Here is a 248,673-nt window from a genome sequence, read left to right as displayed (position 1 = left end):
AGCATAATACTGTATATAATATATAATACTATGTTATATATATTTTTTCTTCAAATGTATTTTCTAGGCATTCACCAAATTGTCAAGTGACTATCTCTGTATTATAGAATTGGAAGGGGGAGTTTCTTCAGAGTTATGAAACACCAAGGAAAGGAACCTAGTTCATTTAGCAGAATACTGTAAACAGGATATTTACATAGATTTTGATATATTTATTCAGTGAAGAAAATGGTTTCACATATCAGATTTTTTTGATGCATTTGAATCTTTATTCTACAACACAAGCAACATAAATACAATATCTTTTAAAATATTTTCTCTTTAGAATTTTCATTTTCACCTCAGATAAAATGTACACAAAATACACTTGCAAGCTTGCTTACAGGAACCTGTTAAACAACACAGATTATATCAAATCAAATAGTTATATCAACATATAAAGGATGGTGGTTTTCATTTTTTTTTTTTAAATAAATGTGACCAAACTGACTAAAAAAGAAGGCAAAACAAAAACTGTACTTCCTTGACAAGTCCTTTGGAGTAAACAAAATGCTTCAAGGCTCCTGGTGAATAGGGTTGAAGGGATGAGTTTTGCATTCTATGGATAAAATGGTATACGGGCTCAAATCATTATGGCTATACCAAGCTTCATTTATTTATAATTTTCAGTGAAAACAAGTCTAGTCTTTGGCATAATACAAGAAAGGATAAAAGGACCCTTACCACCTGTTGGCTTTACTTAGAGTGGGAGATGGTAGCAGGGGAACCGATTATAGTGTAATTTATCTAAGTCTATTCCTCTTAGAACAGCAGGAAAATCATCTTGAATCAGTCTTTTGGCATGGTTAGGGCAATAAACTTCTTATTCTTGCCCCCATCCCCTCCCATCCACTAAAAACAAATTAAGAAACAAAACCAAACAAAACCAGCCTTTCCCTCTAGGCACCTGCTCCTGCCCCATTCATGCCATACCTGGAAATTCTACCACATGGTTTCAATTGAAGTGAAACCAAACATATCAAAAAGCATTCATCTTTGTCCAGTTTTACCTATTGTGTGGGAAACCAAGTTTTATTAGAGAGAACCACTTCCAACAAAAATTGGATGAAAGAAGAGAGAGGGAGGAACACCAAGTTGCCTGTACCTAGTCACGAGGCAGCCGTGGTGGCCACTGGTGGCTGGTAGAGCCAGGGCCGTGAGCTTCCCAACTTTAAGAGAAAACATATTTTACATGTGAGTTTAAAAGACTGGCTTTTGGATTCCTCCCTCCCCTTTTTGGCACCAGCTGGTAAAACAAAAATAAATTATTATTAGAGATTAATTTTTAAAATTTAATTCAACATCCGTTATTATTAAAAAAACTAAATGCACACATAATTTCCAAAAATGATTAGGGGAAATGAAACTGCAATAGAAAAGCTTCAATTATTCCTGTCTACAGAGGCAAGGACTTGAATCCTTGACATCATTAACACTGATGTGCTTTCTCATCTCACTAATTCTAGTAAATATAGTCATTAACTTTCTACTTATATAACAGTTTAAATAATGTCAGGATACTTAAACAGAAGCCTTTAGAGAAACTTACTGAATCAATAAAAATTTTGTGTCATTAGTATAGTTTACACAAGGGAGATGATTTTGAGGTATTCAATTCTTTTTCTCTTGAATTATTACCTCTATGGTCCTTATTTTGTTTAATGGAAAAAGGATTTCCAAAACTAATTAACTGAATACAGAGTTAAGAGATAAACTAAGGCCCTATCTATATTTAACATGATTTCACTGTATTCCCAAAGCATACTGATGCGCTTTTACGTTTTTCTTCTCATTTGGAAGATGAGATAATGAATATGGTCTTGATTGTGTAGATACATGCACAACACAACATATGTAATGAAAAGTCCTTAAAACAGGCACATGTGCTGCTCAAAAGGGAGTTGGTTCCACTTGCAAATTCCTGTGAAGCCATTTGGTAGACTCTTTACAGATATGTAGGAAATTAAAATATTAATTTATACCAGATAGTTAAGTGAAAGATGAAGGCACATCAAGTAGTATAATATCATCTTGATGTGCTGATATTCTGGTGACTAATGAGGGATATAAAACTACTGGCAAGCGAGCAACTACTCAAAAATTTCTGGAAGCCAGGAGCCAAGGTTGTGATGGAATCAACATGGAAACATCTCATCAAAACTATGGACAGAAGAAATTAAAACACTACATACTTTAAAATCACCTTCAGTACAAGTCAAAAAGTCAACATGATACAAAAGGTCATCCATAGAGTTAATGTTTCTAAATACAAAGACAAGAAGCTTACATTGATCTCACTGTTCCATAGAACTTATACATTCATTGTCTTCTACCTTGTAAAAATCAATTGTTGGCATAATAAACCTGGACACTGGGAAGACTGAACAGCAATGCTGTAGAGAATCCAATTCCAAGTTGTCTGCCCAAGGTGAAGTTCAGTTTTTCTCTAGTGCTTGATAAGTCAGGCTGATCTTAAAGGGAGTAGTTAGAAATTTTTTCCAGGTATTGGTCCTCAAAGTGTGGTCCCCAGACCAGCAGCACTGGCCTCATCTGGGAACTTGTTAGAAATGCATATTTCTAGGCCTATTGAATCAGATACTCTGGGCTCCGGACCAGCAATCTGTGCCTTAACAAGACCTCCAGGTGACTCTGATATGTGCTTAAGTTTGACAACTACTGTCCTAACGTCAAAAGATACTAGACGACCACTACTTGAACTTTCAGGATAGGAATTAACAGTACAAACAATTTTTGGTAGTTGAAAAGGCTGGAACGACTGTAATTGGATGGAATTCAGCAGAAGTTGGCTGCAGCTGTGTCACTAAGATGGCCAGCTAGCTAGTCTCTCCTCCCTAGACCCCCCTTGTGTTATCACACAAAGATTAGAGGGGAAAGGTTTTGGATGGTGCTAGCGGTGTGGTAGTGGGTTTTTCTTCAACTGATAAGTACTGCCCCTCTTTACAAGGAAATTAGGCATTGTTCTCAAGTAAGTTTCTCCTACATTATCCTAGGGGATGATTTTTTTTTTTAGTCTATATTCCCTGAAGTAATAATTGTATTTTGGAAATCTAAATGGTGTTCTAATCCAAAACCTTAATTAAGTTATTAGTTACTTCCATATCAAATACAAATATTACAATACAGCCAGAGGAAAGGGATCTCACGAAAGACAGAGACAAAGTTTTCTAGATTGCTGCACTCGTGAAGGAGAGCACATTTTTTTTGGATGAGGCATAATTATAAATTCTTTACCCAATTTCATAAATCTTGCCATAAACAAGCTCATAAATTCAATAAAAAGTGCTTAAAAATAGTCTTTTGCTTTTTTAAGGCCACACTAAATCTTCCTAAATGGTACCCAAGCAGATGTAAGTTCTGTCATTCACTTACTGCATTGTGTTGGATTTTTCCTTCTGCCTGTTTCCTTGTCTACAAGGCAAGTAGAAATATTTAGGTGTCATGGCACATGGTTACTCTGGATATTGACCTGATGCCCTCAGTACCTGAATCTTTAAGCAATCTTGTCTGACCAGTTGCTTCTTCAGAGAATGTGCATTTTGAAAAATGGTCATTTATTTTGCATATTCCCAAAGTTTGATGATGACCTACAATTTAGTCCTATATACTTCCAGGGGAAGCAAGTAGAGAGGCACTGTTGGCTACAGGGCACTTTATTCTGAGTGATTAAATCGTAATTGGTAAAGGTCAACAAATTGTTGCTGTCATTCCAGACAGAGACTGTCATGTTTTTCCGCATAATAGCTGGCCATGGACAATATTATTCCATCATTTCCACCTAATTTGGTGAGTTTCCTAAATTACCACTGAGGATCTGCTTTAAGATTAAAGTTTAGATTTTGTTTTCTTTATTTTCAAACATAAAAATATTATGTTATATATGACCTTACTATGCCTAAACACTATCTTTTTAACCCTATTGAAAAATCCCCATAACATTATAGATAGGGACATCAATGTAATATCTTCAACTCATTTTAACTGTTTAATTCCTTGAAACACTGAAGTGTTTACACTGTGCACTTAGACATGGTGTTGTAGAGAGAGCCTGGCCTTTGAATTCAGGAACATCTCTTTTGCAACCAACTTTGCCATTTATGGGTTATCTTGGGCAAATTTCTGAACCTCTCTGGGTCTGCATCCTTATCTGAAAAAATGAGGACAATACCTGTTTCACAATGTTATTGTGGGAATTAAATATGGTAAGTAGGTAAAGGTCCACATTCTCAGAGGCACTCAATGATGTCACCTCCCCCCACTCCTGTTTGTAACCTCTTGCTATTGTTATCAGCTCCAAACAGAGGTCTTCATTTTTTTTTTTTGCTGTACGCGGGCCTCTCACTGCTGTGGCCTCTCCCGTTGTGGAGCACAGGCTCTGGACGCGCAGGCTCAGCGGCCATGGCTCACGGGCCCAGCCGCTCCGCGGCATGTGGGATCTTCCCGGACCGGGGCACGAACCCGTGTCCCCTGCATCGGCAGGTGGATTCTCAATCACTGCATCACCAGGGAAGCCCCAGAGGTCTTCATTTTGCTTAGTTTGATAGGACTGACACAAATGGATTTTTCTTTCTGAGAAAGAAAACTTTCCTACATAAGCAATACTATGATGTATTTGGGGAAGTCAAAAATATCTATTATATAGTTGCATTACCTTGTTATAGTTAAGGCTATTTGACTCTCTCTGTATAAGCCTTCTCCTTGGAACAACAAGAACAGCAACAACAAAGCCTAGTGATCGCTGTACCAAGAAGTTTCAATTTAAAGGTACTTTGGAATTATGATAACATTTTGTCATGTCTGATTTAGTCTGAGCTGTTTTATATGTTAGCATCTGCCTTGGTCAGTCATTAAATAACCTAAAAGTGGTAAAAGTTGCCCTAGTTTTGTATTGATGGAGAAGGCAGGAAAGTAATCATAAGGGGAGAGATGACAAGAGGGTGTAAAGAGACAGCCTAAGCATCTGTCAAAGCTGATCAGGAGATGCAAGAGGTAGGAGAGATCCTATGAACAATTTATTAGTCCTCCATCAAATCTAAGTCCTCCTATGGCAAGGAGAAATCTGTTGCAGAGTGTGGTGTACTTGGCTGGGCTATTCAGTCAGGAATTCTTTTGCACTTTGAGTTTTCTAGCTTGCTTCCTCACTTTGGAAAAGATGAACACTACCAAAATATTAGAAAAAGAATAAATCTCAGCCAGAGGGTAACACACTTTTGGCAGTAAATACAGGCAACTAAAAGCAATAAAAATCTTATTCTGCTTAGATCTGAAAATATACGGTAATAGCTATTGTAACTACAAAGGTTTGTCTTGACCTTGGTCTTTCAGAGACCATGGGAGGGAATGAAAGAAGAGATGGGGCAAGGCAGAAATGGAGACACCAGGAAGACTGAGGGACTGATGGGGCAGTGTGGGGAGGGACCACTCATCTACTAAGGGTTTTTACATACGTCCCTTTCTTCTTCACCCCTGGGAAGATTTGACTGACTTCGCTATGACCCGAAGTGTACTATTCCTCGGAGATTATTTGCATCAAGCCATGTCCTTTTTGAAAACTGCAAATACCTCTGAGAAGTATTACTGTGACTTAGCTAATTTTCCAGCTGAAATCTGACATGGATGTTATGCACAGAGTGTGTTGGGAATGGAGGTGGGTTGAAGACTGCTGTGGGCCGGAGGGGTGGTCTACAGAAAAAATGACAGGAAGGGACGAAAACCCTCTGACAAAATTGTAGGTAAAGAATGATGTACATCCTCTCATCTTTTATTCTTGGGACCCGTAATTAGGCTGGTACTAGTGCAGTGTTTGAATACAGAATGGGGTAAACTTGTTTTCATAAGTTAGCCATGAATCCCACAATAGAGAATCTGTCAAGACAATGAATTCTGACTTCTAAACGGTTAACAACTTCCAGGACATGACCTTCATGAATTGAGACTGGCTTCCTTTGAATTTTTATACTTTATAAAAAGTTGCTAGATATAAACATTTTGTAATTACTCTGAGTTGATAATACTCTGCTTTGCTGAAGCTCCCCCCACCCCCGTAAACTGCGGAATGCTCACAGGCTCACAAGGAAATGAACCTTAGATGAGCTACAAAAAGAAACAAAACAACAATGGTGTACTGCTTTTGTTTAAAAAAAAAAAAGTATCTACCCAACTTTCAATTCTACTTACAAAATATAAAAAATCTAAAGTATAGAACACGACTTATTGCTATCCCAACGATTCATTGCTTGTTAACATCAAATTGTTGATCTGTTTCTAAACTTGCAATATTGTCTAATGAGCAAACACTAAAGGCAAAGAGTGTTTTGTGGAACTGGAAAAACATCTTCTGAATTCTGTGGTGATCTCCGGATGGCATAGCGAATGATAAGGTTCTTTCTTTTAGATTGCCTAAATAAATCAGGGAACCCTGTCTTCCTCTTAACCTCGTAGATAGTTATATATTCCCAAGGAAGACAAAGTTTACAAATACCAGCACTGAATAAAGCTGTCAGTTTTAAATCCTTACTTCCACCCTTAAGAGTTGATGTTTGAGGGATATTTTCAATTACGAATAATTTTTAGGAGCTGGGAAAATTAAAACATATCTCTTAGCAACTAACTCTTTAGAATGTGTGTGAGTGGCCTTGACTGAGGAGTTTCAATCACTATTATAATTTAAGAAATATTAAATATACTGTAAATAATAAGATAAAGATTCCAAATTAATTTTCTAGTAATAATTAGGAAAATAAATATCTAGTTAAAATATGCCTGAATGAAAAGACCTCAAACAGAGGGCAAATCTACTTGCCAGAGAGGAGAAATATTTTAAACTGAAAAACTTCATTTCCTAAACTTCATTCTGTGTCTTTTCTCCTGTAGTTTTATTTTTTTCTGAGACTAGAGTGTGTATGAACGACACCATAATTTCATATGAGGGTTGTCTAATATTTTCAGATTTAAAATGATTTCATCATCACCTCCTTTCCCACCCCTTCCAGCTGTCTCCCTAACCCCACACTTCCTGCTCCCTTCCCTGAGAAGTCTGTTCATTGGACGGTGAATTCTTGAGTTCCTTTCTTCCAAGGGTGTTGATATAAAATGAGTTGTTTTGTTTTCTTAAAGACAAAATGTTATACCTTATGTTCAGATAATTGTGGAGCATAGAAATGTGTGTGCAACAAGGAACTAAGGCACCATTTTTTCTTTCCCTTTTCATTTTTGCATTGGGAACAAAAGCAAAGACTTTTGGGACAGTCAGGTGGCCGGTCTTAAGTCATTTGGCACTATCTGTATCAGCCAATACCACTGAGTACTATGTGTCAAAGGCTGCCATGCCACAGACTTAAAATCCTGCCATGAAAGAATTTCCTTCGTTTAGAAGTAGGGAAGTGAAGGCACAATAGTACCTTACATGAGGAAGTTGGCAAATACCAATCAGAGAATCTTGACAACTTAGGAACAATTTTGAAATGTTCTGGAATATTTTACAGAGGAAGTAAGTCATCCCTTTCTTGATTATGACACCCAAGAATACATTTTTCCAACTGTTTTCTTCCCTGCCGAACTCATAATCATAATATAAATCTTCCTCCAATTAATCATGTCTGGTAATCATGTCTGTGTGTATATCAGCTTGACTTACCAGCAGATATTTCTTTAGCTATTGCATTTCTTAAAATGATGGATCGCCTGGGTTCAATCCCTGGTCGGGGAACTAGATCCTGCAGGCATGCTGCAACTAAGACCTGGTGCAGCCCAAATAAATAAATAAAATGATGGATCAATGTAATGTTTTCAAAGGAGTGGCCCTTGAAAGTGACTCATTTGGGGATAATATTGCAGGCAAAAGCATTGGGAAATAAGATTTAGAAATGTGTCAAGGAATGTAGAGTCTTCTGAAATTATGTGCAAATTTAGAGTTTCACTTGTGTCATCCAGATACAACCTTAGTATCCAGAATGGCCCCAATGCTGATTAGCTAGGGAGCAACTGGGTGTTCTCTGAGTCACTGGGGCTGGTGGTGGGGAAAATGCTATCAGCTGGATTGGCAGACATACTCTAAACCCTCCTAGTGTATTTCCTTGGGAATGGAATGTGAGTCTTCTACACAATGATGTCATAGACACGGCCCACTCTGCCGAGCCATTCTCTCACAGCCTGGCGAACTCTGATGTCAGTCACGTGACAGGTCAGCTGGCTGATGCATGGGAACACTGCTGGCTGGAGCGCTGTGAAGGTCTGGTCTGGAAGGATCTGAATCTGATTGAGAACTGTCAGCACCATGTTGGTCCATGCCTAAGAGAAAGGAATTAAGAGAATTAGCAGTTTTCTCCAGTGGTTTCATTTGTACTCTTAAGTGTGGCTAATATGCAAATGAGTTTTCTCAGGCTTTAGGCTTCAATAAATGTAGGCTTTACTAATTTAATGCACTTATAATAAAACATCAATTTAAGTTCATATATATATATATATATATATATATATATAAAAGGACTAGCAGAGACTCATTTCACATTAGGAATACATTATTTCTAGCTTTTACAAAATACAAAAATCTTACTCCTCAGATTTTTAAAAACTCTCTTGCCTTCTCACGATGAGATTTTCATAGGCCATATGACATTTTTAATCAGCAGTCTCTCTAATGTCTAGAGAACTTGGAATAGGTCTACCTCAATTTAGGGTAACTTTTGAAATCATAAGCAAATATCCAAGACATGAAAAAGCAATTAAGATTTGTTATTTGTCAAGAAGGTCATCTGTTAAAGAATAACCTTACATCTCAGTTTGACTGGATACTTTTACAAATACAGTCTAAGATGATTTTTGTGGATTCTGAACTATGAAGTTTAGTTCTATGTTCAAGACACATCAGAGGAAAAAAGTATCTTGCAAGATTCATACTAATTCCAAATTTATGTTCATTCTAAGAATACATTCCTGTATAGGTCCATAGAATCCTAGGGCCCAAGAGCTCCTATCTTACTATGCCTGCAACAGGAATCTACAACTTAAAATAAACATCCAGATTACTTTTAAAGGGCTCTCCATGAGTTTAGATCCTTCTATCTTTCTTTTCCCATCTCATCTTTTCTTAAATTGAATGAAACAGTGCCCCTTTTCTTTACTTCTCAAGCTCATTTTTGGGAGGTACCATAGAATTGCAAATATTAATTATATAAAGGAAAAGGAACACCCTGAAAATAAGAATTTTTATGTGCTCAGGATGGGCTAGAAAAACAATTCATTTGGAATAACCACATAATATGCACTTTGCCTTTTCCCTTTACATAATTCTTCATAACTACAGAATTGCTTCAGGGCTATCTTCAAATGATTAACTGGCATTGAGTCCTGGGTTTAAGCCCATCTATTTTCTAAGCTTTGGTGTCATCTTATTTTCACAGGTGGGTTCCCAATTCTCAGTAGTATCTGTTATAACCCATAAAAACAATTCCTGAAATTATATGAGAATACAATTTCAGTTTCACAAGGATATACTGATAGATCCTATGTCTTAGGGGCAGGCAGTCCCCTGACTTTGGAGGCTCATAACGTGTCTGAGTGCTCCCTGAGGGGCACAGGTGCGTCACTGGTACTGGCTTCCCTCCTGCATGGCCGGCTGTGGACCCTTGCATCCTCCGGCGGGGGGCGGGTACCCACCTGGATCTGGGCTTCGGCGTCCCTTGCGGAGATACTCCGGGAGCTGCCGGTGGAGCCCGAGCGGGGCCTCTTCTCCTGGCGCAGCAGCTCGGGGCCAGCGCTGAAGGAGTGCCGCATCTGCCCCTGGTCCATCAGGTGCTGGGGCCGCTGGAGCAGTGGGGAGCCTTGGCTCCTGGGCCCCAGTGGCTCTCCCTTCTTCTCCACCTTGACCTCTTTGGGGAAGGAGGGCAGGTTATGCTGTTGTTTCCTCTTCTTGTACTCGGTCATCAGCTTTGAGATGGTCTTGTCAGCTGCCATGGTGTAGATTTTGTTGCCGGCGTTCTCCCACCACTCCTTCTTGCGGCTGGGGTCCTTCTTCTCCACCTTGGGGCTCGGGGGCAGCAGCAGCATTTCCCCGCTGGTCCCCCTCAGGCTCGGCGGCTCGCCCGCGTGATCGCGGGTCTGACTGCGGTCATCCTCGGAAGGCGTGTCTTTCCCCGAGAAGCCCCCAGTGGACGGGGTGGATGACCCCGACTGGAAGGAGGGAAGGATGAAGAAAGGGTCGCTCTTGAAGATCGGTGCCTCCTCCATACTGTTTTCCAGGTCCAAGTGCATCTGGATGTAGTTATTACACAGCTCCATGCACAGCTTGTGAAGTCTCTTGATCAGCCACACCCAGTCCGCGTTGCTGATGGGCTGGACACTGAGGGAGGGCATCCGAGCCCTCCACTGCCTCTTCTCCTTGCCTCTAGGGGGGCTCACCTGGGCGGTCTCCTCAAAAATGTCTTCATCTTCTGATGAACACTGCTGGGAGGAATCTGTGCTCCTCTCATCGTCCTCAAAAAGGACCTTCTTCACTTGCTCAGCAGTGATGGTTTCTTGGTTGCTGAGAACAGCACAGACCAGTGCATGGAAATAAATGTTAAAACTCATGGCAGACTGGCGGTAGAGGTTGGCAGCTCCCCCGATGCCAGACACTTTCTTCAGCAGGCACTTCAACCCAGGGCTGGTGTCAAACTCTCTGGCCGTCCTGTAGGAGTCCAACAGCAGGTCAAAGATGACGGCCAAGTTCTGCATGGAGATGTATCTGAGGAAGCCGGCTAGCTTGGTTTCTGGCACTTGGATCTTCTCCTCCCCAGGAGAGGGGCCTTTGACAAACTCTTCTAACAAGATATCATACAAGTTCTGGAGTAACACTTGATGGGATAGTAAACTCACCACAATTTCCCTGAAGGAAACACTTCAAATGAAAAGAAAGGCATTGATTAGTAGCCAGTTGCCTTATATGAGTTACCTTAAAGCAATTCAGACCTTACACAAACAGAATGACTAGGCAAAATTACAAACTAAACGACTTGTATTTTAATGTCTTTCTTCAAAAAGGACAAATTTCTTGGGGCATTACAAGATGACAATTTTAATCGATTAATGGAATTCCTGACACTTTTAAAATCTGGGAGCTATAGAATTAATATTATGATATTGAGTTAACGATTCTCAACAAGACTTAGGAAACAAATAGAACAATTTTGTAAAAAATTTTTTAATGTAGACACAATTATGGTATATGACCTGTTTTCTTTCGTAGTTATGAGTAATAAAACAAATCAAGAAAGTAACAATTTCTGTTGAGTTATAGTAATTTTAATTGGCTTTTTCCCTACCCTTTGCCATTTTTACTTAATCCCAAAGCTTTTACTATTTTTTTTAAGTGATGGCTGAGGAATTTTTAATAAATGGAAAAATTAAAATATAATAATTAACATTATGCTTGGACATTTGAGTTCATTTTGTTTCCCCAGTTTCATTTTTTCCTGCATATCTAGGAGTGAAGTCTTTATTTCACTAAGATAGGCTTAAGAGCTTAAAATCTCTCTTCTGCTAGTTATCTAGGGAATCCAAGAAATAGCTAATTGCAAGATTCCACGTTATTCTTTAACTGGTTGCATCATTTTATCTTGTGCAAGGATAGCCTCTGAAAGTACAAAGTCAGGATGTGACAGCACGTTGTATAACATACCCAGACAAAGGCAATATTCCATATAGGCTTGGGGGAAGAGAGAGGAAGAAGGAAGTATTTACTGGTCTGCACATTCCAGATATAGGAATTCTGACTACAACTGTCAAGTGTGTCAACTCTGCTAAGACACCTAGCTATGAGAATACCTGGAGAGATTTGTTTTTAAATTTAGAGTATAGTTGATTAACAATGTTGTGTTAGTTTCAGGTGTACAGAGAGTGATTCAGTTATACATATACATGTATCTATTCTTTTTCAAATTCTTTTCCCATTTAGGTTATTACAGAGTATTGAGCAGAGTTCCTTCCCTGTGTTACACAGTAGGTCCTTGTTGGTTATCTATTTTAAATATAGCAGTGTGTACCAGTCAATCCCAAATTCCCCATCTATCCCTCCCCTCCATACTTCCCCTCTGGTAACCATAAGTTCATTCACTAAATCTGTGAGTCTGTCTCTGCTTTGTAAATAAGTTTGTATCATTTTTTCTGGATTCTGCATATAAGCGATATCATATGATATTTGTCTTTCTTTGTCTGACTTACTTCACTTAGTATGATAATCTCCAGGTCCATCCATGTTGCTGCAAATGGCATTATTTCATTCTTTTTAATGGCTGAGTAATATTCCATTGTATATATGTGCCACATCTTCTTTATCCATTCATCTGTCAATGCGCAGATGAATGTTTCCATGTCTTGGCTATTGTAAACAGCATTGCAATGAACAATGGGGTGCATGTATCCTTTTGAACCATTTTTCCCTGGATATATGCCCAGGAGTGGGATTGCTGGAACATATTGCTGGATCATAGCTCTGTTTTCAGTTTCTTAAGGAATATCCATACTGTTCTCCATAGTGGCTGTACCAATTTACATTCCCACCAACAGTGTAGGAGGGTTCCCTTTTCTCCACACCCTCTCCAGCATTTATTGTTTGTAGACTTTTTGATAATGGCTATTCTGACGGGTGTGAGGTGATATCTCATTGTAGTCTTGATTTGCATTTCTCTAATTAGAGATATTGAGCATCTTTTCATGTGCTTCCTGGCCATCTGTATGTCTTCTTTGGAGAAATGTCTATTTAGGTGTTCTGCCCATTTTATGATTGGGTTGTTTGTTTTTTTCAATATTGAGCCACATGAGCTGTTTGTAAATTTTGGAGATTAATCCCTTGTTGGTCACATTGTTTGCAAGTATTTTCTCCCATTCTGTGGGTTGTCCTTTTGTTTATGGTTTCCTTTGCTGTGCAAAATCTTTTGAGCTTAATTAGGTCCCATTTGTTTATTTTTCATTTCATTTCCATTATTGTAGGAGACAGAATGAAAAAGATATTGCTGCAATTTATGTCAAAGAGTGTTCTGCTTATATCTTCCTTTAAGAGTTTTATAATATCTGGTTAGGTCTTTATTCCATTTTGAGTTTATTGTTGTGTATGGTGTTAAAGAACGTTCTAATTTCATTTTTTTACATGTAGCTGTCCAGTTTCCCTGGCACCATTTTTTGAAGAGATTGTCTTTTCTCAATTATATAGTCTTGCCTCCTTTGTTGTAGATTAATTGACTATAGTTGTGTGGGTTTGTTTCTGGGCTTTCTATCCTGTTCCATTGATCTATATTTCTGTTTTTGTGCCAGTACCATACTGCTTTGATGACTGTAGCTTTGTAGTATAGTCTGAAGTCTGGGAGCCTGATTCCTCCAGCTCTGTTTATCTTTCTCAAGATTGCTTTGGGGGGGCTTCCCTGGTGGCGCCGTGGTTAAGAATCTGCCTGCCGATGCAGGGGACGCGGGTTCGTGCCCCGGTCTGGGAAGACCCCACATGCTGTGGAGCGGCTGGGCCCGTGAGCCATGGCCACTGGGCCTGCGCGTCCGGAGCCTGTGCTCTGCAACGGGAGAAGCCACAACAGTGAGAGGCCCGCGTACCGCAAAAAAAAAAAAAAAAAAAAAAAGATTGCTTTGGCTATTTGGGGTCTGTTATGTGTCTATGCAAATTTTAAATGTTTTTGTTCTAGTCCTATGAAAAATGCCATTGGTAATCAGATAGGGATTGCACTGAATCTGTAGATTGCCTTGGGTAGTATAGTCATTTTGACACTATTGATTCTTCCAATCCAAGAACATGGTATATCTTTCCAACTGTTTGTGTCATCTTCAATTTCTTTCATCAGTGTCATAATTTTCAGAGTACACGTCCTTTGCCTTCTTAGGTAGGCTTATTCCTAGGTATTTTATTCTTTTTGATGTGATGGTAAGTGGGATTGTTTCTTTAATTTCGCTTTCTGACCGTTCATTGTTAGTGTACAGAAATGCAACAGATTTCTCTGTATTTATTTTGTATCCTGCAACTTTACCAATTTCATTGATGAGCTCTAGTAGTTTTCTGGTATCATCTTTAGGATTTTCTATGTATAGTATCATGTTATCTGCAATCAGTGGCAGTTTTACTTCTTTTTTCCAATTTGGATTCCCTTTATTTCTTTTTCTTCTCTGATTGCTGTGGCTAGGACTTCCAAAATTATGTTGAATAAAAGTGATGAGAGTGGACATCTTCGTCCTGATCTTACAGGAAATGCTTTCAGTTTTTCACTGTTGGGTATGATTTTAGCAGTAGGTTCGTCATATATGGCCTTTATTATGTTGAGGTATGTTCCCTCTATGCCCACTTTCTGGAGATTTTTAAAATCATAAATGGGTATTGAATTTTGTCAAAATCTTTTTCTGCATCTATTGAGATGATCATATAGTTTTTATTCTTCACTTTGTTGATGCGGTGTATCACACTGATTGATTTGTGGATATTGAAAAACCCTTGTATCCCTGGGATAAATCCCACTTGATCATGGTGTATGATCCTTTTAATGTGTTGTTGGATTTGGTGTGCTAGTATTTTGTGGAGGATTTTTGCATCTACGTTCATCAGTGATATTGGCCTTTATTTCTTTTTTGTTGTTGTTGTATCTTTGTCTGGTTTTTGTATCAGGGTGATGGTGGCCTCATAGAATGAGTTTGGGAGTGTTCCTTCCTCTGCAATTTTTTGGAAGAGTTTGAGAATGATGGGTGTTAGCTCTTCTCTAAATGTTTGGTAGAATTCACCTGTGAAGTCATCTGGCCCTGGTATTTTGTTGGGAGTTTTTTTTTTGTTTGTTTGTTTGTTTTGCGGTATGCGGGCCTCTCACTGTTGTGACCTCTCCCGTTGCGGAGCACAGGCTCTGGACGCCCTGGCTCAGCGGCCATGGCTCACGGGCCCAGCCGCTCCGCGGCATGTGGGATCTTCCCGGACCAGGGCACGAACCCGTGTCCCCTGCATCGGCAGGCAGACTCTCAACCACTGCGCCACCAGGGAAGCCCCGGGAGTTTTTTAATCACAGTTTTAATTTCAGTACTTGTGATTGGTCTTTTCATGTTTTCTATTTCTTCCTGGTTCAGTCTTGGGAGATTGTACCTTTATAAGGATTTGTCCATTTCTTCCAGGTTGTCCATTTTATTGGCATATAGTTGCTTATAATAGTCTCTTATGGTCCTTTGTATTTCTGTGGTATCCGTTGTAACTTCTCCTTTTTCATTTCTAATTTTATTGACTTGAGCTCTCTTCCCTCTTGATGAGTCTGGCTAAAGGTTTATCAAATTTTTTTATTCTCAACGAACCAGCTTTTAGTTTCATTGATCTTTTTATTGTTTTCTTTGTCTGTATCTCATTTATTCCTGCTCTGATGTTTATGGTGTCTTTCCTTCTACTGACTTTGGGGTTTTTTTGTTCTTGTTTCTCTAGTTGCTTTAGGTGTAAGGTTAGGTTGTGTATTTGAGATTTTTCTTGTTTCCTGACGTAAGATTGTATTGCTGTAAACTTCCCTGTAAGAACTTGTGTTGCTGCATCCCATAGGTTTTAGATTATCATGCTTTCATTTTCATTCGTCTCTAGGTCTTTTTTGATTTCCTCTTTGATTTCTTCAGTGATCCATTCGTTGTTTGGTAGCATATTGTTTAGCCTCTATGTGTTTGTGTTTTTTACAGTTTTTTTCTTGTGGTTGATTTCTAATCTCATAGCATTGTGGCTGGAAAAGATGTTTGATATGATTTCAATTTTCTTAAATTTACCAAGGCTCGCTTTATGGCCCAGCATGTGATCAATCCTGGAGAATATTCCATGTGCACTTGAAAAGAATGTGTATTCTGCTGCTTTTGGATGGAATGCTCTATAAATATCAGTTAAATCCTTGTGGTTTAATGTGTCATTTAAAACCTGTGTTCCCTTATTTATTTTCTGTCTGGATGATCTGTCCATTGATGTAAGTGGGATGTTAAAGTCCCCCACTATTTTTATGTTACTGTTGATTTCTCTTTTATGGCTGTTAGGAGCACCTCAATATATAAGGCAGATACTATGTTGGGTGCATATATACTTGCCATTGTTATATCTTCTTGGATTGATCCCTTGATCATTATGTAGTGTCCTTCTTTGTTTCTTGTAACAATCTTTAAAGTCTATTTTGTCTTACATAAACATTGCTACTCCAGCTTTCTTTTGATTTCCATTTGCACGGAATACATTTTGCCATTCACTCACTTTCAGTCTCTGTGTGTTCCTAGATCTGAAGTGGGTCTCCTGTAGACAGCATATATACATGTGTTGTTTTTGTATCCATTCAGCCAGTCTGTGTCTTTTGGTTGGAGCATTTAATCCATTTACATTTAAAGTAATTATCAGTATGTATATTCTTATTGCCATTTTAATTGTTTTGAATTTGTTTTTGTAGGTGCTTTTTCTTCCCTTCCTCTTTTGTTCTCTTCTCTTGTGATTTGATGACTAAATTTAGTGTTGTGTTTGGATTACTTTTTCTTTTTTGTGTGTGTATGTATTGTAGATTTTCGGTTTGCAGTTACCATGAGGTTTTTGATATAGAAGTCTATATAAAAGCAAGATTGTTTTAAGTTGCTGTTCTTTTAATTTCAAATGCATTTCCAATATCCTGCATTTGTGATCTCCTCACAATTGCTGGATTTCATATATTTGTGTGCAGATTATTTCCTATTTTTACTGTACGTTTGCCTTTACCAGTGAACTTTTCCATTCATAATTTTCTTGTTTCCAGTTGTGGCTTTTTCTTTTCTGCTTAGAGAAGTTCCTTTAGCATTTGTTGCAAAGCTGGTCTGGTGGTGCTGAATTCTCTTAGCTTTTGCTTGTCTGTAAAGCTTTTGATTTCTCTGCCAAATCTGAATGACAGCCTTGCTGGGTAGAATATTCTTGGTTGTAGGTTTTTCCCTTCCATCACTTTAAATATATAATCCCACTCCCTTCTGGCCTGCAGAGTTTCTGCTGAGAAATCAGCTGATAACCTTATGGGAATTCCCTTGTAGGTTGTTTCTTTTCCCTTGTTGCTTTTAATATTTTTTCTTTATCTTTAATTTTTGTCAGTTTGATTACTATGTGTCTCAGTGTATTCCTCCTTGGGTTTATCCTGCCTGGGACTCTGCATTTTCTGGACTTGGGTGATTGTATCTTTTCCCATGTTAGGGAAGTTTTTAGCTTATCTCTTCAAATATTTTCTTAGGTCCTTTCTCTTCTCCTTCTGGGGCCCCTATAATGTGAATGTTGGTGCATGTAATGTTGACCCAGAGGTCTCTTAGGCTGTCCTCCTTTCTTTTCATTCTTTTTTCTTTATTCTGTTCCACAGTAGTGATTTCCATCATTCTGTATTCCAGCTCACTTATCTGTTCTTCTGCCTCAGTTATTCTACTATTGATTCCTTCTAGTGTATTTTTCATTTCAGTTATTATATTGATTGTTTGTTTGTTCTTTAGTTCTTCTAGGTCTTTGTTTCTTGTATCTACTCGATCTGTGCCTCTATTCTTTTTTTCAAGATCTTGGACATCTTTACTATCATTACTCTGAATTCTTTTTTAGGCAGATTGACTAGCCTCCACTTCACTTAGTTGTTCTTCTGGGGTTTTATGTTGTTCTTTCATCTGGGACATATTCCTTTGCCATATCATTTTGTCTGACTTTCTGTGATTGCAGTTTCCATTCCACAGGCTGCAGGGTTGTAGTCCTTCTCGCTTCTGCTCTCTGCCCCCTGGTGCAGACCTGTGCAGGCTTCCTGGTGGGAGGGACTGGTACCTGTCCACTGGTGGGTGGAGCTGGATCTTTTCCCTCTGGTGGGCAGGGCCATGTCAGGGGGTGTGTTTATCGGGCAGCTATTTATTCAGGAAGACTTTAAGCAGCCTGCCTGCTGATGGGTGGGGCTGTGTTCCTTCCCTGTTGGTTGTTTGGCCTGAGGCATCCCAGCACTGGAGCCTACAGGCTGTTGGGTGGGGCCAGGTCTTGGTGAGAAAATGGCAGCCTCCAAGAGTGCTCACACCAATGAATATTCACCAGAACTGCTGCCAGCAGGTCCTTGTCCCTGCAGTGAACCAGAGCCACCCCCCCACCCCCAACTCTGTAGGAGACCCTCCGATACTAGCAGGTAAGTCTGACCAGTCTCTTATGAGGTCTCTGCTTTTTTCCCTGGGTACTGTGCATGAGACCCTGTGTGCGCCCTCCAAGAGTGGAGTTTCTGTCTCCTCCAGTCCTGTGGAATTCCTGTGATCAAACCCCGCTGGCCTTCAAAGCCAGATTCTCTGGGGGCTCCTCCTCCAGACCCCCAGGCTGGGGAGCCTGATGTGGGCCTCAGACCTTTCACTCCTATGCGAGAACTTCTGTGGTATAATTGTTTTTTCAGTTTGTGGGTTGCCCACCTGGTGTGTATGGGATTTGATTTTATCATGATTGTGCCCCTGTTACTGTTTCATTGTGGCTTCTTCTTTGTCTTTGGATGTAGGGTATCTTTTTTGGTAGGTTCCAGCATTTATTTCACAGTGGTTGTTCAGCAGTTAGTTGTGATTTTGGTTTTCCCATAAGAAGGGGTGAGCTCATGTCCTTCTACTCCACCATCTTCAAACCCAAAGCTTTTAGAATCTTATTGAAGTTGGTTTATAGGCACCAAATCAGTTTTCCAGGATTAAAAATGTTAATGCTTTAGGTACATATGTATAAAAGCTTTAGTGCTTCCAGTGTGTGAGATAAAGAAGGTCTAAACACTGAAATGTTTTTTAACTTTAGAAGTATTATGGGGCTAATATTTTCAAAGAAAGAAATTAAAGAAATTGATAATTTATTTTGCAGCCTTCTATAACAAACCTAGGAGAGAAAACAGCATTCACTCAGCACAGGCTAATTCCTTTCTGCATCCTTTTCTGCCAGCACAGACGTGGGACTTGTTTGTGGGCCTTGGTTGTGCATTTGGGGGAGGTGGGAGAGGGTGAATGCTCCCTAGACATCTGGCCAGATCTCCTGGTTGAGAAGCAGGTGCAACCCACCAGTGATGACAACTTCCTAATCAGGGCACAGCCCTGATAAGGCAACATTAGAAGTGAATGCTCACATTTTGGTGATTCAGCCCCTTTTGTTTGGCTGGATTCCTGTACTAAGAAAACATTCTCAATTCCAATTTCAACATTTTAATCCACCAATGTGGTTTTGGGTTTATGGTTTCCCATTCTTTTCACTGCTCTTAGAATTTCATGAAAATAGCTTATGCCATGATGTTGCAAACTAATTCCCATAACTGGATAATGACAAAATTACAACTCATTCATACTACTGATTTCCAAAGTCCAACTGTTACATTAATACTTAAAAAAAATTTTATTGGAGTATAGTTGATTTACAATGTCATGTTAGTTTCAGGTGTACAGCAAAGTGCATCAGTTACTATATCTCATACATATTACATATATACCTATATCTCCTTTTAAGATTCTGTTCCCATATAGGTCATTACAGAGTATTGAGTTCCCTGCGCTATACAGTAGGTTCTTATTAGTTATCTATTTTATATATAGTCGTGTGTGTATGTCAATCCCAATCTCTCTCTCCCCTCTCCCTTTCCCCCCTGGTAACCATTAGTTTGTTTTCTACATCTGTGACTCTATTTCTGTTTTGTAAATAAGTTCATTTGTACCATTTTTTAAGACCATGAATTTAAAAATTACTTTTGTAACTAGCAGGAAAAATATTTTAACTCGCAAAAAAGAACAAAAATCCTCCCATACATTTTTTAAAGGTTGATTTTGACCTTCATGTAGTGGTATCTCAAGACATCATACTTTCAGCAAAAATGGAATATGTACAAAGGGCTCACAAACAGTAACCCCTTCTAACATAGCACTTAAGCAACTTTTTTGTGGTAAAATATATATAACCTGATGTTACCATTTTAACCATTTTTAAAAGTTCAATTCAGTAGCATTAAGTACATGCACAATGTTGTGTAACCATCACCACTATCTATTTCTAGAACTTTTTCATCATCACAAACAGAAACTCTGAACCCATTAAATGGTAACTCCCCAACCCCTCCCAATTCCCCCACCATAGAAGTTACTTGAGGTATTAGGAGACCTGAATATGCACTCTTTTGAAGAAGCAGGCTGTGAAAGCCACCAATTTGGTCTAGTGCTTCATGTCCACAACTACAGGACACTAACTAAGAAGGGAAATCCTGTCACTTATCACTGGGCTGGCCTCCCCACTATACCTTAAACCTTCAAGGGACAGGGCAGTGCCTTTCTCATCTTCTTGTCCCAGGGCAAATGTATGCTGAGAGAAGCATTCAAAACAAACCAAAATAACAAAAACCAGATTAGTTCTGAGTGCAGGTGCCTGGAAGAAATGGTCTCCTTGAGCAGTGGCTCTGACACTTCAACCCCATCCTGCTGGCAGCCTGGACTCCTGAACCTTCAGAAGTCATCTGTTGATGGACACTTAGGTTGCTTCCATGTCTGGGCTACTGTAAATAGAGCTGCAGTGAACATTGTGGTACATGACTCTTTTTGAATTATGGTTTTCTCTGGGTAAATGCCCAGTAGTGGGATTGCTGGGTCATATGGTAGTTCTATTTTTAGTTTTTTAAGGAACCTCCATACTGTTCTCCATAGTGGCTGTATCAATTTACATTCCCACCAACAGTGCAAGAGGGTTCCCTTTTCTCCACACCCTCTCCAGCATTTATTGTTTGTAGATTTTTTGATGATGGCCATTCTGACCAGTATGAGATGGTACTCATTGTAGTTCTGATTTGCATTTCTCTATGATTAATGATGTTGAGCATTCTTTCATGTGTTTGTTGGCAATCTGTATATCTTCTTTGGAGAAATGTCTATTTAGGTCTTCTGCCCATTTTTGGATTGGGTTGTTTTTTTGATATTGAGCTGCATGAGCTGCTTGTAAATTTTGGAGATTAATCCTTTGTCAGTTGCTTCATTTGCAAATATTTTCTCCCATTCTGAGGGTTGTCTTTTGGTCTTGTTTATGGTATCCTTTGCTGTGCAAAAGCTATTAAGTTTCATTAGGATATGGGGCGGGAGAAGGGTAAGCTGGGACGAAGTGAGAGAGTGGCATGGACATATATACACTACCAAATGTAAAATAGATAGCTAGTGGGAAGCAGCCGAATAGCACAGGGAGATTAGGTTGGTGCTTTGTGACCACCTAGAGGGGTGGGATAGGGAGGGAGGGAGATGCAAGAGGGAAGAGATATGGGAACTTACGTATATGTATAACTGATTCACTTTGTTACAAAGCAGAAACTAACACACCATTGTAAAGCAATTATACTCCATAAAGATGTTAAAACAAACAAACAAACCAACCCAGATTTCTCTTTACTTAAATGTTGCAATCTGGTTTTAGTTCCAGTCTTTTTTTCCCCATGGGTGATTTTAATGTGGGACCTCTGAGGACACACCTGACCAGCAGATGCACAAACTTTTCTTACATCTAACTCATCTTCTCCTACCTTTTGTGCTAAGAATTGCCCCTGTGAATGAGTGAAATGCAACAACGCAAAATACTTGAAGAATTTTAGAGGATGTTTTAAGGCATAGTGGTTTCTACTAAAGAATTTGTGCTTTTCCTGTTTTACTGAATTTCACTGAGGGGGTAATTGTCTATTAAAAGTACTAAGTAAATTGAGGAACCATGGTGATAAATTTTTAAATCTTAACCTCTTAAAACCATTAAACCAGTAACATAGGAATGTTAGGTATCCTATTTTTCCTGTGTTTTATTTACAATGTGAATTCAGCTTATTATTCCTCTCCCCCTTTTTCTCCTTTTACTTCAAAAATTGTTTTAGTGGAATAATTGGCCGAAGGAACTAGAAATATATTTTAAAAAAAGGAAAACAGGTAAGAAAAGAACTGAAATTTGAAAGTAGATCAACGCTTAAAGCTGTGGAAAGGAGTGCACAATCACTGGTATGCAGAATAGATAAAAAATGCCCAACACTTTTGCGTGATCGGCAGTGGAGGGAAGCAGGGCACAGAATTGGGAGGAGTACGTGGGATATTGGTAAAGTTCTACTTCTGAAGTGCAGTGGCAGGTTCAGAGTCATTTCACTTTTTATTCATGCTTGATAACCTTTGAACCTTCCACATAGTCTTCTGTATGTACCACACACACTTGACTAAAAAAAATTAGTACCTGGAAATTTCACCCAAATAGGTATATTAATCAAACTGCTATGCTACCTGGTAACTTTTGGAAAAATCACACTCTCCCCCTAACATGGAAATGGTAAAGGACACAGGCACTGTGCTCAGCTAGACCTGGCTTTGATTCCAGCTCCCCTGCTTCACCGTCTCCCTGAATGTTTCCTCGTGCACAAGTGGATTACCTACTCCCTGTACTTCATCTATTGCACTCAAATACTTATCATCATTATTATTAGTGTGTCAGAAGTTTTAAAATGGGAACTTTTAGTCACTGGCTTCATCCTAAACTCTAGGAACAATGTTTTTTTGGCAGGATGATAGTATTTAAAAAGGGCAAGTTCCTGTGGCATGCACTGAGCTTTCTGTATCCTAACAGCTGTAGTGCTCATGAGAAGTTAATGATGTATTTCTCACTGAAACAAGAATCAGGCCTCATATTATTTTTTTAAAAAGGATTATGATATGTATGATGCTATAGATACAGTGAGTTGTGTCCCCCTCTGCCAAATTCATACATGGAAGTCCTAATCCATAGTATCACAGAATGTATACTTGGAAAAAGGGTCTTTAAAGAAATAATGGGGTTAATGGGGGCATTAGGATGGGCCTTAATCCAATATGACTGGTGTCCTCCTAAGAGGAGGAAATTTGCACAAAGACATATACAGAGGAAAGACCATGTAAAGACACAGGGAACGGACATTCATCTAGAAGCCAAGGAGGGAGGCCTCAGAAGAAACCAACATGGCTGACACCCTGATCTTGGACTTCTAGGCTCCGGAACTGTGAGAAATTAAATTCCTGTTGTTTAAGCCACCCAGTCTGTGTACTTTGTTATGGCAGCCCTAGCAAATGAACACATGTGAAATTTGGTTAAAATGCTAACAGGATTTTGCTTTCAGAAATGAACTTTCCTATTTATAAGTGCTTGGCTGCTTACCTTTTCTTGGTGTGTCCATTTGGCTTCTCATCAGGAGGCAGTTCAATAATGAGCTGACAGGACTGAGCATGATCAAAGTTGTTTGGAGTCTTTGGGGAGCTCTGGGTGTCCAACATAAACACCTGCACACGTATACAAAGGTACAGGTCAGAGCGCCACCATCCTCGACCTGCCTCCGCCAGGGATCAGCTGGATGGCCTTCGGCAAGTGGCTCACTCTTTCTACTCATTTTTTCACCTTTAAAATGAGGTTGGTAATGATTTCCTACTGGTATGTTTGTTGAGAGAATTAAATGAATTAATATGTGTGTATTGACATATGCAAAGCATTAGGACAGAAGAGTAAATACTCAATAAAAGTTAGCTGCTGGCACGAACAGTAATAACACTACTGCTTCTGCCATGTGACAAGTCATTACACTCCAAATAGCAAGGACTGACATTTAATGTTAGTTAAGAGCAAATAAAAAGGGGCTATGTTTGTAAGAGGTCTTCTCTGCTTTAGACGCTGTTTGGTACATATTCTAAACCATGCACGAACAGGAAACTAATTGGGACTTCTCCTGTCAGGGCTGCTGCTGTGGCCATGCTGCTCTATTAACAGACAATGGGAGAAGTGACTTAGAAAACAGTAGCCACTTCTTGGATTCTGATGTAAATGATTTCATTTGACATTATTTAATATACCTTCACTACTTCCCTTTGGAAACCTGAGTAGTCTTAAGGAATTTTTTCTTTCCAAATCTTGTTAAATTATCAGATCATTGAATACTGGGTTATCTGAAGAGTAAATATGGGAGAAGGTTTGGGACTGAAGAAGAAAGTAATATGAAGAAATGAAAGACGAACTGTTTTCCGTTGTTCTTCTCCATTAACTATTTCAGAACAGGATTCCATTTTCATATTCTTGCTGTGGGTGGAAAGACTGCTGGATGCATATGGGAAAATTCCTCATCTAGTCAGCTGTGAAGACTTTCTACTTAGAGAGGCCACCCCTTCAGAGGAGGACCACCTTCTCTGTTATGGTTCCTGGCCAGAACCTGTGTCCGGGATGTTAGGAATGTGCTCAGCAGATGTGAGTAGTTGAAGGTGGGAGGTTCTTGTCCCACTCTCTGAGTAGAGCTGGGGAAAGCACTTCAGAAGCCAGACCTGGCAGGAAACTTCTCAACTAATATGGTGAACGTGACTGAGTTCTTTTTGTTGATGGGGCATCCTGGGTTATCAGTGTGCTAAGGGGAAATTCTATTAAGGACTTCTGTAATTTAGTGATTCATTGACTCAAGAAATATTTACTAAGTGCCTTCTCTCTGCCCTGCTCTAGGACTACCAATATACAGAATATGTTCTCTGCTTCTGACTCATCAGCTTACAACCAACTTTTGTGACTTCTGCCATGTGTCAGAAGAAAAAGTCATTGGTACATGGTGATTACTGCACAGATAAGTACATCTTAATTTTACTGATTAGTTAACATTCAACTCAAATTTATTAAACAACTTGTAAATGTTAAGCTCTTTGCTGGGTATGGGAGATATAGGAAAAAAATAAGTTTACCAGTTTTAGACACTCATAGCCTAGCATTAACAATAGTATTTCAGTAACTATTTATAACATAAGTAGTACAAGTCAAGTTATGTATGGAGTGCAGTGGCTGGGTGGAAAAGGACCCTATTTGATCAGTGTACTGGTGGATGTAACAAGCTAGAAATGGTGAGAGGACCATAATGCTGTTGACTAGGTTCAAGTGATTTCTGGAAAAGAACAGCACTGGCCAGAGCTGGGACACATATGTCCCTAAAGGATGAAAGGCAGTGTGGTGATGCACGGCCTTCAGAAACGACCCCTAGCAATATCTCAAGCTTCCAGAGCCCCTGGGATCAAAAACCCCACCCTTACCTGCTGAGCCATGGCTCGGATGCGCCAGTACTCGGCCTCAGCACTGGGGGAGGAGGATGGGGCCGCCACCCTCACCTGGCAGCCTTCCCCGCTGAAGCTCTCGGTGCCACTGTGGAAGCAGCCCAGCAGATCCTGGGGAGAAACACAGCAGTCGTTCGCTGGGTGCAGCTGAGTTCATGGCTCCAGGCCCTGTCTTTGATCTGCCACCGTCACTGTGTCTGGGACAAAATACTGATCTAGCTACCTTGTTCCCACCAAGTGAGACCGCCTGCTACAAGGAGGGAGGCAGAATCCAGGCGACCCAACTTGAGGATCACCAGGGAGCTGAGGAAGGCTGGAGGTGCCCTGGTCTCTCCTCTGAGTGACTTACCTTCACCGGCTTGAGCGTGGCCGAGAAGGCGTCCTGCAGGGCACAGCAAGCCAGCCTCCACATCTCCTCTGTGAACACGGGGCCTGCTGTCACGAGGACATACCTGCCAGGAGAAAAAAGGAAAGAAGTCTTGAATTCATATATTTTCTTGTCACAAAAGGTAGGTAGGTCCTTCCAGACACGTGCCTAGATTTAGTCTATAGTTCCAACTCTTGCTGTCTTTTGTCACGCTTGCCTTTGGCATGCCATTGTCCTAATACTACTTCCTAACCCATTTAATGTAAAGAAAATATCAGTGGATCCCCACTACAAATAGGCCGATGTTTAAACTTAGGCTTGCATGTATATATTCTAATTTTCCCATTCCAGCCCAATTTGCCACTACTTCTCTACACATAACAAGATAAAACCCTCTTGCCACTTGTAACTCTTATCTCCATATGTGTGTTCATGCTGTTCTTCTGCTTACGAAGTCGCCACCTAGCGGAAGCTAACCCACCTTGGGAGATCTGACCAAGTATCATTACTACAGAAGGTCTTGCTGACTGCTGTACTCTCCAGGCATCTCGTCCTTTCATGGCATTTATAGTCCCTCCTTCCTATTATCACTTCTCCCATGACTCTCTTTGTTCTGCCCTTTAGAACAGGTTGTATGCTCCCTGCGGGTAGGGACCTTGGTCACATCACTTTCTGGGCAGCGGAGCACCCTGTATCATGACTTACACCATAAATACTTGCGATGAAATGAAGAGTTAGTAGCACAGTCATTTTTATAAGTAGACTGCTACCATCAAAGAATTAAATTCCCCTGGATTTCATAATAAAAACTCCAGTTTTGTGGAGAGCCAGGGAACCTTTATGTCACCTAATGCAGGAGCAGCCCACGCGGGAGATGGTTTCTGTGGGCTTGGCCACACACGCCACCAGCAACTCAAAGAGGTCCTTCAGCATGGTGTTGAGCATGCTCTCGTACCTGATGTCTGCAGGAAAATCAAAGCAAGATTGCACTCAGTGGTATTGCAAAGGAAGGGGCTGGATGGCATCTATACTACAGCAAAAGAGGAAAGGCTAAATGATACAAAAAATATACAAGTATCTGGGAAATAGAACAATGAGAAAAATGGCCATAACAATAACAACAAAAACAAAACACTCATTACAGCAAAAATTATCTTGGTTTTACCTAATTTTACCTTGTTTCATCCATATCTAGATATATCAAGATGAAATGCATGTGGCTCACTTTAATGTGTTGATGTACACTTTTCAAAGTATATAATTCCTCTGCTCAGCAAAATAGAACATATACTATTATATAACCTGAATACTAGCTAGTAAAAAATTTTAATTCTTAAAGGGAAAGATAAAACAAACATTCCTTACAGCTTATCGTTGAATTAGATTGAATTAAATGCTCTTAGTAAACAAAAAATCTTCTCATACCAACTACCACTTCTTGAACCTTTTCAGTTTGGCTTCAGTCTGCATGCTGTCCCCAGACTAAAGGAATTATGACCTCCCAAAATCACATTCTGTTTGCCCAGTTCAAGGAATACGCCAGTGTTCTTTTCCACAAAGTCCTTGCGATGCCACAGAACCAATTCTCAGTGGAATTCTCAAGGGTCCTGAGCTGTGCAAAGCCAGGACCTGGACAGAAACTCTACCACTAGGGATGCAGTTAGTGCCTGCATGTGGAAATACCCATTTTTCTTCTTTCTCGATCGGTGTGTTTTTCGCAGGGCAAATTGTCCTTACTAAGCTTAGTGGAGACCCCCATTTCTTATCTTTGCTTTTTGACTCTTCCTTGGGGTCAAGTTCTCATGAGTTTCTCTAACCTCGCCAACAAGGGAGCCTCTGACCTCACCTCTTCCCTTAAACTTCTGTATGTCTTTCCCTTTTCTTTATAACCTTTAGGGCTAGCAGCAAGATTCCTCCTGCTCCCAAATTTCCAGATCTTTCCATGGCAAGAATCTATTTCACAAATGCTGCTCCACTGGTACCACAGCTGACATAACAGCTCCCTCTCTGTCTGCTGACTTCAGCATACTATCCACCCCACACTTCCAAATCTGTTTCAAAGTGCCACAGACATTAAGACCCCCCCTTCCCCCCAATCTGTTAAGTAAAGTTACCTCTTCCCCATAATTTGAGCCTTTTCTAAAACCCTGCCTCTTCCATTTAGCCTCCCCAGATGCAGCAGGACAATAGGATACACTCTCTCCCTTACCCCCCAGCCTAGAGGGTTATTTCTTCTTTTTTAATTTATTATATACTTGAATTTGCCTCCCCTCTCCTAATGCACAGATATCCTAGACCTCATTAGGTGTTTTATTTTTAGTCACACACGTATTTTAAGCATTCTGTTTGATAATTTTGTAGAGGACACAGGGGTACCAATTTTCTTCTTGACAACCTACTATCAGAAGACTGGCACTAACCATGTAATTCTATTTTAATAATTCCCAGGACAAAAATCATGCACTGGTGTTTACTAAGCACTTCTAGACAATGCTGCTGTCTACTAAACAACTACTCAGCATGAGCTGCTTTGGCACCATAGATACCTGAGTGGATGAAGCTCTGAATGTGCTCCACCACCAGCTCACAGGACAGACCAATGGCATGCTTGAAGTTAGCAGAGGCCACGTCCCAGTAAGAATGGTCTTTATGGCTACGGCGAAGCCAAAGGGACATCACAGGAAGGAGAAGGTGAACAACTGCATAGATGCCAAACCCTGGTCCTGAAAAAGAAAGGTCAGCATCAGAATTGTGATCTTAGCACCTCTCCTGCAACAAAATGGCAGTACCAAGTGATGGCAGAGAGCTTCCCACCTCTTTCCTCTTTCACAGGAGCTCCCCATTCTGAGAAGGAGCAAGGAAAGAGAATTTACCACTGATTGGGAAATATATGGTCTTTGGTGACAGTTTTCTTTTTTGTTTCTGCATGATTTTAATTACGTAATACATAAATATACTCATTAAAATTCAAACAATACTGATAAAGCTAAAGTATCACTTGATCAATTCCTTAGTCCCCATAAACATACAAATACATATACACATATAAGAAAAAGTTCACCCTTTGAACTGTATGTATATTTATATGAAACAGTGAAATATAGGGTTTTTAAAATTACTTTTATATAAATGGAATAAGGTAAACCTTGGTCTGCATGTTGATTTTTTGCCCATAACAGTTACAAGTTAGAGATCATTCTGTGTCAGCAAATTAGATATTCCTCATTTTTATTACCACATACTGTTCCAAACTATTCAAACTGTATATGCATTAGTTTACTTATCCATTCCCTTACTGATGGAAATTTAAGATGTTTCTATATTTTGCTTTATGAACAACACTGTAATAAAAATATTTGTGGAAATGTGGATGGATTTTTAAAATTCTGACTACAAAAGCAAGGTATCCTTTTCATAATAAACACAGAAAACACATGAGAATATAAAGAAGAAGAAACTAATATTTTGATGTATTTCCTTCCAGTACTTTTTGAATATATTATCTTTGGGTGTATGTGTATATTTATAAATGCTTCTTATAAAGTTGAGATTGTATTCCACGCTATATATATTTTAACATAATGCCCTATAAACAATTATTGATGTCATTAAATATTATTCACAGATATTCATTTTAATGCCTGTAGATATTTACATGCTTTTACCATAACTTATTTAACCCATTTAGGGTGGTCATAATTATTTTGGTATTCAAGATGCTTCATCAAACATCATTATATATAGAATGTTATCTTCATTACTGTTAATTTCCTTTGATAGATTTCTAGAAGTAGAATTATTGGGCTAAAACGCTCTTCATACACACTGAGTAGTAGAAAATGATACTGACCAATAAAACAGATTTAGAAATAGTGGCATATTAATTAATTCTATAAGATACCTGCTTATTCTTGGATAGAAAGTCTTTAAATTTTTAATGTGTAGGAGTAGCTATAATGGTGTTCCTGAAAAAAATTCTGATATAAACTTTGCTATGGATCTTAAAACAGTATCAGTTATCAAGTCTTCATCAGTTTATACTGAATACAAAACTCCTCTTATTACTCGAGAATTAAACTAGTGGTTTCATTTGTGGTTCTGATTCTGTTAGTGAAAACTAAAATTTCTATAAAAAATTTCTCCAATCTTGGGAAAATTTGGATGAGTAAGTGTGCATGCTAACCTTGACTAACTCAGAACAAGAAAAAAATTCCCAAGGGCCATTTCCTGTACTATCAGGAACTCACTAGATGTCTTTTCCCAAATATAATCACCTATGACCCTTATACAATTAAGATGTTGCTGTCTTCATATATTTGAGTGGTTGGTTCATGTCAGTGGTAGACCTGTTAAGCCCTCATGACAGCCCTGGGGCCAGGAGTATATGAGACCCAGCCACAGAGGAAGGCTGTAACCATAGAACAGAGCAAAGCCAACTGGCTCAAAGGGACATTGCTACCACAGCACTGGCCTGAATATAGTGGGGTTCTACACATTCACCTACCTGGCCACCACCCATTATTTATAAATGGACTGGTGGGAAACCCATAAACAATACAAGGACATGTCTTAAATGTTCAACAAATATATATATCGAGCATCTATTATGCTCTCTGGGGTTACATCAGTGAAACAGACACTCATACAAATACCTTCCTGAAAAAAGTTATATGTATAACAAATTCCCTCGAAAGACAGACATAGAAATATTTACCAGGTGTTTTGGTAACATCTCTCAACAGCTCAAAGAGCAAATCCAAGGTCGGGGGTTGGTGCTGACGTGGACAGTTAGACACAGCTGCTGTGAGCTGCTCCAGCAGGATGATCCAGACTTCTATCAGACCTGGAAACCAAAAGCAGACCTCTGTGAAATTCGGTCAAATATAATACAGAATCTTCATCACAAGACCAAACTAAACACTACATATAAAAGGCTTCTGAAAACTACCAGGCACTATATGGGTATAAGGCATCACCCTGTAAGGTAGCCCTCAGTGCCTATAAGCATGGATAAATTATGATTTACATGTTCTGACAAAGTCAAAGAAAAAAAAATACTGTTCAAGTGTCTTCCTTATTCCCCTTCAGGAAGAAGGTGATGTGGTATGTAAATTCTACTACATGAAATAATTGTTAGATTCATTGGAAGTTGATGATAGCAAAGTAATAATATCCTTTTAGTTCCATCACTTTAATCCTTTTTAAAAAAATTATTATAAATATATGTAACAAAAATTGCCATTTTAACCATTTTTACATGTGTAATTCAGTAGTATTAATTGCACATACGATGTTGTGCAACCATCATTACAATTAATTTCCAAGACTTTTTCATTACCTCAAAGAGAAACTATAACCAGTAAGCAACAACTCTGCATTCTCCACATCACTCCAGCACCTGCTAAACTGTGCCTGGCTTATTTCACTTAGCATAATGTTTTCAAGGTACATCCATGTTGTAGCATTTATCATAACTTCATTCCTTTTTATGGATGAATTATAATCCATTGTATGTATATACCACAGTTTGTTTACTGAGGTACAAAAGTATTTAGAGTGGAATATACAAAATAGCTCACTCTATATCTTATTTTAATACTTCTAATTTTCCAGCAAAAGAAACTGTATGAGAAGATGCAGTGTTGAAATATTCCCATTAAAAAAAACCTACTTCCCCAATTTTGAATATCCCCATTAATAGGAGCCAAAACCAAAGTCATGGACAATAAATATAAGAAAACCAGGTGACAAGAAATTCTCATGAACCTCAAAATATAAGTGGGGGTGGACAAGCTAATTAATAGGATAGGCAGGGGAAAGAAAAACATGTTATACACTACTGTAAGGGGAGCAACCAATAAAATCCAAGTGGAAAACTCTACATGACAAAGAACCTCACTTCTTCAACAAATAAATTACAAAGACGTAAAAGAGAGTTAGAGAGGAAAATCTATAGATTGACAAGGACTTAAGAGATGGAGCAGCCAAACATGTACTGTAGATCTTACATGAATCTTGAAAATTAACTGATATGTATAAGAAAATTGGCAAATTGGCTCTAAGTTAAAAATAGCTGAAGCCACCTCGGACGTGAATCCGGGCCTGTCAAGCCCAGGTGGAGTCCCTGGCACGCTGGGCAGTGCAAATGGCCTGGCTCTGACTCTGAGAACACCAGGCTTCCCTGTGCACCTGAGGCCACTGCCCTGCCCCTCGGGCGCCTCTGGGTCCCCATTGCCATGCACCAGCCAGGCGGTTCCAGGGATTTGAATGTCCGTGTCTTTGGGTGACCATTACTTCGCCTGCCACATGCTTGCGGGATCTTGGTACCCAGGCCGGAGGTCAGGCCTGAGCTCCTGTGGTGGGACCTCCGAGTCCAAACCTCTGGACTAACAGAGAACCTCAGACCCCAGGGAATATCAATTGGAGTAAGGCCTCACAGAGGTCCTCATCTCAGCACCAAGACCCAGCTCTATCCAACTGCCTGCAAACTCCAGTGCTGGATGTCTCAGGCCAAACAACCAATAAGACAGGAATACAGAAGCACCCATCAAAAAACAAAATTGAACGACAAAAAAATATGTTACAGACGAAGAAGTAAGGTAAAAACCTACAACACCAAATAAATGAAGATGAAACAGGCAACCTACCTGAAAAAGAATTCAGAGTAATGATAGAGTAAAGATGACCCAAAATCTCAGAAACAGAAGGAGAAAATACAAGAAACATTTAACAAGGATCTAGAAGAACTAAAGAGCAAACAAACAGTGGTGAACAACACAATTACTGAAATTAAAAATACTCTAGAAGGAATCAATAACAGAATAACTGAGGCAGAAGAACAGATAAGTGAGCTGGAAGATAAAATGGTGGAAATAAGTGCCAGGGAGCAGAATAAAGAAAACAGAATGAAAAGAATTGAGGACAGTCTCAGAGACCTCTGGGACAATATTAAATGCACCAACATTCAAATTATAGGGGTTCCAGAAGAAGAGGAGAAAAAGAAAGGGTCTGAGAAAATATTTGAAGAGATTATAGTTGAAAACTTCCCTAACATGGGAAAGGAAATAGTCAATCAAGTCCAGGAAGCACAGAGAGTCGCATACAGGATAAACCCAAAGAGAAACATGCTGAGACACATATTAATCAAACTATCAAGAATTAAATACAAAGAAAAATATTAAAAGCAGCAAGGGAAAAGCAACAAATAACATACAAGGGAATCTCCATAAGGTTAACAGCTGATCTTTCAGCAGAAACTCTGCAAGCCAGAGGGAGCGACAGGACATATTTAAAGTGATGAAAGGGAAAAACCTACAACAAAGATTACTCTACCCAGCAAGGATCTCATTCAGATTCAATGGAGAAATTAAAACCTTTACAGACAAACAAAAGCTAAGAGAATTCAGCACCACCAAACCACCTTTCAAACAAATGATAGAGGAACTTCTCTAGGCAGGAAACACAAGAGAAGGAAAAGACCTACAATAAAAAACCCAAAACAATTAAGGAAATGGCAATAGGAACATACATATCAATAATTACCTTAAATGTAAATGGATTAAATGCTCCAACCAAAAGACATAGACTGGCTGAATGGATACAAAAACAAGACCCATACATATGCTGTCTCCAAGAGACCCACTTCAGACCTAGGGACACATACACACTGAAAGTGAAGGGATGGAAAAAGAGATTCCATGCAAATGGAAATCAAAAGAAAGCTGGAGGGACTACCCTAGTGGTGCAGTGGTTAAGAATCCGCTTGCCAATGCAGGGGACACGGGTTCAATCCCTGGTCTGGGAAGATCCCACATGCCATGGAGCAACTAAGCCCATGCACCACAACTACTGAGGCTGAGTTCTAGAGCCCGAGAGCCACAACTACGGAGCCCACGTGCCACAACTACTGAAGCCCGTGTGCCTAGAGCCTGTGCTCTGCAACAAGAGAAGCCACCACAATGAGAAGCCCGAGCACTGCAATGAAGAGTAGCCCCTGCTTGCCGCAACTAGAGAAAGCCAGCGCACAGCAACAAAGACCCAACTGAGCCAAAAACAAATAAATAAAAAGTAAATAAATTAAAAAAAAAAAGCTGGAGTAGCAATTCTTGTATCAGACAAAATAGACTTTAAAATAAAGACTATTACAAGAGACAAGGAAGGACACTACATAATGATCAAGGGATCAATCCAAGAAGAAGATATAAGAATTGTAAATATTTATGCACCCAAAATAGGAGCACCTCAATACATAAGTCAAATGCTAACAGCCATAAAAGGGGAAATCAAAAGTAACACAATCACAGTAGGGGACATTAACACCCCACTTTCACCAATGGACAGATCATCCAAAATGAAAATAAATAAGGAAACACAAGCTTTAAATGACACATTAAACAAAATAGACTTAATTGATATTTATAGGACATTCCATCCAAAAACAACAGAATACACTTTCTTCTCAAGTGCTCATGGAACATTCTCCAGGATAGACCATATCTTGGGTTACAGATCAAGCCTTGGTAAATTTAAGAAAACTGAAATCGTATCAAGTATCTTTTCCAACCACAACGTTATGAGACTAGATATCAAATACACGAAACAGTCTGTAAAAAATACAAACACATGGAGGCTAAACAATACCACTACTAAATAACCAGAGATCACTGAAGAACTCAAAGAGGTAATCAAAAAATACCTAGAAACAAATGACACTGAAAACACGATGACCCAAAACCTATGGGATGCAGCAAAAGCAGTTCTAAGATGGAAGTTTATAGCAATACAATCCTACCTCAAGAAACAAGAAAAATCTCAAACAACCTAACTTTACACCTAAAGCAATTAGAGAAAGAACAAAAAAAATCCCCAAAGTTAACAGAAGGAAAAAAATCATAAAGATCAGATCAGAAATAAATGAAAAAGAAATGAAGGAAACAATAGCAAAGATCAATAAAACTAAAAGCTGGTTCTTTGAGAAGATAAACAAAATTGATAAACCATTAGCCAGACTCATCAAGAAAAAAAGGGAGAAGACTCAGATCAAAAGAATTAGAAATGAAAAAGGAGAGGTAACAACTGACACTGCAGAAATACAAAGAAAGGATCATGAGAAATTACTACAAGAAACTATATGCCAATAAAATGGAAAACCGGGAAGAAATGGACAAATTCTTAGAAAAGCACAACCTTCCAAGACTGAACCAGGAAGAAATAGAAAATATAAACCAATCACAAGCACTGAAATTGAAAGTGTGATTAAAAATCTTCCAACAGGGCTTCCCTGGTGGCACAGTGGTTGAGAGTCCACCTGCCGATGCAGGGGACACGGGTTCGTGTCCCAGACTGGGAAGATCCCGCATGCCATGGAGTGGCTGGGCCCATGAGCCATGGCTGCTGAGCCTGCATGTCCAGAGCCTGTGTTCCACAACGGGAGAGGCCACAACAGTGAGAGGTCCGTATACCACACACACACACACCCAAAAAAAAACCTTCCAACTAACAAAAATCCAGGACCAGATGGCTTCACAGATGAATTCTATCAAACATTTAGAGAAGAGCTAACAGCTATCCTTCTCAAACTCTTCCAAAACATAGCAGAGGGAGGAACACTTCCAAACTCATTCTATGAGGGCACCATCACCCTGATACCAAAACCAGACAAAGATGTCACAAAAAAAGAAAACTACACACTGATATCTCTGGTGAACACTGATGCAAAAATCCTCAGCAAAATACTAGCAAACAGAATCCAACAGCACATTAAAAGGATCATACACCATGATCAAGTGGGATTTATCCCAGGGATGCAAGGATTCTTCCATATACATAAATCAATCAATGTGATAAACCATATTAACAAACTGAAGAATAAAAACTATATGATCATCTCAATAGATGCAGAAAAAGCTTCTGACAAAATTCAACACCCACTTATGATTAAAAACTCTCCAGAAAGTAGACATAGAGGGAACCTATGTCAACATATTAAAGGCCATATATGACAAACCCACAGCCAACATCATTCTCAATGGTGAAAAACTGAAACCATTTCCTCCAAGATCAGTAACAAGACAAAGTTGCCCACTCTTACCACTATTCAACATAGTTTTGGAAGTTTTAGCCACAGCAATCAGAGAAGAAAAGGAAATAAAAGGAATCCAAATCGGAAAAGAAGAAGTAAAACTGTCACTGTTTGCAGATGACATGACACTTTACATAGAGAATCCTAAAGATGCTACCAGAAAACTACTAGAGCTAATCAATGAATCTGGTAGAGTAGCAGGAACCAAAATTAATGCACAGAAATCTCTTGCATTCCTATATACTAATGATGAAAAATCTGAAAGAGAAATTAAGGAAACACTCCCATTTACCACTGCAACAAAAAGAATAAAATGCCTAGGTATAAACTTACCTAATGAGACAAAAGACCTGTATGCAGAAAACTATGACACTGATGAAAGAAATTAAAGATGATACCAACAGATGGAGAGATACACCATGTTCTTGGATTGGAAGAATCAACATTGTGAAAATGACTATACTACTCAAAGCAATCTACAGATTCAATGCAATCCCTATCAAACTACCACTGGCATTTTTCACAGAACTAGAACAAAAAATTTCACAATTTGTATGGAAACACAAAAGACCCCGAATATCCAAAGCAATCTTGAGAAAGAAAAATGGAGCTGGAGGAATAAGGCTCCCTGACTTCAGACTACACTACAAAGCTACAGTAATCAAGACAGTATGGTACTGGCACAAAAACAGAAATATGGATCAATGGAACAGGATAGATAGCCCGAAGATAAACCCATGCACATATGGTCACCTTACCTTTGATAAGGGAGGCAAGAGTATACAATGGAGAAAAGACAGCCTCTTTAATAAGTGGTGTTGGGAAAAATGGACAGCTACATGTAAAAGAATGAAATTAGAACACTTCCTAACATCACACACAAAAATACACTCAAAATGGATTAAAGACCTAAATGTAAGGCCAGACACTATCAAACTCTTAGAGGAAAACAGGCAGAACACTCTATGACATAAATCACAGCAGGATCCTTTCTGACCTACCTCCTAGAGAAATGGAAATAAAACCAAAAATAAACAAATGGGACCTAATGAAACTTAAAAGCTTTTGCACAGCAAAGGAAACTATAAACAAGAGGAAAAGACAACCCTCAGAATGGGAGAAAATATTTACAAACGAAGCAACTGACAAAGGATTAATCTCCAAAATCTACAAGCAGCTCATGAAGCTCAATATTAAAAAAACAAACAACCCAATCCAAAAACGGCCAGTAGACCTAAATAGACATTTCTCCAAAGAAGATATACAGACTGCCAGCAAACACATGAAAGGATGCTCAATATCACTAATCATTAGAGAAATGCAAATCAGAACTACAGTGAGATACCATCTCACACCGGTCAGAATGGCCATCATCAAAAAATCTAGAAACAATAAATGCTGGAGAGGGTGTGGAGAAAAGGGAACCCTCTTGCACTGCTGGTGGGAATGTAAATTGATACAGCCACTATGGAAAGCAGTATGGAGGCTCCTTAAAAAACTAAAAATAGAACTCATATGACGCAGCATCCCACTAATGGCACATACCCTGAAAACCATAATTCAAAAAGAGTCATGTACCACAATGTTCATTGCAGCACTATTTACAATAGCCAGGATATGAAAGCAACCTAAGTGTCCATCGACAGATGAATGGATAAAGAAGATGTGGCACATATATACAATGGAATATTACTCAGCCATAAAAAGAAATGAAATTGAGTTATTTGTAGTGAGGTGGATGAACCTAGAGACTGTCATACAGAGTGAAGTAAGTCAGAAAGAGAAAAAACAAATACCATATGCTAACACATATATATGGAATCTAAAAAAAAAATGCTTCTGAAGAACCTAGGGGCAGGACAGGAATAAAGACGCAGATGTAGAGAATGGACATGAGGACATGGCGAGGGGGAAGGGTAAGCTGGGACCAAGTGAGAGAGTATCAGTGACATATATACACTAGCAAATGTAAAACAGATAGTTAGTGGCAAGCAGCTGCACAGCAGAGGGAGATCAGCTCAGTGCTTTGCAACCACCTAGAGGGGTGGGATAGAGAGGGTGGGAGGGAGACGCAAGAGGGAGAGGATATGGTGATATACATATGCATATAGCTGATTCACTTTGTTATACAGCGGAAACTAACACAACACTCTAAAGCAATTATACTCCAATAAAGATGTTTAAAAAAATGTTGAAGCTGGATGATGGGTACATGAAGGTTCATTATACCGTTCTGTCTAGTTTTATATGTGGTTGAAATTTCCATAGGGAAATGGAAAAGCAATTATTTGCCTTCAGAAACCAGAGGAATAATATCAAAGTATATCAATGATGAGAAGTAATTTTTAACACTAACTTAAAGCTTTTACTTTTATTCTTTTCTCTGATCTAGCTATGTTTTATATATAATTATAACTTTAAAGCCCTCAATGAATTTATACTGTGGGAAACCTTAGATGGGCTGCCTAGAAAAAAAATGGATTAACGATTTGCACAGATGGGCAGGGAATGCTCACTGTTACATACACAAACTGTTTACAACTGTTTTAAAGACTGTATTATAGATAAGCAACATTAGCTTCTGCTTTTAACTGTCTGGATTGGAGGTTTAAGATGCTACGTAAAAATTCCTATCTAATCATTAAAAATGAAACCTCTATTAGGCAACATCTAGCCAATTTCCAATATTTAATTGTTCTCTACAGTAGATATTTATTCTTTCCTATATTTTTTCCTGAAAACTAATCTGAATTTGTAAGGTTTTACTGTTTATAATCCCTATGGAAAACTGGAAAATTTCTAGATACCCCCATAAGTGAATTTGTGTCTGAAAAATAAAACAGACGAATAATGAAAAACAAACAAAAAAGCAAATTAAAAAACCTTCCCCAGAAAGTCCTTTTGCAAGGGTTTGAAACACCTATGCTCAGATATTAGACTTCTTTAAGGATATCATTTCCATTTTTAGGTCTAGAAACAGGACAGGGTCATCTGAATTAGAAGACAGCAAATGTGAACATGAGTGAACCAATCTGAAAATTATCCAAAGTTACTAGATTGAAGTCGAATTCACAGGAAATTACACAGGAACTAATTTGAAACATATTTTTAAAATTTATTCTTTTAATGAGCCTTCAGCTTCACCAGTCACAAACAGACTGTCTCTTCAGTAATGACTTAATTTCCCCAGTCTCTAACCAGATAGTCCTACAGGAAGTAATTATACAATGATTGTGTTTCCTACAAGGTATTAAAGACAATTACCAGCCAATTTAACTATCAATGCACCAAATGCAACCACAGTCCAATGTGCTAAATTGAAAAGAATTCGGAGTTACAAACTATATTTAGTGGAATCTGCAAATCTACACTGGTTTTAGATGGAGGTATCCATCTAAAAAGGATTGGTTTGGAGATATTGATGTAAAATGTTTTCGGAGAGTCCTTGGAAACTTTAGGTAGGCTTGTTCTGTTAGAATTATAAATAATAACAACATAAATGGATGATCATTCATGATCTGTAAACTACTGAATTCATGGCTTAGGCTTTTGGGAATACAAACATAGCAAATAACCTGGTTAGGCCCAATCAATTAACTTACCAGTGTCATCATCAAAGTCAGACAAGACGGACTCAATTCCATCCTCACTGCTTGCCGACTGCTCCTGAAGTCTTCGGGGCAAGCTAGCGAGTCGCCCACTAAGGAATATTGGCTTCAAGGGCATTTTGTAGATTTTGGCCAACAACTAAATTAAAAATACCAAATTGCAATTATAAATTGGAAAAAGCTGCACTCTATTAAAGGACAACAAAACTATATACCGGAAGAGAAGGTGGAGAGAAAACCAGAAAAGCTCCCACTGTAGCAAAGTTTTAAATTTGCTTGTGATTTGGATTCATAAGGCAGCTCACAAGAGGCATTTATCCCATGAAGCAGCTGAAACAGCATTCAGTGGCAACAAAAAGGTAGAAGAAAAGATTCTGTGGATACCTTTTCAGCATCTTAATTGCATACGAGTTTTATAGACTTTTATACACCTGTGAAGGGAACCATAAACATGTCGAGAATTTTTGCCTGAGAGAAAGTGTTCTATGGGGATCATTGGGAAGAGAGTCTGTAGGCAAATGAGATACCAGCCTCTGATTTCCCTTCCCCTGACTCAACATCAAGGAAATGGGTGGGGGGAGGGCACATGGGGGATGGAGGAATCCGAGGGCAGCGTGCGTGCGACGAAGGCATGAGAAGCAGAGCTAATAGGCTGATCGGGCTCTTTACTCCGCTCTCACTGCTACAGCCCAGACTGCCGGGTTCTGTTACTGGCACAGACTCCCAAGGAGCCTTGTACCTTCACGCATTAGAATTGTGCCTGCTGTGCCCCTACTGTCTCAGAAATTAGGGAAATAGCTGGGAGCGAGACAGACAGAAATCCTGCCCTGTGCGTCTTACAGACATACTCCTTTCACAAATAATAAATAAAATTTCTGACAGAAACGTTACAGGAAAAATGAGACAGGCAGTCCTAGAAAGAGCGACCTAGGTGTGTGGGGAATGCTGGCAGGGAGTTGGTAGATACCTAAGCCCCGGTCTCTCTGAGGAGATGATGTTTCAGATGAGATCTGGACCATAAGGCATGTCATACAGAGATCTGAGGAGAGAAAATTCCAGGCAGAGGGAACAGCAACAGCCCTGAGCAGTAACCAGTAGGGTGTGTTTGAGGGACAGAAAGGGAGTGTGGCGAGCACGGTAGTGATGGGCAAGGAGCTGAGGGGGGAAAGGGAGCGGGGTCAGGTCACGTGGGCCTGGTGGAAGCAGCTGGAGGAGGACATCAGGGCTGTGCATCCTTTCTAAAGCCCTGGGGCTTAATGCTATCACCAAGGGAGAGTGAGGAACAGACAGACAAGAGGATGCCAGCGACACAACCTCAGAAGACAGGAGAAGAGCTACAGAGAGGGGGTGTCACCGAAGCCTAGGGAGAAAGGGCTTTGAGAAGGGAGCATCATCTTGTTCCAAGGGCGTGTGACACGGTAACGACAGAGACTCACTGGACTTAGCATAAGGAAGGTCACTGTTCACACTGATAAATGATGTTTCATTGGATTTTTTTTTACTAGATCTTGACTGCATACGACCCTCTTACTTTTTTTAATGTCTCTTTTCACTGTGTGCAGCCCACTGTCCATACTTTCGTACCATCAGGAGGATTTCCCGTGACCTCTTAGCCTGACACAGATATAGAGATTATGGTAGTTCATGTATCGGAGTATGAATGAGAAGTTTCAGAGATCTCAAAACCCAATTGTGTTTTAGTACATTTTCATGACTTTCTTTCTCTCCTTTGTAGAAGCGGGGGGACAAAACTTTACACTCCAGATCTAAGCCCCAATTTCCTCAGAGACAGCAGAAAGTACTTCTCTTGGGCGTCCACAAAATACCTCCATGCATGTTTTGTAAGCATCTTCTGAGGTGGGTTTCGGGGCCTGCATACCTGAGAACAGCGCCTGAGGTAATCCAGGGCAGGGAGGCACAGGTCTGGGGACGTGGCTCCGGGTCCTGGGACACAGTCTCCAATTTCTTTACAGTCCACCTCCCCTGGGGGAAGCAGGGGAGACAGAGACAAATACTGTTTATCCCCTTATAACAGAAAACCTACTAAGTCATACAGCATGCATTCCCCAAATGCCTACTAACATAGAAAAGGAAAAAAAAAATTACTCCAAATTGTACAACCCTTTCAGTCAAATTTCCCCCTACATGTGTACATGTTAAACACATTTGGAATCACGCTGTACATCTTACCTTGTTGAAATTATTCTGTGCTGTAACTTCCCTTTTCACTAAACAATGACCACTTTTTCCATATCCTGCGACAGTACTTTCAGTGGCTGGATGGTGTTTTTTTTGTACCTGGACACACTGCAATTTTTCTAATTCAGTTCCCTGGGCCCTGCTGTTGATGGTGTGACTCTGAAGCTTTGATGACAGGATGAGCCTGGAGACCAGCCATGTGCTGGGCAGAGAGGAAGCACTAGGCCCCTCTCTGTTTGGAAAAGGACCTCCTTTGTTGCCAGTGCTTAGCACTAAACAGTGATGATAAAGCAAGACCCTGGGAAGATCCGAAACATCTGGGGTTTGGGGATGGAGACTACTAAATTGAACTGAAATGACTTCTATTTTGTGTGTATATATCTAGAAATTTAACACATCTGTAGAGGGCATCTAGATAGTCTATAGGTACACAGTAGTTGGAAATTATCATTTTTCTTCTCATGTAAGAATCTACTTCTATACTTTTAATAAAATTATTCCGCAGTACTGTGATGGTTTCTAACTGCCTACAATCGTAGCAACTGGCACCGTTCCCTGTGGGTAAACAGACATGATTACTAGGTATTAGTTAAAATTTAGGAGACAAAGAGGCATGTTTCTCCTTAAGAAAGAAAAGATAACCATTTGTATATTTTAGATCAGGGACTGGTAAATTTTTTTTATACAGGGCCAGACAGTAAATATTTTAGGCTTTGCAGGTCACACTCTCTTTGTTGCAACTTCTCAACTCCGTCACTATAGCACAAAAACAACCACAGACAAATGACCAGGGCTGTGTTCCAATAAGATATTTCTAAAAACTCTGAGTGGGTGGGATTGGCCTATGGGCCATAGTTTGCCAACCCCTAGTTTAGATTCATCTAACACACAATGTTAGATTAACATTAGTTTAGCATAAAGACACAGAGCAGTTCAAATTCATGTTGACATAACCAAGTGGGAATAAAAAATAAATCCATTTCCTATCCTGTTAATCACAGTGTTCCAAGTTTTTTTACGGAGGCTGCTGTGTCACACATCAAAGTATGTGCACGGGGCGGCCCCTGGAGGCGGGCAGGACACAGCCAGCGTGGCTGTACTGGGGCCTCGGATGTGCCCACTGACCCCAAGCCACAGACAAGTAACTCCACCTTATAATTCACAGAAAAAAATGGAATCTTTCTGTTTTAAATATCCTCAGGTGCGCGCTGATAATTCTGCATCTCCATTTTCAGGCCCCAGCTCCCTCGCTGAGATAAGATCTCAAATTTCTAACATTTCTACCATGAAAATTTCTAACATCTCCACTTGAATATTTCATAGAAACTCAACATGTTCCAGTGTCCAAAGATAGAATTCATTATTGTTCCTCTCCGCCACTCCTTTTGGATATCCTAATTCTGGGAAACATCAGTCCTGGCAAGGAACCTGGGGGGTCAACCTCAGCTCCACCCTCTCTTAGGCCCCACATCAGAGCAGTCCAAGCCCTCCGGATCCCATCTCTACAATATCCTGAACTCCATCCTCTCTGCTCTCTCCCAAACTCCTGCACACTGGTCTCTGCCTGTAGCCTCTTGTCCTTACCCACGGGGACACGTGCCTGCCGGTTTAGTTTCTAATGTCACATGTGATACACCACTCTGTGGCTTCAAAACCTTCCCTGCACATTCTCGATTTCCCGGTGTGGCCTGCAGGGCCCTTTAGAGCCTGGCCCCTTCCTCTCTTTCCAACTCATCACCCAGGATCCCTCCTTCATGGTACCTCCAATGTACCCTATTTTAAGAAGAGTAAACTTACAGCAGCTCACACCGCAAAGTTCAAATGTCACTTTCCCTTAGAAGTCTGCATGGCCCTACTACCAAGCACCCCATCTCAGCTGCTTGTTCATTTCAGCTTAAATGGCTTTTTCTTTTCTTTTTTCTAGCCTCTATGAAAATATTCATCTTCCTGAACTGTGACTATTGATTTGTGTGTCTGTTTCCCAGAAGAGGCTGTGAGCCTCTCACAGGCAGGAAGCATGTTATATTCATCTGTGTATCCCCATAGTATGTACAGGTCACCATGCCCCCATAGCAGGCCCTCGACTGTTCAGCAAACAATAGAATACCAATAATAATGGTTCTTAAATAAAATACAGGGTTGTGGAATAATGGAAAATACACATGTTGGTCTCTGCCTCTGGCTCCTGGCACAGAGCTCCTAAAACCCTAATTTCCTAAATGATAAGACTGCTAGGCATTTTTTGTTCTAATATGTGATCTTCAATTCTAGTTCCTAATGCAGAGCTCCTAAATCCCTTGGAATTTCCTGGGTGATAGAGTCTTTTGTTCTAGTGAGGCAAAGCTTGGTAAGCTCCTGGATGGCGGCTGGTCACCAGAAAGGCCATAGGAAGAAGAGGGGGGTTGGAAATTGAGTTAATGGTTGATCATGGCCACACGATGAAGCCTGCATAAGAAATCCCCAGAGTATGGCGTTCAGAGAGCTTCTGGGTTGGTGAACACATCTACATGCTGGGAGGCGGGTGTACCCCAACTCCATGAGGGCAGAAGCTCCTGAGCTTGGGACCCTCCTGGACCTCAACTTATATAATCTCTTGATCTGGCTGTTTATCTGTATCCTTTATCGTATCTATTATTATATAATAAGCTGATAAATGTAAGCATTTCCCTGACTTCTGTGAGCTGTTCTAACGAATCACTGAATCCAAAGGATGGGGGGTCATGGGAACCTCTGATTTGTAGCCAAGTTAAACAGAAGTTGTGGGTAACTTGGGGACCTTCTACTTGTAACTGTCATTTGAAATGGCGGGGGGCAGTCTCATAGGACTGAGCCCTTCACCTGTGAGGTCTGCTGGTCTAACACTGGTTGGGGTCAGAATTGAATTGACAATAGGATACCCAGCTGGCATCACAGAGAACTGCTTGGTGTGGGAACAAAACCCACACAGCAGGTGTCAGAACTCTTGTGAGTGAGGTAGGAGTTGAGAGAGTAAAGGAGAAATACAGGAGGAAAGTTTTTTCTAAACAAGGACTGGATTTTTTTTTACTTTCTAAGGCAGAGATTCATTATTTTAAGGTATTCTTATGATTAAGACACTAAACTGTTTGGCTTCTATTTAGTGTACAGCAGAGTTTAAAAAGAATAAAATCTTACTCTTTCAAAAGAAACCTTCCTCTGAAGCCCAGTATGTAAAGTGGATAAGTGAGGGGCTTTCATGGTTGTCCCTCAGCTCAGCCCTCTAGTTCCCAGGATATACAGAAGCATAGAATGGCTGTATGTAAGAATAGAACATAACAAGGATGGTCTGTGGATCAGACCTGTGGCCTCCAGCCTCTGTCTTGAAACTTGCATTGTACTCCTGCTCCAAAATAAGGGGAACATGAATGAAGTCACCTAGCTTCTCTGTGTCCTATTTTCTTTTACAAAGAAGTTGTCAGTTATTTTGCAAGAATACAAAAGAATATTATGAACCTTATCTTTTCTTTTTTTAAAAGGTTCTCAAGGCTCTAGGTCTCAGAGCACACCAGGGTGAAAATCTCAAAACTTGAAGACTTAAGTTCCTTCTAGACTTTGGGTTTAACTAACTGCCACTCCCTTCCATTTCACCCCAGATAAACACGTGTTATACAAACATCTGATCCAGCAGGTTATGCTGTGTAGCAAGACTCTACTGCATTAAAGTATTTCTAAATTAAGCATAAAATCAGCTAGGTAGTTCCTAAAACACACGAAGTCTCAAAGAAGGGTGACTTCCATACCTTCAAAATACGTTTTGTAATCAGTAAGGTCTGGGGGAAGGCATTCTTAATTTTTGCTTAAGAGCTGGGAACTCAAACTCTAATTAGGCTAATAGACTAATTAACAGACTTCTAATTCTGTGACACTGAGGACAGTAGTTTCCTGCATGAGGGTAATTATTGAACATAATATTGAATATTTTAGGATTCAAAAAGAAGTTGGAGTAAAATAATATATGAAGACATGTTTCACTATAAAATTATTCCATGAACACATGAAAAGTATCAACTCTGGACAGAATCCAAGCTGCGTTTACGGTAAGTTTTGTGCTTCTGAGCGCACAGCATAGCGCCATCTGCTTCTATACCAGGATGCTTGCTTGCTTGCTGCAGCCAGTTCACACAGAGCCAGCCAGGAGAGGGTCCCCAGCTGTCAGGAGGCAGGAAAGGAGGGAGGGCTCCACTTACCCAGCCCTTTGACAAACTTCATAAGGCACATGATGTAACTAGTGGCCGCATTAGCAAAGACCTGGATGTTGTCGGTATTGAGAAAAGCTTCAAATACATCAAACACCGGAGCCTGGCCTTTTCCTGAGGGAGAAAGATTACAGAGTTTTAAGAAAGTGAAGTCTCTACCCTTCAGGTTGCCCATACTCCCAGCACCTTCCACAGAGCCTTCAAAAAGGTCTGTTGGAGAAAAGCCTGGGCCTTTTGACTGGATAACTGGCTTGGCTCCCATGTTGTCCTTCTCAGCTTTGCCTGCAGAGGGAACTGTAGGAAGGCTACGAAGAGAGCTCGGTAGAGGGACGAGGGCGAAGCCGGCTGAACACACGGCTGAGGCAATGTGTAGGTCTACACAGGGCAATTAAATATGCGGTCTTCTGGAATTCTCCTCCACACGTAATTATAGGGAAGGGAAGGTTTAGATAAATCCCTGATGGCATATACTAATTTACTCATACCTGAGCCGAAAAGAGTTAACATAGAAGGCTTAAGGCTGCTATCCTTAGAAAGGCCTGCTTGCACAGTGGGCCCTTGGCTGGAGTCTGGGAAGCGGGCTCTCTGAATATGCCCAAGCATCAGTTAACTGGATGGTTCACTGTGACTGGATGGTTGGTGCAAACAACGTGGTTTAATCTGAACCCCTGCTTTTCTCAGGGAGTATGGATTTTGGAATATGCTAGGCAGAGGGTACCTAAGTGACCAGCCCTTAGCTGGGTCTCTAGTGGGCTTCCCTGGGCAGAAAGACCTACACACTGCCCTATGGTCATACATGTTGCTGCATTTTCCCTGCTGGAGGAAGAGTGTGCTCTGTCGGACCCCCTCATGGGGCGGTGAGAGTTCAGGGAAGCCTGTGCAGGGATTCTGTGTTTTCCCCTTATGATCTGGCTTGTCCTTACTATGTTGCCATAATAAATCTTGGCTGTTAGCCATGTAATAAATCTGAACTATGTGATAAATCTTGGCATAACTACATGCTGAGTCCCATGAGTCCTTCTGATGGGTCTCTAAGTGCAGGGGTAGTCTTGGGGACCCCTGACACAACACCTCCGGTCACTGGGCCTGCTGTATGGCTGCCCATCTATTTCCAGCCAGACCTGATCTCCCTAATTCGAATTCCCAGTTATTTGGATACTTTTTTGCTTCTTTCTAGCGAGGGGATAACATTTTTCTTTTGGCTTTACGAAAGAACTCAATACAGATACGTATAAGTGAAATAACAGAAGTCTCTCAGCCTTTTGTCCAATCTGTCACTGAGAGCTGGGCCTGATAACGCTCAGGGTCCTTGGTCTGCTGGCAGAATTCAGAACTTGTGTTCCTGATACACCAGCTTATTTCCTGCTGCTAAAACAGCTGAATGCCAGTCTTCCCTATTATCCAACTTCTTTTTTTTTTTTTAATTTATTTATTTTTGGCTGTGTTGGGTCTCCGTTGCTGTGAGGGGGTTTTCTCCAGTTGTGGCGAGCAGGGGCTACTCTTCGCTGAGGTGTGCGGGCTTCTCATTGCAGTGGCTTCTCTTGTTGTGGAGCACGGGCTCTAGGTGCGCGGGCTTCAGTAGTTGTGGCGCACGGGCTCAGTTGCTCCACGGCATGTGGGATCTTCCCGGACCAGGGCTCGAACCCGTGTCCCCTGCCTTGGCAGGCGGATTCTTAACCACTGCGCCACCAGGGAAGCCCTATCTGACTTCTTTTGATGGCATGAAGCTTGCCATAAAGAACTAATGTTCCATAGCCAGAATCATCCACACATTCTTCCTACTATCACTACTCCTATTCAACACAGTACCAGAAGTCCTAGCTGGAGCAATTAGGCAAGAGTAGAGATAAAATACATCCAAATTGGAAAGGAGGAAGTGACACTGCCTCTTTTTGACGATGACGTGATCGTGTATACAGAAAGTCTTAAAGATTCCACCAAAAAGATTACACTCAAAAACCTTAGAGCTATAATAATTATGGTTTAGAACTAATAAACAAGTTTCAGGATACGAAATCAACACACAGTCTTACCCATGGAGTAGTCACCGACCAGGTATTCCTTCACCTCAGACTTGTCCCCACTGTGCACTGTTTCCAGGGCACTGAACAAGGGCCTCCAGCCCGACTGGATCTGGGTGGAACACACTTCAACCAGCTCACCGATGGATGTGACGACCTGCAGAGGCAAAGGAGGTGGCATTTAACGCCTTTTCCTTCTAAGAAGCAGGCGAATTTCTAGCAAGAATGATGTGCTTCTCTGCTCCCTATTTCTGGGTTAATTTTAGTGAAGGATAAAAATCAGAACCTAGAAAAACTCACTAAAAAGTCTTCTAAATAAGCCGTATCACATTAATTTGCATTTTACTAATGACTAATGTTGCTAAAACTTTTCACAAGCCATTTGTAAATATTTTGGTGTTTTTGAAGTTAGATTTTTGTCTTCTCATTATTGTCTTTTTTTAATTGAGTTATTAAGCGTTCTTTGTGCATTCTAAATGTAAGCCCTTCCTGAGATACATGATTTGCAAATTTTTTTTCCACAGCTTTGGGCTTCTCTTTTATTTTAATATGGTGTCTTTTGAAGAGCAAAAGTTTAAAATTTTGATGAAGTCCAAATCATCAATTTTTTTCTTTTTATGGATTCTGTTGGTGTCATTTCTAAAGAATCTTTGCATAACCCAAGGCCTCAAAGATGGTCTCCTATGCTTTCTTGTAGAAACATTTATAGTTTTTGCTCTTATTTAAGCCTATGGCCCATTTTGAGTTATATTTTGTGCATGGTAAGAGGAATGGTTTAAGTTCATTTTTATTGTATATGTTCAAGCACCATTTGCTAAAAGTAATATCCTGTCTCTCTACTGAACTGCAATGACATCTTTGTCAAAAATTGACCATACGGGCTTCCCTGGTGGCGCAGTGGTTGAGAGTCCGCCTGCCGATGCAGGGGACATGGGTTTGTGCCCCAGTCTGGGAAGATCCCACATGCCACGGAGCAGCTAGGCCCGTGAGCCATGGCCACTGAGCCTGTGTGTACTGGAGCCTGTGCTCCGCATCGGGAGAGGCCACAACAGTGAGAGGCCCACATACTGCAAAAAAAAAAAAAAATTGACCATACATGTGAGAATTTATTTCTATACTTTCTATTCAGTTCCACTGATCTATAGGTCTACCCTTACACCAATACCACACTGGGTTGATGACTGAAGTTTTAAAATCGGGTAGTGTAAATTCTCCAAATTTGTTGTTCTTTTTCAAATGTGTTTTCTCTATTCTAGATCCTTTGAACTTGCATATAAATTTGAGAATCATCTTCCCAATTTCTTCAAAAAAGTCTGCTGATATTTTGATAGGAATTGCACTGGATCTATATATCAACTTGTGGAAATCTGCCATTTAAAAAATACTGTCTTTCAAGCCATGAACGTAGCATATCTCATAATTTATTGGAATATTCTTTTTTTCTCAGCAAGGTTTTGTAGCTTTCAGTGTACAGGTATTTCAAGTCTTTTACTAAATTTATTCCTAAATATTTTGTTTTCAATGCCCTTGTGAATGGAATTGTTCTCTTAATTTCAATTTTTGATAGCTTACATCTTGAATATAGGAATTCAATTGATTTTAATATGTTGTTTTTGTATCTGGCAACCTTGCTAAACTCACTATTTTTTTTTTAATTTATTTTTTTGGCTGCGCCACATGGCATGTGGGATCCTAGTTCCCCAGCCAGGGATTGAACCTGCACCCTCTGCATTGGAAGCGCGGAGTCTTAACCACTGGACTGCCAGGGAAGTTCCGAAACTCACTATTAATTCTAGTAACTTTTAAAATAAATTCCTTAGGATTTTCTACATATAAGACCATGTTGTCTATGAAGGAAGACAGTTTTGCTTTTCAAAATTGGTTGCCTTTAATTTTTTGGTACAGTGAGTAAAAGTCATAATGTTGAATAGAACTGGTAAAGATGGAAATCTTTGCCTTGCTCTTAATTATTGGGAAAAAGCATTCAGTCCTTGACCACTGTGTAGTGTTTGATGTAAGATTCTCAAATACTCCCTTTATCCAATTAGGGAACTCCCTTCTATTCCTCATTTCTTGAAAGTTTTTTACTTAAAGTGAGTGACAGATTTTGTAAAATGTTTTCTCTGTGTCTGTTAAGATGACCATAGGGTTTCAATCCTTTATTCTACTAATAAGATACATGACATTAATTGAATTTTGAGCTGTTAAACCAGTCTTACACTGATTCTTTCTTCTGCCATCTCAAATCTTGTTGGTAAGCCCATCTAGTGGATTTTTCATTTGTTATTGTCCTTTTCAACTCTAGAATTTGCATTCTTTCAGTTTCCATTTCTCTACTTAGATTCCCTATTTTTGAGTCATTGTCATCATATTTTCCTTTAATTCTTTGAACCTATTTATGATAGCTGCTTAAAGTCTCTGTCCCCTAATCCAACATCCCAAGCCAGAGCCAGGACCCCATGAACAGAACCCTCTTCCCACCATGTGCACCAGATTTCTTTGGCTAAATACTGTGTAATTTCTACCATGACGTTATCATTGGTAGAGGTCACCAGCTCTTCTAGATCCTGTGTCTGCTTGTCTTCCCACCTCCAAATCTGCATTTTGGATATATATAATCCTGGTTTTAGCTTAATCCAACATCTGGTTCCACTCTAAGTCAGTTTCTATTTATTGTTTTTCCCCCAAGTATACATCACTGTTTCTTATTTCTTTGCATATCTTTTTTTTTTTTTTTTTTTTTTTTTTTGCTGAACATTGGACATTTTAGATAATATATTGTAGCAATGCTGGATTTATTTTTGAGCTTTTATTTATTTATTTATTTGACTAAGTTGCTTGGACTTACACTGTAGAATCTGTCTCTACTCTTCCCATGGCATGAGGCACCAATAATGTCTCTACTAAATTTCTTTATTTTTATTTTTCAGCCTGACTTCCTAGTGCTGTCCCCGTGTCTGCATAGGTTAGCTGTCACTTGATGAAGTAGGCAGAGATTCTGCTCAAATAGCTTGAGCCTTTAAGGCTTCCACCCTCTGCCAACCAATCTGTGTGTGCAGGCTGGGGAGAATAGACAAAGTTCAGCCAGTTCCTAAGTCTCTCTGGTCCTTTACTTTCTGATGGGATCTGTACGGTCTGTCCTATATATGCCCACATTTCAGTCAGCTAGAGATTCATGACGGACTTACCTAGTCCTTCTATGAAATCTCTGGCTTCCAGAGTCCCACGTTACATTTCTTACTGGTTCACCACTGCAGCCTTAGGCTAGCAAAGTTGTAGTATTATTCTATTGCTCATTTCCTAATGAATTCACCACTTTTAGTTGACAGACCAATGGTCTTTTTTCCTATTCTTCAAACCAAGTCTGTCTCTTAGCACAGAAAAGCTGATTTTCCCAGTCAGCCCCACACTGGTCAAATTACTATTCTTGCCAACAGCTTGTGAGTAAGTGATAACTTCCATCTTCAGCAAGAAGGTCACAGACTCCCACTGTTCTTAACCAAAGTTCTGGCAAGAACTATTTTTCACCATAAATGCTACTCAATTTGTTGTCTGCCCTTGGTCAATTGCAAGAGTCGTGAGGTGGCTGCTTTTGACAAGTTTTTTCTTTTCGTATACTTGATTTCTGTGGAGAGGATTCACTAACTTTTTCATGCCACTATAGCCAAAATTCCTCCTGTCCTAAATCTTTCTGAACATTGTTCAGAACTTAATAAGCATAGTTTTCTTTTTTTTTAAATAAGCATAGTTATTTTAAAGTCAGTTGCTGATAACTCCAATATCTGGATTCCTGGTGGGGAGTTAGGGACAGTGTATCTATTTTTATTATTTTATTTCTGTATTCATGACATTCTATTTCCTAATGAGCCAATTATTTTAGATTGAATGCAGACATTCAGCTTCACCCGATGGCCAATTCCCTCATGGCCAATCCAGTCTCAGAGCTCTGCTTACTTCTTTGGGCTTCCCACTGTTACTTAGTTTGGGGCATCTTAGTATTCCTTACTTTTTTGCCAGTGTGTACATGACATTTAAAATAAAATTTTTAACCCCTGTTTAACATTTTTAGTAGATTTCAGAGACAGAGAATCTGTCTGTGTTCCTAGCCCACCATCATGCTAGATAAATATGAAGTCTCTAGTTAGTTTCTTTACCATCTGTCTCTCCGTAGAGAATATGATAATGGTTAAAGGTATAGGCTAGGTATGAGAGTACAGACTATTACAGCTAGATTGCCTGGTTCAAATCCCAGTTCCACCAATCACTAATCACGAATCCTTAGCTAAATTGCTTAACCTCTTCTTGTCACAGATTCCATATCTTATTGGAAAGATTAAAGGTGCAGCACTCACAGAACAGTCCTGCCAGTACACTCAACAAGAGCCAGCAGACTATGGCAATGATGGCAGCACTGCTACCGTGACACACTGACCTGGTCTTGGACATCCTCATCACACAACTCCAGCTGCATGATACGCTCAAAAGGTCGGAAGAGTGCTTCATTAAAGTGAAAATGAGGTGGCTCATTCCAGTCAGTGAGAACCTCTGTCAGTATATCATGGATGAAGGAAACTGCCTTCTGAGACACACGTCTTTCCTTATGGCAGGCAGCCTGCAAAATTCAGAGAGTCAAACACCCTCAGGACTTCAAGCAACTAAGAATCTGGTTTCTGAAGGTCTTCCTAACACACCTTATTGTAGGGAGGTGGAAGCAGCAATTCTGCTAAAGTAAAAGATTTCAAGGGATAAGTATCAATGAACAGCACACTAAATTGCATTTTAAATAATTTAACCAACTGATCAGACACATCTCCAATTTCACTTTGAAGTTTCTGGAAAAATAAGAGTTTCTAATGATTTCTTCTTTTTTCCTGTAACGTGACTGTTTTCTTGGGTGGTATAGAACATGCTTACTAAAGACACCGGCACTTAGTCTGGAAACCACCCATGGTCTCATTGTTAGCCATGCCCCAAACATATGAAGATCAGATGTGACATTTGTCCCTCAGGGATATGGGATGATTGCACCAATACAGCTTTAATTGGCTCACATCTTTGTATCCGTGTCCTTTAGCGGTCCTCTCCCGCACTGACCCTGGGCTTGGATGTGTGACTTGCTTTGAATAATGGAACAATAGCAAATATTATGTAAGTAGAGAATTGAAAAGCAATTCTGATTTGGGATTTGCCCTCTTGCTTTCCTTTGGAATCCTAAGAATGCCATGTGACTGAGCCAGGGCTAGTCTGCTGGAGGAGAGACCACATAGAGAGGACCATCATCTGCCCAGGCTTACCAGTCATGAACCAGCTGGCCCCAGTCTTTGCAGAGGCTGACCACAAGTGAACACGTAAGGCCAGCTGAGATTAGCCAAGCCTGGCCCAGACTAGAAGAGTTGCACAGCTCAGCTCGAATTTCTGACCCAGAGAATCATGAGCTAAATAAACAGTTATTGTTTTAAGTCACTAGGTTTTGGGGGTGGTTTATTATAGTATAATACATAATTGATATACTGTTTCTCCATAACTATTTTTACCCCCTTTCCTTACTAGAATGTTCTCAGGTTAGTAAATTTATTTCCCCAAAATACTTTATTTTATGACATAGCTCTACCAAGTAAGTGCTAAAGGACTATTTGGAATAGTTATCACTGTGAAACAGGGCAACAATTTCCCCATCAACTTAGAAGTAGCCAGTCATCATGTATTGAGATGCTTAGATGGAGTTACCACATAATTTATCATATGGACTGCTTTCTTTTGGAGAGTCAAAGGGGCCCTAGTTAATTTTGTTGGGAAAACCAGGATTTATGGTTCCCCTGCTTAGAAGGCACTGCCCAGAATATGTTTAGCTATTAGAAAAGACAGCCTGGCAGGAACAAAAGACATTGTTATATTCATGTATAAAAATGAAACTCCAGACTTAGGTTGATAGCAGACCATGAAGTATAAGAAAACGGCAGTGTGAGGTGTCTAGGTGAGTCACATAGTTTTAAAGAAAGAGGGTCAGAGTGATACCAGGGCAGTGCTGCCCTTTGTGGCAATTCTTTAGGTGCCATAAGGTATAATCAGAGAACAATGATGCTTACAACCAGGTGATGGGAACCTTACTGCTGTGGCCACAGTGCCCTTTGTCCCATGCTGACTGGAGAGCCCTGTGCTGGCTCTGCTGCAGGAGGCCCCTGGGCTTCCCACTTTCCAGGTGCTCACCTCCACCAGGTGTGGTGCCACAAGACTCCAGCAGCGCATCACGTGGAACAGGGGCCTCGATTTGCTCCTCACGATCCTCAGCATGGCGTCCCCAAGGCGGAACAGGTGGAGGGCACTCTTTCGGTCTTGGGTGGATTTCACTTCTCCTACAGGAAGGTAAGACCATGAAAGTCATCAATCCAAAACTCAGAAATAGTTTGACCTGTTCAAGCATGGAGAGAGGACGAAAATCGAAGAGCCATAATCAGATCAGTGGGATTATTCGGTATGAATTTGCCAAGACAGGACAGGAGCCTGGATTCAAGAAAGAACAGGTGATTCACTTAACAAAGCCAGGGCCCACCTCTCCTGTTCACTGTAGCATCCCTGACATTTACACTTGTCAGGCAAACAGTGCTTGTTGACAAGGAGGAACGATGTCGTGGTTAAGCAGAAGGGCCAGGGAATCGGCTGCCTAGGCCCAAATCCTGGCTCCATCACGTAGTAGCTGGGTTACGATGGACCAGAAGTTTACCTCTCTAATCCACAGTTTCTCATTGTAAAAGTGGGGATAATAGTACCTACTTCTTAAAGTTCCTTCAAGGATGAAATGTGATAATGCTCATAAAGCACTTAGCACAGGGCCTGGCACAGACTACTTGCCCCACACACTTATATTGTTACTGTTGTTATCGTCCCCACCCTTTACAGTCACCATCCACTTGGTCAATGCTTAATGGTACCTCTGAAGCCCTTGCCAAGCAGGTCAGGCCCCTTTGCACCCAATAACATGCGATCTAACCTCTCTCTTGCTTCCGTCCAATCCTTGCCTACTCGGATCTCTTGCTACTTCTCTGCCACTGTCACCTTAGTCTCCTCCACTCTCTTTTTGCCCATGTGTTCCTGCTTCTCCCATACACCTACAAAATACTGATCACGATCAGCCTCTTCCAACCAGAAATGTGCCTTTCTAAGTAGTCTTGCTGTATCAAATAAACTTCAAAATGACAGTAACAAAAATCATTGACATTTACTGACTGTTTACTCTGCATCAGACATGGTGTTGGCCCTTCCTGTCTTTAATCACTTTTATTTTTATTGAGTATAGTTGATATACAATGTGTTAATTTCTGCTGTACAGCAAAGTGATTGAGTTATACACATATATACATTCTTCTTTATATTCTTTTCCATTATGGATTATCATAGGATGTTGAATATAGTTCCCTGTGCTATACAGTAGGACCTTGTTGTTTATCCATTCTATATATAATAGTTTGCATCTGCTAATCCCAAACTCCCACTCCATCCCTCTCCCACCACTTGGCAACCACAAGTCTGTTCTCTATGTCTGTAATCACTTTAATTTTAAAAGCAATCCTTAAGAAGTAAATGTAACTACTGCCATGTACAGATTAGAAAACTGAAGATCAGAAAGGTGAACCAACTTGCCTAAAATGACGCAGCTGGTAAGTAGTGAAGGCAGCATTTTAACTTGGATCTGATTGATTCCAAAGCCAATGCTTCTTCCCCCTAGGTCTGCTGCCTATTCCTGACCCTCACTGCTCATTGTTTTTTGTAAGCTCAGAGTCTGCTGATTTCTCCATGCAGAAGACTTTGAAAGTGGTCCCTGGGCTCAGAGATGCTCTGGCAGTTGGCTGGATCTGGGAGGTTGGCTTTATATAGCTAAGGTTTTAAAGTCTATTAGAAACTCACGGGAAAGGACTATGGTTCTCAAATTAGGATCTGCAGTAAGAATCAAAATTCCTGATGATGGAAGGAACTCAGAGGTTGTGCACTTCAACCTGCCATCAGTGAGATCCTGGCACACGGCTCTGTGACTCTGCCATGGGACAAGGTACGCACTGTCATAGCACAACAACCCTGGCTGCTGATGGACAGCTGCGTTTGTGAGCAACCTGCCACCCACTTGGGTCGCTTGGGTGATTCAGTACAACTCTACCTCCTCTTCCACGTGTTGGCCTCCAAGAGGGTCTTCATCTGGCCTCATCCGTGAAGACAGCAATACTGACCCACTGTTAAAGGGATATGCCATGAGACCAGTTGTTCTGACAGTGGCCTGAGGCTTCTGTCAAGCCTCCCATTTTTCTCTCCCAGGCCCTTCTGAAATTAGAAGCTGCTTCTGCAAGTAGGCCGGACTAAGGTGGGTATGTGCTTTGTGATATGGAGAGGAGTTTCTACCCTCATGTGAAGCTATCTGCATCCTGAGTAGCCACACCGTTTCTACATCACAAGCACAAGATTTAGCGAACATAGTCCAGCTCCAGCGGCAATACCTGCAACAGTGGTGGCAGCAACATTTCCATTCACAAAGAATGATACCCCGCGCAAACCTCCAACCCCCATCTGCCACGATCATGCCTCAACATCAGATGACAAATTTTCACTTGAGCCAAGGTGACTGTGTACGAAGGGAATGGGGGTTCAAGTCTTTAGGCAGGCTGTTGGCATCAGAGATCTGGGCTGTTTCCTGCTAACCTCGTGGCACAGTTTATGCCAGGAAAGAATTACCTGGCATTGCCAGTGAGTAATCAACCGTTTCTGTAACGGAATGGAAAAGCTGGGACTGCGATGCTTTCTTCAGCTGGTAAAGAAAACCTCCCAGAGCCATGAGGTTCAACTTATCTGTAGCATCTTCAAAGAGCCTGGATGAAACAAAAAGACTTGTTACTTGGAAACAATTCAGCAAAGTCTTTATGGCAGAATGATTATGGTAATTTTCTTAGACGTGATTAATGAAAATGTGTAAACACTGTAAAGAAATGTACAGTATTATATCTGTATTATGTATTATAAATGTATATAAATGTATTATGTAATACATTTATATAATGTATTATATAAATGTACTATACATAATACATTATTTATATAATAAATAAATGTATTATAAATAATGTATTATATAATAATGTATTATATCTCTGATTACTGAGTACAAGTCTACTCTAAGATTCTAATCTGAAGGGCACAGACCATATTTAAAAAAATAATCTTTGTAGCCCCATGGCCTACCTCAGCTGAGATGGGCATTCATAAAACATTTGGCAAGACGTTGAAAGATGGCAAAGCATCACTCCCAGAAACTGAAAAACTGGGAATGGAATTCTTACAATTAGCTTCAATTTCATAAGCTCTGTTAAAGAAAAAACTCAGCAAGTTAATCAAGGCTTTTGTTGGGTTACAATTGTCGAGTTTAATGCTGGGCTTGGCTCTGAGGAGGATTCAGAAGCAGAGTAAACTTGATCTGTAAGCCCCCCAGGGGCAGGAACTGACATTCTTACCCCTCTGACTCATACACCCAGAGCCCTGGATGTGGTGAAGCTCAAGTATGTACTGGAATAATGAATATTCCCTAACATAAAGGACTTTGCAGGTTCTTTTTGTTTTCCACTCTGTTGGGCACAGACATTTCTAGAAGGAGTTAGGGGGAAGGAGGTAAGCACAGGTAGCAGGGCTTAGAGGAGTATCAGAGGCTCACTGGAACTTGGAACGTTGGGATCAAACACCAGTTTATGTGGCACATGAAGAATGAGGCGAGCCAGCCTCCCTCTGCTCTGGGGTCATCCTGATGCCTGCCCTCCAAATCCGTGGTGACACCAGAAGAGCAAGCAGCCCTAGCGGGTGCCATGTTCTGGGTAAGGGAGAGTGTCTCCAATAAGAACTGAATAACAAAGCCCTTGTGAATGGATAATACAAGGCACACAAGTTTTAAGATGGGAATCAGTGGATTAATCATTCACAAGTTATCTAAACAAATATATTTTTCTTGTGTTTTGTAATTTCAACACCATTTGGTTTCTGGATCCCATTAATCATTTCTTCTTCCTCTTTCCTAGTAGGAAAAGAGTGGTGAATATTATATCCCATCTGACACCTGTATACCACTTTCCAGCTTCCCAAACACTTTCACAGCCACCTTGTTGGATAGACAGGAAAAAGGGATTATTGTACCAAATTAGTAGATGAAGAAACTGAATCTCAGTGCAACTATTTACAGACCCAACCCTGCAGTTGGTTGGTGTCAAAGCCAGGAATGAACTCGAGTCTTCTGAACCCAGCCAGTGATGCTCCTCCCACATCTCTACGCCCTTGCTGTCCATCCTCCCATGTGAACTTCACTGCGCCTGTGCTGGGTCGTCTGGGGCACAGCCGCCAAGTGTGGAAGAGTGAAGTGGGATGGTCTCCAGGTGAAGGTGACCAAAGCACTTTCCACATCAAGAAGGGCCACCTCAATTCAGAAAAGCAGATAACAGGAAAGAGGGGGCTCATTCTCGTCTAGTTTCATGTGCAGCCACAGGAACAAGTAGCCAAATGATCACAATATATTATCATCTGTACATAGCTCACAAATATTAGTACATTATTGTAATTTTGCACAGGCAGAAAGAAAAACCTTTTTGAAGACAAACTGGGACAAATGTTGACTTTAGCCTTATTATACGAGGGGAACAAATGGTATATATTAGTCTTGCAATAAATTCTTAAATGTTTTAAGATTGCATTTTCTCTAATAAATATGCATTTTTTTTTTTTAAAGGAGGAGGATCACCTAACAGTTGGAATTACTGTTGATTCCTCCCTCTACATCTTAATGTGACTGCTGGGCATCAATTTAGATCACACTCCTGGGTGCAGGATTTTAAAATATCATAAAAATAGCAAATATTTACTATTTGCCAAGCTCTGTCCTAACTACTTCCAGTGAACTAATTAATTTAACCTTATGTCTAGCCTGTGAGAGTTATGATACTTTATGGCCCTATTCTACGGTGAGAAAGCAAGGCCTGTGGAAGTTGCCTGTGGTCACGGAGTAAGTGCAGAGCCTTCGCCCCGGGTTGCCTGACCCCACCCCCGAGCCTCCAGCCTTAGCTTCTAGACAAAAGAGTTCATTGTGAGTGTGCAGCGTGATGGCTGACAGAGACGTACTTGAAAAAAATGACAAGAGGCTTCAATGACTGGCTAACAAATCAAGTTGTCCTGGGGATGATTTTGAGAGCAGAAGAGGAGCATGTGGTGTGGCTAGCGGACAATGGGTGCTCTTTGGGGGACAGCCCCCCGGGGTGTGGCGGGAACAGCGCGCACCTGTCGGCCTGGGTGGAGAGCGTGAGCACGACCTTGGCGGCACTGCTGCCCGTCATGAGGCTGCCCCCACGGAAGTCGGAGGCTCGGCCTCGGCTGCCTTCCCGGACGAGGTCCTGGATGGAGAGGGGCTGGATGACGGGGGCCGCACTCAGGGAGGTCCCCTGCTCCAGGCTCTGCTCTTGGGGTGAGCCCTCGCTCTCCGGGTCCCCGAGGAGTCCGCCTCTGGGGGCCTTCTGAGGCTGGCTGATGGTCAGCGGGGGCCGAGAGGTGCCGTCGCTGAAGTGGGTATGCTCCAACGTGCCCACATACTCGCACACCCTGGAGAGAGTCACACACAGCAGCCGTTGAAAGTTGCAGCTCAGCCGGGCCCGCTCTGGCGACCCCACAGTGAGATACAAAGGAGCTGAGCCAGCCCTACACTCCTCCTGGATTGTTCCCCTTCCTCTGGCGAGAGCCACTTCTCTCCCCCTCTCTCCACCCCCACTTCCCCTCTTCCCACTATACATACTTTTGTTTGAGTTGGACCAGACAGCCTGGAGGTGGGCTAAGGATTCCTTGGTGAAAGTTTGGAAACAGAGCTCTGTTTATCGAGGTACGTCCTGTCCAGCGTACTGGCTTAGGCTGTTGGAGTGAGTTTTCCCAAAGGGTCATCTTCCCTCTCTCTCGTGCTCTAGTCAGGACTCGGGAAACATCTCCTCACTTTGAGATCCCAGAATGAGTGTGCATATGGCGGACTGGCCCTCTGGCCACAGTGGGCCCTCACTCAGGGGTTCCATCCAGCCATGTCCCACTGGGGTCCTGATAGCTCCACGTAACCACTACTGGGGCAGTGGGTGGGGTAGTCACCTAATCACGGTAAACTCAGAGAAGAGTCACAACATATGATACAGCTGCCAGCTTCCAAACTGTTCCCAGTAGGACCTGGGACTAGAGACCCCTCATCCCAGGATAAGTCCAGTTACTAGGAAAGACTATCCTGGATAATCCACTCTGATGTTCCATAATCAGGCCATTTTTTGATTCCATAGAAATTGCTTGGGTGCAATTTAAGTCTTTCTCTCTTTTTGCCTGTGAAAGCAACGGAGAGTAGTGGGTCACCAGCCTCCACATTAAAACCCATTGTGCTCCAGGCCGATTCATGCTGGCCCTTTCACATGTTCCTCTCAAGATGAGTTTTTCAACCCTAGAATGATCTTTGAAAGTCGACCAACGCTCACTCAAGGCTGTACTTGCTTTGAGGATGATAAACAGAACCTAGATCTGGCCAGTGCTCTGGACAAGACCTGGATCCCCGAGCCCTGCTGTGGGCCACCATCCTTCTCCTGACCGCCCTCCACTGCTCGGCCAGAACTGAGCTTGTAGAGGCTGGGGTGTGTGCTGGGGAGATGGGCAAGAAAGCCGCAGCCTCCCTGTGCCTGCTGTGGGTGGACACTGGCCCTCCCTTTGTCCAAGGTCCACCTGACCGCCAGTGCCAGGGAAGGCAGGCTTTTCTTCTTGGTCGTGGGAGGACTGTGGAGCTCTCGCTTTGTTTTTATTTTACAGGTGCTGTGAACTGTGTAACTGATTGGGAGGTTCTTTTTACTTTGATACTACAAAGCTAAGAGGCAAACTTTTGGCTGTCTTTGACACAATGTACTGTTCTATTTTTTCCTTTGTCTAGCTAAATTAAAAGTAGGCAAGCTGTACTTATTATATGTCCATGTAAGCTAACAAAATTCCTTCTGTCAATAAAAAGGACATTAATAAACATACAGCCATGTTATGTTGCTGACACATGACCAGCTTTCAGATCTGCCTAGTATTCACCTAACTTATGTGGTCTTTTACCAGCCTCTAGTTAAGAATCAGTTTTTCTTCCCTGGGATGACATATCTGCCTCTCACAGACAATGTCAATGATAGTTCACGGTTTCCTAAATTCAGTTCTGTCACTCGGTTCTCTGAGACATCCATTCAGTTGGGCCCGTATTCCCTCTTCTCTTTCTAACCTCTCACTTGGGGCTTTTCCAAACTCTGTGAATTACTGTGAACTGTTTACGTGCTGGCAGGTGCGGGGTTCTACCTTTTCCCCACGGCAGGCCCCCTCCCGGCCCTCCCCGCCCCACCGGCAGGCGGTGCCAGGCCTGCGGGAGTGGGGATCCGGTCACACACCTGAACACGTGTGGCCAGCAGTCCGGGTTGTGGCTGCCCATCTCCAGGCCGACACTGAGGATGGCATCCATGCACAGGACGTGGGCTGTGTGCAGCCATACCCCCTGCAGCTTCCCGATCTGCTCCAGTTTCTGCTCCACTTTTAGTTTCACTGCGTCAGAAAGACATTCATTAGAATAACAGTCCAAGTAAGGGAGACAGAAGGGGAGGGAGAAAGGAGGGAAAGGAAAGAATGTGCTTTTGTGCAAAGGGCAAAAGGAAACGGGAGATGTCACTGGATGTCACTGGCAGCGAGCTCTTCAATGGCAGGTCCCCGAGGCTCATCATGCAAACTACCCAGCCCACAGGCCCACAGATGTTGGTGACCTCAGCCCCGGGGTTTCAGAAGTCCATGGATTCTGAGCTGGTAGGTACAGTTCCTCTGGGTCTACCCCTGGGATCTGGGTCAGTCACAGCAGTGAGGATGGGCTTCAAGTGCCAATCCCAGCTAAAGCCATCTGTGCCCAGACCCATCCTCTGCCCTTGTGTACTCATATTGATAACAAGAAAGAAGTCCTGGCCTTCCCAAGTCCTCTCTGAGGTTTATTTAATGTTAGGTGTTCATGATGATGATTATGTAAAACAACATACGTATGTACACACTCAGCACCACGATGACCGCTTTATAACTGAAAATTCCCATATCATTTCACTCCCTGAGTTTACTTTATACTTGTGATCTGCAAATAATACTTTTTAAATTGTAGATAACGAATGACAAAGGATGCAGAAGGTGACTTAAGATGTCAATTACGCAAAATGCCAAGGCAAGGCCAAACGACAGCATCCTCCATGAATTAAGGTGTCCAGTCACTGGAAGATGGGTCTAGTGGGAAAACTGAGCAATGGTCCAGAACCCAGAAACACAGCACACTCACTACAGAGGAAGCTGAACCATGCTCCTACTGTAAAGGGCAAACTGATTTTTAGCAAAGCATCATTTGCCTCACGGATGTGATATTGATTTTATTTTTTATTTGTCTATAATTCAGATACTAGCTCTGGTTTAATAGGTTTTGAAGAACTTGAAATTTAAGTATTTTTATGTAACTTATAGTTGTACATTTTAAGTAAAAGTGTGGTACCCTTTTGCAGTTAACACTGGGGATGTGTAAGAGTTGCTTTGTTTTCACATGATTCTCTCTATTACTCAAGTTTGAGGAACACCAACCTAACCTGTTTTTCTCAGCTAAAAATGTGCTGACTCTTTCTGTGACTACCTATTTTATATACCTGATACACTGTTAGCACAAGTTGGACCAAGCCTCTAATTTTTCCTTGTTTGCTGTCTGCCATTTATCTTCCACTGCTATTAGAAAGGCCATTCTCTTTCCTTATATCTAGATAACCATCCACCTCATTGACTGACTAATTTTAACAAGTTAAAAATCAACCCTTTCCCAAGTTCACAAAGCTCAGGTTTTTCTCTGACAAAAGCAAAGTCTTCCTGAGCCTCCTCTCAGGAATTCCTCCATCGGTTTGATTCCCCCCTTCAGAACCCTGGCCATTCTATCTTTCCCACTGTAGCCTGAGGGGGTCCTCAAATGTGCACCCTGGGAAGCTTCAAAGCCAGTGGCCAGAGGACGCCACAGGTGTGAAGAGCTGAGCCAGGTGGGCCTCTGGCTAGCAGCCAAGTGCACCTGCCTAGTCGCCAGGAGCCAGTATGTCTTTTGTGTCCAGAGGGACCTGTTGTGAGCAGTCTGGAGGGTCGGCCATGTAAAACTGACCCAAGCCTGTGATCCAGCAGGATCACCAGTGGTATACAATACACCGTGTATCACACGTGCAACAGGGACAAGTGTGTCTGCTCGTGTGTGCGGGCACGTGCAGACTGCACATAGGCACCAGGTGGATTCTAGCCCTTCTGCTGTTACCTTGTGCTATGGCATCACCGGGTTCCTGGATTTCCCTTTCCTCTTTCTCTTCCTGGACACAGGAGGCAGCTGCCATCTGGGCGAGAGCTGACGCACAGTTGGCTGCAACTCCTTTAGAGGAAACAAACAATTACCCCTTAACTGAGTCTATTCTCTAAGCACTCACCTGGCAGAAGCACTTCTAAAAGACTTGTTGTCCACTAGGCCGTTCCTAATGTGGTCCTCGGGAACACCCCTTGGGCCACGGGTCAGGGATACCATGTCCGCCCTACCTAGAGCACAGCTCAGCCGCGCTGCTTTCCGCAGCCCATCGAGGCTCATGCAGATGGCATCGCGTTCTTTTTGGTTCTGTTCTTTGATGCCTTCAGCTCCCAGGATGAAGGCCAGCCCTTTGGAGCTCCCCGCCATTCGGCCGGTCAGGGGGGTTGATAAAGTGTCGATCAAGTTCTTCCAGCAGCCAACCAGAATGTAGCGAGCGAACGCCACACCTAGAACGTGAAGGGGTGTGGGTTACCTTCCGGAGATAAAACCACCTGGCAATGAATGGCCTGGGATTCTCTGACCATCACATTAGCATTATCGAGCCATGTGCAATTCTACTACAGGAAATACAATGGGAAGGGTTATATCGGATTGTGTTTCACTTTGTGCTTAAATAATGAATGTTGCATCAGCAGCTGGATGATGCTAGTAACTTCCATCAGGTATCTTTCTGCCAAGATGAAATCTTAATTCACTTATGTCAGTACAGAAAGCTGCCACATAATAATTTAATTGCTGGTAACACATGCGATGGATGTATATTCATAAACTCAAGACCCAAGTCACTACCTGCCACTGTGGAGTCATCAATTCTCCTGCCCTGGGTGAAAGGAGACTCCATAGAAGCTGAGGCCATCAGCTGCCCTCCAATTGCACTGCTCTCTAAGCCATCGATATCTGTCAAGGAAAAAGGGCAAGGTTTTTTTTTTTTTCTTTTTAAAGAACAAAAACAAATGGCTACCACAATATTCATTTTCTTCACAACAAACAGTTATGGGGTCTGTTATGTACCAAGTATGTAGCAACCTTTTATCAGAATATTAAAATTTTTGTTTTATCCATTCAGTACAGTTTTCTTTCATTGCTAGAGCATTCTTCTGTTAGGCTGATGCATTTTTTTATTTGAAAAAATAAAGATAAATGCTGATACCTCTGTTGCTAGAAAATCTATTGATTTAGAATATTTGGATCTTTGCATACTCGCTTTTATTCAAAATTGTGGCATCATTCCCACATTTTATACGGACAGGTTACTCCAACGTGGATCTGTTTTTCAGAGCTTCCTCAAAAGAATTCAGAGGAGGATAAGCCTCTTTGGTCAGATAATCATATAATCTGATTGCAAAGCACAATACCTTACTAATAATACCTTACAATTTTCAAAGTGTTTTCACGTAACATTTTTTTCATTAGATCTTCCCAACAACTCCAAGTACGTAGGCAGGGTAGGTATTATCTTTCCTTATTTCACAGAGGAAGAAATAAGTATTCAAAGTAGGTAAATCGCCCAAGTCATGAGGATGGCAAAGGAAGGAATTAGACTTAGTATTCACGTCTTCTGACACCCATCCAGGCCTCCTTCCATGACACCAAACTTCAGCTCAGTATGGGATTCTAATTCACCCTGTTTAAATTTTTGTTAAAATATACTCTCATCTACAGAATTAGTTCAATGAACCATTCCTTAACATGCTGGTAAGAAGAGACTGGCTTGGGTTGAGAGGGCTGGGCTTCGATTCAGCCTTGCCTCTGAGTTAAGTAGTCTTGTAGCCTTGGGCCAGGTACTCCATTCTCTGGGCCCCAAATTCCTCAGTAAAAAGGAAGTAACCACTGGAGGAGTGACCATGGAGTAGAAGCATATGCATTTGAATGCAACTAACATAGGCAAATGCACCACACAGAGGGGACGGGAGAAGAGGGTAACATAAGCTTATTCCCTGACTTTAGAACTTCACCTTCACCCCAATAGGGTGAGACCTGCATGGTGTTGAAAATTATTTCATTATATCTTTGATTCTTACAGTAACTCCAGGAAGTCTAGAGACTTCTGGTAACACATCTCTTTGAAAGTTGCTCAGAGAATGGATCGTAAAAACTCTCACCTCAGTGAGAAAAAAATTTGTAACTATGAGAGGTGACTGATGTTAACTAAACTTACTGTGCTGGTCTTTTTACACTATATGCATATATCAAATCATTATGTTGTACACCTGGGATTAATATGTCAATTACCTCTCAGTAAAACTGGGTGTGGGAGGGAAGGCAGGGAGAAATCAATAGGACTACTACAGTGGGAACAGGCAGTTTCACTGAAATTAATTTGACTTATGGTCAAATGGTCTAATGACATTTGCCAGAAGTTGCCATGTATCAAAGTTTTGTTTCCTATGTGCTAGGTAAAGGACTGACGAATTCAAGTAACACAAAGCTTATCTAAGTGCTAAAATTCCACAATCTATAGAATACTTTGACATGACATGACATGAGGAACGGCCACAGGTAGAACAGTGTTGATGACCAGGTTACTGCTATTGCTTTTCTTTGCACATAATGAAAAGATGAGATGGACGTTTCCAAGCTCTAGGTTAATTGCTGCTCAAATTCACTTGTCACGTCACACCTGAAATTTGCTACAAAGAATCACAGAGCGTAATTCTATCAAATTCTTATGAAAAGTCTCTGTTTTTCTATCATTAATCTAAAGTTAGATAACTTCCCTATGGATGAAGCAATTGAACTTACTGTTCCATTATAAAAGAGATGGCTGATTAACAGTGATGACTGATGAATATGGCTCCTGTGAATAGCCTGTTATTTGTTCAATTTTTTAAATTTATTTATTTATTTATTTATTTATGGCTGCATTGGGTCTTCATTGTTGCGTGCGGGCTTTTAGTTGCAGCGAGCAGGCTTCTCATTGCAGTGGCTTCTCTTGCTGTGGAGCATGGGCTCTAGGTGCACGGGCTTCAGTAGTTGTGGCTTGTGGGCTCTAGAGCGCAGGCTCAGTAGTTGTGGCACACGGGCTTAGTTGCTCCGCGGCACATGGGATCTTCCCAGACCAGGGCTCGAACCCAGGTCCCCTGCATTGGCAGGCGGATTCTTAACTACTGCACCACCAGGGAAGTCCCTATTTGTTCATTTTTACATCTACTGTGTGACTCCTTGTATTAAGATTCAGGGAAGAAATTCAGAGATTAATTTTGGCAGAAACTATGGTATTGAAATTAAAGCTGGCATGTTTAAGATCTTCACCTAAATTCCAAGGCACTTAGAAGCTCTGGACAGTACCTTTAATTCCAATCTGAAGCCAGTTTGTGCAGAGAGATGGAAATCAAGCATTGCTTATAGGTAGACTGAATAAATGTCTCATAAATGTCTTCATAAATATGCATTCCTATTTTTCAAATGGATGTAAATATTATCATGATTAATAAAATACTAATTGGTCACTTGTCTGGTGATGATGGTCCGCAAGGCTTGGGACCCAGTCTTGCTTCCCCCAATTCCATCCTAGTTCTGGAACCAACACTCCAAATGCCAGACAATGACCAAGACACTGCCTGCTATGGACAGACCTCACTGTATGTCTGACTCGCTGCCTGATTTCTAAATAGTGCCTTCCCCCAAATTCCTCAGTGTTGATCTCCACCTGTCGGTAGTTCACTCTGCCACCTTTATGAGTGGCAACCACAGGCAATATAACATATCCTTTGGGACAACAGATTCTGCCTCCCAGCTGGACTGCCCCAGGTTCCTGCCAGTGTGCCCTGTCCAGTGCAAAGCCGTGTTGAGCTGTGTGAGGACATACACACCACAGAGAGGGCAGGGAATGTTGCCTTATGACCACACCCCATACTTCTCTTCATGTTCTCATATGATATTTCCAATAGTTAAATAGGATTTTAAAAACTCAAGACACTGGGCTTCCCTGGTGGTGCAGTGGTTGAGAGTCCGCCTGCCGATGCAGGGGACACGGGTTCGTGCCCCGGTCTGGGAAGATCCCACATGCCGCAGAGTGGCTGGGCCCGTGAGCCATGGCCACTGAGCTTGCGCGTCCAGAGCCTGTGCTCCGCAACGGGAGAGGCCACAACAGTGAGAGGCCCGCGTACCGCAAAAAAAAAACCAAAACAAAACAAAACTCAAGACACTAAAGAAAAAATGCTGGGCAAGCTATTTTACATTCTTTCTTTTTTTTTTTTGGCCATGCTGCGTGGCTGGTGGGATCTTATTTCCCCGACCAGGGATTGAACCCGGGCCCCCTGCAGTGGAAGTGCAGAGTCCTAACGACGGGCAATTCCCTTGCATTCTTTTTCACTCTGGTACAGCTGGGAAGGGAAGGGAGGACCTCTGATATGGACAAGAAATGGGGATGAAGCCAAGTTTAAAATCAATCATTTTACATTACTGTACTGGCAAATTCTCACAAGCACTGAACGATACAGGGTATCTATGAGCATGTGAGAGTTTCCAGGAATAATTCTGGGCTTTGCGCCCAGACAGTACTTCATATCCCCAGAAGAGGTCTACAGTTTTATCCCAACAGACATAGGTGCTAAATAATTCCTAATCCAATGGGGCACAGTGAGCCTGCAGAGTCCCACGTGGAAAAAGGAAAGAAAGTTCTTATGAGGTGAACTCATGACACTTCCCTGGAACTGTCATCAACTGCCAGGGAGGCTTTGTGGGTGCTGTTTCAAAGTCTGCTTGAAACACTACTGCTTCCCTGAAAGGGGCTTTGAAGCATGGGCCCTCCCCACCCCACCGAGTGCCATGGAGCCGTGCAAGGAGCCACTGACCAGTCAGCATGGTGATGAGGGGAAGGCTGTTGTCCTCGGGGCTGCCCCAGTAGCCGGCTTCTCCGAGCATGTTTCTGTCGAGAACCTGGTGGTAAAGTTCCTCGATCCAGGCCTGGGAGAAGACCATCAGCACCCCGCTGGTCTGGACCTGCTTCATGAACTCCTTCTGCAGAGAAGATCACACGAGAAGGTGACCAAATACGATCCCTTGCAAACAAACAGGCTCTCATATTCCTCTGCCGCCTCTTCACGTCCCAAGTCACTGAGTCACCGTTTATGGGAAAAACACAACCTTGTCGACTGGGGGACAGAGGGTGGCGAGGGAAGCGGAAACGGCAATGGAAACATCCCAGACTTCATGAAGGTCCTTTCATTTACGTAATCTCTTCAAGAAACGCTGTAGAAGGAGTAGGGATACTACAGTTTATACTTTTGCTCTTTGACACGTGGGAGGATTAGAAAATGCACAGACGTGTTTCACAGAGCACCTCCTTCTGACTGTCCCATCAGCAGCAGAGGTGGCATGTGCTCCCTGAAGGACATACGTGTCTCAAGAGACACTTGACTTACACTCATGAAGCCACCACTTACCCTCGGAAACATACAATTTGTCAATCATTTATCAGACAAATGATGGCTGATCCCTTAATGTCACTCCATGGATTTAGGCTCTCGAACTGGTACCAGGGTCCGCCATGGAGGGGTGTGCTCACGCCAGGGAGCCAACCACGGAAGAATCCTCATCACTGTCATCACCTCACAGGAGGTGTTTTGTTATCAACATTAGTGAGCTTAGCTCTGGGTCCGAGTGGCTCTCGGTATATTCTGGAACTCAGTGAAGGGTCTGCATGCCTGCATCTTCTGCAAAGGGGACCATTCTCTGCACATCTCCTGCTGTTACTTAACACGCTGATTACGTTTTTGAATTATGTCTTACACACGTGTGTTTAATGCCACTGGATGAAGTTACTGGGCCACTGGTAGGCAGCCCTTTCCAGGCACACGGGGTTCTTTACTCCTGGAGCTAGGTGGGTAGCTCTGTGGCTCACCGAGCATGCAAATTGCACAACGGTTCCTGGGCATCGCGTCCGCCCACCCTCCACAGCCCTGCAGGCATCACCAATTCCAGATCAGTGTGAGATAGAACACACCAGCCATCCCTCTCGTGGCAGTGACGCTCAGGTGCCAGCCCTGAGGCCACCGCTGGTCCTCGGCGTGGCGGGGCGGAGATGCACACTCACCATGGTCCCTGGCACCAGGGCAGGGCGCTTCCGGTAGTAGTCGCCGTGGGAGAGCTTCAGGTTGAGCAGCAGGGCGCAGTGCGCGGCCGAGTACAGGCTGTCCGCGTTCATCAGCATCTGCAAGCCCAGGCTGCCGTTCCCGTCGAATCCCGGGGAGTGCATCATGCCTGCGGGAGAGAATCCAGAGACCTCAAACACCACGCCTGGCAAGACCCACTTAACGTCTGGCTTACCGCTTACGAAGAGCCACGAACCAATCCCAGGGAAGGAGCACCTCGTCGGGCATTTCTGTAAAGCAACGACAGCCAGCAAGGAATAGCGTTCGGGCAGAGACGCGCCCTGGACTGGTGGGGAAGAGCATGCACTCCGGAGTGAACCTACTTGGGAAAATCTTTTTTGTTACTCACCGGGTGCTTTGGTAAAATCACTTAAAGCCTTCTTTACCTAGAAATAGGCAGAATAATTGATTGCCTCTTGTCTCCTGCTCAAACTCTCCAAATGACTTCCCATCACAATATAAAAAAACCCGACCCCGCCCCTACCCTCCCCTCAGCCACCCCAACCTGTCTGTTGTTCCTTGACCTCACCAAGCCTGGACGTGCCTCAGGGCCTTTGCATTTTTGCCTCTCCCCAGAATGGTCTCCCAAGATCTCTGGATGACTAGCTGCCTCGATTCTTTTTTTGAAATTAATTTATTTTAATTTTGGCCGTGTTGGGTCTTTGTTGCTGTGCGCGGGCTTTCTCTAGTTGTGGCGAGAGGGAGCTACTCTTTGTTGCGGTGCGTGAGCTTCAGTAGTTGTGGCATGCGGGCTCAGTAGTTGTGGCTTGTGGGCTCTAGAGCACAGGCTCAGTAGTTGTGGCGCTGCTCCGCAGCATGTGGGATCTTCCCAGACCAGGGCTTGAACCCAGGTCCCCTGCACTGGCAGGCGGATTCTTAACCACTGCACCACCAGGGAAGCCCTGCCTCGATTCTTTTAGGGCTCTGCCCAGGTGTCAGCTTTTCACAGACATTTCGCTTTAATTCCACCTAAAATAGCATCCCTAGTACCTACAACCATCCTCTGCAATATTCCTCCTCACCATGCATTTTTCTTCATTGCCTTAATGGCATTTATATATATATTTATTTATTGTCTGCCATTACTACTATTATGTAAGACCTACAAGAGAGTGGAACTTTGTTATTTGTTCACTAGAGAACCTCAGTGCCTAGAACAGTGCCTGGTACATAGTAGATCCTTTAAAATTACTTGCTGAATGAATGAATAAGAAAGAATGACGGGCTTCCCTGGTGGCGCAGTGGTTGAGAGTCCGCCTGCCAATGCGGGGGACGCAGGTTTGTGCCCCGGTCCGGGAAGATCCCACATGCTGCAGAGCGGCTGCGCCCGTGAGCCATGGCCGCTGAGCCTGCGCGTCCGGAGCCTGTGCTCCGCAACGGGAGAGGTCACAACAGTGAGAGAGGTCTTTGTACCGCAAAAAAAAAAAAAAAAAATGAATGAATGAAAAAGTTTGCTATGGCAACTAGATGCAATACACATTTAAGATGCTTAGTGCAGTAACTCATAAGTACAAACTTTTCTAAAAGTAATAATGTTCCTCAAAAAGCTGAACACGGAATTACCATGTGACCCAGCAATTTTGAACTCTTAGGAGTGTACCCAGAAGAACTGAAAACTGGAGTTTGAACAGATACTTGTATGCCAGTGTTCACTGCAGCAACTAAAACAAATAATAGTGTAATAATAATAATAATAATAAAAAACCTTTGGGCACTTTAAATGGGTGCATTGCATGGTATGTGAATTATATCTCAATAAAAGCTGTTAATCAATGAGGAAAGTTTCAAAATATATATAAAAGAAGTTATTGGTTTCCCCCCAGCTATTGTTTTGAAACATTCTTTTATATTTCATAGTATGGTTTTCACTTTGAAAGGCTCCTGTGTTTTTCATAAATTAACTGTAAAAACAAAAACCAGTGATACCTCATGCTCTAAAGATGGCCTCATTCAGCCAGAGAGAGTTGATGCCTAGGTCAAACTTTCACAGACAGCTTGGGGTGACAAAAATTACCCAAGCCTGCTTCTCCTCATCTGGTACTATGTCTGCCCCAGTGCTACACTTGTTCCTACAAACACTCTGAGGCTGGATTTAGGGATGTAGGTGAAACAGCCCATCCTGAATATGTGCATGCACATGACGTGCACCTATATACTTTTCAGAGCATGTCTAAAATTATCCTTTAATCAAAAATGTGCCTCTTACATGCAGTGCAAAAATTCTCAAAACTTATCGGTCAAATAAGTGGGAAATACAAATGTCTAACTGGAATGGTTACTCATATATCTGTGAACTTCTTAATGAATATGCTGGTGAGAAGATATGGATCAGAAGAAGCTTTCAAAGCTGAGAAAACTTTAAGACCTCTGCTCTATTTGAGAACAGTGTAAACATTTTTTTAGTGGGAGTAAGTATGTCTATTATCCCAACGAAACCACCAAGGGAGGCAAAGATTAGGCATTCCCTTTGCCTTCTGCATAGAGTTCGGTGAGAACTTTGCAGCTGCCTTACGAGATTCTTTTACTGAGAGTACTTTGGAATCATGGGCTGAGGGGCATTTATAAAAGGAAGGTCGGGTTGAGAGTGGGTTTTTAAATGAAATCCTTGGTCAGGACACAGGCAGTGTGTCTTGGCCCTGATGGTCCATAGGGATACCCCACCCTCTTAAGGTCCTGGTGGGTTGGTTCCAGTTCTCTGGAGTAGATAAAGCACAAGAGCAGTCTCCTTCCACAGTACAAAGAAAGCAGCATGCAGTGTTGCTGGGTATTTAACCACCCTGGATCACAGGTGAAAGGAATATTTGAGTCTATGAACCAGGGGGAAAAAAAAAGAATCTGCAAGTGGCTTTGATCTTAGACATCAGTAATAATTTCTTTTAAAATTTTAAAACCAACTATTTACCTTGGAATATGTTTTGGAACCTAAGCACATGCTCAGATGCTGAAAGTGAAAAAAGCTAATGTGTCTGCTGACATGAAGACCCAAATCATTAGCAGAGGTGTGACAAAGCCCTGGGAGTCACTGCTGGTGGCTATGCCGAGTTCTGAAATAATTTGTTAGACGTGTTAGGGGCAATCTGTTGGTACTGGTGTATATCTCTATGCAGATTAATTTCTTACAAAGAACTGGCAAATCTGACAATAAAACAAAAGAAGTTATAATCTATTAATTTAAGGAAGATAATTTTCTTGATTTACCAGATATAGTTCACTGGTGATATTAATAATGCAAATAACATGATCAGTGCAATTTATTAAATGCTTTCTATTTTCCAGAACCAATCTCTTCTCATATACTATTTCATTTGATATATAATATATATCACTCTATCTATCTATATATCTATATATATAAATTTGATATATATCAGATGCTCCACTTTATTTTACCAGTGAGGAAAGTAACTTGAAAATGTTAAGTAATTTGCCCAAAGTTATACAGCTAGAAACTGGCAAAGGTCTTTTGGGCTCAAACTCCAGGCTTTTTGCACTCTGCCACACTGTACTTGCTCCTAATGTTGGGAAAAGATCCCAATCTATCATGTTCCTAACGGATCCTCTATTTTCATTCATCCTTCTGATTGGTCTCATTGAAGTGCTATTGAATTTGGGGTGACAAATTATAGTAACTATGACCTTTAACATATTCTGGCTATTTGGGTTTTTTTCTACTTATCTGTAACTAAAGCTCATTCTCTCTCTATAAGTAAGATGTCCTTTACTGCTAGCAACAGGAGGATGGATCACTTGCTTGACTGGTTACCAGTGCAAGACTGGATACAAGATTAGCATAAAATGACCTTGAAAAGTACCTTCCATGTCTAAGCTAATTTGATGTTTCTTTTTAAAGTAAACATTAAAGACTTGATGTGAAACATTTAACAGTACTGAAGAGTATAAACAATATGAACAATAGCCCTGCTTCTCCCAAGCCCCAATGAGGCCCCTCCCAAAAAGATTCACTTCCTTCTGTGTATTACGTGGAAATACAATCACAAACGAGATCATATGACACACATTATACTGCAACTAGGTGTTTTCTAAACAATATACCTTAGATATCTCTTGATACTGGCACTTACAGATCTGCCTCATTCTTTTTTAATAACTGTGCATATACCACTGCATGATTGTATTGTGATTTATTTAATTAATGCTTTATTGGTAGACACTGATATTTTTTCAATTATGAAAAAGGATGAAATGATGAAATAACACTTCTGTAAGAATATCTGTGGGATATGTTCCTAAAAGCAGAATAAATACATATATTAAGTTTGACAGATGTAGCCAAAATATCTTCCAAAGACAGGACGGGCCCGAGTCCCAGACCATCACAGAGCACTGGACGGCCTACCTGAGACTCAATGTAGGGGGAAGTTAATGAATCTTTCTTTCTTAAATAATCAGTTGAGTTTCCTACTCTATGCAGACAAAGCTAATCCTAACTGGTAGCGCGAGGTTTTCTACCTATATTTTACCTTCTGTTTTCCACAGTGAGATAAATCTGCATTATCACCTTTTGGGGTGTTTAAATCATGGGACCAAAACCTGAAGCTGGCAACAACATACTTGCTTTCTGGTTCTGTATTCACAAAGTTAGAGCTTCTTCCAGAGACTATGGTCCATTTCCAGAAGGTGATGGGAGGAGGAAGCAATGAGGAAGAGAAGGGAGATGCCCTGACTGGGCAGGGGATGGAGGTCTGTGGCTCCCTGCTATCTGGCAGCACCTGGAGGGTTGGCAGGACCCCGGAGGAGGACACAGGATGTGCATGGGGGCCCCCAGCCTTGCCAGAACATTCCAGGCCCCACCCTGGCAGGGAGGTAGAGAAATTACGGGACCTCCCAGAAAGGCTGTGAAGTGGGACAATGGGGGCACACTGGTAATGTGCAAGGTGAGAGGCCTCCCTATCCAGATGCCACATAAGCTCCCACTTCTAGTTTTACCCTGGCATGGGGACCTGAGGGCTAGCAAAGATCAAATGTCTGGCCAGTTAGGCAGGCTGGAGGTCTGGAGGCAGGTTTGTTTTAATTTAAATAAATAGATATTTCTTGCACAATTGAGATTCACACTAGCTCTATGACCTTTTATGAAATTTGGTACTTCATAAATATCAGGTTGCTTGCAATAAGCCTCACACTTAGTCACAGTCAGTCTCAAGATCCTCACCAAACACCACCAGTCTAAGGAACAGCAATCCCAAAGCCACATGCCCGTGCCCCTCTGTCAATGGCTGGGGGAGGCTGGCTCTTGCTTTCTGGTCCCCAAGGAGCACCTTACACAGATGACACTTTGTTCTATGCAGGATCAGATGCATTACGGCAGCTATCACAGCTCACATCCAATACCATCTTTATAAAACCCATGTCTGTCTGAAGGTTTTCAAACTCCCCCACCAGAAGAAACTTTAATTACTTTCGAAGAAAAAGCTCCCCTGAATCATGTGGAATTCAGGAGGCTCATTTCAACTGTATGTTAGCTGTTGGAGGACAGGAGCCCCTGAGAAATACCAAGTGAGGTTGACCTTAGCCAGGAGGGCAGACCCTGCTAACAAGTCAGGGACAAATGCTCAATGGGAGTTTTGGGGAAAATAAGGTTTGAAGCATTTGACACAGAAGTTAATAATGAGTAAAATATCTGGGTTATGACTCCAGAAAACTCTCTTCTCCCCTTCTCCTAGTTTGGCTTTCATAACTTTCTCTTGGGTGAACAAAGGAAATCTGCCATCCCCCTTGTCCCACAGGTACAGATGCTTCTCTTTCACTCATCTTTCATCTTGGAGGTGACATGTGCAAGGGAGGGAGAGCTCCGCCTCAGGCCAGACGTGGACCCAGCATCCAGTCGCTTGTGTGAGCCACTAAACCACTAAACCACAGTGATAACTGAAGAGAATCAGCTTATTGGCAGCAGGACCACAAAGTGACGGGTCTGTAATTCAGATACAGAGACCAACTCCTAACTGGTAAAAGCGCTGTGGAGGTCACCAGAATCAAAAAGACAAATGACTAACAATTTGGTTAGAGACAATCACTAAAATCTGCATTTGGAAACAACCGAAAGATTTTGAAGCCTCTTTTCAATGTATTGATTTCTACATGTAAAAATTAGTGGCACAGTATGTTGGGTCTGACGGGACATTTTATAGACCTCTAAAAGTTGAGCAGTTTGCAACATTCATGGGGCCGCATTCTGGTCACATAAAACATTCACTAAAGTGCTGTTGTGCACGTGCTACAAATAAGTATTGATTTGAAAGACACAAAAACACAAATGTGAGGCTGTGCTTCAAATTTTGTAAAAAGACTTTGCTAGGATTATGTTTCCTAATTCTCATAGGAAATGAGGCAGGCCCTTTGGAAGTCATCTTTACCACTGTGACAACTCATTTAATCTGGAATTACTAGGAGATGTTGTTTGTAAACATGAATTTATCTGAGAGCTGAATCTTACATACTTAAATGCTGAAACTTCTGCAGCCGAGTTATTTTGTATGGATAATTTTAACTTTAAATAGAAGGGCCTAAACACAATTTTACCATTTCTTGATGACTCAAGGCCATCATTACTGCAACCAGGGGGCAGTGCTGTGATCTGATACACAGCTGTTTTGGGGGATCACTGATGGGTGCCAGACTCTCTGCCTTGGCACCAGGGACATCAAGCTGGTCAGAGCAGGCTGCCAAGCTCCTCCGTGCAAGAATGCTTCCAGCTGGGAAGAGGCAAAGGATCAGAGGCCCTACCAAACTCCTTCCAACTCAGGCTTTACCCTTGATTCTTTCAGCACATGAACTATTCATAGCTTTGGGAACCAAAAAGCAAGTTCATCAATCTACAGTCAATAAATATTTATTGAGGATAAATCATGCATATCTTGCACCCTTAGGACATAGCACAGTGAAGTTTCTCTATAAATGTTGACTGAAGAAGCATTTGTGGGGCTTCCCTGGTGGTGCAGTGGTTGAGAATCTGCCTGCCAATGCAGGGGACACAGGTTCGAGCCCTGGTCTGGGAGGATCCCACATGCCACGGAGCAACTAGGCCCGTGAGCCACAACTACTGAGCCTGCGTGTCTGGAGCCTGTGCTCCGCAACAAGAGAGGCCGCGACAGTGAGAGGCCCGCGCATTGTGATAAAGAGTGGTCCCCACTTGCCACAACTAGAGAAAGCCCTCGCACAGAAACGAAGACCCAACACAGCAAAAAAAATTAATTAATTAATTAATAAACTCCTACCCCCAACATCTTCAAAAAAAAAAAAAAAAGCATTTGTGTGCGCACGCATGTATGTGTGTGAGAGAGAAAGAGAGAGGGAGGGAAAGGGAGAGACAGAGACAGAGAAACAAAAAAGACATACACAAAAAACATACACTGGGAATGTTCAATAAAAGAATAAAATCTAATGATGGTGGTATAAAAGATATTAGGGAGAAATACAATTTTTAAGAAGAGTATTTATGCATTTTTCTAGTTTTTCAATGAAACATGATTTTTTGGTGTGTGTGTATATTCCTTCACACAAATCAAATATCCAAACTCTATTTTTATATCTAATTCCGAAAAGAAAAATATTGAGAAAAAATGTTGGGTAGCCTTAAAAATTGGTATTTTCATGCCTTAAAAAGAATCACAGTGCAGTTAGGAAAGTTGAGAAATTATATGCATCTCTTCTAACCACTAGGTAGGTCAGAGAGTCACTGAGCAGCCCAGGATTAGAAGTCCCATATCTCCGCTGGTGCTTGCTGCTACAGTATTGGATCATTCTCATATTAAAAAAAACGTTCTTCCTTAAATATACCTGGATCAAAGTGTCTTTCTTGTCCTTTTGACAAAGGACAATCTGATCAGCTTCTTAAAGATACCTAAGCTCCCTTTTAATAACACATTGGTCTCTGCCCCCGGTTCCTGGCACAGAGCTCCTAAAAACCTTGTGGTTTCCTAAGTGATAAGCACACTGGGAGCATCTCGTCCTCATATGTGTCTTTGATCTCATCCACGACCCAGGGCTCCTAAAACTCTTGTAAATTCCTAAGCAATAAGAACACGAAGAGCATCTTTTGTTTTAATGAGGCGACTCTGGGGGGGCTCCTGGATGACTCCTCGATGGGAGTAAAGAATTTTTGGTTCCACCCCATCACCCCATCATAAAGAAAGGGGAGACGGGCTGAAAATGGAGCTAATCATGCTTGCATGAGGAAGCCTCCATAAAATCCCAATAGTAGGGTGTTCGGGAAGATTCCAGGTTGCTGGACACATCCACACCGGGAGGGTGACACACCCCAACTCCACCGGGACAGAAGCTCCTGCGCTCAGGACCCTCCCAGGCCTCACCCTATGTATCTCTTCATCTGGCCGTTCATCTGTATCCTTTATCATATCCTTTTGTAAACTGGTAAACCAAAGTGAGTGTTTCCCTGAGTTCTGTGAGCTATTCTAGCAAATTAAGCAAACCTAAGGAGGGGGTCATGGGAACCTCTGGTTTATAGCCAGTCCATCAGAAGCACAGGTAACTTGTGTTACCTGGGCTTGCAGCTGATGTCTGTAGCGGGGGTAGCCGGTAGGTAGCGTCAGAACTGAGTTCAACTGTAGGACACCCAGCTGGTGTCAGAGGCTTGCTTGTTGTTTTGGGGGAAAACTTCCACACATTTGATGACCAGAAGCCTCAGAAGTACAGTGTTCTGTGTGACCCATAAAAGAGGGAAGAAATACAATAGGGAAGAAGTGTGGTTTTCCCTACATAGAAAGGAAAAAGCTGGGTTCTCCCTTTATGAGAACCTTTCCCTACATAGAAAGGAAAAAGCTGGGTTCTCCCTTTATGAGTACCTTTCAAGAAAACCATCTTTAAATTAATTATTCCCTGTGTGAAATGCTGCTACCCTGTATTCTTTATCTCCTTCCTCCACCAAAATCCTAGGTGACGATCCTCTGTCCTTCAATAAAACTAGTATAAAACTCTCCGGTATACTTTGGCCAAGATGCCCACGGCACTCCTGTTTAAATTACGGTCTGGGTCACAATGTTGACATCTGACAGACAGGAAGGGTCTGAGATTGGAGAACGTGATGTTGCCATAGTATACTGGAGTATCTCACACACACCGTTTGAAGTTCAGGGGAATTCAGAATATATTGGGAGGACAGCCTGCATCTGCTCCAAGACCTCATTTGAAATAATTTACATGTAATAATTGAAATAATTTACAATAAACCAGAAGTGCAGTGCTCTATGATTTTTAAACGTCAAGGCGTAGAAGCATAGGAAGAATTCAGTGTTTGGAGAATCACAGATTGTCATTGTGTTTCAGTCCGTAGCCACCTTCTAGAATGCAGTTACCCCTTACCCTTTACTCCGCACCATACACATTTATCAACCTCACAGTGCATTCCAGCCATAGACTGCTGTGCACTTCAAACAAACCACCACCGGTAAGTCAACATGCCTTTGCTCTCTTTAAATATAAGAAACCCAAAGGTTCATGAAGATGCTCTGAGCACTTCAAACTTCACGCATGCCGGTAACTGCCCCTTAAGCAAAATGTTCTGAATATTCTTGTTGACTATGTAGCAAAAAATGATTCACAAACCTGAGCAGAAGGTAGAGGCAAAGTTCTGGAGGGCCGAGTCCACCTCTTCCACGCCGGGCAGGGCCAGGAGGCGCGGCAGGAGGCCCTCCAGGGACTGCACGAACAGCCGGGCGCTGTGCTGATCGGCTTCCTGGTTCTTCAGTAGTTTGAGAGAGAGAGCCGCAGTCCGCAGGGACCTGTGGCCCAGGCAGTCCCGAGGGGTCTGCTCCTCGTCAACCAGAGAACAGTTGTCGGACCCAATGTCCGACACATCAGACCTCCCTGAGTCCTTTTCTGCTGCCATCGAGTACTGGTCACAGGAATCAAATTCTGTCCTAGAGAGGTCTTGGTCATCTACGCTGAAATTGCTCTCACTGTATCTGGATCCGTAGGACCTCATCCTGCAGTCAACAGACAGGAAGTTAGTTATATCGGGGTAGGCAACCATGTGGCTCCTTTGAACCACATCTGGCTGGTCCACGGCTTCTGGTTCTGACGCTTTACTCAGAGTCTCCTTGCCCTCCTGGACGGCTGGCGACTTGAGGCCATTCTTGTGGTTGTCGGAGTGGTCCTCGGGTGTGGTCTGACCCAACTCTCCCTCCAAAGTGGTTTGACCCGTGTCCGTGGTAACGCTGATGCTGATGTCAGGGCTCCGCTCGTTCCCCGACTCCCAGGGCGTGTGTTCCGAGGACAGGACTCGCCGCTGCCAGCGGAAGTCAGCCTCATTGATCTCCATGGAGTCTCGGCTTGACTCGGCCCCGTCCTTCAGCTCCTCCAGGCGCAGAAGCAGCAGCTGGACCTGACTTTCGCTCAAGCCCTTGCCCTGGCTGAGCTCTTCTAAGGCCCCAAGCAAGGTGCAGACGCAGGACACGGCAGCATAGCAGGCTTCGATGCCACCCTTGATGCACGCCTCGGTCATGCCATCCATGATGCTGAAAGCGTTCAAAGGAGAAGATGGCATCAATACACGAAACATAGAAAAATGCTCCAAAATGAGTAAGAATTGTTAGACTGGTGAACAGTCTAGTATTCAAAACAGATGCTGTAATTTACACGAAATCTGGGCAAAAAAATAAAATGAACAATAAGTGAAACAAACATGCTCAGGCTGGAAAGTGGCCCACCTTGAATCACACTCTCTCAGTTGGCTGGTTTATTTGAGTACAAATAAAGATTGTGGATGGGAATTTATAATCTTCACAAGGACAGGCACAGAATCATCTCACTTTGGTATTATGTTCAGTTTTCCAAAGAGAAAACATTTATAATGGCTATAGGATAATATGGACCTTCCTCTATAAAAGAACTGTATTTCTGAAGAGATGCATGTGACTACAACTATTACAAATCAGATAATATTCCATTTCCTAGAGGGGCTATGTGTAAAGGAATCATATAGCTACAGTGTTGTAAATCAAAAAGTTTTCCCCTAAAATAACCCCAATGAAGAATTTTTGGACATTTCATCTGGTACACTTTTTTCTTGAAGTCAGTAAAAATATGGAAAGTTATATGATTATAATAAATTGAGATAAGACTTCTCCTATGGCCTGCAGGTACATTATTAGTCCCATTTCATATAATATGGATTCAAACAATTTCAGGGATTTGGAAACAACATTAAGGATATTCAGAGAAGCAGTCTTCACCAATCAATACAGACCCAAAATGAGAATGTATCTTACAGTTTGAGAAGATCCAGATGAGACTTTCTTTTTGAAATTGACCTTTTTTTGGATTCGGGTTCAGTGGAGCTGGGTCCTGCCAAATCACAGAGACGCTGTGGACTCCCAAGTAGCTTTAAGAATATGGAAAAAAGAATAACAGAAAAGGGAATATCATAAAAAAGCAAAAGAACCGTGAGATCAAATAAACATGTACATTCTCTATTGCATGATACAGTCTAAGGAGAAACACAACTATTTGGAATTCAAATCTTAATAAATCTGACCTAGGTGTTCTTGACTTGGAATGCACATTGGGTTCCTGGCTCCCCAGTTCAGGACTGGCTTAGACAAAGAGTATCCCCTGAGGGATTGTTTCAAAATTTTTTATAGCACAGAACCAAAAAGTACCTGCATCTATGTTCTTTAGTAAGACTGGCCTGTAATTTAACTTTCTGATCCTCTTCCTGTCTTATTTTGCTATCAAATTGGCTAGCTTCAAAAACTGGGTGGAGAAACCCAGTTCCCTTTCTATTCCCTGGAAAAGTTCATGTATTATTAGAACTAACCCATTCCTTGAATGTTGGTATAACTTGTTTCTAAAGCTGTATGGGGCCACTAATTTTTTTTTCTTAATGGAAAGATTTTAACTACTGATTCAATTTCTTTAAAGATGATAGGACTACTTAGGTCCTCAATTTCTCCTTGAACCAATTTTTTTAAAGGTTGTATTATTTCCTAGGGATTTATCTATTTTATCTAAGTTTTCAAATTTACTGGCCTAAAGGTGCCTTACTATCTTCCTTAATTTCTTTAATATTTGCAACATCTATGGTTATATGCTTTTTTCCCCCATTCTTATTTGTATTTATTTGTTTTTACCTATTCTAGAATTTTCAATTGCTTTTGCCAGGAGCTCTTCGATTTCTTTAGTCTTTTCAGAGTCCTGGTGTTTTTCACTTTATTAATTCACTATATTACATTTGCTTTTTATCACATCAGTACTTACTGCTTTTATGCTTATTTTTCCTCCTTTCTACTTTTTTGAATTTAATCTGCTCTTCTTTTCCAAACTACCTAAGTTGGAGAATTAGAACATTAAATTTAGGCTTTCTGTTTTTTGATGTAAGTCATTGACACTATAAATATCCTTCTATGCACTGTTTTGGCTGTATCTCACAAGTCTTCATGTATAGAATTTTCATAATTTTTCAGTCCACACTAATCTTTATTTCCATATGGTAGGCGTCTGTACAGAAAATTTCAATTTGAGACTAAGAAAGATTAAGTATATTGAAGCAGACATCCTACTGCTATGTCCATTATTTTCAAAGTGACTTATATTTGCAAGAAAATGTATATCAAGTAGAAAAAGTTACATGTTTTTCTCTTTCCATATTTCTTTCTTCTGCCAGAAATTGGGAACTTCTGCTCTCTTGGAGGCACAAAGATGAAACTTCCACTTTTTTTCTTTGACATCAAAAAAGGAGTGATAATGCCAGAGGTCAAGGCAGTCTCTCTCTTTCTCTCGCCCTCTCTCCCTCTGCCTGCATGCCAGGCCTGCAGCCAAGTGAAGTGGCTACACCTCTGGGCCTCTAGCTGTCCCATCTCTTGTTAGAAGGACAAGTACATTTCAGGGCCACAGGAGTGGGAAATCTCACTTTCTCTTGGGATCCCACTACATTCCCTAATCCAACTTGACCAGTAATAAATTAGATGACATATTTTAATTCTCACATTAATCTTGTGTTTATTTTTCAGGTGCTTCAGAACCTAGAGCGAAAGGAGACTGAGTGGTTAGGCTTCTGGAGTACTCTCAACAAATACTTAAAGAAAAGCAAGTCATGTTTAACCTCATCTTCTTCCGGTGGAAATGAGGAAGGTGGTGCCAGGGGCTAGGGTGTCACAGGTCTGATAAAGACTAGGGCTTCCTTCTGAAGCCGAAACGTGGGAGAGAGAAAAGGAAGCAAGGTGTTCTTTTTGATGATGGAATGTTTTGGGGGGGAAAGTAGAAGCAAAAAAGAAAATGTACTTTGAAAAGCAAAATGTCCTGTATGCCTTTGATTAATAGGCACGGAACACACATGGTGGAGTGACAAATTAGAGAGAACGGAAGTAACACACGGGGCGTTCAAACTCCAAAAGGGTAAACAAACATCCTGGGCGCCCAGTGGTTTTCTCTGTGTGCATAAGCCCTGCACATTTTGGTTTCTAGGCTACCAACCTTCCCAAACTATTGGTATTGCCACAGTAAGTGGAGGCAATGCTTCTGAGAACAACCTGTCCCACGTGAGTCTGCTATGCTCCACGGGGCAGCACGGCCTGGATGTGATCCCCTGGTGTCAGTTCCAGCCTCACCCTGCAAACTGACCTTGGGAAGCTAGCAAATCTATGAAAAGGGTAAACCACAACTAATTTCCTCTGCAGTACTAAAGAAGTTGTTATTGAAAGTACACTGAGAACTACACACCTTGTAGGCAAAGTATTTACTTAGCATTCAGCTATCAAGTGGCTCTACCGTAGGCAATAATCACTCCAGTGCCTGTCAACTCTGAGGGGGAAAGAAGGGATGCTGCTGCTTCAAAACACCCTCTTGGCAGATATTCTGTCTTCGGGTTTCTCCATCATTCAGTTAAAATGTACACTTATTCTCATTTAAACACTGTAGTGTTAGGTACCAGGGGAACACACAAAAACAATGTATACAAAACTAAATTTAGGGAGACAAGAAGCTTGTTCTACATTGTACTGTGAAGCAGTCAGTGTGATGAGACATATAATCAATTGCTAAATGGTGGGATGGGATTTACAGAAGAGCGAAATCAATGGCCTGAGGAAGCAGAGCCATAAAGAAAGAGGATTTTAACAGAGAGGCAGCTGTAATTAGAACATCTGGGTTTATGTTTTAGTCATACTGCTCACAAGGACTCTGGGCAAGTAAACCTCTCCTCATGTAGCCTCAGTTTCCCCATCTGGAAAATGGGCGTAATATTATATCCCTAAAGGAGTTTGTAAATAAGCTAATATGAAGTGCCAGCAGTGTCTGCCTAGCTTATTGTGATCAACCACTTAACTGGGTGAAGTGGAAGTGTGGCCAATGGGCACAGAACAGGGGGAGCTAGAATAGAAGCAGGAAAGCAGAAATTGAACAAAGCAGGGTCAGTTAGATGGAATGAGGGTCCATCCTGGGAAATGACAGGACATGAGAATGATGCCGGATCTGGAAACTGGGCAGAGTATTTCAAGCTTGATGGGAGAGGCAACAGGCACCATTAAAGAGTGGAAAATTAACAGTGGCGATTTACAAACATAAGTCCAGGAAAATAAAAGGAAGAAAAAAAGACAGGCAGGAATCAAGGAAACCAGGTCGAATGGTGCACTGCTTCAGGCAAGAGGTGATGAGGACCAGCTGTTTTCAGCCTCTGTATGTTTTTCTCTTCCTCAGGGTAGCAATAAGTTTACCAGATATTTGCTTATCACTTTAAAGACTCACAAAGTACTTATACAAACTTTACTGCATTTTGAACTGGCAAACTTTGGAATACTGCCACTATGTACAGATAATAAAATGGTAAGTTCAGAGTTAAATGATTTAGCTACTATAACCTAGCTGATAAAGTGGCAGAGAGAGGATTCATACCTTGACTCAGACCCAGGTTCATTAAAGGGGTAGCTGAACCAGTGCTAGGAGAGGAGTCGCTACAATCATCTGCATTGTAACATGAAAATCAAGTCCAATGAGAAGTGTGTGTAGGGAAGACCATAGGCTTAGGGTCAGATGGAGATCTGCACTGTTTCTCTTTCTTTTGACCCTGGGCAAATCATTTGACCCCTTGAAGTCTTAGTTTCTTTGTGGAAGGGCAAACTCCTTTTCCTTGGCTTCATGTTTCTATGGACTGGAACATCCAGGGAAATAAAATTCTGGGTATTCTCCCTTTCTCTCACTTTTTCCCAGTGGAGGAAGAGTGGCTGATCTGACTGGTGAATTTAGAAGAGATGAACATGTGCGGTGGCCCCTCCCACTCTCTTCCTGGAGATCCGCCTATTCAAAGAAAGCCCACCCCTGCTCCTCCAGGCTACAAGTTTCATAGGGGCGGGGCAGGTCCCTGGAGGAGGGCTGTCTGGGTGGTGCCACAGTCATCCAGTCTCATTGGACTCCAAAGCTGTATTGTGTTCACCAACCTAGCAGTGATCAGATATCAAAACTGACCCTTTGATCTCACTGCCTGAAGCTCTGTTGGGGAAAAGTAATGTTTGTCATTGGTATACCAGCAGACAAAATTATTCTGAATATTAAAGATAATGTGTGTGAAATGTCTGGCATAAAGTAGGTAAGAAAAGATGGTCATTATTACTGTGGGCTCATAGATTTTCTTAATCAGTAATTAAACCTGGATTGCTCCTTCATTTCTGGAAACACTGGGCAAGAACTTTCCATTATTGATTAGAGTCAAATATCATGAAAAGAACATCAGAAAGCAATTCAAATTAAGCTTTTTAGAAACTGGTGAGTAGCAAATATTGCTCAGGGGAATTTTGGGGATTTTTTTGGTGTTAGGTACCAAAAACCAGTGTGATTTGACCTTCATGAACAAGTTCACAGGTACAAAAATGTTGAGCACTTTCCTCTTTGGTTGAGAAGAAAGCAGAAGAATCCTTGTTTGAAGTATCTTCAAAATAACTCCAATTCCTCCTCAAAACCATGAAGTAGCACACTGGGACAGCTATTCTAAGCTGGATGACATTTGTCTCATGATGTATGGGAGAAAGGAGGCATAAGAATAAATGGGGAACAGGATCCCTTTTAGCAATCAGAGGTGGGTAAAGCTCTTTTTGGGGTAATGAACAAGCTGAGTATAAAATCATTTTGAAATCCAATTCTGGCAAAAGTGAATAAACATATACATCTGTGGGGGGCACCGGAGTTAGGAGAAAAAGCTACAAAGATAAAGCACACCAGCAATGGTATACTGATGCCCTATAATCAAAGTCTACTTTTTTTTTTTTTTTTGCGGTACATGGGCCTCTCACTGCTGTGGCCTCTCCTGTTGCAGAGCACAGGCTCCAGACGCACAGGCTCAGCGGCCATGGCTCAAGGGCCCAGCCGCTCCACGGCATGTGGGATCTTCCCAGACCGGGGCATGAACCCGCGTCCTCTGCATCGGCAGGTGGACTCTCAACCACTGCACCACCAGGGAAGCCCAAAGACTACATTTTTGTCAGCATTTAAAAAATTTATAAGAATCTATACACTGATTGGTTCAAGATGGCAGAGCAGAAGGACATGCTCTCACTCCCTCTTGCGACAACACTGCAATCACAAATAACTCCCGAACAATCATCGACAGGAAGACACTGGAACACACCAAAAATGATACCCCACATCCAAAAACAAAGGAGAAGCCACAGGGAGACAGTAGGAGGCGTGCAATCACAATAAAATCAAATGCCATAACTGCTGGGTGGGTGACTCACAAACTGGAGAACAATTATACCACAGAAGTCCACCCACTGGAGTGAAAATTCTGAACCCCATGTAAGGCTTCCGAACCTGGGGGTCTGGCAATGGGAGGAGGAATTCCTAGAGAATCAGACTTTGAAGGCTAGCGGGATTTGATTGCAGGACTTTGACAGGACTGGGGGAAACAGAGACTCCACTCTTGGAAGGCACACACAAAGTAGTGTGTGCGTCAGGACCCGGGGAAGGAGTAGTGACCCCAGGGGAGACTGAACCAGACCTACCTGCTAGTGTTGGAGGGTCTCCTGCAGAGGCGGGGGGTGGCTGTGGCTCACCATGGGGACAAGGACATTGGCAGGAGAAGTTCTGGGAAGTACTCCTTGGCGTGAGCCCTCCCAGAGTCCACCATTAGCCCCACCAAAGAGCCCAGGTAAGCTCCAGTGTTGGGTTGCCTCAGGCCAAACAACCAACAGGGAGGGAACCCAGCTCCACCCATCAGCAGTCAAGGGGATTAAACTTTTACTGAGCTCTGCCCACCAGAGCAACAGTCAGCTCTACCCACCACCAGTCCCTCAGGAAACCTACATAAGCCTCTTAGATAGCCTCATCCAACAGAGGGCAGACAGCAGAAGCAACAAGAACTACAATCCTGCAGCCTGTGGAACAAAAACCACATTCACAGAAAGATAGACAAGATGAAAAGACAGAGGGCTATGTACCAGATGAAGGAAAAAGATAAAACCCCAGAAAAACAGCTAAATGAAGTGGAGATAGGCAACCTTCCAGAAAAAGAATTCAGAATAATGATAGTGAAGATGATCCAGGACCTTGGAAAAAGAATGGAGGCAAAGATCGAGAAGATGCAAACATGCTTAACAAAGACCTAAAAGAATTAAAGGACAAACAGAGATGAACAATACAATAACTGAAATGAAAACTACACTAGAAGGAATCAATAGCAGAATAGCTGAGGCAGAAGAACGGATAAGTGACTTGGAAGACAGAATGGTGGAATTCACTGCTGCGGAACACATTAAAGAAAACAGAATGAAAAGAAATAAAGACAGCCTAAGAGACCTCTGGGACAACATGAAATGCACCAACATTCGCATTATAGGGGTCCCAGAAGGAGAAGAGAGAGAGAAAGGACCAGAGAAAATATTTGAAGAGATTATAGTTGAAAACTTCCCTAATATGGGAAAGGAAACAGCTACTCAAGTCCAGGAAGTGCAGAGAATCCCATACAGGATAAACCCAAGGAAAAACACGCTGAGACACATAGTAATCAAATTGGCAAAAATTAAAGACAAAGAAAAATTATTCAAAGCAGCAAGGGAAAAACGACAAATAACATACAAGGGAACTCCCATAAGGGTAACAGCTGATTTCTCAGCAGAAACTCTGCAAGCCAGGAGGGAGTGGCATGATATACTTAAAGTGATGAAAAGGAAGATCCTACAACCAAGATTACTCTACCTGGGAAGGATCTCATTCAGATTCAATGGAGAAATCCAAAGCTTTACAGACAAGCAAAAGCTAAGAGAATTCAGCCCCACCAAACCAACTCTACAACAAATGCTAAAGGAACTTCTCTAAGTGGGAAACACAAGAGAAGAAACGGATCTACAAAAACAAACCCAAAACAATTAAGAAAATGGTAATAGGAACATACATATGGATAATTACTGTAAACGTGAATGGATTAAATGCTCCAACCAAAAGACTCAGGCTTGTTGAATGGATACAAAAACAAGACCCATATATATGCTGTCTACAAGAGACCCACTTCAGACCTAGGGACACATACAGAGTGAAAGTGAGGGGATGGAAAAAGAGATTCCATGAAAATGGAAATCAACAGAAAGCTGGAATAGCAATACTCATATCAGATAAAATAGACTTTAAAATAAAGAATGTTACAAGAGACAAGGCAAGACACTACGTAATGATCAAGGGATCAATCCATGAAGAAGATATAACAATTATAAATATATATGCACCCAACATAGGAGCACCTCAATACATCAGGCAACTGCTAACAGCTATAAAAGAGGAAATCGAGGGCTTCCCTGGTGGCGCAGTGGTTGAGAGTCCGCCTGCCGATGCAGGGGACACGGATTCGTGCCCTGGTCTGGGAAGATCCCACGTGCTGCGGAGCGGCTAGGCCCGTGAGCCATGGCAGCTGAGCCTGCGCATCCAGAGCCTGTGCTCCGCAACAGGAGAGGCCACAACAGTGAGAGGCCTGCGTACCGCAAAAAAAAAAAAAAAAAGAGGAAATCGACAGTAACACAATAGTAGTAGGGGACTTTGACACCTCGCTTACACTAATGAACAGATCTTCCAGACAGAAAATTAATAAGGTAACACAAGCTTTAAATGACACAATAGACCAGGTAGATTTAATTGATATTTATAGGACATTCCATCCAAAAACAGCAGATTAAAGTTTCTTCTCAAGTGCGCACGGAACATTCTCCTGGATGGATCACATCTTGGGTCACAATCAAGCCTCAGTAAATTTAAGAAAATTAAAATCATATCAGGCCTCTTTTCTGACCACAACACTATGCTTTTTTCCACAAGGAAAAAAATGTAAAAAACACAAACACACGGAGGCTAAACAATACATTACTAAATAACCAAGAGATCACTGAAGAAATCAAAGAGGAAATCAAAAAATACCTAGAGACAAATGACAATGAAAACACGATGATCCAAAACCTATGGGATGCAGCATAAAGCAGTTCTAAGAGGGAAGTTTATAGCTATATAAGCCTACCTCAAGAAAAAAGAAAAATCTCAAATAAACAATCTAACGTACACCTAAAGGACTAGAGAAAGAACAAACCCAAAGTTAGGAGAAGGAAAGAAATCATAAAGATCAGAGCAGAAATAAATGAAATACAAACGAAGAAAACAATAGCAAAGATCAATAAAACTAAAAGCTGGTTCTTTGAGAAGATAAACAAAATTGATAAACCATTAGCCAGTCTCATCAAGAAAAAGAGGGAAGGGACTCAATAAAATGAGAAATGAAAATGGAGAAATTACAACACACACCGCAGAAATACAAAGCATCCTAAGAGACTACTACAAGCAACTCTATGCCAATAAAACGGAAAACCTAGAAGAAATGGACAAATTCTTAGAACGGTATAACCTTCCAAGACTGAACCAGGAAGAAATAGAAAATATGAACAGACCAATAACAAGTATGAAATTGAAATTGTGATTAAAAATCTTCCAACAAACAAAAGTCCAGGACCAGATGGCTTCACAGGTGAATTCTATCAAACATTTAGAGAACAGCTAACACCCATCCTTCTCAAACTCTTCCAAAAAATTGCAGAGGAAGGAACACCCCCAAACTCATTCTATGAGGCCACCATCATCCTGATCCTAAAACCAGACAAAGATACTACAAAAAAAGAAAATTACAGACCAGTATCACTGATGAATATAGAGGCAAAAATCCTCAACATAATACTAGCAAACAGAATCCAACAACACATTAAAAGGATCATACACCATGATCAAGTGGGATTTATCCCAGGGATACAAGGATTCTTCAATAAATGCAAATCAATCAATGTGATACACCATATTAACAAACTGAAGAAAAAAAAGCATATGATAATCTCAATAGATGCAGAAACAGCTTTTGACAAAATTCAACACCCATTTCTGATAAAAACTCTCCAGAAAGTGGGCATAGAGGGAACCTACCTCAACATAATAAAGGCCATATATGACAAACCCACAGCAAACATCATTCTCAATGGTGAAAAACTGAAAGCATTTCCTCTAAGATCAGGAAAAAGACAAGGATATCCACTCTCACCACTACTATTCAACATACTTTTGGAAGTCCTAGCCACAGCAATCAGAGAAGAAAAAGAAATAAAAGGAACACAAATTGGAAAAGCAGAAGTAAAACTGTCACTGTTTGCAGATGACATGATACTATACATAGAGAATCCTAAAGATGCCAGTAGAAAACTACTAGAGCTAATCAATGAATTTGGTAAAGTTGTAGGATACAAAATTAATGCACAGAAATCTCTTGCATTCCTATACACTAATGCTGAAAAATCTGAAAGAGAAATTAAAGAAACACTCCCCTTTATCACTGCAACAAAAAGAATAAAATACCTAGGAATAAACCTACCTAGGGAGACAAAAGACCTATATGCAGAAAACTATAAGACACTAATGAAAGAAATGAAAGATGATACAAACGGATGGAGAGATACACCATGTTCTTGGATTGGAAGAATGAATATTCTGAAAATGACTATACTACCCAAAGCAATCTACAGATTCAATGTAATCCCTATCAAATTACCAATGGCATTTTTTTACAGAACCAGAACAAAAAAATCTTAAAATTTGTATGGAGACACAAAAGACCCTAAATAGCCAAAGCAGTCTTGCGGGAAAAAAGCGGAGCTGGAGGAATCAGACTCCCTGACTTCAGACTATACTACAAAGCTACAGTAATCAAGGCAATATGGTACTGGCACAACAACAGAAATATAGATGAATGCAACAGGATAGAAAGTCCAGAGGTAAACCCACACACCTATGGTCAACTAATCTATGACAAAGCAGGCAAGGATATACAATGGAGAAAAGACAGTCTCTTCCATAAGTGGTGCTGGGAAAACTGGACAGCTACATGTAAAAGATTGAAATTAGAACACTCCCTAACACCATACACAAAAATAAACTCAAAATGGATTACAGACCTAAATGGAAGAGCGGACACTATAAAACTCTTAGAGGAAAACATAGGAAGAACACTCTTTCACATAAATCACAGCAAGATCTTTTTTGATCCACTGCCTAGAGTAATGGAAATAAAAGAAAAATAAACAAATGGGACCTAATGAAACTTAAAAGCTTTTGCCCAGCAAAGGAAACCATAAACAAGACGAAAAGACAACCCTCAGAATGGGAGAAAATATTTGCAAACGAATCAACGGAAAAAAGATTAATCTCCAAAATATATAAATAGCTCATGCAGCTCAATATTAAAAAAACATACAATCCAATCCAAAAATGGGCACATGATCTAAATAGACATTTCTCCAAAGAATATATACAGATGGCCAAGGAGTACATGAAAAACTGCTCAACATCACTAATTATTAGAAAAATGCACATCAAAACTACAATGAGGTATTACCTCACACCAGTCAGAATGGGCATCATCAGAAAATCTACAAACAACAAATGCTGGAGAGGGTGTGGAGAAAAGGGAGTCCTCTTGCACTGTTGGTGGGAGTGTAAAGTGATACAGCCACTATGGAGAACAGTATGGATGTTCCTTAAAAAACTAGAAATAGAGTTACCGTATGTCCCAGCAATCCCATTACTGGGCATATACCCAGAGCAAACTGTAATTCAAAAAAACACATGCAGCCCAGTGTTCACTGAAGCACTATTTACAATAGCCAGGTCATGGAAGCAACCTCAATGCCCACCAACAGATGAATGGATAAAGAAGATGTGGTACACAGATACAATGGAATATTACTCAGCCATAAAAAGGAATGAAATTGGGTCAGTTGTAGAGACGTGGATGGAGCCAGAGACTGTCATACAGAGTGAAGTAAGTCAGAAAGAGAAAAACAAATATTGTACATTAACGCATATATGTGGAACCTAGAAAAATGGTACAGATGAACCCGTTTGCAGGGCAGAGACTGAGACACAGATGTAGAGAACAAACGTATGGACACCAAGGGGGGAAAGCGGCGGGGGGTGTGGGTGGTGGTGTGATGAACTGGGCGATTGGGATTGACATGTATACACTGATGTGTACAAAATGGCTAACTAATAAGTACCTGCTGCATAAAAAATAAATAAAATTCAAAAAAACCCAAAAAACACAAAATATGTACATGTGCACAGACAGTACCTGAGGGAGCAAAATGAAAGCTCAGCCTGGGTCCAGTCAGGTACATGTAGTTAAAATTATCAATGGCTTTGCTTCAGTGAGAACTTATCAACACCCCCTTAGCCCAACTCCTAACACATGCACACACAGCCCCAGTGAAGATACTATTTGTTACTGGATACTGTACAGAAGCAATTAAGTTCCAGCAGGCGATTGACAAACATTTTCTAAGTACTTCCTTTGTGCAAGACATGGTGCTCAGCCCCTCTTGGCAGACCTGGTGGCATGCTTCACTGCCTCCTTACCTCTTTCATTATTTTGATGGCTTCCACCCTGTGCTGGGGCGGGGGATAAAGCAGCACGCGGTGATAGAGCGACTGCAGCACGGGCTTCATGGAGTCCACTGACCCCACCAGCCGGACCAGCTCAGCTGCGATGTAATAGATGGTCCGAGCCACAGGCCCACTGAGGGCTGGTGCGGTGGAGGAGCAGCCTGACCCCCGGCCGTGGTCAGAAACCCCTGGAGACGCAGAGTCCGATTCGATGCTGGTACTCGTGTTGCTGCTATGAGCAGAGGTGATGGTTTTGTCATGAATTGGATTCCCCAGGATCACGATGAGAGCAGGGCAAAGATTCTTCCTGAGAAGAGAATGAGAAGAAAGAAAAGTTTCCCTGCGAGCCGAATGATAAAATACGAATACTATCCTGAGGGTAAATACCAGGGGCCTTAACAATGACAAATAAGAGTCGGGCTCTCCACTGCTCCTTCTTCTGGCTACCTTCTGCCCCGGCGTTCCCTGACTCTCCGTCACTCCTGGGGATATCAACAGAATACTTTGCCTCATAATTCAAGCTGGGGTTAACTACGTAAAATACCAAGAGAAGCATTAGAAATCATCATATGTGAGGAAAATGGACTCAAAATGCTAATTGACTTAGTTATGAAGTTTCATTGTACTATAAATAACAAAGTTATTTATACTCCTCATTTGAGAAGTTAACTTAAAATTCTGACACATATCATATACATAGCATTTGACTTTTTCCCTGTCAATAAGCGCAGGAACCCAGAGCAGCTAGCTGGCTGCCTGAGGGTCCTGTCAACTTGCGTGAATCTCTAACTATGATTAAGAGACTAGTATTCAGGTTGAGATGGAGAAAGTACCAGGGTGAGGCTGAGAAAAAGGTCCAATTTTGGCAAAGGTGAATCGCCTCACCTGTGCAACTCTGTGGTGCCTTTATATGATTTAGAATGTAGGCTCTCACGATCCTATGATGGAAACAAAATGCAAGAGGGCCTTGGGAGGCATAGTTTGTTACAATAATTATCGCTTTCTCTCCCCTTTCTCTCTGTAGCTTCGTCTGGTGCATATAAGCAAAGCCATCTCCTTACTTTCCCTCTAATACATTTACACATAGATGAAATGGTCGGTGAGGCATGGATGCCCTGGGAAGGGACCCGCAGACCCAGCTAGAGGGAGCGAGCCCCCCAGGTTGGGGTGGAGCAGGGGTCGGCGTCAGGATGAGCACTCACCAGATGAGGTCCGTGAAGCCTCTGTGCAGCCGCATGGAGGAGGAGGAACTGCTGAGCACGGACAAAACGCACTCCAGGTACAGAAGCTGCAGCTGCTGACCGTCACTGCAGAGGAGCAGAACCAGCATACAAATGCACACAAGGTAAAGGCGAAACTAAAGAGCTGACGTGTGGAAAACACTTGGGAAAATGTTAGGTATCACAGGGTGTTAATGTTGGGGTAGGGGGCATTGGTAGTGTTATGGGTTGACTTGTGTCCCCCCCTTTCATATGCTGAGGTCCTAACCCCTGGCACCTCAGAAATGGTCTTATTTGGAGTTGGGACCTTACACAGGTAACCAAATTAAAGTGAAGTTATTAGGGTAGATCCTAATCCAATACGACTGGTGTCCTTATAAAATAGGGAAATTAGGGCACAGAGATACATATGGAAGGAAGACAGTGTGAAGAGATATGCAGAGAAGACGGTCGTCTACAAGCCAAAGAGCGAGGCCTCCCAGCCCTGAGAATGAACCAACTCTGCTGACATCATGATCTCCAATCTCCAGCCTCCAGAAGCGCGAGACAATACATTTCTGTTGTTAAAGCCGATTGGTTTGTGGTACTTTGTTATGGAGGCCCCAACAAACTAATACAGTTAGGATGATTTTTCTGTAATAAACTTTACTTTTTAGAACAGTTTTAGATTTACAGAAAAACTGAATATGGTATGGAAAGTGACCATATTTTACCCACCCCTGCACGTGGTTTATCCTGGTAAAGATGTTATTAACATCTTACCATTAATGAACAAATTAACAGCTACCATTACTGAACAAATATTGATATATTGACTAAAGTCCACAGTTTATTCCAGAAATATTAATTTTTAATGTTTAATTGTCTAAATATGTTTCAGATGTTTTATTGTACCATGATATCTTTTAGATGATTAATGCTTTACTAACTTGCATTTGGCTTTTCTTCTTTATTTTTTTGAAAGCAGCATGGTTTTTCAACAGACGAATTATTTTTCTCATAATTATTACTATGGGGTTCCTCAATAGAACCAGATTAAAAAAAAAACAGATAAGTTTATGGGATGCACATGTTTATACCTGGATTAAGTTTTCTGCCTAATCCACCAGAAAGTATTAAAATCCAGGTGGGTGGTCTTTCTGACCAATCACTTGACTCATAATTAAGAAAAATAATTATTAAATGCCCTTACTGAAAAATGTCTATCTTTCAAATTGTCAGTCGAACATCACAAAACTAAAATAACTATAAACAGTAGAGAGTCTCAGTTTCTGAAATCACTGGAAATAAACCCAGAGAAAAGCTACAAGCAGTCAAGTTCCCTATGAGTACATATCAGCAAAGCGTGCTGCAGCAATATGGCAACCCCAAGGCAACAGACTTGGTGACAGAGAGAGCTCATTGCCAAGGAAACTGGCCTGGGAGTCTCCTTGGAGACTGAATGCGGCAGCTTTTCTGTGGGCTGCTGCGGTCTGGAAAAATGAGTACTCGTGACCTGGCACGCGTCGTGTCATTAGAGGAGCACCTTCCATGCATGCCCCTCACGATATACACATGTGTGTGTGCACGGTGTGTACATTTCATATTTGTCTGACTATAGACAGATGAATCTGTGAGATGCACAGGGCAGAAAGGAGCCTAGAAACTAGCCAACTCTTTCAACACACACTAGGGAACATCTGCCTACTTAGGAGGGCTGTGAGTCACTTTGTCTGGCCTTTTGTTTGAACAGGTTGAGCATCTACTGGTCTCTCTCTCTGCTCGTCTCTGGATTTCCTCCCAGGCCCATGATCCACAGAGAACAACTCTCGTGGGTAGACCAGTGGTCCATGAAGAAGCAGCAGTGCAGCCCTGGCAGAGTTACCGTGACAGCAACCTGGCAGCACATCCTCGATTTTTGGCGTTCTTAAAATTTTGTTTCGCTTTGAACTATTTTGATTTTGCCTCCCTTAGAAACAGATTCAAATTTAGTTAGAGAAAGGAGAGAGGGAGTTAATTGCTTAAGGAGTGGAATGGAATTAGAATACACAATATGAAGGCTCAGCCTCGCCTCATTGATTCCAAGATGCGTCAGTATAGATTCCTCTCCGACATCCTGTACTGAGAAGAGAGGGAAGTGGGGAGAGGGTGGTGGGAAACCAACGGGCAGAGAATGAAAAAATATCTTTTTAATCCCAATTATCCTTCCAAAAATTCTTGGATTTAAACAGTATCATGTAACTCAACTTGCCTAATATAGAGCTCTATTAATACCGCATCTCCGAGGCATGTGAGTTAACCTGTGTGCCTGAATGCATTTTCTGATTTCTCCTGAGACTGAACATATCATGAGTACATACCCCTACAGAGCTAAAGACCTGTGAGGTATATTGGCACTGATTTGGGGAATGGATATTGGGTGGGAAGTAATGACCGTGGTGTGATTTCAGAGGAAGAACCTACTTAGAAGGTAGGACAGGTGTCAAGTTTAGCCAATGGAAATAAAAGGAGTTAAAGTAGTAAAATCAGAAGAAACTATATAGATGTGAAAACTTAAGGAGAATTAACAGAACCACCAGAGCGAGAGCAGCCAAGGGCATGGTATTACCTGACCAGGGGGTGTTAAACGTCTCCCAGTGAAGCTGCACTAAGCCTGCGGCACCCCAGCTTCTGCAGTAATAGAACCCCCATCTTAGGGCAATGGAACCATGATGGGAAAGGCCATAACCTAACAAGGAGAAGAGTCTCCAGAGGCAGAATTATGATAAGGAAATTGCTTTGAAAAAACAAGCAAGACTATGAGAATCCTATAAAAATCATTAAGCTCTATAACAATATGCCTAAAGCCATCTTTGATCCCATGTCCAATGAGAAATCCTAGAAAACCATATGCACGTCACATGAGTTATTTTTTCTCCATTTAAAGCCTATCCCTGAATCATATGGTTTAGAAATGTTTTCATTTTTTCAGTGACTGATAGAAATGTATGACCTTTAGTTTCTAATACACATATGTGAGCATTTGTAATGTACGTTTGTGCATTGTATTTTCCCAACAACCTTCAAATTTCTAATGTAAGAAACTCAGTGTTCCTAAATGCATCACCAACTAGAATTAGCACTGATAATTCTGAAAGCAAACAAGCTATTTTAGAGCTAATATTTATCAAATATTTATTATGTGCTGTGCAGTAAAAAAAAAAATTCCACTTATACCGGTACTTCCTAGAAGATATCGATATGAGTGTCTTTAATAATAATTATACAATAAGCGTAACTTTGGACTGTTTAAGGTAAGCCAAGTTATATGGTTGCTCTACAGGTAGGGGTCCCTGTAGGTGACATTAGAGCCATCCAGGTTTTAAAGAACCATGAACTGAATGAACCCCAGATGCCAGGCAGGTCCTTACTAGACTTTGTTAAAGGCTCTTTCTGGACCAGTGAACAATGGTATCATTTACAGACCTACAGACTTGTTCTAACTTCTCCTGATGGCTATTTTTAAATTATTAATGGCATAATTACCATGAACTATTATTAGCACTTTTTTTTTTTTTTTTTTTTTTTTTTGCTGTACGTGGGCCTCTCACTGTTGTGGCCTCTCCCATTGCGGAGCACAGGCTCCGGACGCGCAGGCTCAACGGCCATGGCTCACGGGCCCAACCGCTCCGCGGCATGTGGGATCTTCCCAGACCGGGGCACGAACCCGTGTCCCCTGCATCGGCAGGCGGACTCTCAACCACTGCGCCACCAGGGAAGCCCATTATTAGCACTTTTGTAGCACTTAAAAATTTTAGATTTTTCCCTTAGCAAACTACTCAGAAAAAAAGAGTTTATTAGTTTTCCCTTGTCAGCACACTAATGAACATAGCCTTTATGTTTTTCAAAATTTCGGTGGTCTTTGTTTTATTCCCCGACAAGGCTAAGACCTGAAGGGGTGGGCCAAGAAGCAGGATCCTTGACAGCTGGCAAGAGCCAGCTTGCTAGTTGCTACCAGCCAGCTGTGTGTTCCCCTGGGGAACAGAAACAACTGCACAGAATGTTAACATCAGATGAAGAATCTCCACAATGATGATGTAACAGGATGAAAGCCAATCGACAATCGCATCTGAACAGAATTTTTAAAAAATCTGTACAATTACAAAAATGACCAAATATTATCCTCCCCTGTAAGTGACTCCTGCTGCTTCTCCAGTGACAACTCTGGCTCCCATCTGGCCCTCTTGTCAGCTAGATGAAAACTAGGATGCTCAACGCTAGAATTGCCCCTTGTTTCTGACAGTACCCAGTCCTTGAACAGAACCCCCGATTCCTTTAATCCACACCAAATTACCTAACTCAGGTTCAAATCCTATAACAATTCCTAACACCCACCCTTTTACTGGGTGTCCTATCGTTCGCATAGTGTACAGGTTCCCCTACTGCAGCGAGTTAATAAACCTAATTCTGTTCACCTCAGATGTTCCTGGTGATCTTGGGTTGGTGGGCACTGACAGTCTTTTAGGTTAATTTTCTCATTCAATCCTTACAAAAACCCTAACATATTTTATATTACTAATATTATATATATTAATATATTATAATGATTATAATGCAAATTAAAAATATTTTGAATAATCATTAAGCATATCAATATTAAAATTATATTACAAATATAATTAACATTGTTATTTTATTATAAATATTATTATAACATAATAAAATAATATAACATGCTAATAATAATTAATTATAGGATCAATAAGCTTAGGGTGGTTGAGCTCTTTGCCCAAAGTCAAGAGCTAGTAAGGGGCCTAACAGGAGTTTTATCCCAGGTAATCCAACAAAGATAATGCAGTTGAGCCAATAGTAATTAAACTGTGATTGTCTCTCAGGAGAAAACAAGCCAATGAGAAGCATATTCCAGCTCTGATCTAACAGCTGGCTCTGCCAAGATGGACAGGAACTGGGCAGGGGTGGTGAGAAGTTAGCACTGGAAGAGATCTAAACCCCAGGCATGGATGGGTAGAGTGAATATATAACCTATCCCAGCCTGGACACTGTTGAGAGTAAAGGAGGGTGATTGTAGTCATACACAACAGGCATAGCCTGGGACTGTCCCAAGGAAAGCAGGTAGCATGGGGTCCCTATAGATGGGGTCACTGTGGCTGGTGCTAGAGGCTGCAGGTTAGGACGATCATCTGAATCCCAGTCCTACTGCTCCAGCTCTCCATGGTCAGGACAACGGGACCTGAGTGGGGCACGGGAGCAGCCAGGTACATTCCATGTACATTCTCCCCGAGGGAAAAATAATGCCCATACCTGCAGCCTGCCTAGGGTCCTGGGGTGGGAGAAACTTGAGGGTGGGGTGTGGAAGAAGTTAAGCGCTATTTCGTTTTGGTTTGTACTACCTATGTATTAAATAAGTCTCTTCATTTTTTAAGTGCCTGATATAAATCGAGCTTAATTTGGTCAAAATATGCAGGTGACCTGGAGGAATGATAGATAAATTGAAGTAGAGACTATTCGGCAACAACTTTTAAGAGTAGTTTTAAGCCTAGTTTAAAAATAATCCCGAGTTTATGAAGAAACAAAAACAACAACAAGTTTCTGCAATGTTTCCAGCCAAGTGAGAGAGCTCATTCATGTCTGCAACTGGACTGTTTCTCGCAGCTCATTACCATATGTAAAATTCTACAAGCAGAAGTTTTCTGAATTATCAATTACTCTAGTTACCACTAAACAATAGTTTAATGTGTCTTTCCCAACTCAAAGGGCACTTCAGAATCCTACCATGTTGTAGAATGTTGCAGTTAATTATACTATGTAGCTGGTAGAGACGTTCATCTCACCTTGGCAAGTCTGGCCTTTTTATGATTTGGCTTTTCTACAGATGCAGAAGTTATCAACTTACTGCATGGAGAGCTGGAGCAGTGGACGTCACAAATGAACTAATATCACTGATTAAACTGTCATGCAAATAAATGAAAAGTATATAAAAATCAGAATAACACATTCTTTTTAAAGATAGGTGTGTGAGCTCACCGGCTCAGGAGATGTTAGAAGAAACAGAAAAGATCACACAGCCCAACCTGGCCATTTAGCAGAGGAGGAAGGTGCAATAGCTGGATGAGAGGGCTCATTTGGAGCCACAGACCTGGGACATGCCAGGTTAGGACTAGCCCTCATATCAACTAGCTCTTAGCCAACATTTTTTCCACTCACCTCCATGCTCAAGGGATTAACTCTTCTGCAAGGTACTGTTTTCCCTTTTTCTTATCAGAAAATTACATCCTTCAGTAATCGTATTTGGTCATGTGGGCTTGCCCAAGATCACTGAACACATGTCTCAGGAAAGACAGTGAACTGCTCAGTGAATACCAACGGGGTGGTGGGAACCACTGTCCCTATGCTCTGCAACTTTAAGTGATGCTGCAGGCAAAAGTTACTTCAGAAATAGTCCGTTAACGAATCAGAGCACCAGTGTTGAAGGCACTTACTTGATGGCAGCTTGGAGCTTCTCACACAGAACAGTGAGCACAGAGACAAGGTCATCACAGAGGGACTCTACTGTTGACCCTTCAAACAGAGGAGGTGACAGGCATTAGACATCGGCAGGGGGCACTACAGGCTTCCTCAACAGTCCTTCCTATCTTCTGTTTTTGATACTTTCAGGACTGGAAAGATGATTTTCAGATGCTGAGCCTTCCTCAGGTCACCAGAAGGGTCACAGAAAAGAATTAAAGGACTGATTATCCCATCAGTCCTTTCCAAAGTAAAACACTCAAGATAGTCCAGGAAGGAAATAATAGACTATTTATTATAAGTAAAATTCATTCACACTTAAAAAAAAAGATTTGGTTAATTTAAGGAACAACACAATTGATAACAATTTTATCAATATTTAGGCCAGCAGACTATACATGTATCCCTTATTTTGACCTCTTGAATTTCTGGGTCTCCTGAGCAGACTTGAGCTGTATCCCAGAGAGATAAAGTATGGTGGCATGGAAGAAAGATGGGCTTTTCAAACTAGGAAACTAGGGAAAGGAGGCAAAATAAGTTAGTCACCATCTTCACCTATTTTAGCAGCATCCTCAGGGTACATGGTCTTCACTGTTAAAGGAGCAACAGCCAAGGTCAGAAAAAATTTTCCTTTCAAACATGTTTGTGTCCAGAATCTAGCAACAAAACTCCCACAGAAGCACTGAAGTGTATTGGAAAAAGGCTGAAATTTGGAATCTGTTCAAGTACTGGTCCACAGTTTGATGACTGTGTGAGCCTGGGTAAGCTTCAGTTTGGCCTTCGGCAAGATGCGATAAATAATTATGAAGTCCCAGCTCTGTTGGGCCAAGTGAAGTAACAAGTGGAAGCATTTGCTTTTTTTTTTTTTTAAATAAAAACCTGTGGAGAGCTATACAAATGTGCCCAAGTGTTTGATGGATGTATATAATGAATGAATGAATGAATGAATGACCATGAGGTCAGAGAAGACAGAGAAAAAATGGCAAGAGTGTAAGAAGGAAAATAAAAATAAAATTGGAGGAGGGCAAGGGAATGATAAATGGCTGATCCTCAGAATTTAATATTTTAAATGCAGGAACAAATTGAGAAATGATAAAGTACAATGATAAAAGATAGTTTAAAATAAACAAAACCCATAAGTAGTCTTGAAACTCAATTTTAGGTAAATTTCAAATGAGTCCATCAATTTTTTTACTGATTTTAAACATGCATCCTTAACCAAGAGGACTTTGACCTCTTTTTTTAGTTTATAAAATCATCCTACATTAAAGGAAGACATTATGGGAACTGCAATAGCCCAAAGAGGAAGAGACTGGTGGAGAATCTTGTAGCATACCACTGAGAGCTTCAAAAGGTAAAACGATGCTGCAGCCCAAGAATGCAGGAAGATGTGACTAAAACAACATGCTCATGTGATGCTTCAGAAAATGACTTAAAGCAGTCATTTTTCTTTCATTTATTCTTTTTCTCCTAACTGTGACTGTTTAGCTACTTCTTTCTCTCTGTTTCATTCCCTGTCTTTTTCATCTTCTCTTTACCCCGCCCCCCACTTTCCCCATTATTAACTGGCAAAAATATCAAAGAAAAGCAGATTTTTTTCAACATTTTAAAAATTACTGAATAAAATTCAAAATAAAAACTATATTTCAGTATTTCATCAGATAATTTGAATTTTTCATATCTCTTTCAGAAAACAATACCATCAAACATTTTTAAGAAGTCAAAGTGCTTGTCTGTTGTACGTGGACCTTTATTTCTTCCTGTCCTGTGGGTCAGAAGGGAAGTTCCTTACCTTGATTTCATCTGCTACTGAAACTGGGCTGTCTGTCCTTCCCTGTGAGGTGACTCATTTTTCATATCAAAAACTCGGTGCTTCACAAATACCCTTCAGGTGAAATAATGAAGAGTGACGTAACTACAAAAACTAGCTTCCAGCAGGAAGGTGTGTGAAGAGTTAATTTCCTTGACACAGCTGGAGCAGGGACAAGTATGGTTGGCAGAGGATGTAGGAACAGAAGGAAACAGCGGCTGACTAAAGCTAAGCAGAGCCTCCAAGGAGAATGGGGAACCAACCCGAGAGCTTTTACTCAGCGTTACATCCCCACCCCAAGCACATCGTAGGTGGTTCTTACACCGGCTTTTTAAACTGAACGCACAGAAATCAAATCCAGTACCTTGACTCCTGAATTCCTGCGGTACATCCGGGTTTTCAATTATCTAGTAAGGGAGACACACACAGGACAATTAGGAGATTCAGGCAAGAAAAATCCCGACTGTTCAACAACGGAAAGTTCTAGAAAACAAAGTGTCATCTGAGTGCTCTGGGCTCTGCTAACTTACCTAGGCACACCCTCCGGGTCTTGATAGCGTTTCATTACTCAGGGTACTTATGAAAAGGCTATGATGTCTGAACTGAGTTGTCAGTTCCAAAAATAATTCATTCAAGAGTCCACAACCCCCTGGAAGTTTAAGGCCCACAGTGCACTTGATCATTCCAGGATGCTGCAGGGCTATGACCTGAGGCAATATCTACCTAAACAGGTGCGTTCTCTTTGCACAAAAAACAATTTGTCCCAAGGTCACAGACTGCACTCTGACTGGCACCTAATGAATACAGATTCTTAATCGTAAGAAGAATCAGGTTCCTGGACTTCAACATACAGGTCCAAGATGACTGCGGGTCAGAAGCACCAGATTCCTAATTGATGGGGGAGTGTATTAACTCTGTCTGACCAGACCGACCCTCTAGGCCATCTCTAGGTAGATCTAGAACTATCGGGGTAGAGACAGAGCCTGGAGGGAAGGGAGAATAGGAGGGAAAAGACATTTACTGGTAGTAAGATTACTTCCCGTGGTAGGAAGAATTCAGTGACTACTGAGCTGAGAGCAGGAAGGCAACCCTTCAGTCTCCCCACCTCTTAGCACTGGGAGATAAACAGAAGGCATTTCCATGCCAATTAACTACCAGATATAAATCATACCATAGCACTGATCATTTTTAAACTTGTTACAGGCACGTATTTCTACTCTTCTCTGTTCATAAATTTGCAAGCTCAGCAACTTCTACAGTGTTTTGGGAAATGCTATGTTAGTGCCTACAGCTCAGCACATGGATAAATATTAAGTTCAGAACAACATTTTCTGGAGGAAATCCATCTGAATCATTTTTATGGATAGGAGAACCACTACCACCTACCCCCCAAATATTTACATGTGGCATTTTTTTCTTTTTAAAATGAGTAACAACAATTTAACAATGGCTTTTGTCATCGAAATAATTCAAAAATAAAGCTGGATAATAACTCAGGGTTTCTGAGGCTACAAAATCAACCTGAGTAATCTGCCCTGGGAGTAGGGGTTGGGAGGGGCTAGACATTAAGTTGAAGATACATTTCATGCTAAGCTTTTGGCATTCTAGATTTATTTTCTTTCCACTCTATTTAAGTCTTTCCAATTCTGAGATGGCCCATGATGTCTTTCCAGTGATGGGTCAGGCTAAGCACTATACACATCTTCTGCAAGTAATGCTAAGTGTCCCATGGGAGAACATGCAGCCTACTTAGAGTGAGCCTCACCATTCCTAGGGACCACTCTCCTTTAAGAGCTTTTTTAAAAATAACCATTCTTAGGTGGCAAAACTTATGTCTTCCTCTACTAAACATCCTAAGTGCTTCAAATATGAGCATCCTGAGAATCATGTTTTTCTGGGACACAAAAACATCTCCAGGGATCTAATGAGTAATAGAAAGGAAATTAACAGGAAACACTAATTTTCTATCTCGTTTGGGATCTTGCCTCCGGATGGGGTGAGTCCAGATGGTCAGTGATGAGAGGGACCAGAAGGTCGATTAGCCACACAGTACCTAGGACACAGGCAGACACCCTCTAGTTTTATCCAGACCTCTACAACTGTACCTGTCACCATTGTTACAGAAGAGCAAGATAAGCTAAAAAGCTGAGTTGTTTTACTTAAAACCCCAAATTCTCCTACTTAAAAAATTTAAAAATATAACGAAATAAACAATCATAATTGAAATCTCTTTGAAACTACAAAGTTTCATTTAAATGCTTCATCTTAAAACATTAGTGTTACAGTATTTCCCATCATGTTGCCATGTAGCAAGGATGGAACATGATCATATACTAGTATCAGGCTCTCAACATCTTAGCTTTGTTTCCATTAAGAAACTTTTTTCTCTTAATGCTTTCTGCTTACAGATTTGAATTTCTTTTAAACTAATATATCTATACCATCATATGCAAAACCTTAGTATAAGTGAAATAGTTTTTAACAAAGAGTAAGCTAATATAATAAAAATATCACAAGTTTAAACAATTTTTAATAAAAACTTGGGCTTTAGATATAGCAAACAGAAAAGAAAATCAGTATTTGTTTTTTCAGATTAGTGGATTTTAAAAAAAACAAAAAAACAAAAAAAAAAACACTGGCTGCCAGACTGCATATTAATAACCTGGACTGGGAGTCAGTAAGGAGACTAGGGCTTTTGTTCTGGCTCTTTCACTGATGTGCTCATTAATTTTAGATTTCAATTTCATCTCTCTGGGCTTCATCTTCCCCAGCTGTTTTTCTGAGGAATAAAAGAATTTGACCAGATAATCTCTAAGGTTTCACTCAATGCCATGATTTTCTAAAAATTAGAAAATAATTAAAGTTAAAAATTAGAAATGAACTCTTCATTTCTGTAAAATTAATTTCTGAGATATTTTGGATTGCCATTGAGATTTCCTATTCTAAAAAATAACTAATAAAGTGTTCATTTCAGAATACTTCTTGCAGATTTTAAAAGACGTTTAATCTGAATTATTAGAGGCATTTTTTTTAAACAGCAATTTTGAAGAGGAATCATCTCCTCAATTAACATTCCCAGGAGATAACATATACAAGAAGCTGATTACATTTACATTTTTTCCAGGAATGCTCATTTTAGACAATCTGCTGAAGTTTAGAGCAAAAAGCTCGAGTGGGCTTTGATGACAGAGAGAAGACAAATTCAGCTTTTCCCTGATGGCACCACCAGGTGAAGGAAACCTCCTGCCCCAGCCTTTTATTTCATAAACAGAAACATATATACCAAACCTCAAAACATGTAATTAATTAACTGCTAGTAATTTTTCTTAATTCTGAATTTACTTGTTTGTTAATACATCACAATATTTTTAATAAAATTGTTCAATCTGAGATGTTAAAAAAGAAAAGTGAATTTTAAATTAATGACCAAAAAAATGACCGAAACCATAAGGAAAAATAACTCTCCAAGCTTTGGAGTGAAACAGGCAAAGACACATTTAAAGAGTTTAATTTATATAAATAAATGTTCTTCTGAACCAAGCCAGCCCTTCCTAATGTTTCAGTAGGAAGCAGCCCTGGCAGGGGGAGGGGGAAGCATATAGGACGTGGGACACTTAGCATGCGGTTACACAGAGACACTGGCAAGACCGGGATGAACGTGTGGGTACCGAGAGGCTCACCGTATTCTCCTGCCTTTGTCGTAACTGTAAAGTCAAGTCACTCAGCATTTGACTGAGAGTTGCCCGCACAGCAGTGTTTATACTACGCTGGTGACAGCTACATATGTATGTTTCAATGCACACCTGGTAAAGAAATAAGACAGCAACATACACGATCTGTAGATATCAGTTCATTACCAACATGCTTTGGAATTAATTGGAGAGGATGCTAAATCTCTCTTAAATAGAAAGTCAGCCTGATTTAAGACTAGTTGTCAATGAGTACTACTATATATGTATTTTAAATCCCTGGGAATTTGTTTTTAATCATATAGGAAAAGTAATCTTTCCCTAAAGATTATCACTCTTAGAAGCTTATTATTCTGAGCATCACAGAAGAATGCAAATTAGTGACTTAGAGATGTGCCAAATAATTCTACCTAGAACAAACTCAGGTGGCTAGAAATTAATCAGGAAATGTTCTCTCCATGGCAAAACAGGAACAGAATTTAACTCCTGAGTTATGAAGTGTGGGAAAGGGTTAATGAAACCCTTTCTCCTCTATAAACAAGTTTGACCTTGGATTAAGTCTCCAGCTGTGTTCTTTTGGAAACCTGATAAAAGTGGGACAGTTAGCTGTGTTACTAGGCAGCATGGCTTAGGGTAAAAATGTCCCCGATTACTAAGCTGCATCTGAATTCGGAGAACTGTGAACGAACTATAAAAACCTGGTGAGAAGTTATCCTGGGTGACTGCTGTCATTGATCACACCCTCTGGGACCTCTGCCAGCTGAGCTCATGCAGTTGTTACAGATTATTGGTTCCTACATAGTTGAAACCTGGGGATGCTAAGCCAAGGTGACTCTGTACCCACAAAGGTGGCTCTCATCTTTTTGCTCCTAAGCTGACATTTGAGAGCCAGCCTCTGGCCCGCAGCAAGGACTCCTGTGAAAGATAAATGCCTGCTGTTGTCCTACTTCTGTTTCCTGTCCTATATCCTGCTAAGTGAACATAACGCCAGTTGTGGTCTAGTTGGGTCTTGTGAGTCTGAATGTCTAGCTGAACATGAAAAGACTCCCTGATGGCTGCCGCATGGAGAAGTCCCAATTTGAAAAAAAAAAAAAAGAAAATCTCTCATTTGTTGTTGATGTTAAATGGCATGACTTTTCAGATTTTATTGCCTCTAATTCTTTTGGAAGCTATAGGAATGGGCACTGACAATAAATGCATGCTTTAAATTTGCCCACTTTTCCCTCTCCATAAGATATATTATCCTTTCCATTTTCCAAGCATATTTAGTCCCACAAAAAGAAAAAAAGGGGGATTTAATGTACCTAAATTGCTTTTCTAGGAGTAACTCCAAGACTATCTACAATGGAAATACAAGGTTCTCACCCAAATGGCAAATTTAATTTGATGATGGATAACTGAAACAAGAGAGAAACTAAATGTTAACCTTTGTTGCTGCTACTGCTTAAGCTAGACCTTTTTGCCGGTCCTCATTATAATAACCTTATTGGTAAAATTAACTAGGTAAAAGTAAATATTTTCTAACAGTTTAATTTATCTCCTATTGAACGCTTAATATTCCAAACGAGCATTGAAAACTCAACAGTGTATTTTGAAGTTGGCTTAGATTAATTCACTTTAAGTTAAAAAATAAGAGCAAGTTCAAAAATATTTGTTTTTCAAACTACCATTTAGGGTATATCAGTTGTAAATTCATTTTCTTAAACAATCATGGATTATAATGTACCTGAAGGTACAATTTATACATACTTAGAAAAAAACATGTTTTAATCTTGAAAGGCTTTTACTTTTGCATGTGATGAAACAGTTTAAAAACTGTGAAAATACATCTGAGTGAGGAATTTCACTTTGATGAAATCAAATTCTCCACAGTGTAATTAGGCACACTCGTACTATTTATACCTTAGGATTTAACAGTTTTCTTTAAATCTTATACTCTCCCAAGAAATCTTTATAACTGTTGATCTTTAAGATCTCTAAGCTCTGACATTATAAATTTAAAGGGGAATTTTAAGCCTTAGACGCACTAAAGATGAGAGTAGCTATCTGGAGAGCTGAACTATATATACACTTAACATAAACATGATTTTCCTGAATGCTGAGAGCCATCTATATCCTCCCTTAAAAAACTCTATCAGTCCCTTTAGACCCAAGAAAGAAAGCACACATGAAGAACTGGATTTGAAGCAACACAAACAGTGCTGTAAACAGATGAACTTCACAAGTAAATGTATTTCTTTGAGTTTTAATGTTATCACCATTTTTAATGTTTAGGTGCTATTACTACATGTACAACACTGGAAATGACTTATTGCAAGAGGCATTTTATTAAGGGAAAAGATAGGCATGTTTAGTCTGCTTTAAAAAAAAGATTAACCTAAGGAGCTCATTCTACTAAACTTGGGAGTATAAATACTGAATATGACAAAAGGGTATCCTTTTAAATAAAAAAATGATCATGTATCTGATAATATCACTCTCTTTAGGTACTCAGAAAGAAATGCTTTATCAGTTATCCTGACATCTTCTAAAGAAAAGTTCCTTTAACTTGCTATATTAATAATAAATTGGTAAATCCGAAAGGTTTGCAGAACTACGTTTCCCCTTATAAACCTGACCATTTTAATTCAAGACCAGTGATTTTTCCCGTTGTGAACGTTTTTCTTCCTATACCTCAGGGCAGTGCTAAGATGAGCACATTGAATCAGAGAAGCTCAGAGAACACCATGTCCAAAGTCAGGCTGAGTTTCTGGAAAAGGAGCTCATCAGTTTCTTCTTTTCATATACCCTGTTATCAGTTCTGTCTCCCCATGCCCTTTGCTTTCGTGGTACAGAACTGACACTTAAAAAGCCTCAGTCCTGCACCTCTGCCAGAGGCTCAAAGGGCAAGTCAAATCCCTTGTGAAAAGCCACAGGCCCCTGATCGCCAGGGAACGCACGAAGACACAGGGCAGTGAGGAGTTTCGTAAGGGACATTTTGACCATTTCATGCATTTGTGGACATCTAGCTTTATGGCATGCTAGACACAACCGAGGGCAAAAACATACATCATTAATGAAGCAAAACAGACCCCAAAAGCAGAAGGAACAAGAACAAGAAAACACAAGTTTGCAAGCCATACATAAGCAATACAAGTTTTCTACCACCGAGTCAGTAGACTGATAAATAACAGTACTAGGTTACAACCACGGTGTAATCACTATGATTAAATATGAAGCAGCATAGTGGAATGTAGCAGATATTCAATATGCATTAACCAAAGTGCTAATAAATTTTAAAGAAGCTGCCACAGTAGAAGTTTGCTTAGCTTTACAAAGTAAGTATGACCTTCACTTTGTTGAACTGTGCATTTACCTTCTCTTCCCTATCTGAATGGGGTTAGTGGCATAGCTTTGTTAAAACAGTGCATGGTACTGACTAATGAGTTCTATAAAGAGAAGAGCTAGTATGTTTCCAACTGGAAAATCTTTACGGAGATGACAATTTATGGTGATAAAAATAGAAAGGATCAGAGATTAAGTAAGCTACAAGAAAGCAGAAATGTCTCTCATACGAATGCTTGCTGATCACATTAGAACCAAAGGAAATTTTGATGATCATTGTAAGTCTGAACTCTGTTATATCATGACGACAGCTCAGTGGCTCTGCCGTTCCCAGGTAAACAGCAGTAACAAGTGGGTATGTGACAGGAGGCACCTCATCAAACAGCTCCTGTTGATGCAAACACACAGGCACACACACATACATACACACAGACAGAATGAACTGAAGTTGTTTTATTATTCCTAAGAAATACCTGTGTAAGTAAATCTGATCCCATGCTGGGGGAGGGAAATTTGCTGGTTTTCCTTTTGGATCTCAACTTACAGGAAATTCTTAAAGTGCCCAGGCATTTACGGAAAACTGATTGTGACTTCCGTCTTCCTCCTCCATGTTCTTCCTGGCTTCAGCTGGCATGTTAAAATGGCTTAAGACCCCTCAACCCATCAATGCCTGCACCTTCTCCGGCAGAGCCTTCTGCTTTGTCTACACAGGATCTACCAAACTCTAGCCTCTGTCCAGTGAACCAACCCAAAATGAAGTAGAGGGCATCTCTGCATTGCTCAATGTGTCTTCTAACTCCAACTAAATTCTTCAAGAGCCATGCAAGTCAGAGGTTAAAGGAAAGTGGAGAATGTCTTGCAAAGGACTAGTTCGCTCAAAGCCTATCTGGCAGTAAGTAGCCAAAGAACAGACACCTTAGAGGAGTCAAACCAGAGTCAGTAAAGAGACTGGCCCACAAGGAAGGAAAGAAAGATTTTCTGGAAGGAAAAGTGGAGAAGCTCCTTAGAATGGGGTTTCCTCAATCCAGTAGCCTCACCTGGTTTAATGGGCCAGCTTCCTTGGTTGGTTTTCTTGCCAGGAGGTGGGGCTACCCCTCCCAGTCTTAAAGAGAACAAGACAAATAAGATGCTTCCAGGATAAATGGACCAAGTAAGTCATCTGTATACTTTTTTTCCGGGTTATATCTGGAGACTACCTGTTCCTTAATTGTAAAATATTTTATTTGAGGTATGGCTCAGAAATAATGCTTCCACATTAGAGTAAAAAAAAAAAAAGATCACTGAATATTTAAAGAGAAGTCAGCCCAATTAAAATAATACTTTAGTGACAACTAGAACCGTTACATCAGAATCTTTGGCAGCAGGTCTTGAGCTTCAGTGTTTTTTAAGTTCCCTGGCGTAACAAGTGGAACTATTGCTAAACTCCATATACTCTGAGGATAACGTAATGTTCAGAAAAGATAAACTGAGTATCAATATGTAAAGATACCCAAGAAAGTGGCATATGCCTGATGGCCACTTGAATCTACAGTCACAAAAAAAGTAAAATGCATCAATACTTCTGCTTTACATGTAAAACCACCATACAGCCATTCTCTAACTAAATGCCTTGGTAAAGGTCCAAAGTGGATAAGAATCCAAAGAATTTCAGTCAGTTGCTATATTAATATGGCAAGATTTCACTAACATTTTCTAAGACTGAGGGTAGCCAGGAAGCAATAGTATAGCATAGTGGTTAACAGCACATATTTGAAATATAAAAAGCCTAGATCTGAATATCTAAAAAAAAATTCTTCAATATTGTATTTTATTTATAAACAAATCAATATAAAATAAGTCTAGATGGCAGTGGGGGGAGCTTACTTACAAAGGAAGCATGTAGAAAGTGGAGTGGATGCAATCAGACTCCAGCCTGGAGACCCCTCCCTCCCATCCACCTTAGGGCTTTCCTGGCCTAAAATCACTGGGTAAGCAAATTAACCTTCCTTTTCTCTGGGATTCTTTATATAGCTCGGTTATGGTAAAGATTAAAAGAGAATGTGTGGAAAATACAATACTTATTGACATGCCCTAGGAACTCAACCATCAGTAGCTACCATTATTAACCACTGTTTTGGAATTGAGGGATGGAGGATGGATGGAGTAAAAAAGGGACGTTCCTCAAAGTAAAAATCTTAAAGAAAAAAAAAAGGGTCTTTGAGAGAGACTCTGCTTGAACTTGATAACATGCTACAGGATCAAAGACTGGAAGTTTCCCATGACTAAGATCAAACCAGCAAATACACATTTACAAACAAGGCTTTCTCACTTAGAAAAATCCCATAGAGCAGCCTTCAGCAGGCATGAGAATATGCTCCAAATCTTACCAATGAAACAGTATCATTCACCATCTTCAAATCAGCTTCACAGAGCTTCTGGTTATGGCACTACCTCTTCCTTTAACCCCAAGGCCTTGGCGATTTTTACTTCGACAGCTTTTTCCTACGTTAAGGTAACTATCCTTGGAACACTCAACACATCTGCTCTTTTGGGCATAATACTAGGAGAAATACTAAGGGTCCAACTTTCAACCAATGAAGAGAATTTTGTATCCATACAGAGTTTTAGGAATGATAATTCATGAAATTAAACAGAAAACACATGTTGGATATTTCATAACTGTCCAATTCTAAGTTCGGTTGATATTTCTTATTCCTCCTGCATCACAGAAGACCCTATTCTGAAAAACTGTCATTATTGCAGTTTAATTAAGCAAGTTAAAGTTAGACACACAAATGAAGGCTGCCCTCTTATTTACATTTTCAGTGCTTAATGATCCTTTTATAGTTTCAGCAGTACCTTGGGAAAACAGACTCATTTTTCATACTTAAGCACACATCCCGTTTCCTGATCAACAGGTTCCAGGATAAGCACTATTCTCGAGTAACAGTCAATGCAGAGAGTAAGAAAGAAGAGAGTGTGTGGATTCTCTCCCAACATTTCCACAGGGGTTTTAAATGATTTACTTTAAGGTACTTTTATAAATTGTTTCCCTAGCTATATCAAAAGTGACAATAGGAGAAAAGATTTTTTTTCTTGAAGTTAAAGACTTATTTTTATGAGAAATTCCGCTACAACCAAGAAAGCTTCCAGGAGCTAAGTGGTAGTTTTAGGCTGAAATGTCCTGCTTTAAAAATAGAGATGCAGATTTTTCAAAGGCTAAATTAGCAGGCGGAAAGCGCTTGAGAACACGCAAAAACCTGCAAAATCATTGGATTTCACTATGTCTACAGAATACCATTATTTTTGTGGCAGTATAACTTTCTTTTGTAGTTAATGCTTCCTGTTGATGAAAAAGTATTTCTTAAGCAACTTCTCTGGTGAAAAACCAAAAGGTTCTAAGCTATTTTGCAAATTTGAGGAAATATAAAATGTAGGCAATGTAAGAAAAATACCTATCATGTGTATCTGAAGTAAACAATGATTTCAAATAAGTCTACTATCCTTTCTTAAATTATCCATACATAATGCACTTAATAATCTAACAGCTGTAACTACTGATCCATAAGCTTATATTTATAAATTGTTCTTATGCTTTTCATATAAGTAGATCTACTCCATGCTTGTCTTATGCCAGATTACATAAATATGGATTCGGGGAGGAGGTATGTTTTTAAAAGTTGACAGTGGGGCTTATTGGTGGAAACACATACTCAGAAGGAACAGTGGGATAGCTCTGTGGCAGTTTAAACCGTTAAAGCATTTTAAGAAATATGTTTGATATATATCAAGCAATGACAAATGGGAAGGAGAAAACATGGAGATGATTTGGCAGGAGAAGATGATGAAGACAAGGGAAATTAGAAGAATCAAAATCTTGTACTTATTAGGGGCCACCATGGAGAGGATTCTGCTGCTGTGTGGATGTCCCTACTTCGTGGAGGGGGCTCGATTAGCCATGGCAAAGAGGCATGGCAGATCTTGCCTGGGATTTAGGTCTATAAACCCAGCAGAACACTATCTTTAGATCTCATTTTAATGAGATTATACCAATATTCACTTGTGGCAGCGCTCCTCAAACTTTAATATGCTTATGCATCCCACAGGGTATCTCATTACAAGGCAGATTCTTATTCAGAGGTCTGGGTTGGGGCCCAAGGACCTGCATTTCTAACAAGCTCCCAGGTGCTGCCATCCTTCTGCTGAGTGGACCACACTTGAGGCTTTAGAGCATCACGGCTCCCTTCAATATGGTTTTACAACACAGTTTGTTGGAGAGAACAGTAACTATCAGAGCAGTGATTTTCAACATGACTTCTGCAGTAGAATCAACTGGAGGCCTTTACAAAATTTGTTTGCCCGGGTCCCTCCAAGACCAAAAAACTCAGAATTTCTAGGGCAACCCTAGGCATCTTATTTTTGCTAATACTTCCCAGGTGATTCGAATATGCAGCCTTTGAAGAGAACCACCAACATAAAAGTAGGGCCTCTGATGCTTTGGAACTGTAAGTATCCCATACGTAACAGAGTTCGTTTCAGGAGTGTAAAGAGAAGTCAAAGTTTAATAAAGTAACTACTGAAAATAGTCAGCCTTATACAGGAACCTATGCAAACTTGTATAAGCCTGTCTCGGAAAGTTCTGAGAACGGTGCCTGGCAGAGAGCTAAATATATACTAAAGGTAGCCATGTAACATTGTCTTAGCCATGTAATATATACTTATCTCTTGCCACCAAGAGTGATGTTATGGTCTCAAGCCTCCTCAGAATGATCAACTCTGAGAGGGAATGGCCACAGAGAGCCCAGAGCTCTAGCTAATGCCTGGTGGAAGTACTCTGAGTTGCAGCCAAGCCTGATGGATAAAAGATCCACTATTCTCAGCAGGAAAGCACTTTCCAGGGTGTTTTTCTCACTGGCTTTCTGATCGGTGCCACTGGATAGAGTGAGCCCCTGGTGCTGGCATCTGCATGCTTGTCCTGCTCCTGGATCACTCTGCTTCTCTCAGCAGCCTGGCGTGCAGATGTCTTTACCCATGGACTGGCCAGCTGCAAGAGTTGGATTCTTACTCCCTTCAACCTGGTGTCCACGCCAGGTCCAGGCGAGCACAGAGGAGTGATTCTGCACACTGCTATTTATCCAAAGCACTTTGAAGTGGTGACCATTGTGGTCCTTACAAAGCAGTCTCCATCCCCCTGCTATGCTGGAGAATCTGCTGATGTTTCCAGTTACCAGAAAAGAGTGGGGTGTCTAAGTGAGGGCTGGGGGAACCTGCAGCCTCAACTGTCAAGTTCACCACGGACAGGGAGGTGGTAGGACCTTCTTGTGGATCTATAGGAGAGGTGGGGCCTAAAAACATCTTCTGGGAGCCTGCGCACTGTCAAGGGAAGGCCCCCGCTATCAAATACAGGATGAAAAGTTTATTTTTAAGATCTTTGCCAATTCCTTCCTTCAGAGGAATGCAGTCCGAAGCCTCCATCCTGAACAATAAGTCAAAGCTAGCATTGGGGGCTTCCCTGGTGGCGCAGTGGTGGAGAGTCCGCCTGCCGATGCAGGGGACACGGGTTCGTGCCCCGGTCCGGGAAGATCCCACATGCCGCAGAGCGGCTGGGCCCATGAGCCATGGCCGCTGAGCCTGCGCGTCCGGAGCCTGTGCTCTGCAACGGGAGAGGCCACAACAGTGAGAGGCCCGCATACTGCAAAAAAAAAAAAAAAAAAGCTAGCATTGGAAGTAACGCATTTTTCCCGTGATGGTCTGACCTCTGCTTCATGACCTTCATGCTGACATTCTGCTGGGAACTCTTCTAACTAGGGGATCTCAGGAGGCTGCAGGAGGGGCAAGAAGCGTGCTTCTGCTGTCTCAGGAAGCCAGCCCAGGTGATGACCCATCCCTTCAGGGTCCTGGCCGTGTCAACACTACTTAGTGGAAGGCTGGATGTCGTCATCAATCTGCTGCTCCAGGAGAGAAGCAGCTAACCTTGACCCAGCATTCACTATGCGGCTGCCTGCACTGGAAGCTTTTTACATGGATTCTATCTTTCTTGTCTAATCAGCACAACCACACTACGAGATAGCGAGGTAGGTGCTGTTAGCATTGCTTTTACACAGAGAACAAACACAAGCCCAGGGAGGTATCTAAGGCAACCCCACTGGGAGGTGGTAAAGCCAGGATTTACACCCAACCAGTGCAACTCAAGAGCCCACGCTGTCACCACCACGTTCAAACGCCTTTATCTTTATATAACTCTTGGGCTCAGATTTAAAAAATAAATAAAGTGGTTTTTTTTCCTTTATAGGTTCTGGTAGAGACCACTGTGTTTTGATGTTTCATCCTATCTAGACAGGTCTGCCAACTCTCTATTCTGGCTTCCAGATGCCCTCTGAAATCACCCTTGACTTGGGTGGTCCATGGCAGTGTGTATCTGCTGTTCGGGAATTATATCTCGAATCTTTCAGATTCTCATTCAAAAACTCATCCCTGGGCTTCCCTGGTGGCGCAGTGGTTGAGAGTCTGCCTGCCAATGCAGGGGACACGGGTTCGTGCCCCGGTCCGGGAAGATCCCACATGCTGCGGAGCGTCTGGGCCCGTGAGCCATGGCTGCTGAGCCTGCGCGTCCGGAGCCTGTGCTCCGCAACGGGAGAGGCCACAACGGTGAGAGGCCCGCGAACAGCAAAAAAATAAACAAAACAAAACAAAAAAAAACCTCATCCCTGTGAGGATGATAAAGACCTCACCCTCTCAAAGGGAGCTTGGGAATCCCTGGTGGCCTCCCCAGTCCTGAGGGTCCTACAACAACCCATCCCCTTCCCCATACCCCTCCTGGGCAGGGGTCAAGCTAGGCAGTGGCTGGGCAGTAACACGCTGCATTTCCTTTCTTGTCCCTTCACATGGCAAAGAAATAACAAGCCTCTTACACTCCAATCCTGTTTCTTGCTCTGATCAAAACTACATTTGTCACTTTGAAAGTAAACTGGCATGAGGTATCTAAAATAGTCAAACTGATAGAAACAGAGAGTAGAATGGTGGTCGCACGGTGTGGGGAGGAGGAGGGGGAAATGGAGAGTTACTATTCAATGGATATAAAGTTTCAGTTATGCAAGATGAATAAGTTCTAGAGATCTGCTATACACTGCACTACGGTTAACACTACTGAATTGTATACTTAAAAAGTCTGTTAAGGGGCTTCCCTGTGGCGCAGTGGTTGAGGGTCCGCCTGCCAATGCAGGGGACACGGGTTCGCGCCCCGGTCCGGGAAGATCCCACATGCCGCGGAGTGGCTGGGCCCGTGAGCCATGGCCGCTGAGCCTGCGCGTCTGGAGCCTGTGCTCCGCAACGGGAGAGGCCACAACAGTGAGAGGCCCGCGTACCACAAAAAAAAAAAAAAAGGTTTAAGATCTCACGTTGTGTTCTTACCACAGTTAATAAAAAAAAAAAAGCAAACCTACAAATGACAAGATCACTCACAAGTATCTCTTAAAATTCAACTAAAAATACTGATAGCTATTCTATTTCTTTACTTATATAGAGTGAAACATACAAATGTGGTAAAGAAAAGTGTTCTTTCTACCTACATAAATACGCATTTGAGAACTGATTTATGTTGTAGTGAGGGGTCAGCTGTCTGTTTTTCTTTTGACTGACACATAAAAATGTTCTATGAGCTCAAAAATAATTTTCTCTCAATTTTCACTCTTCAATGCCACATAATACCATAAAAGCACATGTATCAGCCAATATAAATACTACTCATGATATTGTTAATTTGTATGATGATGGATATGTTAATTTGCTTGACTCTGGTGACTATTTCACAATGTATATGCATAACGAAACATCGAACATTTTATTTGTTGGTTATATCTCAATAATGATGAGAAAAGAAAAAAGAAAACATGCCCGAAGTGCTAAGCGTCTACCTGGTATACTCAATAAATGGTAATCATTAGTGTTAAAAAAAAAACAAAAAAAAAACCCCATGACTGCTGATAGTTAGGCTTTCTTTTTCTCTATAATTTCAGAATTCAGAATATATCATTAGCTCCTTGAGGTCTGCATGTGTAGTCTTGTCAAAACATGCAAATCCTGAAGATACTCTTTTCAAGAAGTGGCAGGAACTTCACTCTAAGCATAGGAGAGTACAGCTTTGGAATGATGCTGTTTCCAAAAGCCAAAGGCATACACCAGACATTCAAGAAAGCAAGTTTTCTGTTGGACATACTGCTGGGAGTGCTGAAGGTACATATTACTCTAGGCTGCAATACAGATGGAAAAGAGAAGGCTTGCCAATGATCGTTACAAAATGCATTCATCAGGGTTTAGGAGACGGGGATGCAATTTAATCAATAAACATCTCCTCTAAATCTCACACTTGGTTTCTTAAAAATCAAATTCTCTTCAATCAATCTTAGGAAAAACAGTAAGTGCAATACCTAGGTGTAGCAGCGTCGGGAGAACCAGTACTGTTATTTCCATGGCTAAAGCCTCAAGTCAAGCAAACCAAAGCATGCAGAGCACCGACTAAGGATGGTGGCCCACATAGCCTGCTTCCCACAGATCAACGCCATAGTGGAAATTCCCCACAATAATGATCAGAGAAGGGCTCACCCCACTGCTGCGGCTTGGCTCCACCCCAGCATTTATCCCAGGTCGGGGTAAAGCAGCTGTGAGCAGACAGCACAAACAAGCAGCACTTGAGTGTCTGGGGAAAACGGATACTCACCTCCGCGATCTTCAGCACTGCGCTCCCATTCAGGTCAAAGGTTGGGGTGTAGGTTATGCAGAGTAAAACCTTTAACAGCCAGGAGGCAGAGGAGGAAGGAAGAGAGAAGGAAGTAAAAATTTAGAAATAAATTTCCATTTTGCATGTTATTAGTGCAGTCCTGTTTTTTATGACTCTTTCGCTCTTTGTTTTTCATGTTTCTTTCCATCCCACCCGTCTCTAATTAGTGACCCCACATTGCCCAAAAAAATAGAGACTAATACTTGTAAAAGGAAGAAGCATTGTAAGCCTGGCCAGAGATGGCTTTCTTCAACAACTCCAGGTCTGTCCAGTAATAAAAAAACCAAATGGCCAGGCTCACTGCTAGGTCCTGTACATGAATTACCTAGATTGATATTTTTAGTAAGTGTCATTATTACTGTCCTCATTTTACTGATAAGGAAACTGAAGCTCCGAACGATTAAATAAGCTGCCAAAGTCACACAGGTACCAGCTGTGGAGCTGAGATCTGAACCCAAGTAATCTGACTCCATGCCCTAACTGACCATGCAATACTGTCTCTACATCTTCCTAGACCCAAGCGTCACTGTATTTTTCTCTTCCTGTCGCCTTCCCAGATCCACATGGGATTAGACATTCTTTTATGGGCACTTTCTTCTTTCCTTCTTTATTTTCCCCAGAACACTGCCTGGGGCTTATTTATTGGTGCCAGGTTCCTCTTATTCTCCAAGTTACATAGACAGTGAGTCAATGACATTTACAAGATCTTTAAAGACCACCAAAAATTCCACTTTCTACTTGTAGAGCTATTAGGGAATAGATCAATAAAAGCCCAGGGCCTTTTAAGAATTGCTTCTAATTTTATAGCTAAAAGGCTAGATGCTCCCCTGTCCATTTGGCTTCTGATGCTGCAAATTATCTCGCCAGTGGTCCCAGACATGAAATTGCTGATGTCTGCTCCTTGATCCCCAAACCCAACAGCCACGTCCTGCCTGCAGCTTGGCCTGTCAGCGGCAGCCTCAGAGGATGTTTCTCACCTGGTTCTGCCTAACTCGTGAAAGAGCGCTGAAGCCTAGCAAATTTACCTAATACAGGATATACACCTGCTCAGCACGTCAAAAAGTGTAACTGTCCCATGGAACAAGGAACCTCTCCTAAATCGCTCAGTCTTAGTTACCAGCCAGGCCAGCCCTAGGAACAGTCACGCCTTTAGAGAAAGCAAACAGGTAGGTAATTAAAGAAGGAAAAAAGGATTCTTGCCAATTTTAGTCACAAGGTTAGAATAAATTCACAATTTTTTGATCCTTAAGGCACCTGAGAGCCAAGAACTGACTCCAGATAAAAATCGTCTGAATGCCACGCTGGCCGAGAGAGGGGGACTGTGGGAACTACTGCCCCATGGCTTCATGGGAAAAGGCTTTCTTTTGTTGGATGACTATCTTTGGGGGTCAGAGTCTGGTATGCAAGGAGGGATGAGAGCTGAGGACAACAGTGTCACCAGGTCCTAATTTCGCCTGGGGAGAGGCCATGTCTTCTAATGCCTCTGTACTTGATGGCACCTCTGCCTGACACCCTCCTATCCTGGGACCCTCCTAGGCTTGTTCCTCATGTGGCTCCTCTCTTGGCTTCTTGGGGGTCTCAACTCAAATGTCGCCCCTCAGAGAGGCCTGCGGCCCTCCCTGAACACTCTCTCTGAAATGGCCTCTCTCACAGCTCCTTGTTTCACTTGCTTCAGAGCAAGCACCAGTCTCATAAATTACTGGTTTGTTTATTTACTTATTTATAATCTTCTCATTAGACTATAACATCCACTGAGCATCTGAAAGGCCCTCAGGCTTTCTCATATGAGGCTTTCTTACTTTGATTTCTTGCTACCTTGCACAGCTTCTCTTTCTTATTTATTTTTTCTACATCGTGTTTCACGGGAGGTGGGTGGAGGGTATGAGACAGTGGCTAGTGTAGGTGGTGGTCTGGGGAGGTGAGGTGGCCCATCTTGGCTCTTGGTTTTTTGTTGTTGTTGTTGTTGTTGGGGGTAGGAGTTTATTAATTAATTAATTAATTTTTGCTGTGTTGGGTCTTCGTTTCTGTGCGAGGGCTTTCTCTAGCTGCGGCAAGCGGGGGCTACTCTTCATCGCGGTGCGTGGGCCTCACTATCGCGGCCTCTCTTGTTGCGGAGCACAGGCTCCAGACGTGCAGGCTCAGTAGTTGTGGCTCACGGGCCTAGTTGCTCCGCGGAATGTGGGGTCCTCCCAGACCAGGGCTCGAACCCGTGTCCCCTGCATTAGCAGGCAGATTCTCAACCACTGCGCCACCAGGGAAGCCCCGGCTCTTAGTTTTTTAAGTCATTACAATAAAGGCTGGCAACTGGCAAGACCTTACAATATGAAACTAATCATGGCAAATTTTTGCCTGAACTGGCTAATTAGTAATGTTACTTATAGGACCAATGATCGACTTCCTGCCTTCCATCGCTCCGTGCATTCATACAAGGTGTGCAAGGGTAAGAAAGAAGTTTTCAAAAGCCAACCCAGTTTTCTGTGAGCAAGAGCTGCTTTATGCAACAGAGGCTGGAGGAAGTGGGAGCCGTGTCTATGGTGAGGTCTTCGGGAAGGGCACTGAGTTGGCATATTTGCTAATCAAGCTTCTCAGGGGAACAGAGGAGGCTGGACTCTCTCTGCCACAGGGAAGCCAGCCAAGTGTAGAGAGAGGCCTCTTAGCAACAGTCTGAAGGAAGCTGAAGATCCCTGCACCCAACTGATGCTGATCCTGTTCAAAAGCTCATTGAAAAAAAGGCTCTCCACACCTAATGTCTGGCCACTAACATCCAAAGACTCACTGAGCTCTATGCAAAAACAAAAAACAAGAAAAATAGTGAAAGTGAAGCATAATAATGAAGCCGGTTCCTTAAGCTCACACAGCTTGTTTTTCTGGAAGCAGAGCAGGTTTTAACTCCAGAGCTGACGGTGCCCATGGCCCCCCCATGGCTCCCAAGACATATAAAGGGCCCCCAGTTTCTAGCAAGGATGGTGAAGCAGACAGAAGTGACTTACATGGAATGATACATGGAAAAACGGAACCCAAAGCCTGGCAAGCACTAATTCACTGGATTCAAACACAGACCGGTGTAGGAGATTTAGGGTGACAGCAAATTAATTTCAAGTGCCTGACTTCCACTGCATAATGAAGAGTAAGAAGTTTAGACTGGTATTCTGAGCACGTTGGCCTCAAGGAAAACAGGAGCACCTAAATACTGAGGACAATTCCATTAAAAATACATCCCTCACAGGGTCATTAAAGCATACTGACTACATTATCACTGAACAGCAAGAACTTGAGTGACAGGCAGTGTATTGCAATCTAGATGGTTGGTGCTTCCTCCATAAATAAGCCAAGAGGATGGGGAAAGTAGGTGCAAAACCTTCCACAAAAAGGGCACGATCATTACAGAGGCTAATAAAAATCGCAATTATGAAAAAACAATAACTGAATAGCTACTATATACAAGAAACAACCCTGCAATTAAAAATGTGTATAGAAACCCTGGATAAAACAGATTAGACTGGAAAGGAGAAAGAGAAGCTGATGTACTGCAAGCACTGGGCCCAAGTGATAAGAATCTGAAAAATGTAGCCACATTAGGAACACAGAGAGACAGATGTGGATAGATAATGATGACAAGTGCAAGATCACAGGTATGCACTTCTGATCAGGAAAACCACGGATGAATCCTCTCCTAAGGCAAGGGCATCTTATCGTCATGATTGGGGTTTCTCCATCAGGCTCATTCTGCCCTGTGATCGCAATCACGACAGAGCAGGGGCTGTGATGTCAGGGCTAAAACACAAGTGTTTCAGTAACGTGACTGTGGCATGTGATTTAGTATTTAATTGCTGTGACTTTGCCTACATCCTCTAAGCCCCTTATCTTTAAAATTCCCATCCCACCTCACAAGGATATTTAGAGGAAAAATTAATTAAATGATTTAAAAAAAAAAAAAGAGGGGCTTCCCTGGTGGCTCAGTGGCTAAGAATCCGCCTGTCAATGCACGGGACACGGGTTTGAGCCCTGGTCTGGGAAGATCCCACATGCTGCGGAGCAACTAAGCCCGTGCACCACAACTACTGAGCCTGAGCTCTAGAACCCATGAGCCACAACTACTGAGCCCACGTGCCACAACTACTGAAGCCCGTGTGCCTAGAGCCCGTGCCCCACAACAAGAGAAGCCACCGCAATGAGAAGCCCACACACCGCAACAAAGAGTAGCCCTCACTCGTCACAACTAGAGAAAGCCCGCGCACAGCAACAAAGACCCAGTGCAGCCAAAAATAAATAAATAAATTAACTAAAAAAAAAGAGTACACACAGTACATATATCTCTAGGTTATCTTCTCATAGAGATTAAACAAGTCTCCATCTGATGTAACTCATGGCAGCCATTCCAGTGTAAATAATTAGATGCATTTTAAGTAAAAAAAAAAAAAAAAAAAAAAAAAGAATAAAAAAATCAATCAGATCATCCGCATTCAAAAGCATAAATCTTTCCAAGTCTTCATCCTACTATGTATCACTGCCCCCAATTCCTACTGTCTAAAGCCCTGGTCGTTCTGACCCAGCTCCACTTCCTCTCTCCTTGGTGTTCTCCCTTTCAGGCCCCAAATCAATTCAAGGCATTATTCGCCAAGGTTCTAATTGCTGTGGGGTCACAAATACAAAGCAAGCACCATCTTTACCATTACAAACTCACCATCTATTGGAGAAATGAATACTTATACAACTATACTTCATGGCTGACTATAGTGAGTGCTACTGCAACCGTGAGGTATATAATAATTTTTAAGGTCAGAAGACATCTCAACTTCGGAGAGCAGAGAATTCACAGATTAGATAATGTGTGAGCAAAGCACTGATACAGGAGAGAAAAGGGAGGGACAGATGTACCAAGCAAAGGAAATGTTGTGAGTAAAGGTATGAAGTGTGAAGGCAGAGGCTGGAGATGATGCTACAAAGGTTGGCTGGAACCTTATTACACATCAACTTAAATGCCCCATGTTAAGTCTTTTGCACAGATTATTTTAGGGCTGGTTAGGGAAACAAATCACACCTAAAACTAGATGTAGAGACTTCCCTGGTGGTCCAGTGGGTAAGACTCCAAGCTCCCAAAGCAAGGGGCACGGGTTTGATCCCTGGTCAGGGAACTAAGACCTTGCATTCCACATGGCACAGCCTAAACAAACAGACAAACAAATAAAAACTAGATGTACTGAGGCAAACTGGAAATCAGAGCAATAAAGCAGACAATATGTTGTAGATGAATTAAAGACAGAGCCTAGTCATTCCAGTGGCAATGAACTGACTGGGGTGCATTGGTGAAGGGATGAAGGGAATTCACAAATAGAAGGCAATGGTCATCCATGTATGAAATCTGGGTGTCATCCAACCACTGTTCTCTCCCCACTTACTCCCTACCATTCTAGTCAACCTGGTTGAAATCTCTCATAGACCCCTATTCCCATATATTTCATAAAGCTTTATATTAGGTAATAAAGTAACATGTTTTAGAGAACAAAGATATAACTTGTTCAAAATCCGTCACATAAAATATTACTCTACAGATGTGAATTAATCCCAGAATGGGCAGAAAACGCAAAAGGCTTATTCCACAGTATTTATCTGGAGCAGTTTAGATATACTACTTAAATCTGGGTGCCCTCTCCACCGCACACTAGATTTATGAGCTCCTTGGTAGTAAGGTTTAACTTTTTTTTTTTAATTAATTAATTAATTTATTTTTGGCTGTGTTGGGTCTTCGTTTCTGTGTGAGGGCTTTCTCTAGTTGTGGCAAGCGGGGGCCACTCTTCATCACAGTGTGCGGGCCTCTCACTATCATGGCCTCTCTTGTTGTGGAGCACAGGCTCCAGACGCGCAGGTTCAGTAATTGTGGCTCACGGACCCAGTTGCTCCACGGCATGTGGGATCTTCCCGGACCGGGGCACGAAGCCGTGTCCCCTGCATTGGCAGGCAGATTCTCTGCGCCACCAGGGAAGCCCTAGGTCTAACTTTTTGATGCCCACCATGTTTATAGTGCCTGGCCAGGCTCTGGGAGGTGTGGTGAGTCCCGGCCCAAGCTCAACCCCTCCTATGCATTGTCCACATGAGTAATCAACTACACAGAGTTTCAGTGGGACTGTGCATCTGTGTGTCTAGTCATTACTGTAAAATGTGTAGGCAATGTGATAAGACAGGCTGGTGACACAGAAGGAAACTGTCCTGGGAATCTGAATGTGAGATCCAGGTGGTGTGACTAGCTAAAGGCAGTTTTTGCATCCTTATGGGTAATAATACTAGAGTTTCAGATGACCTGGTTAGGGTAATCAGAATTTAGTGAGCCCCCATTCAGGATGTCCAGCTATTTGGCAGGACCTCAGGCAGGACAGGGAGAAAAACATCTCTACCAATCAGAGGGCATCTCCCATGAGACTTACAGAACATCTGTTATTCTCTGCTGAGATCCTTTTTTTTTTTTTTTTTTTTTTTTTTTTTTTTTTGCGGTACACGGGCCTCTCACCGCTGCGGCCTCTCCCGCCACAGGCTCCGGATGCGCAGGCCCAGCGGCCATGGCTCACGGGCCCAGCTGCTCCACGGCACGTGGGATCCTCCCGGACCGGGGCACGAACCCACATCCCCCACATCGGCAGGCGGACTCCCAACCACTACGCCACCAGGGAAGCCCTGAGAACCTATTTTTTTTTTTTGCATTCAACACAGTAACTGGTAACTTATATAAGATTTCTGAGTCAAAGAGCTCATTTCTGCTAAAGTTCCAAATGAGTCCTCTACAGGACCATTTGCAGGGGATGGAGGAGTAAAGAAATGATTCCTAAGCCTACTGGATAGCAGCTGTGCTCCCACTTGACCTCCCCCTTGTGCTGCATTACTCCGGCTGCCATTCATTCATTCATTCCACAAATACTTATTGAGGTGTGACGAGTGGTCAGGCCTAGTGCTAGGTGCTGGGCATACAGGAGGAACTAAAAAAGATACCCTGACCCCTGCGCTCTGTACAGCTAACATCTGGTTTCGAAGACAGTGAAAACACAAGGGATTACAATAAGTTGTGATGAGCATCATGACTGGGAAACTGCACTGGACTCTGAAAAGCATATCAGGGTCTAACACACAGTACACTTGTAATGTTATATGCATCCTTTTTTTTTTTTTTTTTTTTGGCTGCACCTCATGGTCTATAGGATCTCAGTTCCCCAACCAGGGAGTGAACCTGTGCCCCCTGCATTGGAAGGTGGAGTCTTAACCACTGGACCACTGGGGAAGTCCCTATACTCATCTTTAATGGAACTCTAAATTTATGCTGTAACACATATAATTAAGGAGTGAAAAACCCAGGGAGGAAGACGAGGAGACCATAAAGAAGTGAGTTAATCTGTGGAAGTCAACCTACCCTAAGGCACACTGGGGACAAGGAGGCATGTTGAATGAACAGGAATCTTCTTTTCCTTAAACTATTAAAATATACATTAGTGCTTAGTTTACACATAAGTGTTTCCTGAGGTCACTGTAGTTTCATTTCTCCAAATATAAGATGCTATTTATAAATCAAGCCAAATAATCTACTATAGCTCAAAAAAGTAACTCAAAATTTGAGTACAGCCCACAGGGGCTTTGTCTTTCCCTTATTTGAAGAGGAGCAAACTCTCTGGAAATCCTTGATGCCAGGCGCCATTTCAAACCCCAGCTCTGGTTCTGGCTGAAATTTTCGCTTTGTTACTTAATGCACATTCCCTTCTGGCCTCTCATGTATATTGGCTTGAAGATTCATAAACTAAAATGTATTTGCATAATTCCTTTTCTTGAGAAAAAGCCCAGTTCTTTTATTTTTTTTACTCCGTTAAATTTGGCAAAAACAAAGATGGGAAATTCAGTGACAAGGACGGGAACACGGAGACACCAAGTGCCTTTCTCTTGCGTGCAGGGCTTGCCCTCCTCCTGGGAGTGCAGCCTTATGATTACATACTGCTGAAAGTGTACCTCGGCCATGAAGTAGAAATAGATGCTTCCCCTCAGGGTCCACCTATAAACAACAAAGCAGGCTCAGTTTCCTGCAGACAGCAGGAGGGCAGAATACACATCTTTAGAGTCTGGGGGGTGCAGTACCACAAAGTCAACAGAAAATTTCAGAGGCCATCTTCCTATGGTCTAAATTTAAAATGTGGATGGCCAAAGATAACCATTTTTTTCTTGTCTTGATCAAAGTTGCTCAACCTCAGAAATACTGACATTTTGGGGCCAAATAATTCTCTTCGTGGGAGATTGCCCTGTGTATTATAGGATGTTTAGCAGCGTCCCTGGCCCCTATAACCTCTAGATGGCAGTGGCTCTCCCTTCCCCAGTTGTGACAACCAAAAACGTCTCTAGACATTGTCAAATATTCCCTGGGGGACAAAATGCTCACCTGTTGAGAACCACTCTTAGGTCATTTATACCCCATGCCTTGTGGATATAACTGAGAATCTCTACATCACCCTGCTTCCAAAAGCCTCAGAGCTAGAATACAGGACTTCCAGAGGGGACCTGGGGTGAGCCACTGACCCTTCACCTTCAGAGGGCCTGAATTGAAGGTAACAACAAGGCTGCTGTTGAGCCACACCCCAATCTTTATTTTGATCCAAAGAAAATGAATCAAATTATTTCAGTGCATGAAACGTCTACCACTTGTGACTTAAATTGATTTACATTAGGCTGAGGTGACAGGTAATTACAGAAATCACTTTCTGGCTCAACTTGCCCAAATTCTGGCAAATAGCTATTCTGAGAGGTTTTTTTAGTCAGTAGAAGATTTTTCTAGAGCTCATGAGTCCCCAGTTTGGAAAACATTGCAAATTACTTATTGGTTTATTGTCATGTCTCAGGTTCTTTCCTGGCCTTTATTTGTTGCCACTAGTAATAAGTTTAATATTCAACATATACATCAGATGTGCCCTTAGCACCTAATTCTAGGAAATATTACACCAGTGATATCCGTAGAAAAAATATGTAAATATTAAATTATAATGAACTTGAACTTAGCTAATTCGCTTGAACAAATAATCCAATCGTTCTTATTCTTATCTTCTCCCTCTAAACCCTCTTCCTTGGCAAACTCTCATAACTCTTACCTCTAACTAGAAGCCTCACAAATGCATTTCTAGAGCCAATATTTCTCCCAAGTTTCAAATCTTAATTTCAGCTTATAAACATCAGAAATGATATATGCAATTTCATGAAAATCACATAAACCACACTAAGTCTCCAACATGGTAAACAGCTAACACTTCTTCCTGCTCTAAAATTCTTAATTATGCAACCATTAAAATTATCTGTGAGGGGATAAATATAGCCGTGTGGGAAATGCTTATAAGCTAAATGAAAAGCAAAAAATATAATCATATATACACAGTGAATATAACTGTAAACACATAAATCGATATGATTAGAAACGCATATACAGAAGTCAGTCACAGTGATGAAATCTACAATGAATGTTTTCTATTTGGAAAGCCTGTAATGTGAAACTCCTTGTATTTATTCTTTTAAAATATTGTAATTCTTTGATATCTGACAATATGAACTCACCATCTCTCTCCTAAGTTAGCCCCTTAAAATCCATCATTCAGCCAGAAACTCCAGCTCCAAGTCTTGAAATCATCTTGGATTTTCCCCTTCTCACCTACTCACCACCTATGCCACCGCCAATCACCAGCTACTGCAAATCCCCTCAGCGTGCTCAGCTGCACTTTTCTGCACTCAGCTGCAGGGCACCCCTCCTGTCCCCTCCAACCTCACAATAAGCCATCTCGCCAGTGCCTCTGACTTGGCTCTGCTGATCCTCCAAGCATCCTGCAAAACCCTTTCCCCCTCCCCCCACCTTCAACATCTAACACCCAGCTCTGAACATGTCACTTTCTTGCTACTCTGAAGACCCCCCAATCTCTACAGACTCCCGGTTACTTACTTACTCTAACCAGGCCCTCGAGAATCTGCTTCAACATCCCCTTCAGGCTCATCGACCATTATCCCTCACTAATCCGGGTTTCCACCCTGTGCTTCTCCATCTCCAAGACTTTTCCTCTACCAAGAATGCCCAGCCTCTCTCCCAATATAAAAAGAACGGAATTCCAAACACCTTTCAAAGTCCAACTCAAACAGTATCCCCTCCTTAAAATGCTGATCTGCCCAGTTGAATGTGGGTTTTCCTTCTGAATTTTCCCATTGAACTTTTCTTCTGCTACAACATATACAACTATCTTGAATTATGGTAATTGTGCACATCTTTATCTTTTTCCTATTAGATTATAAATCCTTGTCTTGGTTTTGCTTTTAATACTATAAAGTTTTATGTATTGTTGGTAATGTAGATATATTCACAGACAATGAAATAAAGTAAAAAAAAAATTAAAAAGTCCAATGAATTATCTTTTCTAGTTTAACTGTAACAAATTTATTTTGACCTAATCTCACAGTTAGATTTTTAATAAGTTAATTTCATCAGTGTGTTCTGGATAACACCCTTACACCTCCTTCTCTCTTCCCCTCTGAGAGTCTCCACAGAATGGGTGCCTCATCTCAGATTGTCTGCCTATATACACATGAGGCTTTTGATAGTTTTATACTCAATGCTTAGAGAAATGACCAACAAAGCCTCTTGAGACAGTTTATAAAGGGCTAAAGACAACTTGATTCTCTATATGTTAAACATTTAATAATTATAAAACTCTTGTAGAATATCCAAATCATATGAACTCTGCCTAGTAGGACAAAATAGGAACTTATTTGCACAGATAAATGGTGGGATGTTTTCTGTAGACCATGGGATCATGGCTATTGGTTAGGACCCTAAATATATCTAGGTGGATAACAGATATATAATTTACAAAATTCTTCTTTTAAGCAAGGAAGCTACAATTCAACAATAGTAAATATGATGAGGTCCCTTTTCAGGAATCAGAAATATATATGGTTTCTTTTCTTTACTCCCTTCCTTTACTATAGAAGAAAATTACCCTGTTATAGGCTGTATAGGAAGGGGCTATAGAGGAAGAAAAGAGACAAGAAGAAACACATAAAGCAACGGTACTTCTATGTTCTGGTTCATAATTTGAGTGAGAGGTGTTCATTTTATTATCATGCTATACATATTCTTTTCTAATAACTAAAAAATGAAAGCTAACACCAACCCTATGCCATGTACTGTTCTAGACACTTCTTTTATATTAACTCATTTAAGAGTCACTATAACAATAATATTAATATTATTTGCTTTTTACAGATCAGAAAATTGAGGCAGATAAATAGCTTTCCCAAGGTCACCAGGCATTCTAGCTTGAGAAGCTGTGCTCTTACCACTCTACTACTAGGTATTTTGAAAAGAAGAAAAGTAATAAGAAGTTTAAAAACAATAGAGTCCAAAGACTGTTTCACAGGACAGTTACACAAAGCCATTCTTTCTCCTAGACACACTTGGCCACTTATAAGTTTCCTCAATGAATTCCTATCTACTCTAAGAGATTTCTAGTCTCTCATTATGTTTCACTCTTTTTCAGAAGCCATATTACTCATATTTGCCTTGCAGTTAAACGAGGATGCACAGTTTTCTTCTAAAACCACACAGCCAAAAAGCAGATCAACTCCCAGCCTTGTTACAATGCCTTTCCAGAAAAACACAAATGACTGAAAAAGCAACTTTGCTACCAACAACTGTGTAAGCCCAGAAAGTAACTGAACCACTCCAGCTTCAATTTACCTATAAAAAGAAGGATCTGATTATGTATGAGGTTACTTTAATTCTAAAGTGTGAATACATGTTGATCTTTCTCATCTTTGAACTCAGATTATTGAGTTTGGCTTCTTTTGTCAATTATCCTGGTGGGCCACTGGAAACCACCACATGTGTTTCCCTCTCTCCATTAGTCAGTAACTAAATTAGCAAGCAATTAGTAAGCCATATGCCAGATGCTCTGTTAGGCACCAAAGGGATAAAAACAATACTAACAATATATAATTAGTTTTCACTTACTAACTAGTGAAATTTTCCACTATGCCTGAGTTGAGTTTAGGACTAACTAGTTGGAGAAATTATGATATGCAGTTTCCCTGAATAAGCCACAGCATATGCAGTTACCCTGAATAAGCCACGGCCTTAGCTAACCTCATACCTCTCTGAATGCATCATCATCCCTTTCCTCTGAGGAAAGTGCAGTTAAAAAAAAAAAAAAAAAAAAAAGCAGCAGGTGGTGGAGGGGATGATGCACCAGCTGCCTCTAACTGAGGGAAAGAAACCAGACTATGATTCTCACGTGAAAAGTGATGGTGGCTGACTGCCAGCTCTCTCTGAGCACTACCCCCGTCTTTTTCAAGAATAGAATTCTGGGCACATGGCTGCCCAAAATAAAGACTACACTTTCCAGCCTTCCTTACAACTGCTGCCATATGACTGGGTCCTGGTCAATGGGAGAGAAGCAGAAGTGTCCTGCACCACTTTCCTCCTGACAGTTGGCTGGAATGTAGACGTTTTGGCAGGAAACGGGGAGCCCTTGTGTTTCACAAGCTGGAGAAACATAATCCAAGATACAAGAGTCTCTGATAATGGGGTTCAGCCAATACTGGCCTAAGGCAGTGCAAAAGAAAAACAAATTTCTGCCTTGTTTCAGCTGAAATGAGTCCTAACTAACACAGCCTTCCTTTCTTCCCTTTCTCCAACCCTATCCTTGCCTACCTGATTCTTCCTTATGCTTTCGATCTTATTTGTTTTAAAAATGTCACTTCTTGGGCTTCCCTGGTGGCGCAGTGGTTGAGAGTCCGCCTGCCGATGCAGGGGACACGGGTTCGTGCCCCGGTCCGGGAGAATCCCACGTGCCGCGGAGCGGCTGGGCCCATGAGTCATGGCCACTGAGCCTGCGTGTCCGGAGCCTGTGCTCCGCAACGGGAGAGGCCACAGCAGTGAGAGGCCCGCGTACCGCAAAAAAAAACAAACAAAACAAAAATGTCACTTGTTAAGAATAGCCTTCTCTGTCCTCTTCATCTGCCCTCCAGCAGGGTCTATTATAAATACACTTTTCTAAATTTTTCTTTCCTTATATTTATCACAGTTCACGTGTATTTATCTATTTCATTGACTTCTATCTCCATCACTAGCCTCCAAACAACGATTCTTTTTTTGTCTGTTTTTGTTTTCTTCACCATAGGATCTTCTGTGCCTAGCACAGTGCCTGACAGGAAGAGATCAAGTATTTGCGGAGTAAATGAGTGAAAAAATTGGAGGATCTCCCCACTCTAGGAATTCTAGAACATCCACAGTAAATACCGCAGGGCTCTGCATTTATACTTGCTTTAACAAAAATCGTGGGGAAAAGTTTAAAAATACTTAGCAGAGTTGCTCTCAAATGTATTCAATGGGCATGGCATTGAAAATGGTGGTGCTTGCTTTAAAAAAAGGGAAATTAATAGATAAGATGAAAATAGCTTCATGTAAACAAATAATGCATAAAGTATTTAATGGAAAATCACTTTTCTCAGTTTTCAATTGTTTGCTTCTGACTTTTTCATATATTTTTATTGTCTGTCTAATGCAGTCATACCAAAGGGTAAAGAAGCCTGGGAGGAAAACTGAGAATTTTCTCTATATGTGTACAAAGGAAAAAGATGATCAACATTTGATCTTAGCAGCAGGAAGAGGGAGGGCTATTTGAGAACCATTTAGTTCACAGAACCACGATTTAGATACTTCCCTGCATTAAGTATTGAAATAATATGTAAGCATGTAGCTAACCTCCAATAATGGTACATTCTAAATTAAACATTTTTCATCAAACACCAGATTTTTTGTTCATACCAGAGATTGCTGCAAATCTTCTAAGTTGGTAGCTTTAGACTAAGAAGGGATTTCTCCTTGCTTATGAGAAGGCAGGACAATTCAACCATTTCCCCTTCAAATTTTACTAATGATCATTCCTTCCATAAGGCACTCTTCAAATGCCCAGAATTAGGGATATAAAAACTAACCATTTGAGTAAATGGTCCAAATATAAGACTCTGCTATTAGGGCTTCCCTGGTGGAGCAGTGGTTGAGAGTCCGCCTGCTGATGCAGGGGACACGGGTTCGTGCCCCGGTCTGGGAAGATCCCACATGCCGTGAAGCAGCTGGGCCCGTGAGCCATGGCCATTGAGCCTGCGCGTCTGGAGTCTGTGCTCCGCAACGGGAGAGGCCGCAGCAGTGGGAGGCCCGCGTACCGCAAAAAAAAAAAAAAAAAAAAGACTCTGCTATTAAAACATTACTGAGAGGATATTTAGAAATGGTCCTTCCATTTGGCCTGTTTCTTACTCTCAGACCAAGGCGGTGACTGCCATGCTGGTACCGTGTAGGACCAGGTTCTAAATGGAAATCCCGAAGCTTAGGTCTAGCAGCCCTATAGTCAGTAAGCTCTTTCTCCACTAGTCTCTCCCCTTTACATTTTCTATAGATGCTTGGTTGGCTTTTGTTATAAAATATAAAAATACCTCAATGATATTCTCTTCCTTCCCCTAACTCTATCTCTCTCTCTCACACACACACACACACACACACCCAGAGCCATGAGCTAATTTGACGGGAAAGAGACTTGGATTCTTTCTTTATATTTGAATCTAGCTCACAGAACTAGTGAGCAAATACACTGTCATGGAAGGATACAGAAAACACACAGGACTTTGAGCCACTCCTAGCTTTGCCCCTTATTAGCCTGTAACTGATCTTTTCTATTCAATCATCTGTAAAATGCAGATAGTAATGACAACCATCTACGTCTTTCAGGATAGACTTAGAAGACAAGGTAACCTACTGTTTAAGAAAACAGGTTTGAGCCTAGGCTGAATTACAGTTCAAATACTGGTCCTGCCATTTCACTAGCTGTGTGATCTTAGTGTGAATGTATTTAACAGAGTGTCTAATGCATAATAAATGTTAAGTAATTGGCCCCTGTCATTTCTCCTTTGAAAATGTAAAGCATTCCACCATATTCAATTATATTATCTAAAGACTCACATAAAATAGGATGTCCAATAACAGAACGCTCATCAAATGCTTGCTCAGTATCCAGCGTCATATCCTTTCTTACCAACAAAGCCGGCTGCCCCACCCCCCCCCAGACAGGATGCTCACATCTCTAACACGCTTACAGAGGCCGAAGTCCAGCCGCAATTCCCTCCTTTCTTTGAAGAGTCAGCCAGCTGTACCAGTTAATAACATCACTAAAGATTATCCATCCGAAAGAAGGAGAAAAAAACTCCTAATTGCTCTAGTCAGAGGTATCATTAGTTATGTACCTGGCTCCTATGAAGTCTGCATGGCATTTACGGAAATGGTACACACCACGGGAAAAATGTTACCAAAGCGAACAAGTATTTAACCTAAATATTAAGTGGCTCCCTGCCATCTACTAATCCATTTCAAAGGTAATGCATCTTCAGAGAAACCTTCTTCCTCATTATCTACAGTCCTGACACTCTACTTGCTCAGCGGTAAAATTTTTATTTGGGTTCCACAGCCATTTCAATAAATCAAAGTTGCCTTTTCTCTCCGTCCTGTTAGACAGCATAACTAAGTGATCTAACCTCATCCCTATTTAATTTGTCAGAAGCAAGTATCATTGACATTTTTTAACCCTCCAACTGAAATTCTAGGGCCTTCTTTCTTAAAGAGAACACTACCATCAGAATCTTGGGTTTCATCATTAGCTACTTTCTGTTTAATCTCAGGGAAATCTCTAAAAGAGGGAACCATGTTATTTTCTCCCCAGGAATTTAATACAATTGCTACAACACTTCTAAGAATGTGACATGGCTCAATTTCTCATGTTTATAAACACTAGCAGATAGCAATATGTGAGTAAAATGTATGATACAGCTTTTTGAAAAACAGCACTTAGGATTTGTCATAAAAATGTACTATGCCATGGTTGGAGAGACATAAATAAAAACTGCAGGGTGTGGCTTTATCTCTCCTGAATAGTATACTCAGACCAACATTTGAAAATGCCTACCATATAACATTTTAAAAGATTCTCCTACAATACATTTCTATAAAATGACTAGAGAATTTTTACAAGAAATATCTAGTTTAGATAATTTATTATCAGAATGAGTTACAAAGAAGCACCAAGAATAAATTAATATACCCTTCATATATAATAGGAATCCAGTCTTTCCCTCTGAGGACTCCTCCAATTCATATGCTCTCTGTCTCTCTCTGTCTCTCTCTCTATATATTATGCATGTGTATGTGTATGTGTGTGTGTAATTTCTGGGAGGAAGAGTGGTAAAAGCATTTTAATGTGGTAATGATATTATTAGCAAAACAAGGACTTATTTTAAAGTTTTTACTTGGGTCATGACAAGCATTACAAAATTATAAGAGAACAGGGTGCACACATCTGAAGATGACTAAAGTTGGTATACAAATTCCTCATGCATGGAGAAAGGGTATAAAACTTATTTCTAAGCCCCATATGCTATAAGTTGTGTATATCTTTATGCCCAAATGAGTAATTTAAATCTCAGAAATCGGAAATAATCATGGAGCCCTTACTTGTGGGCTATCACAGTCAGGCCACCAACTCCAAAGTTTCATCTGATGTTAATAATATTACTGGAGAGAGAGCTTCAAGATGGCGGAAGAGTAAGACGCGGAGATCACCCTCCTCCCCACAGATACATCAGAAATACATCTACACGTGGAACAACTCCTACAGAACACCTACTGAACGCTGGCAGAAGACCTCAGACCTCCCAAAACGCCAGAAAGTCCCCACGTACCTGGGTAGGGCAAAAGAAAAAACAGAGACAAAAGAGAAGGAACGGGACCTGCACCAGTGGGAGGGAGCCGTGAAGGAGGAAAGGTTTCCACACACTAGGAGCCCCTTCACGGGCGGAGACTGCGGGTGGCGAAGGGGGGAAGCTTCAGAGCCGCGGAGGAGAGCGCAGCAACAGGGGTTCGGAGGGCAAAGCGGAGAGATTCCCGCACAGAGGATCGGTGCCGACCAGCACTCACCAGCCCAAGTGGCTTGTCTGCTCGGCCGCCGGGGCGGGCGGGGCTGGGAGCTGAGGCTCGGGTATCGGGTTTCAGTCGGAGCGCGGGGAGAGGACTGGGGCTGGCGGCGGGAAGAGAGCCTGAAGGGGTTAGTGCACCACGGCTGGCCGGGAGGGAGTCCGGGAAAAAGTCTGGACCTGCCAAAGAGGCAAGAGACTTTTTCTTCCCTCTTTGTTTCCTGGTGCACGAGGAGAGGGGATTAAGAGCGCTGCTTAAAGGAGCTCCAGAGACGGGCGCGAGCCGCGGCTTTCCGCGGCCCCCAGAGACGGGCATGGGACGCTGGGGCTGCTGCTGCCGCCGCCAAGAAGCCTGTGTGCGAGCCCAGGTCACTATCCACACCGCCCCTCCCGGGAGCCTATGCAGCCCGCCGCTGCCAGGGTCCCGTGATCCAGGGACAACTTCCCCGGGAGAACGCACGGCACGCCTCGGGCTGGTGCAACGTCACGCCGGCCTCTGCCGCCGCAGGCTCACCCCGCACTCCGTACCCCTCCCTCCCCCAGGGCCTGAGTGAGCCAGAGCCCCCGAATCAGCTGCTCCTTTATCCCCGTCCTGTCTGAGCGAAGAACAGACGCCCTCAGGCGACCTACACGCAGAGGCGGGGCCAAATCCAAAGCTGAACCCCGGGAGCTGTGCGAACAAACACGAAAAAGGGAAATCTCTCCCAGCAGCCGCAGGAGCAGTGGATTAAATCTCCAAAATCAACCTGATGTACCCTGCATCTGTGGAATACCTGAATAGACAACGAATCATCCCAAATTGAGGCGGGGGACTTTGGGAGCAAAGATATATATATATATTTCCCTTTTTCTCTTTTTGTGCATGTGTATGTGTATGCTTCTGTGTGTGATTTTGTCTGTATAGCTTTGTTTTCACCATTTGTCCTCGGGATCTATCCGTTTTTATTTTTTTATTACTTAAAATTTTTTTTCTTAATGATTATTTTTTATTTTAATAACTTTATATTATTTTATTTTACTTTATTTTACTTTATTTTATTTTATCTTCTTCTTTCTTTTTTTCTTTTTTCCCTCCCTTTTATTCTGAGCCGTGTGGAGGACAGGCTCTTGGTGCTACAGCCAGGCATCAGGGCTGTGCCACTGAGGTGGGAGAGCCAAGTTCATGACACTGGTCCACAAGAGACCTCCCGGCTCCACATAATATCAAACGGTGAAAATCTCGCAGAGATCTCCATCTCAATGCCAAGACCCAGCTCCACTAAACGACCAGCAAGCTACAGTGCTGGACACCCTATAACAAACAACTAGCAAGAAAAGAACACAACCCCATCCATTAGCACAGAGACTGCCTAAAATCATAATAAGGCCACAGACACCCCAAAATACACCACCAGATGTGGACCTGCCCACCAGAAAGGCAAGATCCAGCCTCATCCACCAGAACACAGGCACTAATCCACTCCACCAGGAAGCCTACACAACCCACTGAACCAACCTTAGCCACTGGGGACAGACACCAAAAACAACAGGAACTACAAACCTGCAGCCTGCGAAAAAGAGACCCCAAACACAGTAAGTTAAGCAAAATGAGAAGACAGAGAAACACACAGCAGATGAAGGAGCAAGGCAAAAACCCACCAGACATAACAAATGAGGAGGAAATAGGCAGTGTACCTGAAAAAGAATTCAGAATAATGATAGTAAAGATGATCCAAAATCTTGGAAATAGAATGGAGAAAATACAAGAAACATTTAACAAGGACCTAGAAGAACTAAAGAGCAAAGAAACAGTGATGAACAACAAAACAAATGAAATTAAAAATTCTCTAGAAGGGATCAATAGCAGAATAACTGAGGCAGAAGAACAGATAAGTGACCTGGAAGATAAAATAGTGGAAATAACTACTGCAGAGCAGAATAAAGAAAAAAGAATGAAAAGAATTGAGGACAGTCTCAGAGACCTCTGGGACAACATTAAACACACCAACATTCGAAGTATAGGGGTCCCAGAAGAAGAAGAGAAAAAGGGACTGAGAAAATATTTGAAGAGATTATAGTTGAAAACTTCCCTAATATGGGAAAGGAAATAGTTAATCAAGTCCAGGAAGCACAGAGAGTCCCATACAGGATAAATCCAAGGAGAAACATGCCAAGACACATATCATCAAACTATCAAAAATTAAATACAAAGAAAAAATATTAAAAGCAGCAAGGGCAAAATAACACAAAAGGAAATCCCCATAAGGTTAACAGCTGATCTTTCAGCAGAAACTCTGCAAGCCAGAAGGGAGTGGCAGGACATAATTAAAGTGATGAAGGAGAAAATCCTGCAACCAAGATTACTCTACCCAGTAAGGATCTCATTCAGATTTGATGGAGAAATCAAAACCTTTACAGACAAGCAAAAGCTAAGAGAGTCCAGCACCACCAAACCAGCTTTACAACAAATGCTAAAGGAACTTCTCTAGGCAGGGAACACAAGAGAAGGAAAAGACCTACAATAACAAACCCAAAACAATTAAGAAAATGGGAATAGGAACATACATATCAATAATTACCCTAAATATAAATGGATTAAATGCTGCAACCAAAAGACACAGATTGGATGAATGGATACAAAAACAAGAACTGTATATATGCTGTCTACAAGAGACCCACTTCAGACCTAGGGACACATACAGACTGAAAGTGAGGGGATGGACAAAGATATTCCATGCAAATGGAAATCAAAAGAAAGCTGGAATAGCAATTCTCATATCAGACAAAATAGACTTTAAAACAAAGACTATTACAGGAGACAAAGAAGCACACTACATAATGGTCAAGGGATCAATCCAAGAAGAAGATATAACAATTGTAAATATTTATGCACCCAACATAGGAGCAACTCAATACATAAGGCAAATACTAATAGCCATAAAAGGGGAAATCGACAGTAACACAATCATAGTAGGGGACTTTAACACCCCACTTTCACCAATGGACAGATCATCCAAAATGAAAATAAATAAGAAAACAGAAGCTTTAAATGACACAATAGACCAGATAGATTTAATTGATATTTATAGGACATTCCATCCAAAAACAGCAGACTACACTTTCTTCTCAAGTGTGCATGGAACATTCTACAGGATAGATCACATCTTGGGTCACAAATCAAGCCTCAGTAAATTTAAGAAAATTGAAATCATATCAAGCATCTCTTCTGACCAAAATGCTATGAGATTAGAAATGAATTACAGGGAAAAAAACCATAAAACACACAAACACATGGAGGCTAAACAATATGTTACTAAATAACGAAGAGATCACTGAAGAAATCAAAGAGGAAATAAAAAAATACCTAGAGACAAATGACAATGAAAATACGACGATCCAAAACATATGGGATGCAGCAAAAGCAGTTCTAAGAGGGAAGTTTATAGCAATACAATCCTACCTTAAGAAAGAAGAAACATCTCAAATAAACAACCTAACCTTACACCTAAAGCAATTAGAGAAAGAAGAACAAAAAAAAAAAAAACCCAAGTTAGCAGAAGGAAAGAAATCATAAAGATCAGAAATAAATGAAAAAGAAATGAAGGAAATGATAGCAAAGATCAATAAAACTAAAAGCTGGTTCTTTGAGAAGATAAACAAAATTGATAAACCATTAGCCAGACTTATCAAGAAAAAAAGGGAGAAGATTCAAATCAATAGAATTAGTAATGAAAAAGGAGAAGTAAGAACTGACACTGCAGAAAATACAAAGGATCAGGAGAGATTACTACAAGCAACTATAAGCCAATAAAATGGGCAACCATGAAGAAATGGACAAATTCTTAGAAATGCACAACCCTCCGAGACTGAACCAGACAGAAATAGAAAATATGAACAGACCAATCACAAGCACTGAAATTGAAACTGATTAAAAATCTTCCAACAAACAAAAGCCCAGGACCAGATGGCTTCACAGGCAAATTCTATCAAACATTTAGAGAAGAGCTAACACCTACCCTTCTCAAACTCTTCCAAAATATAGCAGAGGGCAGGTCACTCCCAAACTCATTCTATGAGGGCACCATCACTCTGATACCAAAACCACATAAAGATGTCACAAAGAAAGAAAACTACAGGCCAATATCACTGATGAACATAGATGCAAAAATCCTCAACAAAATACTAGCAAACAGAATCCAACAGCACATTAAAAGGATCATACACTAGGATCAAGTGGGGTTTATCCCAGGAATGCAAGGATTCTTCAATATATGCAAATCAATCAATGTGATACACCATATTAACAAATTGAAGGAGGAAAACCATATGATCATCTCAATAGATGCAGAGAAAGCTTTTGACAAAATTCAACACCCATTTATGATGAAAACCCTCCAGAAAGTAGGCATAGAGGGAACTTTCCTCAACATAATAAAGGCCATATATGACAAATCCACAGCTGACATTGTCCTCAATGGTGAAAAACCAAAACCATTTCCACTAAGATCAGGAGCAGGACAAGGTTGCCCACCTCACCATTATTCAACGTAGTTTTGGAAGTTTTAGCCACAGCAATCAGAGAAGAAAAAGAAATAAAAGGAATCCAAATTGGGAAAGAAGAAATAAAGTTGTCCCTGTTTGCAGATGACATGATACTATACATAGAGAATCCTAATGATGCTACCAGAAAACTACTAGAGCTAATCAATGAATTTGGGAAAGTTGCAGGATACAAAATTAATGCACAGAAATCTCTTGCATTCCTATACACTAATGATGAAAAATCTGAAAGTGAAATTAAGAAAACATTCCCATTTACCACTGCCACACAAAGAATAAAATATCTAGGAATAAACTTACCTAAGGAGACAAAGGACCTATATGCAGAAAATTATAAGACACTGATGAAAGAAATTAAAGATGATACAAATAGATGGGGAGATATACCATGTTCTTGGATTGGAAGAATCAACATTGTGAAAATGACTATACTACCCAAAGCAATCTACAGATTCAGTGCAATTCCTATCAAACTACCACTGGCATTTTTCACAGAGCTACAACAAAAAATTTCACAATTTGTATGGAAACATAAAAGACCCCGTATAGCCAAAGCAATCTTGAGAAAGAAAAACGGAGCTGGAGGAATCAGACTCCCTGACTTCAGACTATACTACAAAGCTATAGTAATCAAGACAGTATGGTACTGGCACAAAAACAGAAATATAGATCAATGGAACAGGATAGAAAGCCCAGAGATAAACCCACGCACATGTGGTCACCTTATCTTTGATAAAGGAGGGAAGAATATACAGTGGAGAAAAGACAGCCTCTTCACTAAGTGGTGCTGGGAAAACTGGACAGCTACTTGTAAAAGAATGAAATTAAAACACTCCCTAACACCATACACAAAAATAAACTCAAAATGGATTTAAGACCTGAATGTAAGGCCAGACACTATAAAACTTAGAGGAAAACATAGGCAGAACACTCTATGACATAAATCACAGCAAGATCCTTTTTGACCCACCTCCTAGAGAAATGGAAATAAAAACAAAAATAAACAAATGGGACCTAATGAAAATTAAAAGCTTTTGCACAGCAAAGGAAACCATAAATAAGACAAAAAGACAAACCTCAGAATGGGAGAAAATATTTGCAAATGAAGCAACTGACAAAGGATTTATCTCCAAAATTTACAAGCAGCTCATGCAGCTCAATATCAAGAAAACAAACAACTGAATGCAAAAATGGGCAGAAGACCTAAATAGACATTTCTCCAAAGAAGATATGCAGATTGCCAACAGACACATGAAAGAATGCTCAACATCATTAATCATTAGAGAAATGCAAATCAAAACTACAATGAGATATCATCTCACAGCGGTCACAGTGGCTATCATCAAAAAATCTACAAACAGTAAATGCTGGAGAGGGTGTGGAGAAAAGGGAACCCTCTTGCACTGTTGGTGGGAATGTAAAGTGATACAGCCACTATGGAGAACAGTATGGAGGTTCCTTAAAAAACTAAAAATAGAACTACCATATGACCCAGCAATCCCACTACTGGGCATATACCCTGAGAAAACCATAATTCAAGAAGAGTCATGTACCAAAATGTTTAATGCAGCTCTATTTATAATAGCCAGGACATGGAAGCAACTTAAGTGTCCATCATCGGATGAATGGATAAAGAAGATGTGGCACATATATACAATGGAATATTACTCAGCCATAAAAAGGAACGAAACTGAGTTATATGTAGTGAAGTGGATGGACACAGATACTGTCATACAGAGTGAAGTAAGTCAGAAAGAGAAAAACAAATACTGTATGCTATCACATATATATGGAATCTAAAAAAAAAAAATGGTCATGAAGAACCTAGGGGCAAGACAGGAATAAAGATGCAGACCTACTAGAGAATGGACTTGAGGATACGGGGAGGGGGAAGGGTAAGCTGGGACAAAGTGAGAGTGGCATGGACATACATACACACCAAACGTAAAATAGATAGCTGGTGGGAAGCAGCCACATAGCACAGGGAGATCAGCTCAGTGCTTTGTGACCACCTAGAGAGGTGGGATAGGGAGGGTGGGAGCGACGGAGATGCAAGAGGGAAGAGATATGGGGACATATGTATATGTATAACTGATTCACTTTGTTATAAAGCAGAAACAAACACCCCACTGTAAAGCAATTATACTCCAATAAAGATGTTAAAAAAATAATAATATTACTGTAAAGTACAGTTATCTCATCAATTTCCTAGCTGCTTGGCCAAAAATGTTTGTCTAAAATAAAAGTATACTACAAAAGAACTATGTTAAGGCTAGGTTTATTGTCAATTGAAATATTTTTTCCCAATACCAACAATGTTTAAAATTTTAAAAACAGTAGCATGTACCAAAGGCCCTTATGGTTAAAAAATTTTTTGGATATCTAATTATGAAGAATGGCAGCCCAGATTATTGTTTTTCTTTTTTTCTGACAATGTCTGATCTATTCCCAGACATTAACTACAAGTACCACGGTCTACTATGGTATCATTAGAAAGTCCATTAAGACAGGCTTTCCAGGATTTCCAGCAGAGCTAACATGTGTCAACTCCTGTCCTCAGCAAGGCTAGCAGAAGGCACCACTGGGCTGGAATTAGAAAGCAAGTTTAAGTTTTTAAAACAGGTGTTTCTGTTGACATAACCATTAAACATCCTGCTGTCCTCCATAGCTCCTAGAAGAATAGGTACTTTCTCATTTTAATTTTTAATACAAATTCCTGTTTTCCATGAAAAGCTGTATTCCTGGGAGAATTTCCAGAATAATATGAAATCTGTAAGGTGTGTCTGTTATGACATCAACACTCACCCTCCAGTATCTGGAGACCTATTAGTGGAAGAAGGATCAACAGGCTAGACTTGAAAGTCATAAAAGCGATGAATACGGCAGTTGGCCTTGCCTCTCTCAATGGCGGCACAGAGGTAGCAGAAAAGTAAAACAAATCTAAGAGGCAGTTACTCTTTGGTTCCTAGGAATGCAGCTGCCCAATGTATGTCAAAGGATAAGGCAAAACTGGACGTTCCAGAATCAAAGAGAGTTAAAGTCAATGAGAGCTTAAAGGTCAGCTAGCTCAGAGATTCTCAGTGTTTACTGTGTATAACAATATTCCTAGACCCACCCACTGAGATTATGACTCAGCAGCAGTACATAGTGGTAGCAGAAGTAGTAGGAATAGAAATAGTAACGTACAATACTTCTAAAGTACTTGCTTTGGGCCAGATACTGTGCTAAATTCCTTACAACTATCACCTTACTTAATCCTCACAATAGTCCTATTGGGTAGGTGCTTCTATTTCCCCCATTCTCCAGATGAGGAGACCAAAGCACAGAGTGGTTCAGGAATCTGTCCAAGGAAATCCAACTACGAAGTGAATAAGTATTCAAACCCAGACAGGCTGGCTTCAAAGTCTGAGCTCTTAATCACTACACTAAATTACCTACCAACAGGGCTAGGGGGAGACGCAGGGCATTAAGACAATGTCATGATTGAAGTTGATCTTTTCTCTTCTCAGTGGAGCAACTGAAAGCTGGAAAAGTGACATCTCTTATCGAAGATAAAAATCCTTCAGTGCATTTCCAGGAAGAAATCAACCATTATATGACAGCAACTACTCTTACACATTTCTCTACACACACTCCTCTAGGGAGGAAATGGATAGATGACGTGATCAAAAGCCACCTCATGGGTTCCAGCTGTGTTCCTCTGACCAAGGTGCTGTTCTGGGATAGAGATTTCCAGCCTTTTCTGCCCAACTCACTGTTCACTCACAGGAGGGGAAAACGGGGGAAAAGGGATGGGAGAGATGCTATCCCATGTGGGAGATAAGGTTCACATAATTTGAGGATGGAAATAAAGCTGTGATTCTGATATGGCTCCCAAGGATGGTTTTCCTTCCCTTAAACTGACTATTCTAAAACCTTAGTATATGTCAAAACATCATTAGGTCTTTGCTTTGTTTTACCATATACAGGGAAGCAGAACGCCTAGAATGATCAGATCTACCCCAAGCTGCAACTACTCACATACGTTCTCCCTAACGATCACAAAAACATTTCCTAACAACATTTGATATGCAAGATCAGGCCAAAAATCTTACGGATTTATTGAAATCGTACCTTTTTACTTACGTTGAACAGGAATGATCGTTGTCATTTCTGTTCAATGATCAAGGTTATTCCAGGGCACCCTAAGCAAGGATAATAACCATATATTCCAAACGACCAGCACGCAGAGGCATTTTCAGGATAACAATGAGGACGGGAGCATCAGCGTTTGTTCCCGTCCCAGTGACGCAAACTGGGAGCCGCGTCCAACCCACCTTCATCACTTCCACCTGCAGGTCTTCGTGGAGGGAAGGCGTCACTTTCACGGTGTTCAGGATCTGATTGAGCAGCTGCTTCTCATCAGAGTCCGTTTCCATGGATACAAACCTCTCTTCCGCCAGAAGCTTCTGTAAAGAGGCACAAGGCAGTGATCAGATAGGGTTTCCCCTGCTGCCTTATTCTGTTGTAGCTTAGCATGCACTGAGGATAATGTTTCTTACTCAGGAGGCATATAGCTGGAGGCCATGAGGAGGAGCTGCTGCTATGTGCCATTAAAAAGAAAAATGCACCAAGCCTTTGGTAAACGGTTTTTGGCAAAGGCTTTTTCTTGCTATTAGATAATTCACTCTAAATTTTATGAAGTGCAGTTCTAACGTGGTGGCCAAATAGGTCATTTGGTTGGTGGGGACGGAGGACGAATGTGCCAAGGGGAATGTAGCCCCTCACAATGTTCACACTTGCCTTTTTTTTTTTTTAATTTTTTAATCTGTTGACTTTTGGCTGTGTTGGGTCTTCGTTGCTGTGCGCGGGCTTTCTCTAGTTGCAGTGAGCGGGGGCTACTCTTCACTGCAGTGCTCGGGCTTCTCATTGCGGTGGCTTCTCCTGTTGCAGAGCACGGGCTCTAGGCATGTGGGCTCAGTAGTTGTGGCACAAGGGCTTAGTTGCTCTGCGGATGTGGGACCTTCCCAGACCACGGCTTGAACCCATGTCCCCTGCAATGGCAGGCAGATTCTTAACCACTGCACCACCAGGGAAGCCCTACACTTGCCTGTTCTGAATGCAGCTTTGTCACAGGAAAGGAGAAGGTCCTGGAGATGAGTTAATTTTTCAAATATTTACCTTTGTACTTCCTAATGTGAGCTGTCATTTACCCAGGAATTATTCATGAATCTACAAATCTTAATACCATTCCATCAGAAAATCAATCCCACAAAAACCTACACAAGAAGACAGTCACTTTCATGAGCTTTCCCAGAAGTCACTACATCTTGCAGGATAGCTCTCCTCTATTTGAGAACAAATCTTACTTTTCGTAAAATTCTTCCTGAGATTGTACCAAAACCCCACTGCCTACCACCTCTATGCCCTCATCTGTCCCTGGAGTCACGCAGATTAAGCTTCTAAAAGATCTCAAGTCAGCTATGAAGTCCACCTAAATCTCTTCTTCTCCACACTAAACCTCCTCGGGAGCCATCGGATGTTCTCTGCGTGATATGGTTTCACAGCCACTCTCCTCCTTAACATGTGGCCTCCAGTGTGCATGTGACACTTCAGGGGTGGTCTGCTGGTACAGAGTGGGAGAACCCGAGAGTGCATATGAAGGTAAATGTATGGACTTTGGGTGATTATGATGTGTCAGTGAAGGTTCATCCTTGGTTAAAAAAAAAAACTACCATTCTGGGAGTGATGTTGATGCTGTGGGAGGCTATGCATGTGTGGGGGGAGGGAGTATATGGGAAATTTCTGCACTTTCCTCTCAATTTTACTCTAAACCTAAAACTGCTCTAAAATAAGTCTTTTAAGAAGAATAATAATAAAAGGATGGCAGAGGGGAAAGAAAGAAATGCAGTCTTTGGTGGCACCATTGCTCTCCTATTCCAAACCTGGAATTGCTTACCTCTGTAATTCTAGTTGTGTTAGATAATTAAATCTGTTTATTGCCTAAAACCAAACAAAAAACAGTAATGCAGAAGTTTAATCACATTCTCAGATCAAATTAGCTTAGTTCTAAGTCACAGCACATTCTGTGCTGACTCACCCAGAAACTTCTCATTCACAAGGGCTGCAGTTAAGCTGTTCTCCCCTATTCTGTCCTGGGGCGATTTTTGAGACCCCAGTGTAGGATGGATTTTATATTTATCCCTATTAAATTTGTCCTTGTCCGATGCAGCATAGGGTTGCAGCCATGAAGAATTTTTGGAATTCTGATTCATCCAGGGTAATGACTCCCTCTTCTAGCTGAATGTCACTGCAGATCCGGAAAACAAGTATTTTAAACCTTCTTCTTAGGACTCCCTGAATTTGTCTATACAGCTATACCTCATTTTATTGCACTTAGCTTTACTCCACTTCACAGGTATTGTGTTTTTTATAAATTGAAGGTTTGTGGCAACCGTGTGTCAATCGAGTCTACTGGCCCCATTTTTTTCAATAGCATTTGCCCACATCGTGTCTCTATGTCACTTTTTGGTAATTCTGGTAATATTTTAAACCTTTCCATTATTACTGCATTTGTTACGATGATCTGTGATCAGTGATCTTTGATGTTACTGCTACAGATGACTGAAGGCTCAAATGATGTTGGCATTTTTTATCCATAAGGTATTTTTTAATTAAGATATGTACATTTTTTAGACATAATGCTATTGCACACTTAAGAGACTACAGTACAGTGTAAACATAACTTCTATATGCACTGGAAAATCAAAAACTTCATGTGGCTCACTCTAATATTTGCTTTATTATGGTGGTCTGGAACTGAACCCACAATATCTCTGAGGTATTCTCTCAAAAGAGATTTTTGACTCTCCTGTAATGTATGTAGGGCAGCCCAGAGTTAGTTTATATACAAACCTGTTTTTACTTAAAGTGATAAAGACTAGAAAGCTCTTAAAAAATGCCTTAAGTTAATGGGAGGTCACAAGGGATGCTGAGAGGAAGACTCCCTGCCCCCCAGATCAGTGAAGTTCCCACGATTATTGAAATATGATACTGTAACTTAGAGTGTTTGAGGGTTAAAAAAAAAAAAAGTAACTAAATGGAAAATCTATATACTACTAAAGAAAAGGGAACATAGTGGCAGGTCAAAACAAACTCCCATTCATTTTTTTAAAATTAATTAATTTAGTTTTGGCTGCATTGGGTCTTCATCGCTGTGCAAGGGCATTCTCTAGTTGCAGCGAGCAGGGGCTACTCTTCATTGCCGTGCACAGGCTTCTCACTGCGGTGGCTTCTCTTGTTGCGGAGCACGGGCTCTAGGCATGTGGGCTCCAGTAGTTGTGGCACATGGGCTCAGTAGTTGTGCCTTGCGGGCTCTAAACTCAGTAGTTGTAGCACACAGGCTTAGTTGCTCCGTGGCATGTGGGATCTTCCTGGACCAGGGCTCGAACTCGTGTCCCCTATTGGCAGGTGGATTCTTAACCACTGCACCACCAGGGAAGTCCCCATTCTTTTTTTTTTTTTTGCGTTACACAGGCCTCTCACTGTTGTGGCCTCTCCCGTTGCGGAGCACAGGCTCAGCAGCCATGGCCCACGGGCCCAGCCGCTCCACGGCACACGGGATCCTCCCGGACCGGGGCACGAACCCGCGTCCCCTGCATCGGCAGGCGGACTCCCAACCACTGCGCCACCAGGGAAGCGCCCCCCATTCATTTTTAAAGTTGGTCCAATTACTTTGGAGAAAAAAAGAGTTTTCATTGTTTGTTTATATTTTTTTTTAATGTTTAAGAATTTCTAATGCTATTGCATATTGAGATATACATCCTCTAATTCCAATCTTCTAGGGAAAAAAGGAGTTGTAATTTTCTTACTCTTTCATATTTATTTCTCTAAAGGTATTAGAGACCTCTCTGAACTTAAAGAGCTAATGATGAAACAGTAATGTGAGAAGACATCCAACAAATGCCACCAATCCCCGGTCAGGCTGAAAGAATACCCCGTAGGCTTGAACTCCACAGTGCTTGTCATTCACATACCAAACCACTTAAGAAGTCAATGTATCTATACAGCCAACAACTTTGCACCTTTGGATTAGACCTATTATGTACAATGTAAAACAAAATGAACAAATGCTCAGAGAAGGAAATGCATTTGTGCAATTTGACTTCTCTGACGACACAAAATTTCTTTTTTCTTCCCAATCTTGTTCTGGAAACAAAACACATTAATCCATTCGCCAACCTAACTGTAGAACAGAAAACAAAACAAACTCTTTCCAGCTTACCATCATTGCTCATGACACAGACCCAGAGAACTTGAATGCATGTAAGATTTGAGTTGGTATAGAACTGGAAGCATCTCTCTTGGGAGCCCTTACTCTGTTAAAAGTTTGGTGTCACAAAAAATATTTCATTTCTGTGTGGGCTTAGCTGAGTCTCCATGAGTCAGTGTCCGAGCAACAAATGCTTAGCAAGATAACGCTGTACACAGAGAAATGCTGGTAAATACAAGAAAATCCTGTTATCTTCTCTGGTTATTACCCAGTTCAATCAAATTTTTGTCTGGGTCTTTAAACAGCTAGTATTTAGAATGTTAACTATTTGTTCTTTCAATGCCAAAGTGGTCTGTCAATTTCTGTCATCCTGTTGCACTCAGAGCCATACCTGTATCCCTGCCAAGGCATGCTGGGCCAGCTTCACATTCTTGGATTCCAAAGCCAACTGGAGAGGCAGCAGGCATTTCTCCCTGGGAAACACATAAATAAGGACAACATGTGAGCTCAGCAACGCTGGCAGTCAAGTGATCCAAGCCTTATGTACACCCACCCCCAAATGTCGCCACACACGTACACAAAACTATGACCAATAATGAAACTGCACATGGATTTTTAAAAACACAGCAAAAAAAACCCCAAAAGCTGTGCAGAAATCATAGCATATCATGGGAATTCCCTGGCGGTCCAGTGGTTAGGACTCCACACTTCCACTGCAGGGGGTTCAATCCCTGGTTAGGGAACTAAGATTCCTCAAGCCACGCTGTGCAACCAAAAAAAACAAAAAACAAAATCATAGCATATCAGCAGCTCACCTTCTTAGGATGGCTACAGAGAACACATACACAAGGACTCTCAAACAGTTGTTTTGGTGAACTAATCATCACATGGTAAGTCCCTTACCAGTCCATGAACACGCCTTGCTCTTTCTAGAAGTAATATAATTTCCTGTATTCAGTACGGTATATACGTCCATGCCACTCTCTCACTTCATCCCAGCTTACCCTTCCCCCTCCCCGTGCCTCAAGTCCATTCTCTATGTCTGCGTCTTTATTCCTGTCCTGCCCCCACGTTCTTCAGCACCTTTTTGTTTTTAGATTCCATATAAACATGTTTCCAAGACAGAAATACAAACAAACCATCAACAGCTTTGATCCACGAGAAGTACCTGGCGTCAAGTGAAAGAGGAAAAAAATGGCTTGAGAACTATTTGTATATTTTGAAGCTTAAGAAAAAAATAACTGGGCCCTAAAATATGTTAGGAATAAACCAAAAGGGCTACAAAGAGAAATCTATTTTTCTGTAAGAAGCATTCACTCTAAATAATTAAACAATAGATAAAGAATTTTAATCAACCCACTATTTCCCCACAGAGTTACACTGGCAAAACAAATGAAATGTTACTTAGTTTTACCAGGTTCCTCCACCCTCACTTAAACCAGAGCAGCCCCATTTTTATCTGTTTTATATTTTCAGCATAAACTGAAAGATTCATTGACTTTAGATAGTATGAAAGCCACAGGGTAAGACTACGGGATTTCGTCATTGGAGGAATAAGGGTCACTGTTGCAGAACAAAGTGAAACAGAAAGTTAATTATAGCTCTGATTCCTTCCTGTCCACCCTGCAGCTTTTCCATGGAATCCTCCATCAGCAGCTCCGTGACAGATTGAGAGAGAGAGTACCAGACACTCCCCCTAACGCTGGCCACAAAGAACAAAACCAGACTATCGGGAAGAGCATTAAGCCCTCCTAATTCTTCTATCCCCAAGTTACAATACCCCACTTTTATATGAAAATTGATTCACACTACAGCCATTTTTCATTAGTACATCCTTTGACAGGTGGATAAATTACCCAACTGTGTTACTTCCAGTTGGGTGGCTATAATTTTGTGGCTGTTACGGTTATCGTCAGTTTCTCTCAGTTTCAAGGCAAACACTGCTATGCAGTCAGTTAAAGCAGGAATAGCTAATTTTCCCAATTTTGTTTCTTTTATTTAATCATAACCAGTTTACAAGTTTGGAAAAATTAACTAGAAGGGTGAAAGTGAGAATTAGCAATAATGGGCTGATGGAGGAATTAACAGAAGAGCCATAGAACTTCATCTGGAAACCCTTGAAACAATCAAATTTCCACCACGCTTAATTCACTGTGAAAGAACTTCCATCTCCAGTTTTTGGAGTCAGATCTGCCAATGAGGGCATGATAGCAGTGAGCAAGTGTGGGTGTCCCAAACTCTTAACAGTCTCATAGCCTGGGCCAGTGAATGTCTCTGTTGAGTGGTTGTGTGCTGAAAATGCACAAGTATTACACATTCCTCATCAAAGGCACCAAACAAGAGTGGATGCCACATTCAACAGCAACAAGGACCTTCCTGGAATGCTGAACCCCCTGACCCTTAGGGAGCAGCATTATGTTTGCAGATAAACAACAGCATGCTCAGATTGCTCTGCCATTGACAGTATCAGTCCTTGAAATCCTCATTCCACTCTCTTACCGACTTCTACATTCACACAATTTCTATTGCAGACCGGAAACAGATTGCTGACAAATGCCAGGACTACCAGGTCCCACCACGATTCCAGGGGACATCACTGAACTGTTCCCCATGCCAGTCATGGTCACCAGGAAGGATTGGAAGATGTAATTGGTTCAGCTAGGTTTTGGTTTAATTGCAAGGTATCACCATTTAGTGAAGGACTATGGGCTGTGGAATCACACAGACCCGGATTCAAACCCTAACAATTATAAATTGTTCAATCTCAGTTAATATACTTAACTCTGTTGAATCTTAGCTTCCTGGACGTCCCTGGAGGCGCAGTGGGGTTAAGAATCTGCCTGCCAATGCAGGGGGCACGGGTTTGATCCCTGGGCTGGGAAGATCCCACATGCCGTGGAGCAACTAAGCCCGTGTGCCACAACTACAGAGCCTGCACTCTAAAGCCCGCAAGCCACAACTACTGAGCCCATGTGCCACAACTACTGAAGCCTGTGCGCCTAGAGCCCGTGCTCCACAACAAGAGAAGCCACCACACCGCAACGAAGAGCAGCCCCAGCTCGCCACAACTAGAGAAAGCCTGCACGCAGCAACGAAGACCCAACACAGCCAAATAAAAAAATAATAATAATAAAAAATCTTAGCTTCCCAATCCATAGCAAGAGCATCTTAAGACCAATCCTGCAGGGTTATAGTAAAGAGTACAGAAAATATGTATCAGGGGTTGGAAAACTTTTTCCATAAAGAGGTAGACAAAAAATATTTTAGGCTTTGAAGACCATACGATCTCTGTACTCAATGCTGCTATAGCACAAAAGCAGTCAGAGACAACATGTAAATCAATGAGGCTGGCTACATTCCAATAAAACTTTATTTACAGGACTTCACTGGTGACACAGTGGTTAAGAATCCGCCTGCCAGAGCAGGGGACACGAGTTCAAGCCCTGGTCCAAGAAGATCCCACATGCCGTGGAGCAACTAAGCCCATGTGCCACAACTACTGAGCCAGCGCTCTAGAGCCCATGAGCCACAACTACTGAGCCCACGTGCCACAACTACTGAGCCCACGTGCCACAACTACTGAAGCCCACGTGCCTAGAGCCTGTGCTCCGCAACAGGAGAAGCCACTGCAATGAGAAGCCCGCGCTCAGCAACGAAGACCCAACACAGCCAAAACTAAATAAATGAATAAATTCATTTAAAAAAACAGAAAACTTTATTTACAAAAACAGGCAACATGCCAGATTTGGCCTACAGGCTAGTTGCCCAGCCCTGATATAGACAAAGGCCCAGCAAAGACAATGATTTTCAGTACAGGATAAGAAGGTCTATCTCATCTTGTCATAGTATCCAGAAAGATTTTGCAAAGGACGTAGAGCACATGTCCTGGGAGGGTCTTAGCAAGATAGATTTCTCTTAGAAAATCAGTGCTTTGAGGAAGCAGACTGACAGACTTCATCTGGGTACTAAACCAAGGCACTCCAGCCATCCAACTATCCATCCAACCAACATTTGAGTGCCTGCTGTGTGCAGGGCACCATCATGGATGCTTGGAAAGACCCAACAAGGAACAAGACAGAACAGATACTTGCTTTCATTTTATTCATGAGATGAAAAGGAGAATAAAAATTACTTGTTATTTCGCTATTTAGTCTACCGGTCACTGTAACCTTAAAACAGGCATTCTTACCCTTGTTCTACATTTGAGAAAATGGAGATTCAGAAAGGGTTCACAGCCTGCCCAATGTTACATGGCTAAAATCTATCAGAGACGATTCAAATGGAAATCCATCTCACTCCCAAGACCAAGTTTCTTCCAACACCCTTTGGTGTCAAAAGATCAGAGGAAAGCTAGAATAGTTGTTTCTTAAGCTTTTTTGGATCATGAACACAAAAAGATCCTCTTCCTAGAAGAGCATGCAAGTAATTTCAGGGGATTCACAGGCCCCCTCAAGCCCTAACTCCACACAGATCCCAAGTTAAGAGCCCCTGCTTTCCGGAAAAAGGACCTGCCCAACATGGCAGAAACTTCCACGTCTGTGTAAGAGAAGTGGGCCATGTTCCCTGGCTGGGCTCAGGGTTCCACTAGGATGAAAAGCTTTGAAGTGATGTTACACTGAGCCCTAAAGCAGAGAGGTGGCTGTGAGTGAGTGAGTGAGTGTGTGTAGGAGGTGAGAGGGATGACTAACCCTCCTCAGGATCCAGGGCCTCTCAGCGCCTCAGCCCCAGCAGTCCCCTAGATGAGTGTCATGAGCCTCAGATCACGACTTCGACAGGAAACAAACACACGTGGGGCACAACTGATTTCACTGCTTGCTCTGCGGTACCATAAAAACCCTGCTGCCTTAAGTTTTTAAAGTGATTTTAATAAAAGAGAATAACAGGCCTGTTAATCGAGTCTCAGGATGAAATTTACAATGAAGATGCAACGTGGCACACACTCAGTCCCCTCTGCACAGACCATCTTGGAATAAATCACCTTTCGATCTTGCTAGATGATGCCTAATTGGGGAAAGGGCATAACAAAACCAACATGCAGTTACATCAAGTGATTATTTTTTATGCACGAGCATGTGCAAGATCACTCTTCCCTAATTAAATATGGACAGTGGCCCCAGGTTTCATGCCTTGGCATGTCATTATTTCTTAAAGAAGAATAATAAGCAGCTCTGCACGTGCACAAGGAAGACATTATCCTGTGACAGTGTCTGGTTGTGTCAAGGAGACTGAGTCTCTCTCCTTAACTGTGTTGTCATGGTTCACAGACCAGCTTTATTGGGCTGGAAGATAACAATGGGCAAAGGGATATTAAAATGGGTGAACAGGGGAACAGATAGGATTTACCAAAAATTGCGTTTCAATAATGAGCACAAAAATGAACTTCATGTAAAACCAAACCTGTTTCTGAAGTTTAGGTTGCTTCCTCTTTGATGCACTACATGGGACGGAGCACAAAGATACCTTAGATTTCTGAGGTCTGCTTATACTGTATACTTCTAGGATTCTATGATCTAAGCCATTTTTTCAGTAACCGTCTGGATTCCTTCACATAATAATCATGGCTCTGACTGAATATCAGTGGCCTGTATGTCCCAAGTACCATGTTCACACCGTCATATTTACTATTTTATTATGTAGAGATTTAACTGTTGACAAAACAAACTAAGAGAGACTAGATTACCTGTCCAAGGCCACATGTTTGTAAATGACAGAGCTGTGATTTAAATTTAGACCATGTCTTCAAAACTCCTGTTCTTTGGCCTCCACCAGCCGACAGCTCCCCACCAACTGTGGCATATGGCACCCTGCTTTACAAACAGCAATTCAGATGTCCACCCGTTTAAAAGAATGGGGACAGACATCAAATAAGTAATGTAAATTATCTTACTGTGAGGGGTCGTTCATGAAGAAATGTGTTACATTTGACAGTTGGAATGTAGTTATGAACGTAGTTATGGAAAGGTATATACAGTTCGGATGAGTGGGATAAATGCGGCTTTGGATCTAGCTGCTGGGTTCAAGGACAGCCATCACTTTTCCTAGTACTCATGACCTTTCCTAGTTTGAGTACAGAAGGTTTTTCAGCCCCTTGTTGTGACACTTGGGATATTATTTGTGTTTATGAACACTGATGCTTTAAACAGTTTGCATCAACACTGATGAATTTTCATTGACTAAGCTTTCGCCAGAGCCAATTCACTGAGCCAACTGGAACTGAATTGTTTCCTTAATTGATTTTCTCTGCAGTGCAGTTAAAATGTTTCCATTTTATTTCTATTTTCACTCCTATTTTTATGAAATTATCTTCATCAGTAACCTCTATATTTCGCAACAAAGATTAGGTTCATCCTTCAGGAACTGTTCTAGGTCCTAGGGATACAACTGTGAACAACATAAAATCCCATTTCTCCTGCAGGATTTCGAGATGCCTTAGCAAGCCTATTGCGATTATTAAGTAGAACATATGAAACTGCCATTTTCTGTACATCGGAAAGGGTTGAATATTCCTAATTTTACATGATTCACTCTGTTAAAAAGAATCCTAAATAGATAACCAACAAGGTCCTACTGTACAGCACAGGGAACTATACTCCATATCTTGTAATAACCTATAATGAAAAAGAATCTGAAAAAGGATATACATATATATGTATAACTGAATCCCTTTGCTGTGTACCTGAAACTAACACGACATTGTAAATCAACTATATTTCAATAAAAATTTTTTAGAAAAGAATCCTAAATAATATAATATGGTTATGCTCATATTTTCCCTCAAAATATACTTTTATTATATTTCATTTAAAAGGCATACATGTACATTACAAAATCCAAACAATACAGAGAGACACGCAACAATGAAAATCAATTAGGGCACTACCTAAGAAAAGAGCTGGGCTGAATGCTGACCATGGGTATGTCCAGAGAGTGGCATGGGGGATCTTTCATTTTCTTTCTATTTATACTTTCTATTTGTATTAATTTTTATATAATAACTCTAGAACATACTGATATAATCTGAAGAAAATATTGATAAAGCCACAAAGTCACTGGCCCCTCACAAGTTAACATCACAGCATTTTCTTCTCCTGTTCAGCTCAAAAAGGTGAGTGAATCTGCACATACAGAGAAAATATTAAATATGGAACTATTTTCTTCCTGGCACTTACATCAACAGTCCAAGTGTCCTTTTTAGCAATTATATGTACACTTCTTGTTTATAAAGTAAACCTCCATTTACCTGATGGGCCTCACTATGCTAATAGGTTTTTGTAATGAGAGGACAACTGCAGACAATTTAGTAGGTTATCAATCACCTGAAAATTTTTAAGTACTATCTAGATTTTTATCTTTGCTATTTGACACGTCTAATTAAAAAATAAGCTGTAAAAGAATAGAAAGCAACATAAATATGAAAACATTTTGGTATACTACTGTAATAGGGAAATGGGTTTATCGTTTTCATTTTAATATTCTTGCAATATTTAAAATATAAAACACAATAGGTCAAGAAGATAATTTATAAGAGTAAATTTTTATTCATTTTGAAAAAAAATTTTTTCCAATGACTTATTGAGAAATGTAAGTTACATATAACATTGTAGAAGTTTAAAGTGTACAACAAAATGATTTGATATATGTATATATTGCAAAATAATGACCCCAATACATTTAGTTAACAAGAATCACCTCACATAGCTACAATTTTTTTTCTTGTGATGAGAACTTTGAAGATCTATTGTCTTAGCAACTTTCAAATATATAATGTAGTATTGTTATAGTCACCATGCTGTATATTATATCCCCATAGCTTATTTATCTTTGAAAAAAATTAAAGGTGGCTTGGTATTTTCACCTGCAATCTAGAATTATCAATACTACTACTTCTACCAAAAGATATAAATTCTATGTAATCGGGGGAAAAACACTAAAGGTTTTCTTTTTTTTCCCCCAGAGGACAAAAAAAGAGAAAATAAAGTCCATATTAATCATAAGGAGGTTGTTCCTGATTTTTTTTTAAACAACTACTGAGCATCTATTAGGTCTGGGGCACTGCACATGGCACTGAGTAAAGAACAGAGGAAAACAGGTATCATTCCTTTTCAAGATGGGGCAAGTGTAAATGTGTACATTCACCTTCTGAATGGATGAATGAGTAAACAGACGAACAAATAAATAAGTGGAAAATGCCTAAGAAGTGTTAACATAAAGGCCATTTAAAGATTGGTTGAGGGCTTCCCTCGTGGCACAGTGGTTGAGAATCTGCCTGCCAATGCAGGGGACACGGTTCGAGCCCTGGTCTGGGAAGATCCCACATGCCGCGGAACAACTGGGCCCGTGAGCCACAACTACTGAGCCTGCGCATCTGGAGCCTGTGCTCTGCAACAGGAGAGGCCGTGACAGTGAGAGGTCCGCGCACCACGATGAAGAGTGGCCCCTGCTCGCCGCAACTAGAGAAAGCCTTCGCACAGAAATGAAGACCCAATGCAGCCAAATTAAAAAAAAAAAAAAAAAAAAAAAAAAAAAAAAAAAAAAAAGGGCTTCCCTGGTGGCGCAGTGGTTGAGAATCTGCCTGCCAATGCAGGGGACATGGGTTCGAGCCCTGGTCTGGGAAGATCCCACATGCCGCCGAGCAACTAGGCCCGTGAGCCACAACTACTGAGCCTGCGCGTCTGGAGCCTGTGCTCCGCAACAAGAGAAGCCGCGATAGTGAGAGGCCCGCGCACCGCGATGAAGAGTGGTCCCTGCTCGCCGCCACAACTAAAGAAAGCCCTCACACAGAAACGAAAGACGCAACACAGCAAAAATAAATTAATTAATTAATAAACTCCTACCCCCAACATCTTCTTAAAAAAAAAAAAAAAAAAGACTGGTTGAGCTTATAAAAATAAACAAGTCCGGTAAAAAAAAAAAAAAAAAAAAAAAGACCAAACCAAGTGGCATTCCCATTCCATTGGATACAACACCCTGTGTTGGACACAACATACTGGCTTTTCTCTTTGGATGGAGTGTTCTGTCACTTTCAACCAGAGGATTACTAACTGATACAAGGGAGAGTGACAGTGGATGTCACAGAAGTGCCAACTGTTAAAGCCTTAGGGTGCCACACACCAGGCTAAGGGCCTAGGCACACAATTTCATCTAAGCTGCGCACCAACCCAACGAGGAAGGACGAATGTTATCGACATTTACCGATGAGGGAAGTGAAAGGGAGAGCGGGCCAGTCACTCCTGGACAAGGGCTGGAGCAGCGCTGGACCCCTGAACTCAAGCTCCTTAACAGCATGTGACGTGAATGGTTACCATTTGTCACTCTCACACCTGTTCCAAGACCTGGTTAAGCATTTCACACACAGCAAGATTGTGAAGCACCCTTCACAAAGAAACTCCTTTCTGTCCATGGTCAATCCATCCTTATACTTCCTCAGTTTATCTCCCACATCAATCATTCACGCATGAACTTTTACATTTTTCCACTTATAAACCCCTCCTCACCTCCGTCAACACACTTATCAGTTCCTCATATAACCACTTCCTGTGGCACCATGGAAAGATTTTACTCTTTAATTCTGTCTTCAAAAACAATTTGTTAATGTATCTCAAGAGCTTAAAGATATTAGTATGCTTTGACCTAGGATTTTCTATTGTATGAACCTTTTCTAAAGAAATCATCAGAGATACAGCAAAGTTTCACATGCAGAGATTTATCTGTAGTTTTATTTATAATGTAAATAAGGTTAAATAAATTCTGGTACATCTCTGAAATGGAATAACATACAATAATTTAAAGTATCTTGAAAAGTTTTTATTAACACAGGAAAACGCTTTGAAAATGTTATGTCGAAGAAATTTAAAATGAGAATACAATGTAGAAAATATACCATACCATGGTCCTACACTTGAATTAAAAAGTTATATACACACACAAGTGAGTGGAGGAGAAAGGGACTGAGGCTGGAAAGAAATTCCTCAAAACCCCTCTGGAATATATCTCAGTCTTTTGGGAACATGGATGGTTTTGGTTTTATTATTTACATGTTTCAACATTTAAAAATCTTTCAATAATAAAATATATTACCTTTAGAAATAGAGAAGAAGTGACGCTAACCCTCTCCTGTATGTGCATAAACACACACCCCCTTTCCTTCAAAGCTTTGGCCTAGAATCCTCAAAGGCCGTGTTTCCAGTAACGGCTTCAATCTAATCCTTCCTGAATTTCCTCTGTGCTAACTTCATCTCTTCATCAAGTCACTACCCTTCCTACTTTATCAAAAGCTGGGCAATATTCCTGGAATAGTTCCTCTTTCCCCAAAGACATTTCCTTAGCATCTTTCAAACACTTACTGAATTCTTTCTTCTCCCCAAAACCTTTGTGGCTGAAAATAGGTTTGCTTATGACCCTCAAGTATTGATATAATTACCAAAGTCACATGTATCTAAAATCAGTATGCTTAAATTAATTTTGCTTCTTTCTATGGCATGTTTTCTTCCAATCAAGCTTTCAGGTTTACAGTGTGAACATGCTAACAGAATGAAACATGCCTATGGGAATTGCCCTGCCCTGTAACATGGAACCACAGGCATTTTGTTACTTAATGATTTTTTTCATGATGAAAATGCTCTGACAGGCAATCTAGAGGCAAGACTCTGCCCAGAATCTCTGTCGCGGAGGGGCAAGTAGGCAGAAACCACTAGAACAAATAAGATTTCTAACTCTAATACTCAAATCTTAGGGAAGAAGAGAAAATGAGCCATACCACAACGTCATGTTTTTTATGTGCTGATAACTTTATGCAAATGGTAGTTACCTCTTGAAAAACAGTAAGTCTATGCAATAAACATCATTCAGGAACACCTATATAACCAAAAACAGGTAACTTAAAAAACAAAAACTAATCCCTTTGAGACAAAACTGTGATTTCTTTACATTCTATTCAGAACTCACTGGCCTATTAAAGCTCACAAATAGTGTGTATACATTTATTATAATGACTTCTCACCACTTAAATGTCATGACAGCAAAACGGTAGGATTAAATGTAAAGTTACATTTTTCTGTGAGATAGAAATTTCCAGTTATGATGTCAAAAAGCCTGTAAAACCAGTCTAGCAAATCAACACAAATGCCAGAACTAAAATTTGTATTCCTCAATAGCTAATAATCTATCTTTGAGAAGTATGTAAGATGTTCAGTAATAAAAAGATTTTTTATTTTACTATTTATGTAGCCTACTAGACATCCAGGCTCTGTATGAAGTATTAGCCATAATGACGAATGAGACAGAGTTCCTCTCCACAAGGAACCCAGTGTCTAAGGGAGATGACACAGGTACAAAGTAATAAGCACTTGTATTAAGGTATACACAACTACAGAAGTATGTAATAGGGGCAGGAGAGATGTTATCTAGAAAAATTCAAATGTCTTCATGCACAAGGTGACACTCATTTGGCCCTGAAAAAGGAGGGGACAGTATGGGACTTGGTCAGCCAGGTGAGGAAGAGGGAAAGGACATACACAGCTGAGACTGTGAGTGCAAACGCAGAGTGGATTCATGGAACAGCCCAAGTACAATTATGACCCAATAAGCCATGGTGCGAAGACTGGTGAGAAATGAGTTTGACAAAGCAGATTTGAACCAGGTTTTGAAGGGTCTCGCATGCGACGCCAGAGAGACTGGCCTTTAGCCAATTGAAAATGAAGAGCTAATAAAAGATTTTTAATCAAGGGAATAAGGTGATCTCAGACATTTTCTATACAAAATGGAACTCTGGCTACAATGTGGGAAATGGACAAAAAGTACAAATATCATGGAAAAAATTTTGGAGTCAAACTACTCTGGGTCAAATTTAGGCTCTGCCAATTACAACCTGTGCACTAAGTTTTCAATCTCTTCAAGTCTCATTTTATTCATCTCAAAATACAGAAGTAACATCATCGACCTTGAGAAGTATTGCGATGATTGATAAGAAGCTACATTAGAAACATTGCTGATTGCCAGCCTAACCTTCTCAGCACTCCTGAAGACGCCTGGGCCAACCCCCTTCTCTTCCAACCCCTGGCTCTGTCTTACCCCGGGAGAGGTCTCGTGGGCACAGGTATGGACATCCCAGACTGCAGGCAAATCTCAGACCACAACCCATGCAAACAGCTGCCCTGTGGCCAGGCCTCAAGCCTAGAGATGCACATTCCCAAAGACAGAGGTGGGGAAAGGGCCCACATGCTGTTTCTAGAAGGAGGCTCAGCATAATCGAAGCAGGGAACTCTTAAGCCTCAAGTACTCAGAGCATGAGCTGAGGGTGCAGGGTGGGCTCTGGGTGGGAATGCTCCCTTAGCCCCAAGGAGAAGAAGAACGGGGCCTCTACAACATGAGCCCAGGGCACGGTCCCACCTCCCCCAGGGCTTAGGGTGGTATAACAGTGCCTAACATCTTGTACGCCCAACAAATGATTGTTGTCATGGTACTTTTTCTTACTGGTCACACTGTCTTGTTATTATAGTTTTGTTGTTGATATTATTCACTGGCAGCGGAAAGACCTGGAAGAAGGAACTGCCCTCTGCTACAGGGGTGAAGTCCTGAAAGTACAATGTACTTGGGCCTGTATTAAAAAATGAAAAGGAGGAAACAGAACCTAGAGATAGCACAGAAGGAGAGTAGAGAGGACCTACTGGAAGAACGGTTTTGAGGAAGGAAGTGGGAAGGATAATAACTATAGTTTTGTATATTTTGAGTTCAAGATTCCTTTGGGCATCCAAGTACTAACAAACAGAAAACTGGATGTACCCATCTGGAGCTCAGAAAAAATGTAGACAGTAGCCATCTAAAAGTGGTAGTTGGTGGGCTTCCCTGGTGGCGCGGTGGTTGGGAGTCCACCTGCCGATGCAGGGGACGTGGGTTCGTTCCCCAGTCCAGGAGGATCCCACATGCCGTGGAGCGGCTGGGCCCGTGAGCCATGGCCGCTGAGCCTGCACATCCGGAGCCTGTGCTCCGCAATGGGAGAGGCCACAACGGTGAGAGGCCCGTGTACCGCAAAAAAAAAAAAAAAAAAAAAAAAAAAGTGGTAGCTGAAACCTTGGAAGTGGATGAAACTTCCAAGGAAAAGTAAAAGATGTAAAACAGAAGGACAGAGCTTAGAAAAATCCCTCCAGTCAGTGAGTGGAGAGAAAAAATGATGCCAGCAAAGGAAAAGTGGTGCTCAAGAAGATGGAAGAAGGCTGCCTTCAAGATATGTCCATACAGTATTAATATCAATCGGTCATTGAGTGCCCACTCTGTGCCAGGCATTATGACTTGGCATATATACATGATCTCATTTAATTCAGTACTTAGAGCACTATGTAATAGGTAATTATTTCCATGCCATCAATGAGCTAACAGACTCAAAGATAGTAAGTAATTTGTCCCATGTCACATAACTACTGTAAAGCATTAGGTGCCATTATAAGCTGAACCCTACTGTTAAAACTTAGGAATAACTAGGAACACTTTGGTCTCTGTTGTACAGAAGAAGGCATGGAAAGGAAGAGAAGTGATGAGCCCATCCAATGGAAGAGGCTGTGAACTAGCAGCTTTCTCATTATGTTACCTCGTTTAATCCTCATGAGAAATGGGGCAGTGGACATTATCAAGTCCATCTTACAGTTCAAGACATGGAGGCTCCCAGAGCCAAGTAGCCATGGACAGAGCTGGTAAATGGATGAGTCCAGATTCAAATGTAAGGACTGTGTGACACAAAAGCCTACACTCTTTCCATAGCAACATGTTGCCTCTCCGTCATTAGGGAACAGGAACTAAAAGGTGAAGGGAAAGGCATCTACAAGGTGGAAACAAACACAGACCTTCCTGGAAATTAACCAAAGTAATAAAAAATATTAATCATCCAGTTGTCTTATATTCTCCCCTAAAACAACCCAGCAGCACATGAAAGCCAGTGCAATAATCCCCACTTCTCTCAGGACAAGTACCATCAAGAATTGTTTCTGTCTGAATAAAGAGGAGCTTTAGCAAAGATGTGGTTAGTGGGAATATAAATTGGTGCAGCCACTATGGAAAACAGTAGGGAGATTCCTCAAAAAATTAAATATGGAATTACCATATGGTCCAGCAATCCCTTGTCTGGGTAAATACTCAAATGAAATCAGTATCTAAAAGAAATATCCACATTCCAATGTTCATTGCTGCTTTATTCACAATAGCCAAGTTATGGAAACAACTTAACTGTTCATCAACAGATGAATGGATAAAGAAAAGGTGATATCTATCTAGCTACAGACAGAACCACACACAATGGAATATTATTCAGCCATAAAGAGGAAGGAAATCCTGCCATTTGCAACAACACTGGTGAATCTACAAGACATTGTGCTAAATGAAATAAGCCAGAGGCAGAAAGACAAATACTGCATAAACACACACACTTATATGTGAAACCTAAAAAAAGTCAAACTCAGAGAAAGAGGGAGTAGAATGGTGGTTGCCAAAGGCTGGAGGGCGGGGGAATAGGGAGATGCTGGTCACAGGGTACAAACTTTCAGTTATGAGATGGATTAGTTCTGGGGCTCTAATGAATAGCTTAGTGACTATAATCAGTAATACTGTACTGTATACTTGAATCTTGTATACTTGAATTCTGCTAAGAGAGTAGATCTTAAGTGTTCTCACCATACACACACAAACTAACTATGTGAGGCGTTGGATGTGTTGATTAACTTGATTATGGTAATCATTTCACAATGTATACATATATCAAATCAATACACTGTACACCTTAAATATATACAATCTTATTGGTCAATTACACCTCAATAAAGCTGCCGGGGGCAGAATGAAACCTTTTATATTTTGAAGTTACGGTCTCTGTCCCCCGTTTAAAGCGCTGCAGCTCTTTTCTCCACGGGCATTGAAAATCACTTTCAGCCATCCACGTACAGAGATGACTCTCTTTAAGCAATTCATTTTGACAATAAGCATCAGACAGAGAACAGTGGTGTTAGATTTTATTTTCCCATAAGCCGCAACTTCTCCCAGCAATAATATGTTTGTGGTATTTCAACAACTGAATATCCCAATACATTCAGCACTGCAAGCACTTTTTAAAAACTAAGTCTTGGGGGAAAGCCAAAAAAGGTTAGTTTGGTTCCTTATTAGCTGCCTGCTTTAAACACATTATAGACTCTATACTGTCCCTCTCCCAGCCTGTACAGTCGGCTGAATCAGACCTACATTAATCTGCCACTCAACAGGTAGGTCTGGCCTCACCTGATGTGAAGACAAGACTGGGATTAAATTTATTTTTAAAGGTTGGGTTTGTTATTGGCATTATAGTGCCAAATTGAAAGTTGCAGTTTTCAAACTTTGGCAAGTTACCCTTCGGCCTGTTTTAAACTGCCTTAAACATGCTCACCCTGTAGGCAATTTTATTTACCATACATCAGCCATAGGCTACTTTATTCCTCTCAAGGTAATATCGTATCTATTCTATAACTGCATGACCTTCCTAAATGCAACATGCACTGGAAGAAAAACAAATGCCCAGTATTTTTTTATGCACTGAAGGGAAGAAACAGTAGCAGACTGTCCTTAGTGAAATTTTTAAAGACCAGAAGACAGGAAACCAAGACAGTAGGAGCAGCCTGACACCAATCCCAGTCCAGGGCATGACAATGGGACTGCAAAGGACAGAGCTGTGACTAAACAGGAGGGCTGTCCAGATCCTCCTTCTCATGGGCGTTCACATAAGTCTTCCTGGTGTTATTATCCTTGGCACGCTTATCCATCAGAGGTCACAAAGAACAAATGCAACACAGCCATTCACAACAGTCTTGGCTGTAAATGCCCTAAATTCAAATAGAGACTTAGTGAGTTTGCAAAACTACCTATCCCACAAAATCAGTGGAAACAAGCTAAGGTCCTCAAGGCTGATAAAGATGTTCATATGGCAGAAAGGGAAATTTGTCAATGAATTTATCAAGTATTCACATATTTTAAACACTATAACTATGATTCTGCTATAATTACTATTTTTATCGGTAAAAATCCCACTATATACACTTTTCTAGCTAAAGAAAAGAATCTCTCCTTGGGCTTCCCTGGTGGCGCAGTGGTTGAGAGTCTGCCTGCCGATGCAGGGGACACGGGTTGGTGCCCCAGTCCTGGAAGATCCCACATGCCACGGAGCGGCTGGGCCCATGAGCCATGGCCGCTGAGCCTGCGCTCCACAACAGGAGAGGGCGCAACAGTGAGAGGCCCGCGTACCGCAAAAAAAAAAAAGAATCTCTCCTTTTCCAAGGTAATGAAAGGACCCCGATTCAGAAATCGGAGAGTAACTGACTCGACCAGGTAAACACTCTTCCAGCTGCACAAGATGCCCTGTTACTAGGGTGACCTGACCCACTGTCTATATCACAGCAGGAACATGCTGAACAGGATCAGAATGACCAGGAACCCTGCAGCTGAAAGACAGGGTCAAATCAACCCGGGAAATAAACATTCAGAATCAAGTTTATGGGCTCTTACTCATCACCACTCTCACAGCCACAGTGGGTGGCTGTCCTCTCTCCCTGGGGACAAAGAAGGACCCAATGTCCCTAGGCAGGCTGAGCTCTGCCCAGTCATCCCCGGAGACATTTCTGCTGGCATGCCAAGGCAGCCGGACCTGCCCAACTGAAAGCTCAGGGTGTCTGAGCAGGGAGCGCCCCTGCTCTGGTGTAAGTGTGAAGGCCATAGGGAAGATCACAGTATCGTGGCGGGCAATGAAGTCTGTTAACTCTGGCCCAACCTGGAGATTTATGATTTCGTTTTGGCCAACAAACATAGGGTATAATCCTGGGCATGTTGCTGAGCTCTCTCTGGGATGTCGCTTCTACTCACAAGACACTGGGAAGGGTCTGCCCTTCCCAGCCCCTTTCAAAAGGATGAGAAGGATAAACTGAGTAGGAGATATGAAAGGGCTTTGAAAGCAAACACTTTATAGAAGTATCAGGGAGGTATAGTAGGAGAGGTGTACTGGGGAGAGTAAACTCTAAGGAAACCCTCTTTCATCCTGGCTCAGACACCTGCCTTCTTTTTAAGTCTCAGCTGTCTTATCTGCAAGATGGGGATCTCTCTATCACCTCTTCAAATTCTAAAAGCCTCTACTTCTCTGAAATGTGTGGTTGGCAGCCTTCTCCTTGGCAACTAGATTCCAACTTTGTTTTGACTGACAGTATGGTCAGCCTCAACTGGTAGATCAAGATTGGTCTAAGCCTTTCTGGAGAATCCTGTTTCCTACTTTTCAGCCTCTCCCGTGGCTCTGAACAACCTTTTGCTTTCCTGATATAAAGGATTAGAACTGTTTAGCTGGCACTGCCCTCATGCCTTCAGTTTTTTTGCCATCTGTCTTCGATTAGGATGTGATGACTGGAGCTGCAACAGCCTTTTTGTGGTATGAAGAGCCAACTATAATGGAAGGCCAACAGAATCCTGGACATACCAGTGTTGAAGGCCTAACTCCACACTGCATATTATATGAGGGAAATAAGCCCTATCTCATTTAAACTGCTGTTAGACTTTCCACCACTTACCACTGAAGGCATTCATAACCTATACACTGTGATAAAGCCTATTCCTAGAGAAGTGCCAGTATTCAAATAATTGCATATATGCCTTCTCTCTCGATACATTTTTCCAAAGAGGAAAGGGGAAATGAGGGAATAGATAGGGACAACGTTCATTCCTATTCTAACACGTCTAAGTGACAGGTATTCAGCAAACATGCATCAAAGACATAGAACATATTAGTTAAAAGAACAGTTTTCAAGTCAGACCTGTATTTGAACCTCTATCATATATTAGCTGTGTGACTTCAAGCAAATGGTTTTATCACTCCAATCTGTTTTATCATTAAAATATAGGTTATATTAGAACCTATTGTACTTGTTGTAAAATTTAATAAAGACAATGCATAAAGTCATTAGTACAATTCCTGGCATAGATCAATGCTCCATAATTGGTAGCCTTCAGTATTGTGGGGGGCAGGCACATTATATAGACCAGGGTCCCTGAGTATAAAGACGACGGAGTTTGGGGTCTGACTCACGGAGCACACGAGTAAATCAGTTATTTGCGGCAATGGGACAAGGCTGTGATATCCACCTGTGTGCCTAGGGTGTGGGAGAGAAGCTTGGCTCCATCTCCAAGGCCCCAGGCCTTGTAAATGCCACAGGTGTTTCAGCTCTCCTATTCCACCAGTTACCAAATACTCAATTTAGAATTTCAACTTGAGCTGCAGAAGAAATAAAAAGGACAACAAAATGGCCAAACGACAGCCAGAAAAGAGGAAAAAGGTCCCCTCAGTAGATCTTCAGGTTACAGCTGCCACATTCACCTGGGCTATCCTCCTACCCCTGTGTCCCTGAGGGTCACAGGATTCCTTTAGGGAGAGTGTATTGGGGAGGGTGCTTTCAGCTGCAAGTGATAGGAAATCCAACTCCCTAACAGGCTTAAACAAGGAGGCAGGCTGGCTCCAGGCTGAGGTAAGTCCATGCTCGAGGCACAGCCAAGAACCCAGGTTCTTTCCATCTTTCTACTAATCCACCCTTGATTTGTCAGCTTTATCCCCTGGCTGGCTCCCCTCACAGAGACAAAGCAGCTGTAGTTGTTACAAGCATCATTCAAATGTGACAAGTTTCAGAGCAAGAAAGAACTTCACCTTGACAGGACTGAGACAGCATCCCTCTCACACTCCATTCTGATACACGGGATGCAGGGCAAGCCCATGGCCACACCAGAGAGTCCAGCCTGCAATGGCGCAGGCTCCTCTGAAGCACATGGCTGATATTAGAGGCAGTTCCTGATACCCAATCAGGCCTGTTGGGGGTAGGAGGTGGTTAGGCAACCAAAGGTTTCTGTTCCACAGAAAAATGATGGTTCCAGTTCCCTATTTCAGATGGCAGAATTTATTTTAAAGCACATTTACAAGGGCCACAGTGCAGTTTTCCAGACCTTGCCAACTTGGGCTGATTTGTTTATAATTCCCAAGGGCCAATTAGGCCTCTGTATTCTTGGAAATCAGAAACAACACTTAAATCCAGATTCTTATCTGCTCCTTTGTTCCGAGAACTTTGTTTTCCACTCTAAAATCACACTTTGAAACTCAGGACCAGAAAAAATAAAACAAAACAAAAAAACCTTTAATCCTGCTACAAACTGCCAGAACACCGTGAGCCTATTTTATCAGAGGGAAGTTTCTCTTGTGATTTGTTGTATATTCTGCAAAGTACTGTCTTATTTGATATCTTATGTAATCTTCATAAGACCTCAATAAGGAGGACATTGTTTGCAGGGCTATGATAGGGCAATTTCCACGGCTAGTGGTTCTAAAAAGAATCCGGGGGCAGTTCCACAGGACTGTGAGGCAGGAGAACAGACAGCCACCTCCCTCGAAAGCATAACTGCATGCTTGCTGGGCAGGCCTAAAGCTTTGGGGGCCAAGGCAAGGTCCTGAGAAGGTAGGGCTGAGAGCAGCTCCTGTTCTCAGGTACGAGGAAGAGTCAGTGACTCCGAAGAATGAATGATTTGAGATTCTGGCTTCTGAAATGGGGAGAAATGGTTCTCAAAGTATAGCCTAGACACCTGAGATCTTGTCAGAAGGTCCATAAGTTCAAAACTTTTCATTCTCAGTCTCTTAGGAGTATACAGTGGAGTTTATCAAAAAAGAATATTCACAATTATTTGAAAGGTGATTAAAATTACCCTCCTGTTTTAAACCATTTACCTGTTGAAGCTGGATTTGCTTTATCTACTTCAACAAGCAACAGATTGTAACAGACTGAATGGAGACGCAGAGCTGAGGACCCAGCTGTTTTCTATTAAGCCAGATAGTAAAGGTATTGGCAAAATGTAAAATTTGTTTTGAAAGCAGTTACCTTTCAATAAAAAAAAAAAAAGTCTTTACAGGGCTTCCCTGGTGGTACAGTGGTTAAGAATCTGCCTGCCAATGCAGGGGACATGGGTTCGAGCCCTGGTCCGGGAAGATCCCACATGCCACGGAGCAACTAAGCCCGTGCACCACAACTACTGAGCCTGCGCTCAAGAGCCTGCGAGCCACAATTACTGAGCCCATGTGCAGCAACTACCAAAACCCGGGCGCCGAGAGCCCGTGCTCCTCAACTAGAGAAGCCACTGCAATGAGAAGCCCGCACACTACAACAAAGAGTAGCCCCCGCTCACTGCAGCTACAGAAAGCCAGTGCACAGCAATGAAGACCCAATGCAGCCAAAAACAAAATAAATAAAATGAATAAAATGTTTTAAAGTCTTAATATTAATATGTAATGGGCTTATTTTTAATGAATATTTTTAAATTTCTATTTTAATGTCTAATATGGTAAATATAATCCAAAAAATTCTTAAAACGTTCTTTGAGGTCCTCAGTAGTTTTCAAAAGTGTCAAAGGTCTTGAGACCAAAATGTCTGAGAACTGCTGCATTAATGCAACAAATGAATTGAAACCGAGCAGGACCCCGTGGGGCTCCTGGGCATGGAAGCCTTTCTGTCCCCCATTTCTTGTTTGTAGGCAAAAGACTCCAGCTTCCATGTCCTTCCAAGAGTTTCAAAGGGGAGATTCCAACAGTTGCTAATCAGGGAAGGGAGGGGACGCAGAGACAAGGGAGGAGCAGCCAAGAAACAATAGTGCAGCCTTGGGGCAGGGTTCTGGTTCCGCCTCAAGGGATACACATAACAACATCTTTGAATTCTCTACAGAACTAAAACCCTTAACAAATGGAAGGTGTTAGTATTCTTCATTCCAGAGAAGACCACCTGAGGCCAGATTAAAGGAACCAGAGAAGTTTATCAAGAGACCACTTGAGACCAGATTAAAGGAACCACAGAAACTCACTAAGTTTATCAAGAGACCACTTGAGACCAGATTAAAGGAACCAGAGAAGCTCACTAGGAGAGACCACCTGAGGCCAGATTAAAGGAGTGCAGACCCTACACACACCCTAATAGTATCAGCAACCCCGCCCTTGAACCTTTGCTATAAAACTCCTCACCAAATCCAAGTTGGGACATACAGTTTTTGAGGGCCTGAGCCCACTGTGTCCCCCTTTGCCTGGCAAAGCAATAAAGCTATTCTTTTCTACTTCACCCAAAACTCTGTCTCCGAGATTTCGATTCAGCACCAGCACACAGAGGCCGAATTTTCAGCAGAACAGATAAAGAAAATGTGCGATTTTCTGCACCCAGTTCCAACGGGGGAGTCCCCACCACCACCAAGCAACTCTCCAACATCAGTGGGGTGTCCTACAGTTCAACTCAAAACGCTGTCTACCTGGAGACAGCATCAAATTCCACAGTTAAGTCCCACAAGACTCACCCCCCCACCCCTGCTTCAGATGCCAATCACAAGTTTAGGTTGTCACCTGTGCTTCAGACCGACCTGTCGCAGAGTGGACGTTCTCAGCACATCCTCCTTAGGTTGGATTTATTTGCTAGAGCAGCTCAGAGAACTCAGAGAAACATTTTACTTACTAGATTATCGGTTTGTTATATAAGGACATAGCTCAGGAACAGCCAGATGGAAGAGACGCAGAGGGCCAGGTGTGTGGGAAGGAGCTTCCCTGCTCTCTCCAAAGCGCTCCACTCTCTGCAAATCTCCAAGAGGAAGCTCTCTGAATTCTGGAGGCTCCAGGACAGTAGGCACGATTGATTAAATCATTGGCTCGAGGCTCCTGAACTCAACGCCCAGCCCCTCTCCCCTCCGCAGAGGTCCAGGAGTGGGGCTGAAAGCGCCAGCCTTCCAATCCTGTGGTTGGCTCCACCCAACCAGCCCCCACCCTTAGGTGCTTTCCAAAGTCACCTCATTAACCTCGTTAACATAACAAGAAACACCTCTAGTCACTTAAGCAATTCCAAGAGTTTTAGGAGTTCTGGTGCCAGAAATGCGATGAAGACCAAATACCGTTGACCCTTGAACACCTCGGGGGTTAGGGGTGGCGACCACCTGCAGTAGAAAATCCAAGTATAACTTTACAGGCGGCCCTCCTCATCCTTGGTTCTGCATCTGTGGATACAACCAACCTCGGATCATGTGGTACTGTAGTATGCATCAAGTGAAAAAATCTGTGTATAAGAGGACAGGACCCTCACAGTTCAAACGTATGTCGTTCAAGGGCCAACTGTATGTGTATTCAATATTTATTATAAATCACAATATCACAGTGATTTGCACGTGTGTGTATATATATATATACACACACACACACACACATATACATATACACACACAATAGAAAATTACTCAGCTCTAAAAGGAAGGAAATCCTGCCATTTACAATAACATGGATGAGGCTTGAGGGCATTACGCTTAGTGAAATAAGTCAGAAAAAGACAGATACTGTATGATCTTATATGTGGAATGTAAAAAACCAAACACGTAAAAATGGAGTAGACGGATTGGTGGTTGCCACAGACATGGGGTGGGGGGATGGGTGAAAGAGGTCAAAGGGTACAAACTTCCAGTTATAAGATGAATAAATTTGGCCATCTAATGTACAGAATGGTGACTCTAGTTAATAATAATGTTATTGTATACCTGAAAATTGCTAAGAGAGTAAATCTTAAAAGTTCTCACCACACACACAAACTATGTGAGGTAATGGATGCGTTAACTAACCTTATTATGGTGATCATTTCACAATATATACTTAAATCATCACATTTTATACCTTAAATTTACACATTATATGTCAATTACATCTCCATAAAGCTGAAAAAAATGTATATTATATATGCCAGCGACACAGAGGGTCCTGAGACAAACCCTGGGGGCTAGAAGCTGCTTTCTCACTAGGATGCTGAGGAAATATGAAGATGCAGGAGGGAAAACAGGCTCTTCCCCAGCCCAGGAGGCAGCAGGCAGGCATGGCGAGCCCTTGCTAGGGAGAGCTGGTCCGCACCTGTGGCCTGCAATGTGGTCCCTGCAGATCTGTCTCCTTTACATCTACTGCTCGGTCAGTGACCACAGGGGGAAGACAGAGGTACCTACCTTCACCAGTGCCCATCCTTCCGTGTCCATATCGACTCACAGAAGCGACAGGCAAAATGACTAGCTCAGGGTCCCAAATGCCCCTCATGGGAGAACCAGGACTTGCACCCAGGACCGAATGTATTACGATTATGTTTACCTTCCCCTCAACAAGCGGTGGGCTCTCAGAGGAGAGATTTTGTGTTTTGTTTCCCACTGTGTTCCCAGCACACAGAACGTTGCTTGCTTGGCCCTGACTCCAAACCCAGGACACCTGCTCACCCCAGCCACTGCCTCTTCCCCCAGAGCCCAGAGCCCCCTCGCACTGTCCTCCTACTACCGAGCAGGGCTCCAGATGCTGCCGACAGAGATGTGGACATTCAAGACCCAGAGCTGCAAGGCAATCAGCGCGAACAAATATTTATAAAGGCGTTCACTGTACTGAATGCTTGGGCGCGCACACCTTAAACTAACAATCGCTTTCTTTCTTAATCAAATACCCTGCTGACTTTAAACTACGTCTATATTTTTACTATCTCTGAAACACAGGCATGCTCCCCTCCCCCGCTTCAGCAAATATCATGTTACTGGCCTTATCGTCCGCATCCAGCTTTATTTCAGAGACAGAGATGGAGTGAAAATCCTGTAGGGTCGGCAGCCCTCCGCGGCCCAAGCTGGGCGGTCTCTGTGCTCAGGGCCCTCCCTCTTCCCGCGACTCAGCTCCTGCACAGCTGGACCCAGTTTCCCAGCTTCTCTACCAACCTCTCTGAAATAAGCACACAAAACCCCTTTTGTTTTTGAAGGACTTGCCTCCCAGCTGGTAAATACAGAAGAACAAAATGGGGCTTACAAAACAAAGCCAGCAAGGGGGAGAGGAAAAAAAATCTTTGAAATGCAACAGCTCTCTGGATGTCACTAAATTAAAAATGAGCCTAGGTCTGCCCCCATTCAAAATACCACCTGTTCTAGATATGTTCCTTTAGTTTAGGTCTAAAAATGAGTTCTGCCATAAGTCTTCTCTTGGCAATCCTGCAGGTTTCCTCATCTTAACCATCCCTAAAGAAAGCACCTCAGTTGCTACTTAGATTCTTCCCTCCATCACGTAAGCAGAAACCTGGAGAGGTAAGGGTTCATTTTTGAATCACATAATTACCCAGGCTTCCCAGTGTGTATTCACATCAATCCCAGACTAACATCTCTTTCATCTGAAGTCTCCTTTTGCCTTTCAGACAGGAGAAGTCAATTTAGGTCATTTCCTGGCAAAGTCACATCTACACATTAATCTCGAAAGCTCTAATAATTCGTGGCTCGCCCCTCATCTGCATATAGGACACTCCCTCTTTTAAAAGCTCTAGCTCATCGGAGATTGCACTTAAAGTTGTTTTCAATACAAAGTGGTCTCACTGATATTCCAACATTGGTAAGTTGTACTCATGAATGAGCAGTGGCTAACTATAGTCGATTTCCCAAGAGTTCTTTACAATCATGGTGCTTTGCCAAATAATTTGTTGCATGAAGTTTAGTTTTATACATCTCAGCTTTTCACATAAATTACAAATCAGAAAACAAACTTCTGTGTTAAGTCAATAATGGGAGAGGTAATACTCTGTAATGGGATAAGAAGGTGAACTTTGACTCCAAGTCCTGGCTGTCCCAGATGGTTCAAGGAGTCTTTGCATCTCAGGGCTTCTCCCCACCTCACAGGAAAGCAGGCAGGATGGAGACCAGCATGTGTAACACCTAAGAGTCCCTGGCATATAATAAAGGTTGAAAAATGTTGACTTAGTAGAACATCCCAAATTTAGTTGGGAACATGTGAATCCCAGGCAATTAAGCATGCCAAGAAGCATCATATTAACAGTACTGAACTATAAAACAGATAAAGGGAGAGCTCCTGTGTCAAATTAATTGGACTTAGCTTGAAAAATATATATCAGAGCATTATGTAATTACATAATCCTACTGAGTAATAAACAGTTCAACTACACATAAATATGCAGTAAAATACAAACAAATATGAAATAGTTAATAAACAAAGATGTCCAAAGAAACTAAATACGATTCTAGTCTTTGTACCATCCCCAGGAGAAAGGTTCTAGCAGGTGAAAAAGAGAGATTCAAATACCTCACTGAGCCATTTACATCACTGAATCGATAAGCTCAGGTCCCTACCCATCTCTTGGAATCCATTGTTATAACCCGTCAATGTAAACAATTTCTCAGAGTCATACTTTGAAATTAAAGCAGGAAATCTGGACCTAAATTGCCTGTAAGACACCGTTTAATTATAAAAAGCATGCACAGACTAACCCACACAGCAAAAACCCTACCTTCATTCCACTCAAAAGGAATGAAAACCCAAGAAAGAAAACTCATGATTGGACTGTTAGACTTTCAAAATTGAGTATGTTTCCTTCTAACATTTCCCTTTAGAACTAAGTGCCAAAAAATAAAGGACATCAACTACTTGTTACAAAGGAAGGATGAGTGGTCATGGCTGGTTTTGAACATTAATATGTTGCTCACATCCCAAAATATCACTCAAGCCCAATAACCTCTACATCCCAGCTTGGGTAGGTTATGTACGTCTCTAACTGATTGCATCATTTAAAGTGCTTTTAGGTCCTGGGCTATTAACAAGGAGAAGCTTTATAATTGAGAGTTAGTTGTAAGTCTTCCTTATCAAAGGGGTTAGAACACAAAAACCATTAGAATTGGCTTTACAGACTGGCAGATACACAGAAGCAGCTGTTTGTAAGTTAGGAAACAGTATATAGTATTGTTCCTTATACTATGTTAAAAGGTGACAGGAATACTCTGTTTCCACAGCAATAGGGGGAGGAAAAAGAGAAACTAGATCTTCGGGGCACCTTGATCTCTAACGTGGATTTCAGCAGCCCCACTGCTAAAGGGTGGGCTTACAGGCTATTCCACATGCCACTTTCTCCCTGCAGACTGGTTTTTGTGGCTAACATAGAAATGTCACTCTGCTCACCTGTTTAGGGGAAGCCAGATCTCAGGGAGCTGGAACAGTTCAGGTCGACTTCGTGGCAGGCCCTTGGTCACTTAAATGATTCCCACTGACCCCCGGCAAGATTGACAGCTCCCATTTTTCCTTTCATGGCTCCGTGGGATAAAGACTTCTCTAAGACTGAGCCAGGCTTAGACTAACCAAAGTGTCTAAAGCCATCTATATGTATATATTTTTCTGGTGCAGAACCAGAAAAAGATTAAGAGAGCCAAAACTTACTTACATTTGCACGCCTCTGCAAACAGAAGTCAGCCGTGGTATGGAGGAAAGCCGGAAACCGCCGAGAGGAGACCTCAAGGTGAGTTTAAATCCAAGAGAAACACAGATGTTTGCAATTTACCTGGAATAACATGGACGCCTCATCAGAAGCACCTGTCCTGCATTTATGCTAACATCCTCCCTTCAGTTAGCATAAGCTGAAGGACCTGGGAATTCTACACTGGCACCCTTTGCCTCCTCCTCTTGACAGCAGGAGGTAGCAAGGGGAGCCCAACACCTCTCCATGACATAAGAAAAGTGGAAACAACAAATGATGACATCCAAACTGCCTGCCAAAACCCGCTGCTCCATTTTAAATCACACACAGTCCTTCCCAGTTGATGTGGAGACACTTATTTCTTCAATTAAAAAACAAACAAAAGGACTTCCCTGGTGGGGCAGTCACTTGCCAATACAGGGGACACGGGTTCGAGCCCTGGTCCGGGAAGATCCCACATGCTGCGGAGCAACTAAGCCCGTGCGCCACAACTAAGTGAGCCTGTACTCTAGAGCCCGTGAGCCACAACTACTGAGCCCATGAGTCACAACTACTGAGGCTGCGAGTTACAACTACTGAGCCCACATGCCAAAACTACTGAAGCCCGTGTGCCTAGAGCCCGTGCTCCGCAACGAGAAGCCACCACAATGAGAAGCCTGCCCACTGCAAGGAAGAGTAGCCCCAGCTCACTGCAACTAGAGAAAGTCCACGTGCAGCAACAAAGAGCTAACGCAGCTGAAAGTAAAAAATAAATTAAAAAAAAATTTGCACAACCTGTAGAAGTTGCCCCAGGGTTCAAAGCACAGAACTAAAGCACTAAAATAGATAAAAGCAGCAGAAAAGCAATTAAAACCATACAAAGAATAGGAAGCTATTATGGATGGTTCTCTCCAAGTATAAATGCTACTGAATGTGTTCTCACCCTATATGAAAGCTCAGCAGGTCCCCAGACCAAAATAAGGAGGAACATGTCAACATCTGGGCTGAAAGAAGTGTCTGGACCAGGAAGGCAAAATGAAGCTGGGTAGAGGCTCAGCCAGGGTGGGGATGGGAAGGGGTGGGGGACATATAAGGGCAAATGGGAAGGAGGCTGTTAGAGTCTTTCTGGGAACTGCAACTGGCAGAAGAAAAGTAATTAGGCTGAGGTTGACTCTGAAGAATCATGGAGAAGGCAAGCAAAATGGCAGCTGAGCCATGGCTGGAGTAATATGTGGTATTATTCCCAAAGGGCACTGAGAAATGCCAACAAGAGATTTGCTGCCAATGGCAAAATGGCAGCTGAGCCATGACTGGAATAATGTCTGGGATTGTTCCCAAAGGGCACTGAGAAATGCCAACAAGAGGTTTGCTGCCAATGGCTGTCTTTTAACAAAATTGCTCAAGGATTCCCTTGATGGTTTTATCTCATCTGGACCAGTCCTGTTGTAAGTCACTTGGGCTTAGAGAAAGGGAAAATCCTGGATTGGAGAGGGATGGAGGTGGAGATTCTTGTGTTCTTTAGAACAGAAATACTCCAAGTCAAATTCATGCTGGGGGCGGTGTACGGCAGACTGTGTGCTTCTTCCAGGTGGGCCAAGGACTCTTCATGGGAACCCAATGAGAGCTGAACCTCTTGTATATTCAATGTCCTTTGATACAGAATAGTAATCAGGGTCTTGATAACTATCACCAACCCTCAACCTCAATCTAATAATACACATTAGACTAGTCAGGGCTTCGGTTGAGTAGAGAGTAAGGGGTTTAAGACTATGTTAGCTGAGGTCAATGGATTGGGTGCTGGGTTTCCGGTCTACTCTTTGGGACCTACCATTTCGGCCAGTGAGACATTAGAGGTTCTGTGGCCAAAGCCGAGATTCCCATTCTGGCACAGATTCTCCCAAACAGTATGTTTTCCAAGAATCTAGGTGATGAGGACACAGGTTCCCTGAGATGCACAATGCAGAGTCCGGAGAGGCACTGAACTAGGGGGTGAAAAAATGAATAATTTATATATATGAACTCCTTGAGGATAGGGTCTCAGAACAGACTCCCTAAACAACTGCCAACCTGATTGATAAATGCCATGACAGAATCATGTGAAGAGTACAGTGAGCGTATGAAGGAGAGAAGGATCACTTTCACCAACCGTAGCTCAGTCTTCAAGGATAAGTAGGAAGAGGAAGTGAGAAAGATTGCATGCTATGAGACACACAGTGGACAATTTTGATGAAGAGAGCAGCTCAGAAAACATCCCCCTATTATTTTAGTGTCTCATATAAAGGGGAGTATTGGATTGCTAACTATAGACCTCCAGACCTGCTGTCTTGGTCTTGGCATGCAAAAGGAAGAGGACTTGTAACAAGTATGCTCTACTTCAACGTATGAGATGGTCCCCAAAGAAGGAGGGGCAGAGACTGGGAAATGCCCTCTGTAAAACCCTAGTACATGTGCAAGAGGGTATCCTGGAGTGGGGGCCTTACTAAACGTGTCCTTGGTCATGGGAAAGAGCTTGTTTCTCTGATGATGCATGCCACTGAGGTGCGATTCAAAGCAGGACAGGACCACAGTCTGTAGAACCTGGAGGAGGCAGAATAGAGCTTGACTTGAATGTGGCTGGCCTCAGCAGCTGTGAGAACTTTCTGACAGAATGGGGAGTGCGGGGCCAGAACTAGGGTAAGGGAGTTGGTCTTGGGTACAAAATTTAAGGGAGCACTAAAAACTCAGCCCTCAAGATAAATAACATTTTAAGGTCACATTTGAAAAACAAAATTAATGCAAAAATTCTATGATGAGCAAAACATAAAAATTTTGAGACAGGATCTGGCATGTACTTGTACAACTCAGCCTCACTCACCTCACCATGGTCCCAGTCCTGGGAAAGTGAGCCTCTTGGAAATCTGGCAGGGAAGATGGAGTAATACATACAAAAGCAGGCAGCTCAGCCATGATGTCCAAAGTGGTAGAGGCCGAACGTCTGTGGGCCTTGGCACGAGCTGAAAAGCACCCTCCTTGCACATCTACATAGAGCCATGTGAGGGTATCCAGACCCAATGCTCCAGGATTTTGAGTTTCTTTTTTTTTTTTTAACATCTTTATTGGAGTGTAATTGGTTTACAATGATGTGTTAGTTTCTGCTGTATAACAAAGTGAATCAGCTATACATATATATATATCCTCATATCTCTTCCATCTTGCCTCTCCCTCCCACCCTCCCTATCCCACCCCTCTAGGTGGACACAAAGCACCGAGCTGAGCTCCCTGTGCTATGTGGCTGCTTCCCTCTAGCTATCTATTTTACATTTGGTAGTGTATATATGTCCATGCCACTCTCTCACTTCGTCCCAGCTTACCCTTCCCCCTCCCCATGTCCTCAAGTCCATTCTCTATGTCTGAGTCTTTATTCCTGTCCTGCCCCTAGGTTCTTCAGAACCATTTTTTTTTTTTTTTTTTTTTTTTTTTAGATTCCACATATATGTGTTAGCATACGGTATTTATTTTCCTCTTTCTCACTTACTTCACTCTGTATGACAGTCTCCAGGCAGGATTTCAAGTTTCAAATCCACTAGAGAAGACAGCAGGCAGGGCGTTCTGGCCCAGATGCCAGCAGAGAAGCTGACCACTTCCAGTCAAGACTCACAAGCAGAAGAACACTGCAGGAGTCCATTAGGAAGGGAAGAACATTCCCTGGGAATGCGCCAGCAGGTCAAGAATGACCTAAAAGAGCCAATGACTGCAAACAACAATGGTACTGAACGGTCCACAGAAATGGCATAAGCCCTTTTCCTACTAACATATACGGTTAGATAAAAATATAAGCTTTTCAACACTTCAGAGAGAAACATGATCAGACAGATGTAGGTATCATCATAATCAAGCCATCACAAAGACAGTGGGGCACAGAGGGGGAAGACCAATGCATCAACTTGCATGAAGCTAAACATTACAGAAGTTATGGTACCTCCAGGTGGGCTTAAGCCTGGTGATGGCCTCACAAAACAGACATCAGCCCTAAATAACCATAACAAAAACCAGAGCAGCCCTGAAAATTCCATAAATGATCAGGTTACTTTGGTTATATTACTTGATTCCCAAAACCACAGGGAAAAAGGAAGAGGTGTAGGGGGTGAGAGGAAGTAGAAAAATGGGAAGAGAAAACATTTAATATTGTTAACTACTAATAGTTCTTGATCAGCAGCTTCCAGGACTTATTTCTTACTTGGCTGAAAGACCAGCAGCCAACAACAACAGAGTCAGTAACTATTAGCAATACCTTGACTTGGGCAGAGACATTTTACCAGGTGTGTCACTGTGAGTGATCAACCTAAGCTACCTTTTGCTAGTCACACAAGAAGGCCAAGGAGATGGTAACCCCAACCTGAGTGACAGCCTGAGCTCTGGAAGGCCTCTTTCTTGAGTGTGGGCACACCACGATGGCCCACCAACTCACAGGTTTTATTCAACCCCGTGAAGTAGTGTAAGATCTGAAGTATAAGAAGAGGGGAGAGAGGAGGAAAGACAGTGAGGGTCCAGTCTCCACATGGAGGAAGATAAGGATGCTTAAATCTCACCCCCAAGATCAAAAGCAAGACTATGGGCAGGAAGGTGGCAATGTTTTCATATAACTATCTACTAACAAACTTGGGAAATATTCCACAGGGCGGGTTCCCTAGCCCTTCCTCCGTCCCTGACATTGAATCTCACTGGGCACTCTGCATGAATCCCCATCCTGGTTGCTAAGGCTGCTCACCGTACCACCAACGAGAGTGGGCATTTGCTCAGTGAAAGAACCTGGGGCAGAAATAAGCAATGCCTCTGACCACTCCTTCATTCCAGCTAAAACTTTTTTCTGTGGGTTTCTCCCCTTCAGTGCCTTATGCATGACCAACTCCAGTCACCAGAGTCACTAAAAGCATTCATGTGACATCTAGACTTTTGTTTTCACAAGAAGTCCTCAGAGCAATCAATGGCAAAAAATAAAATAAAAGATAATACAACCACAGTTCTTTCGAGGTTTCAATTTTCTTCTGGTTTGAGCTATCACTACTAACGTACACAATTGATCAGAACAGTATTAGTAATTATCTATCAGAATGTTAACATATTTAACTTGAAAAGCAGTCAATTAATGGCAAAAGAAAAAATAAGAAAATCAGCACAGCAAAAGTATTTGATGCACAGCAAAGGAAACCATAAACAAAACGAAAAGAAAAGCCAGAATGGGAGAAAATATTTGCAAACAAAGCAACCGACAAGGTTCTAAAATATGCAAACAGCTCATGCAGCTCAATATCAAAAAAAAAAAGACAACCCAATCAAAAAATGGGTAGATGATCTAAACAGACATTTCTCCAAAGAAGACACACAGATGGCCAAAGACACATGAAAAGATGCTCAACATCACTAATTATTAGAAAAAGGCAAATCAAAACTATAATGAGGTATCATCACCTCACACCGGTCAGAATGGCCATCATCAAAAAATTTACAAATAGTAAACTCTGCAGAGGGTGCGGAGAAAGGAAACCCTCCTACACTGTTGGTGGGAATGTAAATTGGTACAGCCACTATGGAGAACAGTATGGAGGTTCCTTAAAAAACTAAAAATAGAGCTACCATATGATCCTGTAATCCCATTCCTGGGCATATACCTGGAGAAAAACATAATTCAAAAATATATTATACTTGCACCCCAATGTTCATTGCAGCACTATTTACAATAGCCAGGACATGGAAGCAACCTAAATGTCCATCAACAGATGAATGGATAAAGAAGATGTGGTACATATATACTATGGAATATTATTCAGCCATAAAAAAGAACAAAATGATGCCATTTGCAGTGACATGGATGGACCTAGAGACTGTCATATTGAATGAAGTTAAGTCAGACAGAGAAAGACAAATATCATATGATATTGCTTATGGAGTCTAAAAAAAGGGTATAAATGAACTTATTTACAAATCAGAAACAGAGTCACAGATATAGAGAACAAACTTATGGTTACTAAGGGGGAAGGGGGAAGAGAAGGATAAATTGGGAGATTGGGATTGACATATACACGCTACTATATATAAAATAGAAAACTAATAAGAACCAACTGTATAGCACAGGGAACTCTACTCAATACTCTGTAATGACCTAAATGGGAAAAGAATCTAAAAAAGAGTGGATATATGTATATGTATAACTGATTCACTTTGCTGTACAGCAGAAACTAACACATCATTGTGAATCAAATATACTCCAATAAAAATCAATAAAAAAATTTTTTAACATCTTTATTGGAGTATAATTGCTTTACAATGGTGTGTTAGTTTCTGCTTTATAACAAAGTGAATCAGCTATACATATACATATATCCTCATATCTCTTCCCTCTTGTGTCTCCCTCCCTCCCACTAAAAAAATTTTTTTTTAATTTTTAAAAAGTATTTGAGATTTGATTTAGTCCTCATAGCTCTTTCCAAAACCTGAAACAACAAAAAAATCTGCAAATAATCACTTCTACGTGATTATGTAACAGAAATGGAAACATTCTGAATACGAAATCAGAATGCCAAGAAATAGTTTATGAACCTGGCTTCTTTCTCGTATACTAAATATCATTGAAGAAAAAACTCATTAAAATAGAAATATAACTGAAGAAAAAAATTTAACATATCCAAGTTCTTTCTTATAAGCATATATTTACAGTACCTAAATTTAAAATTTTTTTTTAGATTTATTGTGCTCAAACAATAGAAAGATGCCATGTTAAACATAATACTGGACAGAGTAAGTGCCCTGTGGGTTTAAAAATGCCTAGAAGAGGGCTTCCCTGGTGGCACAGTGGTTGAGAGTCCGCCTGCCGATGCAGGGGACACGGATTCGTGCCCCGGTCTGGGAAAATCCCACATGCCGCAGAGCGGCTGGGCCCGTGAGCCATGGTCGCTGAGCCTGCGCGTCTGGAGCCTGTGCTCCGCAACGGGAGCGGCCACAGCAGTGAGAGGCCCGTGTACCGCAAAAAAAAAGCCTGGAAGATGAATCAAAGGATTAAAGGAAAACTGATTCAAAACAGAGGGGGAAAGTCCACTATGGTGTATGTTCTCATTATATCACTTCCCTGATATCAAATGAAATAGACAATCAGACTTGATTCAATAGCTCGTTTTTGTTCTAATTATGGCTTATTCCTATACCCTAAAAAAGGCTTTGAAGGGCTCCCAACTATTACAAATCACAGTCAGACTGAAACCTTCTGATATGCATAAAATTCTACAATAAATTTATACTTGGTGCCTCTTAACAGTGTTTTCCAGATACATTTGTCTTCATTCTCCTCCCTCAGAATATAAAACTGAGTGCAAGGCTTAAATCTGCTATGTCTCATCCATACATTCAGTTCTCTGTACAAGAATGCCTGACGGACTTTGTCGCACATCTGGAATACAATGACACACATTCCTCCATATACAGAATGACATCACCAGCTTTTTATCATTCGGACAAATACTCTGAATCATATTTCTAATAATGGTGAAGATATGTAAACACACACACACACACACACACACACACATATATATATTCATATTCATCTACGGTTCCTCATCCAGCAACTTTCCCACCAATTTTGTCATTACCTCCTATGGTTGAACAAGATGGCCAGCTGGCTCTGGGGTAAAGCTCAAGACCATGGACAAAAGTAACGCTCAGTGGCTAAATAGGATCAAACACAGCCCATTAACACTGTACTTTCTCCAACTCATTTGGTCACACACACACCTAGAGTTGGAAAATGCCAGTTGTCTTTTGATGAACATTCCCAGGCACTGTACCAGGAGCCTCTACTGGTACCATCATCACCTTCCTGCCCCTAACACTGAAGGCAAACCTTATCAGAGACCCAAAACCATAGAAAGTCTCACTGTAGCTTCAACAACCCTTTGGATAGAGAAACAACCTTTAGAGCAGTGTCATCAAATGTTTTCACTCATACAGACACTAAGAAAATTTTAAAATTCCATTTTTCACACATTTTAAGTTGACATTTAAATTTCTCAACCATAATTTTAATTAACTGCAAAGTCTGTAATTCTGGCATATTGGAATTAGTAAAATTTTAATTAAAACATATCACTCATTTCAAGGTATCTAATGAAATCCAAATACCACACCAATTTGAAAACCACCTTCATCCATCAAAAAATACGTGAACAAACTCTTCTTTTAGAGTAAAAAAGGCTGTATTGTTCTTTTGTCTCCTGGAACTTGTATTTCCACTTTATCCCCACCCCCAACCAGAGAATTTTCTCTTGATATAACATGCTTTAACACTTGATTTTATTAATCTCCCTATTATATTTCTCGGTAACAAAAATGTGTATAAAGTGATTTTTAAAAATTTCCTGTGGGGCTTCCCTGGTGGCGCAGTGGTTGAGAGTCCACCTGCCAATTCAGGGGACGCGTGTTTGTGCCCCGGTCCGGGAGGATCCCACATGCCGCAGAGCGGCTGGGCCCATGAGCCATGGCCACTGAGCCTGCGCATCCGGAGCCTGTGCTCCACAAAGGGAGAGGCCACAGCAGTGAGAGGCCAGCGTACCGCAAAAAAAAAAAAAAAATTTCCTGTGGCTATAAGGCTTAAAAGTATTCCATTTTCTTCTGATGCAAATGACTGGTCCAAACAACATTAATAATTATAAGAATGTTAATACAGTTAACATGGAAATTACAATTTTATTGGAAATGTATTTCTAAAGAAATGGACAGGGCTTGTTTATTTTTCTCAACTAGTTCATATATCTATAGATGAATATTCTCTATTGCTAAAATAAGGTGGGGTTTAACATCAATTCCATACCTTTTTTTCCCATGTTTAAAGACGTAGCAATAAGAAACCTTTTTTATATAAGAAAGGAATGAAGGAGATTTATCATCAAAAAATCTTTTTGTCTATTATCTCATAACTAGATTAGGTCCTCCTTCAATTTTGTTGAAAGCCAAGAAGTGAAAACTAACCTGCAAAAAGATGTGTGCCCTGATCATTGTACATCCCCTTTATCAACAAACACAGACACTAATATTTTCATAGTCCTTTGTTGGTAGGAAGAAGGTTTTGCACCCCAGGAAAACACACCACAGTCAGATGCGGGATGGGATGGGTAACAGCTGTCCTTTGTCAGGAGAAGGTTAAGAAGTGAAATGGAAAAGGAGACGTGGCAAAATCAGTTCTGAAGCAAATAATTTTAAGACAGGGTACCTACAGAAATTGGGAAATCATCTCCTTTAAACCATCCATGCCTTCGTATCAGTTGGAGTGTTTTCACATGGATACCCCAGCTGGAATATACCTCCTCCGGGCAAGAATGTTGCTGCCAGACATTCTACCCATTTAGAAGCTTTATACCCACAAAAGTACACTTGGTTTGATTAACATATGAATTACCTTACAATATATCAGCCTGTAGCAGACACTACAGGAGAAGTAATACATTTTTTAAAAAGACAGAAACATAACTCTTGTTCAATCTACTTGAAAAGAGAGAACATACCTAATAAATCAGGGTCCTGACAATATAGAAACTATATGCAACAAAAGATTGTTTTTAATAATCGCAAAGAAAAATCTGGAAACGATCCAAATGTCTAACAATAAGAAAACTGTGAAATAATTTGTTGCAGCAGCCATACAATGGACATATATGCAATATTTTAATTTGAAGAACATATATTGACATTAGAAAATGTTCTTCATATGGTGCTGACCAAAAAAACAAGCAGGAAACAAACTTGTAAATAAAACTTCATATTAATGTGTATGTGTGCTGGGGGGAAAGTCTATTAAGAAAATCTATTAAGCCGTGTTCAGTGGTTATCCTTAGGTGGTGTAATTATGGGTAACTTTCTTATTTGCTCTTTCCCAAGTTCCACAAAAAGCATGTATTTCTCTCATGATCGTGGAGCGGGGTGGGGAGTGGGAAGTTGAGGAATTGGGGAAATAGATGCACTGTCTCAGGGCTGCTGCTGATGCCTATAGAGTTTGTGAGATGGTGTCCAACCAAGGGGCCAGTGAGAGCTTAAATCCAACCCACATGGTGCAGGGCTGCTCTCCCACTAAGGGGGCGCCATTTCCGAACTCACAGTGGAAGATTCTGTCCACTGTCCACATCCTCACTTAGATTTTGGTCATTTCTCTCCTTGACCAATTTTATCCTTTCATCCCTGACTTCCACAGCTGGTTCCTTTGGATTACTGACTTCACTCACTCCAAGACAGGTAGAAATCAGTGCAATCAGCTTCCCATCATGCTAACCTCATGAAATATCCCAGTTCGGTGATGCAAAAAAAGTCACCAGTCAGCAAGTAAAATGCTATAAACCAGTGAGGTTTTCTGGCCCTTCAGGAAAGCATAGCAGGCAATTTTTACTTCCACTATATTACACAACTCCAGTCTCCTTACCTCAGCAAGTGTGGAGGGATCTTGACAATGGTATCCACACTATCCAGGGTTTCTGCAAAGGGAAAATTACAAAGTTAAAAATAAATATGTAAAGACTGAGAATTTAAATGTATACAAATTTCACTGTTAGTTTCTTTTTTCCCCCTGGAAATTCCTATAATTATAAATAGTCAATTCTCAAATATCTGCATGCAAATCATCCATACTTAAAAATCCTTTTCCTTTGCTCGCCCACAAGACTTCCTCTCAGAGCTTAAAGATTAGGACGCATTTCGCTTAGAGACAGAATAAATAGTTAAATTCCTAACCTGAAACAGAGTGCCAATTTAATCTAGTTACAACTCTTGCAATAACAATAGAGAAAGAAAAGCTATTTCCTTGAAAATACCATTTTAATACCCTTAAATAATAACTTATACTTGTGAGAGACTTTCAAGTTCACAAAGCACTTTATGCAACAGCTCATCTCACACACATTTATGACATGGCAGATGAAACTTTTTAAAAATCATACTATAGTTAGGGATACTGACTGGGAGGCTCACCCCCAAGTCTCATAACTCTGACGTGGGTGTTCAGTACTTTACCATCGTTGTGGTAAAATTCACCCTCTTGCTGCCTCCAGTTGTTGAGATAATGAAACATTCACTATTCTCTTCAAAAATAATAACTGTTCTATTTCAATAGCTCCAACAATCCTGCACCCAATTCCAATATGTGCGTGTGTCTGTGTGTGTGTGTCTGTGTCTGTGTGTGTGCGCGCGCGCATCAGGGTTGGTGGGGGGGATGGTTTTCCCACACCAACAAGCAATTCCCTGACAGCAGCTGGGTGTCCTCCAATTTAACTCAACTCTGACACGAACTGGAGAGAGCATCAGATCCCACAGATTTGGGCTCAATCCTACAAGCCTGTAACACCCCCCGCACCCCATCTTCAGATGCCAATCTCAAGTCCGGTTGTCACCTGGGCTTCTGACACACTGGCTAGAAATTAAAGTTTCCAACAACCCCCTCCTTGGGTTTAATTAATTTGCTAGAATGGCTCACAGACCTCAGAGGAACTTTCACCTAGTAGATTACTGGTATGTTACAGAAGGATATAACTCAGGAACAGCCAGATGCTAGAGATGCATGAGGCAAGGTGTGGAGAAAGGGCAGAGAGAGTCCTTGCTCTCTGGGTGTACCACTCTCGCCAAATGTCCCTGTGTTCATCGGCCCGGGAAGTGCTCCAAACCCCATCCTTTGGGGGTTTTACAGAGGCTTCATTACATAGGCATGATTGATTGGCCACTGGTGTTTGAACTCAATCTTCAGCTCCTCTCCCCTCTGTGGAGGTCAGGGGGGCCCTCTGTGGAGGTCAGGGGGTGGGACTGAAAAGGATGGCTTTCCTGGCAGCCAGCCCCCATCCGTATGTGTGGTCCAACAATCACTTCATTAACCTAACAAATGACTCTATAGCTCCCTTCATTTGGGAAATTCCAAGGGTTTTAGGAGCTCTGAGCCAGAAACAGGGACCAAGACCAAATATATATATTTCTTATTATAAATCACAACATCACACACTCCAACCCATCTCCAGTTTTTCTGTTCAAACTCTTGCCTTCTCTCTTCACTGTTTAGAGTCAACAAGCCCTGTCGACCTGAACTATTTTTATTGGGGAAGGAGAAACATCTCTCCCCACCCTGCCAACAGATCAGAGGGGAACAGTGGACACCAAATGTATCCCTGAGACTCAGGACTAAGAACAGGCCAAAACATGATGATAGTGTCTGGGCCCGCTGTGGTCCATGGGGCAAAACAGTGGGTGTAAGCCAGACAGTTAGCAAAATAGAAAGATGGATCAGCAGGGTCGGTGATGCTGTGGTCACAAGGCCCAGGGAGGAATTAGAAGGACTGAAGTCAGTTCTTAAGATGAGACAGGATAATGAGAAAACAAAACCCTGAGATGCAGATGCAGGGAGTGTCTGCATCTCATGGGTGAGTCCAGGCCAGCAGTCAACAGGGCAGAGCCAGTGCCCAGGACAACTTGACGCTGTTTCCCAAGAAGAGGGTCTGACGCTGAACAACCAAATCGCTGTGGTTTTCCTCATCACACAGAAGGGTTTATATTCAACTCAGGATGTGCAACAGTGCCCAACTCTGCAAGTGCTAACAGAGAGCTAGAGGAAAGGGAAAAGAGAAAGGCAGTCACAGAGCAGCCATAATGAGCCCATCCTGTTCCAGAAGGGACGCCGGGTAGGAAGCTGCATCGGGGGTGGCATGTCAGAGCACAGGTGAAGCCCAGGGATGTAAATGTGGGCATCGCATTCTCAGAAACTGAAGCTGTGGCTCTGAAAGTGTTCAACTCCAGTCGGGCTGCGAGTGAGAGACGAGAGCTCGTGGCTCATTCTTGGGACACGCAAACTTTTAGGCTGGGGAGCTGCAAAGGGGACAGGGCAGCTCAAGAGGTCAGATCGAAACAGACGGGGTGCAGGCATGAGGCCAAGGTCAAGTGGGGGCCCAGTGTGGCTGAGAGGCCTGGTAAGAGGGATGTGAGAATGGTCTGCTAGACGGAGGTCTGGGTACCTTATTCTTCAGTCGGTGGAAGAACAGAGGAGAAAGTCAGATCGCAGTGAGTTGAAAAGTAAGCAGGAAGTGAGGATGTGGACACAATCACTACATTCACTTTTTTTATTATTAATTTTTATTGGCGTAGAGTTGCTTTACAATGTTGTGTTAGTTTCTACTGTACAGCAAAATGAATCAGCTATACATGTACATATGTCCCCTCTTTTTTGGATTTCCTTCCCATTTAGGTCACCACAGTGCATTAAGTAGATTTCCCTGTGCCATACAGTATGTTTAGTTACATTCACTTTTTAAGAAGGTTAGCTGTGAAGGTAACAGATGCTGTGGCTGGAAGGAAAAGCGGGTGGAGAGAGAGACGGAAGGATGGTGGTTAGATAGACCATCCTTCTTCTCTTACTTGGTATTCAGGCTACTAATTTTCTTTCTCTTCTCCATTTTTCAAATCCATTCTACAGGAGCTCCCTGATATACGCAAACACCTAAAGTTTCTAAAAGGGACATGGTCCAGTTCTAATGTTCTGCCTTTCTATTTCATCCTGCCATTCCCAGCTCCCAAACCTCCAGGATTGCCAGTGCTTGAGGGAGAATGCTATTCTTTCAGGCTCTCCACACGCTGACTCAGTCCCTTGTTCTTTTCTATTCCTTAGTCAGACCATTTCCTCACTGACAAAAGTATCTAACCTAGATAGCTTAAAATAGAGAAAAAGTACATACATGTTCCTTGCCCGTTATTATGCAGCCATTAAGAAAACTGATTTTCAGAGACATATTAATAATAAAGTAGAAGAAAAGCTGAAGTTAAAAAACAAGTAACAATCTGCCATATATGTATAACCCTTTGCAGAAGGGAAATACTCCAAAATGTGATTAGTGTTTTCTCTGGGTGGTGACATTATGGGTGATTTTAATTTTTTCTTTATAGCGTTCAAATATTTTTCAATATTCTAAAATGAGCATATATAACTAGAAAACAAGACAAATATCACTTAAAACCCAAATAAGACATTAACACATTGATTTATTTATGTACTGAACACGTGCCTCTCATATTGTAGGTGCAGAAGCCACAGACAAGCATAAGCAACAGTCCCTATGCTCAAGAAGCTCACGTCTACACTGTAGACATTTGTTGCTTTGGTTGACTGGCATCCACTCCACTGCCTCTGAAGCAGCAAACCCTAATTTGTTTTGAGGAAGCCATCTTTCCCTGACTCTGGGATTTCACTGGGCCTTGTAGCCAGCTAGCCCAGAGGACTGGTTCAGGGATACATACTCAACCCATCAGGACAAACAGAGAACTGTGACACAAAGGACTGGGTGGGACTGACTGGAAGAGCCCCACTCTCTTGAGATGATCCCATGATAGGCCAAGTGGGAAATGACCCCTTTCTCCTGTAAAGGCCTAAAGGTGGAGATACTCTCTCTCCCTCTTCTATGACAGTTTTAATGGGAGATGACTCCTCTCTCCTGTGATGGTCTAAATGTCTTTCTCCTATAATAGTCCAAGCGGGAGATGAGCTCTTTCTTCTGAGATGGAATAAGGGTGAAGATGACCCCTCTCTCCAATGGTACGTTTGATAAGAGATGACTCTTTCCTGGGATGGTCTACATGTCATGGTGACCCCTCTTCTCTATAATGGCCCAAGTGTAAGAAGACCCGTCTCTCCCATGATGGTCTAAGTCAAAGACGATCCCTCTCTCCTGAGATGGTCTAAGTGTGCTGATTCATGAACCCAAAGCTGTGGAGTGTTCATCATCCCAAAAGAGCAAAGCGAGGTCCTTGAAACAGTATCTAATTCCTGAACCAAACTCAACCTATAGCTCGCCTTCCAAGGGGTATTTAGTTCATAGAGTGAATACATTCTATTTTGCTTAAGTCTGCTTGAATCCGTTTTTTTGGTCTCCTGAATCCAGTATATTTCTCAATCATCCTGCCCCTCAAAGAGTAGCTTTGTGCATAACCAACTATAAACCCCAGCAGCAGGTGCTATACGAGGGTCCTGAGAGCAGGGCTCAGAGCCCAGAGGAGCAACTGATTCGACTGCAGAGCTCAGGGGAGGCTTCGTATGTGAGCTGGGCCTTGGGATTCTGGAAAGGGAAGCTGTGGCAGAAGGGCGAGCACAAGCCCAGGCAGAGAAGTGGGCAGCACACGGCATGTACAAGAAAGTACACGGCTTACTGGGGACCGACGAACCCTTGCTGTGGGGGCGATGGGAAAGAAGGCTGGGGCTAGATTCCAAAGAGCATTCTAAGGAATTCACACTTTACTCTAAAAAAAAAAAAAAAAAGTATGGGGGTTGAGGAGTGAAAAGCATTTTATAGCAAAAAAAAAAAAAAAGATGGAACAGTGGAAAATGGACTGGAGTGGGAAAGAGAACAGGAAACCATACCTTCATGTCTTTGTTTCTGCCTCTTTCTCCCTCCAACATACCCTTCTAACAAACTAATTATAGGGAGAGAGCATTTTATTCATCTTTCTATCCCCACTGCTCAGTACAGAGGAGGTCTTCATAAATCTTTGCTACATAAGTGAAGAAGAGAAGAAACCCACAGCTTACCCATTCTCCAAGTCCAATTTACTTCAAAAGCCCCACCAGCTCACACCAATCCCCCCAGCACACCCCTGACCCCACATTCATCCCCTCTTCTTTGATCTCTTTTCCTGGTTCACTCATTCCAACCTGCACAAGGAATTCCCCGCGCTGTTATTTAACTGTTTCATGAGCTCCCATCCCTTCTTGCTCACGAAGAACAGCCACTGGGAAAAGAATCACATCTACTCTTCCAGGCAGGCTGGACTCCAGGCTCTGCTCAGATCATCCACCTGCCTCAGCTCTGGGCTTCCCGGTCACCTCAAGGACCTAAACTAGGCAACACTGCACTTTAACTGAACAAGATGTTGAGTATCAACATTAAAATTAAAAATACTAGATTCCTCTCCTCCTCCCTGTTAATTAAATCTGCTTAACTTACGGCAAAAATAATAATGAGTACAAGGAATAGCATGTTTAGAGTGCAGTCGGCCCTGCTTTATTATGTTACCCGGCCATCTGTGACCCTTCATTAGAGGCATTTGAGAATCTACCCTGATCACTCTGCTGAATGACAATGGCAATGCAAAAATAGTACTGTGGCTTTAAGAGTCTTGCTTCTCACTTATGTACCTGGTCCATCTTTTTTTTCCTCTAACAGTAAACAAATGGTCAAGTTCTGATTCTGCCTATGAGATGAACTTCCTAGACAACGTTCTAGGAAATTTTGTGATGATAGGCAGACATAAAAAAAAAATGATGTGGCTGTGATTGTTTGTACATACACGCTCACACATATGTGAATTCAGACCTTCTAAATATTAACCGAGTCACCACCGAAAGCACCATCAGCATTCTCCATTTAGTGAAAAACCTGCTAATAGCCCTTCTCTATCTCTTTTCAGGCTGTACCACAGTACAGTGTCATGACAAGCACTGATGGCTCTTTGGCTGAGAGAGAAAGGGATTCAATTGTATGTTTTAATTAAGTGGCAACTGAGGAATCACACGCAGGCTTGGGCAAGGCCAGAGGCCAAGAGAGCTGCCCTGGTTTCTCCTTCGCCTTTCCTTGTTTTTCTCCTAAAGCATCTCTGTCACCTAAGCATGCTCCTGATCCCTCTGCATTCCCACCCAGACAATTTTGATTTCCCACGGTCTTGCCTAATTGGAATGTCATTCAGTTTTCTCCGAGGTTGAGTTCTACAACCTGAGTCTGATGGGAAACACACATTTGCTACCTGGAACTTCTTTCAATGCTTGCACAGCTCACAAATCTAAAATCCCACCTGTCTGAAAGGCAGACGACAACAGAATTGCAGAGGCAACACCATCCCACCCGTACGTTATTCTTCATGTAGAATAACCATGAAGGCTGATACTTAACAAGCTGGCCTCTATCAGGAAAATCAAATTAAATAAGCTATTCCTTCCCGGTTACACTCGCCAAGGTTTTGAGATCGGGGTTGATGGTTCAACTTCCCTCTTGCCCACAGACGCTTCGGAATCAGGCCCCTGGATTCCCACCGGCTTGCGGTCCTGACTCGGAGATGGGTGACCACCGTCCGCCGTGCTGGGGATCTGAAGAAAGGGGCCGCCCGCAGGGGAGGACGGCGTTTCCCCGTTAAGGTTTGGAAGAAGATAAAGAGACGAGAGGGGAGGCGGATGGATGTCAACGCCCGAACCCAAATTCGCATATCACACATCAGTTTACCGAGGCAACTCTCGCAATTGCGCGAAATGCTTCGGTCACAGATGCTCAGCGAAAGGCCCCCACGCAGAGGGGCCATTGCAGCCAGCCCGCGCGACCCTCCAGCGGCGGCGAGCAGGACCCACCGGCAGGTGCCCTACGCCCCGCGCCCCGCTCGGCGCGCTTACCCAGGGCCCAGGTGCAGCTCTCTTTGATGGCTTTGTACTTGCTCCCGGACGCTTCCTTCTGCAGCTTCCTTAGGATCTCTTCCATCTTGACCTTCGCCGGGGGCCAGCCGCAGACAGCAAGGGGAGCGCACGCGAGGCCCGGAGGGGACGCCGCCACCACCGCAACCCGGCCCTGGGCGCCTAGGCGGCCGCTGCGCTCGCCCCGCTCCGACCCCGCGCGGCGGCTGATGAATCACGCCCGCTCCATGCCGCCGCCACGTCAGGCCCGGAGCCCCGCCCGCCGCCCCGCCCGCCCGGTCAGGTGCGCCCAGCGCGCGGCGACGGCCACGGCCACGGCGGGCTGGGGATCGGAGGCCGCGACTCGGCCCCGGCCCCCGAGGCGGTCCCGGGGGGCACGGAGGCTCGCGGAAAGGTGGAGGTGGACGTCCTGGGCTGGCTCGCAGGCTGGGCGTTGGCCGGGCTCGGCCCGAGGGAGCGTCGGGCAGCGGCCGGCAGCAGGCGGGGAGGGGCCTCGTCGCTGCTCCCGCCACACCCCCATCCGGGGCGGGCGGAGTTGGGGCGGCCCGGCCCCGGCTCGCGGAGATCCCGGCGCCGGGTGGCGTGGCGCCCTCTGCGTCCCGCGGTCCAGGTGCTGCTCCCTCGTTAGTGATGAGCAGCTCTTCTGGGCCACCCTCTGTGCCAGGCTCGGTGCCAGGCTCGGCGCCACCTGTGAAAAGACTGTGATTCTGCCCAACCATGTATTCCACACCATCTCGCGTGTGTGTATGTGTGTGTGATGAACATCCTCATTATACACAGGTTAAGGTACTTCCCAAAGCAACAAGGTTTGGACTCGAAACACTCTTGCATCCAAAACCCCTTTTAAAAATCTCTCTTTCTTCCCTTTCCCTTCCTCTGTTGACCTGAATTGTTTTCCTCTGAAGAAAAATAAAGGCGGGGGCGGGCGGGGGAGTGGCGCACAAGGGCTACGTGACTTGGGTAGGGGTGGGAGAGGTGGACAGAGAAAGCTTCCGCAATGAAGAACCTCCAGGCTGAACTTGGGAGGCGGACGTGGGGGGCCGGATGGGGAAGGCAGTGTGAGGCAGGGCCTCTACTCTTGGGAGAGCACCTGTGTTTCAGGAACTTCAAGTCGGGTTCAGCGATGGGAGCCCTAGGATGGTTGCTGCAGGAAGAAAGGAGAGGAAAGCAGGAGTCTTATTTGCAGTCTCATTTTTTTCCCTGTTGTGAAAGCTGTGGTTGGGAACTAAGAAAGGATTTTAAGCATTTTTGTTTTTCTTTAAAAATGTAACTGTAGTGGTAGTGAGGAAGTTAAATTTCAGAGGAGTAGACTGGCAGCTGTGAAAAGAGTAAGAAGATTCTGCAGTAATCTAGAAATAAGTTAAGCCAATGATAGATGGAAAGGAACAGAGGAAAATATAGCAAGAGATATTTAAGGTGTCGAAGCAGTAGGATTTACCGACTGATTGAGGTAGTAACATATGGGATAACTTCCAGGTTTCTTGTTTGGGAAAATGGGAGGATGGTGGCCCCATCCTCCAAGTTAAAGAAGAGAGGAAGAGAAGGGTTTGGAATCCAGGGGGTATATGAGTTCAGTTTTGAACACGTTTAGGTTGAAGTGGTAATGAGATACCATAAGGTGTTTTGTTTATGGGCAGGAACTCAGGACAGGGCTCCGAGGTAGACATGAGGATTTGAAACCATCAAATATTGAGAATTGTTGATGCCTAGGATTTGGCAAAGTTTGCTGGGAGGCAGTGGATCAAATGGGAAGAGCAGGAGGCCAGAGAGGGAACTGGGGGCCTCTTACCCTCAAATGATGGGCAGAGGAGCAAGTGTGCACAGAGGAGGCTGAGAAGGAGCAGTTAAGAAACCCGCAGCGCGGGAAGGAGGGCAGCCAGGAAAGGCAGTGTCACAGGAGGGTGTCCAACAGATGGGGGGTGTTCAGACTGCTGCTTAAGCCCTCTCGGTAGTGAGGAGGCAAAACTTGCAAAGTCTAGCCCCCTAGGGACCCTTCTACTCACATCCACACACCTTATGAAACCATCATTTGAAGAAGTGTTTCCAGTGCTAAAAAAAAAGTTCAAAAACACTGTAGTCGATAATATAATTATGTTAGACTACATTGTTAACTATGTGGAAATATACACAGAGAGAGAGAGAGAGATCACAAATATATACCATATAGAAAAATAAATTACAAATGTGTTAATGTGTTAAAGAGTTAAGTTTAAGAATTGAACCATAGAAGGTTTAGAAGAAAACGTAAGTGAATATACTTATCTTAATGCATTAAGATTATTTCTACTAAACCAGCTAAGGAAGAAACTGAAAGGCAAACAGATTTGACTATTTCAATATGTAGAAGCTTTATGTCAAAAGTTCCATACAAAAAGTAAAAAGCAAATGACATTCTGACGAGCAGATTGAAACGAGAGTAACTCACCGGCTTCCCTGGTGGCGCAGTGGTTGAGAGTCCACCTGCCGATGCAGGGGACACGGGTTCGTGCCCCAGTCCGGGAAGATCCCACATGCCGCGGAGTGGCTGGGCCTGTGAGCCATGGCTGCTGAGCCTGCGCGTCCGGAGCCTGTGTTCTGCAACAGGAGAGGCCACAACAGTGAGAGGCCCGCATACCACAAAAAAACAAAAACAAACAAACAAACAAAAATCTACAAACAATAAATGCTGGAGAGGGTGTGGAGAAAAGGGAACCCTCTTGCACTTTTGGTGGGAATGTAAATTGATACAGCCACCATGGAGAACAGTATGGAGGCTCCTTAAAAAACTAAAAATAGAACTATCATACAACCCAGCAATCCCACTACTGGGCATATACCCTGAGAAAAGTATAATTCAAAAAGTGTCATGTACCACAATGTTCATTGCAGCTCTATTTACAATAGCCAGGACATGGAAGCAACTTAAGTGTCCATCGACAGATGAATGGGTAAAGATGTGGCACATATATACAATGGAATGTTACTCAGCCATAAAGAGAAACAAAATTGAGTTATTTGTAGAAAGAGAAAAATAAATACTGTATGCTAACACATATATATGGAATCTAAAAAAAAAAAAAAAAAGGTTCTGAAGAACCTAGGGGCAGGACAAGAATAAAGACACAGATGTAGAGAATGAACTTGAGGACATGGGGAGGGGGAAGGGTAAACTGGGATGCAGTGAGAGAGTGGCACTGACATATATACACTACCAAACATAAAATAGATAGCTAGTGGGAAGCAGCCACATAGCACAGGGAGATCAGCTCGGTGCTTTGTGACCACCTAGAGGGATGGGATAGGGAGGGTGGGAGGCAGATGCAAGAGGGAGGAGATATGGGGATATATGTATATGTGTAGCTGATTCACTTTGTTATAAAGCAGAAACTAACACACCATTGTAAAGCAATTATACTCCAATAAAGATGTTTAAAAAAAGTAAACGATTTTTTAATACATTTTAAGTAATTTGTATAATATATAGTGTACCCTTGTATAAGGATAAAAATTAAATACCCAAAATAGATAATATTAATAATTATTAACATTGAAAAATGATTCCTTTATTTGCAAAACAGTTTTCTGTTTTAGTAATAATTAGTATGTACTATAATGTGATACATTTGGACTTTTGCTTCTGGCTATGATAACAGCAGCTTATATTGGAACAAACTTACTGTTGAAAGCAATTGCAAAATTGTATTTAAAATATTAAAAGCATTGTTTGAAGGCATCAAAAGCAACCAAGACTGCCAGGACTTGAAGGGCCAAGATCCTAGAGTGAAGGGGAATGCACAAAAGTGAGCCAGATGTTTACAGTTACTTTTTCCCCTTGGAGCACTTGCTAGTTCACATCATAGCACATAGAGACCAAGCTGAAAATGGAAATCTAGAGATGCGAGAGTTCTCAAGGTATGGGATGACGAAAATTTTAGTTCTGAGTTATTAAGGCAATTAGAACTTGAGGAACCAAGATGGTAGGGAAAGGGGAATCACACAAACTTAAGGCTACATAAAATTATATATAACATTAGAAACAATAAAATAACCCCCAAAAGCTTCACATCTACTCATTAATAAAATTTTAATGAACAGCCTTTCTCATAGTTGTGATAAATCTGTGTGTGTAGATGTGTATATGTATGTGCAAATATTGGTATACTTTTATGCAAATGAGGTAACATTATACATGTTCTTATACATTCTGCCTCTTTTCACTCAATGTTTTGTCACAGACAAGTCTTCCTTTTTAATGGCTGCTTATTATTCCTGTTGTATGACTCAGTCTATATTGTTGCTTCCAGATTTTACTATTATAAAGAAGACTTCAATGAACATTTAGTTATAATATTACTTCCCTACCTCCCTACATACCTTCCTAGAGTAAACTCCTAGAAGTGGAAGTGCTGAGTCAAAAAGCATACACAGGGCTTCCCTGGTGGCGCAGTGGTTGGGAGTCCACCTGCCGATGCAGGGGATGCGGGTTCGTGCCCCGGTCCAGGAAGATCCCACATGCCGTGGAGTGGCTGGGCCCATGAGTCATGGCCGCTGAGCCTGCGTGTCCAGAGCCTGTGATCCGCAATGGGAGAGGCCACAACAGTGAGAGGCCTGTGTACTTCAAAAAAAAAAAAAAAAAAAAGCACACACAGTAAAAGGGTTTGACAACTTACTGCCAGAATATGATCAAGGTACACAGATATCTGCTTTCACAAACAGTGCAGGAAAGAACCAGTATTGCTATTCTTCAGCATCACAGTGTATTGAAAATTCCTCAGAAGGTTAGAGAAAGAGCCCTACAGCATATTATGGAAGCATTTATTATTCCTCAACAATGTGTCTATTTGAGATTCTGATTCCGAAGCAAGTGCCAAAAAGAAGGACGGGACATAGACCCGAGATAAGAATGCTCCAGTCACCACTTCTATTCAACTGTATACTGACTAAAGATCTCAGGCAGCATAATGAAACAAGAAAAAAAGTACAAGAATTAGAAAAGGAATAAATGAAATAGTCATTATTTGTAGGTGATATAATTATTTACAAGGAAAATCTAAAAGAATCTACAGATAAATTTTCAGAAATAATAAGGGTTTAGCAAGATTTCTAGATGTAGTATTAATATAAAAAGACAATTGAATTTCTATTCACGAGCAAAACCAAAAAAAAATTTAGTAGCATAAATAATATAAAGCATCTAGGAATAAATATAAGAAAATGTGTGCAAGTCCTTTGTTCAGAATACTCCAAGTCTTTACTGAAGAATTTTAAGGAGGTCCAAGAAAATGGAGAGATATACCTCATTTGTATAAAGAAGATGAAATATTGGGTAATAAGCAATTCCAGTGAAATTCCCAACAGGTGTTTTCATGGAGCAGAAATGGATGACTTTAAAATTCATTTTGCCCCTTTGTCATAAATTAATTGAGCATATGTGTGTTGGTTTATTTCTGGGCTCTTTATTGTGTTCCATTGACCTATATGTCTGTTTTTATGCCAATACCATACTGTTTTAATTACTATAGCTTTGAATATAGTTAAAGTAATATAGCCAAGAATGTACAATGGGGTAAGTATGGTCTTTTCAATAAATAGGTTGGGAAAACTGAACAATGATATGCAAAAGAACGAAACTTGACCACTATCTTACACCATGCACAAAAATTAACTAAAAATGAATTAGAGATTTGACATCAGACATGAAGCCATAAAACTCCTAGAAGAAAACATAGGCAGTAAGTTCCTTAATGTATGTCTTGGCAATGATTTTTTGAATCTGACACCAAAAGCAAAAATAAACAAGTAGGACTACATCAAACTAAAAAGCTTCTACCCAGCAAAGGAAACTAGCAACAAAGTGAAAAGGCAACCTACTGAATGGGAGAAAATATTTGCAAATTATACATCTGTTAAGGGGTTAACAATAAAAATACACAAAAGCTCATACAACTCAATTGCAAAAAAATTCAATTAAAATGTTGGCAGAAGATCTGAATAAACGTTTTTCCAAAGAAAACACACAGATGACTAACAGGTACATGAAAAGATGCAGAACATCATGGATCATCAGAAAAATGCAGATCAAAACCACAATGAGATATCACTTTACACATTTTAGAATGGCTATTATCAAAAAGACAAGAAATAATAAGTGTTGACGAGGATGTGGAGAAAAGGGAACGCTTATGCACTGTTGGTGGGAATGTAAACTGGTGCAGCCACTGTGGAAAACATTTTGGACATTCCCCCAAAATTAAAAAGTAAAACTACCATGTAATGCAGCAATTCCACTTCTTGGTAGTTGTCTGAAGAAAATAAAAACATTAACTCAAAAAGATATATGAACTGCCATGTTCACTGCAGCATTATTTACAATAGGCAAGATATGGAATAAACTAAGTGTCCACTAGTGGGTGAATGGATAAAGAAGATGTGGTATATATACACAATGGGATATTATTCAGCCATAAAAAAGAATGAAACTTGCCATCTGTGACAACATGGATGGACCTCAAGGACATTACACTAAGTAAAATAAGTCAGACAGAGAAAGACAAATACCATATGATCTCACTCATTTATATGTGCAATCTAAAAAAAAACCCAAAACAAAAACCACCAAGCTCACAGATATAGAAAAGAGATTGGTGGTTGCCAGAGGTGAGGGGTGGGGGTGTGGTGGGAGAAATGTGTGAAAATTTTTAAAAAATAAAAATAAGTTTAAAAAAGAAAGTAAAGGGACTTTGTAAGATCTTATGATCAAATTAAAGGAAAAGGTTTTAAGTTTGATTAGCTGTGCATATTGCTATAAAAACCAATATCAAAAAGAAATCAGTCTTGAGATTAGGAATCAAGATGGCAGAGTAGAAGGATCTGCTCTCACTCCCTCTTGTGAGAACACCAGAATCACAACTAGCTGCTGGACAATCATCGACAGGAAGACACTGGAACTCACCAAAAAAAGACACCCCACATCTAAAGACAAAGGAGAAGCCATAGTGAGACAGTAGGAGGGGCGCAATCACAGTAAAATCAAATCCCATAACTGCTGGGTGGATGACTCACAGACTTGCGAACACTTTTAAAACAGAAGTCCACCCACTGGAGTGAAGGTTCTGAGCCCCACGTCAGGTTCCCAACCTGGGGGCCCAGCAACGGGAGGAGGAATTCTTAGAGCATCAGACTTGAAGGCTAGTGGGATTTGACTGCAGGACTTCGACAGGACTGGGGGAAACAGAGACTCCACCCTTGGAAGGCACACATAAAGTAGTGTGTGCATCAGGACCCAGGGGAAGGAGTAGTGACCCAGGGGAGACTGAACCAGACCTACCTGCTAGTATTGGAGAGTCTCCTGCAGAGGCAGGGGGTGGCTGTGGCTCACCGTGGGGACAAGGACACTGGCAGCAGAAGTTCTGGGTAGTATTCCTTGGCATGAGACCTCCCAGAGCCCGCCATTAGCCCCACCAAAGAGCCTGGGTAGGCTTCAGTGTTGGGTTGCCTCAGGCCAAACAACCAACAGGGAGGGAACCCAGCCCCGCCCATCAGCAGTCAAGTGGGTTTAAGTTTTACTGAGCTCTGCCCACCAGAGCAACAGTCAGCTCTACCCACCACCAGTCCCTCCTATCAGGAAACTTGCACAAGCCTCTTGGATAGCCTCATCCACCAGAGAGCAGACAGCAGAAGCAAGAAGAACTATGATCCTGCAGCCTGTGGGAAAAAAAACCACATTCATAGAAAGGTAGACAAGATGAAAAGGCAGAGGGCTATGTACCAGATGAAGGAACAATATAAAACCCAAGAAAAACAACTAAATGAAGTAGAGATAGGCAACCTTCCAGAAAGAGAATTCAGAATAAGGATAGTGAAGATGATCCAGGACATCAGGAAAAGAATGGAGGCAAAGATTGAGAAGATGCAGGAAATGTTTAACAAAGACCTAGAAGAATTAAAGAACAAACAAACAGAGAGGAACCATACAAAAACTGAAATGAAAAATACACTAGAAGGAATTAATAGCAGAATAACTGAGGCAGAAGAACGGATAAGTGACCTGGAAGACAGAATGGTGGAATTCACTGCTGTGGAACAGAATAAAGAAAAAAGAATGAAAAGAAATGAAGACAGCCTAAGAGACCTCTGGGACAACATTAAATGCAACAACATTCGCATTATAGGGGTCCCAGAAGGAGAAGAGAGAGAGAAAGGACCCGAGAAAATATTTGAAGAGATTATAGTCGAAAACTTCCCTAACATGTGAAAGGAAATAGCCACTCAAGTCCAGGAAGCACAGTGAATCCCATACAGGATAAACCCAAGGAGAAACATGCCGAGACACACAGTAATGAAACTGGCAAAAATTAAAGACAAAGAAAAATTATTGAAAGCAGCAAGGTAAAAACAACAAATAACATAAAAGGGAACTCCCATAAGGGTAACAACTGATTTCTCAGCAGAAACTCTGCAAGCCAGAAGGGAGTGGCATGATATAATTAAAGTGATGAAAGGGAAGAAACTAGAACCAAGATTACTCTACCTGGCAAAGATCTCATTCAGACTTGATGGAGAAATCAAAAGCTTTACAGACAAGCAAAAGCTAAGAGGATTCAGGACCACCAAACCAGCTCTGCAACAAATGCTAAAGGAACTTCTCTAAGTGGGAAACACAAGAGAAGAAAAGGACCTACAAAAACAAACCCAAAACAATTAAGAAAATGGTCATTGGAACATGCATATCGATAATTACCTTAAAAGTGAAGGGATTAAATGCTCCAATGAAAAGACACAGGCTTGGTGAATGGATACAAAAACAAGACCCATATATATATTGTCTACAAGAGACCCACTTCAGACCTTGGGACATATACAGACTGAAAGTGAGGGGATGGAAAAAGATATTCCATGCAAATAGAAATCAAAAGAAAGCTGGAGTAGCTATACTCATATCAGATAAAATAGACTTTAAAATAAAGAATATTACAAGAGACAAGGAAGGATACTACATAATGATCAAGGGATCAATCCAAGAAGAAGATAAAACAATTATAAATATATATGCACCTAACATATGAACACCTCAATATATAAGGCAACTGCTAACAGCTATAAAAGAGGAAATTGACAGTAACACAATAGTAGTGGGGGACTTTAACATCTCACTTATACCAATGGACAGATCATCCAAAATGAAAATAAATAAGGAAACAGATGCTTTAAATGACACAATAGACCAGATAGATTTAATTGATATTTATAGGACATTCCATCCAAAAACAGCAGATTACACTTTCTTCTCAAGTGCGCACGGAACATTCTCCAGGATAGATCACATGTTGGGTCAGAAATCAAGCCTCAGCAAATTTAATAAAATTGAAGCGATATCAAGCATCTCTTCTGACCACAATGCTATGAGACTAGAAATGAATTACAGGGGAAAAAAACGTAAGAAACACAAACACATGGAGGTTAAACAATATGTTACTAAATAACCAAGAGATCACTGAAGACATCAAAGAGGAAATCAAAAAATAACTAGAGACAAATGACAATGAAAACACAACAATCCAAAACCTATGGGATGCAGGAAAAGCAGTTCTAAGAGGGAAGTTAATAGCTATACAAGCCTACCTCAAGAAATAAGAAAAATCTCAAGTAAACAATTAAACCCTACACCTAAAAGAACTAGAGAAAGAAGAACAAACAAAACCCAAAGTTGCAGAACGAAAGAAATCATAAAGATCAGAGCAGAAATAAAGGAAATAGAAACAATGAAAACAACAGTAAACATCAATAAAACTAAAACTGGTTCTTTGAGAAGATAAACAAAATTGATAAACCATTAGCCAGACTTATCAAGAAAAAGAGGGAGAGGACTCAAATCAATAAAATTAGAAATGAAAATGGAGAAGTTACAATAGATACTGCAGAAATACAAAGCATCCTAAGAGACTACTACAAGCAACTCTATGCCAATAAAATGGACAACCGGGAAGAAATGGACAAATTCTTAGAAGGGTATAACCTTCCAAGACTGAACCAGAAGAAATAGAAAATATGAACAGACCAATCACAAGTAATGAAATTGAAACAGTGATTAAAAATCTTCCAACAAACAAAAGTCCAGGACCAGAGGGCTTCACAGGTGAATTCTGTCAAACATTTAGAGAAGAGCTAACACCCATCCTTCTCAAACTCTTCCAAAAAAGTGCAGAGGAAGGAACACTCCCAAACTCATTCTATGAGGCCACCATCACCCTGATACCAAAACCAGACAAAGATATTACAAAAAAAGAAAACTACAGACCAATATCACTGATGAATATAGATGCAAATATCCTCAACAAAATACTAGCAAACAGAATCCAACAACACATTAAAACGATCATACACCATGATCAAGTGGGTTTTATTTGAGGGATGCAGGATTCTTCAATATACGCAAATCAATCAATGTGATAAACCATATTAACAAATTGAAAAAAAAACATATGATTATCTCAATAGAGGCAGAAAAAGCTTTTGACAAAATTCAACACCAATTTATGATAAAAACTCTCCAGAAAGTGGGCACAGAGGGAACCTGCCTCAACAGAATAAAGGCCATATATGACAATCCCATAGCCAACATCATTCTCAATGGTGAAAAACTGAAAGCATTTCCTCTAAGATCAGGAACAAGACAAGGATGTCCACTCTCACCACTAGTATTCAACATAGTTTTGAAGGTCCTGGCCATGACAATCAGAGAAGAAAAAGAAATTAAAGGTATCCAAATCAGAAAAGAAGAAGTAAAACTGTCACTGTTTGCAGATGACATGATACTATACATAGAGAATCCTAAAGATGACACCAGAAAACTCCTAGAGCTAATCAATGAATTTGGTAAAGTTTTAGGATACAAAATTAATGAACAGAAATCTCTTGCATTCCTATACACTAATGATGAAAAATGTGAAAGAGAAATTAAGAAAACACTCCCATTTACCATTGTAACAGGAAGAATAAAATACCTAGGAATAAACCTACCTAGGGAGACAAAAGACCTGTATGCTGAAAACTATAAGACACTGATGAAAGAAATTAAAGATGATACCAACAGATGGAGATGTTCTTGAATTGGAAGAGTCAACATTGTGAAAATGACTCTACTACCCAAAGCAATCTACAGATTCAATGTAATCCCTATCAAATTACCAATGGCGTTTTTTTACGGAAGTAGAACAAAAAATCTTAAAGTTTGTATGGAGACACAAAAGACCCTGAATAGCCAAAGCAGTCTTGAGGGAAAAAAACGGAGCTGGAGGAATCAGACTCCCTGACTTCAGACTATACTACAAAGCTACAGTAATCAAGATAATATAGTACTGGCACAAAAACAGAAACATAGATCAATGGAACAAGAAAGCAAGCCCAGAGATAAACCCACACACCTATGGTCAACTAATATATGACAAAGGAGGCAAGGATATACAATGGAGAAAAGACAGTCTCTTCAATATGTGGTGCTAGGAAAACTGGACAGCTACATGTAAAAGAATGAAATTAGAACACTCCCTAACACCATACACAAAAATAAACTCAAAATGAATTAGAGACCTAAATGTAAGACTGGACACTATAAGACTCTTAGAGGAAAACATAGGAAGAACACTCTTAGACATAAATCATAGCAAGATGTTTTTTGATCCACCTCCTAGAGTAATGGAAATAAAAACAAAAATAAACAAATGGGACCTAGTGAAACTTAAAAGCTTTTGCACAGCAAAGGAAACCATAAAAAGATGAAAAGACAACCCTCAGAATGGGAGGAAATATTTGCAAATGAATCAACAGACAAAGGATTAATCTCCAATATGTATAAACAGCTCATGCAGCTCAATATTAAAAAAACATACAACCCAATCCAAAAATGAGCAGAAGACCTAAATAGACACTTCTCCAAAGAAGACATACTGATGGCCAAGAAGCACATTAAAAGCTGCTCAACATCACTAATTATTAGAGAAATGCAAATCAAAACTACAGTGAGGTATCACCTCACACCAGTCAGAATGGGCATCATCAGAATATCTGCAAACAACAAATGCTGCAGAGGGTGTGGAGAAAAGGGAATCCTCTTGCACTGTTGGTGGGAATGTAAACTGATATAGCCACTATGTGGAACAGTATGGAGGTTCCTTAAAAAACTAAAAATAGAATTACCATATGACCCAGCAATCCCACTACTGGGCATATACCCAGAGAAAACTGTAATTCAAAAAGACACAAGCACCCCAATGTTCATTGAAGCATTCTTTACAATAGCCAGGACATGGAAGCAACCTAAATGCCCAATGACAGATGAATGGATAAAGAAGTTGTGGCACATATATACAATGGAATATTACTCAGCCATAAAAAGGAACGAAATTGGGTCATTTGTAGAGACATGGATGGAGCTAGAGACTGTCATACAGAGTGAAGTAAGTCAGAAAGGGAAAAACAAATATCATATATTAATGCATATATGTGGAACCTAGAAAAATGGTACAGATGAACCGGTTTGCAGGGCAGAAATTGAGGCACAGATATAGAGAACAGACGTATGGACACCAAGGGGGGAAAGCGGCGGGGGTGTGGGCTTGGTGGTGTGATGAATTGGGCGATTGGGATTGACATGTATACACTGATCTGTATAAAATTGACTACTAATAAGGACTTGCTGTATAAAAAAATAAATAAAATAAAATTCAAAAAAATAATAAATCTACACAAAACCGTTCTGGGATTTTTTTTTTTTTCGGTACGCAGGCCTCTCACTGTTGTGGCCTCTCCCGTTGTGGAGCACAGGCTCCAGACGCGCAGGCTCAGCAGCCATGGCTCACGGGCCCAGCCGCTCCATGGCCTTTCGGATCTTCCCAGAACGGGGCACGAACCCGTGTCCCCTGCATCAGCAGGCGGACTCCCAACCACTGCGCCACCAGGGAAGCCCCATTCTGGGATTTTGATAAACATTGTATTAAACCTGTAGATCAGTTTAGAGAGAATTGACATCTTTATTATGTTGAGTCTTTCCATCCATTAATGCAGTGTATCTTTTCATTTATTGATTTCTTTCATCAGCATTTTATATTTTTTTAGGAAATAGATCCTGAACATGTAAATTTTAAAATTTTCTTTGAAGCACTTATAAATTGTATTATGTTTTATTGTCAGTTTTCTCTTGTTCATTGTTAGTATATAGAAATGAGGTTGATTTTTCTGTGTTGATTTTGTCCTGTGCTTTTGCTGACTCATTCATTTGTACTAGGGTTTTTTTTTAGTAGATCTCTTGAATTTTCTATGTAGACAACTATGTTATCTACAAATAGAATTTTATTTTTTTCTTTCTAATATATATGCCTTTTATTTATTTTTCTTGACTTGTTGCAGTGGGTAGAACTCCTAGTATGATGCTAAATAAGAGTGGTAGGAGTAGACTTCCTTGTCTTGGAGTATAATGTGGAATTACCACTTCTGTTTGGGTCACTTTACCTTTCTGCTTTTAAGTATCATTGCCTTGATTATCAGTTGGTGTTATAATCTTTGCTTTAATCATCAAATATAATTTAGAAATTTTATATTAAAAAGGATAGTCTATTGTAATTTCCCATATTTCTGCTCTTTGTATTCTACATTCTTCCTTCTGATGTTCCAAAGTTCCTTCTTCTATCATTTCCTTTCTGTTTGAAGAGCTTCCTTTAGCTAGTCATTAAGATGAGGGCTGTTGGTAACAGATTCTTTTAGTTTTCCTTCTCTGAAAATGTTTTTATTTTCCTTTTTTTCCTAAAGGGTAGTTTTTCTGTATATAGAATTTTCAATTGACAGTTCTTTTAACACTTGAAGAATATTGTGCCACTTCTTTCTGGTCTCCATGGTTTCAGATGATTAATCCAGTTATTCAAATTGTTGCTCTTTCTTAGGTAATGTGTTATTCTGGCTGTTTTCAACATATTTTCCCTTGTCTTTTGTGTTCAAGAGTTTAATTGGGTTGTGTCTTGGAATGGATTTCTTTGGGCTTACTCTATTTGGGGTTAGCTCAGCTTCTTGAACCTGTAGATTCATATCTTCCACCAAATTTGAGAAGTTTTTAGATATTATTTCTTAAAATACTCTTTCAGCTCCACTTTCTTTCTCCCTTTCTTCTAGAATTCTGAGAAATGGTCTTACCTGGGATGCCTTCTGTTTCTAGGTGAAGAGTCAGGAAACACTGGATCTGAGTGTCTTCCTTCTGTTGGTGAAGGAACACAAGATACCCTCCTGCTGCGTTGTTCCTCCAATCCTAGGGTCCCAAACTAGTTTTCTTTCTTTTTTACCACCTTTAAGAGTTCTCCTTTGGTGTCTCATTATTTTCATAGTTTGTAGTTGTGCTTAGCAGAGAGGAGTAGGGAAAAATGGGTCAAAGCCATTTTGTCCAAGCTGGAAGTTCCTTGTATATGTTTATCTTTTATATTTCTTTATACAAAAATTCATTTTGAGCTTTAGTTACCAGAATTTATTTTTAAAGCCTTATATACATGATGAACAACATAAGCTTATGTTATTTTGGTAAGTTTTGATAAATTTAGATATTTTAATATGTGGACACAAGTCCTAGATGAACACTTGTATATTGAGTATACAATGATTATCCAACAAAGCATATTCTTTATCATGTGTTAAAAAAAAAAAACATGAGCTCAAGTTCATTTTTAGGCCCATTTTCTTCTCATATAATGTAAAGATTTCATAGCTACAGTGATAGAATTTAAAACTGCTTTCTTAAGAGCTGAGTAATAACAATTTGACATCCTTTTTGATAATAAGGGAGTATGCAAGTGTCCATACACAAAATGGATAATTGTGTTAAGTTACTATATTTTTCACATTTGTATTTTAAACATGGGTGTCAATGCTCTGAAAAATAAGTTACTAATAGTTGAAATGATTAGTGAGGATTCAGAAGAAAATGTTTCCTGACAAAGCCATACTCTTAAAATTCTGTGTACATGTGAGAAAGGCATTGTACAAAGAAAATTATTTTTTAAAATGGAAACTAATATTTGTACACTAATATAAAAACAAACAGAGAGAGATCTAATTTATAGTTTCTAGTTTCTCTTTCCTTCCCTTATAACACAGTTCATGCTATAAAAATTACAAGCTATTATAGTTTCTGAAAAGAAAGAAATCTAAATGATATTGAAAACACAAATCACTTTTTCCTAATCTCTTCATTTTCGTGATATGGCTGCATTTCATATAAAGGAGAATCATCTTGTTATTAATTATACTGCAGTTAATTAAAGAAACTGGAATATTGGCACTACTGGGAGACATAGCATTCAATTGTTTAAAAAATATTTTTTTAAGCACAAAACTTTCTCTACAAATAAACTCAGATTATAACTCAGAAAGAAGAAAGCAGCCATTTACCCTGCTGCAGACCTCCATACACCTCCTTAGAACTTCTGGGACATCAGGGATTTTCGGAGCCCATTTTTCAGCTGAGGAAAAATGAGACTCAAAACAAGGGACTTTATTGAAATCACATAGCTAACCACAAGGCATCATCGGTTGAAACATAATGTCAATACACATGCTACCTCTAGGTCTTTTTTAGTGATTTCCTTTTGGTGGGATCTTTTTTTTAAACCTTACATCTATCTCCAATAAAAAAGAACAGCCAAAAATTTATGGTAACTCCATGAATATTTAATATAATTCTGTGTTACAAGATTTTATAAATAAATTATCTTCATTCATTCAAAGAAAAAAAAAAAGAAATCAGTCTTAAAACCCATAACACTTTTGATGATTCTTGTTTCCCGTTTATGTTGCTACCATTCTCTTAGCCTGATTCTGTTGTTATTTGTGATGAATGTAGAAAAGACCCCTGGAGTTAAAGGGAGCTTTGGTAAATGTGCAGGCAAAAGAAACTTTAAATGTTCCACTGGAAAGTTATTCTCACCTCATAGCAAAACTTAAAACTCTTATTTTTTAAGTAAGAGTTTTTAAGTAAAATAAGCAAAACTCTTATTTTCTGAGACTCTAAGTTGCTTATTCAAGAATCACAGTTTGGGCTTCCGTGGTGGCACAGTGGTTGAGAGTCCGCCTGCCGATGCAGGTGACACGGGTTCGTGCCCCAGTCCGGGAAGATCCCACATGCTGTGGAGCGGCTGGGCCCGTGAGCCATGGCTGCTGAGCCTGTGCGTCTGGGGCCTGTGCTCCACAATGGGAGAGGCCACAGCAGTGAGAGGCCCACGTACCGCAAAAAAAAAAAAAAAAAAAAAAAGAATCACAGTTTAACTTTAGTGGGAGATGAGAGAAGAAAGACCAAAAATGTATTGAGCAACTCCTAGGTATTAGGAATTTTTACAAATATTTCTTTTAAAAAATTGGTTGTGCATAAAAGATAATAAAGTAAAATAAAATTCATTTGAAAAAGTAAAGGTCAAGAAGAGCTAAACCATTGTTGAGGAAGAAATAAGGAGGGGACATGACTTACCAGAAATCAAGACTTATCCAGCTATAAGAATTGGCGGGTGGGGGGGTTTCCCTGGCGGCACAGTGGTTAAGAATCCACCTGCCAATGCAGGGGACATGGGTTAGAGCCCTGGTCTGGGAAGATCCCACATGCCGCAGAGCAACTAAGCCCGTGCACCACAACTACTGAGCCTACACTCTAGAGTCCACGAGCAACAATTACTGAGCCCACGGGCCCCAATTGCTGAACCCCGGGGGCCACAATTACTGAAGCCTGCATGCCTAGAGCTGGTGCTCCACAACAAGAGAAGCCACCGCAATGAGAAGCCTGACCACTGCAATGAAGAGTAGCCCACGCTTGCTGCAATTAGAGAAAGCCCACATGCAGCAACAAAGACCCAATGCATCCAAAAACAAACAAATGAATAAATAAATTTTATAAAAAAGAAAAAATAATGAGGGGGAAATCTCAGAAGAGTGCTCAAGAGGCTTCAAAATCGTGACTCAGTAGTAGCTACAGAAGTGTTCACGCTATTAGTCTTTGAACTGTACATGTTATATTCCCTCTTTTATATGTAAGTTCCCCCTCTTAATAAATTGAAGGCGCAGGGAACAGTTTGGAATTCATTCCTGCAGTGATATGATGACAGTGGCACCCAGCATCTGGTGGCAATAGTGGTGATGGAACCAGGTAGGGGGTGGCTGGCTAACCTATCCCCCACCTGGAGACTTGACCTTGCCACTGTATCCCACATTGCTTGGTCTCCTTTAGAGTTGTCCTGTTTTCTAAGCTTCATTCTGCAGCCTTTCCCTGAAAATTCTGTGAACTACCAAATATCCTTTCAAAAAACTGTCTTTCTGCTTAAGTTTATCAGAGTTGTTCGTTGCTGTTGACAGTCAAGGAAGAAATATGGTCATTGCCATATGGGAAGTAAACAGTGCTTATAGAAGCATATGACAGGAACACCTAATCAGGACTTGGGGTTGGGAGCCTTCCCACAAGTAGCGCCATCTAAGCTTTGACCTGAACATGAGTAGAAGAGAACCAGGTGGCCAGAGGGGAGATCAAGGGTTCCAGGTTCCTCATGTTCTGTCTCTCCCAACGCCTCCTCTTCCAAGTGGTTTGTTTTAGTGATGGCTCCTGCCTCACCGCTCCTGCCAGGTCCCTTCCTTAAATACTTCAGGCAAGCTCCATTTTATTGTATCTCTTTATTTGATATCATTGATTACTTTGTCCTTGAACACACTCCTTTGCTGGATTCTGTGAAACCACATTTCCCTTGTTGTCTTTTTATTATTCTAATTGCACTTTCTAACTGTACCTCTGTTTTCTCTACTGATTCTCATTAGAGAGAACCAGTTCTCAATCCTAGCTCTCTTTTTCTCATGGTTCTTTCTCTCTGTCTCTCTCTCTCTCTCCCTCCCTCTTTTCTGCCTCTCCTCTCTCTCCCTCCCACCCTCCACAGGCTCTCACACCCACTCTTGGAGCTTTTAACACTATCACTGTGCTGGTTACGCTCCAGCTCAGCCATCTCTTCCAAGTGCGAGTAGTTTAAGAGCCAAGAAGGAAGTAACCATGCCTGTTTTGCTCACTGTTGAATGCCAATGCCTAACTTGGTGCCTGGCACACAGCTGTTATTCAATGACAGTACATGAATGTTTGAGTGAACAATTTTACTTACATTACTCCAGGTGTCTGGAAACACCTACCTTTATGTTTCTATTTGACCTTCTGTCTTACATTTAAACCTTAACTGTCCATTTACTAAGGGAACAAATAAACTATTTCAAATCTTTTTGGAAGTAGGTATACTTTTAGATAAAGGATTGCATTTTGTTAGCAAGCTCTGAGAGACTCACCAAGTCAATAATTTAGTGGTTGGAAGAGAAGTAATTTTCTCTTGGGACTTAGGAGTGGATTCAAGAACCAAACAAAATGGACTTCACCGCTCTAATCTCAAATAGTCTCATCTATGGCTGGGTATAGAAGTCAGGGGAACTGGGAAAGAGAATTAGAATCAACCAGATATATCTGACCTGTGGGAGCTTGGGTAGCAGTGTTCTACTCCTTGACTACAACTCTGTGGGGTGTGGTTTAGAGTCTAGGAGTCCAGGACACACAGGGAGATGGTGGCTGGTGGAGCTGTCTGGCTGGTGGGATAGGATAGATGCTGAAAGTGAAGAACACTCCTCCTGGGCCTGCTTTTTTGGAGAAGAAACTTTTGGTCCCAGAAGTAGAAAGACATGAAAATTGCCTTTTGGGCAGTAAAACTACACAGGGATCTTCTCTAGAGCTCTACTGTGATCTGCCTTTGTCACAGCTGGAAGTTTATACTGCAAAAATGTTCTTTTTTTTTTTTTTTCTTTTGTGGCTGCCCCACACGGCTTGCGGGATCTTAGTTCCTGGACCAGGGATGGAACCTGGGCCACAGTAGTGAAAGCGCCGAGTCCTAACCATTAGACCACTAGGGAATTCCCCAAAATGTTCTGTTTTAACAAACCCTGAAGAGATTTTTGAAGAAATTCAGAAGTGAGGAAGGCTGAATATTTCTTCTCCGCAATTCAGGTTATTTATTTATTTTTGATTTAGGGGGAACAATATGTATATGTTTTACAAGCACAGATCATGCCCCCCTCAGAAGCTTAGGGGTTTTGACACACAAACAAATGTAGAAGGGAATTGACAAGCCATGTATTTGAAGGGGAAAGAAATTCTGCTTGCCTTCATGGCTGGTAGATCCTTTCAGTTAGCTGCAGACATGCCCAGAAAGGAGCACTTCCCTTTTTATCTTTACAGTTGGACTGGGCTTTAATATTAAAGATAAAATGTGCATTTGATTTAATATTTTATCATTTAAATAATATTTTATCATTTTAAAACATGAACTTTTAATGTTCATCTTACAGGTAATCCCAACTTATGAAAGGTATATAACCTGAAAATTATTTTGTTAAGTCTATGATTATAAATGGTGGCTACATTCTTAGCCATAAATGGTGGCTACATTCTTAGCCAAACTCACAAAATCTTATTTAATCCATCATAGGGATCACATATTCCTGGGCGTAGTTCTTAGTATTCCCAGAAAAAGAGACTGGACCACCACCTCACACTCTAAATTCTAAACACTAACACTGTTGAGTCTTGAGACCCTGAAGCCCTGATGATTTTGTCAATGGGAAGAATGGGTGGAGGTGCCACTGGCCGGAGAGGCCCCAAACAAGGGCTCCTACTGGTCTCCACAGAAACGGGATGAAAGGGCTCCATGAATCAAGTGTCACCAACACAGGAAGGTTCTTGGAGAAGAGGATATCAGTGATAGAAGAGGAACTGTGGGCACATGGAAGTGGTCATTCAGTTGTATTATTGAGTCAAGTGTTTATAAGTCAGGAGATACTTGTACATATAATAGTTTCTAGACATTTCATTCTAGTTATTCTAATTGGAAATGTTAATTCATTCAACAAGTGCTATGTTAAGTCTACAGATGCAAAGATAAAAAGGCATGGGTGATCTTCAAAACCACCTGTGGTATATATACCACTTCCCTCAAATATTAGCATTTGGGAGCTGGGGGAAGATGGCGGAAGAGTAAGATGCAGAGATCACCTTCCTCCCCACAGATACATCAGAAATTCATCTACACGTGGAACAACTCCTACAGAACACCTACTGAACGCTGACAGAAGACCTCAGACCCCCCCAAAAGGCAAGAAACTCCCCACGTACCTGGGTAGGGCAAAAGAAACAAGAATAAACAGAGACAAAAGGATAGGGACGGGACCTGCACCAGTGGGAGGGAACCGTGAAGGAGGAAAGGTTTCCACACACTAGGAGCCCCTTCGCGGGCGGAGACTGCGGGTGGCGGAGGGGGGAAGCTTCGGGGCCACAGAGGAGAGCGCAGCAACAGGGGTGCGGAGGGCAAAGTGGAGAGATTCCCGCACAGAGGATCGGTGCCGACCAGCACTCACCAGCCCGAGAGGCTCATCTGCTCACCCGCCGGGGAGGGCGGGGCTGGGAGCTGAGGCTCGGGTTTCGGGTTTCAGTCGGAGCGCAGGGAGAGGACTGGGGTTGGCGGCGGGAGGAGAGGCTGAAGGGGTTAGTGCACCACGGCTAGCCGGGAGGGAGTCCGGGAAAAAGTCTGGACCTACCGAAGAGGCAAGAGACTTTTTCTTCCCTCTTTGTTTCCTGGTGAGCGAGGAGAGGGGATTAAGAGCGCTGCTTAAAGGAGCTCCAGAGGCGGGCGCGGGGCGCGGCTAAAGGCGCAGACCCCGGAGACGGGCGTGGGACGCTGGGGCTGCTGCCGCCGCCAGCAAGAAACCTGTGTGCGAGCGCAGGTCACTCTCCACACCTCCCCTCCCGGGAGCCTGTGCAGCCCGCCACTGCCGGGGTCCCGGGATCCAGGGACGGCTTCCCCGGGAGAGCGCACGGCACGCCTCGGGCTGGTGCAATGTCACGCTGGCCTCTGCCGCTGAGGGCTCCACCCGCATCCGTACCCCTCCTCCCCACGGCCTGAGTGAGCCAGAGTCCCTGAAGCGGCTGCTCCTTTACCCCCGTCCCGTCTGAACAAAGAACAGACGCCCTCCGGCGACCTACACGCAGAGGCGGGGCCAAATCCAAAGCTGAGACCCGGGAGCTGTGAGAATAAAGAAAAGAAAGGGAAATCTCTCCCAGCAGCCTCAGAAGCAGCGGATTAAAGTTCCACAATCAACTTGATGTACCCTGCATCTGTGGAATACATGAATAGACAATGAATCATCCCAAACTGAGGAGGTGGACTTTGAGAACAAGATCTATGATTTTTTCCCCTTTTCCTCTTTTTACAACGAATTATCCCAAATTGAGGAGGTGGACTTTGAGAGCAAGATTTACGATTCTTTTCCTTTGTTCTCTTTTTGTGAAAGTGTATGTGTATGCTTCTGTGTGAGATTTTGTCTGTATAGCTTTGCTTCCACCATTTGTCCCAGGGTTCTATCCATCCTTTTTTTGTTTGTTTTGTTTTGTTTTTAATTTTTTTTAATAATTACTTTTTTATTTTAATAACACTATTATATTTTATCACACTTTATTCTATTTTACTTTATCTTCTCTCTTTCTCTTTTTCCTACCTTCCCTCCTTCCTCCCTCCCTTCTTTCTTTCTTTCTTTCCTTCCTCCCTCCCTCCCTCCCTGCTTTCTTTCTTTCTTTCTTTCTTTCTTTCTTTCTTTCTTTCTTTCTTTCTTTCTTTCTTTCTTTCTTCTACTAATTCTTTCTTTCTACTTTTTCTCCCTTTTATTCTGAGCCGGGTGGATGAAAGGCTCTTGGTGCTGCAGCCAGGAGTCAGTGCTGTGCCTCTGAGGTGGGAGAGCCAACTTCAGGGCAGTGGTCCACAAGAGACCTCCCAGCTCGACATAATATCAAACGGCGAAAATCTCCCAGAGATCTCCATCTGAACACCAGCACCCAGCTTCACTCAATGTCCAGCAAGCTACAGTGCTGGTCACCCTATGCCAAGCAACTAGCAAGACAGGAACACAACCCCACCCATTAGCAGAGAGGCTGCCTAAAAACATAATAAGGCCACTGACACCACAAAACACACCAACAGAGGTGGACCTGTCCACCAGAAAGACAAGATCGAGCCTCATCCAGAAGAACACAGGCACCAGTCCCCTCCAACAGGAAGCCTACACAACCCACTGAAACAACCTTAGCCACTGGGGACAGACACCAAAAACAACGGGAACTACGAACCTGCAGCCTGCAAAAAGGAGACCCCAAACACAGTAACATAAGCAAAATGAGAAGACAGAAAAACACACAGCAGGTGAAGGAGCAAGATAAAAGCTCACCAGACCTAACAAATGAAGGGGAAATAGGCAGTCTATCTGAAAAAGAATTCAGAATAATGATAGTAAAGATGATCCAAAATCTTGGAAATAGAATAGACAAAATGCAAGAAACAGTTAACAAGGACCTAGAAGAACTAAAGATGAATCAAGCAACAATTAAAAACACAATAAATGAAATGAAAAATACTCTAGATGGGATCAATAGCAGAATAACTGAGGCAGAAGAACGGATAAGTGAGGTGGAAGATAAAATAGTGGAAATAACTGATGCAGAGCAAAATAAAGAAAAAAGAATGAAAAGAACTGAGAACAGTCTCAGAGACCTCTGGGACAACATTAAACGCACCAACATTCGAATTATAGGGGTTCCAGAAGAAGAAGAGAAAAAGAAAGGGACTGAGAAAATATTTGAAGAGATTATAGTTGAAAACTTCCCTAATATGGGAAAGGAAATAGTTAATCAAGTCCAGGAGGCACAGAGAGTCCCATACAGAATAAATCCAAGGAGAAATATGCCAAGACACATATTAATCAAACTGTCAAAAATTAAACACAAAGAAACATATTAAAAGCAGCAAGGGAAAAAAAACAAATAACACACAAGGGAATCCCCATCAGGTTAACAGCTGATCTCTCAGCAGAAACTCTACAAGCCAGAAGGGAGTGGCAGGACATATTTAAAGTGATGAAGGAGAAAAACCTGCAACCAAGATTACTCTACCCAGCAAGGATCTCATTCAGATTTGATGGAGAAATTAAAACCTTTACAGACAAGCAAAAGCTGAGAGAGTTCAGCACCACCAAATCAGCTTTACAACAAATACTAAAGGAACTTCTCTAGGCAAGAAACACAACAGAAGGAAAAGACCTACAATAACGAACCCAAAACAATTAAGGAAATGGGAATAGGAACATACATATCAATAATTACCTTAAATGTAAATGGACTAAATACTCCCACCAAAAGACACAGATTGGCTGAATGGATACAAAAACAAGACCCATATATATGCTGTCTACAAGAGACCCACTTCAGACCTAGAGACACATACAGATTGAAAGTAAGGGGATGGAAAAAGATATTCCATGCAAATGGAAATCAAAAGAAAGCTGGAGTAGCAATTCTTATATCAGACAAAGTAGACTTTAAAATAAAGACTACTACAAGAGACAAAGAAGGACACTACATAATGATCAAGGGATCGATCCAAGAAGAAGATATAACAACTGTAACTATTTATGCACCCAACATAGGAGCACCACAATACATAAGGCAAATACTAACAGCCATAAAAGGGGAAACCGACAGTAACACACTCATAGTAGGGGACTACAACACCCCACTTTCACCAAAGGACAGATCATCCAAAATGAAAATAAATAAGGAAACACAAGCTTTAAATGATACATTAAACAAGATGGACCTAATTGATATTTATAGGACATTCCATCCAAAAACAACAGAATACACATTTTTCTCAAGTGCTCATGGAACATTCTCCAGGATAGATCATATCTTGGGTCACAAATCAAGCCTTGGTAAATTTAAGAAAATTGAAATTGTATCAAGTATCTTTTCTGACCAAAATGCTATGAGATTAGACATCAATTACAGGAAAAGATCCGGAAAAAATACAAACACATGGAGGCTAAACAATACACTACTTAATAACGAAGTGATCACTGAAGAAATCAAAGAGGAAATAAAAAAATACCTAGAAACAAATGACAATGGAGACATGACGACCCAAAACCTATGGGACGCAGCAAAAGCAGTTCTAAGGGGGAAGTTTATAGCAATACAATCCCACCTTAAGAAACAGGAAACATCTCGAGTAAACAACCTGACCCTGCATCTAAAGCAATTAGAGAAAGAAGAACAAAAATCCCCCAAAGTTAGCAGAAGGAAAGAAATCATAAAGATCAGATCAGAAATACATGAAAAAGAAATGAAGGAAACGATAGCAAAGATCAATAGAACTAAAAGGTGGTTCTTTGAGAAGATAAACAAAATTGATAAACCATTAGCCAGACTCATCAAGAAAAAAAGGGAGAAGACTCAAATCAATAGAATTAGAAATGAAAAAGGAGAAGTAACAACTGACACTGCAGAAATACAAAAGATCATGAGAGATTACTACAAGCAACTCTATGCCAATAAAATGGACAACCTGGAAGAAATGGACAAATTCTTAGAAATGCACAACCTGCCAAGACTGAATCAGGAAGAAATAGAAAATATGAATAGACCAATCACAAGCAGTGAAATTGAAACTGTGATTAAAATTTTTCCAACAAACAAAAGCCCAGGACGAGATGGCTTCACAGGCGAATTCTATCAAACATTTAGAGAAGAGCTAACACCTATCCTTCTCAAACTCTTCCAAAATATAACAGAGGGAGGAGCACTCCCAAACTCATTCTACGAAGCCACCATCACCTTGATACCAAAAGCAGGCAAGGATGTCACAAAGAAAGAAAACTACAGGCCAATATCACTGATGAACATAGATGCAAAAATCCTCAACAAAATACTAGCAAACAGAATCCAACAGCACATTAAAAGGATCATACACTAGGATCAAGTGGGGTTTATCCCAGGAATGCAAGGATTCTTCAATATATACAAATCAATCAATGTGATACACCATATTAACAAATTGAAGGAGGAAAACCATATGATCATCTCAATAGATGCAGAGAAAGCTTTCGACAAAATTCAACACCGATTTATGATAAAAACCCTCCAGAAAGTAGGCATAGAGGGAACTTTCCTCGACATAATAAAAGCCATATATGACAAACCCACAGCCAATATTGTCCTCAATGGTGAAAAACTGAAACCATTTCCACTAAGATCAGGAACAAGACAAGGCTGCCCACTCTCACCACTCTTATTCAACTTAGTTTTGGAAGTTTTAGCCACAGCAATCAGAGAAGAAAAGGAAATAAAAGGAATCCAAATTGGAAAAGAAGAAGTAAAGCTGTCACTGTTTGTAGATGACATGATACTATACATAGAGAATCCTAAAGATGCTACCAGAAATCTACTAGAGCTAATCAATGAATTTGGTAAAGTAGCAGGATACAAAATTAATGCACAGAAATCTCTGGCATTCCTGTACACTAATGATGAAAAATCTGAAAGTGAAATCAAGGAAACACTCCCATTTACCATTGCAACAAAAAGAATAAAATATCTAGGAATAAACCTACCTAAGGAGGCAAAAGACCTGTATGCAGAAAATTATAAGACACTAATGAAAGAAATTAAAGATGATACAAATAGATGGAGAGATATACCATGTTCCTGGATTGGAAGAATCAATATTGTGGAAATGACTCTACTACCCAAAGCAATCTACAGATTCAATGCAATCCCTATCAAAGTACCACTGGCATTTTTCACAGAACTAGAACAAAAAATTTCAAAATTTGTTTGGAAAAACAAAAGACCCCGAATAGCCAAAGCAATCTTGAGAACGAAAAACAGAGCTGGAGGAATCAGACTCCCTGACTTCAGACTATACTACAAAGATACAGTAATCAAGACAGTGTGGTACTGGCACAAAAACAGAAAGATAGATCAATGGAACAGGATAGAAAGCCCAGAGATAAACCCACGCACATATGGTCAACTTATCTTTGATAAAGGAGGCAGGAATGTACAGTGGAGAAAGGACAGCCTCTTCAATAAGTGGTGCTGGGAAAACTGGACAGGGACATGTAAAAGTATGAGATTAGATCACTCCCTAACACCATACACAAAAATAAGCTCAAAATGGATTAAAGACCTAAATGTAAGGCCAGAAACTATCAAACTCTTAGAAGAAAACATAGGGAGAACACTCTATGACATAAATCACAGCAAGATCCTTTTGGACCCACCTCCTAGAGAAATGGAAATAAAACCAAAAATAAACAAATAGGACCTAATGAAACTTCAAAACTTTTGCACAGCAAAGGAAACCATAAACAAGACCAAAAGACAACCCTCAGAATGGGAGAAAATATTTGCAAATGAAGCAACTGACAAAGGATTAATCTCCAAAATTTATAAGCAGCTCATGCAGCTCAATAGCAAAAAAACAAACAACCCAATCCAAAAATGGGCAGAAGACCTAAATAGACATTTCTCCAAAGAAGATATACAGACTGCCAACAAACACATGAAAGAATGCTCAACATCATTAATCATTAGAGAAATGCAAATCAAAACTACGATGAGATATCATCTCACACCAGTCAGAATGGCTAACATCAAAAAATCTAGAAACAATAAATGCTGGAGAGGGTGTGGAGAAACGGGAACACTCTTGCACTGCTGGTGGGAATGTGAATTGGTAAAGCGTCTATGGAGAAGAGTATGGAGGTTCCTTAAAAAAGTACAAATAGGACTACCATATGACCCAGCAATCCCACTACTAGGCATATACCCTGAGAAAACCATAATTCAAAAAGAGACATGTACCAAAATGTTCATTGCAGCTCTATTCACAATAGCCCGGAGCTGGAAACAACCTAAGTGTCCATCATCGGATGAATGGATAAAGAAGATGTGGCACAAATATACAATGGAATATTACTTAGCCATATAAAGAAACGAAATTGAGCTATTTGTGATGAGGTGGATAGACCTAGAGTCTGTCATACAGAGTGAAGTAAGTCAGAAAGAGAAAGACAAATACCGTATGCTAACACATATATATGGAATTTAAGGGAAAAAATGTCATGAAGAACCTAGGGGTAAAACAGGAATAAAGACACAGACCTAGTTGAGAATGGACTTGAGGATATGGGGAAGGGGAAGGGGAAGCTGTGACAAAGCGAAAGAGAGGCATGGACATATATACATTACCAAACGTAAGGTAGATATATAGTGGGAAGCAGCCGCAGAGCACAGGGAGATCAGCTCGCTGCTTTGTGACCACCTGGAGTGGTGGGATAGGGAGGGTGGGAGGGAGGGAGACGCAAGAGGGAAGGGATATGGGAACAGATGTATATGTATGACTGATTCACTTTGTTATAAAGCAGAAACTAATAAAAAAAATTAGCATTTGATAGGTGTTGTAGAGCACGTAATTTGACTGTAAGGACTTTGGTAAATACTTGATCTGGAAAAATGGGAGAGCCCTGGATTGTTCATTGGAAAGTGATCCATGTGTATTGACTACATGAAAAAAACAACAAAGTTGACATTTGTCATGAAAATTCAATTTCTTGACCTTCTTATACAAAGTTATCCATATCTTCACTGAAGTCAACTCTTTTTTTCCACCTTTACAGAGAAGATTTAAAAAATATGGATTCCTGAGATGAAGATCTGATTGACTGGTAATTACAATGAAATCTTCTGTGATGTCCATAGCTTAATTTCAAAAATTAAAAGACAATAAACAGATTGATAATGTTTAGACTTCATTAAAATATTAATTTCTATAGAAAATAATAAACAAAATTAAAATATAAATGACCAAAAATAGTATGATGAATTGAGAAAAATATTTGCAGTGTATATGAGAAAGATTTAATACCCCTAGTAAGGGGGTGTTATATGGTAAGAGTAACATTAGAGAAAATTGGGCAATAGGAGGTCATATAAGATGAAATACAAATGACCAATAAACCTATGAAAAGGTATTCAAAGTACATACATATTCATAAATGAACACATAAAATGGTAAGACCTGATATCCTTGCCTTATTCTTCCTCTTAGGGGTAATACATTCAGTCTTTCACCATTACTTATGATGTTAGGGGAAGGGTTTTTGTAGATGCCCTTTGTTGAGTTGAGGAAGTTCCCTTCTGTTCTTAATATTCTTAAAGGTTTTATCATAAATGGTGATTCTATTTTTTTCCAATTCTTTTTTCATTAAATGAAATAATCATATATATATTTTTCTTTTTAGCTTTTAATGGGAAATTACATTGACTGCTCTTCAAATGTTAATCCAAACTTGCATTCTTGGGATAAACCTGATTTGATTATGATGTATCATCCTATTTATGTATTGTCCAATTCAATTTGCTAATATTTTGTTTAAGGTTTTTGTGTCTCTATACCTAAAGGATATTGGTCTGTAGTTTTCTCTTCTTATAATGTCTTCTCTGGCTTTGGTATCAGAGTAATGCTGGCCCCATAAAATGAGTTGGAAAGCATTCCTTCTTTCTAGAAAAGTGTATATAGAATTGATATTATTTCTTCTTTGGTTGAATTCACCATTAACTTTTTCTGGGCCTGGTCTTCTTTTTGTGGGAGAATTTGTAACTATAATTTCTTTAATAAATATGGGGGCTATTCAGATGATTTCTTCGTGAATGAACTTTAGTAACTTATGTTTTTAATGAATTCCATTTAAATCAATTCATATAAATTGATTATATTCTTTATATCATTGATTTTTTGTAACAGCTTTATCAAGATTCATGTATCATGCACTTCACTCATTTAATGTATAAAATTTATTGATTTTTCATTTATTTAGAGTTATGCAATTGTCAACTACAATCATTTTTAAAATGTTTATTCCACTGTCTAGGAGGCAGAAATATGGGTGGAACTGCTCAGCTCTTCTCTACTTTCTCCCTCCTCCCTGTGGCAAGAGGATGACCTTAGTGGTTGGTACATTTTTAAAAAGGGACTGAATGTTTTGGCTTAGTCTCTTCTGGGCTTCTGTTCCCTTTGGACCCAGTCCCTTTGCAGAACACATACATTCTCAGTGCACCTGTGTGGCAAGGCCTGAGGTGGCCCAGGTGGGCCACTGACTTAAGTGACAGATATACAATGAGGCCCATTGTTACAGCACTTGCAACTTACCTTCACTAGTCCATCTTCTATCAGTAATCAAACCCATATTTTGCTTTCCATCTATCTGATTCCAGCAATGATCACTCACTTACTTCCAAACTCAGAAAGGGATAAAAGTTGTGTTGTTTATTGGTGTTTTGCAATTTCCAGCTAGAATGAGTGAGAAAAGTCAGAAGGAAAATTCAGCTGGGGTTTGGGGGCAAGGAGGCATACTTTGAAAACGACTAACTTTGTTGAATAAACTTATTTTACAGAAAAGACTTCTAAGGCACAATGATGTTAGAGAAGTTTTCGTTTACATGGTTAGTTACTGGAGAGTCTGAGTGAGAACCCAGGAATCCTGACTTTTTGAATCAAAGCTTTTACCCTGGGAAGCTCTGTTATTGTCATCTCTCAAATATTAATACACTTGGGATTCAAATTTATTTATATAAATTCACCTGTGCGCAGCTGTGTTTCCTTCAAAAAATTTTGGAGAAGAAATTATATCCATACATAATAAAACAGGAAAGGCCTTATGAAATGACATGGTGTCTTTTTTCTCAGGTATCTTTGAAACTGTCTTAACATAATCCTCTACAAACTCAATTCTGAAAACCAGGACTTAGTCCATATATAGAAAAAAATGATTAGAAGTTCCTCAAACTTGATCTGTTTTTCCTGGAGTCACATAAAAATGTATCAGAATAAGCTATTACAATGACCTTACAAGAAGTTAAATCGACTGTGATTTTGTGAACGCTTTCATTCCATACATTAAAGAAAATATCTTTTGCAATCTGGGATAAAATACAGAGAAACCGTTTCAAAGGTTGAAGGAAAGTACACTCTACTTCATTCAGTAAGCTGTGCAAAGTGCAACGTTCTGTAAAGACACACGCTGTTGAGTACAAAATTATTGTACTATTTCAGATGATGACTGCTACTGTTCTTGCCCCTTGGGAGCCAGGCAAGGGTGGAAATCCATCTGAGAGCTGCCACCCCATCTTAGAGCAAAGGAACTCTTACCAGGAGCTGTGCGGCTCCTTGCTCCCCAGCTGTACTTTTGACAGCCCCTTTCTCAGGCGCATGCGCACAGTGCAGACGCCCCCTAGCGCTGGCTCTTTAACTTGCCCTACTGTGGTCCTGCATCTCCCTCTCAATTCTTTCTCCAGTGACCTCTCCGCTCCTTAGCCCCTACACCCCATCTTTGCACCTCTCTGGTCACACACTTGGTCCCTCTGACTTCTCTCTGAATCCCCATCAGTGGTCTGGGTATGTATTTCCCCCAACACGTCCCTGGACCCCGGCCTTCCAGGCGCCCCTATTAAAGAGGCGCTTTTCCCTGCCTCCCTCAATAAGGACTTCCAATTGTATCAGATCCCTTGAACCTCAGACTGTCTTTCTCTTCCGCTCTGTAGTAGGCCGTGAGGGCTTTCTCCTTCTAAGTGAGATAAACGTTCTCCTTCTAAGTGAGATAAAGTGCCCAAGCAGATAGTAACCAATCCCAGCTGACCTCTGAGGAGGTCTTGGGATGAAATCAATTCATGAGAACTGAAGCCCCTCTTCTACTAAAACAACCTTGAGTAGGGAGACCAGCGGGAGGCGGGACCTAATATTTCACACACTTTTCCTTCTATTGGCTTCTCCCATTCCGAAGTCTCTGGAAAAGCTACTTTGCCTGGTTCTCCAGGGTAGGCGATAAGGTCCCCATTTGCCCAGGACTTGGTTTTAGCATTGAAAGTCCCCTTTCCCTGGGGATCCAGGTAAGCCAGGATGTTTGCACCCTCTCCCTGTAAGATGCCCTTCCTTGTGACAGAGCAGATGGTTCCCTCCGGGTAGAAACTCTTCCTAGAAGTGCTCTAGGTCCCCAGAGACGGAGGGAGATGATGAATTCCCTCAGGGGCATTCCCATTCTCTCTCCACAAGAATCACATGGAATTCTTGGTAAGTATACACCCAGACCTACTGTTAGTGACCATATGGTCTGGTTTGCCAAGGCCATTTCCTGTTGGCCCAGCATAACATTTGGAAGATAAATTTGACACACCTCTCCCTTCCTACAGAAACATTTTCTATAGGCATGAAGCCTAGGAAGTTGTGGTTTTAATAAGCACCCAACTGATTCTTATTATTACCAAAGTCTATGGTTAGTATAGAATCTACTCTATCAGTATTTGGCTTACCAGGGCAGAGTAATAATTTTTTGAAAAACAAGGGACACACACTTGCCTAAACAGGAGCAATGTGAATATCATGAGACTGTGGCTTTAGTTAGAGCTTAAATTTATTGTTCGCAGTAGGTTTTATTCTACTGCAGCAGGATTTATTACTATTCTGATTGTGCAAATCTGCAGAGCATATAGATACAGGTATAGATATATCCTCACATCTTGTTTTCTTTTTCTCTAATAATCCCTTTCATCTCAAAACACAGATTCCCACAAAATGAATACAGTTGAAGTTATTTATCTCTGTGTCATCACCCTACCATAAGCATCATCCCTTAAATAATTCACTTTCTGTTGGGCCTTAATGCTTAAGAAGCTATGAACTTTTCATTATAGTCATACTCCAGCATCATATTAGCTTTAGGAAATCATTAGTCCAGGAAACAAATTGTCCTGTCATGTATGACCAGTTCACTCCATGGTTCATGCCTGAATCCTGAATAATCATAAATGTCTTCTTAGCAGCATTTTTAAATGAAAGAAACAGATACAGGGATTTTAAATCATTTTTATCTGTTACATGTTTGTGAGTTCTCCCATCATTTATAATTAGTGGGCAGAGGAGACAGTAAAAACTATGCATCAGGGGATGTAATCATAAAACACCGCTCCCCCTAAAGCAGAAATGTTCTACATTGGAAACTTATTTATTGAAGGATTTTTTTTACTCTGCTGGAATACATTGCAAGAAATTAATACATTAGATAAAAAGATATTTCCACATCAGGAAGTTCAAAAGATTAAGTCGCTACTGAAATGTAATTAAAGGAATTCATAAATGTTTCAGAAAACATTACAGTAGAATTAACTGTAATTTGAGAAAGGCAGGCTCTGCTATAAGGTGAGATTCATTACAAAGCCAAAATTATTTTTTAAACCCCTGACATATTTAGATAGAATTTTCACGCCAAGTCAAATAATTATGAAATTAAAACACTGCTTGAAGGAATGCTTGGAATTTTATGTTAATGAGGACTTAACTTCAAAGGCTTGTTTTTCTTTGTGAAAATGTTATGTTTTATGACTTTCTTCCAAGCTCTCAATGTGTATAAGTGTGACAAAATTCCTATAAGAAGCTGAGGTAAGAGGAACTTGTAAATACTTATTCAAATGTTCAATTTACTCATTTATTTATTCATTCAGCAAGTATCTATTGAGTGTCTGTCTGTGCCAGATGCTGGGCTGTGCATCATAGGACACAGACAAGGTCTTTCTGCCTTCATGGAACCATCTGCTAATGGGGAAGATAGTCAAAAAGCAATGAATAAATGAACAAGGACATTTCAGACTGCACAGTAAGAGGTTAGCTTAACAGGCCCAGGTTGTTCCAACCCTGCATGTTCTAAAGAAAGTCCTATTTTCAGGGGGAGTGGCCTTTGACCATCTCCCGGGAGGTAACCTCTTGCAATGTCCTGCCTGATAAGAGTGTTTTCAGATGCCTGAGGCCTTGGCCATGCTGTGTCAGTTTGACCTCTGCAGAGAGGTGAGCTGGAAACTGAGTAGTAAGTCAGCCACGTGGGCCCTGCAAATCTATGTGACTGACACTCAATAAAAACCCTGGACACGAAGGCTCAGGAGCACTTCCCTAATTGGCAATAGTGCACCCGTGTTGTCACACATTGTTACTGGGAGAATGAAGGGCATCTTCATGTGACTCTGCTGGAAGCGGAGCTGGAAACACACATCCAGTTTCTCCTGGACTTCACCCATGCACCTTTTTCCTTTGCTGATTTTGTTCTGTACCCTTTCACTTTAATAAACCACAACCTTGAGTATAATAGCTATTCTGAGCCCTGTGATTCCTTGTAGTGAATCACTGAGTCTGAGCCTGGTCTCAGGGACCCTCTACACACAAACCATATTAAATGAAATAAACAGGGTGATGTGTTAGATTAATGGGGTGGGCGTGGGGTGCCTAGTTAAGATGGGAAATGAATTAAAGCCTGAGGGATAAGAGAGTGGTGAGCATGGGAAGAGCTTAAGGTGGTGTGCTCCAGGCAGAGGGAAGAGTAAATGCAAAGGCTTTGGGACAATGAAGTGCTGGGCATGTTGGAGAGACAGTAAGGACGCCAAGAGCCTGGGGAGCAGAGGCAACGTGGCAGCAGATGGGGTTGGTAAGCATAGCAAGGGCCAGATCATGCAAGGCTTTTAGGTCTCAGCAAGGGGTCTGGATTTTGCTGGAAGCAAATGAGTCTTGACTGGGTGAGGTTACACCCAGTTCTGTTGCTTTTTTTTTTTTTTTTTTTTTTTAACTACATCAGTAACTTGAGGCAAGTGAAGTCATTTTATGAAGGGGCTCAGTCAGCTTGCAGCCTCACTTACAGCCACCCCTGTGTATCCCTGGGTTCTACATCTGCAGATGCGGAGGGCTGATTTCACTGCACCACTTTACATAAGGGACTTGAGCATCCATGGGTTTTGGCATCTGTGGGGTTCCTGGAACCAAGTCTCTGTGGATAATGAGGGACGACTGTAAATCTTACAAGAAACAACCAGCAAACAACTCTGGAAGGGCAGGGGTCTTCGGGCACTGAATATGAATTCAGATAAGGGAGAGGTTACTCCTTCTCCATATCTTCTGCTCTGAGTAGCAGTTACCCTACTTTCAGTGCTATGCACAATCTCAATTTTAAATCACTAAGAAATACAAATGTCCAATATACATGTTCCAACTCACTTAAAATAAGCTGAAAATCAAATCAAGGAGATGCCTATTTTTTCCCTTATCAGACTGGCAAAAATGATGACATTTATAAAACACGATGTTGGCAAGCATTTGTCAGAACTCCGTGTGCGTTCAGTGGAAATAAAAATGGATGCCACCATTTGGGAGGGCAATTTGTTAATATCAGTCAGTTTGCAATGTCATCTTTGATCCATTATTTCTACTGATAGAGATTTATCCCAAGGAAATATTTGCAGAAATACACAAGGGGATGTTTGTTGTGGCAGAAAGCTGGTAACAACTTAAATACCCATCAATAGGAGAATGGTTGACTTAACTGTGGTTACTTTATACCATGGAATTATGATGCATAATGAAAAGTGAATAAGGTAAAACAGTGTCTGCAAGTATCGAAAAAATTGTTGCACAAGCCAAGCTTTATGACCATGTCACACCATTTCCCATTTTTATCTCTATCCATATGATGATCCAATTTATTTGGTGGTTATATTTCCTGAAATCAAGAGTGATGGAGGGCTCCCCTGGTGGTGTAGTGGTTAAGAAGCCACCTGCGAATGCAAGGGACACGGGTTCAAGCCCTGGTCCGGGAAGATCCCAAACACTGTGGAGCAACTAAGCCCGTGCGCCACAACTACTGAGGCTACATGCCACAACTACGGAAGCCCACGCACCTAGAGCCTGTGCTCTGCAACAAGAGAAGCCACCACAATGAGAAGTCTGCGCAATACAAGGAAGAATATCCCCCACTCGCCGCAACTAGAGAAAGCCCGTGCACAGCAACGAAGGCCCAAAGCAGCCAAAAATTTAAAAAAAAAAAAAAAAAGAGAGAGAGTAATGGAGGCTGGTAGATTAAGTTGTCGTTGTAGAAATACAGAACAGTATAAACCTTCCCTTGGAGGTTTTTAAGGTCAGTTTGGGAGATGACATGGACACCTGTGTAGAGGCAGCAACCAAGACCAAGAGGGCTCTGAAAAGTCGTTATGGGCTGGGCTGAGGTGAGCTCACATAGTGGGTCAAACGTAAGCAGGAAAGAACTCACAGAAAACTCCAAATAAAACAAAATGTCCGTTTCAGAAACAGAGTGAAATGTGGAAATTTTAAGTATAAAAAGTCTTCTAGGGCTTCCCTGGTGGCTCAGTGGTTGAGAGTCTGCCTGCCGATGCAGGGGACACGGGTTCGTGCCCCGGTCCGGGAAGATCCCACATGCCGCGGAGCGGCTGGGCCCGTGAGCCATGGCCGCTGAGCCTGCGCGTCCGGAGCCTGTGCTCCACAACGGGAGAGGCCACAGCAGTGAGAGGCCTGCGTACCGGAAAAAAAAAAAAAAAAAAAAAGTCTTCTAAACATTGATGGTCCCTTCAATTTGTTAAAGTAACAAGTTTGTGTAATTTTTAATACAACTCTGATATGCCTTCAGTTTGCTAAAGAAGCAAGTCTGTGTAATTTTTAATAAAAACTTACTCAGCCTAGGTCTGTGCTTTCTCATCCTCTTCCCTATCTTGCAAGTGTATTTTTTAAAAGTGCATTTTGAGAGCATGTATTACACATTTAGGTCTTAGCTGAATATTTATTGGAAAATTTCCAGGGTGATCTGAATTTTAGTGATCTCCCAGGAGCACAATAATCTCCTTTGTACTGGGGGAGGGGAAGGAGGGGGAGGGGGAGAGAGAGAGAGAGAGAGAGAGAGAGAGCGCATGAGAGCAAGCATACTCTTGAATTGGTTTGGAGAGATAACTAGAGTCTTAAAATATATACTGACAACTGGCTATGCTCTACAGATTTCAAATGTGAGCCAATTAATTTAAGAATATGCACACTAAAACTGTGTTTCAGGAGTTAATTGTGCAGGCTCTGCAGCGAGATGTCTGGGCTTGACGCCCAGCTCTGCCACTTACTGTGTTATCTGGGGAAAGTCATTAACCTCTCTGTGCCTCAGTTTCCTCATCTGTAGAAGAAGTGATAGTTGTACATTGCTCATGGTATTGTGAGGATAAGAGAAATGAATGGGTCTTTAAAACGGGGACTGGCACATAGTAAGTGCTAGAGAAGTGTTAGGTGCTATTATTATTATTTGCACAGTGTTACTGAGGTCTTAGACTAAGAAGGTTGGTCTGGCCTTGTCCTAGCTCTAACAGCAAGCTGCCGAGCAATCTTTTTTCTCTTTAATTTTATTTATTTATTTATTTATTTTTGGCTGCTTTGGGTCTTTGTTGCTGTGTGCGGGCTTTCTCTAGTTGTGGTGAGCGGGGGCTACTCTTTGTTGCGGTGCGCGAGCTTCTCATTGTGGTGGCTTCCCTTGTTGCGGAGCATGGGCTCTAGGCACCCGGGCTTCAGGAGTTTTGTGGCTCGTTGGCTCTGGAGCGCAGGCTCAGTAGTTGTGGTGCACGGGCTTAGATGCTCCGTGGCATGTGGGATCTTCCCAGACCAGGGCTCGAACCCATGTCCCCTGCATTGGCAGGCAAATTCTTAACCACTGCACCACCAAGGAAGCCATGCTGAGCAATCTTAAACAAGTAATTTAAACTATGTGTGTTTCAGCATCTCTGTCTGCAAAGTAGACAATAATTGAGCCTACCTCATAGGAATGCTCTGAGAATAAAGAAATGAATACATATCATATACTAAGAATAGTGTCACATACCTTGAAACACTCAATAAATGTTAACATTTATGATTTTTAATTAAACTTTTGTGTTCCAGATGACAATTTTTGAGCTCAGTATTTCAGTCTCTATTTGTTTCATGGCTTTCAGAGCTTGGAACGGATGTTGAGATTTAACCATTATCTATTCATAGTATCTGCCTACACTAACCCTTCATTAACTCTGTTTCCTCGCTGGTTCCAAATGCTGTACTTACCTAAGAGACCATCTTTAGCTCAACTCAGAGATCATGACATCAGTGTGGTGGCGTGGACATGGCATGGACATTACACAAATAGGTCAGAGTCTGAATCCCCTCATTTACTAAAGTAATTTACTTAATAGCTCAGTTTTAGTTTTCTTCATTTGTAGAATGGGCATAACAGCATTTTTTTAAAGTTTTTTTTTAAATTTATTTTATTTTATTTTTTACTTTTTTGGGGGGCTGTGCTGGGTCTTCATGGCTGCGTGCGGGCTTTTTCTATTTGTGGCGAGTGGGGGCTACTCTTCGTTGCAGTGCACGGGCTTCTCATTGCAGTGGCTTCTCTTGTTGTGGAGCACGGGCTCTAGGTGCATGGGCTTCAGTAGTTGTGGAACACAGGCTCAGTAGTTGTGGCTGATGGGCTTGGTTGCTCCATGGCATGTGAGATCTTCCCGGACCAGGGTTCGAACCCGTGTCCCCTGAATTGGCAGGTGGATTCTTAACCTCTGTGCCACCAGGGAAGTCCCAAATGGGCATAAGAGCTTTTAACTCACAGATCGTTGTGAGAATTTAAAGAGTTATTACTTGTATGATAACTTGGCGGAGCTCTTGGAACGTAGCAATTTTAAGCAAATGTTAGTTGTTTCCACTCAGTGGAAGTCTGTCAACAAGTCCCTTTTGGAATGTTGGTACAGTAGTCCCAGGGAAGGGCTTAGAATTGGAACTGAGTTATAATCAGGCACAGAGAATAAACAGACCTGAAACAAGCCTTATGTCCCACTCTTAATAATTGTGCTGATTGCTCCAGGGCCATCGGTGATACACACTCCACTCTGCTCCTACAGCCCCAGGCACAGTCCTGCACTAGGACAGCACACAGTGCTGGCATCAGCAGCATCATTTGGTGTAATTATCTTCTGCAAAGCCCAAGTACCGAGTGGGTGGCTATGGGGCCATGTCCTCTCCAGATCTCTAGACTATTTCCTGGCACAGTGCAGTGTGTTTGAGTGGAACTCAACAGATATTTCCTGGAGGAATAAATATAATATTCAGTATTATATGGAAATGTAAAGATCCAAACAGAGAAAATAAAGGTAGCGGAGGTAGGACAAATGAGGTATTAAATACTGTTATGGAAAGTGTAAACAGAAAAGCCACTTGGCAAGGTGTATCAAGAACTTCCAAATATTCATATTTTTACCTATCAAATAAAAAAAACAGGATACCAAGTTATATTTAGAGTTTAATCCTAATTTTGTAAAAACCAAAAAATATATAATCCATATAATGTATATGTGTGATATGTGTGTGTCCATACAGAAAAAAAGAAATAGAAAGAAGAGATATATCCACATATTTTGAGGTAAGGGAGGAGCCAGGATATATAAGAGTTTTTGCAAGGAAGCAAGCAAGCAAACAAACAGAAAACCCAAACAATCAGGTAATTAAACATCAAAAGATTACTGCTAATTAAAGAAAAACCAGACATCTCAAGTTAATGAATTTAGTGCTTTTCTGTGTATGGGAAGAGTCCAGGCCTAAGGAAATCATTCCTTTGATGTGCACCTTAACTATCTAGGGCCATTATCCTGTTTTTCTCTATCCTGAATCCTCTCAGGGTGCACTTTGGGTGAGGGTGGCTTCCGTGGCTGATGGGGTCATGGCAGCAACATCCTTTGTTTACAGTTGCGGCTCCTCCCTTACCTCTTTGTAACAGTCCCTCAGAGCTATCTTAGAGGCTGTACCCCAGGCTTATGTCCTCAATAATGCCCCCAAGTAAAACATAATTCTCAACTTTTAGGTTGTGCATTTTTTTTTCAGTCGACACTGGATACCTAAAAACATTTTTAAAATTTGAAGATTAATTATTGATTTTAGGGTTTTCACATTTAATTTTATATGAGCAAAATGATTGATATTGGAATTTTCATTTTCTTATGAGGAAAATTATATACCAAGCAATATAGAGGCATTGAAAAATCGAAAGGGGCTTCCCTGGTGGCGCAGTGGTTGAGACTCCGCCTGCCGATGCAGGGGACACGGGTTCGTGCCCCGGTCCTGGAGGATCCCACATGCCGTGGAGCGGCTGGGTCCGTGAGCCATGGCCGCTGAGCCTGCACAGCCGGAGCCTGTGCTCCGCAACGGGAGAGGCCCCAGCGGTGAGAGGCCTGCGTACCGGAAAAAAAAAAAAAAAAAATCGAAAGTATTTTTGCAACAGTTTCAGATTTACAGAAAAATTGCAACAGTACAGAGTTCCCATAAACCCCTACCGATTTCCTCTGTTATTAACATTTTACATCAGTATGGTATGCATGTTACATTTAACGAATCAATATGGATATAGTGTATTAACTGAAGTTATAGAATCATCCTGAAAATCATACTATGTGACTAATAGTTTCTCTATGGTCATTTAGTCGATTTTGTCTTGCAAATGCTATATTGAGTAACAGTGTTCTACTGCCATCTACTGTTCTGAATAATTGTTTTTCAATTTGATTCTTAGAATTTTTTCATTTATCTATATACTTTCATAGCCTTTTAGAGCTATAAGTTTCCCTACAGTTCATTTTTTTAACCACCTCAATAAATAAGTGAATATATTGAGGCTCAGAGAGACCAAGGCTCACAGGTAGCTATTGACATAGCCATTCATCCATTCAGGTATTCATCAAACAATTACTTTACACCTGTATTAGAAAAGGTGCTGGGGATACAAGGCGAATAGGAGAATGGTCACTTTCCTCAAGAAACTCACCGTCTAATGGGGACAAGAAAAAGATGATTATAAAACAATGTGATTACTACATATGCTTCAAGTCTTCTGGGCGCACAGAGAAAGAACACATAGTTACCTTAGATCGGAGGCAGGAAGGTAGGGAATATGCCAAGATTCAGGGCCATCTTTTTGGAAGACATGTGGTCTGAAGCAGATCTTAAAAGATCAGCAGGAACTAAATGGGTGAATAGGGTGGGGACTGGGAAGAGAGGAATTGCAGAAATAACATCAGAAAGAAAGGCAAAAATAGTACATTGTATGTGAGAAATTTTAAAAAAGAGCAGAAAGTATAAAATAAGCAGAGGTGACAGATGAAGCTGGAGAGGCTCATAGGAGTCAGACCGTGGAGGAATTTGTGTGTCACTTTTGGAAATCTCATTCTTTTTTTTTTTTTTTTTTGCGGTATGCGGGCCTCTCACTGTTGCGGCCTCTCCCGTTGCAGAGCACAGGTTCCGGACGTGCAGGCTCAGCAGCCATGGCTCACGGGCCCAGCCGCTCCGCAGCATGTGGGATCTTCCCGGACTGGGGCACAAACCCGTGTCCCCTGCATCGGTAGGGGGACTCTCAACCACTGTGCCACCAGGGAAGCCCTGGAAATCTCATTCTTGATCACAGGGGTGACGGAGCAGCAGTGAAGGGAGCCTGGAGGAGTGTCAGGGTCAGGTTCACATTTAGCTGCATCATGTTAGTAGTCCTGTGGAGGATGGATTAGGGAGGGTGGACGGTGTCCAGAACTGGAAACAGGGAGGGCAGTGAGGAGGCAGCGTGGCAGTAAAGACAAATGAAGTGGAGCAAGAGGAACAGGGATGGAGCAGAGAGTCTGCATTGTAGAAATACTGGGGAGGTAAAGTAGGTGGCAAAGCTTTCAATGCTGCATATATATTGGATACACAAGAAAGAGTCAAGGATGATCTTGGAGTTTTAATTTTGGTGACCAAAGTGATGGAGCTACTACAGAAAGAAGCTAATGGTTTAGGGAAGAGAGGGCCATTTGAACTCTGCACAGGTTGAGGTTAAATTGTCTGAGGGAGAATCCAGGTGGTGCCATCTTGCTGGAAGTTGGTCTAAAGGTTTGAAGCACAGAGGAAAAGTATGCACTGGAGATATGTATTTTCAAGTCATGAGTATGTATGTAGGGATTGAAATCATGAAAGTGGATGATGTAACTCAAAGCAAATGTATAGAAGGAACAGAAGAGTGGTGCAAGGAAAGAAGCCCAGAGAACCCAACCCTGGATGAAGGCAGGGGGCAGAGGAAGACGAGCACATTAAGGGCACAGGGATGGAAAGATGCAATGCAGAGCTAGCATGAAAGAAAAAACGTCTCTGACAGCTGGTAGTTGGCCTGGCAACCAATAACTAGGCTATGACGATCCAGTGCCGAGCATAACTAATTTCACAGACTATTAACACCAGACAAGGTTACTCTGTAATTGTGGTAGAACAAGACAAAAACAAAACCACTCCATAATTAGATTTGAATGAAGAAAAAACAAAAACACCATGCAATTCTTCCTGACATAATGTAACTCAGAACAAAACACCCACTTCCTTGAATCCTCTTCAAAATCACCCAATAGAAGCCTAAATCTTATTACTAGCCCCCCAACACCCTCTCACTGAGACAGCCTGACGGGGGTACAACCTCCCTAGCTGCAGTGAGTCAGTAAATCTAACTTTATTTGACTATCAGTGTGTTCCTGGTGGTCTTTGGCACTGCAATTTAACATCTTTTTTTTTTTTTGGTGGTACGCGGGCCTCTCACTGTTGTGGCATCTCCCGTTGCGGAACACAGGCTCCGGACGTGCAGGCTCAGCGGCCACGGCTCACGGGCCCAGCCGCTCCGCGGCATGTGGGATCTTCCCGGACCGGGGCACGAACCCATGTCCCCTGCATCGGCAGGTGGACTCTCAACCACTGCGCCACCAGGGAAGCCCCTAACATCTTTATAGAAGCCAAGAGAGTAGAAAGCTTCATGAAGGGAGACATTAAATTATCTATTGCCACGAAGAGGCCAATGATATCCATTGAATTTGGCAAATAGCTTACTGGTGACCTTTGTGAGATCAGTTTTAGTAGGATATTGGGAGTAGATGCAGTGGTGTGCTCTTACTAGCTTGAGACAAATGATTATATATATTCTTCCTAACTCTGTGTTCAATGACATCAAATTGGTAGCTGGAAATCAGCCATGGGAGAGTAGCTACCCATAGAAATCGGCGAATACTATATGTCAAGGATTTCTTTTTTTCTTTAGAGAGTTGGTTGTTAAACTTTGGCCATCACATAACTAGGTAGAAGGAAAATTACAGTTGGCTGAGGAAGGAAAATGGAGAGAGAGAGTAGCGGTAATTAAAAGGTTGCATAAGCCAGGGAGAAGAGATTGGATGAGGATTAGAGGGGAAATACAGGGTCAGCAAGAACCAGAACTCAGACTCCTGATTTTCTGTTCAGTGCTCGTTTTACTATCACCTCTTTACTGCACTGCTCTCAATTTGGTTTACTAGTGAGAACGTGACAACTTACACGGAGGTCATTTCACTACAGCTTGGGAGAGAACTGGCAGTGGTTTGGATGCTTTTGAGGGCAAGGAGAGGAGAGAAAGAAGGAAACTTCTGGAGGAATATCTCCCAAACTCGAATGAGTGGCTGTTATAAACAGTACTGTCTCTGGTGTCAAACTGGGTGGCGTGTGGCTTTGCCACTCAGGGACTGTGTGGTCTTGAGCAAGCTGCTTAACTTCTTTGTGCCCCAGTCTTCTCATATATATGCAGGCGATAGTGGTACACACCTCATAGGGTGGGTGTGAAACACTGGCACATTGCAAACTCCCAGCAAATGTGAGTCAGCTATTATTATTACTGTTCCTTTTTCTGGACAGGAGGGTAAACCAACTAAAAATTTTCACTTTAAAATGATATATTTATGTATTTTTGTTTATAACACTCATTGCTTTTATAACCATAAAACCCCAGATTTATAAAAATAGAAACTTTTTTCAGGAACAATTTACGTTGTTGAGTGTTCTGCAATCCATATATTATCCAGTAGGGGGCGCTATTTAACCGTCTACTATCCACTAGAATCCATCATTTCAGGAATATGGCTGGATGAATGATTGCATTGTCTATGGTAATGATTTATTGTTAATATTCATACATAGAATTTGCCCCTTACAAACATGAAAAGCCCCATTTCCAACCTTATAAAAATGGAAAACCTATGTGAAATTCATCATCATCATCAACACTTCTGTTGCAGCTTACTATGTGTGGGCATTAGACTGAGCATTTTACATATATTAGCTCTTTTGATACTTACTACAATGCTGTGGGGTGGGCACCATCCATTCTATAGATGAGGAGACTGAGGCACAGAGAAGTTAAGTGGCCCAACGTCACACAGCTAGTATGAGAAAGGATCTGAACCTGAGCTATCTGGTTCCACAGTCTGGGTATCATGTGTGAGATATGTTATTGTTGGAACCCAACCAAGGTCAGTTTGGGTCTCTTCCAAAAATTCTGAAGAGTTACTTTCCTTGCTTTCACTTCAGCATTAATGAGCTCTATTCCTCAAATCTACTGAAACAAGACAAACAAATCATATCTAGTCCAAAATTATCTAAAGATGTTAAGACACCAATGAAACTCTCAATTTGTTTGAAATGACTTTGCCCGTGATCAGTACTGTATTTGATTTGTAAGAATATGATTTTTCATCACAAATATATTATACAGCTAATAAAACAAATATTTTCATTACTTTTGGAAACTGAGATCATTTTCTTCACACAGTCTACACCGTATGCAGTTAAGTCTTGGCAGAATACCTCCTCGTGCTACTTAACAACAAAAAAAATTAATTAATTCATTATTTTTTTTGGCTGTGTTTGGTCTTCGTTGCTGCACGTAGGCTTTCTGTAGTTGCGGGCAGCAGGGGCAACTCTTCGTTGTGGTGCGTGGGCTTCTCACTGTGGTGACTTCTCTTGTTGCAGAGAATGGGGTCTAGGCACGCAGGCTTCAGTAGTTGCAGCACGTGAGCTCAGTAGTTGTGGCTCACGGGCTTAATTGCTCCGCGGCATGTGAGATCTTCCCGGACCAGGGACTGAACCCGTGTCCCCTGCATTGGCAGGCGGATTCCTAACCACTGCAGCACCAGGGAAACCCCTTTGTGCTACTTTTGAAAGTGAAAATTTTTGCCTTTAATGAAAATATGTGAAGCTGGTTTATGTAAAATGAAGGCTGGGGAAATTATTTCAGGTGGTTTCGGACACTAACTTTCTCAGTAATTTTATTTTATTTGTCCTCAAAAATTGCCAGAGAACTGCATAACACAAAATATAGTATTTGGTTTCTATTGAGAATACCAAACTGAAATACAGGAGACTAAATTTTAAACACTGCTAAATATTTCCCACTTCTTTCATTTTAAATTAATGGAAAAAGTAAGGGATTCACATCTGAGAAATGCAAATCAAACCCACAGTGAGATATTTCCTCATGCCTGTCAGAATGGCTGTCAACAAAAAGACCACAGATAACAAATGTTTGTGAGGATGTGCAGAAAAGGGAACCCTCCTACACTGTTGGTGGAAAAGTAAATTGGTGTAGCCACTATGGAAAACAGTATGGAGGTTTCTCAAAAAACTAAAAATAGAACTATCATATGAGCCAGCAATTCCACTCCTGGGAATATATCTGAAGAAAAGGAAAACACTAGTTCACAAAGATACATGCACCCCAATGTTCACTGCAGCATTATTTACAATATCCAAGATATGAAAGCAACGTAGTGTCCATCAACAGATGAATAAAAATGTGGTGTGTGTGTATATATATATATATATATAAGAATATTAAAAAAGAATGAAATTTTGCCATTTGTAACAACATGGATGAACTTGGAGGGTATTATGCTTAGTGAAATAGGTCAGAGAAAGACAAAGACTATATAACTTATATGTGGAATCTAGAAAAATAAAACGAATGAATAAAATAAAACAGAAAGACTCACAGGTATAGAGAACCAACTAGTGGTTACCAGTGGGAAGAGGGATGGGGGAGGGGCAAGATAGGGGTAGTGGATTAAGAGGTACAAACTTCTATGTATAAAATAAATAAGCTACAAGGATATATTTTACAGTACAGGGAATATAGCCAATATTTTATAATAATTTTAAATGGAATATAATCTATAAAAATACTGAATCACTATGCTGTACACCTGAAACTGACAGAATATTGTAAATCTTCAATTAAATACAAAGGAAAAGTGATTCAGAATAAACCTTTGGAAGTACAAGGTAAGATATGACCTTCATTGGATATTCTTCATGCTTTGCCCAAGGCCATGGCGGTGCGGACACTGAGAACTTGTTTCTCCTCAGTCCCCCTCCCATCCACACCTGAGGAGTCATGGTGGTGACAAGCAGGGTCAGGACACAGGAGGTGGGGCTTTAGGTGCTGGTTGCACGCTGACATGACATATGGTTTTTATTTGGAGAAACCTCAAAATAGGAAATGAAAAGGGTAGATGCAGCGGGGTCTAAATAGGTAAGAGATTTGTGGTAGGGAGTGTACTGCGGCAAAGAGGACCTGAATTTATCTGGAGAAGCCGGGTGAAGCGCTTCTAGGACGGAAATGAGCATTTGTTAATTTCAGTGTGTTCACGCATAAAATGTTTATTGTGTCCCCCTTAAGACCCAGACACAGTGCTGGGCACCAGGGATACACAGATTAATAAAACATGGTCTTTCTGTCAACGAGTTGGCACCCGAGTGGGGAAGGTGGGGATGGTAAGCAGTGAAGAGTCTGAAGCAGCCATGGTACAAGGTACAAAGGTGGACCCCAGCAGGAATCGTCCAGCCCTGCCGGGGAGGGTCAGGGACCGGCTCCTGGGTTCGGTACACGCGCTAAGAGTGCGGCAATGACCCCTGTCCGATGTGAACACTCCTCTCAAATGGCTCGAAACTTTAATATCGTATTGTTGAAAATCAGACCGTGATCCGACTTCAGGGGTTAAATATTTCATTGGTGATGCGCAGATTAAAATGTGTACACGTTGAAGCACTGAGAAGAAAAGCATTGGATGCGAGAGGACCAAGTGAGAGGGAAACGAGGCAGTGGGTCCCCGCGGCTCCAGGTCTCTCTGGGCAGAGTGAGCTCACACACACCCAGTGTAACCCGAGCCCGGCCCCTCCTACCCCGTGCGCGCCCCGGGCCGGTCGGGCAGGTCAGGGCGGTGCGCTCTGAGTCACCGGAATCTAGGTGGGGCGGGCGCCTCGCCCCCGCGGCCAGCCCCGAGCCGAGTCCTCCAGGAGCCGCCTCCCCGCGGCCTCCTCCCTTTTGTCGCGCTGCCGGCCCTCGAGGGTCACTCTCCGCCGCCGTCCAAGCCCCACGCGCTCCTCTCCTCTCCACCACCACCGTCGAGATGCTGGCCTGCGGCCTGGCCTGCGAGCGCTGCAGGTGGATCCTGCCCATGCTCCTGTTCAGCGCCATCATTTTCGACATCATCGCGTTGGCCGGCCGCGGATGGGTGGAGTTGAGCGATACCGGCCAGCAGTCCTCGCTGTGGTGGCGGTGTCATTCCGTGAGCAACTGCGAAAACCTCATGGACTTTGGTGAGTGCCGTCGCCTCCGTGAAGTCCTCCGGGCGGCTGCTGGGCGAGCGCCGGCGCCCTGGGAGTGCGGAAGTCGCCCTATGAGAATGGACTAAACAGGGTCGAGAAGGGACTGAACAGGGTCGGGGGTAATGGGTGATTCAACAAAAATCTCTTTAGAGCCTAGGTTCATACATCCGACCCGAACAAAATAAAGCAGTAGCAGCTTTCAGTGGCCAAAACCAGGCTCGACACTGGAAGAAAATAGCCCTAGTTCAAACTACGTTTATTCGCAGGGTCTGTCGGTACAGCAGAAGATGATTTCAGCCATTTGAAAAGGGTTTGATGAGTAAATGTAATGAACAAAGTATATTTTCTTGGAGACCTACTGAAATTTCTTCCCATTCCGCCACCTATTTTATAGCTTAAAATATGAAATATGCCTTATATTTTAAAATGTAAGTATTTAAAATGCGTACCTTCCCTCATGTTGCTGTATTATTCGTTTAACTTGAACTAAGTGAAAGCAGCTCTTCTTCCTTTAAAAAAGCCCTTTAAATCAAAGTTTCAGCAGGGAAGATTTCAGTAGATACTGCAGTGTTTAATGCTTCAGGCTAGTTCTTGTTAGAAGGAGTGTCTTTTGGGCTTAGGCCTGGCATTGCTGTTTAGAAAACTTTATTTTAATCTGATTTGAAATCTGAAAAGCAAACACATTTTCTACACCAGCGAAATGAAGCAGAGTTGACAATTTAATATATTGCAGATAGAGTATTTTATTTTTCCAGCATGGAGGAAGCCTCAGGGACTACCTGTTAACTATTACACGGCACTGGAGAGGAGCTTGCTCTGGGCCGGTACCCCCCCCTGCTTTCTCGTAGACGGGAAGAACAGCCGGGGTCTATCGTGATTAGCATTGTGGGAGGGGTCCGGGACAGGAGGGTTTAAGTATGAGAATAATCAGAAGCTTAAAGCCAACTACTACTGAATGGAGCCTTACCAACTGAGTTTAATAGTTTAAAACTGAGAAAGAAGGCTACCCTGCTTTTTTCCCCCCATTCTCTGCTAGGATCTTTGACTTGCCCCGCACCTCCAAAGTGGCCCAGGGCTTCAAACCAAACTCTGTTTATTTCTGGGACCCTGTATCAGGGGCTTGGTGCTTTATCTTATCTACTGTGGAATTATTTGGAAGTTCTCCCCAAAAATTTACCCCCCAAAGGAGGCATGGTTCTCCTTAGCAGGTAATAAAATGTAAAGACTAAATGGAATTCCTACTTTCCTTAAAGTCTGTGTTTTTCCTCTCTTAAAGCACAAACAGCACACCTGCCAGGGTTTGTATTACCCCAAGTCTTTTAGGTTTTTGAAGGGAATTAATTTCTTTGAAATAATATGTCTCTATCTTCTGGTTAAGATGCAACAGAGTTCAGTATCTTGTAGGGGATTTAATAGACTTGCTTAAAACAGGTGTGTTTTTAAACAGACTTTGATAATCGTATCTCACTGCAAAGACTAATACAGACCCAAAGAATATTCAGCGATCCTGGGCACATGAGTTAAGAAGGTTAGTGTGCCTCGGGGAGAAGGGTGCAGGCAGAACCTAGATCAGCACTATTGCTGGGACATGATCTGGCCTGCACAGCTCTGGCTGTGACCACAGCCCTCTTGTGAAAAACGCACAATGCAGTTTTTATTTTTCTTGATTTGCAGGATGAACTCACCTTCCTAGGGTGTGGCTCTTCTAACCTCAGGCTGATAGAGTGCTTTGATATAGAAGGGAGTAAGCAGGTTTTGTTTCTGTTTTCTAATTTTTTAATTAGACAGGAGTCTAAAGCATTAACTTTTTTTAATTGTAGAGAAAAGACAGATCCAGTGTACAGTTGATGTTTCAATTTGATATAGGAATTGGTCTTTAGAAAAGTTCGGTTTTCCAAGTGAGTCTTGAGGAATCTAGTACTGCCTTTGTGATGCAGCAAGACTGATTTTCATAAGTGGTCAGTGGCTTTCACATTCCAATTTGGTTGTTCCGGTGACCTTTGCAAAGATAATCAAGTGCCAAGAATGGGTTAGATGCGGCTTTTGCTCAAGCCCTAGAATCAAATCATGAATCTAGCACCCACTGTCATTAGGTGACCTTGGGAAGAAGAAAATGGCTATGATCTCACCAGGAGAGGTCCATCCCAGGCTATTGAAGTCAAAGATGAGTTGGAGTGATTATTATACTTCCACTCTGTCTCCTGCCATGGACTGTTGTCTAGTTTTGCCTCACAGGTGTAGAAATTGTGTATTCCTATCCCATAGGTTGATTATCTAGGCGTCTCTGAACTTTTGAGACTTTCAGATAGCTGCAGTTGGGCCTTGCCAAAAACAATATGTTCACATGAGGTCATATTTTATCTAAAATACAGTAAGCAGTTTACACATACTCCCACGTATGTACAACCACAACAAGGAATAAGGTTGATAGCTCTAATTAAAATGATATCTCAATATTGAGAATTAAGTGTGTATATCCACTTTTAAAAAAATTCTTGCTATGTGCTAGAAAATAAACCTTGTGATTTACCACTGTAAACTACAGTATTAAGAAAGTATACCTGTTTATTACAAAGTGCTTCACTATCTTTTTTATTTGCTGACATTTGTAACAATATGTTCATTTTGCTGGCAGGTATCAGCAATAATACTAAATAATAGAGACTTTTTATATAAAGGTAAATAGTTCCATAGAATTATGTAAAAAGCAGAATGTTATATTCTTCACTGTCATTAACTTTTTTTAAAAGAATTTCAGAACCATATCACCTCATTTTTCCTCATAAATGAATCAAATTAAACACTGAATATTTTCTTTTACATAATAGTAACAAATAAATAAATACAAATTCTTGTTTGAATTTTTTAAAAAGTCATGGTTTCTAGTCCTCAAAATTGGAAAAGAAAAATCTATATTTAAACATTGAAATGATCATTCAAATTTCATGTATAAAGAAAATGCAAAGTTAGGACTTCCCTGGTGGCACAGTGGTTAAGAATCCGCCTGCCAATGCAGGGCACACGGGTTCGAGCCCTGGTCCGGGAAGATCCCACATGCCGCGGAGCAACTAAGCCCGTGGGCCACAACTACGGAAGCCTGCGTGCCTAGAGCCCATGCTCCACAACAAGAGAAGCCACGGCAATGAGAAGCCCGCGTACTGCAACTAGAGAGAAAGCCTGCGCACAGCAACGAAGACCCAACGCAGCCAAAAATAAATAAATAAATAAAAGAAAATGCTAAATTAAATTTGAATCCATGTTCACAGATAGTATTTTTGCACTCCTGGCACCTTCTTTTACAGTTTTAAGAAAGAGTACATCAGGAGGATATTTTCAGCAGCAGAGATGTAGATTTCAAGTCCTAAGCAAGCTCCGACTTGTCAGGGTAGAGACTAATGAAGATAAGTTTATGCATAAATTACAGGGACAGTTGAGATGAATTTATGCTCCAAGAAGGACGGCGGGGAGTCAGTGTGGCAGCGTTGGAGAGCCTTTGCCTTGGATCTGAACTCAGAAGTGCAGAGCCTCATTTTTACCAAAGATACCACATTGAATGTTTTTTACATGAAATCAGCCTTGGATAAGTCGAAGAATCAGGTTAATATAGGAAATATTTTTAGATCATCTAGCCCTATGGTTCTTAAATGCACGAGAAATGAGAAAAATATCAATAAGTATGAAGTTAATAGTTTTACATTAGCCTAAATTCAACTTAAAAGATTTCATTTTGAGGTTATGTTCTTGTGGCTTTTTTGCAGAGGGGCAGGGTCAGGTATTCAAACGCTCTTATTTTATGAAATTAGGCATTAGTAGATAGACTAATCTTTGCGGGCATGTGTTCACATTCGTACATAGTAAAACAAAAAGTTGGACACTCTCAACTGATTTTCATAAGTAAAAAAATATATATGTTGATTTATAAAATCTAGACGTCTAGGAACCAGTGATCTTGACCAGTTTACTCCACATTTGCTGCACTTAGCACTACCAGAGAGCCTCAATTCCTGATTTGTCTTTTCTCCTTGTAAATGGCCAGAGGCTCCTAGACTATTAGAACTAGGAGAGATGAATAGTGCGCCTACTCAAGCTTTCTCCAAAGCCCACCTATCAGCATCGCCCGTGGCTGATCTGAGCTTCTTCCCGTTGTTCAGCAACTTAACTCAATTTTCTCCACGATGCAATTTGTTTAAAAGTACCCCTCTTACACCGACAAGAGGTGAAATGTGCTTCTCTGTAAATTCTTCTTTCCAGCCTTCTTCCAACGGACAGATTCTCAAACATTTGAGGGTAGATTCCAAATTTGCTGCTAGTTATCTTGTCTGAGTTCACACAGAATTTCCTGTATTTTCCCATCTTCCCGTGTAGGATAGTTTCCCCACTCAGACTTTAAAAGAAGGCCATAAAGGGGTAAAGTTCCATAAAAACCAATGGGAAAGGGTTATCATCTGGCTCAGTGTCAGGGGAAAATGTAGAGCATGTAAAGAATCTCACACCTACTGTGGAATTTCTCCCCAGAGACCCCAGCATCATTCCTCCTTTAAGCCATTCCTTTCCTGCCTTCCAAACCTTCGGCAGAATCATTCTTCCTGTGTCGATTTTTTTGGAGGCGTTTCTGAGTCATCCTCCAGATTTTTGCTACTTGTGTGTTACAGACCAGCAGCATCGGCATTATCTGGGAGGTTACGGGATACTCAGCATCTCAGACCTCACCTACTGAATTGGAATCTGTATTTTAACAAGGTCCCCGGGTGATTCATAAGCACTTTTAAGTTTCAGAAGCACTGGCCTGTATTACTGTCGATCTCCTCATTGACTACGCAACAGTCTTTTTGAATATATCATCCACCCATGTTTATATTTATTTGTAGATAGCATCTTTTTTTTTTGAACCTGGAGGATATATATATATATATATATATATATATATATATATATATATATATATATATATTTATTTATTTATTTATTGGAGTATAATTGCTTTACAATGGTGTGTTAGTTTCTGCTTTATAACAAAGTGAATCAGCTATGCATATACATATAGTCCCATATCTCCTCCCTCTTGCATCTCCCTCCCACCCTCCTTATCCCACCCCTCTAGGTGGTCACAAAATAGCATCTTTTTTATTTTTTCACTTATGGTCTTGTCCAGTTTTCAGTTCTGCTTGTGTATGACATAAAGAACTTTATAGAAACAATAGGAAGGAATCTGACAAAATCTTGTATTCACTGGGTAGGGCTTTCTGTATTGTTCAGAGATGAATCCTTTGTTTTGGAAAGGAACCACCCTCTAGTTGGGTGACAATTTGGAATCTGCAGGGCACTGAGTAAGGGGCTAGGCCACAGACCGTTTTGGTCAATGTTTGGTGCCCACATGTAAAACTACTGAAGAATGCAGCAAATCCATTAAAAGAAATACTAATTTGGGGTGAAAAAGTAGTGACAGTCTCCAAAATATCACCCATGATATAGCAGTAGTGCTCTCCTTGTCTTAAAATAAAAGTTATTTATTTTTTCTTTTCACAAACTTAACTTTGATTTATGGTTTCTAGCTTGATATTCAAGGTATTTATTTATTTTTACTTTTATTGCTCTTTTCTTATCAGTCGATCTTACTGGTCTTTTCCCAGCTGTATTTGCCTTGTAACATCATGTTTTAGTATATAATCTCTGGAAAAACATATAGCATTATCCCTCATACAAAAAACTTAAAAACATTTTTTAGAAAAAATTCAGAATTTCATTAGTAACCAGTGAATGGTTTCCATGTTGTTGACTTAATGTTGAATCTTTGCAAGCAATAGCAAAATCTGATAAGCCATTCATTACCTACGTGGATCTTTAATGAATCTTATCTAAAAGTGGATTTATAATGTTGCTGGTTTCTTTGATAACATAAATTTCTTCAAGTGGTACTTAGAAAATAAACTTAGGACAGAATAAATTATATATATATATGAAACATGTTTCAGGGAAACATATATGTTTCCCTTAAGGAAACAAAACAAACAAACAACATTCCTACACAGAAACTCTGTTTACCTGGAATGCAGCATGCTTTTGTGGTCTCAATTCAGAGAAAGATAATTGACAATGAGAATCCTTCCCCAATCCCCAATCCCCTACACACGCACACACACACACACACACACACATTCTGCTTATTTGAATTTAATGATATTTTTAAATTGAATTTAATGATTGGCAGTAACCATGAAAAAAATCTATAGAAATGAGACTATAATTGACAGCAGGTCACATACTGAAAGTTACATGCTCCTTTCTGGCAGTGCTGCAATCTGTTTTTATAAGGAGATTAATCATCTATCTTAGTTGTTCTCAGATTTTAGTATGGATGTAAGAAATACCAGTAAAATGCAGATTAGGAAAGGCAGAAATTTAGTGTATAAAATATTAATGAAGGACAGACTTGTCTTCAGAATCGATGAAGATGGACTGTCTTCAAAGAACTGAGGACCATCTGTTGATGTTGAATCATGAAAGAAGTAGCTTCAAGATAAGTTTTAAAAATTGATGTTTTTCCACTGAGGCTGGTAAATAGGGTACAATTTAGACCAAGGTATAATATAAAAATATAAATATATAGTTCCCGAAGGGTTGGGTAAATTTATAGATATTGGACTCATTCTGGGTGATTAAGGGAGACCAAAGGCACTTAGCCTACAGATTTATCTTAAGTTTTCAAAATGTATGTGATGGAGAATTGCCATGTTGTTAGTCTACATGGCTGTTGGTTCCCTTCTCAGGCAGAATATTGGGCTGGGAGGACCCTGCTCAGACCTGGTAGGATCCATCTCATCATCTTACAACAAAATAGTCACTGACATGAGACAGCAGATTGCCTTCCTTGTTATCCATCAGTCAGGACCTTCAAAACCATGTCAAGATTTGTACCTTAAATGATAGTTAAGTGAATCAATGTGGGTGTTTCCACTCTCAAGGAGCAGGTTTTACACGTTCTACTTCCAAGGCAGCCTTTCTCCAGACAGACTGTTGCTTAACTTTCCATTTTGATTTTTCTTTAGACTCAGCATTTTAAATAAGACGCTAATTGAGTTGATTTAACATAACATAGGAAAAGTTCTTTAAATGATCTGTTTATATTTACATTCACCTGTTGGTTTTAGGTTAGGTGAATTGGCTTACTATTTCTTTTATTTAATTCCTTTCAAGTACCTGAAACTAAATGTAAATTACACCTTAGCGGTAATGTCAGCGGAAGCAGTAATAGCAATAATCTAACTTTGTATAACTTTTTATTTCCTCAAATAAACAGGTAAAATGATTGATGTTACTCTTTATAGCAACATCATACATAATTTATTTAGCTATACTTTAAAAACCTTAATCTGTGATTATCAAAGTTTGATTACTAAATATGTTCCCTGTTAGGAGGTTTCTCCTGTTTTTATTGAAAACTCACATTCTGCTCTACAATTGATCTTCACTGTTTGCATTCCTCTGTATGGCTTATATAGCTGTGTTGCCTTTGCATTGAACAGTTTCAAACATGTGAACTCACCTTAAAAGGAAAACTCAGTGTCTGCTTATTGGAATTTAATGATTGTATTTAATTGAATTTAATGATTGGCAGTAGCCATGCAAAAATCTACAGACATGAGACTGTATTTGACAGTGGGTCACATACTGAAAGTTACGTGCTCCTTTTTGGCAATGTTGCAACTGTTTTTATAAGAAGATTGATCATCTCTCTTAGTTGTTCTCAAACTTTAGTATAAATGTAAGAAATACCAGTAAAATGCATATTCCTTTACAACTCTGATTCAGTGTGTCTGGAGGGATGCATAGGAATCCATACTTTTTTTTTTTTTTTTTGCGGTACGCAGGCCTCTCACTGCTGTGGCCTCTCCCGTTGCGGAGCACAGGCTCCAGATGCGCAGGCCCAGTGGCCATGGCTCACGGGCCCAGCCACTCTGCGGCATGTGGGATCCTCCCGGACCGGGGCACGAACCCGTGTCCCCTGCATCAGCAGGCGGACTCTCAACCACTGCGCCACCAGGGAAGCCCGGAATCCATACTTTTTATAAGCACCACTGATGATTTGGAGTCAGTGGTTTATGGGCTAGACTTCGAGATGGTCTGATTAATTAATGTTCTTTCCAAAGCACGGTCCCTTTTCTCTGGAAAGTTACCTTACTCGAAGGACAAGGCAAAAGTGAGAAAAGAGACTTACTCAATCTCACATTTTGGCTTTATCCATGTCTATTTTAAAATAAAACATTTCTATTTTACCTTGGTCTTACTGATCTCACAGGAAGAGCAAGACATGGAGGAAAGTAATAAAAATTATAAACATAAAACTAGGCCCACTCAGGTACTGTCATGACGCCATCCTGACCAGTGCCACTAAGGGGTAATTTGTGTGAAAACATGTATTTGAGCATGTAAAAAACATTGAGCATGTGTCGTTTCCTGAATTACCTATTATACCCCAGTCATCCCTGACTCTACTAGATGAAGATTTGTGGGGAGTGTGGAGGCTAGAGAAGGGAACAGGGGAGCTCAGCCCAGGTTTGTCTCTAACAGTTGAAGATGTAAACATGCAGTGGAGAACTGAGGAAGAGTCTTCATGTGACAGTGTAGAACCTTGAGAAGGTCGAATAAAGTGAAAACTTGAGGTACTGGAGAAAGTCATAGGAATACATGAGGACATTTTTGAACAGAGAGGGCTGGAGAATTAATAGCTCCATGACTTTTCACACAAGAGCTCTCATCCTCACAGTGATCTTGAAAGAAGGCATTTTAGCCTTGGTTAACAGATGAGCAGACTGACAGTGGCTAATAGGTAACAGAGGCAGGGGATAAACGAGGGCAAGCTGGCCCCCAAGCCCTTGTTCTTTCTGCTAGTCCTTATCTTTGTCTAATATTGACCAGTCCAATGACCCCAAATTAAGTCAGGATGTTTGCCAGCCAAGCTCGGTTAAAGCTTGAGTAAAACCAGTGCCAAGGTCCACGCATCTCTCCTTTTCAAATGCAATAAAGAGAAATAGGTTAAGGGTGCATGTTCATCCATTAATGAATGAGTGGGTAATCATAATGTGGGCTATCCATACAATAGAATAATTATTGGTCATAAAAAGGAATGCAGTCCTAATCCATGCTGCTCCAACATGGGTGAACCTTGAAGACATTATGCTAAGTGAAAGCGTAAGACAGTCACAAAGGCCACATAGTATATAATTCCATTTATATGAAATGTCCAGAATAAGCAAATTTATAGAGACAGAAAGTAGATCAGAAGCTGAAGGAAGGGAGGAGGAGAAAGGCACTGCTAACGGTCATGGGGTTTCTCTTTGGGGTGATGAAAATTTTGGAATTGTAAGTGGTGATGGTTGCACAACCCTGTGAATAGAGTGAAAACTACAGAACTGTACACTTTAAATGGATGAATTTTCTAGTATGTAAATTATATCTTAAAAAAAAAAAAAAGAGTCCTGTTCTGGATTCAGACAGTCTGGAAATCAAACTTGGCTGCCAGCTGTGTGGCTATGGGCAGGTTATCTGGACTCTCAAAGGCTTAGTATAATCTCACTTCTAAAATAGAAATGATAACAGAGTGGGAACCTTAAAAAGTTATTGTGAGGATTCAGGTTGCTAAGGCATGGCGGGTTCTTAGCCCCGTGCCTGGCACAGAGCGATTACTTCCTACATGTCAGTCACTACCTCTAGAGAGAAGGTTGTGTGGGAAAAGATTTTACAAATCAGTGCAGTTTGAACAATAATTATTGGCTGGAATCCTTAGCTTGGGAGTCATGACTCTTCTCTTCCCACAGGAGCAGAGCAGAATGACCCAGGGCTAGAGCTGCCCATGTAGATCTTCAAACCTAGAACTCAATTTCCACCTCATCCTTATTGTTTTTAGGGCCCATGTCAATAATTGAGAATTATTGTGCAATAAATTCTGAATACTTCACAAGTTAAAATTTAGGCAAAAATTTAGAAATGTTGTTTGCACCTAAACTTGTTATAAAAAGCACAGCTAGCTACTTTACAATTAAATTGTTTTATTTTATATCTCTGTCTAGTCATAAGTACTATGAGTTTTCAATAATTATTTTTGCATGGGACCAAACCTTAATATGGAACCAAGATCCTTTTAAAGGTATTTGAAACAGTTCCTGAAGAGATTGTAATTTGGATTGTTCCATAGTAAAAATGTTGTTTACTGTGGTCATGTTATAGTAGAACTTGAGTGACTCTTTTAAATATACCTGTTTGTATGCCAGTTTATTAAATGAGATACAGTTTAATGTAGTTTACTTTTCATTTCGGAGGTATAAACATTTGCCCCAAAACCGAGGGGATAAGGCATTACTGCATATCAGTATGTTAACGTCCTACCTATGAATTGCCTATTCTTCCCTTAAAATATGGAGATGCTTAAGTATTGTCTAAAGAAAAACTGTTCTTCCACCCAAATACAATTAGTAGAAAGAAAAAAAAAAACCCCATTGATGCTTTGATAAGTAATTTTTAAATTTGGCTTGTCTGTCTCACTAATTGCTGTTTCTTTCTTATAGCGTGGGGAAGAGCAGCTGCCGCCATGCTCTTCTGTGGCTTCACCATCCTGGTGATCTGTTTCATCCTGTCTTTCTTTGCCTTCTGCGGATCCCAAATGCTTGTCTTCCTGAGAATGATTGGAAGCCTCCTGGCCCTGGCTGGTAAGACTGTGCGCCAGCAATCCTTTCTTCCTATCTGCAGGGGACATCAATATAATAATGTCCACGCCGCAAAGATCTCTGGCAATACGGTTCCTGATCTGTTCTCGGAAAATGGGTCGCCAAAGGCAGAAGTAACAGAGGAGAGATGTATTTTAAGAGCTGGATCCCTTTTATCCTCTGCCTGAGACAGCGTTCCATGCCCCCCATCCAAGTGAGGAAGGTCATCACTCTACCTGCTGCTATCTCTTGTAGATGACCCCATGTCCTTGACACCCCTGCCCCGAGGGACCAGGGCTGGAAGTGCAGTGTCTCCATAGTGGTCCCAGGCTGGCCTCCCATGAGCCCCATGCCTGAGGGGACTGGAATGTCCCTGAACCATTGCACTTGTTGAAGGCGTTCTGCAGTCTTAGGATGTGGTGGGTCACAGAAGGGTTTTCTGCAGTGGGGATGGGGGATCTGGGAGGGACCAGATCTGGAATTGCCTCTTTGCAGCTTAGAGCCAGGGTTGGGGGATGGGAAACTTAGTTATGCAGCTGGGTGGGGCTCGGAGAGAACATTTATTAAGGGAATATAAGAACTAGGAATCTAGGAGCAAGAATCTAGAGGCAAGAATTATTTGAAATTTTAGGTGGGCACCTGGCAGTAGGGAAGTCTGCCAAAGGAGCAGGACCCCAGCCACAGAGCTGGATTTAGATGCAAATCTGGATTTCCTGAGGAGGGGAAAGAAGAAGAAGATGCTGATAAGGGCAAAGCGAGGCGGCCATAGTCCATTTCTCAAGCTACCAACTTAGGCTCATGGAACCAAAGCCGAAGTCCAGCCACAGACCTGGGGTATAAATACACAGTGAGCATATGGTTTTGGAAACAAGTCAGAAGCCTTGTAACTAGAGGGGTCCACAGGATCAAGCCTGAGCCTGAGTGGGACCACTGTGCGCAGGGTTCCCTGAGTACAAAGAAGA

The 248,673-nt window shown here is 41.4% G+C and overlaps 2 protein-coding genes and 1 long non-coding RNA gene across 3 annotated transcripts in view; 2 read left to right on the top strand and 1 right to left on the bottom strand.

The window, feature by feature from the left end:
- Nucleotides 1–8,154: 8,154 nt before the first annotated feature.
- ARFGEF3 (ARFGEF family member 3) lies at nucleotides 8,155–190,861 on the bottom strand (the record flags this gene model as incomplete). The annotated part of the gene is made up of 34 exons (XM_079716480.1): nucleotides 190,756–190,861; nucleotides 183,781–183,832; nucleotides 147,464–147,545; nucleotides 143,138–143,269; nucleotides 117,213–117,281; nucleotides 105,185–105,307; nucleotides 101,869–101,911; nucleotides 99,670–99,748; nucleotides 93,194–93,298; nucleotides 91,965–92,298; nucleotides 80,321–80,433; nucleotides 78,657–79,567; nucleotides 69,020–69,186; nucleotides 67,779–67,944; nucleotides 63,772–63,879; nucleotides 63,213–63,428; nucleotides 62,941–63,051; nucleotides 61,028–61,178; nucleotides 58,878–59,195; nucleotides 56,304–56,437; nucleotides 53,793–53,938; nucleotides 52,018–52,197; nucleotides 47,598–47,742; nucleotides 45,556–45,678; nucleotides 41,031–41,134; nucleotides 39,146–39,290; nucleotides 30,177–30,305; nucleotides 28,009–28,185; nucleotides 26,310–26,424; nucleotides 25,445–25,547; nucleotides 25,075–25,206; nucleotides 23,180–23,301; nucleotides 9,715–10,933; nucleotides 8,155–8,346 (listed from the first exon to the last, which is right to left on the bottom strand). The coding sequence occupies exons 1-34, from the start codon at nucleotides 190,838–190,840 to the stop codon at nucleotides 8,155–8,157; spliced, it is 6,531 nt and encodes a 2,176-aa protein (XP_079572606.1). The 5' UTR covers nucleotides 190,841–190,861.
- Nucleotides 25,423–29,094, top strand: LOC307061369. Its single transcript, XR_013811181.1, has 2 exons — nucleotides 25,423–25,604; nucleotides 27,911–29,094. It is a non-coding gene; the product is annotated as an uncharacterized lncRNA (long non-coding RNA).
- Nucleotides 190,862–236,739: 45,878 nt separating the features above from the next.
- The window catches only part of PERP (p53 apoptosis effector related to PMP22), a 16,917-nt gene continuing 4,983 nt past the window's right edge, over nucleotides 236,740–248,673 (top strand). Inside the window, exons 1-2 of the mRNA XM_079716600.1 lie at nucleotides 236,740–237,002; nucleotides 247,574–247,714. Coding sequence (XP_079572726.1) covers nucleotides 236,813–237,002; nucleotides 247,574–247,714 — 331 coding nt within the window. The 5' untranslated portion in view covers nucleotides 236,740–236,812. The remainder of the gene's footprint in view (nucleotides 237,003–247,573; nucleotides 247,715–248,673) is intronic.

This window comes from Hyperoodon ampullatus (assembly GCF_949752795.1).
Source record: "Hyperoodon ampullatus genome assembly, chromosome: 12".
NCBI classification, from domain to species: domain Eukaryota; kingdom Metazoa; phylum Chordata; class Mammalia; order Artiodactyla; family Ziphiidae; genus Hyperoodon; species Hyperoodon ampullatus.
The sequence above is the reverse complement of the archived record's forward strand: the minus strand, read 5'-3'. Positions and strand labels throughout refer to the sequence as shown.